Source organism: Equus caballus, chromosome 7, assembly GCF_041296265.1.
Source record: "Equus caballus isolate H_3958 breed thoroughbred chromosome 7, TB-T2T, whole genome shotgun sequence".
Taxonomy (NCBI): domain Eukaryota; kingdom Metazoa; phylum Chordata; class Mammalia; order Perissodactyla; family Equidae; genus Equus; species Equus caballus.
The window spans coordinates 24,332,877-24,621,234 of record NC_091690.1 but is presented as its reverse complement, the minus strand read 5'-3'; the positions used below and the strand labels follow the sequence as shown (position 1 = coordinate 24,621,234).

General features: G+C 46.0%; 3 long non-coding RNA genes across 4 annotated transcripts; 1 reads left to right on the top strand and 2 right to left on the bottom strand.

Annotated features, from left to right (window-relative positions):
- Positions 1 to 76,083: 76,083 nt before the first annotated feature.
- Positions 76,084 to 81,788, bottom strand: LOC138925083 (uncharacterized). Its single transcript, XR_011440775.1, has 3 exons — positions 81,610 to 81,788; positions 80,923 to 81,039; positions 76,084 to 77,223 (listed from the first exon to the last, which is right to left on the bottom strand). It is a non-coding gene; the product is annotated as an uncharacterized lncRNA (long non-coding RNA).
- Positions 81,789 to 145,395: 63,607 nt separating this feature from the next.
- LOC111774217 (uncharacterized) lies at positions 145,396 to 264,948 on the bottom strand. The gene is made up of 13 exons (XR_011440774.1): positions 264,442 to 264,948; positions 229,533 to 229,680; positions 215,787 to 215,895; positions 152,025 to 152,104; positions 151,234 to 151,334; positions 150,982 to 151,066; positions 150,270 to 150,431; positions 149,326 to 149,421; positions 149,075 to 149,225; positions 148,045 to 148,097; positions 147,583 to 147,740; positions 146,556 to 146,720; positions 145,396 to 145,730 (listed from the first exon to the last, which is right to left on the bottom strand). It is a non-coding gene; the product is annotated as an uncharacterized lncRNA (long non-coding RNA).
- On the top strand, positions 264,443 to 281,985 carry LOC106783350 (uncharacterized). Of its 2 annotated transcripts, none has more exons than XR_001381087.3 (4): positions 264,443 to 264,580; positions 277,465 to 277,646; positions 279,491 to 279,634; positions 281,680 to 281,985. It is a non-coding gene; the product is annotated as an uncharacterized lncRNA (long non-coding RNA). The 2 variants fall into 2 exon arrangements; XR_002809065.2 differs by lacking the exon at positions 264,443 to 264,580 and adding an exon at positions 277,111 to 277,303.
- Positions 281,986 to 288,358: the final 6,373 nt, after the last annotated feature.

Genomic DNA, 288,358 nt, shown 5'->3' with positions numbered 1-288,358 from the left:
ATCACAGAGCCGGATGTTTCCCTCGTCTGTCTAAGAAATACTGCAAATGTTATATCAGGTTGTGCCTTTGCATCCTATAACTTATCTCACCTAAAGTGTATCTTCTGGGGACTGCGGTGGGTAGTGGAGAAGGAGGGAGGTAGCTAGAGGAGCCTGCACCCGTCCCCTGGTCCAGTCCCCGGCCTCCGGGCAAGGACATGCCCCTCATTTGTTTTAAGTAGAGTTGCCTGGCCTCTGGGAACTTCTTCCAGGGACTGGCTAGTCCTGCTTGTCCAATCTGAGTGGAATCCCCTTGATCATCCAAAAGTCTTCCTCTCGGCCAAATCGATTCTTCCCACTCTTGTTTTCTAAAGTCCCTCAACTTCTCTTCTTTCATCTACTCAATCTCAACCTCAGGTTCCTCTTAACCAGCCTTCTGTGGTTCTTCTCCCCCAAACTTCTCAGGGTCACATCCTCTAAGAACTTCAGAACTTACAAAGAAGCTACTTTTCACTCTCCGAGGTGGGTGCCAATGATACGCAGGTAAATAGCAAAGACGTCTGTGCTTGCCTTCATGGTCTCCAGGAGTCAGGTTAGGGCCTAAGGAAAAGGCTGTCTCTGCCTCATCAAGATTTGACTCTCCGATGTAAGGTGGAGCTAAGGCAGGAAGGGAAAGTATTCATCGTACAAACATTTGGACGCCGCCCGGCATTGTGGATCTGCACAGCCTTCGCGGCTTCCCCACTTCATCTCTCTGTCATCGAAGTGTCCGGAACACAAGACGGGAGGGCTGAGCAGACAGACAGGGGACCTTTTTCAGAAGATGGGAGGGGAAGCTGTGAACACGGGTGCTTTCTTGTTGTTGCTCCCATTGCATACACTTCTCTAACTAGAGAATCTGTACCCCTAGAGGTATGCCGTGGCAAAGGAGGAGGTATCAAGGCACACAATAAACAAGTTGTATCTTCCTGGGGCATCAATTTTACTTGAAGATCTGGGGTTACACATTTTTATATGAAAACAAACAGATATATATGGAATGCAAAATTCACATGAATTCCTGAGATAAAACACTAGACTTCCAAGAAATGTTGTGCTTGTGGTGGGGCTGCTTCAGGCTGCGCCCCGCCAGCCCCCCAGGGGGACTCTCTCAGGCTCCTCTACGAGGAGGGAACTTTGATGGGTAGAAACATCTGGAAGGCTCTGGTGCATCCCACCTCTAAGAGAGGACCTGCTTCTGACAGAGTAGTGCAAGGTGTCCCTCGGGCACAGAAGCCCACCTAGATCATTGCAGGGAGCCCAGGAACCAGGGAACCAACCAGAAGAGGGTGTTCTTAATAGCAGAGGGATCTGACGGGCTGCCGCAGGACAGCTCGAAGAGCTTGCTCCTGTGAGAGAAGGATTAAAATAGCTGATTTCTCCCAGTCATGGAGATGCATCACCCTGGGAGCCTGTCATTTCCGTGGAAGAAGTGGGATGGATTATGGTTACCAGGAAGGCAGCAACTAACTCACTTTTACTGTAGGAGAACTTAGTCCCCGACTGCTCCCAGGGGACAGACACACTCACACACACACTCGCCTGCCCATCCAGAGGCTCCCCGCACCTCCCTGCTGCCCTGGGAGCCAGCCAGATTGAGGAGAGAGAGCGAATGTGATTAACTGGGCCACCCCACGGGACTGGCTGGATAGCAAGCAAACCTGCGGGTACTACAGAGCCAATTTCGGTAACAGGTTTAAGGGAGGCCTGAGATGGGAGAAATGCCGCTGACTCAGCGCTTCCAGCCTCCTCTGTGTCCAGAGGGAAGCTCAGGAGCAAAGGAGCTGGAGATCGCTGCAGAGGCCAGTGCCTGCAGAAGCTTCACACTCACACCTCCGTGGCAGCCGCAGGGCCTCCTGGTGAGGAAATGCAGGCAGAACTAAGGAACAGGGGACTTTTGCCAGCACAGAGTTAACTCGGTTCCCGTTCTCAGCCAGCATCAGAACGAAACCTGACAGTAAATATTCCCAGGGTGCTTTATGGTTTTTGAAGCATTTTCATGAACATCATCTTACTTCATCTTCATGGTAACTTTGAGAAGGAGAGAAACAGAGGCTTGAAGAGTTTATTGGGATTTTTTTTTTTTTTTGCCCCGAGGCCACAGAGTCGGGGCTGGAAAGCTGGACTTGGCGTTGAGGCCGGCATCCTCCCCCCTCTTTCATGTTGTCATCAGCCGTGATGAGTGTCTTAGCAGCTGGGGCTGCTGATGCTGCAACAGGGGATCCAGGAGAAGATCCAGGAGAGAGGGGGCTCCAAGGCCAGAATAGTAAGGGCTTGGTTCTGGGTTCCCCCACTTACTGCCTCTGTGACCTTGGACAAGTTCTTTAACCTCTCTGAGCTTTCAGAAAATGGAGGTGACATAAGTACATCATATGAGTTAACGAAACAGCTTGTGTTAGGTGCTTAGCACAATATCTGGCACGTACAGAGTTCTCAGTTACAGTGAGATATTACTACTATCACTTTCCTATTTGAGGATAGAGAAATATTTTTCATTAGCTTGGATAGGAAGGAGAAAATCTTTCCAGAACCACCAGAGATTTTTCAGAACATGCTCTTAATCCAAAGACGGCAGCAGGAAAAATCTAGACCCTAGAATGAGTTGTCGATAAAACTTTATTTGAACTACCATCTCTGTGGGGAGGTGTGTGTGTGTGTGTGTGTGTGTATACACACATATATACGCATAAAACAAAAATATACTGAACACATTTTCTCAGCAGTCCGCTCCTGCGGCTTCTCCAGTCACTACGGCTGGATAACAGTGGGAGAAGGGACAGTGGCAGAGACTCTTCTCATGTCTCTTGTGCAAAATAAGCAGGTGGGTCCCAGTGGGCTGTGAGGGGGGCAGGAACAGCCAGAGGACGGGGTCCAGGCCTTAAGCCTGCCCCCGTCTTGTTGTGGCCTCTTCAGGGGCCCACCTGGCAAAGGTCTGCATTGTCCGTCTTCAGGACTGAGGCACGAGCAAGTGAGGTCCTGTTTGTGAATGTGTTTTCCTCATATCTCTCCCACTAGAAGGGTCTGCATCTCCAGATGCCCCTTCAAGACCTCTGAGAATCACAGGGCTAGGGTACTTGCCCGGGAACTAGGACCTGACCCCTTCTTTCACAAACAAGGAAGCAGAGGCCCAGAGAGGGAAAGGAGTCGGCCTTGGAGCCACACAGCAATTTCTCATCGTTACCCAACCACCTGGCATGCACCCAGGCCTCCTGGGGCTCTGTCCACAGCTACTGAAAACTGCTCCAAGCTGCAGGGGCGGGAGCAGGGAAGGTCGAGCCGCATCTGCTGTGCAGTCTATCCCCGGCTCCAGGCTGCACGCCAGCCTGGGGGAAAAGCGTGTCTTCTGAGGCTCCCTGAGTCCTTGAGCAGGACTCAGGCACAATGCAAACAGGAGAACAATAGGGAGTGTGTGAGGGAGCCCAGCCGGAGAGGGTATTGATCATGTTTAAAAAAAGAAACACACTGAGGAGCACAGGAAAACCTTACCAACGCACCAGCTGGCTAAGCTAATGAGCACGGGTGAGGCTGTGTCAGCCGCCAGCTCTGAGCCGGGAGGAGAACAATTTGCTCAACAAACAGAACATCTAAGGAGGAACAAAAAGAAAACAGCCACTGTCCCCTAGCCTCCGGAGAGTCTGTGCAGTCCAGAAAAGGGGACGTGATGGGGGCAGGAGCGGCACCAATGACAGGATCGGAGTGGCAAGTCGCAGGAGAGCAGAGAGATGATTTAAACTCGGACGCACTGTGGGCAGAGGGCTGAGGTGGCATCCAGCGTGGAGAAGGGGATGTCATTGTGCTGCCCTTCCCCTCCACAAAGGGACTCTCATTGCCCCTCAAAGTCCTTTGAGCCCTGTCTCTCTCTTTGGGGGTCCTTAGCATCGTGCACCAGTTTCCTCCCCTGGGCGGTTCACAGTTACAGTGAGAGGAAGCCAGGAAGCAGCCTTTGGTCTGAGCCTGGAGCCTGAACTTGGGCGGAAGGCCTCCCGGCAGTAGGCTTGGCACACTGGGCAGATGGTTTGGTCTGAATTTGATTCTGCCAGAGATGTCCAGGGGGTCCCTCAGTTTGAACGAGTGTGGCCAGTGTTGAGCCACTGTAAACAGGCCCAGCCCCTAGGCCTCTGGTTGTGAGGGACTCACAGGGCCCCATGGACCGGGAGGAAAAGAGTGATACGTACTGTGGGGGAAGGGAAGTGGGGTGAGGGGCAATTGGAGAGCTGGATAATTAATTCAAGTTATTTAGGTTCAAAGCTACCAAATAATGCAAAGAGAGAGGAGGAAGGGAGGAAGGAAGGTGGGCAGAAGAGAGAGCCAGAGGGAGAGAAGAAGGAAAGAAATGCCTCTCTCCATCGTGTACCTCAGCATCCTCATGGTACCTCTGTGAGGTCAGCGTATCCCACGTTTCTGAATATGAGGAATGGGCACACACAGGTCGCACAGGGAGTAAGTAAACATCCAGGCAGATTGGATGCTGCTGAGCACACAAGCCCAAGGATTTTATTGGGCTCTGCACACGGGGTGAGTAAAAAGCGCCCCCTGCATTTGCACCCCTACTAACTGCTGTGCATCCCACCTCTCTCTCCATGCCTTCTCTCCCCTGCTGCTCAGGCTCCACTGCCTTTTCTCCCACAGACTAGGAGCCCTCCAATCAGAAAGAAGCCGAGCTCCTGAGGTTGACTGACCCTCTGTTTCAGAACACCGCCAGGAGGCAGTGCGGCAGAGTGGAAAACACAGTGGGGTTGAATTCAAGAGACTGTTTGAGTCCCAGGCGCCCCACTTCCTAACTGGGCGATAGGGAATGAATCACCTCATCCCTCTGGACCTCAGTTTTAACATCTGTAAAATGGGAGTCGTGACAGTTCCCTCACGAATTTCTTGTGAAGATTATGTGTGACACTATAGGTGCCCCTCAAAGAGTCATTCTTAAACCACAAAGCACAATAGTTCTTAGGAAGAATCATATTAGAAAAGAGAATCCCAGAAAGCTGAATGTGTTTTTCTCTTTTTATTTTTAAAATTACATAATGGATGGATCGTTAGTGGTGTTATTTCCACCATCATGGCACAGGGATCAGGGAGAAATACTGGGAATCTAGGGCCTTCCCCATCCCTCAGATCTCATTGCCTGGTCTTGCCCTCCCTTCTCTCCTCTGGTGCATAAGGTGGGTCCTGAGCATGGGCAGACGTAGGGAGTCGGGCTATGAATTAGAGGGTCCCTTCGTGGAATCTCTTCCGTTAAGTGTGGACTCGATCATGCCCGTGTCTGTGTGTTTGTAAATGTACATGTGAACGTGCCCACATTCATTTCCATCCATTTTTTTCCTTTTATGTCTCAGTCAATAGTTTTTGGCAATGCCTTTGCAACACCATGAACTGCCGACAGGAAATAAGACCCATCCATTTGTGCTGGTACAAGCTAAAGATTTTCTATAAAGTGCCCACATTTCCAGGCTGGGGGAATGGATTTCACTGCAGGAAAAAAAAATATTGTGAGGTAAGAGAGGTGCAGCAAAGGAAAATATTGGCCACTTTAATGATTTACAGAAGCATAAAAAACCTCCTTGCCTGCTGGGATTTCATATTTCCCCTCCTGCCGGTAAGGGGGCAGAGGTAGGGGGTCTGATTTGAGCTGTCGTGTGAGGAAGCCAGAAAAAAGCAAAGCTAAGGCTGGCCCCTGCCTGAATATTCTGTAAGGTCCAGTTGAGGCACTGTCTGACCCAAGGAGAGGGGGCTGGGATGGGGCAAAAGATGGAAAAAGGAATAAAGGTGTGCATACCTCTCAGGTGTGGCTACTTGTTCTATACATAGAGTATGGGATACTAGCCCTAGAAGAAACCCTTAAGAAAGGCAACTGCTTCATTTTACTCATGGAGAAATAGACAGCCAGAGATAGGAAGTGTCTTTTCCAAGATCAGCCACCTAGTTGATAGACAAACCGTATCCCAGAACTTCCACCTGCCAGCCCAAAATGCTTTCAACCATATCCACTATTAATATTGTTATCCTTATTGTTAGTATAATTACCACCACAAAAAGACCATTGAGGGCTTCCCATGTGCCAGAAACTATACTAACAACATCACATTTAATTTTCATACCAACTTTAGAAAAGATGCATTATGATTCCTACTTCAAATGAGGCAACTGGGACCAGAGAGACTAAATAACTTACCAAGATCACACAGCCAAGAAGTCACAGAGCCAGGGTTTGAACCAGCTCCAGAATCCGTGCCCAAATCGCTTTGTGGCAGGTATTTCTACAGAGCAGGAAATGTAGGAACAGAGAGTAATAAATGTTGCTCCTCTGAGAAGCTGCCCAACTTCACCAACAAAGAAACAGTAAAAAATACCTGGCTTGAGCAATTTAGAGGATGGTGGCTTTACAGCACAGCCCAAGATGGTTAAATTCAGACGGTAAACAAATGGGAAGCCGTCCCCTTTCCTGTACGGTTGCAGTAATTTGAATGGCTTGCAGCCGTGAGTGGTGGGAATTGAGCTATTAATAAAGGGAGCCGGCAGAATGATTTACAATCAGACATTAATATGGAGATTTTCATAAACACAATAATTCACACCCAAGCAGAGTCATAAATGTAAAGTTGCATTAACTAGTCTAGTTGGCATGGAATGTCACACACAGGATGAAACTGAACATTCCATTGTACTGTAATAATGGACTAATGCAAAATTTTTCTTGGTGGGGAGGGGCAGGGGGTGAAGGGTGGGGCAGTCGAGGACCAGATCCCTCATCTTTCAAACTTGCTTATTCCTAGTAGGAGCCATGCCAAAGCTCAACCCTTTCCTTATACTTTTATAAAAATAAGCTTTTTATATTGGGATAATTTTAGTTACAGAAAAGTTACAAAGATAGTAAGTATAGAGTATATATGGAAGTGTACATCCTTCCTCCAGTTTCCCCTATTTTAACATCTTATATGACCATGGTGTGTTTGTCAAAGTTAAGAAATTAACATTGATACAATATTATTAACTAAACTCCAGACTTTATTCAGATTTTACCAGTTTTTCCATTAATGATGTCCTTGTTTCTATTCCAGGATCCCCTCCAGGATCCCACATGGCGTTTAGTCACCAAATCTCCTTCGTTGCTGGTCTGTGATAGTTTTTCCGTCTTTCCTGCTTTCTCGTGACTTTGACAGTTTTGAAGGGTACTAGTCAGGTGTTTCATAGAATGTCTCTCAGTTTGAGCTTGTCTGATGTTTTCCTCATGTCTAGGCTGGGGTTATGGGTTTGGGAAAGACCACCACAGAGCTGAATTGCCCTTCTCATCACATCACACAGGGTACATTATATCCATGTGACTTGTCCCTGGTGGTGTTGACCTTGGCCACTTGGATAAGGTGGGTGATATTTGTCAGGTTTCTCCGCTCTGAAGTTACTATTTTTTCCTTTCCTGCATTCTAGTCTTTGGAAGCCAGACACTAAATCTAGCCCACACTGAGGACGGGAGGATTAAGTTCCACCTCCTGGAGGGGGAACTTTCTACATATCTTATTTGCCTTATACTTTTTAAAAATTAATTTTAGATTGAACTCTTTAAATTTTATTATAAAATTCCTGCCTTCTTAAGCACATTATTTTGAAGATAATTGGACTTTTTCTTGATCATTTCCTGTCCTAAATATACTCTAATCCCACCCAAATTTGTGGCCTTTTCTCAGTTCTTACTGTCCTTGACCTCTCTGCAGAATTTGACATTGTTGGCCACTCTTCACCAGGGAAAAAAATCTCTCCCAATTGCCCGGCCATTATTCTCTTCTGCTTTCTCTTCTTCCTGCTTAACTCATCACCATTTCATATCCATCTCCATCTCAGTCTCCATCTCAGTTTCTTTTCTTCCTCCCCACACCTCACCAGATGTACTGTCTGGGCATCCCGTGGTCCTCATCTCTTCTCTGTCTCCAGCGTTTCCCATAGCATTCTGATTCACTAGCTGGCTTCAATCATCATTGTTCACACGACTCCTAAATTGATACCTCCAGCCCTGACAGATCTCTATGGCTACAGTGCCTCAACCTCAACTCTCTCCTGGCCACCTCCACCTTCTGCTAGCTCTCAAGCTCATCATCTGTCTATTAGGTAACTATCTCCACTGTTTTAACATAAGCCAAAATAATGGTGGCCTAAAGAATATAGAAGGCTTATTAGAAGGTTTATTTTTATTTCCCTCTTATGCGAAAATCTGAGCTGGTAGAGGTCTGGGGTGGGGGCAGCTCTGCTAGGGCCCCATGTTGGCTCTGATACCAATGCCTTGGGTGTTGCCCTCACCTGCATGGTGGAAGCTGGCTCCTCACTACTACATTCCTACACAGACCTTCAGGAACACGGAAAGAAGAATGGAAAATAAATAGCTTTTTTGAAGGGAATGACCCAGTAGTGGTACAATCACTCTGCTGGCATCCCATCGGTCAGAACTTAATCACATGGCACCACCCAGTTGCAAGGGAGACTGGGAAATGAAGTCTTTAGCTGCGCAGCCATCTGTACAATGTAAAGGAAAATGAATATCAGGGTAATTGACAATTTCCAAAACTGAAACCACCATTTTGCTCTATTTCCTGACTCCCATAGCTCCTGATCTATTCTCCTCTTGTCTTCGCAATATTTGTTACTATATCATTACTATTTATTAGTCCTCATTCCAGTAACCATGATTGGAAACTTGAGTATCTTTGATATTTCCCCTTATTTCACCTAAACAACTTCCCTCATGTTTAAGATCTTCTCTCCATTCTTACTAACACTCCATAAATTCAGATCTTCACTATCTCTCGTCTGAACTCTTACAACAATTTCATAAATGCTCTCCATGCTTTCAGTCCCTCGTTCCTCCAAACCATCTCCGTCAACACAGCTCAGCTCCTCAGCCCTATTTATAAATCCTCAGTGGCTCCCTACTGCCAACTCAGTAAGTGCAAATGCCCTAGTCCTGCACTCAAAGCCTTCCACAATCTCTCCCAGACCCTCTGACCCACTCTCTGCATTTTGTTCCATACCATATACATTCTCTTTTACATGACAAATCCTGCCTCAACCCCCACTCCCCGTTCCTTTGTCATAATAACAGGATAACAGCTAACTGTATTGATTGCTCGCTTTGAGTCAAGCTCAGTTAAATACATTATCTCATTAAATCCTCACAACAACCCTGTAAGATAAAGGATAATTACAACTATTTTACAAACGAGGAGCAGAGGCTCAAAGGAACAAAGTAACTTGCTCCCAATTCTACGATTAGGACATCACAGAGCTGAGATTTAAGCCCAGGCCTGCAGGACTCCGACGCCTGTGTTCTTGGCCCCTAGACTACACCACCTCCCATCCCATGACTGTTCAGGATGTTCTTTCTACCAGAAATGTCCTTTCCTCCTATCAACTCATGGCAAAATCTTATCCATCTTTCAAGCCCTGCCTTGAATGCCGCTTCTTCCACAAAGTCTTCCCAGAATCGCCCAATTGGAATTTATGCCTCTATCCTCTGACTCCCATAGCCAGGTGTCTGTGCCTCTCTTTCAATACTTAGCACCTCCTGCCTCATATTACTGTACCTTATAGATATGTCTTAATTTTTCCATACGGGACCCTGAACTCAAGGAAGACAATATTACTGGGCAGTATAGGGCAGTATTACTGATTTTTTTTTCCCTGAAGTAGAGTATTTATTACTAATCTCAGCCCCCACATCTAAATGCAGCATCCAAAATATTTCCCAAATATAATTCCTCTTTTCCATCTGTATTATTGCTTTTCTTGTTCAGGCCCTCAACATGTCTCTCCTGGACCATTGCAATTGTCCCCAAACATGTCCTTGACCCATTCTTCACTTCCTCTCCATAAGGCTGCCAGAGCAATCAGTCACCATCAGTGGTGTCCATGTCCAATGCAGTATACTCTAAGTGCCCTAATCCGTAGAGAAAACTCTCAGAGATGGGGCCCATACCTACCTCTATTGCCTAACCTGTACTTGCCCCTTTTTATGCTCCAGAAATATTGTATACACTGTGCAAGTTTTCACACTTCCATACCTTTCTCAGGCTATTCTGCCTTTCTGAAATGTCTTTCCCATCTTGCTTTGTTAACCGTTATATCAAGACTCATCTTGGCAAGATGACCTTCAAGAAGCATTCCCTGAACTCTACTTTAGGCTACCTGCTCTTCTTTTCTCTCATAGAATGTTCATATCTTATCATGCTCAGATGCATATCTCTCAGTTGTACCATTTAATTGAAATTGTCTATTTATGTGTCTGCTCATCCATCTCTTTGTACCCTTTTGGAGGTCAGGAGCATGTCTTGGTCATCTTCATCTTCTTGGTGCCTAAGTCAGTGCATATATAAGGTATTCAAATGTAGAAGTTTGTTGGAAGAATCACAAAGTCTATTATTGTATTATGCCTCAATACAGTGATAGCACGAGGCCTCCTGAAGTTGGAAGGATTATAGCCCATGTTAAAGGATCCCATCTCTCTCTGTTCCTCTGCGGTTTGTCTGCTGTCATTTCACACTGTAGTGAGAAACCCTGCCTATATTGGCTCTTCTCCCAGTAGGACTTTATTGAAAGTCCTTGCAATAGAGGACTCTGGACATAAATCAGAAAACCGAGATGGCTGCAACAGTAGTAGAACAGATTATTTTATTAATTTTGCAGCAACAACACCAATTTTTGCCTGATTAAATTTTTCTGGTCTCACTCTGGGTCTTGGTGTGTTCTGATGTGATGTGGCTCTGGAAATCAGGTAAGAGAGCCAGAACCAACTGGGACACACAAAGGACCATTGCACTCTTTATTTGAGTGGGACTAAAAAACGTCCTAGTTTGACTAGGACTATTCTAGACATACTCCCTTTGCATTCACATATTTTATCTTATTTGATCCCCAGAAGATCCCTTTGCAGCTGGTGTATTATCTGAATTTTACAGATAATGAAACAGACACATAGAGGTTAATGGGCACATCTAAGGTCACACAGCCAGTAAGTAGCTGAGTCATGCCAGGAATCAGGCATCTTCACTCAAAATCCAGTGTTTTTTCCTCCTCCTACACTCTACTCCACATAATTTTCTTGTGGAAAAATTATATTTATCTAAATCAATGCTTTTTCAAACTGAAGTATGCAACTCACTACTTGGGCATAAAATAAATTTAGTGAGTACCAGGTAAGTAGCATTCAGAACAGAATGGAATGGAATAGAACAGATCAGAGAGTGAGTATTGTTCATGAAACTTTTGTCCTCGGTCACAGTATAAAATATTTTTATCACTCTGGGTCATAGTAAAAAATAAAAAGTTTGAAGGTTCTTCTTTTAACCACTTTGTCTAAAACTAAATTGCCAAAGTGAGCTTCTAATTGCCAAATGTGATAGGTGTGTTTCATCTCCGTTTTCTTTGACTCTTGCTGGAATCTGATACCTTCCTCTACTTTGTCACAAAACGCTTATCTCCCTTTGGTTCTTCAACCTCCCTTTCTCCCAGTACTCTCACCTCTCTGACAGTCCTCATTCTAGCACTTAAATGTTGGTATTGCCTAGAGTTCTCCATGACCCTCTTTTCTTCCTGTCCTATCGTCTTAGCATAAGTCCAGTTCGACCATCATGTAGAAACCAAGATGCCTGGATCAATGCCTCTCCCCAACAGTCCTCTCTCAAGCTCCACACTCATATTTTTCACTCTCTACTGAATATCCCCTCCTAGTCTCTCAGAATCAACAAGTCCAAATGAATTCATAATTGTCCCTTCAGACCCACTCGCCTCTCGTCTCAGTGGGGGGCACCACATTCACCCAGTCATCCAAGCTAATAAACTGGGAGTCCTTCTCGATTCCTCTCTTTCTCTCCTGCCTCGACATCTAATCAATTGCCCCGTCTTGTCAATTCTGCCTTCGTTACACCTCTCGAAATTGTCTGCTCTGCCACTTTCTTAGCTCACAGCCTCATTATCTCTCATTGAACTGCTGCCTCCTTTATCGCCCTCCTCCAGTCAATCTTCCACATTGCTGCCACAATTTCAGAAATGCAAATCTGACCACGTTGGTTCTTTATGTAAAGTCATCCCATGGATTCGCTCGAGTGTTGACTAGACAAAGATTCATACTTCTTAGCATTACTTATGGGCGCTCCATTCTTCCCTCTTAGATCCTCCTTAGATCCTCCCGTCTTTCCTCTCATCTGTCCCTTCATGTCCCCCGCTGTGCTGCAGTGTCCACCTGCTGACATTTTATTTCAGTTTTAATTCTATTACTGCTTCCTCTGAAGGGTCCTCTTCTTTAGACGCATTTCCTGTGTAGACGCCTGGGTGTACCCATACCTTTAGGACGTTCCCTAAATACATTTTGCCTCTCAGATCACGATAGATTGTAATTGATTATTTGCATTTCAGGCTCTGACACTCTAGTATGAACGGTTCAAGAGCTAGAATTATGTCTTATCCACTTTCCTATGCCTGAGGCAATGGCATATAGTAGATGTTCAATAATGTTTGTAAAATAAATGAACTCTCAGTTCTGCCGTTTACTAGCTGTTACTTTGAGCAATTCCCTTAACCTCTCAAGCTTCATTTTCTTCCTCTGTAAGTGGATAGAAATTAATGGTTATTGAGTCCTTCTATGCATTAGGCCCTATGCTGTGTGTTTTTACATATGTTATTTAATTCTTACCACATACCTCATCTTATTGTAAGAGAAATGATTCCCCATATTATAAGTAAGGAAAAGGAGACTGGGAGAAATCAAGCAAATTGTCTTTGGTTGGATAGCTGGTGGGGGTCATTGCCAGGATTTGAACTTAAGTCTGTCTGGCTCCAGAGCTCTTCCCACTACACCAAACTGCCAATAGAATGGAGAAGAGACTGTCGACCTCACCGGGATTAAATGTGATAATGTGTGTGAAAGCACTTTGTAAACTGTTAAATGCCATAAAAATGTGAGGTGGTATTATTGTCATTAAGATCTGCCATGGTCTGTGTATCATGGTCAGAATTCTCCGAAACTGAATATTGAAAATCATTCCATTAGAGCTGACTGCAAAGGCCTGTGGGAATCAGACACCCTCTAGGGCTATTTCTGCAGAATACCTGCTCCCTGCTTGTGGATGCAAATAAACGGCAGCAATGCAACAGGAGGCCCAGTGGAGCATAAGGATGCTGTGCCCAGGGAGAAACAACGACAGGTGTGCTTGTCAGTTACAGGTTATGCCACCCTATGAATGCCCTGGTGACACAATTGTGTTTCAGAATCTTCAGGCAGCCTTGTTGTTGCAACATCCCATTTAGAATCTTGGCATCGTGCTTAGGGTCACGAGCTGCACTGCTTTTAGCTGCTGCCACCAGTTTGTGAATCATCCGGTTTACAATCCTAAGGATGCTCTCTGGGTGGCGCGCCTGCAGAATGGCGGTGATATATGGCTGTGCCTGCATCAGGGAAGCATCAGGGAACCACCAAGAGAGGCAAGATTCACAATCAAAATGTACTGCGCTTAGCTGGCCATTTAGTCACCCCAAACCATCAGTAGGGTCCTGAAAGGACAGCTACACAAGGGCATATGGCAGCTGTTGGCTTCTGGCCCATCAGAGTTACTTTCTCCCATTGATGGCAGGGATGGTGGGAAACACAGGCTTGCTATTTTTACTGACCGGGTAAACTGCTTGGGCAGTGGAAGGTTAGCTCCTTAATTTTCCCTTTCATCGTTTGAACGCTACTTAATTCCATCTAACATCATTGCTTGTTAATGTCTCTTGTTTTTTATTGTTGCAGAGAAACATACTCTAACCAATCTGGACAAACCACGGACATGTCTGTAACTTAATGCCTGCCGACCCCAGTTTGTGGCATTTTTCTTCAAGCACATTTTCCCTGGGTCTGTAAACCCTCACTGCATCCCCTGACATCCTTTTCCAAAGTCAGTTCATTTTCTTCTCAAGTTAATAAAAAAAAAAATGGGGGGAAATTTTGTAATGACACTCTGAAAAGGCTGTGGAGAGAGATTTTATTGAACACGGAAACAAATCTTGAAAAAGTTTGCCTTATTTCTTAGGAACTACAGAATGTGATTTCCTGTAACGAGTAACAACTAATTCAACCGTGCGAGCTGAAAGAAATGCCTCTCAATTCTGCCCCTTCAGAGACAGCCGCCTTTGCACGCTCAGCTCTGCCCCAGAAATGGTAGCCCGTGACTAGTTTTGGGGTGCAATAACTGGAAGTGAATCTGATTTTTCTCAATCACTGCCAGCTCTTGCAAAGTCCTAACATCCTAAGAAGGGCCATGTTTACGTTAGATTGGCTTCTGCCCCACAAATAGATAATGAGTCATCCAGGTTCATCCAGCAATGTGTTTAGATATCAACTTGTTTTAAATTTTTCTTGAGGCAAAGACATCATTAACCTCCTTTCCTCTCCTTTCCTGCAAGAAGGAGATGCGGGATTACAGACCCTCTGCAGGTGGTGATGTTACCGCTTGAAGAATGGTCAGAGGAAAGCAGGCCAAGTAGTAGAATATACTTAATTGTTACCATTTTCATCTTAAGAACTCAACATCCTGGCTTGCAGAACTGCTGTATTGACACGGAGGGGCATGCGTATGTGTCACCATTTTAAAGATGGCAGGAGTGAGGCCGGAAACACCAAGTGATTTTCCTTCGGCTGAGCAGTTTGTAAGAGCAGGAATAGAACCCAAGACTCTGACTTCCCTGTTCCAGCTCTGTGTGCTGGCTCACGCTCTTTCCATACAGGCTAGAGCCAGTAAACATTTAGGGGTCTCTGGTCTTCTTGCCCTCATCTCTTGTAGCAATTTCCGTTGTCTTTGGGAGGTAAGGGCATCTGTGAGGAACCACTCAGTGCCTGAGTTTTGCCCCTGAGATGCCATAGCTGCAGAGATAACAACGTGGAGCTGAATCTAATAGCCCAGCGTGGCTCCCAGCAGTGTTCCGAGCTTACCTACAGATCCACTGTGGTGTTACTTAGGGAGATGACAGATTTACTGTAGCTCAACTTACTAAAATAACATTTATGGGATATCTGCACAATTAGAGCACACTTTAGGTCATAAATATGCTCCAGCCAAAGCCGGATCATACCTGTTCCCCTCTTGGACACTGGTGTCCCTTGGATAATGATGAGAGCTCCTGCAGGTAATGAACAGCTGGGACACAGGGACAGTGCCCAAAAAGGGATTAGGAGAAGCTCCCTAGTTCTTAAGAGAAAATTCTACCTCATATCCTATTCTTTTTGAATGTCTCCATCACAAATTCCTACACTGTATCTGGGTTTCCTGGTTTGTTAGCACCTTCATTGGAGACAGCCAGGTGCAGTTGAACTTAGCCAAGTAAACACCTGCTTCTTACCTACATAATCCTGTGTGTGTCTCTCCACCTCCCTGGCCCTCCCCTTTCTCACCTTGAAAATCTGGGCGTTGTGTTAATGATCTCTAAAAGGCTAGAATTAGTTTGTTTATGTGGAGTCACTCACTCAACAATCTTGGATGAAAGCAAAACATTTGGTCAGCATGATTTAGGGGGATTATCTCCGGATTTCATAGCTTTGAACTCCATCTGACCCCTGTCTCTACCTCTCAGCACTGGTCGCCAGATAATATCTAGAGCTGCCAGAAGTCACTCAGTTACCAGACACGGAATTCAACAGGAGTCGTATGGTGCCCCCAAAGTTCTGTCTCTCTTGAAAATGTCTGCCATCATTTTCTATGGCATCCCCATAAAAGGGTCTGGAGGACAGAATTACGAGTGAGGCATATAGTTGATTATTTGACTCTGTTGAGTAGCTTGCTGGATAGTTTTAGAGCTGTGTAGACAGTCTGGGTCAAAACTGTTAAAAGCATTTGCGTAGGCAAGCCCAGCCTCAGTTGGTGTCACAACGACCAGCTGGAAAGTGAAAAATGGACCCGAACAACGGGCTGCTTTTTCTCCCCATGTCAAACAACCAGTTTTACTGATTTTCTTTTCCCACTCTCTTAATTGTTTTCTTGACTGATCTGACTCACTTCACAGATTGTTTCCAATCATGCAGACACAGCCCCGGTGCCAAGTGTGATGGTTCCTGTTCCCTCTCCTCCAGTGAGCAGCCTGGCTGACTCACCACACGCCCCCAGCCACGGGGCGGCACTTCATCACATCCTCCTTCTGGGTGCAGAGCGCTTGCTGCAGACGTGGAAATAACAGACACTGGGAGACAGACACATCACATGCGCACACACATGCACAGGCACACACACACACTCTCACTCTATCAAGGAAGTGTGGTCAGGACACAGGGAAGCTCAAAGAGCCGGGCATCCGGAAATTTTGTAAATAGCCACTAACCCAGGACAAATTGGGCCCATTAATAATGAAAAATGCCAATTTCATTGATTTACCTGTCTTACAGTTCACTTGCTTCTCTTCTCTGGATGACAAGCTCTACCTCATATCATCCAACCCTCTCTTACAGACAGGCCAGAAGCAGGGGCTGGCCCGAATGAGTTCTGTGGAGCTAAAGCCGAACTCTGTGGAGTGGGGTGGGAGTGTAGTCAAGGGTTTAATTGGGCAGAACAACTGGTCAGTTAAGTCACAGAAGCATATCCAAAGGGTCATTGAAGCAAGAAAGGCCTGAAATGGTCATAGGGAGCCCGAGTACTGAAGGACCAAGATGTAAGAGAGGATAAATATAAGGAACCAAGTGTTGAAATGGGCCAGGACATGCAACTGTGGGTGGTGGCTAGTTTTCCGTGAGCTCCTGGGCCTCAGTGGTGCGGATAGCCTAGTTCCAGGACATCAGAGAGAAGGCCTGGTGCAATCACTTCACAAAACCCGTTCTACTAAACTGTTTTGACTATAGCTGAGCATACCCATACTCTATGATTCTAACAATTCCACTCCTAAATGTATAGAAATGCATGCATATACACAACAAAAGGCCTGTGAAAATTATTGGAGTAGCATTATTCATAGTAACCAAAATCCAGAAATAACCCAAATGTCTACCAACAGTGGAATGAATAATTGTGAACTACTCAGCCAGTGGAATAGTATACAGCAATGAAAAAGAACAAGCTGCTGCCTACAAACATATTATTGAGCAAAAAGGGCCAGATACAGCAGAATGCATTGTGTATGGTTCCCTTTCTATAAAATTCCAAAACAGTCAGAATGAATCTGTGGTACTGGAAGTCAAGTGACCACTTTTGGAGAGGATGGTGGGTGTTAATGACTAGAATGGGAACTAAGGCAAGCTTCTGGAGTGCTGTGAATTTTCCTATGTCTTGATCTGAGTGGGAGTACACTAGTATGTTTACTTTCTGTGTATTATACTTCAATAAAGGTCTTCATTTGTAAAAATTTTAGGCGCATTCTAAAAACAGAGCAGGCAAAGTAAACAGTAGGCTATAAACGTCCTCGCCACCAGGTATGTTTCTCACACGAATGAGCGTGAGGTTACTTACGGATTGTGCAGGTTCTGTCTTACCTGGTGTCTGAGGGTGCTCAGTCTGAGTGATCGTCTCAGAAATTGGCTGAGAGACTGCAGATTGTGGGGAGAGCAATCTGCGTACCCGTGCCCTTCACCTAGAGAGGAATGTGTGGAAGGGGTTGGTGGTGGCACAGAGGTAAAGGTGAAGGAGGTGAAGGTGAGCACACACTCTGGGAAGAGTAGAAAGAGTACAAAGGGGTGTGGAAGCAGGGAAGGGGGGCTGCTGGCCTCTCACGTCTGGACTCTGAAACCACCATGTGATGCCACGCCCCTCAGAAGCACCCATGCTAATCACCACCAGCTGACACCTCCAGCCACATCTGCAACACGCCGGCTAATCACTGGCCACATTTGCCTACACCTGTCTTCCCCGCCCGCCAGCCCCCGCCACCTGCCTGCCTGCCACTTCCAGTCCTCACGCTAAATCAATAACAAAGACCTCTGAGGGCTGCCTAGCTTCTCCGCTGGTGCCCCCTCCCTCTAAGCCCACGTCCCCTCCTCCCCTCTCCAAGCAGGATCCATCTGCCCAAGCTCAGATCGGCTCTGGCAGAACTGGCAGGCCGGTGCTCCTTGCAGACAGCATGGCTCAGCCTGGCGTTAGCAGCTGCCGACACTGCAGTTTAAGAATCACCGTGTCTGGGGAAAGTCCATTAAAAGACAGTAACAATGTATATTGTGCAGTGACCCCGGGGGCACCCAATTCCACCTTGTTAATGATCTCTTTGAAATAGCTAAGGCTATGGAGAGAGACATGGTTCAGAGGTCGCCGGCACCGTGTTGTTACAACATGGCTGCATTTGCTATGTTTGGGCGACTTTCAGGAATCGCTTTCATGCTAATGGGGGCAGGTCCTCAGAGACCCGCTCAGCCAATTAAAATGCTCCTCAGGAGCATGCTGAATGTCCAGTCACTGGGCAGATCTGCGAATACGTAGCCTGGCAAGGAGAAAGCTAAAGATCTGGCTATCTATTCCAATCGAGGAATGAATGTTCCAACAGCGAGTCTCATACTTGTTTCCCTGACAGTCCAGGACACTTGGGTGAAAGTGACATATTCAAAACACATCCCCCGCCTTCACAGAGGTTATACCCACGCCCTGCAATCCAGCCGGGATTCTACCCATTGTTTTCCAAGAAAGCAAACTGAAATGCAGGTAAAGTGGGGGAGACGTTATGATAAGAGCCCTCTTAAGTCTTCTCTGTTTCACAGATAAAACCTTCCCAGAGTTGATGCTTTCTTATTGGTAACAAATTACTCGCCATGCACCTCACAAAGATGAGACAAGCCAGTGTGTTTTGACACCTGGGCTGAGAAGTGCTGCTGGGGACTATAGGACTATAGGAACCCACAGCTAACCACACGGTAAGAACACACGTGCGGCAGGATGTAAGGCCTCCTGGGCGGGGAGATTTGCTGAGCATCCAGTAACTCAACAAACACGTAATGAACGCCCACTTGGTGCCACGCTCTCTGCTAGTTGTGGGGCATGATTGGCAACTGCAAGAGTAACTAGAATCTATGAATATCTTTAAAAATGGTTTAGAGATTCACCTAAGCAGAGATTTGGCAGAAAATGGGCAGGGCTAACGACATGCTGAGATACTTCCTTCCCGTTTCCTTCCATTCCACTCCAAGCACTTCAGGACGATTTTGTGACTTTAGTGGCGGGACTATAGAATGTGGGAGTCTAAGAAGGAACCCTATCAAGGGGCTTGTACCCTCACCTGCCTACACCTGGTCATGGGGTCTGCTAACCCAGGGGCTTCATCCTGGAGAGGTCTTGGGAAAATGGCCCTTAAACATGGTGCCTCTGTGGAAGGAGGATTCCAGTGCCCTCACCACCGTGAACTTGGCAATGTAAGGAGGTTGTAGAGAGCCCTAAATTGGGAATTAAGAGACACGGGTTTTAGACCCACTGGAGCATAACAGTTTTAGGGAAGACATTAAGTGTCCAAGGCCTTATATATCCATGCCTCCAGACCAGCCAAGGAAGACAAGCAACATCTGCAAGCCAAGAGTTTGCATTTTTTAGAACATTCCTGTTAAAACACAAACCACTGGGAGCTGGAAAACACGTTTAGTCTTCATGTAGTATTTGGCCGTTGTTTGGTCCTACCCAGGCCTCTTGTGACATGACAAAATTCTGTCCACTGCTTTTAAACCATGAGCGTACCTCCAAGCCCACTGCCCTTCTGTGAACACAAGCTCCATCCCTTCTTACCTCCCACCCCTACTCGCTGAGCAGGTGAAATGGCTGGCCTTGGGCACAGGCTGAGGGGAGGCAAATGAAGCTAGAGAGGGCAAATGGACTAGAGGATGAGGGAGGATTCTGGAATGGAAGATGAATTGAGGAGTTAAAGGGGAGGGAGTGAAGTCCCATTCCAATGGGAGCTCCTGAGAAGTGGTCAGGATGCTTTCCAAATGGTTCTCCTGAAGAACGGAACGGACCCCATTCCCCACTGGTCGAGAATTGCCCAGGACATTCTCTCCCCGCCACACTTAGGCTACTCTTGCGGGCAGGCCAAGAAAGGTCCTAGGTTTTGGAGAAGGACTTGGGGCTCAAATGGATAGAAGCACAGGGAGCCCTTGAGGTGAGAGGCAGGTCATGTGCAAGGGGAGTTTGAAGCCACGTGGAACTCTCCACGACAGCCGTGCTGCGATCAGAGGAGGATCACGGGAGATCACCACCATCAGCATCCTTTCTCCCAAGTCAGCTCAACCAAGCATCAAGGTACAAAACTGCGGAGTAACTTTCCGCTCTTCATTCCCCCTTCTCCTGTGCAGTTATTAGAACCATGCCCTGTGGATCCTGAGCAGAGCTGTTTTTCAATATTGTTCCCTCATTGCTTTCTCACCATGATAGCCCTAGTATAAGCTCTTAATTGCCATCTCTTAGACTGCCTCATATTCTATTAGCTTTTATCTCTGCTGCCCATCTTCCCTCTTGCAAACTACCTTACAATTGATGCTAGATTATTCTTCTTAAAGATTAGTTTCAATGTCATTAACCTGCCAACAAATCTTCAATGGCTCCCAATGAAAAGCCAAAATGTGTCCAACCTCCTAAACATGCATGCAATGCCATTTTTTTTCTCTGATCCTATTTCATCAGGGCCAATATGTTATTCTTATTCCTCTTCTACGTGTATCTTCTCTCCAGAAGGATCTGTGACTACTTCAGCCACATTGCCTGATTTTCTTCCTTTACATCTTTGTCCTCTCCTTTTCCCCTGCCAACAATTTACCAAATTCCCCCACTGCCCCGTGAATTGTAACAGTCCTAATTTCACCCATCCTTCCAGGCCCGCCTGTGCTACTCACCTCCTCCATGAAGCCCAAAGGCACCTCCACTTCCCTTCTCCTGCACTCTCTCAAACACTATCTCTCTTAGCTTATATCTTATTTTCCTTTTTATTTTTTTGCAGTATAATTACTTTTGAGCTTGCCTTCCTTCTCAAGTAGAGTGTGACTAGGTCCTGGAGGGTAGTGGTTATAGCTGCATCATGTCCTGACTTCTGTGGCATCAAGCACAGTGTCACACACAGTAAGCAAAGGGAGAAAATAAGTCAGGAAAAGGGGAAGAGAAGGAAAAGTAAATCTGATCGCACACTGAGAAACAAGCTGCATGGAAGAACACGTTACACGTCAAGTAAGACTCAGCGTATGCCAACCAACTCACCCCTCCAATAGACTCCCACCTCCTTGAAAAGGACTTTATTGCTGCTCGTTATCTCACCTGCCCTTGCCGCTGGGCACTCACCTGGAGTCAGCTGCCTTCTGCCTGACACAGCTGTTCCTGATGTCTGGGTAAAGGCTGTGTAGACTTCAGCTGGGGGGAGCTGGCAAAGGGAGGGCTCTCTTTGCCTAGTTCCAGATGGCAAAGGTGAAAAATACATGAAGGAAACTTGCCAACTGTTTCCACCCTACCCCTAAGCTGTGTCAGCATTTTGTCCACATCAACCAGCCAAAATGAAAAAAATCAGTCAATCAAATGTTGCTTTGACTTCATAAAGTCAAATACTTGGTATTGTTGAAGTTGTAGCTACACCAGACTGTCAGATGGACTGAATTAACCAGTATATTTGTCATTACGTTGAAGGGTTTTAAGCAAATCACCAGTGTCTTCCTGCACCATAGCAAGATCAATTGCTATCCAGAAGTCTTCAGATATCCCAAATGACTGGTTGATTTGGTCAAACAAGAGGCCAGACTCACCCATCAATGACATGGCCAATTCACCTGTTACTTTGGCTTTTCGCCGAGCCAGCTTCCGTCACAGACTAGCCACACTTAATTAAATCAGCAGTCAGAAAGATTCCACTGCTCCTCAGTTCCCTGGCCCCATGAATGGCAGAGGGCCAGAAATAGGGCCTGCGGGATTATTCACGAGCTGCGGCGAATCACAATCAACTAACTTTTCCTCCTAGCCTCACGTTCCCGTTAGGATGGAGACAGGCTCTGATGTTTATTGCTCTCAACATACTTTGCTTAAAAACTAACTAGAGCCAGGGCTGGCCCTGGGGAAAATTGGAAAGGAAGTAGATATTAAATTCAGGGCCTCCTACCTCTCCCTCCGATACCATCCTCCTTCATTTTGGATCACCTATTCCAGCCTTCCACCCCCCAAAGCAGGGTCACTTGCTATACTGTTTATTTCACATGCTTACTCTCACTCCTTTCCCACTCCTCTTCTCCTTCCATCGAAACTTGCCCACCCTGTGTTATCGTGCATCCACCCATCCATTTATACATTCAACAAATAGATATTGAGTACCTATTTATGCTCAGATGGTGCCCCTTGTGTTGAGACAGGGATGTACATGGTAATACAATCCTTTGGGACATAACATCTTAATATAAAGGATGATCTGAAGGGCTGGGATTCTAGGTACCATGACAGGCCCAGGGATGAGGGCTCACTCACTGGGGTTTCAATGACTCCCTGAAATCAAAAAATGAGGTGATCAATACTTTGCTCCTTCTCTCTTGGTTGAAAGCATAGCCTTTCTCTTGTCATTCTGCCAGGACTTTGTGTAAAATGAAAAAGATGAAGTCCCCCATCTTCAAGGACACTATAATCGATGGGATTCCTTGCCTCACTCACTCTTATAAACTGCAATGAAGGACAGGACCATACAGAGAGTGGATTGGTCTCATCTCCCCCTCCCAGGAAAAGCAAAAAGCACAGCTCTGCCCGGGCCAGCAGTCCCAGCCTTAGCATCTGTTCATGGTGTCCTATCTGTCTTGGACCCCAACGAGTCCACCATGTGATTGATGGTGTTCCACTTGATAGGGAACGGGACGAGCAATGATTTGTCATTCACCATAAAGTACTGCTATTTCATCTGCTCCCATTCCCCAGGACGCAGCTCCGGCTGTTTGCTCTATGCATCAATTTACAGTTTATCCTAAGACTAATGATGCTGTGTTTAAGAGGCAAGGTGGGGCTTTGTTTTTGTGTTCTACCAGCAGAGGATTACATTGCTGATTGATCGTACGTGGTTGTCTGAGGCAAAAACATTTTGAATTGATACCTGGATTTGGACTACAATCAACTTCCTCGACAACAGCCTCTCGGTGCTGAATAGATCAAGGAGCTGCAGCTTTCTAATAGGGCCTTGAGGAGATTTGGACAATCCCTGCCTGAAGTGAGCATTTGTTGTGGATGGGAGGCAAGAAGATCATCCGGAGGGGCCAGCTTGCAGCTTTTGGGAGCCCGAGGACGTGCTCTAGACCCTACAATTGCAGACAGCTCAAATGAGGCAGGGACGATGGTATGCTGGTAAATGTTGAACAGTCAGCTCTCCTAAAGAAAAAAACACAAGACCTAATTTGTAGCATTTGCCAATTTCTGTGGTGTAAACACTCCCACCATGGCTGATTTCAAGCTACCAATGTGATGTCACTGAACGCGAATTTGGGAAGAGATGTCCACCACAGCTCATGAGCTGGTACAAACTGGCTCAACACACAACTGGACAGGGACGAACTAGTATTTATTACTTATTATATCCTGTCTTGTTCCGGGAACATTTTTTCCTGATGAGGAAGTTGAGGCTCAGAGAAGGTATGTAACTTGCTGAAGATCACACAGCTATAAAGAAGCTGAGTCTTCTTACCCAAAGGTCGCACCCTTTTTATCATCTCCTATAGTCCAGGGCATAGAGCCAGCTTGTTAACCCCAGTCTGTAATGCCAAGGCTCGTGCTTTTTCAGTCCACCAGGCTGCTGCTTTGAAGAAGAGTAGGGTAGAAGGAAGTCCACCTTTTGTCTAAACTGCCTGATGCATCCTGTTCTTATCACCTAACTTGGATTAGTGGGAAAATTCTGGTCTGCCTCTGAACTCATTTGTCAATTTCTTCAATCCCAGTAACTTTAAGGAAAAGGACATAAACTTTCATGGTGACTCCTTCCTGGAGTCTGGGGAAGGAACGAGATGACCCCTAGGAGATCCCAATCATAACAGTCCAAGAAGCCAATCCAACAACCAATTTGGCTGAAAAACTCAATCACTTCCCCTTGGATTTGTTTTCTCCGCTTCTAATTTTCCACCCACTGTCTTTGCTTATTCATTTCCTTCCTGAAATTCAGAAGCAAATGAGGCAGTTGGGGTTGGGGGGGAGCTGTGAGTGAGGGGCCTGGGGCAGTGACTCGCCCTGGTGCTCTGGCTGGTAGGCTCCAGTGCAGTGCAAAACAGTGGGACATTAATGGCTATTAATATCCACAGAGGAAGTGCTGAAAGGCCAACCACATAATTACCATGTATTCCTCATATCGACTGGTCCTCAGCTCCTTCCTGCAGCGTGTCATACTGTCCTGAAGTGGGGAGTTTGGGAAGAAGGGGAGAATAAAGAGGCGAATCAGCCGCTCCTTCCCCAACCACCTCCCTACCCCATTGGGATGGGAACGTTGGTCAGACTGTAAGCCTATGGCTCCTGGCAGACCCTGGGGCTCTCTGAGTACCAGCTGAGCAGGAAGTCCCTGGACACATTCTGGATGATAGAGAGCAGGGGTCAAGGAGAGCAGCTGCCAACTCAAGGTGGCAATGCCAGGCTGTCCTACCCCTGCATCCTTTCTTCCGTCGCTCTCCACAGCTGCTGAAGGCTGGATGGGGCCAGCAGAGAGGGGAAAGGACCGTAAGCTGCCTGCAATGTTCAGCTCCTAACCAGGGCTGTATTCTGGACTGCTCAGGAGACCAGGTCATTTCCTAAGGATACGGAGAAAGGAGGCAACCCCACCACTCGTTTTGGCACCCCCACCCGAGGTGCCTGGGGCACGCTGCTCCCCAATCCCACCCCAGGAGAATGAGTAGTTTGGCTTCTGGAGACGCCAGATCTGGACAGGGATGGTGGGGAAGAGATTAGTGCAGTGTTTTTTCTCCCCCTCTGGTACCGGCTTGACTGGCAGCCTGGGCAAAGAAGAGCCCATTCTAAATGCTCCCCGGGGTCCAGAATGGAACTCATTACATCAAACCTGCCGGTAGCCAGCAGCTCTGCTTTGTGAGCTGTGAAACAAATGTTTATCCACCACTCAGTGTGGTTCAGAGCTATTTAAGGAGCTCAGGGTGTTGAGCTGCAGGCAAGAGCTGTGTGCAAGGCCAGTGCTGGCACAAAGTGAGGTGGGCAGGTCTGGAGACTGGAACCTCTATCCTCTCCAGCTCCAGGACTCAGCCGAGGGCAGAAGATCCTAACAAAGCTGGTCTCTTCCTCCATGTTACATTTTGCCTTTCATCTTCAGCCCCTTCCTCTCCTTTCTTTCATTTCTCTTTCATTTTCCTTCCTTCTCATTCTCTTTCATTTTCTCTCTCTCTACATTTTTCCTTCTTTTCTTCCTCCCTCTGATTTTCCTTCCTTCCTTCCTTGCCTCCTTCCATCCTTTTCCTTTCCTTCCTTCCTCTCCCTTCCTTTCCTTTCTTTCATTTTCCGCTTCTCTTGCCTTGGATAGACCTGCATATCCCTCATTATACTCTAATATGCATTGTTCTCTCTTGTGGAGAAAGTAATGAAATTCACAAAATGAACAGAATAATAAAATAAAGCTAAAGCCTTTATGCTCATAAAACCGACATCTAGGGAAAACTCAGCATAGTGTGACCCCAATGGGTATTTTCCCGTGAAGGGTCTAAGGTCCGCCACAGGGCACGCCCAGCATGAGTTCCTCGGGGTTTTCTTGAATGACATAGGATGCCAGTAATTCACTGTCTCTACAAGCCAGGGTCTTCCAGCTCCTAGTGTCACACGCAGCATTTTTGTTTTGGAAAGGGCCTGAAGATCATGGACTATGCATGAGAAAGCTGAGACCCACTGCACTGGTTTTCATAGTTTTACTGAGGTGGCTACTTGGCTTGCGTATAAGTGGCTTCTGTTTCAAGACAAGCGAAGAGGTATTGGTGAGGGGACCCAAAGAGGGCTGATGGATGACGAGAAAGGAGGTGGCATTCACTGCCAGGGACTGACATATACACCCTCACTTTTCCTCACAGTAACTATTATGAAGCAAGTGTTATGTTTTGGTCATCAACTACCACATACCAAACCACCCAAAACAGTGACTTAAAATAATAATGATCACTTATTTTGCTCACAAATCAGAGCTGCCTGGGCTTGACTGGGCAGTTCTCGCTGGGGGTCTCTCTTGCAGTTGCAATCAGGAGGTTGCTGTGACTCGGGTCGTCTTAAAGCCTTCTTTATGCCACCTGTCTGGAGCCGGGCTGGAACACACAAACAACTGGGGCTCTTGGGCATCTCGCCCTTTCTCTGTGGTCTCTCCACGTGCCAGCTTCAGGGTGGCCAGGGTTCCCACGTGGCAGCTGAAGGCTCCCAGAGTGAGTGTCCCGGGAGAGAGCAGCAGGAGCTGAAGGGCTTTCCTGAGCCAGCCTCGGGAATCATGCAGCATTGTATTTGCTGCATTCTAACCTTTTAAGGCAGCTGAAAGCCCACCCAGGACTTTCAAGGGGGGGAACCTAGTTTCCTGATCTGGTAAATGGGGATAACAATTTCTGACTCAAAAGATTGTTGTAAGGACTCAGTTAACATATAGTAAGTACTGAGAGCCTGTCATATGGTTGACATTCCGTAAACATTAGCTTATTACTATTATTATTATTCCCATTTTATAGATGAGAAAACTGGGGTGCAGACAGGGCGGTGATCAGCCCCTGTCACATAAGGAGGATTCGAACACAGTCCCAGCAGATTCCAAAGCCAAAGCCTCTTGGAGTTTCTGATAGCAGCACCTCTTCCCCACTCTACAGCACAAATTCTCCCAACCTTAAAATCCCTCTAAGTATGGAATTTATGGGCGCCCAGGCCTTGGCAGAAGGGTCCACCCACAAGCTAAGCTCTAGACTTGTGGCCCCTTTGACCCTGACATGTAAGTCCGGCCACAAAGGCCATGGATCGGGGAGCCAGACCCCTGATTTGGCCTGCCCTGCATGTTTCTGACGCCTGGGGTTGAAAGAGTAGAGAGAGAAGAGAAGTTCCAAAAATAGAGGAAATGGTACCTCGTGGCAGTTAGGGGCAGAGGAAGCAAGGCTGGATCCGACTTCCAAAGGCAGCCGTTTCTGGGCCTCTGAGTGCCGGTCTGCCTCTCTGTAAAGGGAACTGCTCTGCCCACAGCATGTTTGTTGTGAGGATCACATGAGAGCCTGAGGGGGAAAGTCCCTGGTCAACCTCTAGGTCCTGGCCATGTGTCAGTTGTGAACTCATCCCAGCAGAGAATGAGGCAGCCACCTTGAACCACTGCCCCACTTCAGAGCCCACGCAAGCTGGGGGGTGCGCCAAGCAGCTCTGATAGAGAGAGAGGGCTGTCGCTTGGATGATGTGGCGTGGGCTGGGAGCTGGATGTGGTTTCACCCTTCATGCCTTTTGTGCAAGGGTGTACACTGGCACATTCAGCCAACAGTTGTGCATCCGTGCAGTTGGTGCACTGATAAGTGCACTGCACGCACATGCACAAGCAAATACACACATGCAAACACATAAACACACGCACACACATGACCCCTCTTGGATGTCTGTCCCAGTAGAAATGCTTCAGGTAGACATCTGTTGCCCCCAGGCCAACATATGGCCCAGCCCTGCCCCCTGAGAGCTGAGTGTTGCCTGAGGTCCCCGAGGGCCCCGCTGGAAGACCAACCATCTTCCTTTGGCTTCTGGAATACACAGCTTCTTCTCAACGTCAGCTGCCAAGCAGCCTCTAGCAGCCCGAGCCCAGCTCCCATGTAAGTTGCCACGTACTTAAACAGCCTCTTTTGATCCCTTGTAATCTCCTGGATTTTCCTCCTTTCTTCTTCCTTTTTCTGCTTCTTCATCTCTCCTTTTCATCATCTGTCGCTGTCTCTCCGCAGAAACCTCCAGAAGGGCATGTGAGCCCCTCCTTAAGGCCCTTGAGGCAAGTGTTCCGCTCTCTCCCTGAGGAAGGGGCGAGGAAAGAAAGGAGGTGGGGAGTGGGTCTCGGGGGTCTGGTGCGTGAGCAGACACCAGAGCTGAAGTAGCACCTGCTTTCCAATTCCAGATCTGGAGAACAGAAACTAAAAACACCATAAAGCGCAAAGCAGCGCCATTTAAAGGACAGGGACACGGGTGAGATGGCTGGTCCCAGCTCCCCACCCATCCTCTTAGGCGACAAGGACCGGAGAGGGTTGGGCTCCCAGGCCCTCACAGCCTGCAGCTGGTTCTCCACCAGGAGGAAGTCTGTTTCCCCCTCAGTGAGAAACCGCTTCCTCTGGGACCCCCAGAGCCTAGTCTGGCCAGGGTGGGAGGGTGGAGAGCAGGCTGGACAGGAAAACTGAGGCAACCCCAGTCCACAGGTACACCTCACATGCCCGGTGTACAGATCTCACCCAGATGAGCCTGATACTCATCGTCCCATAATCTTTTAGGCTTTTCAAGTCGATTTGATCCCATGAGCAATACCAACACCGTGTTTCTCAGATAAGAGAGTTGAGACACTGTGTGGTTGTGAGACTCAGAGCATCCACTGCAAAATCCCACCAACCTGAGGCGAGGAGAGAATGGCTATTTACCGATAGCCAAAGTACTCTCCACACTAGCTTCTCACAACAATCCCCAGAGCTCTTCTCCTTCTAATCCCTGGGGAGTCTGTGATGGGGGCAGGGCAGGGAGGCACACGTGGGTCTTCCCGCATCCACTCCTCTGTGCTGCCCTCCCAGACTCCCGGCTGCTGGCTCCAGCATAATGAAATTACACCCTCCCCAGAGCCCCCTGCCACCACTGCCCCGCATATGGCATGTATAGTCTACAAGGTCCTTTCACAGTCACTATCCAGTTGGCCCTACCACATCTTTGCAGAATTGGTTCTATTGTTCTTGTTTTATTGTTATAGATATTATTACTTCAGTGCCTCAGGAAAAGAAGAGTCACCAAGTTTAAGGGATCTACTCAGACTCCTAAGACTGGTACATGGCTGAGCTGGCCATTGAACGATGGCTCCAAAGCACAGGAACCCCACCAGGCTGCTACTGGTCTGCTTTGGTCTCTCTTCAGCTACAATCCAGCAGACCTCTCTGTGGATTTCCCAAATTGTAGAAGCTGGATTCTATCTAAAGTCAGGACAAGGCCAGCTCCCCTGAAGCCAGGTCACTCTGCAGGGCAAGGGGCTCGAAGGGCCAGGAGCGACAGCCAAGAGCCATCTCTCCCTACAGCACATTCTTACACATCCATACAGACACACAGACACACTCACAGCCACTTAACACACACACACACATACATTTGCCCTGGTTGAGTGGGAAGGCTCTTGGCTCTCTGTTGTCTCTGTTCTTGAGGATTTGGGTTAATGAAATGTGTGTGTGAGAAAGACCAGAGAGCGTGGGATAAGAGGAACAACCTCCAGGAAAATGATAATACCATGTCAGCTTGACTTCCTAGGAATAGCTGGCGTGGGCTTTGGAGGTAAATGTAAATGATGTATTGCTTGGTTCCAAACCATCACGGCCCCTGCAGGAGTCTCTCCAGGTGTTAGCGCTATGTCTTCTCAGCTCCCTTCCCATGTGTTTAAACCATAGAAACTCTTCCAACCTCAGAACAACAGGCAGTAATAGACCCAGAAGGGATTCCTCTTACAAAACCCCTGATAAACGTTATCTAGTCCATGTTTAAACCCCTCCGGTAGTGGCGCGCTCTCTGCCTCCCTCATCTTTCTCCAACGCCCCTGGCCAACGGTTAGGCATTTGTGATGGACAACTGCCAACTCTCTCTGAACTTCAGTTCTGTGCTATGGGGGCAGCCCAAAGTCCTCTCTGCCCAAAATTCTCTCCCAGCTAGCCCACTTGAGTTACTAGAAATCCCACAGGGGCAGCCCTCCTTTAGGATGTCACAGTTGTTGCCCCCACCTGGCTACTTCAGGGTGCAAGCAGAGGAACTGGGGGTGAAGGAGAAAGAAGAGAGGAGAGGGTGGTGGAGAAGAGAAGAGAGGGGAAGAGCTTTCCTCCTGCCCACTTTCTGCCGTTCGCAGCTGGAACTTGGGGAACTTCGCTGCTGTGGAAGGAGATTCTGCCGCCTCACAAGATAGGAGGCAAAGATGGGGCACCTGAAAGCAGACTCAGCCTGCCCAGCAGTTCCTGCAGGAGGTGGCGTAGTGCAGTGGCTGAGGGGGTTGGGAATCAATGACTCTGGCTTCGAATGCCAGCCCAACCACTTACAAAGCTCTATGTCCTTAGGCTAAGGAAGTTCTCTGAGCTTCAGTGAGGTTCTCTGAAACTTGGAGATAGTAACCACATCCTACGTTCCTTGAGGATTAATTAAGATAATTCATGTAAAATATTTGGCACATGCTTGGAACACAGAAGGTGCTTAATAAATAATAATTATGATTATTAAGCCCAGAAAACTCTGTCATTTGGGAGAGATGAGAGGAAATAATAATAATAATAGCTAACACTTACAAAAAGTATGTGATGTGCCAGATATTCTTCTAAGAATTTTACATATATTAACAAATTTAATTCTAACAACAACTCTGTGAGCCTGCTACTACTATTTGCCCCATTTTACAGATGGAGAAGCTAAGGCGAGAAGTTTAAAACACCTGCTCAACTACATACAATGGAATATTATTCAGCCTTAAAATAGAAGAGAATTCTGGGGCTGGCCTGGTGGTGTAGTGGTTAAGTTCGCATGCTCCTCTTTGGCGGCCCAGAGTTCGTGGGGTCAGATCCTGGGCGGGGATCTCTACACTGCTCAAGCTGTGGTCGTGTCCTACATACAAAATAGAGGAAGACTGGCAGCTGATGTTAGCTCAGGGCAAATCTTTCTCACCAAAAGAAAAAGGAAGGGAATTTTGACTCATGTTGTAATGTAGATGACCCTTGCAGACGTTATGTTGAGTGAAATAAGCCAGACACAAGAAAGACACATATTGTACGATTCGGCTTAATAAGGTTCCTAGAATAGGCAAATCATAGAGACAGAAAGTAGAACAGAGGCTACTGGGAGTTGGGCACAGGAGGAAATAGGGTATGTTGTTTGACGGGTATGGAGTTTTTTTTTCTAAGAATCATTTTTTAATTGGTATGTATTATCTTAGTTTCAGATGTACAGTGTAATGATTCGATAGTTATATATAATGCAAAATGTTCACCACAATAAGTCTAGTTAACTTCTATCACCACACATAGTTACAGAATTTTTTCTTGTGATGAGAACTTTTAAGACCTACTCTCTTAGCAACTTTCAAATATGTAATACAGTATTGTTAATTATAGTCGCCACTCTATAAATTACGTCCCCATGACTTAGTTATTTTATAACTGGAAGTTTGTACCTTTTGACCCCCTTCACCATTTCACCCACCCTCCACCCCCTCCCTACCTCTGGCAACCACCAGTCTGTTCTCTGTATCTATGAGCTTGACATTTTTTTTTTAGAGTCCACATATAAGTGAAATTATATGGTATTCATCTTTCTCTGACTTATTTCACTTAGCATAATATCCTCAGGGTCCATCCATGTTGTCACAAATGGCAAGATTTCATTCTTTTTTTTATGGATGGATAGTATTCTGTTGTAGTACATACCACAACTTTTTTATGCATTGATCTACCAATGGATGCATTGGTTGCTTCCATGTCTTGGCTGTTGTAAATAACGCTGCAATGAACACGGGGAGCAGATATCTTTCCAAGTTAGTGTTTTCATTTTCTTTGGATAAATACCCAGAAGTGGAATTGCTAGATCATATGGTAGTTCTATTTTTATTTTTTGAGGAACCTCAGCACTGTTTTCCATAGCGGCTGCACCAATTTACATTCCACCGACAGTGCGCAAGGGTTCTAATGGGTATAGAGTTTGCTTTGCAAGATGAAAAAGTTCTGGAGATCTGTTGCACAAAGTGTGAATATACTAAACACTACTGAACTGAACACTTAAAAATAGTTAAGATGGTAAAGTTTCTTATGTGGATTTTACCACAATCATCCCATTTTAACAAATATGATTGTATTTAGAGCTACAGCTACAGGCCTTTACACACACACACACACACACACACACACAGCTCAAAGCTGAACACATTCACTCCAGAGTGTTAACAGTGCTTATTTTCGTGTATTATAATACGAGAGATTTTTCTGTTTCATGTCTAAATGTTTTCATGTTTTCTGCAGCAGCACATATTATTTTGTTATAAAACTAGTTATAGAAGATGAGAGATTTTAAAAAGTAAAAGATGTCAATAATACTTTTTAAAAAGGAAAGGCTTTGTGAACAATATCACCAAAAAATCCTGTCCAAGAGAATCCTGCTAATAGTGGCGGGGCAAGGACTCAAACCCAGGCTCCTGAGGAAGGAAGATGGATGGAGGATGGTGTATATGCCATCTCATTAAATATACATCTTATTCTGTGACAACAACCCTGAGATTCTTATTTCCCAGGTGAGGAAACTGAGTCTGGAAGAGATAAATCGCTTGTGACAGTCACACAGGTAGTAAGTGTTAGGAGCTGGGTCTCCAACCTGAACTGCCTGACTCCAGCAGGGTTAGGACAGCTAAAGCCATCCCACAGACTGGGAGAAGGGGAGGATGATTCTAGAGGAAAAGACAATTAGCAAGAAGAGAAAGTCAGACAGAGAGGGCAGCCATCAGTTAGAAATGGGGTTTGGAAGGGAGAGAGACAAACAAGCCCCTTTAGGCATGTGGTGTGAGCTGTATGAGGGGAGTGACCCAGAGGGGAGGCCCAGCCTCAGAAGCCCAAGGTGGCCGGCAGAGCCAGACCCATCGCGAAGGGCTGACTAAAACCAGCGGGTGGGGACATGAGGAAGGCAACTGGAGCTGCAGGAGGAGCTGGTGAGCCAGACAGAGCAAGGCTTTCTTCAGGGTGAGGAGAATAGGACACCCTTGGGATTCTGAGAAGAAGGGTGCATTAGAGGAGTGGGCACCTCTTGCTGCACCACAAAAGCACCAGGCACCTCGGTTCTTGACCACAGAGCATCCGAGAGGTGGTTGCTGAACCCTGTCCATACAGGCGGAGAATGGCTGTGCTGACAGTGTTCTGGTAGAGGTGCTGGCACCCTCTGGGATGAACGGGCACGCACTAGGAGCTGCCGGCATGGAGCCCAGCCAGGGCCAGGCCAGAGACAGGCACCAACGCATGCCCTCCTCCTCAGGGGTCCGGCAGATCTGGCTGCTGTGGAGTCAAGAGAAGTAAAAAGTCTTCAACCAGGGCACTAGCTGGGGCAGGACCCTGGAGGAGCTCAGGGGCACCCTGCTGATGAAGGGGATCGCAGAATGAGGTCCCAGGGAGGGGCTATGCTCGCCTCCTGTGCTGGGGTTCCTCCGGTAGGCTGGGCTATGCTGCAAAGAACATGGCCCATGAGTTTGGAGACCAAGCAGGGAGGGTTGGCTCCACTCCTGACAGCTGTGTGATGCTGGAAAAATCCCTACATGTCTCTGGGTCTTAGTTACCACATCTGTAAAGTAGGGGAATGGTACCTACTTTCTTGGGTCATCAAGAGGATTAAATAAAATTGTGGGTATAAATGATCAAACTCAAGTCTGGTACCTAGTTGGTGCCGAGTTAAATGTGAGTGCCCTTCAAGAGGTGGTCTGCATCTTTTCACCCTCCAGCTATTCTTCCTCTACTTCCTGCTGAAATAGGATGCTGCAAGCAGGCAATTACTGGCTTGCAAAGGCTTGGAAAGATATGCAAGAAAAATACCCTCCTCGTCCTGAACGTAACTAGTGCCGGGTGTAAATGGCTAGGGTGCAGGCTTCAGTCTCTACCTGAGAGAAAGGGAAGGCCTTTGTGGATCAGATGGCTATGGAGGCAGGGGGATGGACATAATGACCTCACAAAGCACATTTCCTCCTCCTTCCCCAACTCCGACCCCCACCACAGAGGCAGCTCTATTCCACACCAGACTGGCCCTTTGAGAATTGGCTTCTCGTGGCTCCATCCTCACCTCTGCTGGAAATGTGGAGTAAATAAATGCAGGATTCCTGAAACTGTCTCTTTGAAGTTTAAAACAATCCAGTGCAGGCCCCCTTCACTTGCCCAGAGACCCAAGGCCTTGGCTCCCCCTGCCCCTCCCACTCTGGCTGCTGTCTTCAGCACACATTAAAATTCCTCTCCAAGGGGTGCTTTAGAGGCAGGAATGGCAGCAGCAGCAATGTAATAACGGACAGCAGGACCCCTGGGCAGGAGATTCTGATAGCCTGTACACTAAGAAAGGCTCACAGAGAGAACAGGAGAAGCAAATGCCCTTCCACCAGCCAGAGCCAGGCTAATTGCCACCGGGGAGAAGGGCAGAGTTCGCTCAGGTAACAGTGCGCCTTGTCTTAATGAAGACTGACTGGCTTGCCCAGAGCTGCCTGCAAAGGTAAGAGGAGCAGGAGGAAGGATGCCAGCTGCTTGGCCCTGCGCTGGACGCCACCAAATTAGAGGAGCTGGCTTTGTCCCCTTCATAACCCACCCTGGGGCTGGATATGTGGGAAGAAGGGGAGATAAATGGTATCCCCAAAATAGGGCTTGCCTAAAAGAATGGTGGCCACTCTTGGTTATTTGCAGGTGATGTATTCACTTTGTGAGGCATCCCTGGCCTCGTTACCGTCCAGAAAAGTTCAATTAGGGGACTGCAAGGACAGTGATGGGACAAGGGAAGAGAGAGAGGAGGAAAGAATGTGAGTGCGTTATGGGAAGGGAGCGGGGAACGAGAGAGCTAGGGGTGCGCAGCTCTGAATGCAATTCAACAACAAATGTTTATTAATTGTCTTTTATTTTCCTGGCACTGTGCTGGGCACTGGGGACACGGGGAAGAATACACACGGTCCCTGACCTAAATCTGGCAGGGGAGGCCGCCATGTAAATAGACAATTACAGCACAATACGAGGTGCTGAAACACAGAATTTTCCTGGGTGTCCTGGGAGCAGAGAAGAGGGAGAAAGGCAGAGAGGAAGGAAGAGCCACAGAGAGCAGGGGACACTTCAAAGGAAGCTTTGTGGGCTGAACTGGAGTTCACTTGACAAGGCACTGTTGGGACAGGAGAGGTTCAACGGGGGACATTCCAAGAAGAGAAGATGATCCAAGGGGTAAATAGTCACAGAGGGTAGTCCCTAGGGTGAGGAGGAGAGCAGAGAGATGAAGTTGCAGAGGTCTGGTGGGGCCATAGCATGAGGACATGGTCCACACCCCAAGGGGCAGGCGACGTCCAGGAGACGCCGACAGTCATTAAGCACAGGTCTGGGATGATCCACTGCTGTTGAATTATGCTGCCTCCCCACTAGGGCCACATACCACCAAGAGCCAGCAGCAACACGCGGGGTTTACAAGTGGCTAGTCACCTTTCAACAGACCTTTGAGCATCTCTCCCTCTTCTTTCCATCTCAGCCTCACATTCTTCTGCTGAGAGGCAGCAAAGAGATCTCCGCTCAACAGAAGGAGGCACAAAGCACAGAAAGTTCAGGGACTTGTGCAAGGTAGCTCAGTGTCCAGTCTGAGTCCAGTGTCCTGTCCAACTCCTGACCCATCACTCTATATCTCAATTTAACTGATGAAAGCCACTAAGCATTGAACCGGTCAAGCTGCAAGGAGGAAATCCCAGAATGACCAACCAACAACCAAAACTATCCATGTCCCAGATATTCTGTCTAAAGCTCCCCACAAAAGTGCTAAGTGGGTATTTGTTTCCCAAGAGCAAACAAGCTCAGAGAGGTTAAGTAACTTGCCCATCATCACATAGCTAGTGAGAGGCTAAGTTGGGATTTGAAGCCAGGTGTGGGTGACCCACATCCTGTGTTCTGTGTACCATCACTTCTCAGAACGGTGAGGCTTCTGATAAGAGTTAAGTGCAAAAATAGAGATGAGAACTTGATGGAGATGGCACCTCAAAATTGATCCAGTGCCAAGAGCTTGAATCTCAGTTAATCCCACCCATGATTTATTAGTTAGAGACAAGGGGTTGGGGAGGACAACACAGTTGTGTTGGTTTCGTGTTGTGATTTTTTGCTTAATCTCTGAGATGTCCCAAAATGTTTACCTTGTAAATTTGTTCAGCAGAGAGGGTAAACACAGGCATTCAGAATGTGAACAGCATCATCCAGCCAGAACGCCTGGCAGGTTTGCAGAGGTAGGTGTAAAACACCACAAACAGCATGTGGGAGCAATGAGCCTCCCGGAGCGGGAAGCACAGCCTCAGCATGTAGCTCGCAGCCCCCACAGAAGGCCACGGCATGCTGAGAGGGAGGAGGGGCATGCAGCCAGGCTGCCGAGCTGTCCCTCGGGGTGCCCCGCTCCAGAGGGCAAGGCCGTGCTGTTCACAGCACACCCATTTCAAGCCTCGCTGCCTTCAGTGAAATGCCATCTCCCCGGGTCAGCCTTTTACACTGCACCAGCCCAGGGTCCCTGCTCTACTGCAGAGCACTATCCAGGGCCCTGCCTCAATCAAATGTGCCTCCCTAGCTTTTTAAGATGCATCGTGGGTGGCTACAGGCAGAAAGTCAAAGACTCTGGGAGGGAGATTTGGGCTCTGTCCGACAATGCAACGGGAACCTCAGGAGCTAGTGAGCACCTCATCATTGGGAGGATCCAAGAAGAGACACTGGATGGGCACCTGCCTTGGACAGTGTGCCTGCCACAGGCACAGATTCTGGAGTCACACTGGTCTGAGTTGGAATTCTGGCTCTACCATTTACTGGCTTAACTTCCTCCAGCCTTAGTTTACCCATCAGAAATGGGGAGTAATAAGGTATCTATTTCACAGGATTGCTGTGAGAAGATAATGTATGAGAAGGACTAAGCACAGTGCCTAGCACGTAGTGAAGTGCTAAATAAGTGATAATAATAACGATAAGGATGAAGGTGCTGGAGATGGCGATGGTAAGGAGGGGGCGGGGAGGATGGTGACTCTGAAGTCAGGCATTGAGTGAGGAGCAGTCTCAGTGGGCTGCGCTGTGGCACACGCCATCTTAACAGCCCTGCCCCTGTCTGAGGCCCTAAATAGAAGACACTTTCAGAAAGCTATCCCCTTATCCCACAGTAAAACCCATCCAATCCGCCCTGCCTCCCATGTAACCCAGATGCTCTCCAACCATGCTGGCTTCTCACACAGACTTGTGGACAGTAGGATGCAATTCGGCCAGTCAGAGCGCTGCTTAATTGTTAGCATTTTGCAAAACGCTGCCTTATTGGCTATGAGGGCAATGATATCAAAAAGACCTCCTGGTAGCTTCACAGTTGGGAAAAAATAGATGGCCCTAAGTCATCCCCTCTGCCCTTGGCTAAGTATCAGACCCCTCTCTTCCCCCGGGAAATTCCTCCTTTCATTTGCTGTAAAGTGACTTCTGCTGAAGTGTGTGTTTTTGAAGTGGAAAATTGAAAGTACTCGATTCATTCCCAAAGAAAACTGTTACTTCACAGCTGAGAAATCACTTGGCTATTGGTCCAAAAGGGTTACTTCACAGGTTGGAGGGGGGCAAATATATCACACCACTCTCTCCTGCTCTGAGTCCAGAATCATTTCAAAGATAGACCAAGAGCCAGAGAAATGGAGACCCAAATATCACTTTTATGACTGATTAACGTTAAATGAGAGGATGAGCCTTGTGTCTGACCAACAAGAGTTGCTACCGTACCTGTGAACTGATCTGATGGCCTCAAACATTAGGCTTCCCTGGTGAAGGCAGAGCCTGTCCCACTAACCTTACTTCACAGTTGACAGCAGAGATTTTGTGTCCTCTGAAGGCAGACATGTCCCAAAAGAGATAGAGGGAAGAGGCAGAGTGGGCCCCACATACACTCATAAGTGACAAGTCGTTGCTCCTCTCTGGGGGATGCAGTGGGCAGTGAGGAGCCAGGAGTGTTGCTCCAGGGAAGTCCTTCCAGGCGGGAAGTGGAGAATGAAGGAACAAGCCTGCCCCAGTTTTTTGTTTTCCTAACCAAGCGGGCTCAACTTTTAAGCCTTTGGTCAACCAAGTACGTGATTGTGCGACTGCGGAGAGCAAATGAGCCAACTATCTGAGCCCTCCTGCCTGCCTACATGAGGCTGCTCCCCCACCACCAACATCTGCTCCTTCATGTACCTTCCCGAGACCGTCATAAGACAGTGTTGCTTTTGCTCCCACGAGGCCCTGAAATGGGTCAGAACTGTACCTTAATTAAGTCAATTCCAAAGCTATGCTGCACCCAAAGCTCAAAGTCCAGAGTTATTCGCTTTCCAGTCCAGCCGCATGGCCCAATAAACTCATCAGCGGTTCTGTAATGAGATTTAATAGCAGCGTGAAGATACTTCAATAATAAAATGCATAAAGAGCTAATAAAAAATGCATAAAGATTCTTCAATAATAAATGCCAAAATAAGATGCCCCAAATTTGGATATAAACCCTTCCCATTATCAAATTGCTAGGGAAAATTTAGAGACTAGAATTCCAAGGAGATTAAAGTCCAGAATCAAAGTATCTAGCCCCTGCGAATTGAAGTCCAAGGAAAGTCCAAACTGCCCGAGAGAAATTCAAGTTCAAGGCAGTGGAGGTCCTCCCCACTTCTTACTGGGCTAGGCTCCCACAGAGGTGCTCTCAGCGTCTGAGTGCAGTGACCCATGCCAGGGCCCACAACCTTAGGGAGTAGAGTATTGGATGCTCGCTTGGTCCATGACAGTCCGTTAAGGAAACCTTCCTGCTCCACTCATCTCTCTTGCCTCTCACTCCTATCCAATCCTAGAGAGTCAGAAACAGAGGACTGACAGTGGTGGAGAAGGGAGCAGGAGAGAAACCACTGCTTTGTCCCTTCCCAGATGACAACAGGCAGGGGACACCTGCTACAGGGCCTGGCCAGGGAGAGGGGAGGTAGCTATGACTCTAAATGAAACTGGAGGCTCTGACCATTACATGAGATTGGGCAGTCTAAATATGAGTTGAGTCTAAAGGTTTTTTAACTTTTTATTACCATTGAACTTTTTTTTTTATTAACATTGAACTTTTTATTACCAAGTAGTCACCAAAGTCATGGATCTGTCCTATATATCCAGAGGTATAAGAATAACCCCCTTGATGAATGTAAATGGACAAGGGAGAACAAAGTTGTTTTGCGATTTTTATGTCACACGTTAAGCTTTTTCAAAGTACAGGTTACAGCCCCGTAGCACTCGATCTGTGCCTGCCTTACGGATTCATCTCTATCTAACTTGCAGCGTAGTTATTTGTAGACACATCTAATCTCTAGCTAGTAGAGTGTAAGCCTCTTGCAGGCAAGTGTCTTCTTTATCTATCTCTTATAACTCCTATCAGAGGGTCTGGACCACAGCAGATGTTCAGTATGTATCTGAGGATGAAAGAAGAAAGAAAGAGAGGGAAAGAAAGGGAGAGTAGAGGAAGCGAGAGGGGTCAGAGCATCCATGAGACTCTTGTGCAGCAGAGATCATTGGGCTTCAATGGGACTAAAATTGAAGGGCAGCCTCCCACCATTCTGTAATGTATTTCTGGACTTTGAATCCTTCGCCACAGATTACCCTTCGGTCCAGCTCTGCACACAGCTGCTCACCTCTGGCCGCTAATCACTCAGGTCAGATGAGTAGAATGCTAATGGGCCGGTGGAGAGGCTGTTGGACGAGGAGTCTGGAGTTCCTGGTACTTGGCCCTGGGATGCCTGCCTGGAACTCTCTGTTGCCTCATCACGTACTACGTGGGGATGGCAGTGTCTTCCCTGCTGAGCTCCCAAGGTTGTTATGAAGAGTATTTGGAAAGGGCAGACTTCAAAAGTGAATGCCAGGTGCTGGTCCCTGCCCAAGGTTCCAGCTGCCCTTTGAAAGGCTGTCACAGCCCAAAGAGGCTGGGCTCTTTCTCTTGGCTCTGGAGACTTCCCTACCAGGCTGGGATCAGACCATGACATAGACAGCCTAGGAGCTCCTGGGCCATGCCCTCCCTTCCCTCATCACTGCAGCCCCCTCGCCCCCACATCCAGGCTACTCTCCAAAAGAGAGAAAGATCACTTAGTAGGAACAAAAGTGAGATCGATGCCTCCCCCTTTATAATTCTGCTCTTGGCCCTCCTTGGCCCTTTGCCTTCACACTCCTTTCTGTCAAATGGGCTCGGAGTGTGCAGTGAGAGCCACGCCATTTTCTTGTTGCTCCAGCTGGCAATTGTTATGAAGTGGCATCAAAGCCTCTCTTGATACTACATCTCTAATCTGTGTGTGTGTGTGTATGTGTGTGTGCACACGCATGCGCATGCATGCACATGAGAGAGAGAGAGGGAGCCTTGCTATCTATATATATTTTTAGTTACGTAAATAATACATGCTCATTGTAACAAGTCAAGTAATACAGAGATGTATTTTCAAGCGAATAATCTCACCCTCTCTCTCAAACCCCAGTGTATTTGACCCTCAGCCCTCACAAATCCTCTGCTTCTTACCTAACCCCTCACCCCTACCATGGACTCACACACACACACACATACACACACATTCACACACCACTTTCCCATCTCCCTCTTTCTGTTACCCCACGAATCTCTCCCAGACACATTTGTACATTTGTCCCATACTCTTCTGCAGGCAAAGCTTCGTGACATCCCAATGGCTGCTCTAGTCTGGAATCCCCTAAACTGTTCAATATGCCTTCACTTTGGAGACTCCAGAAATTGTCATAGTAAAACTCCCTTGACAGTCACATCTCCCCTGTATGACAATGCAGAGTCCCTTCCCCAAAGAGGAGCCCCCTCCTGCAGGCACTTTTAGGAAGGTCGTAGAACTGACTGAGGAAGGTACGACTTCGAGACTAGCATCGATGAAATGCATCTGAAGGTTCCCAGGGCTGAGCAAACCATATGTCTTCATAATTTGATTGTGTCTTGGTCCCAGAGGCACCCCCAGCTCTACTGAACACTGATGGAGTTATTTAGAATCATAAATAATATTATCAGAGAGGGTCCACTGGGTAAACAGAGTCAGTGTGTAATTGTCAGAGTGTGATATTGATTATTCTTCACTGACTAATGAATTATTCTGTTTAAGAGCCCACAGAAATGTTGCACAGCATTTCAAGGCAATGGGGCCTTTGAAGGATTTTCTTGAAGAGTGCCTTCTGCCTAGTGGTGTGGGCTGCCTGCTGTAGCCATGGGGTCAAGTGAGGGTGGTGAATGGAGGCAATTGCCAAATCCAACGCCCGTCCATTTCAGGTTTCTTACCCTCTCTCCACGAAGCCCACAGGCTACAGATCTATTCCAGAAGGTGCCCAAGGTGTAGACTCCTAAGCAGGGGCTTCCTGGCATATGATTTTGCATATTGTCTATAAGCTATTTGTTTCGCGTTCTAAACTTCCTCAGTGACGCCAAGTGGCAGACTGAACCCATGCTTTTAGTGCAAGGCTATCGGAGGGAGCTCCAAAAGGTGGAGGTTGTTGCTAATCTCTGCACCCACTCTCCCTCTTCAGAGGACAGTCACATGTCGCTTAATGACAGGGATATGTTCTGAGAAATGGGTCTTTAGACAATTTTGTTGTGTTGCAAACATCATAGAGTATATTTACCCGGACCTAGATGGTGTAGCCTACTACACATCTAGGTTATATGGTACTAATCTTATGGGACCGCCGTCATATATGTGGTCCATCGTTGACCAAAGCATCATTATGCGGTGCTTGACTGTAGAGAGTCTCCAGCCAAGTGTTGACACCTTGGTCCCTTCCCTACCATGCCCCACAGCCTGATCAGTTTCCCCCCAGTTCTTGGCCTTTTTGCCAGGCCGTATACTCTTTTCTATGTAATGCATTTTCATATATTCTTCTCCCAATTAACAATTGGATGATTTTTCTGAATTCTGTATATTTTGGATGCTAATCCTAACTGAACCTATTTGTTACAAATATATTCTTTCCATCTGTGGTTTGTCTTTTCACTTTCTTTATGCTATTGTTTTGGTGAACATACATTCTTAATTTAATGTGGTTAAATTTATCAGTCTTTTAATTCACCATTAATGCTTTTTGTGTTTTGTTTAAGAAATCTTCCATACCTCATAGTCACAAAGATAGCTTCCTTTATTTACTTCTAAAAGCTTGAAAGCGTGGCCTTTCACCAGTAAGTCTTTAGTGTATGGAGAAATTATTTTTATGATTTATTCATTAGCATCCAATTTCACTTATTTTTCATAAGTACAGGCGATGGTCCCAGCCCCATTGTTGAGTTGTCCCTCCTCTCCCCAGGGGTCTATAAGGCCATTCATCACATATTGAGTTTCTGTATGTGAGCCGATCTGTTGCTTGCTCTCTATTCTGATCCATTGGTCAATTAGTCTATCCCTGTGTCAATATCACACTATCTTAACATCCACGTGACAATCTCCTCCTTCTGATCACTGGCCCCTCCCAAATGACTCTTCGATTTAATCCAATCCTCAAGACTTATCGCCTCCATGAACTCTTCCCTGATCTTCTGTCTACCAGTTCTTCCTCTCTCTTCCCCTCCTTTGATCTCTCACCTCTACCATTTATTTACAATTGATTATGTAGCGTCATGTCCATATATCTTTATGGCTCACACAGTAACTCCTGTGAGTAAGGATTATTTCTTTTGCTTCTTTTCCCCCTGTCTCACCCACCCTCTCAACACGTCACACAGTACAGGACCCCTATTAGATGTCATGAATACCTGTTAAAAAGATTCAAAGGTCAGTCTCAACTTCGATCTTCAAATCTCAATGAACTTGCCCATCCTGGAAAAAGCAATCATTTGGGCCCCTTGGGATACACTATACCTTAACCACGAGTTATTTTTTCTGGCCTATCTAAGGAAGTGCAATGGGGTTAGTGAGGCTGAAGAAACATTGCTGAAGAATGGAAATCACCTACCTGTCTTTCCCAAGGAAATCTAAGATACCCAGGAGCGTGGGGCCAAATGCTGCACAAGTGAACATCCGCAAGGTGGGAGGTGGTACCAGATCCATTCTGAAGCCCAGAGGAGCGACACCAGATCATCAGCCCAGATGACTGAAGTCCTTTGCCAACCAACAGAGAGAATCCTTGGAAACTCTTGCTCTTTCTGCCTGCACACCAGCTTACAAAACCACTTCATTCTTCCTATTCAGACCTGCTTCTTTAGCCCACAAAGGAGATTGCCAGAAAAGGGACTCCTAGGAATAGAACGGACACAATTAAGTCCTCCAAAACCCTTAAGAGAAGGAACCTTCCTGCCAGGGGCTAATGCTGATGGTGCTGCAATACAGCTTCCAACCAGGTGAGGAAGTAGAGGTTTGTACTGCTGTAAGATGTACAGGGAAAGGAAGGGGGAAGCAGGAATGGAGAATGTACTAGGTGGTTGAGAAAGGCCTTACCACACCTCACCGTTCACTCAGCAAATATTTTTAAAGGACCTACTATATTTTGGGGCCTCTGCTAAGTGCTTGAGACTCAGGGATGAACCAGACCCCGTTCCTATTGGCGTTCCTGCACAGTGCCATTGGGCATCTGCTAAGTGCTTGAAACTCAGGGATGAAACAGATCCCGTTCCTATTGGCGTTCCTGCACAGTGCCATTGGGCATCTGCTAAGTGCTTGAAACTCAGGGATGAAACAGATCCCGTTCCTACTGGCGTTCCTGCACAGTGCCACCACCAGAGCTCCAGCCAGGCACGGTGGCTGTGAAATAAATTCCTAGCCCCGACTCTTTTGCCTTTGTTTTCTGAGTTCAGTCTCCGAGTTAATTCAGAGCAAAAGACAGTTACTTAAATCCAGATATTTTATCTTAATGTGGGTAATTCCCATAATATCATACATTAAGATGTCTGATTTCAGCTGCCACCCAACAGGCGGCAGGGATGTCGTTTCAGATCTGTTTTATCGCTGCATGTGCATATGTTTCTATTTCGTTTATGGTGCATGAGAGGCTGTCACCAAATTGGTCTCACATTCAAAGTGTGGGAATAGAAGCAGAGAGAGCCTGACCTTTACATAAGGTAGGAGCTCTGTGCACTGAGTGGTGTGTGCATGTGTGTGTGCATATGTGTGTGTATGCGTGTGCTTGTGCATGTGTGTTTATAGCTGAAAGGAGGGTGGGGGCAGGGAAGAGGATAAATTTCCATCCCCACTGAGGACCCGTGTAGTTCATCTGTATTAACAGCACCTGGAAAGGCAGATCTTAAGGAACGAATGGCCCATTGCATCTCAAAGGCCCCAAAGAGGCCAACCCAGTGGCTTTCTGCCGAGCCCAGTTCATCAACAGTGAGAAGGTAAATTGCAAGAAGGGCACTTGTCTGCTCTCAGCCCTTCTCACCCCACCCCGTCATCTCAGCCAAATTAGCAACGCTTCACGGGCCTGTTTGTTTGGGGCTGATTCTGCTGCCTCCGCTCTGTTGTTCACCAAGATAGGCTGGGAAGCTGCCAAGTGATTAAGCGATCATGGTTAACCTGTTACTCGAACTGCTTTCTTCTGGAATATTAAAAGTTTTACAGCCTCAAGCAGTGCACTTTGGTTCCTAGTAATTAATACCGATTTTGCCATAATATCTTATTTTTATGGACATTATCTTGTTTTTCATGAGCTGCAAAAGTATCACTGCGGCTTATGAAATACGTTATAATATCTCGCTTTGCACAATCTTATTTGTGTCATTATCTGGCCCCTGGAGCAGCTAATTTAACCTACATGATACAGGGCAATATTTATTTTCCTACTGATTATTTGAGGGACTCTTTTCTCACAATGTTGCATAATATGAGCAGGTCTAGCCTTGGTCGCAAATGTGTCCTTCCACAGGGACCACCTCCTTTGATCTGGCCTGACATCTCCTAGCAAACCTGGGTCCTCCACCTGCAGCAGGTGGGGGGGCTAGTTGAGGACCACTCACCATGCCTTTCTGCCCCAGGGAAAACATTCATGTTTTGACAGCATATGAATGTTTACAAGGAATTTTCATAAATGCTGTTTTAATTTATCCTCTTTAAATCCAGTGATGTAGATGGAAGGATATCATTTTATCTCCATTTTACAGATACTTTCTGGTGTCCTCCCCAAGACCACACAGACTACAAAGGCCAGAAGTGGCACTTGAATCCAGGATTTCTGACTCCACTGCAAAGGCCTCTAGGCACATGCCCCTGATACCCTTTGAGGTGGCCCTCCATAGCGGTGGCTTCAAAAGACAAATGGCACAGATGGGCCTGGTTACTCTAGAGTAGCTCAACCCAACATGATTTGGGGCAGAAAAGCTGCACTTGCCACTCCTCTGGATGACTGAGGCAGAGAGCTTATCTTCCAACCCCATCTGTCCCTTCCATTTATGCCTTTGGCCCTGGCTGTGGCCCAAAGTTTCCCGGATGCTGTCCTCTCTTAATACCTTAATCCATTCGTGGAGTTGACAAGCATAAAAGATGAAGTGCCTCTCCTCCAGCTGTCAGCTGATGGGACTGCTGGGACCCAGTGGGCCCAGGCCACACGAGTGATCAGAAGAAATGTTGTCTGGGGCTGGCGTTAAGGAGGGTCGTGGGGCATGGGGCCTGTATTATTGTATACTCCCATCTTCAGGCAAGCGGAACTTCACTCTGTGCCTAGAAAGGACTCCTGGTCCTCCCTCAGAGTCACAGTATCCAACACAGAAGTCTTCGCGGTGTAGAAGAAAAAGTATATTCCCGTTCTTCCGTTGATGAATCACGTTGCCTTGCCAAACGACAATCCCACTTAACGATTTGGTGGCCTCTTCAATGAGATGGGTGGAGCAAACAAAAACAGGTATCCTAAAAGAGCCAATGAGATGATGTAGGACAAAAGCGCTTTAGAAACTCACGTCCATACAAATGGAAGGGATTATTCTGCCTGATGGGAACTTCTATGAGCTTTTGAATTGCATCTGTCATCCTCCCTAAGTTTAGCCTGGCCACAGCTTCTACACACCCTTTCCATGTTTTAGCAGCAGAACCACGGTGACTCAGCAGAATTCAGGTGCTTAAGGGGGTGACCCGCTCTGCAGCATGGCTGCCCATTAGAGTCACAGCCGTCTTGGATGTGGGCTGCCCCTCGGACCACTGTGTGTACAAACAGTGTAAGTATGATTTAAACAGATTGTTCAGTTTTTAATATTATTCACAGACCTGGGAAGTAGCGCAGTAGTTTCATGAAACATTTCCTATATTGTAACCTATTTTGAGAAACTGTATCGATTTTTTTAATTGTGTCTTACAGGTCAAGTTTGTAGATTTTAATAAGCCACAGTTTTTAAAGATGCTGTAATCTTCTAACCAACATTTATCTGTCTTTCATAGCCGCACACACTGTATATTTAGATCCATGAATAAGTTTCCTTAAGTATCATACTTTTGGTCTTTCAAGCTTAGTGATAAGGGGGAAGCACAAGAAAAATCTCAGTGTAATACAATTTTTATTTTGTAAACACTATTGTGTTAAACTTGCTATACGTTGAGGAAAAAAATGCGGAAAGCAGCATCTGACCCAATAACCTGGAGGCTGCTCAGAACCCAGGGCAGCCCAATGATCATCTAGCTTCCAGATAGCAATTCACTTGAAATACGCTTTCTTCATAAACACCTTGCCTTTGAAAGTGTTTAACTTTTAAATCTCAATAATGGCAGGTTGTTTATATCACAGAAACTGTCTGAAATCAGCACTTCAATCATAGAATCATGGAATCTCAGAATTCAGGACCCCTGAGAGGTTATCTTCGTAATTCAATCCTTATCCAATTGTTATACTTGGTCACCCCTCTCTCCATGACACAAATATCATTATAACTTCTCTAATGTGCAAAATGTTTCTTGTCCATCTTTGTGTCTCCCATCACAGTGACTTGCACATGGTCAATGCTAAATAGTTGTTTTTTGAATGAATGAAAAAATAAGTAAATAAATGGAGAAGAAATGAATAAAAGAATGAACTTTCCTTGCCTAGCAAATCGGCATTTCAGTTCAACTAGTGCAGAAGCTGCCTTACTCGTTAACAGTGACTTGAAATCAATTTACTCATTCAACAAACTTTTATTCATTCAACCATTTACTGAACAAATATTTATTGAGCGCCTACTGTATGCCAAACACTGTTGTAGGCACTCAAAATACACCAGCAGATAAAACAGAAAAATATGCTCTCATGAGATAACCTTCTAAAGAAAGGAAAAGAACTAGCCAAACCAACTGATTGAAGTTTAACAGAATAATATGACTGAATATTTCACTACTGTTTTAGCGATTTTAGCAACATTTAGGGACAACATTGTAAAACTACTTTGCTGATGCCTATTATTTCCAGACGCTGTTCTAGGCATTTTGGGGAGTACAAGACTGATAATATACATAAAGAAATCAAAATTTATGCAACGTGAATGAATGGGACAGTTGCCACAAACTTTAGTTCATTTGCTTTAAAACACTATTTACAGATTTTTCCGACCATACCTGTGATCTGGGTTATTAAAGTTTTATATTCCACAAGGACTTTATGAAGATAGTGCGTCTATGTGTGTGCTACCCAGATTTGTATTTATCTGTCATTTATTTTAGAGAATAGCAGTACTGACAATAACTGTTATCTGTGTGTGTAGCCGTGGATGAAAAGACCATCCTGGGACCAACTGTCCTTTCCATGCTGTGCACACAAGAAGATTACTCTTTGGTTTGAGAAAGAACGCACTGTTTGCAAAGTCAATGATTGTTTACTGCTCAACTTGGACGCTCAGCTCTGAGGAGTCTTTGCTCCAGAACAGGCCCTCCTGGGGCTTCCTGCTCCCCACTCCCTTTCTTAGCACAGAGCCTTTCGCAGCCATGTTTCTGGGGGTTCATCTAATGCAACTCTCCTCAGTCATCAGTAGGTTTGATATAGGGTTGGAGTTGGGTCTGGGCTGTCACTTGAGCTGTCCACTGACCCCTTATCTGTGAACCTGGCTGTGGGTGTCCCAAAACCATCCTTTTCCCATATAGAAATTCACTTTGAAGATGAAGATGAAGAACATATTTCTGTTTCTTCCCAAAATAACTGCTTTTTTTTGGTGAGGAAGATTGTCCCTGAGCTGACATCTGTGCTAATTTTCCCCTATTTTATATGTAGGATGCCACCACAGCATGGGGTGATGAGCAGTGTGTAGGTTCATGCCCGGGATCTGTACTCACAAACCCCGTGCTGCTGAAGCAGAGCATGCAAACTTAACCACTGTACTGCCAGGCTGGTCCCACTGTTTATTTAAGATAGAAAAACCACCTACAAATCAAGTCGACTTGTGTTTTATAAGATAAAGACACAAATGTTTTTACGGTTTGACACTTTTGAAATCACATAGGTACAAATTTTCAGAATTAATGCAACTTGAATATAATGCATAATAATTATTGATACAATATAACAATATATGATATATATTTTATATATATATAAATATATATATATATACCTCATCCCTTACATAAAGAAGCATTTACTCCATCTGTTAGTTGTCTGCCAACCTTATCTCTCTCAGTGAAGTATAAGATTGAAGGACATGGGCTAGAACTTAGGTCTCATCCTTTAGTCCCTAACAGGTAGCACAACACTGTACATGCAGTGGGTACGCACTGCATATTTATTGAACAATGAATACACTTAACAAGTATAAATTATTATAAATATTATTAAAAACTGAGGCCCAGAGAGGTGTCTAAATTCTAACCTAAATCCCACGTGCTTATAAACAAAAATCATAATTTGACCAGCAACCAAAGGCATTAATTCAATCCTTTACCTTTTACAACATCTGTGTCATAAAATAGTCAAGGCTGGCTTTTCTGTCCCCTCAGGACAGGTAAAGAAGCTGAGGCTACAAGGACGAAGTCATTTGTTCAGAGTCACACAGCCAGCAGGAAGCAGAGGAGGCAGGACGGTGGCCAGGGGCCTCCTACTGACTGTGCCACGTCTTACAAAACGATTGCCATCACTAAATACTTGCTGAAAAAGTACTCAGTGAGCAACTATTTCCTACTCAGCAACATACAAGGAGCTTTAGGAGCAGTAAAAGTATAAAACATGGTCCCTGTTTTCATGAAGGCTACCAGCTAGCTAGAAAGTTCAGGTAGCCACAAGCAAACGTTTCGATAATCATGGGAAAGGCCAAAATAAGCATGAGAGACCCTAAGCAGTGTGGAGTTCAGAGAAGGGGTAAACCTGTGTAGGTGGCAGTAACCAGGGACGACTCCAGTTGCATCCTCAAAGGGGTCAGGAGCCTTGATTCTAGCGTTGACGGTGGTTTTGTCTTCGGGACCGCTGAGACTTCAATGATGCCTGGGGAAGAAGGGATCTTTGGTGTCACAGCTCTTCATTTCCCTCTCATCCCTGTTTGGCAGAAAGACAGCAGAATAGCCACCTGAGGAGCAGGGGAAAGCCATGCTCTCCTGAGCGACCCCATTTTAGGCACAAATGCCTTCTTCCTGGGGCAGCAGTGGGAGGCCCCCTCTATTAACGGGGCCCCATGCACTCAGGGCATCAATCCCTGGTGGAGCCCAGGGAGAAAACGTTTAAGGGGCAGACTCCCTCATCCCCAGAAAGTTGCCCAGACCGTTTAATTAGTGTCCCCAGCTTGTTACATCTGCCACTGTTTTCCCCCAAGGGAGGCAGCCAGGCCTCACTTGCTCTGACTGTTATCTTTCAAGAGCTCAGAGCAGAGTGCTTTTGCAGTAACCTCATCAAAGGATAAGCTAGGATTCAGATAAGCTTTTCAAGGAGGAAGTCAGGGTTATAATTTTCAGAGACTTCTGAATGTCACCTCCAATTTTCAACTCTTCAGTTCAAATGCCAGTTTGGGGGAGCCGGGCAGCCTCAGATATTGAAATGGCAACCTCTGACCTCAGTCCTTCTACCTTCCTGGTCATCTTAGAGCCCGGCAGATCCAAGAGTTGAAAGTGCTGAAGATGTCTGACTTTATAATAATTCTGCTTCTCAGAAGTGCAAATTACACAGGAATTGGTGCTAAACTCTCCATTAACTACAGAGTCCAAGGAAACTTTAGTTTCCCAAATTACCTGTCAGGTTCTCTGCATCGCCATATAATTCTGTCGTTTAAGGGGGGAAATGGTTGTAATTTGGAATTTTAGTGAAATTTCTAATTGAATCTGCATTTAACTTTGAAGTCTTGGTGTTCCTCCATTTCAGCGATGGGTTGAGTCGCATTAGAATTTTCAGCTGCACCTCCCCCTAAATTCCACAGCTTGTTTCTCCCATCTCAGGCAGGAGCGCCCATTACAGCACCCCCAGCTGCTCCTCTTTCATCATATAGCCTTTATCCTGAAACAAGACCTTCAGAGATCATCTAATCCACCCCCTGCCTCAGTATTGGGAGGGGGCGGGAAGGGAGAATTCAAAACTCAAACAAGGTTTAAAAAATGATTGTTTCCCTTTTAAAAAATCTTATAAATGATAATATATCACAGTTATTCTTTGTAATGACTTCTGGTAGCTCATAATTATCATAATGATTGAGTTATAGAATATTTTGTTTTTGTGGTTTTTAAACTTTCTCCCTAAGGGAGCTTTGGAGCACCTACAGTGATTGGGGGTCTTTGATTTTCTACCCTCATTTCAACGAGAAGAGCTCACTTTAATATAATTAATTAATATCATTAAAAAGTGGAGATTTTCTGGTTGAAATTGTCTATTTGACTCTTGCTTAAGAATTCACTTAAAGGAAGAATTCCCTAGCCAGGGGATGGGGGGAGTTTGAAATTCACTGAGCATTTATTATCTTATGGCTGAGAAAACTGAGATCAGAGAGATGACTTTGAGTCTATGCCAATACCATCTGCTCATTCATTCCACAAATACTTATTGGAAGCTTTCTATGTGCTATGCGTGGTCTGGCTACTGGAGTATAGCAGTGAACTGAAGAGAGCCCTTGGCCTCATAGAGTTTATATTTCAGTGAGAGGAGAGAGACAATGAACCAGAAATCAATGTACACTATGCTAGGTAATGCTAAATGCTATTGAAAAAAATAAAATAAGGAGAAAAAAATGTGTGGGACAGAGGGGACGTGCTGTTTTATATATAGGATGGTCAAAGAATGCCTTACTGATAAGGTCACATAAGAAGACTTGAAGGAAGTGAGGGAGTGAGCTCTGCAGATAACTAGGAAGGGAACATTCTAGCAGGGAAAACACCAGATAGAAAAGGCTTTTGCACGGGATAGACTAGGAGCACCCAGAGCTGTGGCAGAAGCGTAGTGAGCAAGGGGGAGTATTGGGAGAGGAATCTTAGAGATGAGAGGAGGCCTGATCTTTTAGGATGCTGTAGATCATCGTAGGTCATTTGAACTTTATTCTGAGTGAGCTGGGAGCCATTAGAGGGTTTTAAGCGGAGGAGTGACCTGATCTGACTTAGTTTTTCCAAAGGACCACTTTGGCTGTTAGTGGAGACTCCAGTTGGGCCAGGATGGAAATAGGATACAAGTGAAGAGACTATTGTAATAATCCAGGCAAGAGCTGATGGCAGCTTAGACAAAGTGGTGGCAGTTGGGGTGATGAAACATGATCAGGTTCTGGATACCTTCTAAAGGTGGATCCAAAATAGTTTGCTATTGACTTAGATTTGGGGTGGGAGAGCAGAAAAAAGAGTCAAAGATGACACCAAACTTTTGTGGCCTGAGCAACTGAAAGCATGGCATCATCATTTTCTGAGATGGGGCAGATTAGGGGAGAAACTGATTTGAGTGGGAAAATAAGGGTTTTGCTTTGGATATGGGAAGGCCAACCAAAAAACATTTTCCTGATATACTCTCCCACCTTTTAGGAGAAATACAAAAATCAAAATAACGTCAATTTGAAGTTTTACATGTAACTTTGTCTGCAGATGGTAGCTTAACTGTAAGTTGACCAGCCTACCAATTTTCCTTTCATTGAATAATATAGGCAAAGGGATACAAGCTCATTTTAACAGCAGTCTATGCAGAACAGTAGTCTGCTGAAACTTGGCCATCACAGAGTCTGCCTAAATCACGGAGAAAGCTTGCTTATCAAAGTTGCAGATGGCACCCAGCTGGGAGGGATAGCTAATAACTCTGGATGACAAAATCTACATTCAAAAGCCAGACTAGAAGGATGGGATAGAATATACAAGATGGAATTTATCAGAGCTACATTTAAGATCCCCACCCTTAGATACAAAATTATTTGTGCAAGCACAGAATGGGAGAAGCCTTAGTTTTCCAGAAATTCATCTAAAACAAAGCGATAGGGGATTAGTTGACTGTAAGCTCATTATGTAATAATATGGTACATGACTCTCAACAAAACTAATATGACGTTAATAAAAATGTAGTGTCCTGCGTAAGAGAGTTAATAATCCTAACCTATTGTGCACTGAACTGTCCATACACATCGGGATAATTGTCCTCAATTCCAATGCCATATTCGAAATAATAGTGAGCATGAACAAGAAGGTGGTCAAAATATAATGGGCTTGAAACTCTCATGGCTTTTGGAATGCATCTCTAGTGATTGCTTTGAGGAGATAAGCATTGAAAGAAATGACTTTATATCTCTCAAGCTGGGTAATTATCTGCTGGTGGTTATTTCTCACTTTTGATTATTTCAAACTTAGAGTGAGAGCTAATGCTGTCATAAGACCAAAGAATGGAGCTACTCTCCACCCATTCCGAATATCACTCACCTACCTTTCTTAATCAAAAGACACCCTGGATCCCACTGACGTTCACAAAGTTCTTTTGTAAAAGTTTCAAGTGATCTACTCCGAAGCCATAAAGAAGAAAGGGGGAAGAGTAGAGAGGAAAAGAGAAGTAGAGTGTTGATTGTCGAAGCCTACTTGGCCCCTGGCACCACAAGGAGGGGTGGGACCTAAGCATGAGAAGGCATCCCCCATGGATGCTCCAGCTCTCCTGCATTCACCTCTTCACTCATCTTCTTTCTCTCAGTCCCTTCCCTCTAATTCCTGCCTGATCTGGTATTTCTGTCCCACGCGCCTATCCTAGAGGCCAGAATAAGAAAAGGGCCAGTCCCAAGTTCATTCTTGGCTCTCAAATTCTGCTGCCTCTGACATTCTACTCTGCTCAGTTTCTGCTATTTTCACAACATGGGGAGAAAGATAACCTCTATGCTGCAAATTTGACAGAAAAGGATTTGCAAAATGTCCTAAAATGAAATATAAGTTTATCGCAGTGACAGTTTTCTTCCAAAGACCACCCACGTAGCCCTCAAATGAATGTTACTCTTACTGGTGTAAATTTGGCCCTATTTATGGCAGAGATAGCTAGCTTCTGTACTGGAGGTTTGATGCTGGCAAATAGTTACCTAATTAAGGGCTATAATTTCTTAGCCTCTCTTAGAAGCTCGGAAGAGCCATACGACAAGAATTCTTGTCACTGGAATGTGAGCAGAAGTGATGTGCATCACTTTCAAGTCCTGGAACTTAAGAAGTAAGTGTCCCTCCTTCAGTCTCTCTTCTCCCATCCACCAGCTGAACGCAGAGGGTTTCAAGGCCCTAGATATGAAGAGAGAGACAATGCTGAAGGATCTTGAACCCTAATCACCATTTGGAAGGGCTTCCAGTATTAAACTGTTAGGTGAATGAGAAAACAAATTTCTACTGTGCTAAGCCAGATTTGGGGGGCTTAGTGGTTACGTAGCTAGTGTTACCATAACTATTATATTCTTTCTTTGGAAACAATAACTCTGGAACCACATGTAAATTCCTTAATCTCCGGGGGATGGAAAAAAGCAAAGGAGGACTCTGCTCATCCTGACTCATGTATCTCATGGGGGAACAGCTAAAGAAAGCTGAAATTGAGAAGGCTTGTTGTGTACTTGTGTGTGTGTGTATGTGTGTGTGAGTGTGAGTGTGTATGTGGAGATGGTGGTGGTTATTGATCTAGAGGGAAGAACTAATCAATCGTTGAATGTTAATGAAATCCACTCCATTTCAATGAAAGGAAGATTTTTCTAAAACTGCACCATATGTATGCTCCCTGAGGACAAGCACCACGTTTGTCTGGCTCACCGCTACACTCCCAGAAAAATCACGGCAGCTGGAAAAAAAAAAAAATGGTGCTCCATAATATCTGTTAAATATATTTTTAAAAATAATTTTTAAAACCCCTGTATTTGCCAACAATGAAACAGTGCCATTTGAGGATGATTTTTCCACTATTCAAAGATCCATGTGGAGTCTTGATTGGTGGTAGAAAGTCGGGTTAGATAACCTCTCAGCAAGTTCCTTCCAATTTTTAATATCTTACATCTCAGTACCTTTCAAACCACTTTCTCATCCATTTTGTCTTTGGATCCTCATAACAAATCTGTGAAATTATCATCCCATTTTTATAAGTTAAAAAATTTAGAGATTAAGATAAAATGACCCGTCCAAGTCACCCTGCTATTTAGTGATGAAGCTGGAAGGAGAACTTCAGTCATTTGACTCGTGGAACAGAGTTCTCTGATGCTTCCCAATTCTGAAAGCAAAGAAAGAAAGAAAAATAACACTCTTTATTGAGCGCTCATGGTACTAAGTACTTGATATACATTTTCTCAATAATCACAGCCACTCTGTGAAGCACATGCTATGATTAATCCATTTTATAGAGAGCATCAGAGACTTAAAGGGGTAAGTTTACACAGCTTGAAGGTTGCAGACCTTGGGTCAGACCCCATTTGTCTCACCGAGGCCTATACGCTCAAGCTCCGTAACTACTACCTCTGTACCAAGTGCGGAAAAACAACATGGGTCAGGTTAGCTCATGGAAGATTTCACTGGGGAGGTGGGATCCAGCTGGGTGTTGGAGTTCTCGGGTTTCCTGGGATATCCTATCTGGGGACTGGCCACAAAATATTTCTAAGGAGCAAAGGTTTACACATTTTTTTTCCTACTTTTGGCATTCCTGATGATATCCAAGGAAAGTAGAAAGGGGATAAGGTCAGGGGAAAAGGGAAAATGTATCTACTTGTATCTTTCTAGTATTCATAGGTGGTCCCCATGGGCAAAAGAATTCCATAAGGGAAAGGAAATTATGTTTGGGCTTAGAATTTGATGTTTAAAAAAATCTCGGCAGAGACAGCCAAGGTTGCCTTTCATATTTTTAGGGGAGGGTTGTCTGAACTTCGAAGACTTCAGAGTAGACCCTTAAGGTAGCAAAACTTGACTAGCTATGTGGACATCAGGCCTGAGAAAAAGTCCCAAACAATTACAGCTTACACTGTCCCCTTCCCCGTGGCCATGCCCCCACTGTCCCTAACCCCGGTGTTCTCTCTCCCATATAATTCTTACTTTTCCTGCAGCCCTGTCCATTTTTCCCCAAGCGAAGATTTAATCCCTCATCACCTCCTTCCTTGGGGGCTTTAATCTTGGACATTTACCAAAAAAGGAAAACAACTGAACTGAGGAGGGAAGACCTGACTTCAGCAGCAACCCCTGCCCCCGTTCCCTGCTTCCCTAGGCCACCCGCCATGGCTGTAACTTATTTTCCTCTTGGTCACATTCAGGGCTCTTCTCCCAAACACTGCATCCCATCCATTTTGGTTAAACGACACTAACTATATTGTAAGTAATAGCCCGCCCGCAGCAATGTCGCTAACGGGTCTGTCTGTGCCTGGGTTATGAATGGGACTGTCCTCAGCTGCAGTCACACCGCTCTGGGCTGGGAGCTCATCCCATCTTGCAAGGTCAGACCTCATTGGTTTTTGGATGGTGGGGAAATCTCCTAGGAAAACCTGGGATGCGGCTGAATGAGCTGCCCCGTAGATGATTTTCTCTCCTGAAAGGCGGTGCCTTTTCCTTCTCCAGGCCCAGGGTCACCAGTGCCTTAAAAGACCAAGGTTTTAGGTATTTGGATGCAACACTCAGGATAAACTCCAAAGGCTACCTCCTGGCCTTAGACAGTATGTATAAGAGAAACAGATGAAGGATGTCTTTACCCACCTGTGCCTATGAGGACAGCCTTATTCTTCATGTCCATCTAGCCCAGCAAAGCATCGGACACAGAGTTGGCAGTCAGAGAGTATTCAGTGAATACAGCTTTATTTTATTGAGTGCCCGGGACTGAGCTAAGTGCTTTACACATTTTGTTTTATTGACTGTTGCTAGTAAACCTATGCATTAGATGCTGTTATTCGACAGTTGGAGTTGAGGAAGCTAGGCCTTCTGCAGTTTCCCATCCTAAGTCCTGCAACTGCTGATGGGGGGAGCCGGCATGACGGTCTGTCTCACTCCAAAACTCAGTCCTCTTAAGCGCCCTGTCACATTCCTTCTTAAAAGAAAAAGAAATCCTTGTTCTTGCCATCAGTTGCATTTTAAAGTCAGTGGCATTTTCACACCAGATCTTAAAAGTCTGATCCAAGTGGTCCACACATAAATGCGTATGATTGTGTGTGTACGTATGCAAGTATACACACCCAAGTTTGTACTAAGGGAGAGGGAAGTGACTCTGAGACGGTAGTCTGGGGGACAAAACAACCATTGCCCTCCTCAGCTCTGCTCTGGTAAACTCCTTGCCCCTGGCCCCATGGCAAACGGCCCTCGTGACTCACAGAGTCCCCAGTCCCTGGGCGTGTCTCCCGCTTTGCCCCGCTCTCGCCCGTGCTTCTACCCCCTACTTCATTCTAGGTTGTTCACCTTGGTACCCTTTAGCCTGCCTCGTTTCAAACCAAACTTTCTCCTAACAGATTTGGCAACTGAACTGCACTTTCCAGTTTTCAACCCTTGGCATCTTCAAGGACCTCCCATCAAGATTTTCACCTTCTGGGGGCCAGCCTGGTAGCACAGCAGTTAAAAGCATATGCTCTGCTTTGGCAGCCCGGGGTTCGCCAGTTCAGATCCCAGGTGCGGACATGGCACCGCTTGGCACGCCATGCTGTGGCAGGTGTCCCACATATAAAGTAGAGGAAGATGGGCACGGATGTTAGCTCAGGGCCAGTCTTCCTCAGCAAAAAGAGGAGGATTGGCAGCATTTAGCTCAGGGCTAATCTTCCTCAAAAAAAAAAAAAAAAAAAGATTTTCCCCTTCTGGCAGGCTCAGGCGTACTCCTTGTCCCAGCTTCGTACAGGCCCATAGGATCCCCACATTCTTTCATTCATCTGACAAACATATATTGAGCACTGACTGTGTCTATGCTTGGCCATGAGAACACATTGGTGAACATGACCATACAAAACCAACCCCCAAGTCACTCACTCTCTACTGGGGGGACAGATAAGTAAACAGGCAAGAATTACAGGTAGCAAAGAAAAAAAAACAACTTTCATGTTAAAGCTTGAGGCAGAATTCTTGAAAGTAGAGAGGTGTCTTCTGTTTAGCATTACACCTTGACGGACCATATATGGTGAAAAGTCAGGCCCCAGAGCCTGGCCGGCCAGGAGGAGTGAATCAAAGAATTGTTCTGCATTATAAAGAGGAGTTTTAGTCTGCTTAGGTAGCCCAAGTGGGAAGAATAAAGAGGCAGGAATGGATACAAACAGGGAAAGCAAAATGCATTTGGGGAAAAGAAAGAACCCATGACCACAAAGAGGCAAAGGTCAGAGAAGTTGATGGTGGTGGAACGTCCAAAGGACTATTGAAATCCAGTGAGAATGCACCCTAAGATCTTTGCTGTGTGTAGCCCCTGCCTTGCCCTATGTCCTTTCAGTAAATGACGTTATACAAAAATAGCCTTTGTTTGTGGTTTTGTGTAAATTGTTGGAAGGGCAACAAAGAGAAATCTCATCTTCTTCCCATCACTCCTCTGTTGACACCAGAACGACAGCAGAACTTGGCACCAAGAGAGGACAGTAACCCTGGAATTCCAGGCCGTGGTCGGTCACAAAGGGAGCAGAAGCTCAAGGAGGAGCTGAGAGGAAATGAAGGAGTAGCTGCAGACGTGGACGTCAGGGATCCCCTCACACACATACCTTTTCCCAAATAGACTGGACCTGTGCTGGTCCTCAGCCCTGATTGTGCATTAGAATCAACTGAGTGCTTTTAAATTCACAGACGCTCAACCCCACGATTTATTTTGTCTGAGTTAAGATCTGGGCTTCAGTATTTTTTGAATCTGAGAACAATGGTCCTTGAAGGGAGGGGGGCCTTTCAGACCTCAGTATAACATGGCAAGTGTTAGAGAGGCATAAATAAACAGAACGAAAGAACAGAGATGAGGCAATGATAGACGGAAGTGGCAGCTAAGCTGAAGCCTGAGGATTGAGGAGGATTTAACCAGGCAAAGGGAAAGAAGGTGAGAAACGGGCCAATGTACCAGGAAGGGGGAAAAGCAGAAGTCAAAGCCAGAGTTCAGATTGTTACAAGGAGCTCAGCAAAGCTAGAGCTTGGTGTGTACACAGCGGGGTGAGGGGTGGGGGGGTCGGGGGAAGGGCGGGCTGCGGGAGCCAGAGAGATGGAGGAGTGTATCAATGGCAAGAAATACAGCCAGAGAACTGAGAGGAGTCCAGATTATGGGGATTTCTGTGTGCAGTCAAGAACCAGTTTCATCCCAACTCCTTTAAGATCTAGAAGATAATACCTTTTTCCTCCACCCTTTCGATTCCTGCATCAGTTAACTCTTGCTGCATAGTGAACTACCCCAAAACTCAATGGCTTAAAACAATAAACCTTTATCATTGTTCACACATCCATGGTGGTTCTGCTGACGGGCCAGGCTTGGCTGATCTTGACTGGGTTCATTCACGCGATAGTGGCCAGCTGATGGGTAGACTGGGGGATGGCTTGTTGTGGATGCCTCAGTCCTGTGCCTGGTGATTGACTATTGACTACGGCAACAGAGTACCAGGGCCATATACCTCTCATCATCCAGCAGGCTAGCTCAGACTTTTCACACAGCAAAGCCTTCTCCAAGAAGGTGGACGCACACAAAAGCTCTTGGGTTTTAAGCTTGGAACTGGCGCACTGTCACCTCTGCTACATTTCATTGGCAAACAAGTAAAAAAAAATCAGTCCAGATTTAAGCGATAGGAAAACAGACTCCTCGTCTTGATAGAAGGAGCTGTAAAGTCACACTGCAAGAGGCGTGGGTACAGGAGGCAAAACAAGGCAACCACTTTTGCAGTCAACCTACCTCACTCCCATAACCCTCACTGCCTCCCTAGTTTCCACATGGTTTGGAAACGGGAGGGGGTTCAGGAACCTGCTGTCTCTCAGGAGCCGTGGGAGAACACCAATCCAGCCACAACTCACACTAACCAACCAGCCACAGGCAAGAGCCGGGCTCCCAGTCCTAATCACTCTGCCCACTCTCCACATGCCATCGATTTCCTATTTTCCATCCTCTCACTCTCCAATATTGTTTTCCTTAACACCACAAACTGTCGGTTGCTTTGTGCGTCCCTCAGGCCTCCGTGGGCATTTTCTCTTACATCAGTGCACAAAGAAGATGCAGCGCTCCCCCAGGCAGCCAAGGTCAGTGTCAGGCTAGGCCAGTGATCACAGGCCCTGCTGGTGACAGGAGGTGGGGATTTCTCAAGAAAAGCTGGGTCTTGCACGCCAGCCCTTCTGAAAGACAGGATGCTGCCACCTAGACCTCCCCAGGCCTCTTACCTCCTCCACAGGACTGTGTGACAAAGCTTGTCAGCACCCGGCCAACGGGCCTCCCAGGCTCACAGCAGCCACAACACTTGGCCACTCTCCCTTTAGACACCATGTCCAGTCTGGACTCTACATTTAAAGAACAGAAGAGAAAGCAAAGAACAACATGAAAGAGGAACGGTGCCTTGGAGGGAAGGGAAGATAGACCAAAGGGAAGATACTCGTTAAGAAGAAATAGTGAAAGGACTAGGGGGGCAGGGTCAAGGTATTGACTTCATGTTTTAGGACGAGTCCTGGTGGGAAAGTGACTTCCTGTCTATCTTTTCTTAAGAAAGAGTAAGAAATACAAGACAAAATTCAACAAGAGGGAATTAGGTTAGACGGAATGGAGAATTTTCAGTCTGCAAGAGCTGCAGTAAACAGGATACAAGACAGGAGTTAAGCATGCTCCCTTCACTTGGGAAGTTTCCAGTGTAGTTAGAGATCCCATGGTGAGGCACATAAACTAATAAAGAAGATTGGCCAATGCAACTTCGCTGTATGCACACAAGTGATTTGGCACGGCCTCTAATTGCAATGAAATTTTAAAGAAGGAAAAATAGCTAGGTAAATCTTGGTAGAAGTGGTCAGACTGGAGCTAAGAAGGATTTGTATAGACAGAAGCAAGAAAATTACAACTCAGATAGAAGGGGCTGTGTGAACAAAAGAAGTAGGATGCCCAGCTCGTCCCAGTTTGCTGGGGAATCTCCTCAGTCCTGGGCAGACTGGCACTGTCGGTCACCCCAAAGGAAGAGAAACGTTCACGGGAACATTAAGGAGACCATTTGGATGGGATGGTAGGATTTAGGTCAAGGGCTCCCCTGGAAGCAGAGGTAGGGACAGGAGGGTCTCTGGAGGCTCCTCCCAGCTTGCTAATTCTATCACTTCTGTCTTCAGAAGACTTCTAAACTTTCTCAGCTTTGGTCATAAGTGTCTCACTGAGCACACATTGGTCAGAAAAATACATTTTTTGGTTCTGTTAGGTGACTCAGAAGGCAGCATCTTCCCTCGGGGAGCTCATGGGAAGACTGTTACTTGAGAAGACTTACCTTCCAACATCTTGCACATGGTAGGTCCTCAATAAGTGCTTCTTGAAAGAATGTACGGATGGATGGATGGATGGATGGATAGATGGATGGATGGATGGATGGAGGAAGGAAGGAAGGAAGAAAAAAGAGAGGGAGGGAGGGAAGATAGATGAAATTGAATAGTGGCTTTGTGAGTGGAATGATGAATAGATGAATGGATAAATAGAGGAATTATAGTGGCTACAACAATAAATCTGTAAAAGGAGAAGTTATAGAATGTGACTAGAAAAAATAAGTATAAAACAAAATTATATCTTCAATAATTTTTGAGTCTGACATTCCAACATTGCCTTCTTACAGACACATTATATAATCACACCACATCTCCCAGCCAACCACATGCCATGGTGATCAACACTTTTTACTCTCCTTCCAAACTCCTCCAATCTCTCTCCTCTCCCGTGACCAGAATTTTTTAGATGAGACTTGAGCTTTTTTTTTTTTTAAAGATTTTATTTTTTTCCTTTTTCTTCCCCAAAGCCTCCCTGTACATAGTTGTATATTCTTCTTTGTGGGTCCTTCTAGTTGTGGCATGTGGGATGCTGCCTCAGCGTGGTTTGATGAGCAGTGCCATGTCCGCACCCAGGATTCGAACCAACGAAACACTGGGCCGCCTGCAGCGGAGTGCGCGAACTTAACCACTCGGCGACCGGGCCAGCCCCCAGAGACTTGAGCTTTAATTCTATCACTCCCACTAACACGAGGTGACCTGGGGCACATCACTCCAGCCTCCACAGCCTCAACAACTCCATCTGCATAAAAGAGAGGGTTGAGTCAGATGAATCCTGGAATCCCTTTTAGTCCTAGGATCATAAACCATTATCTTCATTATTTAAAAAAAGGGATGAAATACAAGACATTTCGATAGCACAAGAAGGATACTTTGGGCATGTCCAAAATTTCCAGGTTGGGAACCAGTGAAATAATCTGATTCTTTCTACACATATGAGATAGGAGCATAGAAAGAAGTGTCAGAGGAGGCTCCCCTCTTGGTGCTGGCCACAGGACCTCTGCCTGCACCCCTCCCTGAGCGAGGACATGAGGCTGGAAGGAGAGGATGGGTTTTCGTTGTCGCCTTCAATCTGGCTCCATGCGGCTGGTGTGAAGTTGTACATTTTGCAGCTGAAGGCAGTGGGCTCCCCAGGATAATAGCAGCTGTTCAAGTGCATATTAGCACTCGAGATGTTTGATAAGAGGAATTAGAGTACCGCCCGGTTTCTTTATTTTTTATTTTTTGCCTGGCTGAATCAATAATTAAGTGTATTCTAATAGTGCAGTTTTGCTGGAGATTCTCATTTGGCTCAGGCATTAGGGCTAAATGAAATATTTAGTTGACAGGATACAGTTATGAAGCAAAACCACATTTCTGTCTGTATACTTTAATTCTTCTAATGATGAGAAACCACACTCTGTCTTCCAGGCCTGGCTGCTGTGGCTTTCCTGTCATTCCTTCTTCCAGAGAGAAGATGAAAATCCCTCTTTCTCCTGCAGGAAAAAAGAGAATGTCACATCCTAATGTCCACTGTCATATGGGGGCCTGGAGCCATGAGAAAATCCTGCTTCCACCCATTTTGTCCTAATGCAAACAGACTCATTAGAAAGGCATGCTGGGACCTGCACCTTAGGCAGTGGGGAAAGAAAAGAAGCTAGGACCACATCAGACCAGGACTGGGGCACTAATGACGGTATGGAAGTAGCTGGCATCTCGACACAGAGGGCGATGTACAATGCAGAGTGATGTTAGGCTGCAGGTGGAGCATCAGTCAGGGATCCGGGCCACAGGGATGCTCCAAGTTAGAGAATGGGTAGCTCATGACCCGGGGGACGAGTCTGTTCAGGGCATGACCAGTCTGTGCTGGGCGCTCAGACAGCTGAGTCCAGGAGAAGGCACAGGAGATTAGGGCTCAGCCTGGCACACTATGGCTCAGGGCAAGCCTGCAATCTCAGCCTCAGCGCTCCCTTGCTGTATGATACCAGCAAAGCCCCTTGCCTCTCTGGGCCTCCTTTCCTCAACTGTCAATAAAGCACCATGACCTCCAAGGTACCAGCCAGAGCTGACTTCTTATGATTCTGGTTCCAGCAGACAGGGACATCAGAAGGTCACATCAAGCATATTCCTGCCTCAAGACAATCTTGCCTTCATTTGTAGGCACCATCTCTGACCTTTGCCCTTTCACCTCCACTTGCTCCTATTGCACCTCAGGAAGTCATTCTGCAGCCTTCTTTATTCACTTTGTTTCAGATTCATGCAGTATCCACTAGATAATGTTTTCTCACATTTAACCTAAACCCACTTGCATATGCCTAGCTTTTCTTGAAAGTGCATACCTCTGTGCTCTCTGGAGTCCTGAACCTACAGCTCCTTAGCCACCTGCTGCCACCCCATCACTGCCCGGAGGGGTCAAAGGGCTCCAGATAACATCACCTCTGAGCCAGGGCAGTGCCACAAGCCTTCCCCGGGCATTCCTGCATTGCAAGCCAAGGTTGGGGCCAACACGGGTGCTAGCCTGCAGAATAAGAGAGACCGGGGGCTCCCGTGTCAGGCACACAAGGGCTGCAGATCACTAATTATTTGCACAGCTTGCTTCTCTGAGTACCTCCATTTTAGATAAACATTTTGTATACATTTGCTTTAGAAATTAGAAAAGGAGGGAGGAGTAGAAAGGAAAGAAAGGCAGGCGATGTTGATCTTGAATCCGGGCTGGCTGGTTCGCTCTTGCAGTGTTTGAGAAGTCAATCCATTCCTCTCCGGCAAAGTGGGCAATGCAGAAAAGTGATATTTGTCTAATATTTGCTCAGCCTAGTGTGTCTCGCTGTGTATTCCCAGGTGTGCTGGCTTTCAGAGAAAGTTAATCACTATGTCTTAAGACCTCCCCGGCTGTGCCATTTCTGAGCAAAAGGTGCAGAATATGTTTTTTGTTTGGGTTATTTTTTTTTTAAATCTATCTTTTTCTTTCTTTCTTTCTTTTTGGTTGGAGCCAGGCAGACTGCTGTCTGTTATCAAAGGCACAAGGTACTAAGAGGCAGGGGCAGGGTGGGGAACGAGAGGCCAGGTCTGTGGCCATGGCGGGTTCCCCTGAGCATCTCTTTGGACCAGACACAGGAAGCGTATGTGGGGAAGAGGTATCAGTGGGCCAGCCTCTGGAGGAGAGGTTCTGGAGCACTGAACCGTGTCCGTACCGGGCATCATTGGAACAGCACTTTGCAATATTAAGTGCTTGTGATTCTTTTTCACAACCGTGTTGCGTTTTGATTCACAAAGCAACCCTGAAGGTGAATAAGGTGGTTGGAGCTACGCCCGGTTCACAGACAGGCCAGCTGAAACGCAAGAAGGTGGAGGAAATGGCTGGGGGTAGGTAGCATAGTGATATCTCCAGGTCACAAGTTCCCAGCTACTAGTGCGAAGAAGGAGAAATGAATCACTTTAGAGTTGCAAATGTTCATCAGAACATACTCCAGGAAGGGAGCAAAAAGAAAACTCAAACCTCATTGCTCTTCCACACCCGCTCTGCAAAGGAATTGTGCCCCTGGTACTCCACAGGTGTCCCCCACCCCCACAAAGCATCCTTTACGCCAGTGTTGCTAAAGGGAACATAGTCCCCACTCCTGAGGCTTCCTTCCCCGTGGAGAAGCATCGATTAACATAACGCATCTGGCCCTGCTCCTTTCTCACCCACTCTTCCCCAGACAGGATTAGCGGTAAAGGCTCTGCTGTGCGAACCGACTTGGGGGAGGGCCGAAGCGGTCAGCCAGCCAGCTCTGCCTGGGACCCACAGCCACCTCTCTCTATTCTAGCTCAGGGTCTAGAAGCCCATTGTTGGCATATATTTGAGTCATGTCCTCAAACTAACCTGTGTCAATAATCAAGGTGATTGTGTTGACCCATATCCTAGGAAGGAAGGCAGGCGGGCAGGCAGAAGAGTGACAACTTCCGTGGGCTGTAGAACCTCACAATGCCTACTCCTCCAGGCCTCGTTTGATCAACACGAAGGAACTGTCTCCTAATTTTTCTCTTCTCTTCTCTCCCAGGAAACGGGAGACAGGTCTGCTGGGGGCTCTTGTCCCCGTCCACTGTCCATGACCAGCAGCTGGGCTGAGGCCCATTAATCAGAAGCTCTGCCAGTCCCGGTTGTTATTGGTTATGTTTCCTCTGACGCTACATTTTCCCCCGACTTGAAGTACATGTCATCGCCTTAATCCACCCGGATGAATGATCCGATGGACAGCCGCCTCCTCGATCCCACTGCCACTTTATGAAAATGCCCCACTAAGTCTGATAAAGGGACAACTTTGGGTTTCAAATGCTCATAACTTTATCACATGAACTCCCAGGACAGAGAATTACCGGGATTTCAGGCCAGTCGCAGAGGAGGAGAGGAAAGAAGGCTGTTTTGAGGCCCTGTACAGTACCTGGATGTCTCTCTCATATATCATCACGAAAAGCTTTTGAAGATGGAAAGCGCATGCCTTACAGTGATCACAGGCCGCAACGGGGAGAAGCTGATGCCCTCCAACAAAGCCGCAGTCTCCGCCCGCAGCTTCACGTCATCTACCAGGCTCCGCCGGGTCTGCTGTTCTCAGGGCTCAGCTGAGCAGAAACAACAGCTTTGAGGTCATAAGACGTGGGTTCAAGTCTGCCTCTGTCTTTCACTATGATCTTGGGAAGATTACTTCAACTCCCCGGAGCCTCAGTTTCTCTCCGTAAAATAGAGGAAATCACACCTAGCTTATACAGTTATTTCAATGATCCAACAAAACACAGTCACTTACCTCAAACATGTCTGTCTTTTCTCTCCCAGTTCACTTCTCTTTGTCTTTTACTTTCACTCTCTGGGTGATACACTCCCTTTTACTTTATAAATCTTTCACTGATTTTTTTTAAATTTTTGATTAATTTTTACATTTTAATTATTTTTATTTTACTTTAATTTTGTCAATTTAATTTTTTAACTTTTAAGAGCTCTTTCTTGAAATCTCATCATTCCTTTTTTTTAAAAAAAAAAAAGCATAGCATCTTGTTCTTGTTTCTCTGGGAAAAGCTTGGTGCTTTTAAGATTGCTCCCAGCCGTGGAGTACCACGGCTAAGACATGGATTGCTTTTCCTCAGCAGAGCTGTATTTCTGCCTCTTCCACCCCTGTCAGTGCTGTCCCTTGTTGTGGGGGTTCTTTTTATTGAGTTTCTAGATCTCTCTCAGAGGAAATTGTTCCACAGGGAGTTGTAATTTGTTGTGTCCATGGGAGAAGGTGAGTTCAGAGTCCTCCTATGCCGCCATCTTCCCAAAATCCTCTCTTGTTCTTGTTTCTTGAATGCAATCTTCTCTTATCTCTCCACAGATTTTATAGGGATATTTTTTTCTTATATTTCCCTTCTAGTGCCTGCGTTGCTTTCCTTTCCTCTCTATTTTCTTCCCTGAGAGCTTGGGCACTGCTTTTATGCCTTCCCAAATGCCTGGTGATCGTTGGTGGTCCTTTTGGATGAGGCATAAAAGGTGACTGGAAACTCCACACATAAGAGCTTATCAGCTGTTGGGACTCACTAGTCTGTAGGCCAGGCCCCACCATGTCTTTGGGGCTTCTCAAGTGTCCTCAGGTCTTTTCTCTGGGGATAGTCTCCTCCAGAGAATGACCCTTCCACCTCCGGCTGGGAGAGATTAGCCTGGTTGGCAGGGTTGAGGGAGTGGAGAAGAGGACTAGCAGCTGGAGGAGTCCAGAAGGTACTTTCATCGAACATCTTTTTTTCCCACCGCATCCCCTTACCTTCGCCCTCACCTGGCTGGTGTTCCTAAACATAGTCCTTCCCTCACTTCATTTCTCCGTAAAACAAACCTTCCTGCCGGGTTGGAGGAGGAGGAGTCATTTGGCTGCACAAGATGGAGAAGATCTGGGGGTCCAAGTGCTCCAGAAACAGGCTTCCAACCACTCTTCCAGTTTGCAGCCGCACTCCTGCTCCATGCTACTGAGGACCCCGGTTCTCCCAGTTCCTGAAGACTTCCGGGGCCTGCTCCTTACTCCGCGTTGGCAAACTCCTCCACAGGCCCTCAGATTTCCCCTCTTTTCAGTCTGCTGCATCATTAACACTTCAGTCTGCTTTCCAATTTCCAAAGAGTTGTTGACCCTTCTCATTCTTTGCTCCACCCCCCTACTTTTCTACTCCCTTTGTCCCCATGGGCTTTTTTTCTTTGTTGTTTCTTGATGGTCACTGGAGTGCAGTAGGGAAAGGATTCAGAAACAGCAGGCAGAAAAACACTTGTTTAACCTAAAGTTGATACCACTTTCCCAAAGGGCTATCTCTATGCCTGGCTCATAATAGATGCTGAATAAATGTTAGCTTCCTTCCTTCCTCCTTTACTGCCAAACAGATGCTGCTCTGTGCATTTGTGGCTGCCCAAGAAAGGTTTTGAGATTTCTAGGTCTCTCCTTCCCTGAGACCAGAGTACGCTCCACTGTTGCCTGGAATTCCCACCAAAAGACTCACTTCCAACAATGTTCTCAAGAGGTCTATGAAAATTCACATATAATGGGAGTGTGGTAGGTTGAATTATTGACCTGAGTCTCTGTCCCTTTGAACAGGATTCTATGTCCTATTTCATCCTTTGCAGAAACCGCACTGAGGAAGGGAGCGTTAATGTTGGAGCGTTAATGTTGGCACATGACTTGCTCTGGCCAATGCAATGTTAGCAAACAAGATGGGAGCAGAGGCTTTAAAGCACCTGGAGACCTGGCTTGTGTCTGTGGGCTCTGTGGCCCACCATAAGAAGTGCATGCCCTGGGAAGAGCCTGCCCTTCAGCTGGCCCCAGAATGAAGACACGTGAAGCAGCCCCAAAGTCCACCCTGAAGTCCGGAGGCCAGGTAAGCCAGATGAGCCCAGCCGAGACCATCCGCTCACCCCCATCAGCAGAAAAGAGTGTGTTAAAGAACTGGGGATTGGTCAAGGAAAAATAAACTTGAAGGGGCGTTATCCTCAAGAGACCAAAAGCCTCAGTTCTTATTAGGGACGCTGTGCCCAGCAGGAGACCACAGAGGCTGGGATGCTCAGCTCAGCAGGAGTACAACATACCCAAAGGAGAAGAATCCTGCTGAAACCCTCCAGAGGCTTCTGAGCACATCAGGGATGAAGGCCAGATCCCTTTCCCGGCTCACCAGGTCCTCATGATCTGCACCTGCCAACTTCTCTGACCTCTCCCCCTTGGCTCTGCAGCCCCTTTGCCCGTTCACATGCCCCACCCTCTGGCCTTCCTTCTGTGCTCACATGTGTCAGGCTGTCCCCACCAAGGGACCCTGACCTTCTGTTCTTCTGATTGGAACGCTCTTTGGGAGACCAGCTCCCCATCATGCAGTTCTTGTCTCAAAGTCACCTTCTGGAAAAGCCTTCCCCTTCATGCTCTATGCCTTTAGGCTGCTTTGGGTTATGATGATGATGGAGGAGTCATCATCTTTTTGGGTGATGTTACTCATTAGTTTATGATTTATTTTCTGATTTCCTCCACTAGAATTAAAAGTTTATGAGGGCAAGCACTTCTGTCTTGTTGGCTGCTGATGCTGCAGCATCCGAAACACTGTCTGGTACTGAGTGTCCACTCGGTGGGTATGTACTGTCTGAACGAAGGACTCAGAGAATGATTAACAGAAGACAATACTGGAAAGACAAGTTGGGCCTTACTGAGTGAACTTGGGTACCAAAATGAGGACTCTAGACTATATTTGGTGAGCAGCGGGGAGCCATCGAAGGCTTTGTAGATGAGGAGTGAGGTCATCAGGGCACCCCCCCCCAGGAAGAGTAATCTGGCGGGTCTGTGAGTTTGGAGAGGAGCTGGAAAATGGAGTGGAGGTCAGGAGTCCAGTTAAGTCCAACAACGTCCAGATGAGAGATGTTGAGGGCCTTAACTCAGGGAGTAACTATGGGAATGGACAGCATTGCAAGATGGGCAGAAAGAAGTGGCCATCTGTCTTGCAATTTCAGGATAGGCTGGCTACTCCTGGTGATGGCCCAGCCCTCCCCTGCCTGTTTCAGCTCCTACATGTGCGTGTCTGTATTCCCTAAGAACCAGGTCTGGGGCCCTGGATGGCAGCTCTGGTTCGGGCTTTCTTCCCTGGCTGCTGCCTCTGCTCCATTTCTGGTCAAGGAGTAGCCCACAGCTGTCAGTTAAGTGGCTTCTTCTTTCTTCCCTTGATTTTAAGCTTGGGGTTTGCAAGCACTGGCCGCAACCATTGCTTTCAATTCCCCAAGGCAGATTTAGGCCCAATCGCTGAGTTAAGGCAGACAGAGGGGGGCTGCTGTGCAGGTTTTGCCTTCATTAATAAGTTTCCCTGACAGCAGAAGGAAGTCTTTCCAGTCAATTCTTTGTAGTCAATTCCTGATCGTCGTCCTCCCGTTGTTAATATTGTTGTTAAACTCCCGAAGCCGTACTGAGTGAAAGCTAATTATAATAATTAACAGAGAACTCCTGAACTTGTCAAACTGGTAATTATAAACCACGGGGACTTTTATCATTAATAGATGCCAGGGAAAGTGAAGGCACAGGGGTGCTGGCAGGGAGAGGCATGCAGGAGACGTTCCGGTCCAGAGCCAAATTCGAGTGCCACCAGGATGAGAGGACATGGCTTCCCTTGGCTTTGTGCCCAACAAAGGCACCCAGTGGGGCTGTCTCTGCTTTCCTCCAAACCAACCAGGAGTCTCTCCATACACACACCCTCCACCGCCACATCTGAGAGGAGCCACCTTCCACATGCGTGCACACACACATGCACATGCACAAGCACACACACATGCACACACTCTCTTACACATTCACATACTTAAACCAGATCAGTTTCACTGTAAGGGGGCTTTATATTATTTCATTCATTCATGCAACAAAATTTTATTGAGCTTCTACTAAGTACTAGAACTTACTCTAGGCACCAGAGGTAAAATTGTGAATAAGACAAAATGCCTGCCCTCAAAGAGTTTATAATCTAGTTCATGAAGGGGCAAAATGCTCACAAAGAGCCCTTTAAAAAACAATAGGTTTATATTTGTTCCATTGAAGGCATTGCAAAGTGCAGCGTGAGAACAGTCATAAGGTATCCAAACCTGCTGGAATGAGGAACGATCCTGGTGTCAAAACAACAGAGAACCTGAAGTCCCACTTTTAAAGCAGTGGTTCTGAACATCTTAGAGTTCTTAAATGATGAAGTCGTGGAGGTTCACTCCGGAAACAAGCTCAGTCATGCACACGTGCAAAATTGTTCCTGGAATTTCAACGCTTCCTGGAGACCCTGAAGTTCATTCTAGCTCTGTTGCGGATCTACAGACATCTATGCTAAAAATCCCTGCTGGGTAGACTGAGCACTTGGCCCTGCACACAGTAGGTGCTCAGTAAGTGACAGCTTTAATTAATCTTATTAACACCTCATGTTCTTGTTGGAAGGACTGTACTAGATGAGATATGTGGAAGTGCTTGGTTAGCTTCAAAGAACAGGATGTACGTCGGCTATTGTTATTAACAAATGCTGGTTGATCTGGTCGCTGTCTTGTTGCTTCTGTGCATGCAGGACACGCATGCCCACTGCAGTCCCCACCATGGTTTCTCTTCCACATCACCCGTCCAGATGGGGATCCTCAGCAGCTCCCCTGGGAAATGATTCTCTCTCCCTTCTCCAAGGCCGGCCTGGGGTATCACAGACCATCTCATGCCAGAGGTGCCTGAGCCCTTCCCAATGGAAGCCTTGGGAATAGCATGGCTTTTTTGTGTTGTTGTTCTCAGACTGTGGGTAGAATCAATTCTACTCTGCTGCTGGGTGTGGTCTCTCCTCCCTGCCACTGCTGTGTTCATTAATAGAAACAACTGCAGAGGGCTGGCTTGGAGAGGCGCCGGTGGCCTCCAGCCTCCAGCAATCTCCATCAGTTCTCCCCACAGACCACCCCCGTTTAACCTGCAATCTAAATAAAAACAGCTCCCTTGCTGTGCAAACATATTCTCAAGACCTGGTCCCCAGGACCCTCTTCTAACCAAATTGCCTCTCCCAAGCCCCACCTAAATACAAATTTAGGAACCATCATAAAAAACAATTCTGCAAAGTCAGCCTAAATTGCACCACAGGCTCTGGTCTCAGGGAACAGAGGGGAACTTGGGGCCATCTGAGGAATCCTTAGTGATCCAGCAGAGGGGGCAGCTGCTGGCTGGCAGCCTGCTTTGTGCCCAGGTGTGCTTTTTTTGAAATTTGGGGGGTTTTTGCTGGAAGGGTGGGAAGGGCCAAAGCAGTTCAAGTAAGGGCAAGGCTTCAAAGTCCCAGGCCAGTTTTTATTTTTAGCCCAAGCTCAAAATTGTCAGAAAAACTTCAGAGGCCTCCGGGCCCAATAGCAGCTTTTGGTTTTGGCTGGAACAAGAAAAGGACAGACCACAGGCCACAGAGGGACGCTGGGAGGAGACTCTGTGGCCGGCCACCAGGATGTCCCGGAGCCTTCCTGGGAGAAGTGTGGAGGTCTCTGTGGAGCATCCAGGGAACCAGAGAGCAGAAGGAAGTTTAGGAAGCCTCGCCAAGCTGCCCCCACTTCCTGACAAGTTCTGTGGCTCCTCTACTCGAGGGGAGAGGGTCAGGCCAGGCTAGCTTTATCTGGGTTGCTTCTTGCCAGAACCACAAAAGACCAATTTCCTCCGCGAGAGCTTTTGTTTTCAGAAGGGGCTGCAGCTCATCCCGGGAGAAGCCATTGTTTCTGCAGAGGATTTTTAGATCAGCCGCTGGCTTTTGGCGGCCTTCTCCTCTGAGTTCTCCTGTTCTTTTTGTGCTGCCCTGCTTTCCTGGACATAAACAACAAATGGTCCTATTCACCCTGGAGATAAGATTGTGCTTCTCCCAAAGTCACCGCTGTCCTCTCACTGCTTCTGGAACTGTTTGAATAACGAGCCTCCTAGAGAATTTGTGTGGTTTGATCCTTTTCTTCGAGGAGACTGGAGATTCCCTAGGCAGGCCTGGTGGGCAGTGCCTACAAAAGGTTACCTGGGGGGGCTCACGCGGGGCAGCGGCCAAGGAGAGCTTTTTGTTTGCTGTACTGGTCTGGGCTCCATGGAGCTTTTAAAAATATTTATATATACTGGTTTCTCTTCCTTTTATTTCTTAAATTATTATTATTTTCTTGCCAAGGAAAACAATGGCTCTTATGCAAAGAATTCTCCATCCTCGAGAAATGGTGGAAAGCTTCAGCCTATGATTTCTTTCCACCTCCTAGAAGCTGCTATGGCTCCAGCATACTTGCAAAGGGAGCGGAAAGGATGTCTGCCAGAGTTAGCAGCCAGCTCATTTCAAAGCCCCTCTTCCTTTGGGATTCTGTCCTCCTGGCCATCCCCTGCTGGACTTTGAGCTAGAAGACCTGGGTATAAGTTACAGCTGTGCTGCTTGCTAAGCCTGTGACCTTAGGCAAGGCACTTTAATCCTCAAACTTAATTTTCTTCATCAGTTAAGCTGGAGGATAATTCCGCCAACTTTTCCTGTTTGTGATGAGACTCAAGTAACAATAGCGGATGAGAAAATGCTTTGTGAGCCAACGAGTGATATACTCACGTAAAGTGCTCTGACCATTTTATTATTACAATACCCTGTGTAAGGGAAATAATCAGGCTTGTTTCCAGACTTGGATTTAAATCCTGGCTCTGCCATTTATTAGCCACGTAACCTTGAGCAAATTATTAAATTTCTCTGTGCCTTAATTTCCTCATTCATTAAAATGGGGTTAATACCACCTAATTCACAGGACTGCTGGGAAGTTGAAAAGAGACGACATAGGGGCCACAAGCGGTTAAGTTTGCGCCCTCTACTTCCACAGTCTGGGGTTTGCTGGTTCGGATCCTGGGTGCAGACCTACCCACCGCTCATCAAGCCGTGCTGTGGCAGCATCCCACACAGAAGAACCAGAATGACCTACAACTAGGATATACAACTATGTACTGGAGCTTGGGGAGGAAAAAAAAGAGATAGCATAGGTAAAGTGTCTGGTACCTGGCAAGTTCTTAAAAAGTGTTAGTTCCCTTTTCTTTTTACCTTGTATTAATTCCTTTAGGCTGTCCTTCAACATTTATTAAGCACCTATTATATGCCAGACCTTGTGCCAAGTGCTCAGGACGCAAGAGATAAAGATTTGAGAAATGCGTTGTGTGACTAACGTGACAAAGAAACTCTGGCAATTCAGTAGGCTGAGTGGTTTGTACAACCAACCAGGAGAGGGTAGATTAATCCCGTCTAGGAGCTCAGGATGGCACTTGACCCAGGCCTTGAAAATGTGCACAGGATTTCGCCAAGGTGGAGGAGCCAGGTAAGGGCATTTCAAGCAGAGAGATTTTGAACAAATGCTCTGAAGCACGGAAGTGTGTGATCTAGCAGAGGCAGGACTTGAGGCTAGAGGAAGCAGGGGCCAGATTAAGAGCACCTATGCAAATGACATGAGGGAGCTGGCATCAGGAGAGCACTGGGAAGCCCATTAGAGGTGATAAGCAGGGAAGTGACATGGTTAGGTTTGCATTTTAGAATGGCTGCCTATGGGATGAAGAATGGACTGGACTAGGGTGGGAGGCAGGAAGTAGGATAAGTATAGAGGCAAGAAAATCAGTCAGATGGGATGGAAATAATTCAGAGGACAGATAAAGCTCAAATTAGGGAGCTGGCAGTGGGGAAGGAGAGGTTTTGAACTCGGTGAAAATTTAGCTTTGTGAAATAAGGGAGTAGGAGTTGACTAGGGTGTCTGGCTCAGGAGAGAGGGAGGCAGGTGATGTCAATAACCCAGAGAAGGAACAAATTTGGCACAAATGATCCCAATTGTACTTTTTTGAGATCACAGAGAAGCCAGGAAGAGGCTCGACCCTGTGACCAGCTAGTGAGGGCCCTCTGATCAGGGATGAGATTAAGGGGCTAATATCCCTGACTCCCTTTATGATTGAGAGAAAAAGTCCCTTCCTTCATTTCCAATTTGTTTGTGTGTTTTGGAGGACCCTAAATAAAAATCACGGCCATTGCAACTGTTTTGAACAATCTAAACATAACTACTATATGACTTTATAACTACTTTACAACTATAACTACTACATTACATGATATAATGTGGTAGGATTATAAATATTTAGTTATTTAATTATTAATGGATCATGGGTGATTTTTATTTTGTTTGTATAATCTTCTGTGTTTTTCAAATCTTCTATCATGAGCATACATTATTTCTATAATGATAAAAAATAAACATTAGCCCAAAAGAAAAATAAACAAAAGACTTGAATAAACACAGAAGAGGATACCCACGTAGCTAATAAACATACAAAAAGATGCCCAACTTCTTTAGACATCAGGAAATTTCCATTTAAAATCACAGTGTAGGGACTGGCCCCATGGCCGAGTGGTTAAGTTCGCACGCTCCGCTGCAGGCGGCCCAGTGTTTCGTTGGTTCGAATCCTGGGTGAGGACATGGCACTGCTCATCAAACCACGCTGAGGCAGCATCCCACATGCCACAACTAGAAGGACCCACAACAAAGAATATCCAACTATGTACCGGGGGGCTTTGGGGAGAAAAAGGAAAAAGATAAAATCTTAAAAAAAAAAAAAAATCAGTGTAATGCCATGACACATACAGCCAAATGGTAAAATGAAAAAGATGGAAAATATCAAGTGTTGGCAGGGATACAGAACAAATGTAACTTTCATACATTGCTAGTAAGGAGTAAATTCATAGAATCACTTTGTAAAATTTTTTGACAGTATGTTATTTACACTGTTGTGGAGCATATGCAAACCATATGACTTAGCAATTCTACTCCTAAATATATACCCAGGAGAAATGCATGCATATGTTCACCAAAAGATATTTACAGGAGTGTTCACAGGAGAACTATTTGTAGTCATACCAATCTGGAAAGTATCCCAATGCCCATCAATAGTAAAATAGATAAGTAAATTATGGAACATTGACACAATGCAATATTATACAGAATTAGAAGGAGCATTCTACTACCACATGCAACAATAGGAATGATTCTCGGAGGCATAACTTTGAGTGAAAGACAACAGCTACTTATATGAAGGCAAAACCAATCTATGCTGTTTGAAGTCTGGATGGTCTTTATCCCCGTGGCAGGTGTAAGTAGAATGAAGCCTGAGGAGGGCTGCTGGGGTGCTAGTAATGTTCTGTTTTTCAATATATGTGCTGATTATACAGATGTGTTACTGACGATTCATTGAGTTGAATGACATGTATACTTTGTGTATGCATATTATACTTTAATAAGAAGTTAAAATATACAAATTTTAGTCTAAAAATGAACTAAACTAGAGTATCAGAAATAAGAGATTGGTGGTGATGGCTGGAGCACTTAGGGAGATTCCCCCTGCCTTTCTTAGCCTGGGGTTGGGGTCTAAAGGCGATGGTAGGCAGTCAGAGCTGGGTGCTGTGAATAGTAACATCGACTGAAAGTCATCTGCACCAGCATTTCTACATCCATGAAGCCCCAGGACCTGAAAAAATCCACTTCTTCTGATTAAATACAAGAACAAATATTGGATATTAGCGGGGGAAAGGTGATGTTACTACAGATTCTACAGAACCAGAAAGGACAAAAAGCTAGTATAAACAGCTTTATACCATTAGGTTTGAAACTATGGATGTAATGAACATACATTCCTAAGAAAACACAACTTACTAAAACTAATACAAGAAGAAAGAGAAAATATGAATAGTTCTATATTAAATGAAGAAATCAAATCTATTGTTAAAAATGTTCACACACACGCACATGCTTCAGGCCTCGATGATTTCTGTAGTGAAATCTACCAAATTTAAGGAAGACATAGCAATAATTTTACAAAAACTTTTCCAGAGATTTTAAAAAGAGGGAATACTGCCCAACGCATTTAAGGAGTTAGCAAACATTGATAGCAAAAGCTGACAAAGATAGTACAAGAAGGGAAAAGTCTAAATCAATCTCACTCAAACCTAGATAAAAAATCTTTGTGTTTTTTTTTTTTTTTTGAGGATGATTAGCCCTGAGCTAAAATCTGCTGCCAATCCTCCTCTTTTTGCTGAGGAAGACTGGCCCTGAGGTAACATCCATGCCCATCTTCCTCTACTTTATATGTGGGACGCCTACCACAGCATGGCTTGCCAAGCGGTGCCATGTCTGCACCCGGGATCCGAACCGGCAAACCCAGGGCCACTGAAGCAGAACGTGCACACTTAACCACTGAGCCACTGGGCCTGCCCTAGATACAAAAATCTTAAACCTGGGGGTGGGCCCCATGGCCGAGTAGTTAAGGTTCCATGTAGTCTGCTTTGGTGGCCCAGGTTCGTGGGTTCGGATCCCAGGAGTGGACATACTCTACTCATCAGCCATGCTGTGACGCTGTCCTACATACAAAATAGAGAAAGATTGGCACAGATGTTAGCTCAGGGCTAATCTTCCTCCAGAAAAAAAGAGGAAGATTGGGAACAGATGTTAGCTTAGGGCAAATCTTCCTCAGTGAAAAAAGAAAAAAATCCTAAACCTGATATCATCCAACAGAACTCAGGAATATGAAAAGGAGACTATTAAGATGAAAAAAAGTTTATTACCAAAATGCAAGGTTAATTTAATATTTGAAAACAATCTAGTTCACAATATCAACAGAATAAAGAAGAAATTCAATATGATCCTTTCAATAGAAGTAGGAAGAACAATTAATAAAATCTAACACCTATTGATGATAAAAAAATCTCTAAACAAAATAGAAGCAAAAGGGAATTATTTTACAAGAAAGTTAACTATGAAAAACAGCAAACATTGTTCTTAACAGGAGATACTGAAGCTTTCCCTTTGAAGCCTTTGAAAAGGGAAAGAGGACAAGGACACACTTCTGTTCAAAACTGCCCTACAGATTCCAGCCAGTGCAATAAAAGAAGCAACAATTCTAAAGAGATGAAATTTTCAATATTTGCATATAATATTATTATGTACGTAGAAAATACAAAAGAATACACAGATAATCATAATTTTAAAATCATTTAGCAAGGTCGCTGAATACAAGGTCAATATACAAAAAATCAAGCATATGTTTGTATAATATCAACAAAGAATTGGAATGTGAATTGTTCTTTAGATAATTATAACACATTCATAATAGCATCTGCAAATATAAAATACCTAGGAATAAATCTAATGAAAGATATCAAATACCTCTACACATATACCAAAAAAAAAAAAAAAAAACCCCTGTAAAACATTGTTGCAAAAAAAGATCTAAATTCATTGGGATGTATACAATTTTCAAGGATTAAAAACTAAATATTGCAAAGATATTAATTATCCCCAGTTTAGCTATATATTCAATTCAATCCCAATCAAAATGTCAGTGAATTTTCCTTTCTTCTTTTTCTTCCTTTTGAAATTGAAAATCTTATTGAAAACTTATATGGAAATACAAAAAGTCAAGAAGCTAAGACATTCTTTTTTTTTTTGTAAAGATTTTATTTTTTTCCTTTTTCTCCCCAAAGCCCCCCGGTACATAGTTGTATATTCTTCGTTGTGGGTCCTTCTAGTTGTGGCATGTGGGACGCTGCCTCAGCGTGGCTTGACGAGTAGTGCCATGTCCGCGCCCAGGATTCAAACCAACGAAACACTGGGCCGCCTGCAGCGGAGCACGCGAACTTAACCACTCGGCCACGGGGCCAGCCCCAAGAAGCTAAGACATTCTTGACAAAGAACAAAAAGGTAGAAAGACATATCATTAAGCTACAATAATTCAGGCAGTGTGACATTAGCACAAAGAAAGTCATCTAGATCAACAGAAGAGAAGACAGTCCAGAAAATACCACACATATGGGCACTGAGTCTGACCCTGAAGAATAGTGGAGATACGACAAGCTTTTCTATAAATGGTGTTAGAACACTTGGATATTCATCTTGAACCCAATAAAATTTGACTTTTACACCATAGCATATACAAAAATCAATTTCCGGCGATTTGTATATTTTAAAGTGAAAAGCAACACCACACAGCTTCCATATGACAATACAGGACATTAGCTCTATGAACATGGGAGAAAAGGCAGAATTATTTAAAAGGATACAAAAGTACTAACCATGAAGGAAAAAATTGATAAATTGGAGTACATTAAAATTAGGAGCCTCTATTCATCAAAAGATAGTATTAAGAGGGAAAAGGCAGGCATGGAGCCAGAGAAGTTATTTGCAATCCACAAAAATTGACAAAAGACTCAATCCAAAATACATTAAAAACTCTTACAAGTCAATGAGAAAAAAACCAGACAATCCAGTAGAAAAATGAGTGAGAAAGGTACTTGAAAAATGGCCAGTTAACATACGAAAATGTTCAACTTTATTAGTAATCAAGGAAATAAAAACTAAAACCACAATGAAATACTCACCAGAGTAGCTAAAATTACAAACATTGGCAATAACAAGTGTTGGCAAGGATGTGGACCAACTAGAACACTCATACTTTGTTGATGGAAGCGCACTTTGGTACAATTACTTAGAAAACAGCTTGGGATTATCTACTAAAGTTAAACTTACACATACTCTATGACCCAGCAATTTCAATCCCAGATATATATATACCCAGCATAAATATGCACATATACATCAAAATACAAGCACAAGGATGCTTGTAGTGACATTACTCACAATAGTACCAAACCGGAAGCAATCCAAATTCTACCAACAATAGAATAGACGAATGTGATTTATTTGTACAACTGTACACTACACAGCAATGAAAACAAACTACAGCTGCATGCAATAAATGGGTGAGTCTCATGTATATAATACCGATTAAAGGAAGTCAAACACAAAATAATATATATTGCATAATTCCATTTATATAAAGTCCAAAAACAGGCAATACTCATCTATAATCTTAGAAGCCAGGTTAGGAGTGACCTTTGAAGAGGAGAGAGTAGTGACAAGGAGGGTTTAAGAAGGGGGCTTCTGGGGTACTGGAGGCATTTTATATCCCAATCTGGGTAATGGCTTCACAGGGACTCATTTTATGACAGTTTATGGTCTTTTAGCTTCATGTTTTGTACGTATTTCTATATAAGTGTTATACTTTAATAAAAAAAAATTTTTAAAGAAAAATAAGCATAAATATCCACACTAAACTAGAAATAGTTTAAGCCTTGGACCTCCAAGGTCAGTTGGGAAGGAAAGGTCAATGGAATTTTGTGAGGAGAGGATAAATTCACAAAAATATGGAGGTACTTCAAATAACAAATTCCCAGAAAATGAATCTCCTTTTTTACAAAGTCAACACTCAACCTCTTTTTTTTTTTTAAAGTCTTCATAAATCATGCAAAGCAGGCTGCTTGCCTTGGCAGCGCCATACTAAAATTACTCCATGCACAGATCCGTGTGTCCTCCCCTATTTGAAAGCAAACAAGTCTCAACCAAGGCAAAATCGTAAAAGTTTATAGGGTATTTCTTTTGTTGCCAGTTTCTTTCTGTAGCTTTGGTGTATTTTAAAGATCCCTGGGCTTGCAGTCAGAATCTGAGTTCAAGTACAAATTAAAGATCTATAGTTTAGCAGCCACTAGCCCTGGAATGTCTGGGCCTCAGTTTCCTCTTGTGCACAATGAGGAGAATACAAATGCCTGCTTCCCAGAGTTGGAGCAATAGGTGACACAAAGCACACACACACACACACACACTCTCTTCAAACCTTAAAGTGTGTATTCCTGGAAGGGATTGCCCCCTCCTCGGCTCCCATCTCCTCAGCTCCCATCTCCTTGGCAACCCCCATTTCAGGTGTCAATATCATCTTGCTCTTTTAACCCTCCTGCGTCTATCATACCAGGAAAGAATCTGATATCAGTAATTTATATTCCAAGAATTGATTGATTATTCTCCAACTGGAGCTCAGCCAGGCGTTTGCATTTTATGTCTTTTATCCCTAATTGTGGCATGAAAGACATTTTCCCTTGTTAAAAGAATCTGAGACATCAGCAAGAAGGTGGAGAGCTCCGGGGGCAGGCAGAGGGGGAGCCTGAAATCACATTAGCCAGATTCTGCTGGTTCTGAAGGTGAATTTGATTTAGCCCTTTGCAAGAGCCTTTTATTTTGCTGGAGATGGAATGGAGCAACAGTCAGAGAGACTGCGTTGCTCAGCGGCCCCTGCTCTGCTAGACTGGGCTGGGGAGAAGGCAAACAGCCATCTGAGGCTGTTGATGTCCCAAGCCATGTAGAGGGTAAAAGACATTCAATCCCTAGACCAGTGTCTTTAGGACCTGAAGGCTGGTTGATTCTGGGGGAGGTGGGCTGCTGCCTGCCGGCCTGCCACTCCTCCCCACCCCACCCACCCCCACTCCCCGCCCCCACCTCGCCCTCTCTGGTTTAAAAGTCAGCTCCTCTCTCTCTTCCAGGACTTCTAACCTTAGCCTAATCCCTGGCACCTCCTCCCTTTTTCTCCAGACACCATGTTGAATTTCAGCTTAATTTTATTTCACTTTTAAAAATTGCTCATACCTTAATCCCCTTTATCTGGACAGCTCGGCATTTGTTCCTAGACCTCATTTATTATTTCTACATCTGGCCATAACGTTTCAAAAAAAAAGAAATATGTTTTCTGTAATGTTTCCTCTTGGTTAATAAAGACCTTGCGGTCTCGAATACGTTAAAAGGAAAGGGAAGTTGAGAAAAATAGAAGAAACCCAAGAGAAATCAGCAGAATGAATTGATGCAAATTAAGTACCTAAGGGCAGCAGAAAGGAGCATATTGTCTAGAAAAACCCAGCTAGGGTGGAGAAAGAGGAAACCCCAAGATTTCGTCTAGACTAACAAAAAGTTCCTGAAGACATGACTTTGATAAATAGGCTCTGAGCTGATACCAAGAGAAGACAGACTCTCTAAAATGGGATTCTGGGGGTAAGACGGGAGCCCTTTGAGGAGCATTCAGAGGCAGAATTTGGAGAGGCATCAAGTAACCGATTGCGCTGCTAAAGACTGAGAAAAGGAACGTACTAGGTATGTAAGACCGCAAGCGGACTTGTTGAGAACGTGGCTTTAGAAATGAGATGGTGCCGCCGTCACTGTGCACCTGTGTGCTGCTCCCCTGTGAGAAAAGTTCACACTGCAGTGAAGTCCTTTTGCACGGGAAGGAGCCCGGCACTGAGGAGACTGAGGAAGTGAGGAGTCAGCCTCGAGGACTAGAGCAAACGGGAGAAAAAGCCTGATCTTCTCCGAGGTGCAAGAAAACTATGGACTGAAATATACAGGGAGCTTTCTGCTTTGTTGTTGGAGATGTTTGTTGCTTAATGAGGAAGTGTTGTAGCTCTATGCACCCCAGGAAATAACCTGGAAATTCATATTTCCTCTACTCCCCTCCCTCCCCCATTCTCTCTCCTGTCTCTTCATCTTCCCCTCTGAATACATACCTGACCTCCCAGGGCCCACCATGTGGTTCAGCCTTCCTCATCTCCCCTCTCCTTCAGGATGCATGATTTAAAGGGTCCTTTCCCAAAATCATCATGTTGGAAGGGAATGTCTTCATGCTGTATTCACATTAAAATTTGAAGATGGGGAAGAAAAAGAGGGGAAAAAAGGAGCTAAATTAGCAGTGTTCGTTCAGTATGATTTTGCTTTTCTCCAGCCCTGTGTACTCGACAGAGCTCAGAATAAACGAAAGCAAATGTGTCCATCACGCCAACAGATATATTACTACTAATCCCGGACAAGACGGCAAAAACCCATCACGCCTGGCCCCCACGCCGTTTCCGTCTTAATCCGCCTCTAATTGCGCTGGGCACGCTGCCTGCACACCTCTGTCCTCCCAGGCGGTGCCCTGCGCGCGGACGTCTGCCTTCCGCTCCCGCCCTGGAACAGGCCATAGTCAAAGGCTCTTTTTCATGGAGCAGAGTTAGGGCAGCGCCGACAATTTGGGGTTTGCTGTTGTTGGAGAAGAGGGAGATGCAGCCAGTGTGGTAGGAAGAGGACCAGCTGAGAGTCACGAGGTGAGGTCCTGGTGTCCACTGTCACACTTAGCAACTGGGGAGGGTTAAATGAGACAATTTATGTGACAGTACCTAATCTAATTTCTGACACAGTGAGTTCAGAAATACTACCTTCTCGAGGCCCAGCCCGGTGGTGCAGCAGTAAGCGTGCACGTTCCACTTCGGCGGCCAGGGTTTCGCAGGTTGGGATCCCGGGTGTGGACATGGCACCGCTTGTCAAGCCATGCTGTGGCAGGCGTCCCACATATAAAGTAGAGGAAGATGGGCACGCATGTTAGCTCAGGGCCAGTCTTCCTCAGCAAAAAGAGGAGAATTGGCAGCAGATGTTAGCTAAGGGCTGATCTTCCTCAAATAACAAAACAAAACAAAACAAAACAAAAAACAAATGCTACCTTATCTCAACAGTAGCTATCACTTATTGACTGCCTACTCTATGCCAGGCACATTTCCTAATTAAAAAAAAAGTTTTGTGTAGGTAATGTTTGCTAGCTGTTTTTTTAAAAAAGTACGGAAATTTATAGTTAAAAATTACAAGTACCCTGGATTTATTTTTTGAGGTATAATTGACATATAACATTATATTAGTTTCAGGTATGCAACATCATGATTCAATATTTATATATATTGTGAAATGATCACCACAATAAGTCTAGTTAATATCTGACACTACACATAGTTGAGAAATTTTTCTGTTTGGTACCCCCCGCTCCCAATATCACTCCTCAGGGATAATCGTTGCTAAATCTTGTTGTGTGTATACACATATATACACACAGATGTATATACAAGTTTGTATCTATGTTTACATGCATGTGTGTTTTTATATAATTGGTACCATACTATACATACCGTTGTGCAACTTTTGGAAAACGTGATACATGGTCAACGTCTTTCTCTGACAGTGCCTATATCTCTGTTCCATTCTTTTAAGTACTGTATAGTATTCCATTGGTTCAATGTAGCATAATCTATCATTTTTCATTATAGAACTATATGGAGTTTGAATTTCCTAGCCACATACTGGATTATGCAAAAAATAGTGACTCTCCTATTTTCTATAACTCAAATTAATCTGTATTTCAATTCCCCCTTTATGTCTGGCAACAGAAAAGATAATCTTGTCAATTCTAGTAAACTCACTTCAGGGTTTTTCAGTCATTTCAGATTTAAACTCAGTCGATTCCCAATTTCTGCCTTTTGAACGCTCCCCTCCAGAGTGGCATCTCCATTCTGGGGCTGGCACAGCATGATGGAAGTCGGTGCAGAGCCTCTGGTCTGGGGTCAGCCTCGGTGCTGTATCCTCCAGGATGGAGCTCATCTCCTAGGTGTTGATCACTATCACCTTGCCCAGCGATCCCCTCTGAGATGTCCACAGTCGCACAGGCTCCCCGTCTTCAGCTCTCAGACCTCCTGTGCTCGCCCATACTCCTTGGGGCCTCAAGGCACTCGAGGATGTCTCGTGCCCTCTCGCAGGCCTTGTCAGACCTCCTGCTGTGTCACTGCTGCCTAACCCGCATGCTGGCTCAGGGAACTTTCCTCTGCCACCTTAAGGGCTGCCCCTGGACAGCACAGTACACCCATGTTCCCTCTTCTCACAGGCTCTCTGACCCTCCGTGAGGTTTCTGTCATTCCACCCTCCTCTCAAGGCTTGGTCTCGGCTGGGATGGAGCCTGTATGTGAAGCCCCTGCTCCGAAATTCACACCACCATTTCTCCCCTGCTCTCCTCTCTGCCATTCTCTGGGGCTGTCACAGGCCTCTAGGAACTTTCAGTGAATGCTGCCTTAACAGTTCCTTCTCGGTTACCATTGTGCTCTTAAATAATATACTTGCATTTTCGCATTTTGATTTACATTTAAACCTTGTCTATTGACCACTCTCCAATATGAAAGATGAGAAATTTATCACTCGACCCTGTGTCTCTTCCCCTACCTCACCTCCAACTTTTAATGGTTATATATTTTTGTTCTTTCGATTGGCTGCCTCTCTGACTAAATAATGTATGTAAATGCTCATTCTTGATTTAAGTAGACATCCTTTATTGACTCCCTATTATGAAAGATGAGGATAATAACTCACTTTGTCTTTTACTTTTTTCTTCTCTCTCCACTTCCTGAGTTTTGTTAATTATGTTATTATTTTTATGTTATCAAGGTAGCAATTACATTCTGTCTTCTAATTATACTTCACTCTTTTTTGCTATTCTTTTTTGAAATAAATTGGTTCAAAATTGAAAACAGTAAGTCACATTTATAATAGTATGATTATGGAAATGTTATTTTGGGAGAACCAAGTGGGGTGATTGGGTCCACGGGCAGGACATGTAATCAAGTGTCAAGGTCTAATGGCTCCTGTTTCACTTTCTTCCCAGCGTCTTCACTTCTGAGTCATAATTCCAACACTTCTGAGAATAATCCCATTATTTCTTATATCACATGATGTTCTCTATCGTGGTTATTTTTTTATTTTGTTGATGGATCTTGTTGAGGTATTTTTTTCATTAGGTACATATGACCTTTCCCATCCGAAAAGGCTGTATTTTGCCCTAACTCTTGAATGGGTTTAGCTGGTTATAGAATTCTAGGTTCAAAATTCTTCCCCTCAGATCAGATATTCAGAAATATTTAGATATTTCCTCCTCTGCTCCAGTGTCTTCTGACATCCAGTGTCGCTGATGAGGTCTGATATTAGTTTTTCTAATTCCTTTTCAGATAATTTTGCCTTTTCTCCATGTGGTTTTAGGATTTTTTTTCTTACCCACTGTATGCTAAAATTTCATCAAGTGTCAGAGTGTGGGTGGTCTTCTCCTCTATCTTTTTTTAAATTGAAGTATGACTTTACCTATGGTAAAATGCCCAAATCTTTTTAAAATTTTTTTTAGTATTATACGTGTTGTAATTGTGCTAATTAAATTAATCAATTAGTATACAAAGCTTGAAAAAAATAGTCCTTCTATTCTTTTTTTTAACTCTCAGATGTACATCATAATATATTTCAAATTCTGTGTAGATTACATCATGTTCACCACCCAGAGACTAATTACAATCCATCACCACACATGTGCCTAATCACCCCTTTTGCCCTCCCCGTCCTTCCTTCCCCTCTGGTAACCACCAATCCAATCTCTGTTGCTATGTGTTTGTTTGTCCTTGTTTTTGTCTTCCACTTATGAGTGAGATCATGTGGTATTTGACTTTCTCCCTCTGACGTATTTCACTTGGCATAATTCCCTCAAGGTCCATCCATGTTGTCACAAATAGCTGGATTTCATCCTTTCTTAGGGCTGAGTAGTATTCCATTGTGTATATATATGACATCTTTAGCCATTCGTCCCTTGATGGGCACCTAGGTTGCTTCCAAGTATTGGCTATTGTGAATAATGCTGCGATGAAGAACGGAGTGCAGGTATCTTTATGTGTTTGTGTTTTCAAGTTCTTTAGATAAATACCCAGCAGTGTGATAGCTGAATCATATGGTAGATCTATTCTTAATTTTCTGAGGATACTCCATACTGCTTTCCATAGTGGCTGCACCAGTTTACATTCCCACCAGCAGTGTATGAGGGTTCCCTTCTCCCCACATCCTCTTGAACACTTGTTATTTCCTGTCTTGTTAATTATATCCATTCTGACTGGAGTGAGGTGATACCTCATTGTAGTTTTGATTTGCATTTCCCTTATAGCTAATGTTGTTGAGCATCTTTTCATACGCCTGCTGGCCATCCATATATCTTCTTTGGAGAAATCTCTGTTCAGATCTTTTGCCCATTTTTTAATTGGGTTGTTGGGTTTTTTGTTGTTGAGACATATGAATTCTTTGTATATTTTCTATATTAACCCCTTATCCAATATATGGTTTGCAGATATCTTCTCCCAATTGTTAGGTTGTCTTTTCATTTTGTTGATGGTTTCCTTTGCTGTGCAGAAGCTTTTTAGTTTGATGTAGTCACATTTGTGTATTTTTTGTTGTTGTTTCCCTTGTATGGTCAGACACGGTACTTGAAAATATGCTGCTAAGACTGATGTCAAAGAGCATGCTGCCTATGTTTTCGTCTAGAAGTTTCATGGTTTCAGGTCTTACATTCAAGTCTTTAATCCATTTTGAGTTGATTTTTTGTGCACGGTGTAAGATGATGGGCTACTTTCATTCTTTTGCAGGTGAAAATGCCCAGATCTTCAGTATGCCTTGTGAATTCAACCCATTTAACTACAACGCAACTCAGAATATAGAATATTTCTAGCATTTTAGAAGGCTTCTTCAACTTTCTGTCCACGATTCTACCATTAGGCATAACCATTCTTTCGACTCTACCAAAATATATAATTTTTACCTGGTTTTTAACATCACATAACTGGAATCAAAAGTGTACAATCCTTTGTGCCTTTTTTAACTGAAAAGTATGTCTCTAAGATTGATTCATGTTGTGTGTGTCAGTAGTTTGCTCTTTTTCATTGCCATGTAATATTCCATCATATGAATATACCACAGTTTATTTACCCATTCACCTATTGATGGATATTTGGGTTGTTTCCAGTTTGGGAATGAGAATAAAACTTTTGTGAACATTCTTGAAAATGTGAGTTGGTGGACATAAGCACTCTTTTTTGTTGGGTATAGACCCAGGAATGGAATGGCAGATCATAGGGTAAACATACGTTTAGTAGATACTGCCAAGTTTTCTTTGGTGTTTATACACCCATCAATAATATAAGAGAATTTCCCATCCTTGCTAATATTTGGTAACATTATACTCTTTTTAATTTTAACCATTCTGTTGGGTATATAGTGGTATCACATTGTGGTTTAATTTGCATTTTTTGATACCTAATAATGTTGGAAACCTTTATCATCTGCTTATTGGCCATTTGTGTATCTTGTTTTGTGAAGCACTTGAGCTTTGTGTCTTCTGCCCATTTTTTAAAAATTGAGTTGTCTATTTCTTATTGATTTGTAGGAGTTCTTTATGTATTCAGAATATGAGTCTTTTGCTAGATGTTGTGTTTCAAACATCTCCTTCCAGCCAGTGGCTTGTCTTTGCACTTTCTTCATGTTGTTTTTTAATGAAGAAAAATTCTTAATTTTAATGAAGTCCAGTATATCAGTGTTTTCCCTTTTATTTTTAACACTCTTTATTCAAGAAATTTGTTCAAGAAATCAGAGTCCTGTTCAAGAATTCATGACCCAGAGTCGTGAATGTATTCTATTATTTTTTGCCCAGAATTTTGCTTGTTTTATTTTCCATATATTAGGTCTATAATCTATCTCAAATTAATTTTCTTGTACATTCTGAGGTAGAGACCAAGATTTCTTTCTTTCCATGTAGACACTTCATTGATCCAGCACCATTTATCAAAAAGACTATCCTCCTCTTCCTCTGAACTGCAGCAGAGACTTGCTAAAAATCAGATGACCAGGGCCGCCCAGTGGTGCAGCGGTTAAGTGTGCACATTCGACTTTGGTGGCCCGGGGTTTGCTGGTTCGGATCCCAGGTGCAGACATGGCACCACTTGGCAAGCCATGCTGTGGTAGGCGTCCCACATATAAAGTAGAGGAAGATGGGCACAGATGTTAGCTCAGGACCAGTCTTCCTCAGCAAAAAGAGGAGGATTGGCAGCAGATTTTAGCTCAGGGCTAATCTTCCTCAAAAAAACCCAAATCAGATGACCATGTATGTCTTATATATAGCACTGTTTCTGGACTTGTATTCTATACCATTGCTCTATTTCTTTATTCATATTTAAATATCACACTGATTACTGTAGATTCATAATAAATGTTAATGTCTAGTAGTATAAGTCCTTTAACTTTGCTTTTTTCAATATTGCATTGGAAATGCTAAGTCACCTGCATGTCCTACAAATTTTAGAACCGGCTTGTAGATTTCTACCAAAAATAAAAGAGAAAATCCTGGGGTTATAGTGCATCTATAGATAAATTTGGACAGACTTGATATCTTAATAATATTGAGGCTTGTAGTCCATGAATGTGGTATATTCTTTCATTTATTTAAGTCCACTTAAATTTCTCTTGGTAATGCTTTGTAATCTTCACTTTAGAAGTCATACACTTTTTACTGGATTAATTTCTAGATACCTGCTGTTTTGTGGTAGTACTATAAATGGTTTTGATTTTTTATTTTCCAGGTACATTTTTGCTATTGTATAGAAATTCAGTTGAGTTTTATATATGCCCCTTGTATCCAACAACCTTGCCTAGTTTACTTATTATATATAATAGTGTTTTTATTAATTCTTTGGGATTTTCTACTCACACAGTCATTTCATCAGTGAACAATGACAGTTTTATTTCTTCTTTTCCAATATTGATTGCTGTCATGACTTATTTAAATAGATAGGACCACCACCGCAATGTTAAATAAAAGTGGAAATTTGAATATCTTTGTTTTGTCCCCTTACTCAGGGAAAAGCATTCAATATTTTATCATTTAAGTATGATAATTGTAGACTTTTTGTCAATACTCTATCAATTTAAGGAAGTTCCTTTCTATTCCTAAATTGCTGAGAGTTTTTTAAAATCATAAGTGAATCTTGAATTCTATCAAATATTTTTCTACAACTATTTAGATGATCATATGAATCTTCTCCCTTTTTTTGACATAGGTAATTTGTATTGATTAATTTCAAATGTTAACCAGCTTTCATTCTTAGAATAAATTTCACTTAGTATGTATCATATTTTTACATATTAATGGATTTTATTTACTATTTCTTTTGGGATGTTTGCTTCCCTGTTCTTAGGAAATATTAGTATATAATTTTCTTGCAACGTCTTTGTCAAGTTTTGTATAAAGGTTACTCAAAAGTGAGTTGAGAAGTGCTCTCTGTTTCTGTATTGTCTGGAAAAGTGTGTTTAGGATTGGTGTCTTTCTTTCTTAACTGTTGATAGAATTCATTAGTGAAGTTATCTGAGCCTGAAAGTTTCTTTATGCAACTGTTTACAATTGCTGATTCAATTAATTCGATAAGCGTAGCACTATTTATATTCACTATTTCTTCTTATGCAAGTTTTGATAAATTGTGTTTCTCAAGGACTTTATCCATTTCATCTAAATTATGAATATTATTGTCATAAAAATACTTCTAACATTTAATGTCTCTTTAATGTTTCTAGGAATGTAATGATATTTCTTTTCATTTCCAATAATAGTGATTTGTGTTTTCTCTCTTATTTGTCTTGTTAATATTTACTATGGGTTCATCCACTTTATTAATTTTTCAGAAACCAACCCTTTAACTTTGTTGATTTTCTCTTTTTTTGCCTGTATTCTTTCATGGACGCTTTTTCTCAAATGAATTATTTTCTTTTTTTGTTTTCCTTGGGTTTGCTTTTATATTCTTTTTCTGCATATTGAATTTAAAACTTACATAACAGATTTTTAAACATCTTACTTCTCTAACAAATGCATTTAAAGCTATGAGTGTTCCTTGAAGCACTGCTTTAGCTGCATTCCACAAATTTGATTTGTCATATTTATTATCATTCAGCTCAAATTATTTTCTAATTTCCATTGTGATCCTTCTTTGAGTCAAGAGAATTTTTTCAAGGGTATATTGCTTACTTATAAAAATTCTCAAGCATTTGGAGATTTTATAATTATCTTTTTGTTGTTGATTTCCAATGGAAAACCTAGTGGTCAGAGGATATACACTGTATTAACTCAATCCTTTGAAATTTGTTGAGATTTTCATTTGGCCCAGGATATAGCCTATTTTATTCAATGCCCCATGTCAATTTGAAGGAAAATATATATTCTCCAGTTACTGGATATAGTGTTCTATATTGTCTATTAGGTTATATTGGCTAGTTGTTTTTATCAAATCTATATCCTTACTGATTTTCTGTTTCCTTTTTCAATGAGTTACTGAGAAATGTATGTCAAATTCTTCAACTGTGGTTGTATAATTAACCACTTTCCTTTTTAGTTCTGTCTACTTTGGCTTTATATATTTTGAAACTACATTATTGATTGCACACAAATTAATCAATATTTTACTGTTCTATTGAGTTGACCTTTTTATCATTACAAATGTTATTATAATAATATTATATATAATATAATAATTATATATAATATTATATATTTTATACTACATCTTGCCTTAAAGTCTACTTTACTTGATATTAATGTAGTTATACCAGCTTTTGAGTTAATGATTACATAGAATATCCTTTTCTGTCTCTTTAATTTTAATTTTCAGTGCCTTTTAATGAAGACTATCATTCATAAATAGCATATAGTTATGTTTATTTGTTTATCCATTCTGACAAGCTTTGTCTTTTAATTAAACTATTCAATGATTTGCATTTGTAATATAGCTCTTCCATTGTTTGTATTTAATATAATTACTGCTCTAGTCAGCTTTAAATCTTCCATGTTGTTTTTGTGTTCTGTTTGTTCCATATTTTCCTTGTTTTTTATTCTTCCTTTCTTGTTCCCTTTTAAATTGATCAAATTTATTCATATTTCAATTTTTCTCCTCTTTTGGCATTTTTAGTTATACCTTATTTTATTGTTCTTTCCTATGAGGATATTTAAAAATTATTTTATATTATTTTAAATACTGAAGATTTCAATATTTATCCTTATTTTGTTACAGTGTATTTAAATTAATATTTATACCACTTTTAAAACCATGCAATAAGCTTATAACAGTTTAACTCCATGGGTTCCCTTTCATTCTTTTTGTGCTACTGTTTTTCAATAGTTTACTTTTATATATGTTTTAAATCTGACGACATTTTTTATTACTATTTTTAAAAGTCAATATTAGTTTAGATTTACCTACTTATTTATTGTTTCTGTGCTCTTCAGTTCCTCCTGATGTGTTAGGCTTTCATCTATATCATTTTCCTTCAGCTTTTCATTTTTTCTCAGTATTTATTATAGTATAAGTCTACCAAAAATGAATTCTTTCAGTATTTTATATCAAAACATCTTTATTTTGCCCATAATTTTACGGGATATTTTCAATGGAGTATATGATTCTAAGTTGGCAGTGACATTTATTTGTTTTAGCACTTCAAGTATGTCATCCTAATGTCTTCTGGCTTTTATACTAGATATTAAAAATTCAGCAGTATTATTGTTATTCTGTTTTTGCTTTTGCTTTTTTTTTTTCATTTTTCTATGAACGTTTTAAGATGTTCTCTTTGTCTTTGTCAGTATTTTGACTGTTATGTGCCTAGATGTGAAGTTTTAAAAAATTTTTAATCTGCCTGAGCTTTTCAAATCTGTAGGTTGATGTCTTTCATCAGATTTGGAAAATTCTCATTATTCTTTGAATATTTCATCTGCCTCATTATGTTTGCTCACTTCTGGCACACTAAGTACATATATGTTACACCTTTAGACCATGTCCAACATGTCTCTTATGCTCTATTCACACTAGCCTTCTGCCAGGAAGAGATTTCCGGACTTTTGCACTAGGAAAAGAAACTCAAACAGATGAAGGTAGTTTTGCTGAATTGGGAGACATAAATAGGATTTCTGGGAGGCCAAGGTGGCTGGAATTTGCAGGGCATAAAACTAGAGAGGTGAGAGCTATGCAAAAGGAGAGCCTCAGAAGTCTGGAAAGCTGTATTCTTGATTTCTTAGCAGAATACTGATTGCACATGTATAAAGTGAAACTCCTTGAGACTGGAAAAATGATAACTTCTAGGTTGCTATAGTTAAAATCTTCCAGAATTTACATAGGGCTGGAAGGCATTCAATGATAATGGAGAGACCTTGTTGATCACCCAGAATATGAAGTAGAGACCCCAAAAGATTCATGTCTCACTTGTTATATTAAAGGTTACCATAGGCATGTACGTGTAAAACTCCTTAAAAAGCTTCAAAAGGATCACGATGACCAACAAGAAACTTAGGTGCTCCCCCCAAAAATAGACAGTCTTTAAGGATGATGACAAAATTCAGACATTCAACAGCGTGACAATCACAATGCCTAATATCCAGTCATAATTTAATAGACATAACAAGGAGCAGGAAAATTCAACCCATAATCAGGAGAAAAGTCAGTTAACAAAGCAGACTCAGAAATAAGAAAAATGATGGGACTAGCGGATAATTTAAACACTTTTGTAAAAAAGCTCAACAATTTATAGGAAACCATAATCATAAAAAGGAAGTTAATGAAAACTGTAAAATAGAACCAAATGGAAAATCAAATATTCAATGGGAAAAAATATATATGTTTTGGTATCCAACAAAGTAATCCCTTGGAGAAATAATAATTATTTCAACAAGTGGTGTTGGAGCAACTGGACATCTGTTGGATAAAAATGAACCACAGTTCTTACCTCACGACATGAACAAATAGTTACTCAAAATAGATGATGAACCTAAATGTAAAAGCTAAAACTATAAGACCGTTAAAGAAAACAGAAAAAAATTCTTTGTGACCCAAGTTTAAGTGTAAGTTTCCTACATGAAACATGCAGATGATAAAAGGAAAAACTTATAAATATCACTCCATCAAAATTTAAGACTTTTGCTGTTCAAAAGACTCCACTAAGAAAATTGAAAGATAAGCTACAGACTGGGAGAAGATATTGGCAATACAGACATCTGACAAGGGATTTGTATCCAGAATATATAAGGAAGTCTTACAACTCAATAATAAAAACACAAACAACTCAATTTTAAAACATGGGCAAAATATTTGAGCAGGCCTTTACAAAGAAAGATAGGCAATGGCCAATACCACTTAAAAGATACTCAATATCATTAGTAATCAGAGAAATGAAAATTAAAAATCAAATGGGGTACTCTTCTATGTTCATTAGAGTGGCTAAAATTTAAAAGTCTGACAATGCCAGGAGTTGACAAGGATGTGAAACAAGTGGAATTCTCACACATTGCTAGTGGGAGTATAAAATGATATGATCATTTTTTTTTTTAAAGTCTGGCAGTTTCTTGGTTAATCAAACCTACACCTACCCTATGACCAGGAAACTGCACTGCTAAGTATTTACATAAAAGAAATGAAAGCATATATCCACAGAAAGTTTGTACATGAATGTTTATAGCCGCTTTATTCATAATAGCAAAAAATGAAAGTAACCTAAATGCTTATCAATGGGTAAATTATTGTAGTATATTTATACACTAGAACACTACTCAGCAATAAAAAGGAACAAGCTTCTGATACACACGACAATATAGATGATCTCAAAAACATTATGCTGAGCAAAAAAAGCCAAATACAAAAGGATGTAAGAGAATGGGCAAAACTTATCTACTGATGAAAAGCAGATCAGTGATTTTCTGGGGCCAGAGGAGACATGTCCATTGTATTATTAACTGGTTCATTGATTTTCTAAGTTGACAATAATAATATAGATTTCCTAGTTCCCTCTTTTTGTTTGTTGATTGCATATTTTTATGGTTCCAGTGACCTCTTAAATATATTTAAGATTCTATTGTACTCCCTTTATCATCTCTGTTTCATCTATGATCAGCTCTCCTTGTTCGCTTTGTACCTTCATTTTCTATCATAAGTTTTACTCATGTGTCTAGTGACTGTTTACCAATATTTATGAATGAAGAACTCACACTGTCCATTAATTTAGTAAGCTAGTGGAGGTTTCATGAACCCCATCCTCACAGCTGCAGTTGGGCACTAGTAAGATGGACTGTAGATGTTGACAGGCAGAGTTCTTTTAGGGTTTGTAGGTAAAGAGCCAGCAAGGAGGCAAGCTAAGGGTAGTGAAACTTTCCAAGATAAGGAGGGCACTGCTCTGGAGATGGAGTACTTTGGGAGGTGTTTCTCTCTTAAATGGAGCTGCCTTTTCTTTCTCCCCACTCATGATCTACTCTCGTTTATATTCAATCTCAAATATTCTCACCAGGAGGTTTCTAGACCCCAAAGGTGTTTTAGTTATCTATCAGGCAGTGTTTTGTGGGAAAGTCAAATCCCAGTCTGTGAGAGTGCCAGTGAATTTATGAGGTATGTGGGTGAGCCACAGAATGAAGAGCCCAGGCACTGGAAAACACAGTCAATAAATCCTCACCCTACAAAACAGCTAATGAGTTCAGGACTTTGCCCATTTCTCACAGAGAAAGGCAACATTAGGAGGAGACGAGGATGGGAAGGGTGGGAAGGCAAAGCCCAAAGTTTGAGTCCATACCTGTTCATATCAGCTCCTCAAAGGCACAGCATCTGTGCTCCCTTGATTTTATTCCCAAGAACAACTGGATCAGAGCTGTCAGAAGCCATAGGTGTTGGGCAAGAGTTGTCCAAGGCAATGGTGGAAAGAAACAAGAGCAAAACCTTCTCAGCGTTTTTCCTACTTTACCTGCCTACATTCTCACCTGAGTCTGTGTCTTGATATTTCCTTTTATTGTGCTTCTAGGTTGATTGGGATGAAGGGAAGAAAATGCAAGCAGTCTAAACAGTTGGCCTATTTTGACATCTTCAACAGCCCAGAGCTTCTTAAGAGCCAGTTGCTGACTCTAGTGCATCATATTTTATCTGAGAGCCGGATGGTCTGAGTTTGGTGGTTTGGGGTTGGGCTGGGAATTCTGGGGCTGTGGGTAACCAATACCACAAAGGGATGTGAGAAATAGCTCCAAGCTTAGAATAGTCCAGGGTGTGTCTTGGGTTTGCAAAGTCATTGGAAAAAATAGCCAAAGTGGATAATAATAGTGCCATTCTCATTGGGTTGTTTTAATGCTTAAGGAGGTAATATATGAAAACCGCTCGGAACAGTGCCTGGCACATAGTAAGAACATTATAATTAACACATCTGCACTAAAATATGGGAAAGCTGGGATTGGATATCCAGCCTAAATAAGGCAGAAAGCAATGGAAGTTCCATTACTATTCCAGGATAGAATTCTAGTTTATGGTATACAATAGCAAAATAGTTAAAGTGTTACTTTTAGTCATCTGGAAGAAAGTGCTGATGGAGGGCAAAGCTGGGGAAAGCGTTGTTGCTACTAATTCAAGGACTACAGGGTAAGGGACTTACTTATCTTGCATTTGATGATCTTTTAAAAGAAAATGATGCATGTAAATTTCTAAATTCTCAGGCTTTCTATGAACAGTGTGAAAGAATCTCTTTTTCAGTTGCATCTTTAGGACTGAGATAAGTGAAAACCAGATTTATCAGAGATTTTTTTTCCCTTCAGAGTGCCAAATTATGACATCTGTTGAATTAACCAGCTTGTAACGTCTCTTCAGTTGGTCTCCTGTTCAGGAAAGAAGACGACATTGAAACACTGGATTAGATATATGTGGCAGGATTTGGAGATGTCTTGGTATCCAGGACCCCTACCTGTCACCGAACTTTCCATGCCCTTGGAAATAACCTTCCTGTGCCCATGTCTGAGAGATACCCTACAACAACAGGCCAATTTCCCTTTTTATCCACCCTCTCGGCCTCTACCCCTTCTTGTCTCCAAAGGTGTAATTAAATTAGATCACAGCATTCTCTAAGGATAAAACAATGAATCAAATCAAGGAAGAGAAGACTTTATCCCAAAAGAATTGCAGGACTTTGTTAATCCATATCTGCAGAAGTCTTTGGAATGTGTGTGGGAATGAATTTAGAGGGTCCTCATCAAATTGGAAGAAACATAACTTTAGATTGGACTGAATTTATCAATATGGATGAACCTACCAGACATCCCTGTTTTTGTGTGTGCTGGTACAGACTATAATAGTTCGTGTAACTAGTTAATATACACCTATGTTTGGTACTGATCCTCACTAAACAAAATTGAAATACCAAATACATTTTGACCTAATGTAGATAAAGAAATTTGAATTTGAGGGGTGATGGGAAGTCTGAAGTGGATTAATCACAGTGCACCCACCCACTCCCTAAGTCCCTGAGGAAAATCCAGAACAATCTCCCCTCACTGAAGCCTTGAGATAGATGTTGGTAAAGGAAGTGGGAGCATCTTTAAGAAACACTTTGGTAGCTGTTCTGTGTAGTGCCAATGTGGTAAGGAAGGTACTTCAGTTAAAATGGGCTCCCTCGTTTCAGTGTGATGGAAAGATTCCAGGGGGAAAAGAACAAGCAGAGAAACTTAACTGGCAGAAGCAGAGGAGCTTGATTACCATAACAGAAGAAAGTATCATCTTGGCAAATAGAATGGTCTAACCCACAAGATCATTGATGGTGTTTGATTGCTCATGGGATCCTTTGATTGTAAGAATTGTTTCCCCAATGAATTAGGATACGCTGTGCTAATAAAATGACCCCCAGTGTCAGTGGCTTAGCACTTAAAAGTTTATTTCTCATTTATACAAAGTCTGCTACAAGTCTGAGTGGGTCTTTAAGGCTATTGATCATGCAGTGACTTAGAGACTGAACCTGCTTCATTCTTGAAATCTGATTTCACAGTTTCCATGGTAAAGGAAGAGACTACATGGGAAACTCATACCTGCTCTTCTAGCCTTCACCCCAGAAGTTACACATGTTCCTTATGCTCAGAGCCCATTGAGCAGACCTAGTCACATGGCACCACTTAACCACAAGGGGGCAGGGAAAGGGATGGACTAGGTAGAATATTTGTGAACATTATCTTCTCTGCCATACTTGCTAAAATCCCACTTGATGAATATGACTAAATAAACAGAAGCCTGACTTCGACTGCCTCCATATTATGGTTGTCATGACCCTTCACCCAATTCCTAGACTCAAGCTCAAAGACTGGGTGCACCTGAGGAAAGAGATTGCCAAGATACCCAAGTGGATACTTAGAATATTCCTTCTATCCTTCTCCAAAGGTACCTGCGGATATTTAGCCCCTGTGAAAGGTAAATATCTAAATCTCTTATGTGTATTGGACATCAGGTCTAAACTGATACTACTGCCTGGTACTCAGGACACCACAGTGATCTAACAGTCAGAATGGAGGCTTATGCAAGACAGGTGACAGATGGAGTTTTGACCTAAGTCACCTCATAGTGGTAGACTAATGGGAATCAAAACCCATGAAAATTAATGGAATAAATATACTCAGCAGTAATCCTCTCTCAGGCCCCTTTGCCAAAAGAGGGAGGGATATCATGGCAGGAAGGGGCAAGAGGAAGCCTCTACACTGGTCTACTTCTTACCAAAATAACACATCAAAATAAGGGTCATACACCATGATCAAGTGGGATTTATTCCAGGGATGCAAGGATGGTTCAACATCTGCAAATCAATCAGTGTGACACACTGCATTAACAAAATGAAGAATAAAAATCAATGATCATCTCAATAGATTCACAGAAAGCATTTGACAAGATTCAGTACCCATTTATGATAAAAACTCTGAATAAAATGGGTGCAGAAGGAAAGTACCTCAACATAATAAAGACCATTTATGACAAACTCACAGCTAACATCATAGGTGAAAAACTGAAAGCTATCCCTCTAAGAACAAGAACAAGACAAGGATGCCCACTCTCACCACTCTTATTCAACATAGTATTGGAAGTCTGAACCAAAGAAATTAAGCAAGAAAAATAAATAAAACATATCCAAATTGGAAAGGAAAAGTAAAACTGTCACTATTTGGGGAAGTCATGACATTATATATAGAAAACCCTAAAAAAATTCACCAAAAAAACTATTAGACATAATTAATGAATACAGTAAAGTTGCAGGGCACAAAATCAACATACAAAAATCAGTTGCATTTCTGTACACTAACAACAAACTAATAGAAAGAGAAATCAAAAATACAATCCCATGTAAAATCACAACAAAAAGAATAAAATACCTAAGGGTAAATTTAACCAAGGAGATGAAAGACCTGTACACTGAAAACTGTAAGACATTGTTGAAAGAAATTGAAGAAGACACAAAGACGTGGAAAGATATTTCATGTTCATGGATTAGGAGAATTAACATAATTTAAATGTCCATATTACCTAAAGCAATCTACAGATTCTATGCAATCGCAATCAGAATCCCAATGACATTTTTCATGGAAATAGACAAAGAATCCTAAAATTTATACAGAACAATGAAAGACCCTGAATTGCCAAAGCAATCCTGAAAAAAAAGAACAAAGCTGGAGGTATCATACTTTCTGATTGCAAAATATGCTACAAATCTATGGTAATCAAAACAGCATGGCACTGACAGAAAAACAGACACACAGATCAGTGGAACAGAATTGAGAGCCCAGAAATAAACCCACACATTTATGGACAGGTAATACTTGACAAAGGAGCCGGGAACATACAATGGAGGAAGGAAAGTCTCTTCAATAAATAGTGCTGGGAAAACTGGACAGCCACATGCAAAAGAATGAAAGTAGGCCATTATCTTACACCATACACAAAAATTAACTCCAAATGGATTAAAGATTTGAATACAAGACCTGAAATAATAAAACTCCTAGAAGAAAACATACACAGTATGCTCTTTGACATCTGTCTTAGTGGTATCTTTTTTAATATGTCTCCTCAGGCAAGAGAAATGAAAGAAAAAATAAGTAAATGGGACTACATCAAACTAAAAATCTTCTGCATGGGAAAGGAAACCATCAACAAAATGGGAAGATAACCTACCCATTGGGAGAAAATATTTGCAAATCATATATCTGATAAGAGGTTAATATCCAAAATATATAAATATCTCTTACAACTCAACAAGAAAAAAGCAAACACCACCATTAAAAAATGGACAGAGAATCTGAACAGACATTTTTCCAAAGAAGATATACAGATGACCAAGAGACACATGAAAAGATGTTCAGCATCACTAATTATTAGGGAAATGCAAATCAAAACCACAATGAGCAATCACCTCATGCCCATCAGAATGGCTGCTATTAAAAAGACAAAAAATAATAAGTTTTGGAGAGGATGTGGAGAAAAGGGAACGCTTGTACACTGCTGGTGGGAATGTAAATTGGTGCAGCCATTGTGGAAAACAGTATGGAGATTTCTCAAAAAATTTAAAATAGAACTACCGCATGATCCAGCTGCTCCACTTCTGGGTATTTTTCCAAAGAGCATGAAAACACTAATTTAAAAAAATATATGCACCCCTATGTTCATTGCAGCATTATTCACAATAGCCAAGAGTTGGAAACAGTGTAAGTGCCCAGTAAGGGACGAATAGCTAAAGAAGATGTGGTATGTATACACAATGGAATACTACTCAGCCATAGAAATGATGAAATCATGCCATTTGTGACAATGTGGATAAACCTTGAGGGTATTATGCTAAGCAAAATAAGTCAGATGGAGAAAGACAAAAACCATATGATTTCACTCATATACGGAAGATAAACAAACACATAGATACAGAGAACAGATTGGTGGTTACTAGTGGAGAAGGAGGGTGAGGGGTGGGTAAAAGGGGTAAAGGCCCACATTCGTAAGGTGATAGATGGCAACTAGACTTTTGACAGAGAATAAAATGTAGTTTATACAGAAGGAAAAATATAATGATGTACACCTGAAATTTATATAATATTACAAATGAATGTTACCTCAATAAAAAAAATATACATCAAAATAGAAACCATATCCTTGCAAGAATCATGGAAATCAGTGTCACCATCAAATACTTGGAAAAACACAGAAGTGGTGATTCCAGTTCGCAAGTCCATTTGGTCCTTTGGTTTATCCTGCCAAGGATAGATGATCCTTGGAAAATGGCTGTGGATTATTGTGAGCTTAATAATGTATGACTCTAACTGCAGGTGCTTTTCCTTTCATGGTCTCCTTATTAGAACAAATCAGGACAGCCCTTGATATTGAGTGTAGAGTTATTAATCTGACAAATGCTTTTTTTCTCCGCAATTTCCAACAAATGAAGGACACTGGAAGCAATTTTCTTTCACTTGATGGGACAAGTATACACCTTTATGACTTTCTCAGAAATGTTTTAACTGTCCTTGACCAGTACATCTCTTTTTCCCCTTTGCCTGGAAAGAGTGATGAACTGAATTAAGGATCTAGGTGGTTGCTAAGAATTTAGTCGAATGGCTAGGGAGTTGGAAGGAGCAAAATTTGAGAATTGGTATGATAATATTGTGTCCCATGTGACGAATCATCAAAGTTTCCTGCTGCAGAGAATCCAATAAATATTAGTCATCTTTTTTCTCCAGCCATTGCAGTGCTTACTTATGGTAGACAAAATAATAGCCCTCCAGAAAAGTCCATGCCTTAATCGCTGGAGCCTGTGAATATGTTGTGTTACTTAGCAAAAGGAACATTGCAGATGTGATGAAATTTTTGGATGTTAAGACAGGAAGATTATCCTGAATTATCCTGATGGACCCAATCTAGTCACAAGTCCTTAAAAGTGGAGAACATTTCCTGAGTGATGCAAGAGAAGAGGCAGGAGCGATTCAAAGTGTGAAATGAACTCAACCCATGATTGCTGGCTTTGAAGATTGATAAGTGGGGGCATGAGCTAAAGAATGCCTCTAAATGCTGAGAACAGCTCCCAGCTGACAGCCTGCAAGGAAGTGGGGACCTCAGTCCTAAAAGCTCAAGGAATTGAATTCTGTCAACGTTTTGAACACGCAAGGAAACAGATTCTCCCCAGAGCCTCTAGAAAGAAATGCAGCCCCGTCAACTCTTGATTTTAGCCACGTGAGACCCCATCAGACTTCTGCCCTACAGAACTGTGAGGTTATAAATTTGTGTTGATTTAAGACACCAGATTTCTAGTAATTTTCTATGTCAGCAACAGAAAACTAAAACATTGCTCGATATTCTCATGAACAAAGCAAGTCGGTGTTGGGATTCCATTCTTCAGAGTACAGTCCATGTTCTGACTAAGTGAACAATATGGTAGAACTATTTCACACATGGAACACCAGGTCCATGTAACCATGTAAGCGAGAGCTGACAGGAATAAAGACTAAGAATAAGAACTCTTCCTCATCAATTTGTAGAAGCAGCAACTGACGACCCTAACCCCTGATAGGGTATTCTATTTCAGGGTGACCAGCTAACCTCGTGTTGGCAGGTTGATTACACTGAACCCTTCTGTTATGAAGGGGGAGTGATTTACACCCCCACCCACAAAAGAGAAAGTCATTCTGGATTAGGATTTTCTTTTCTTCTCAACATCATTTTGTCACATGTCATCTGTGGTCTAAATAATGCCTTATGCTTCATTATGACAGTCCACAAAATGTTATATCTTAGCAAAAAATTTGCTTAACTGAAAAGAATTAAGACAATGGGCCAGTGTCTATGGGATTCATTGATCTTGTCAGGTGCCCATTACTCAGAAATAGATGGCTTGAAAGAACAAGGATACGGACTTTCGTAAAAATCAGTGCAATTGTGGGATGACCTTGAGAGATTGGAGCACATTGTGTAGAGTAGATCGTATGCTTTGAATAAGCAACAACTGTGTGATGCTATTTCTCCCACTAATGTAATTCCTGGGTCCAGAAATGAAGATATGAAAGCGTATGTGCATGGAGTGGTGAGTGCTTGTACCGGGTTCACAGTTACATCTAGGGATCCTCCTGATTGATTTTTGTTTGTTTCTTGTCCTTGTAACTGTGCTCTGCTTGTCTAGTACTCAGTGATAATAGTTAATATTTAACAAACACTTATGTGCCAGGCAGTGTTCTATATGATTTACCTGGAATAACTCATTTAGTCATCACAACAACTCTGTGAGTGAAGTACCATTGTCCATGTTTTGTACAGTAGGAAATGGAGTGCAGAGAAGTGGTAAATGGTGGAGCTGGAATTTGAACACAGGCAGGTTAAGTTCAGTGCCCATCCCGAATCACTATGCTACATTACTTCTCCATGTTACCTCGTGGAAACATAAAAGTTATTCCACTGAATTGGAAGTTATAATTGCCTTCTGGATATTTTGGGTTTCTCATGTTCCCGGGAGAACATGCAAAAAATGATTTCGTAGTGTTAGATGGGATGGTTAATCCTCAGTATCAAGATGAAACAAGGTTGCTGCTACAAAAGAGGAGCAAGGAAGAGAAACAAGTAAATTCAGAGGCTCTCCTGGGACACTTCCTAATGGCATCATTTGTAGGGGTAAAAGTTGATGGAAGTCTCTACAGGCAGGATCATCAACAACTCAGTTCCCTCAGAAATGATGTCATGGGCTTCTATGCCACCTCATCCAAGAAAGAATCCCCACGAGTGAGGTGCTACCTCAAGTCAAAAGAAACATGAAATGGGTGATAGAGAAAAGAAGTCATAAACATACAATTCAGTGTCATAACCAGCTATAGAAAAAATAGAGATAGCCTTCATCTGTATTTTTTTCCTTGTAGTGTAGTCAATTCCTCTGCCTTTTTCTTTCTTTATCTTTTGTCATGATTTGGTATAAGGTACACTGGTGGTGTTGAACTTCACAATATGGACTGTAACACTAAAACAACGTCACCAGAAATCCTGTACATGATTCTGGCCACGAACTGCAAGACCTCAGGCTGCCTCTCTTTGGCAAAGAGTTTTTTCGGTTGTATGAAAGATAGTTTCGTTTTATTAAGAGATTTCCTTTCCTTTCTTTTTTCTTGCCTGCCTTCATTTTTTTTCATTTTGGGGGGAAGTTTTAAGATTTAAGGAAGGGTAGGTGGATTTGGGCCAACAAAAAGGATAGACTGCAATAGAAATTTAACTTGTCTCCCCTCTTTCCAACATCTAACTCCTTTCCTATTGTGAAGGAACAACCTATTATATAGTATTACTTTCTGTACTCCCAGCGCTGAAATACTAGTTTCATTTTCTATTTCCTAGCAAGCAAATCACGGGAATAATCCTAGAATTGGCCAAGAAGCTGCATCTAACCTCCCCCGCCCTGGACCGTAACTCTTGAGTGAGTGATGAGAAGATGAGAGATGCTCGGAACTCATTTACATCGTTGATGACAAGATGCGGCCTCTGCCTCTGAGGACACTGAAGGACCTAACTTTTTTTAAAAGAGCCATAAGTGGTATATATTCGTCTCAGGAAAAGGGCAGTTGATGGAGAGGGGCTGATTTGGGCCCAACTTAGGAACCTCTGGGTGAAGTGAGACGCAAGCCAAAGGCCACCTTAGTGAGGGTGTGGACTGGTTGTTGGAGGGATCCCTGCAAACCCATCACTCCATGACCTCGAGACTTCCCTGAGAGCCTTTTTTCTAGCAAGACCGGAGGTGAACTCAGAGTCATAGGTGATTTTCTATTTATTTTTTAAAGAAGATGGTGACAGACATGGATTAGTTTTTAATTTTTCTCTTAATTCCTCCATTAAAAAGCAGGATAAAAAAGGATAATAAAAACAGGATAACTAGGATAACAAAACCATGCAAAACATCTGCAATAAAGGTAGAAATCGTGGAATCCTGATGAGCACCTAAATATGTATGCACAAGCCACCAACAGGTGTAAGCCCCATGTGATATCACCTCTGTGCTGGAGGAAAGAAGGGAAGGCAACCAGGTTCTGATGGCCCCAAGAATATGAAACCCCAAATGCCAATAGGTATTCCCTGGAATTATGGAGGCCCAATCTGAAAACAGCAGCCAACTATGGGAAGGGATTCTGCAGCGTCCAATTTGTGGGCAACTGCAAGGGGGCAATGCAATAGTACAATATTGACTGCATCGTGGGCGAGTGCAATAGTGATGGATGGTACCGAACCAGGCTGGACCCTAGAAACTCATGGAACTAACCAACTAACGCTTGCTTCCAAGGCAAAGCCTGACACCGAGGAGAAACATCTGGGAGTGCAATCCAAATTGGGCAGGTCGGGGACAATAGGAGCATAAGAAGAGGAAGCTTCAGATAAAAGTGAGGGAGGGGGTCAGAAATGTGCAATATCAGAAAGTCACGTTTCTCGTCACTTTGCAAAACAGCAGAGGAGGGAATTCTCCAGCCCTGAAGCTAGAAAAGCTATCGTAGCCACGCCTCCAGAATAAGCTCTCGCTCACATTGGCACTGTCCATGTCCCCTCTGCACAGCAGAGAGCCTTATGTGCCACGCTGAGGAGTTAGGCTCCGTGCTGTAGGCTATTAAGAGGCAATGATTGGTTTTAAACTGGGAGATGGCAGGACTGGATTTGCAATTTTTAAACATAGCAAGTTGTGCTGGATATGACAGATATGGCAGATGGGTGCCCACAACCATTTCACCCTCTTTCCACTGGCTTTTGAGATTGAAGTTCAGGTAATCACATCTACTCCTGCAAGATCTAGAAGGCGGAGGCGGGGCCTGCTTTCAGGCATCTGCCATCTCCTGCTGGCAAGCATGACCATGATGCATGGCGTTTGTACAACATGTTCCAGTATTCAGTCAGTAGCTTTTTGGATGTTTAGATGTTGAACGTAGGGCATCCCCCCTCCTTTTCTTCTGGTGTGCTCCGGCAGGATTGATGTGGCTCTTGAGACAACAGTTATAGGTGGTAGCACCCTGGTTCCTGGACTTTACCTAAAATGGTATGTCCCTAAAACCAAATGTTCTAAGGGTTTTTTCCCTGATTTCCTCACGTTTCTTTTTTTTTTTTTTTAAGATTTTATTTTTTTTCCTTTTTCTCCCCAAAGCCCCCTGGTACATAGCTGTATATTCTTTGTTGTGGGTCCTTCTAGCTGTGGCATGTGGGACGCTGCCTCAGCGTGGTTTGATGAGCAGTGCCATGTCCGCACCCAGGATTCGAACCAACGAAACACTGGGCCGCCTGCAGGGGAGTGCGTGAACTTAACCACTCGGCCACGGGACCAGCCCCTTCCTCACGTTTCTGATTGGGCATAGGGAGCAGCTTCCCAGCTTGATGAGTTCTGCAGTATTTTATGAGTTTTTCTAGAAGCCCAGCCTAGAGCATGCTCCTCCAGACTTTACAACACTATCTAATTCTCTATATTTCATCTGTTTTTTGCTTTAAGAAAGATGTCATGGTTTCTGTCTTCTGCATTTAACCCAAAGTTTCTAGGAAATCAAGAATTGGGGTGTCAGGGGAGAGGAGTCAGCGTGACAAGACCCCATGGTCTATAAAGGCCTGGTACCCCATCTTAAAAGATGCCTAGAAATTGAATAGACAAGAGGAAGAGGGTGGGTATTTCAGACTGAGATGGAAGCTTGAAGCAAATGCTCAAAGACAAAATGATCGTTGCTTCCATGTGGGACTACAAGGAAGCCAGACTAACTGGAATGAAGGGGATGCATGGAGGACCTATGGGATATAATATGCACAAGAGGGGTGGAGAGAGATCTCAAGAACCTAAAAGCCAAACAGAATTTTATACTGGATCGAATGGCAACTAGAAGAGCAATGTGATCATGAGAAAAATACAAAGTAGAGAAAGATGAGCACGTTCCACGTGGAGAGCCAAGAGAGGTATCTAGTTTTGGAAATTTTGAATTTATCTTTAATCAGCTTTATTAGCTGCCTCTTTTTGCTTCTGTGGAAAAGTTAGACAGTATCAGGCTCTGGAGCCACCACCCTGTCACCCACTCCAGTGGCAGACAATTCATACCAATTGTGACTTTCTTTCTTGCTCTACCCAGAGTCAGTCTTAGAATTCTTCTCTTGGAGCTCCAAGCAGTCATTAACAATCAATAGGACTTGGCACGAGAAATAAAATCTACTAGTTGTATGCAGTGTAACGAATGCTGTTCTAGCAAATCCTAACAGTTATAATAAAATATTAACGTACTTGTTTATTTATTCACATCCTTTATTGTAAACACAATTAACAATCTCATTCTTCTCAGACACAACAATAATGATTTCAGCAGTTGAACTCTTAAAAGAGCAACATATAGTTGTCTGTGACTAACTGCAGGTTTCAGAAGGCGTCAGCAGATTGTGTCAATAGACCGTCCCCATGAAAGACTCTGAAGTGCCTCTGATTCTTGTAAACATTTCCATGCACTGTATTAAGTTCAAAATAAGTGACATGTGTTTAGCATTACATGTGGTGGAAACTCTAAGATTAATTTCAAAAAGATCAAGTAAATAATCACTCAGAGATGCATGTGATTCTTATAAACATTCATTTCATTCTCGTCACCTGTCACTGTCAACATTTGTAACTGAGCCAACTAGACACTTGCAAGTTCATTGATGACAATGATCCCATGAAAACAGGCCCAACCATACTCGGGAAAGCACACCTCACCACAGCAAAATGACAGCCTTGTCATCCTAGCCTGGGCCTTAGTTCTTGGGATAATAGATGACAAAATACTTTTTAATAGGCTTTGGAGTCAGAGTAACCTGATTCCCAGGTGTGAGGGGATTCATGAGTCCTGGGGGGATAACAGAGTCCAGAAATGGAAATGTGAAACTTCTTTGGGAATGTATCAGTATAAGTGTATATGCTGCAGATACGGAAGTATGCAGAGTAGTTCCACTTCGTGAGAGTGTGGTGATAATTTCATATAAAATATCCTAGAGGGAGTTGAATATAGGGGATAGAGCTCTGCAAAGTAGGACTACGTGAATCTAAGCATCTTCTCTGTGGAAGTTACATGGGAAACTGTGTAACCAAGCTCTAAAGAAAATAATTCACATGGAGGGAGGAGCCTTTGGGCATCTCCATCTCCACCACTATGATTCTAGACTAAGCTGCTGTCATCTCTCACATGGAGCAGTGCAGTAGCCTTCTAACGGGTCCTTGTGTCTGCCTTTGCCCTTCCTACAAATTATTTTCAACACAAAAGCCAGAAAGTAAATCAGATTGCATCATTCCTCTGCTCAACGCTCTCAGATGGTTCCATGTTTACAGAAGTGATTCTCAAACCTCAGTGGGCATCACAACACCTAGAGGGTTGGTTAAAACACGGATTGCTGGCCCCACTACTAGAGTTTCGAATGCAGCAGGTGTGGGGCAGTGGCTGGGAATGTGCATTTCTAACACATTCCCCGGGGATGCTGATGCTGCTGGCTGGGGACTACATTTTGAGACCACTGACGTCACATAAGAGCCAGGTCCTTACACTGAGCCACAGGTTCTGCCCTGGGGATCTGGCCTCGTTACCACTCTGACCTCATCTCCTATTACTTTTTCCTTCACTCTGCTCCAGACGCCTTGGCCGCCTTCCTGTCCTTGAGCAGGCCAAGCACACATCCTGCTGGGAGTCTTTCTCTGGTTCATCCCTCTCCCCCGCAGACAGCCTCACAGTACGCTCTTCACCTCCTTCAATGTTTGCTCAAAAGACTCCTCCATGAGGATCTTCCAAACCATCCTATGTAAAACTGGACACTTTCTCTCTCCCCAGCACCCTTATTCCCCTTCTGTGATTTGTTGTTTTTCCAGAACACTTATGACCAACTGACACACTACTATAGTTTACTTGTTTACTTATACATTTTTTCTCTTCTCACCGCCAACTAGCACCCAACTGTCAGGACAGAGAGATTATCTGTTTGAAAAATCTGTTTTGTTCACTACTGTATCCCACACCTAAGAGCTCCTGGCACATAATGGGTGCTCAGTTTTTGTTTAACGAATGAATAAAAAAGTCTGAGCAGTAAAAAGAAAATTTAGATAAGTTTAAGTATCATAGAAGCCAAGCTAGAAAGTAATTTCAAGATGAGATTTCAAGATAAATAATAATATTAAGTACTACAAGGAGTTTGAGTAAGATTGAAAACTGAGGAAATGTCCTTTATGTCTAGTACTTTTTCTATATCATTTAAGAATTTTTTTTCCTGCCTAGAGGTCATGAGGATATTCTATTTTATCATATAAAAACAATACATTTAAAAGAATCTTTCTATTTTGAAATAACTGTAGAATCACAAGAAGGTGCTAAAAAAATGTATGGAGAGGTTCCTTGCATCCTTCCCCCGGTATTCCATCCTCGGTATTAGCATCTTGCAGAACTGGAGTAAAATATCACTAAAATCTTCACTATCAGGAAATTGACATTGCTGCAATGCATAGGGCATAATTCAGATTTCACCAGCTATACATGCACACGTATACATGCACTTATACATCTGTGGCCGTGTGTTTGTGTCACCCTACGCAATTTTATCACGTGCGTGGCTTCATGGAACCACCACCACAATCAGTATGCTTAACTGTACCGTCATCACAAGACTCCCTCATGCTACCCCTTTATAGCTACCTCCTCTCCCTCCGTCCTCATCTCTGGGCAACGACTGATCTGCTCTCCATCTCTCTAATTATGCTATTGCATGAGTGCTGTATAAAGGGAATCATGCAGCGTGTATCCTTCTGACAATGGCTTTTTTTTTAACTCAGCATAATCTCCTTGAGGTTCATCCAAGTTATTGCAATAGCAAGTTCATTCCCTTTCACTGCTGAGTAGCCACCCATGATATAAATGTACCACAGCCTATTTAATCTGCCACCTAGGGAAGTATATTGGGTAGTTTCTAGTTTGGGGCTGTTACAAATAAAGCTGCTATGGATATTCTTGTACAAGCTTCTCTATAAAAATGAATTTTCAGTTCTCTGGAATAAATGCCTAAGTGTATAATTGTTGGGTCCTATGATAAGTCCATTTTCAGTTTTAAAGGAAATGCCAAATTATTTTCTGGAGCAGTTGTACCATTTTACATTCCCCCTAGTAATATATGCGTGAACGAGTTTCTCCACATCGTTGCCAGTATTTAGTGTTATCATTATTTTTTACTTTATCCATTCAGGTAGGTGTATGGTGCTGTCTCATTGTAGTTTTAGTTTGCATTTCTCTAATGGCTAATGATATGGGACGTTGTGTGCTGATTTGTCATCTGTAATGCTCTTCGATAAAATATCCGTGCTTGTCTTTTGCCCATTATCTAATTGTATTATTGTCTTGTAATGTTGAATTTTTATAGTTCTTTATGTACTCTAGATACAAATTCTTTGTCAGACATGTGGTTTGCGAATATTCTCTTCCAGTCTGATTTGTCTTTTTGTCCACTTTAATAGGGTCTTTTGCCGAGCAAAGTTTTTAATTTTGATGAGGTACAATTTGTTGGTTTTTTTTTTTTTTTTTTTTTTTTATGAATAGTGCTTTTCATCTCAAGTCTAAGAACTCTTTGCCTAGCCTTGGAACCCAAAGGTTTCCTCTTTTGCTTTTTTCCCTAGAATTTGGTCCATGATCCATTTTTAGTTAATATTTGTACATAAGATGTGTATTTAGCTAGAGGTCCATTTTATGCCTGTTGGATAGCTCCTACACCATTTATTGAAAAGGCTATCCTTTCTCCATTAGTTTCTTTTGCTCTTTTGTCAGAAATGTGTTGGGCATATTCGTATGGATCTATTTCTGGGTTCTCTATTCTGTGGCATCAATCTGTGTGTTTCTCTCTTCGCTAGTACCACATTTCTTGAATACCCTAGCCCTATTGTAAGACTTAACATTAGGAAGAGTGATTTCTGCTGCTTTATTCTTCTTTTTCAAAATTGTTTTGGCTAGTTTAGAGCCTTTCTTCTTCCATAAATATTTTAAAATTAGCTTGTCTTGTCTACAAAAAAGATCCTTGCTGTCTGCTTCACCAGATTCAGGGTTGCCACTTCTTTTCTCTCAAAACTGAAAAATGTTGGGCCATTTCCATTGGGCTTCATGGTTTCAGATGAGAAATCCTCTGTCATTCAAATTGGTGGGGTATTTTTTCTAGGTGATGTATAATTTCTCTCTGACTGTTTTTAAGGTTTTTTTCTTTGCCATTAGTTTTCAGAAGTTTCTGATATTTCTTGGTATGGATTTCTTTTAGTGTGTCCTATTTGAGGTTCACTCAGCTTTGTGGATCTGGCTGTTTTTTGTTTTTCACGAATTTGGAAAATTTTCAGCTATTATTTCTCCTGGGACTCCAATGATATGAATGTTAGATATTTGTTACATAAATCCCTGAGACTGTTGTTTTTCTTTTTTTCAGTCTATTTTCTGTTTATTGTTCTGATGAAATAAATTCTATTAATTTGTCTTCAAGTTCATGGATTCTGTACTCTATCATCTCCACTCTGCTGTTGATTCCATCCAGTATGTTTTTTATTTAAGTTATTAAATCTTTGAGTTCTATAATTTCTGTTTGGTTCTTTTTTATAACTTCTATTCCTTTGCTGAGATTTTCTATCATTTTTATTGTTTCAAGAGAATTTGTCATTGATCATTGGAGCATTTTTTTTCTCTCCAAAGCCCCAGTACATAGTTGTATAACCTAGTTGTAAGTCATTCTAGTTCTTCTATTTGGGACGCTGCCACAGCATGGCTTGATGAGCAGTGTCTAGGTCCGTGCCCAGGATCCGAACCAGCGAACCTCGGGCCACCAAAGCGAAGCACGCAAAGTTAACCACTCAGTCATGGGGCCAGCCCCTTCTTGGAGCATTTTTATCAGAATGGCTTTAAAATTCTTGTCAGATAATTCCAACATCTCAGGATTAGCATCTGTTAATTGTCTTTTCTCTTTCAAGTTCGGTTCTCCTGGTTCTTAGTATGAAGGTTGATTTTTTATTGTATCCTGGACATTTTGGTTATTATATTAAGGGGCTCTTGATCCTATCTAAATCTATTTTAGCAGGAAGTTACTCTTTTTAAGTTTAGCGTATAGGTTCTGCCCTACTTTTGTATATTTATTTCTAAGGAAAATTTAGTTTTCTGAATCCTTGCAACGCTATTTTGGCCTGCATTGCCCTTCTAGTGCTGTTGGGATGCTTACTCAGTGCCTGCTGGCACTGTCTGCAGTGGCAGAAGGTACTTCCTGGGGCCACTGGCTGTTCCTGGGAGACCTTTGGTGAAGGAGAAGAAAAACCCTTGGCCTGGTCTCCCGGTGCCTCTAGGTGGAAGGCAGGGAGACACGGGGCTTCACTGTTGTGGCCACTGCTGAGGGATGGGATGACCCACCTGTGCCCCGGTTGTGCAATGGCGGCTTGAACAGCCCAGGGCTTCCCTGCTGCTGGGGAATTAGACAACCTACTGAGCCTGGCTTATGAAGCAGGACCTGGGTGGCCTGGGGATTTCCTGCTGCTGCAGCAAGCAGAACAGACACCCACTGGGGTCCTGGTTGTGGAGCAACATTGAGGTGGCTGTGTCTTCCCTGCTGCCACTGCTGGGTTCCCAGGTATAGAGCAGGGATGGAGGCCCCCCACCAGATCTCTGTGGGGCTTCCCTTTTCTTGGCCCTTTGGCCACAGAGAGAGGGCTTTTCTTTCTTTTCCTTTTGTTTGTTTTTTTTTTTGTCTTCGTCTATGCCTGTCTGTGGTTTGGGGTTGGAGGCCTCTCCAGTGCCCAGTTCGAAGGTGTATGGGAGACGAAAAAAAAAAATCCGGGAAACTCACCACATTGTCATTCCTCAAGTTGGGGTCTCTAGCCAATCTGCCTTTTTCCTTCCAGCTTTCAGAGTCCTTTTCTCATTGTCTGTTTAATAATTTCTGGGTATTTAGTTATATTTAGAGAGGAGGAGCAGGGAAAAGCCAATCTATAGTATCTTGTTCTGGAACTGAAATTCCAGAAAGCAATAAAATTTTGACTTCATATTCAGGTCTTTAATCCATCTGAAATTGATTTTAGTGTATGATGTGAGACAGATATCTAATTTCTTTTTTCCCCATATGGATATCCAATTTTCTTGGCACCATTTTTGAAAAGTCTATCTTTTATCTAATTCTCTGCAGGGCTCACCTCTGTGCTATAGCAAGAGTCTATTGCTTGGCTTGCTATTCTATATCATTGCTCTATTTTACTAACGCTGCACCAACACAACAGCCACCTAATTATCATTTCTTTTATAGTAAGTCTTGATATATGATGGTGCAAATATTCTAGCAAATGTTTTTGTATTTATTTTGCATCCAGCAAACTTGTTAAAATTCTCTTATTAAATTTAAAACCTTATCTATGGAATATTTTTAAATTTTTTATGTGCACATGTATCATTTTTAAGTGATAACTTTTTGTCCTTTTCAATCATTTTTGTGAGGTGGGGTGGGGGAAGAGGGAAGCATCTTTCTGTGCTGGCTGTACTGCAATGTTGAACTGTAGACGTGGGGGCAGTAGAATTCCTTGTCTTATTCTTGCTCTCAAAAAGAAAGCTTTCAGAGCTTCACCATTAAGTGTGACGTTTGCTGTAGGTTTTGCTGTGTATGTTTTATCAAAACAAAGAGGTTTCCCTCTATTTCTACTTTGCTAAGTGGATTTTTATAATCCTGAGTGGATAGTAAATTTGATTAAAAAATAAAAGGATGGAAAAAGACTTACTATAATAACACTAGTTAAAAGGAAGCTGGAGCGCTTATATTAGTATCAGCCAAATTAGATTTCATAGCAAAGAACATTACCATGGATAAAGAGCCTTATGTCTTAATGATTAAGGAGTCAGTTTGTCAATAGACTATGACAATACTAAACGTTTATGCACCTAATAATAGAGTTTCAGAATACGTGAAACAAAGATAGATAGAACTAAGACAATAGATAAATCTACAAGAATACTTGGAAATTTCTCTTGGAGATTTTATCCTCTCTTAATACTTGATGAAACAAGTAACAAAAAATCAGCAATGAGACAGAAAGGTTGAACAGCACTATCAAACAACTTGGCCTAACTGACATCTATAGAATATTCCATCCAAAAACAGTAGAATACACATTCTTTCTAAATGCACATGGAACATTTATGAAGGTAGACTATAGTCAGGCCCATAAAATAAATTTAAATAAACTTAAAAGGGGTTTGGCCTGGTGACACAGCAGTTAAGTTCACGTGTTCCACTTTGACGGCCCAGGATTCGCTGGTTCGGATCCCGGGTGCAGATCTGTGTACTACTTGTCAAGCCATGCTGTGGCAGGTGTCCCATATATAAAGTAGAGGAAGCTGGGCAAGGATGTTAGCTCAGGGCCAGTCTTCCTCAGCAAAAAAGAGGAGGATTGGCAGCAGATGTTAGCTCAAGGCTAATCTTCCTCAAAAAAAAAAAAAAGATTAAAAGGATTCAAGTCATATGAAGTATGTTCTCAGACCAAAATGGAAGTAAATAGAAATCAAAAACAAAAAATCTGGAAAATTCTGAAAATTAGGAAACTAAATAACACACTTCTAAATAATCTAAGAATCAAAGAAGAAGCCAAAAGAGAAAGTCAAAAACATTTTGGACTGAATGAAAATGAAAACACAATGTATCAAAACTTGTGGGATACCATTAAAGCACTACTTAGAGACAGACTTATACCACTAAATACCAATTTTAGAAAAGAAGAAAGATCTCAAATTCATGACCTCAGCATCCACCTTAAGAAATTAAAAAAAAAAATCAAATGAAACCCAAAGTAAGCAGAAGAAAGGAAATAGTAAAGATCAGAAGATCACGTGGAAATTAATGAAATAGACATTAAAAGGATCAATAAAACCAGCAGCTTCTTCTTTAATAAATATATGTATATATTTTTATATGTAATAATAAATTGATACATATTTTTAATAGTGATAAAATTTTTAAACCTCTAACCAGGCTAAACAAGGGGGAAAAAAGCAAGAAGACACAAGTCACAATATCAGATATGAAAAGATGGCATCACTACAGAGTCTACAGTTATTAAAAGGATAATAGGAGACTATTATGAACAATTTATGCTAGTAAATTTAATAACTTAAATGAAATGCAAAATTTCTTGAAAATCACAAATTCTCAAAGCTTATTCAAGAAGAAATAGCCTGAATAGCCCTGCATCTGTTAAAGATATTAAATTTGCAGATAAAAACCTTCCAACAAAGAAAACTCCAGGCCCAGACGGCTTTACCTGTGAATTCTGCCAAACACTGAAGGAAGATGTAAGACTGATTCTATTCCAACTCTTCCAGAAAATTGAAAAGGAGGGAATCCTTCTCAACTCACCCTGTAAAGTCAGCGATACTGTGATAACAAATCCAGACAAAAACATTAAGGAAAAGAAAACTATAGAACAATATCCCTGAGAAACACAGATGTCATAATTATAAACTACATTTTAGAAAATCAAATCAACAATAATATAGCCTGACCAAGCAGGGTTTATCCTATGAATGCAAAGTTGCTTTAACATTTTTAAATGAATCTATATAATTCACCATATTAACAAACTAAAAGAGAAATAACATAGGATTATCTCAACAAATGCAGAAAACAGCGTTTGATGAAATCCAATATCTGTTTCTGATTTAAAAAAGAAAAACCCTCAGCAAACTGATAAATAGAAGGTAACTTCCTCAATCAGATAAAAGACATCTACAGAAACCTCCAGTCAACGTCATAATGATGAAAGACCGAATTCTTTCCCCTCTAAGATTAGGACCAAGACAAGGATATTCACTCTCACTGCTTCCGTTCAATATATTAGTTTCTAGCCAGTGCAATAAGGCAAGGAAAAGAAATCAAAGTCATCCAGATTGGTAAGGAAGAAATAGAACTGTCTTCACATACACATATGATCTGATTTTCTTTGTAGAAAATGGTATACAATCCACAAAAATAAAAACATTACTGAGACTAATAAGCGAGTTTAGCAAGGTTGCAGGTTACAAGACCAATATACAAATTTCAATTGTATTTCTCTATACTAGCAATAAAAAATCAGAAATTGAAATATTTTTAAAAAGATAAAAGCATCAAAATATGGAATATTTAGGTATAAGATTGACAAAATATATGGAAAACCTGTCACTTAAAACTACAAAATATAGCCAAAAGAAATTAAAGAAGCCCAAAATAAATGGAGAGATAAACCTTGTTTATAGATTGAAAGGCTAAGTATTGTTAAAGTGTCAATTATCCTCAGGCAGATTCAACACAATCTCTACCTAAAATGCCAGAAGGCTTTTTTTGTAGATACGGACAAGCTGATTCTAGAAGTCATAAAGGAATGTAAAGGGTGTAGAATAACCATGAATTTTAAAAAGAAGAGCAAAGTTGGAGAGCTAACTACCTGTTTTAAGACTCAATATAACCTCAAAAAAAGTCTCAATATAAAGCTACAGTAATCAAGATAGTGTGATATTGGCATCAGGATAGACAAATAGATCAGTGGAACAGGATGGAGAATCTAAAAATTACACACACACTAGTGATTTTTGACAAAGGGCAAAGACAATTCAGTGGGGAAGGATAGTCTTTTCAACAGTTGGATATCCATTTGCAAAAAAGTAAATTCCAACCCATATGCAAAAAAAAAAACTCAAAATAGATTATAAATCGAAATGTAAAACTGGAAACTATGAAAATTGTAGAAGAAAACATAGTAGAAAATCTACTTCTTTGGATATTATACACTGTTTCTATTCTTTTGGGACTGGATAATGTTTAGTGCTAATCATCTTTAATTTCCACCTTCTTTTGTGCCTATCCCTATATCCCAGGAGTTGGAAACCTGTAAACTACATTTCTCAGACTCCTTAATACTAGCTTTTGAATCAAAATTTATATTCTGCCAATGAACATACTCATGTATAATTTGGAGAGCAGGAAGGAGGAAATGCTCTCTTTTTCTTTGACAATAGTGATGGCTGATGTGTGGATCGTGGAAAACATGAAGTTTTACAGCAGTTGGACACTGCATTCCATTTCCATTCTGACTTTTGCTCCTCCTATGTTTCGATGATTTAGTAAACTTCTAATTCCCCATATTAAATTTTTTCTCCTTGAAATACTTTTTTTCTGCTTCCCCATGCTGAATTATGACCAATATATTTGTAAAAATGCAAGATATGTGCTTAAATTATCAAACCCAAATGTTAGTATCTTAATCTTCATATCAGACAATACAAGGTTCTTAGAACACCTTAACTGCACTAATTCTATATTTTTAAACTTAAATCACAAGACTTTATTGTTGTTGTTTTGTATATTTAATGTTCACGTGGATTTACCCACTTATTTACAAGCTTCCTTTCTCTTGATTCTTTTCAGCATTTTGTACCTTCTATCTGGAATCATTTTCTTTCTGCTTAAAATACATGATTTAGAATTTTTTTTACTGAGGGTCTATTGATGACAACCCTGTTTTGTCTAGCTAAAAATGTCATATTTTGTCCTCAGCATTGAAAGATATTTTCACTGAGTATAGAATTATTCATTAGCTACTAATTTTTGTCAACCTATTGAAGACATCCTTCCTTTGCCATCTAGCTTCCTTTATTATATTTGAGAAGTCAGAAATTAGCCTAACTCTCATTCATTTGAAAACAGTCTGTCTTTCTTGTATGACTACTATTAAGATTTCCTCCTTGTCTGTGGTGTTCTATGATGTGTCTAAGTGTTTTCTATGCCTGAATTGAGATTTATAAAGCTTCTTGAATTTGTGGATTTATGACATTCATTGGTCCTGAAAATTCTTATCCACTCTCTCTTCAGATATTGCTTCTGTCCTGTTTTCTCTCTCCTCTCCTGGGATTCCCATTAAATGTGTATTAGGCATTCTCATTCTATTCTGTATATCACTTGAGTACTCTTATGCATTTTCTATGTTTCTGTCTCTGCATGTCATACATAGGCTGCTTTCTTCTGAGATATCTTCCAGTTTACCAATTGTTTCTTCAGTTGCGTTTAATCTCCAGTTAAACTCATCCTTTGGGTTTTTATTTTTGGTAGTTATATTTCTCATTTTCAGTTCTATTTTTTAAAAAAATCTACTGTGTCAATCTTTATAGTTTCCTGCTCTCACAAATATATACACACTTCTTTCTTATTTCTTTAAACAGATTGTCACACTGCCCATTTCCCTTCCAAGAATAAGAGACTTATTTATTCAGCTGATGGAAATGCTATTTTCTGACAGTCTCTTTGGAACTTGTTTAATTGAAAAGAGATTCCTTATCTTAGTTGAAAAAATATTTCTTCTACGGCTGATCCATATCTAAGGACTGGTTTTCATGGGGATTTAAAAACATGACTCCTTTCCTCAATTCAGGACATCTCTGAAGAGCCATCTTAGCTTCAGAGTTCCTCCTGGTGTTGTCTGAGGCCTTGATGAGACTACACCTGACTTCTCCCTCTGCCCAATCCTACTTTCTTTCCTTCAGCCAACAGGTTGATACTCAATAAACTTTCTAAACTCTGATGTCCGTCTCAGAGTCTGATTCCTTGAGAAACCAAGATGGAATCCAGAGTAACCATAGTTGTTTTATATGTGTCTGATCATTTTAATACTAAAGTCCTTATAGATATGTTTCTATTATTTTTTGTTTCTGCTTTTTTGTACTCATTCTTTTTTGTGACTTGGTTATCTTTGATTTTATGATACCTATTATATTTTTAAAAATTATTTGTAATATTTGATGCCAAGGATGGAAGTGCTTTCCTTTGGAGATAATTCATATTGCTTCTTCCAAGTGCCATGAATCCATCAGTATAGAACCACCCTACACCAAACGTGTGCCCTAAGGCTCCCTGGACCACCTAGGAGATGTGAAGCAGGACTGCAAATATGCAGGAAGGCTGGATTCCTTCTGGTTCACATTTTTGCCAACTTCTTGTGGAAGATGTCGCCTATTAGACTTCAAACCTTATGCAGATCTTGGATTTTGATTTCTGTCACCTTTTGTCCATAAGGACTTCAAAAGTTCAAAATTCCCCAAATTAGCCAATGCTCTTAAGGCAAAAAAGTCTCTTCTGTGTTGCCTTTAACCTGTCACTTTTTACCTTAATTAGTTTTTCCTGGTAATTCCATACTATCTTTTTATCTATTTGGTACTTTTAAGAAGACTTGTAGTTTTTTCTCAATGGGGGTAATTACATCCAGATAACCTGGCCCACTATTATGGAAAGCTAGAAGGACTTGTCCCACACAATTCCTGCAGATGTTTTTGAAGCATGAAATATCCAAGAGTAGCAGGAAAAGAATTCGGAGAGCCAGAAGCTAGCAGTGGCTACTGGTTTGCCTTTTTCAAAAAGACTTACAGTCTTGCTTCTGGGCTCAGGGGAAAAGAAGGCCAAGATGGATGAGTGATGTCTGCCATGGTCACAGGACGTGGTGAGCCACAGGAGGGGCAATCCTTGGACCAGATAATTCTGAACATCTCTTCCAGTTCTTTGGGCCTCTGTGAATTTATAAATATAAAGAGCCATTTATCACCTAAACTTTAGCTAACCCCTCTCATTTTTTTAAACTCCTCGGCCTGTGTTGAAGGTTCTCCCTGCTCTTGTCCCAACGTGTATTTCCAGCCCCTCCCACTGCTACTCCATATGCACCACAGACACAGCCAATCAGACTCTTTGTCTTTGCTTAAACATCCTCCAAGCTTTCCATCTCCAGCAACTTGACTCAGAGTCTCACTGCTTGGAACACTTGCTCCCCATTTATACACATTCTAGACATTCTTCTAATCTAGCTCAAATGCCACATCCTCCCTAAAGCTCTCTTTGGTCTCCCTAGTGGATTGCTCCTTCCTTTGATCTCTCAGAGCATCTGAGATCTTTGCCTCTCCCTCTCTTTTTTCCATGTTATTTAGGTCTTTGTTTCATCTCTTGTCCTATATTGTTAGGTGCGCGAGGCTTGGGCTGGGACTGCTTTATCTTTATACCTAACATTGCTTGATACTCAATGTGTCCCCTTCCAGGGGAGGACTCTCTGATGAAGGGGCAAAGTCTTATTCCTCAGTGTTATTCATCCTTCAGACTTTGGCAGTGGGGGCTGCTAACATTCCAAGGGGCAACTGTAGGTCCTCTGAGCTGTACCCACCTCTCCCCAGGGTCCTGGGACAACTGTTTGTAGGGCTTCGTCCTGAAGCACAGAAGATAAGACGAGGCACTACGTAGCTGTTTTTGGAGAACAGTACATGAAGGCAGGAGCAGGGCATGCCTGGGTTGCTGTCGCCCACCAGCAGCAGAGCTGGCCAGGCCAAGCACAGCAGAGCATTTAAAATACATTAAAGCCCTGCTCCCTTTGAAGTTGGAAACTATCTCTATTTAATCAGAGAGAAACAACTTTTCAAAAGATTTTTTCCCCTCTTTTTTACCTTCAGCTTGCTGGCTTCTCCTGTGGTTAGTAGCATGAATAAAACATGCATATCCCAATTAAATCTTGATTTAATTTCACTTCTTTGCAAAGCTGATGAACTCCAGTGCTTTCATAAAGACACTGAGCATTAGCATTCTTTTGTTATGCACAATCCATTCCGAGGAACAAGGGGCTAAAAATAATCAGCCGCCTCTCCCCGGCCTTGCCAAGCTCTCAGTGAGTTAGGGAGAAAGGAAAACACACACATGTGCACGCACACACACGTCTCCAGCCAGGCTAATCCTCCCCGTGGAGACCCCCTGGTAATTGTAGACAGTGAGAGCACATTTGACCATGAGGAACATCCTAGGCTTGGAAGGCAAACACAGTCTGCCAAAAAGACAGCTTGCTGAGTGACTCTTGGGCACTTCACCTGGAATAGCCAGGAGCCCAAGGTGACTTGAGAATCCCTCCCTTTCCTGCTTCAGAAGAGGCACCAGTAGCAGAAAGTTCTAGACTGAGCTGCAGCATCCCAGAAGGCTGACTGAGCTTCTTGGTTACCACTTGCTTCCGAGTTTGGAAAATACAAAGTGCCCTCTCAAGTTTGTTCTCATCATTTCAAAAACTAAATATCTACTGAACACTAGAAGGAAATATATGAACATGTTTCAATCCGTGGTTATTCCTGAATGATGAGATTATGGATTATGTTTATATTATTTCTGATGCTTTGTAGTTACTGAACTCTCCTTAATAAGCATATAAAATATATTTTATAATCATAGAAAGTTATTTTAAAGAGCACATTTATTGAGCCCTCCCCTATTCCATTTAGTAGGGACCATTATCTAAGAAATGGTCCCTAACTTCAAGGAGTTTTTAATCTACATTGCGTGACCAATAGTAGACAAAATAACTAGTAATAAGGGCTAAAGATAGAGGTCTCAGTTCTAAGCTGTCCCAAGAAACAGATCTTTCCAAAGCTAGCAGTAGATAAACACCTTAGAGAGGCAGTGATACAAAAAATTTTGGGTCTCAAGGTTTGAGGGACCTTAGGAGTCACGTAGACCAAGCCTACATTTGATGCTTAAATTCCATCTTCATCGACCCTGGTGAATGACCTCTTGGTGAACATAGTCAGTATCTGACCAGAAACCTGACACTGTCCAAGTCAGCCTGTTCCACATTTGGATTCTTCTTACTGCCTGTACATTCTTCCCGACACCAAGCTGAACTGTTCCCCTGGTGGCTCTGATTTGCCTCCTGGGGTCACATACATTAGATCTGCCACCTCTTCCACAGGACGATGCATCCCATATTTCACATCAGCTTTGACGCCTTTCTTCTTTCTTGTCTTCCTTTACTTGACTAAGCAACTATTGTTTCTTCAGCCACACCTCAAACAGCATGATTTCCAAGAGCTTTGAAAAATGGGCAAAACTTACACAAAACTAGAGAAACGGGAATGGGCATTCTCAGTAAGGAAAATGGTACAAGCAAGACATATATTTTGAGAGACACCGTGTGTGGGCTGGCCTGTGAGAAAACCAGTCTAGTGGGGCTGCGTTTAACTACGGAGTTGGTGGGAGGTGCAGGTGGAGAGGTAGGAGGGAGGCCGCCTGGGGAAGGCCCGGACTGCAGGCTGATCTGACTGTAGCTCCACATCCCCTACACTGAACAGTCTCTTTCATTCCAAGAGGAGCCTGCTGTGGGACTCAGGAGATCTCCTTTTAGCCAGGTGCTGCTGCTTCATGAGAGCCCGGATCATTGTGGACCCAGAAGGGGGTGGCCAAAGAGGAGAGGGCAATGAGAAGACGCTTGGTATTGAGTTACTGCAGACGGTCTTCCCCTCAGCTGCCACCTTTCCATGTGATCTGACCAGCAAACAATAGGCAATACACAGCCAGCCAATGGAGGAAGGCTCCCTGAGGTCTCCATGTTCTCGGGGATATGTCTGTCAGGTTAGCTGAACTGGAGCTGGGGTAGTAGGGGCAAGGTTTAAAGAGCTTGTCCCTGAGATACAGGTCGATTTCATGGTTTGTACAAAGAGAATGCTGGGAAAATGGAGGGGCCAGAAGGAGCGTGATGGGTCAGAGCCGGCAAGGGACAAAGAGCCCGGGGCATAGAAAGGGTCAGAGGACAGACCCGGGGGTGGTTACCACCTGTGAATTCTCCCTCTTCCTCAGATTCCTTCAACCTCATGGAGTTGTAGTGACTATCAACAGATGTAATGGATGCAGTGGCAACCATGCCAAGGCTGTACCCACTCAGGACCTCATGATGATGATGAAAATGGCAAGCACGGCCTTTATGTGCAGCAAGAGCACAAGGGCAGCAACCTGACTGGGGCCACCCACCTTCTCTCCCCGCACCCAGTTCCATCCTATACAAGAGCCCTGTGTGCATGTGTGTGAGTACCCCAGACCGCGTATCTAAGCTCCCTTCACCTGCCCTGTGTTCAAACTGCCAGCCTTTGGCTAGCTATCGGGCCTAAGGGTGAACACCAATAGACCCTGGAAAAAGGACTGCGCAGGCCCTGGAAGTGGGCTCAGAGCTGTTTAAGGAGGAACTCTAGGTACCCTGAGGACCCAGAATTTGGTCTTGAAGGAGGGTATGAGATCTAGGTGGTCATGTCATGTGGGTGCCAAAGATGTTGGGACAGCAAGACAGGAGAAAGGCCAGTGCTGGGACCCTCTAAGCATGGAGCCCAGACCCAGGGCCCTGGTCACACTGGGGTAAAGAAAGTACTGCTGACATATCTGGTGACCTTAACACAATGAGGGAGAAGGAGCAAAGACTTTGGACCCACACAGGCCTGGGCTCAGATCGTAGCTTTGACACTTATTTCTTGGTCATTTAAACTCTTTGAGCCACAGATTCCTCTTGGACAAATCTGAGACTGTACACCTGGTTGGCGGGGTGGTTAATGAGATAGTTTTTGAAAATTTCTGCCATATGTCACGCTTCCAATCATCGATGGTTATTGTTGCCTTTAAATGGAGTCACTTGTCAAGGGAGCACAACTCAAAGCAGTGACAAGACAGAACAGAACTCTTCAGAGAGGGAGTGGCCCAGGAGAGTGGGGAGAGGCAGGGGAAGTTTCCCTTGGGGGTTGAAGACCCCCTTGAATGGCTTTGGTAGGTGCAAATCTGTCCAACCCTGACGCTGGATCACAGCTCATAGGCCTTTGAAATTGTGTTGTGTTATTTCATTTGAGCAGGCTCCTGCCCACTGCCCACTCAGAAAAAATGTCTGCTGCTTTTTCAAACCTCCCAGACTGTCTCTCACCCTCCATTTTGCACAAGTCTAGACCACACTGGAACTTTCTCTCACACAGGCTGCTCAACCCGAGCCTCAAAACAGCTCACACTAATAAACAAGTCCCCAAGACCCAGGAGCCATGCACTGTGGGAAATTTACACACTCATAAAGAGACAGGCCTGCTAATATGTTTACAGGTCGGGGGTCTTTCTCCTGAATGCAGACGAGATATTGCTGCAGCCAAAGGGGAAATTGCTCGGGCCTATCTTCCAAGCACGGACCAGGGAGGAATCCCCAAGACTTCGCTGGCACAGCTCATAAATCTCCCGCATTTCTGTTTGTCCCAACTTCCATCATTTCAAGCAACATGGGGGATTGTCACGTTTTAAGAAAATAAATAAAATGAAATTATAGATTTGCCTTTGTGATCCTGATGTGCAGATTACATGTTATTACGTTATGGATCTCACACCCCTCAATGCACTTGCACTACAGTATGATTATTGGATTTTGATGTATTGCCAACATCAAACCCAAGTAAATATTTTTCTCCACTAAGTGATGCTGGGAAGGAAGGCACTTCTTAAACATAAAGCCCATTTAGGTGGTTTCGTAAGAAATGAAAAGAAACCAAAGTGAAGAAGAATAAACATATGGGCTCTGGTCTTCCGTGGCGAGTCTTGCACATCTAGTTCCCTAAACCCTGGAAAAATAGAGACAGAGACAGAAACGAGGCCTGGAGCCTGCTCTGATTCTCAGTGTAATTCACGCACTCATGACGTGTATTCAACACCTCCCATGTGCCAGGCACTGTTCGGGGCATCAGGGGTAGGACGATGAAGAACACACACAAAAGTCCCTGCCCTCATCAAGCCTGTATTCTAGTAGAAAGAAAGAGAAAATAAACTAGTAAAATACATCGTGTGTCTGTGGATAAGTGCCTCAGAGAAAAATAAATTAAGTAAGCAGAGTGGCGAGTATGTTTGGTACCAATTTTAAATGGGTGGTCAGAAATGAACTTATGGAAAGAGTGACATCTTACAACAGCCCAGTAGGAAGTAAGGCAGCAAACCCTGGAGCTATCTGGGGGAAGTGCATTGAAGCAGATGGAACAGCAAGTGCAGAGACCCTGAGGCAGTGGTGAACTTGCAATATTCAGAGAAAAACTAGAAGCCTGGAGCAGAGTGAGGGTGAGCAAGGACAGCAGAGTAGGAGTAGGTAGTGGGGGGTGGGGTGGCCAAATCGGTGGGGCCTTATAGGCCACTGTAATGACTTCAGACTATTCTAGGTCTATTGTACAATAATGGACAAAACAAATATTGTCCCTGCTTTTTCAGAGATTATATTATGATTGAGAATACATGCCAGCCACCTCTGTGTAGAGTGAGAAGTGCTACAGTGAGGGTTGTTTGAGAAGAGTGATGCATAAATCAGCTAGAGGCATCTTCCAGCCCACTGCCATCACCTTCACCCTGGAAGGCTCTCTGCTGAGGGCCTCTGGTTGTCTGAGGGCAGCGCTCAGGAAGGGGTCTGTGGGAGACCTCCTGGAAGACAAACGGTCCTTTTGGAGATGGACAAGGCCAAAAGAGAAGAGAGAGGGGGTTCTGTTCCAATGCTGAAGACTTCCCAGTAGACGACAGGCATGCTGATTGTGTCTCATCCCCAGTTTCTACTAGAAATGCCAACTGGAAAGGCAAGAAAATGGAATAGGGGGTGAGATCAAGGTGGAAGAAAGCAAACATTATAATGTCATGTTGTAGAGGTGAAAGGGCAGCCTTTATTGGAAAAACTTACAAGTCAAAGCCAGCAAAAGGAGGCCTGTGGGTCCTGTGGGTCAAGGACCCAAGGATCAGACTGTGGAGTTATGCTCCAGGGGAAGGATCCTACTTATCATGTGAGCAGTACAGCTCAGGAGCAGGATAAACAGTCAAGATGCAGGTGCCAGGAAGCCTGTGTGTAAATGCCAGCTGTGTAGGGAGTTATCTAAGACTGCCAGGTGTTAGCACCTGGAGACCTTGTGAAGAGGTGGATTCAGGCTGCTGGGAGAAGGGAGGCTGCAGCCCCATGGGAAGTTGAGTTAAAGCCCAACCCCTCTTGTTAGAGAAAAGGAGCTTGGAGTCCGTCCATCGCCAGGCAATCTGAACTTCAGGAGATGTCCCTGGACAATCTTCTTATCCCTCCTACTGGGGGGAAGACAGACCTGGAGCAAAAATTACTGGGTCACCCGTAGTAGACAGAATACTGGTGATCCCACAGGGTCTTCAAAAGGTATAGACAACCTCATGATGGAAGACACTTTAGGAAGCTCTTCTGTAGTGGAGGTAAAGTAGCCTGAGTGTCACCTGATTTAGCCCCAGAATTGGTTCTTGGACTTTGAGAAAATCATTTCACTTTCTGGCCAGCAATCTCTTTGCCTTTAAAATAAGGCTTTGGGGCCGGCCCAGTGGCATAGTGGTTAAGTTTGTGCACTCTGCTTCAGCAGTCTGGGGCTCTTGGGTTCGGATCCCAGGCGTGGACCTACACACTACTTATTAAGCTGTGCTGTGGTGGCAGCCCACATACAAAATAGAGGAAGATTGGCACAAATATTAGCTCAGGGACAATCTTCGTCATAAAATAAATGAATGGATAAAATAAGATAATGCTTTTAAACCTCTGCTCTGAGAAATCCAAGGGATCCATTAGAAGTGCCCCCAGGGCCACCATGGTGTAAGTGGAGCCTTCAGGGTCCCCTCCGAAGGGGTCTTGGAAACAACACTCTCTCCTTTCCAGAGAAGTACTACTTTCTATTTTGGGTTTTTGTGAAAGTTTTTATTTGAAGAGAGAGTTACACTGGATTTAAAAAAATAGTTTGAAAACTACTGAGCTAAATATTTATGCTCCAATCTTTTCCCACCTAAGAAGTGCCACTGCATCAGTGCAGTGCTGTGCCTGAGCTACCCCGTCTCTTTGCTGTGTGTCCTAAGGAAAGAAATTTCTTAATGTCCCTTTGCCGCTAATTGTATTGTTTCTCTGTCTGGTCTAAAGTTTAACCTAAGTCTCTCATGTTATACGGATGCTAAAAGATTCTAGAAAGCAGGGGGCTGGTCCTGTGGCCGAGTGGTTAAGTTCGCGCGCTCCACTGCAGGCAGCCCAGTGTTTCGTTGGTACGAATCCTGGGCGCGGACATGGCACTGCTCGTCAAACCACGCTGAGGCAGCGTCCCACATACCACAGCTAGAAGCACCCACAACGAAGAACATACAACTATGTACCGGGGGGCTTTGGGGAGAAACAGGAAAAAAAAAATAAAAAAAGTTTCTAGAAAGCAGCCATTCCCTTTGTCTGGAACACCTTCCTGCTCCCGCCTCCCTCCCCTCATACCTGGCTAACTTTTCCTCCTTCTGCCACTCTCAGCATAACTGGTGCTTTCTCTAGGAAGCCTTCCCAGTGCTCCTTCAGTTCCCTCCATGTACCCCTATCCAGGGACTCATCCACTGTTCTAGAATCACCGTTATCCTTAGTTCTCCTGTCCTTGACTATGACTTTCTTCAGACCCAAAAAGTAAGTTTGTCTTATCACCATCTTCCCAGAGCCTCCCCTGGTAATCGGCATGGTTGTTCTCATAATAATGTTGTTGCTGCAATGGCTGCCACTTATTAAATGCTGACCGTGGGCCAGGAACCATGCTAGGCACATGACACACAATGTTTCGTCTCATTCTCACACCAACCTTTGAGGGTCGGTATGATTTTATAGATAAAGAAACTCGATTCAAGAGGCTTTAATGGACCTACCTGAAGCGACAGATGAGTAAACAACACTATCATCTAAATTTTGACCTTTAAGGGGCCTTTATTATCTCTGCATCCTTCCATTCTTCAAAGTGGAAGAATTAGGCCAAAGATGGTCCATGCTTAGTGAGAGTTTAGGGTATAGCTGACCCCTTTACTCTGATGTATGAATGTGGATGGGACTTGAGTTTGTCGGCTGGCTGTTCTCTGGAGAATAAAGGAATAGAATAGAAAAATCCTTGAGGAGTTCATAATGCACTTATGGAACACATGAAATAGTCTTGAGAACATTTCCAGAACAATATATCAACAATCACTCGTTAGCTCACAATAGTGTGTCAGGTATAAGCACCTGATATAGTACATACACCCCAGTTGGGGTAACCCAACCAAATATTTAAAAATACTTTTGAACAAAAGAGTCACTGAGGAATTATTCAATTAAATAAGCACTCCCTGTGGCCCCAGTATATGCAGGGCACTGTGCTCTGTATTACAGGGTACAGTTAGACAGGGCTACAGAAACCTCTCTGTCTGTGCTTAGTCGCCATGAAGACGTCCAGCCTCTGCAGCAACATGCTACATTGAATGATGCCTTTTTTTTTTTTTAAGATTGGCACCTGAGCTACAACTGTTACCAATCTCCTTTTTTTTCCCCTCCCCAAATCCCCCCAGTACATAGTGACACATTTTAGTTGTGAGTCCTACTAGTTGTGCTCTGTGGGATGCCACCTCAGCATGGCCTGATGAGCGGTGCCATGTCCACACCCAGGATCCGAACCTGCGAAACCCCAGGCCGCTGAAGTGAAGAGTGCAAACTTAACCACTCGGCCACGGGGCCGGCCCCAGAAATGATGCCTTTTTTGCCTCTCTTCCCCACAGAATGCTTCATCCTTCAGAGCAAGAGCCATGTCTGATGCACCTCAGTATCCCCACGGCCCACAGCATCCCCTGCATAACGCATGTGGTTGAGTTGAATAAGTCAGATCTCAGCCCCCAAGTAGCTAGGGAAGAGAGACAAAATATAGATCAAGTTTATAATTCAGGGCGGAAAGTGATGGGTCTTCCAGAGAGCTAGAGAGTTCTCTGGAAGTCCAAGTGAAGGGCATTTGGTTCAGGCAAGGACAATGCCAACAGCGAGAGAGAAGAGCAAAAGACTGTCACTGCCTAAACAGAGAGAATGGCAATAGCAGGGGTGAGGTTGGGAGCAGGAGGGCAAGGACTCCATGGGGTAGGAAGTGGTAGACACAGAGAACAGAGAAAGAGGTTGAGGACAGACTGGAAGGCCGTGAATGCAGGACAAGGGGCTGGGCTTCATCTGTGGCAGAGGGTCCCACTGAACAGTTTTGAGGAGGGGGCACAGCATGGAGAGTCTAGTGCTTTAGCAAGGTCTCTCTGGCAGACAGTGGCAGGGTGGGCACAACCCAAGGACACTGAGTGGAGACGCTGGTTGGTAAGCTACTACAACCAGAACACAAGAGAGGTAATCATGGAGGGAGACTGCCCACACTGCCCACAACTGGGAGACGAGTGTTAGGCACGGAACAAAGGCAAGGAAAGGTAGGTCCAAACAGACTAAGGTGGAAAGATGACAAGTTTGGTTTTAGGCACATTGACTTTGAGCTGCTAGTAAACCATCTTGACTTTGTCACTTACTAGCTGTGTCACTTTATTCCTCTATGCCTCAGTCTCTTTATCTGTTAAATGGGGATAAAATAGGACTTATATCATACGGTTGTGGTGAGAAAATTGTACACACGTACAAACACACACACACACACACACACACACACCCCTGGCACACAATAAGCAGCCGACCAGCCAGTATTGTTAGCATTATTATTACCGAGGTGGAAATGTCCAGCAGGAAGCTAGAACTGCAGATCTGTTGCTTGGGACCAAAGCAATTCTTTGCAAAAGGATTTATTATAAGATGGCTTTAAATAGAAACTCTGTGCTTTTAAAAGAGGATTTCTTTTTTTTTTTTTTCATTTTACTTGCAACCTTTCAGAAACCTATTTAGCGTGTTAAGTGAGGCACCCCTGTAGTTAAAAGGAAACCACTTCAATTCCTCAATGAAGACATTCTTTGAGACAAATTCCGTCTTGAAAAAGTCAGCCTGGGCCCAGAGGGCTCTGGAGGAAGGCGTGCCCTTCCCAGGGCTGGCGGCCCAGGGAGGCTTGGCTCGGGCAGCAGGCAAGCCGGGGAGATGTAGGTAATAGCCCCTTTTGGCAGTTAGGAGTTTGGAAAGCCTAGTACCTGCTAGTGAGGGAGAAACTACCTATACCTGTGGGCACCCGGATGGGAGCCCATCCCAGGAGAAATGACAGTATCCCAGGCCCCACCTCACTCCCCATAGACTCAGAAGTCTCCGTCTACATAGGAGCATGAAGGGACCCTAAAAACACCAGCTTCTCCTTTCTTATTTCATCATCTGCTAAAGGGTCTGCTTCATTGTTGCTGTTTGTCGTTTGCGAACACAAATCCTAAAGTGGTCAGCAATACTCAGTTTTAGTTAGAGGACACTTCTCAGAGGAGGTGGCTTTCCAAAGGAAGAGAGGCAGGAAAGGAGGGGACTGGTGGAGACTGCTGAAGTAGCAGGGCTGTTTCTGGCCTTTTCTGGGGTCTGGGGAAGGAGTGGGAAGAAGGAGCTGGCCCTGAGCACAGACTACAGCAGGTGGCCTGGGACCTGAAGGGTGCGAGGCTCCTGTGCCCCACTGAGGTGGGCTGCAGGCACCCCAAGGGTTAATGTGGGATGAGAGCCTAGCCTGAGCGGAGTGTGGAGGTCTGTGGGTCCCCCCAGGGAGCTATACAGGAAATTGCCTAATAAACCAGCTCCAGAATCCACCTCCCGTTGCATATTTTATTGACTTGAAACTTTTTTTAATCAGTGGACTCCTGGAGCCAGGTAGCCTATAAAATAAATAAATAAAAGGAGTTCAAGGCAAAATGAGGAACAAATTACTCCTGTGCTCCTGCACCCTCTCCCCCACCCCTGCCATTAGCTCCAGCAGCTCCCAACACTCCCCTGTCATGACCCCACCCTTTTCCTCCCAGCTTTCCCGCCACCGCAAGTATGCGAGGTCTGATTGATTAGGAAGGTCTGTAAATGCGAGATTTATAGGGAGTGGGTGACAATTTATACCTGAAAAGTTTCTATCTGAGATGCGAATGATTTATAAATTTGTTTCTTAAAAAATAAACATGGAGCCCCTTGTAAATAACAGATTTATATACTGACTTTCTGACGCGGCATCCTACCTATGAATGAGCGAACGGCATTAAGCTGCCGTTTAGGAAACAAGAGCCTAAACCCACTGAGTCGAGGTACCTGATTTATCAAACGCAGGCTTCTCCATTAATCAGAGTCCAGCTCCAGGATTCAGTGGCAGTGACTCTCCAAGCTGCTCTGGGGTTTCCTCTTTGGGTGGTATCTCTTGCCTTCATCTTTATTTATTTCCAAAGAAAAAAAAAAAGCGTTGCAACTGATTGAACTGACTGATTGATATGTCAGTGCTGAGATTTATGAGGCTGGGCCCAGCTTCCAGGGCTGTCTCTTTATCCCGTCTCCGTTCTGATGTAGGCTTGGCTCCTCACCAAAGATTTGCATATGCCATGTTCCATCCTGCTCACCCTCTAAGCTGCTATATTCCCGGTCAATTCTCTCCGCCCCTGAATCTTTCTCCAGAGGAGAGTCCCAGACTAACCCTCCTAAGATTCTACCCCAAATAAATTCTATAAATGATGGCTATGAGAGGCTTAGAGCCCTAGAAAATCAGATCTGTAAAGAGGGAACTCGTCATGTCACCAATGAGGACTGCAGCTCCGAGAGGTGGAGAGGTGCCTCAAAGTCACACAGGAGCCAGGGGCAAAAGTGGGAACAGCAAACCTGCATTTATTGATTCCACATCCAGTCCTCCTTCTACCACACCATACTTCAGCAGGAAGCATTTATTTCAGGGTGTATGAAGGAAGCTGAGCTCCGTGGAAATTTCTCCGGATGAGTGCAAGACAGAGAGGCAGGAGAAGGACCCTGAGCTTTGGGGACTTGCCATTGACCACAGTGGTGTCTTCCTTCTGCCTCCACCCTGGCTCCTGGTGATGCTGGTTGGGGATGGTCAGGACTACCACCGCAGGCGGCTCCCTCCTTTGTCCACATGCTATAAGGGGGCACCCCCTTCTGTCCACATGTCTGGATTCACCCCGTCTCTCTGTAGTCCCAGGTCCTGAGCGAGTACTATTCCTTCAACAATATCATTGAGCCCTTTTGTCTTTTCTTGTCTGCCCCTCTCTAGTCTCCTGCAGGACTTGAATATACACCTCACCAGGCCACTTAATCACAGACTGTCACCCATCGTTATCTGTCCTGCTATTAAGCACTGAAATCATACGCCGCCCTGGCCTTGCGGTATCTTCTGTGTTATTAGTGTGGCTCACAGAGTGGTCACCAAATAACCCCGTGCCAACCTACCCTCTCATCTGCTCTTGGGTGGGGCAATGTGGCTAGTTCTGACCCATGGCCTGGCCCAGGCAGTTAGGAGCTGGCTCACCTCCTCCACCTCGATCGGCCCCCGCTGTGTTGGCCTTGGAGACCATGGGCTCCAGAAGCCACAGCTACCGAATGGAGCAGGGTCCCCTGAGCTGCATCCAACTTTGCATAAACAGTCAACGACATGTATTGCGTCAAGGCACTGAGATTTGGGGATGTATTTGTTACCGCAGCACGTACCTTCCCCTACCCCAACAAAATTAGTTACTGCTGCTAATCCCAGGCCTGCCACTAATTGGTGAAGAGTCATTTCCCCACTTGTGGGCCTCAGTTTATTCACTATTAAAAAGAGGCCATTAAACTAGATGATGAAAATAATACCTGCTATATATTTTACACTTGCTGTATCCCAGGCAAGGTGCTAACTGCTTTATAAACAGGAATACACTGACTCTGATAACTACTCCATGGGACAGATTTCATTATACCCTCAGAGTGAGGATTCTGAGTTGGGGTGGGGCAGGGTAGGGATGTTAAGCAACTCTTCCAAGGCTGCGTAGCTACCAAGTGGTGGTCCGGAGTTTGAATGCAGGAAATCTGACCCTGATGCCCAATGTTCTTACCACTATGTTTTATGACCACTCAAAATCCCTCAAGCACAAGACTTCAAGAATATTCCTATTGATCTCTAACTCTCTGCTTGTATGCACATCTTCCAAATCAAATTGTAAGCTTTTTGAGAATAGAAGTAATAGGCTATTGCCGTTCATAAACATCCCCTTGTCCCAGGCTCCAGAGCCTAGAACAGGGTGAACATCGAGTACACGTTTCATAAATCCTCCTTGAATTGAATTGTACATCTCTGAAGTCAACTCAGATAAACTCAGATAAACATATCTCTTGTTTGGCAAACCTGACTCCAACAGTGGGATTGCATTAGGACTCAGACGATGAAAACCTGGAGTCATTCAGCCTGATGATTTGGTACGCGTTCTTCATTCCTTTGGCATACAGTCAACATGCAGCTGCTGTCTAACAAGTCCTGTGCGATGGGGGAATGCAAGTCACAGCCTCTGCTCTCTGGGAAATTACAGTCCTGCCAGTGAGTGAGCTTCACCTGAAGGCACTAACGTGAAGTGTACAGAGAATAATTGTTACCCAAGTTCTGTGAAGGAGTATTTGCTGTACACGACCAGCTGTGTGCTGGTTAATGTTGAGCAAGTGGTTGTCTGGGAAGGAAAAAAAGCCCTGATTTGCAGTGTTTGCCAATTTCCATGGTGTAAATACTCATATCATGGCTGATTGCAAGCTACCGATGTGATGTCAGTGAACTGAAAGTCGGAAGACATGCGCACACTTGACTCTCGAGAAGCCCATACAAGCAAGCTCCAGCACCCCACCACATACATGTGGTGGGTTCTTCCCCCATCTCCACTGAGATACAAATCAAAGAACCGTTGGAGCAAGAGGAATATAGACGAGCTCTAAGAAGAACTGTCTCAGGGTTGAGGAATATTGGATACTCAGGGTATACGTGAAATGTCCTTCTGTGAGCAAAGGTTTTTGAAGGCAGAGAGAGAGAACAGATTCTCATCTGTCTAGGCTGGTTTATGTCCAGGCTCACCTGCAGGCAAATGGATGGACCAGGTGACCTCTAAATGTCATACTCAGCCTAAGGATTCTGTGATGCAGGCAGAATTTGCTCCTAGCTTTCTTCTGCCACTAGGGACGCATCAGGATTTCTGAGGACCAGAGTCGATAGTACCAGTACACCCAGTAGAATCCCATCCGCAAACATTCTCTGCAAAGTTGCTGACCTAATATTGAACAGGTTAATTGTGGCCAGTGGAATGCTTAGCTGCCAGGGAGATTTCCAAGACTCTGGAGTCCACAGCTCTGGAAAATGTAGACATGCAAATGACAGCACCTTGCTCCTAAGGATGGCAAATGGGCCTGCCTGTGCTGGGCACCTCTCCAAGGGTGCTCAGATACTGAGAAAATCCCCACTCACCCCAGCCCAGCCCTGATTCACCCTGCCCTACACGGCTGGCCCAGGGCAGCCAATCACACTAGCCCAGCGGCTCCCCTGTCTGGCACACTCTCCCCGTCTGCATATTCATCGTTTTCAGGACTCACAATTGTGGTCCAGAGCCTCTTCTGGGAGTTAGAGGATAATGTCACAGCCTCCTAGAAGCTCACAGAGAGGGCAAGGAGTGGCCTGCCAAGGAGGAGGGAGGGTGTGGATGGGAGCTGTTCGTTTCCCATACACAGGAAGCTTTGAGAGAAAGCAGACCAACTTTCTCTGAGACTACCTCCCACTCTGAGGAACCACCTCCCCCACCAGGAGGGCCAAGCTGCCAAGGAAAGGCTCTGGTAAGGCCTGCATCCAACACATTGAACACGTTTCCAGAAACAATCAAGAAGGCCCAGGGTCTACTCCTATTTCTAAGGGGCACAACTCCTACATCCACAGCTAATCATTCTGAGGTAACTGAGAAGCAAAGAGATGGGCTAATTTCCCTCAGGCCAGACCTCAAGCTCAGGGTAAAGAACAACGCCCTGCAAAATGGCTTGGCAAGCCTCGTCATTGCATGGGGCAGATGGAGAATTAGATGTTCAAGTCCACAAGCAAGTTGCTTGTGAAGGCAGATTTAGGAATCAGACAGCTGATCCTTGGTTCACTGCTTACACGGGCCCCAGTAAGTAAAACAAATGATGATCCATTGGAAGCACAGTTTTTCACGGAAAAGCCTGTGGATTAATTCAGTGGCAAAAGGAAAGCTGGGCTCAGCAGTTGTCTGGCTTTCGCTTTGATTCTCTCCCTACCCAATCAAAGATGAGCACACCACAGAGGCAACTTGGCTTTCCTAAGTGCCACTCATCTCCTCCCCTCACCCTCTGTCTTACCTTAACTCTCCGTTTCTCCTGGATACTTTAGTTCTGCCATTTATCCGTCCATCTGCCATTTGTCCACATCCATCACTCATCCATAAATCCACCCATTTATTTAATTATGGTTTATTGAAAGCCTACTGCATGTCAGGCACTCTGCTGGGAACTCAGGATGCTTTAGATCTAGTCACGGTTCAAAGCACACACTTTGGAGTCCAAACAGCTGGGGTTCAAATACAGGCTCTGTCGCTTTCTCGCTATGTGACCTTGAACCCACTACTTACCTCCCAAAGCCGTGGTTTCCCTATCTGTAAAATGGGAATAATAATACTCTCTCTTTGGGTTTATGCTGAATGCTAAATAAACTACATACGCATATAAAATAGTGCTTGAAGATGACCAGGTACTCAGTAGCCTATTCTCAGATGCTGTGGAAGAGAACAAGATAAATATGATGTAAACCCTGACCTCAGGGAGCCTCTAGTCAGACTCCAGAGTCTGACAGTCTGGTGGATTGGAGAAACCAGATTGTCTCCTCATCTCCTATCCCGCTCCTCTTCCTCTTTCTCTGTTCCTCCCTCCCCTTCTCCCTTGGCTGTGGTGGCTGCGTAAGTGTCAAATCAGCCAGGCCAAGTGAACTACATTTCCCAGAACTCCCTCCCTGTATGTTTCTGGTTAGGAAGCACCACAAGAGATATTTTCCTGCGAAAACTGGAGGGTGGAAGAGAAGCAGCAGCCACTGTGTTTTTTACCTTCAGAAGGTTGGTGCGGGAGCTGTTTTAGCTCACACACGTTGTCGCTTATCTGCTTTCGCCTCTGTGTGATGCTGCACCAGTTGTCACGTGACTGCTCCACCCTCCCTTGGATCCTCCTTCAGCTTCTCCAACTCCTGGGCCGGTGCACCTTTACTCCATGATGAAAGGTGCTACCTTCTCTGCAGGGTACTTATTTTGTCACAATTGGAGGCAGTAAGAACTAGCAGAGAATCCAGTCACTCTCCTGGGTTCCACCTCTTCTTGGGGGTTCAGTTTGTCCTTGCTCTCCCTGCTTTACATCTTTCTTCCTTTCATGACTGCCTCCCTGTGGACTTTAGGTTCCAGAATCAGATGAAAGATAGCAGCCTTACAAAGACTGTATAAGCACTTCCCACAATTGCGTACGGTCCAATTCCTGTAGCAAATCACTTAGGTAAATAGGTAGGTAGATAGATAAGTGTGTAGACATAAATATATCTGCATATATATGTGTATATATGTACATAGGCATGTGTGTACCTATATGTATACATATAGGTACACACACACAAACTCCTAATGGTCTGCTTCTTTGATTGAACCCTGACTGGCTAACCATTCTTCGCGAATCTTCTTTCACATGCCATGACAACTAATACATGGCTCTCCTCCCCTGGGGGTAGGGAATATCTTTAGACTGACTCCCAGGACCCCACAAAAGACTTCTCAGAGAGAAATGCTGCTTAATCCGTCTCCCTCTCCAATGCTACCCTGCCTACCCCATCCCCAGCATCCTGGTGCTCCCCTTCTGGAACTTGTCTAACCTCCCTGCAGACTCTGGCTCCCTTATTTCATATCTTCTCCTGTCCTGCAAAGGAATGACAATGGCAAAATCAGATCTTGAAAGTCACTAGATATCCCCAATGCTGGTCAAGAGATTACCATTTATTCCAGGAGCTGCAAAGAGGCATAAAGACAAGGGACCTACTAAATAATGGCGTCTCCGGAGTGGTCCTTGGCTGTCTTCTCATTTTGCTTTACCCTCTCTCCCTTATTGGTCTCATCTACACTTCGGTCTCAAAAATATCTATCTCTAGATTCAGGCTCTTGCTGGAGTTCCAGGCCTTTCATCACTGGAATATCTCCTGGAACTTTTCACTCATCCTCCACACCCATCCTCCATCCCAAGTCAGTATATCTCTGTGGCAGCCTTCTTACTGCTCTGTTAAGGCTCAACCCATGGTACCGATCACTGAGGCTAATAACACTTGGCGCCATCTTTAACACTCCATCTTCATTAGTGGCCCCCAATACACACATATCCTATCAAGTCTGATGCCTGTGGTTCTGTGTGTTCATCTTCCTTCCTAATATCTCTCAGAGGCACTTTTTCCTCTGCAGTTCCACTTCTTGAACCCTAGTTTAGATCTTCCTTCTCTCTCTCTCTCTCTTGTGTTTTATTTCCATAGCTCCCCAACTAGTCTTCTCAATTCCTGTTATATGCCCACTCTTGTCCTTTTCATACTCTGCTGCCAAATTAGTCCTTCTGAAATGTAACTCTTACTTCTTCCTCTGCTTAAAAGTTTTAAATTATCTCTCCATTTCCTACTGAATTTGTTTAAAACTCCTTACCTTAGCATTCAAGGCCTTATACGATTTAACCCCTACCCACCCATCCAGACTATCTTCTATTGCTACCCGACATGCACCCAATACTCCCACCCAACTGAACCGTCTGCCATCCCTTGAAATGTCCCATGTTTCACCATGTCCCAGCTTTTGTACATGCTCTTCCTCCCACTACTTTAAGTTTCCAGTCTCTGCCTATGAAATCTGACCCATTTTTTAAAGTCCATCTCAATTGCCACCTCTTCAAAGAAATCTTTTCTGAACCCTCCCAATTTGGTCCCCATTATTTTTTGCCCTTCTGCGATGGCACTCACCTCGACCTCTCTGATTATTACCTGTGTCCTTGTCTCATCACTGTGTCCATGTTTATAAACCCTTTGACAGCCAGAACCATGGTTTTCTTCATTTTGTATCCCCACAATGCCCAGCACAGTCATTTGCACATAAATACTTGTTAGTCCAACCAAGCTGCTGCCCCCACCAACCCTATTCCCACTCAATCTCACTTCATGTGTCAAGGTTGTTGATTTTATTACCAGGAAATCATCTGCATATTCCTACCTGCTTTGCTCACCATGCTTTATATCTCAGATTTAGAGGTAAGTTAGACTTTAGACTGGCTTTTAAATATCCCCAGCTGATTTCGACTACTGCAGCTGATGCCTGTAACATTTATTTATAACTTTGCAAAATTGGCCAGTGGTTAAGATATATAAACCCGAAGGGGGCTCATGCATTTCCAATACATTAAGGTATATTTAAAACATGCTGTGTCTTATCAGGGGCTTTAAAATACACATTACCACAGGAGCTGAAAGGACGGGAGTAGGGTAATTGGCTAATGAGAATTCTGAACAGTGACTGGAAATATGGCAGAACTGCCCTTTGAGAACTGTGCTCGCACCTATTAATGAACTTTATCCACGGCTTTAAAACACAGCCCTGTGTTTCAAACACAAGCCCAGGAGACTCTGCAGCACGGATGCTGTTGCGTTAATTCACACCTAGTTATGGTGACTGGCACCAGCCTTCAACACCGGTCAGAAGAAAGCTGCTGCAGGGTCCTAGAATAATTACTGAGACTGGATTTCTTTCATACCAGGTGCCGGGTGTTAATCTGGAAGGACATGTTTTTCCAACTCAAAGCATGTGCATGCACCAAGGAGAGGAGAACGATGTGTGTGTCTGCATGTTCACGACCATGTGTGAGCAAGTGACTGCATACGTGTACATATCATGCTGTTTAGGAAGGACCATGACACAGTAGAAAGAGGAATGATATAGGAAATCCAGTGAACTTCAGGCCTGGGACAGGAGCCTAGATCCCAGATAGGGTGTCCCATGGTTCACAGCTCTGCAGTGAATATTCAGATTAAGAATAATCTGAGTCTAAGCCAGTGAAGACTGCAGAGTTGGTGAACAGTTGACCTTGTGTCCCAAAGAACAGCCATTCTCTTCATAACAGGAGGAGAAAAGGCAGCTCCCCACTGAGCCTCTACACAGTGTTTATCCAGAGTAGGAATATCAAGCTGGGTTATCAAGCTGCAGTTGCCTTATTTGGGGTTGTTTATTCAGCTTGCAATGACTTCTTTAAATGCCCTCCTGCCTTCTATATGGGTGGGCTCCCAACAGCCGTGTTTGTACATCTGCCCAGCACTTTGGTCACAGATCATTGAATTGGGGAGCATACTTGGGCCACCTTGCTCAACTGGTTCCCCTTGTTCTGCTGATGAGGCCCACATGTGTATCTCCAGCCCATCTCTCTCCCTGTGAGTTCAGATTTGTAGATCTAGTGGTCTGCTGGACAAAGAGATCTACCTGGATGTCCCACAGATAGCTCATGCAATAGGTCCAAACATAACTTATCGTTCCCCTTTACTTTCCAAATCGAGACCTAATTCTGCTGACTTTACCTCCAAAATATTTTTAACCCATCCTCTCCTTCTCCAACCCTAGTTTAGCTGTTGGCCTGGACTCCTGCAACAGCCTCCCAGCTGTTCTCCCCGCCTCATGTCCCTCGAGTCTGTCTTCTACAAGGATTTAAGCACAGTCTAATCTAAAATACAAGGTGGCTCTCCCTAAGGGTTGTAGCCTGAAAATTAAAACTCATTCTCCACAATGTCTCCTTGGCATTTATAAACTCCCCTTTCGGGCTTCACCTACTTCTCTATCTTCATCTCCCTGCTTTGTGCTTTGCTCTCCAATATCACAGACTGCTCGCATTTTCAGCCAGTGTACCTTCACCGTGAAGCTCTAGCCCTTTGAGACTCTATTTTCATGTCAGCCCCTCTTCCCTTCTCCATTTGGCTAATTCCATCTCAGTCTTTGAGACTCCAGTCAGTTAGCATCTCCTAGGAACCTCACATGACTCCCAGCACCCCCTTTTCTGTACTCCTATGAGAGCTTGACCACATCACTGCACTGAGCACATTGTAATATAATGATTTTTTTTAAGCTTGTCCAACCCAATACCCTATTAGTAACTTGGAAATAGAGACTGTATATCTTTCTTTCCTCTTCATATCTTCAACCCTTGACAAATATTTTTGAGTGAGTGTATGAATAAGTGAATGACTGATGTGTGTGCGTTAGAGATTGTGCCACAGGTATAAGATGGGAGAAGGAGCACATGTCACTGAATAGAAATTATTGAGGCCGTTGGGCTCCCTGAATCTTGAATTTGCACCCTGGAGAGAACAAGGAGGAGACAGTGTTCTTGAAACTCACTTTCTGTGATGATCCTAGAACCTGAGCTTATGACCATCTAAAAATTAATCAGTCCATCTTAAAGCCAGTAAGGAACACTCGCTCTGTGCTGGGTGCTGGTGAGGCTGAGCGGAGAGTTCCCTGTCTATGTTATGTTGCAGGGAGCCACGCAGAGCGTGAAAATAGGAGAGGTCCAGGAGTGAGATGACGCAGGTTCTATCACTAATTCTGACAACTTAACTGACCTCTCTGAGTCTCAGTTTTTTCATTTCAAAGTGGAGTAATAATCCCTGCCACTCAGCATTGTTTTGAGGATTGAATTGATGGGTGTGAAGCATTTAGAACAGTACTCAGTAAATAGTCAACAAATGGCAGATGTTATCATGAATAGCAGCGTGACATCAATTTTAAAAATCACCAGCTCTTCCACCAGTTAGCTGTCTGCCCTTAGATCAGGGTTTCTCAACCTCCCTGCTATCAACATTCTAGGCCACATAATTCTTTGTCTTGGGTCGGGGGGGCTGTCTTGTGCATTGTAGGATGTTTAGCAGCATCTCTTGCCTCTACCCACTAGATGCCAGTAGCACTGCGTCCCCCCTGCCACCCAGTGATGACAACAAAAATGTCTCCAGATATTTCTAAATATCCCGAGGGCACAACCATCTCTAGTTGAGAAACACTGCCTTAAAGAGGGAGGTGACCTCTGTTGCTTCGACTTTTTCATCCATAAAATGGGGAGAATTTTCTTGACTGACACTTGAAAGTGTTATTTGAATCAGGTGTGATAATGGCTATGATATCGTTTTGAAAACTTCAAAGTGCTTTTCAAATGTAAAGTAACTGCTTTGACGGACTTCACCAACTTGAGCACTTAATAGAAAAACCAGTACATCCCCTCAAGTTCCTACCCCTCCCTCAGATGCCCAAGAACCTCTGAGACACTCGGCCCGTGGGGCCAGTCCTGCTCCCGAATGCCGGGTGGAGAACTGGAATGTGAGATCTCTCCACCAGCCTCATTATGGTGGTGGCTGCCACAGGGGGTCACCGTTGAAGACTAGTCTTGCACAGTCCCACAGACCTGAGATCACAGTGGTACCAGCTCTGGGCCACAAGGTAGTATTCTAAAATGCTCCCTAAAACTCAAGTGGCTGTTGACCCTGGTAGATCAGAGCCCCAGGCATTTCTTGATGCTCCTGCAGGCAAGTTTCCATGTCCAATAACGCTTTTGCTACTAGGTTTGCACTGGCAATAAAAGTACTAATTATTTGAGCCTCAACGTAAGAAAGATCACATTATAGAGACCACAAGCAACCAAAACTTCACAAGATGTACTCAGGATCTGCTAAGTTCAATGCCAGAGTCCTATTGCCGCAAACATTAGTGAGACCTTTATCTGACCAAAAGCTCCAGAACCTGGTCTGTGGTGGGGAGAGAATGTATCAAATGTTTGGCACAAATGATGAAACAAAATTTGCTTTTTATCTCCCCTTTTCTTGAAGCTTATCAAGAAGGGGATATTGGAGGACAGAGACATTTAGACAAGTGTCTCTGAGTGATGAGTGTCACATCATAGGCCATCTTCAGAAGAGCTCCTGCCCTACCAGTGGTCTCTCTTAGTTTATTCTCAGATGCCCGTCATAATTCCCAGTACCCATCACCAGGCAAATCTAACTACTCGTCTGCTCTAGGATCCCAAAAGTTTGAGGTCAAGCCCAGATCGCTGGCTCCGGCTGCCCTTCCTCCCTGGTGTGTTTCCTTCTTATGCTTTCAGTGTCCCTTCCCTCAGGCAGACTTTGCCCAGGACCATTCCGTACAATTCAAGACCATCCCAACTTCAAATCTTAGACAGCATGGGGTCTCTATCCCAGCCTTCTCAGAAGACCCTGGGATTTTATAAAAATTGGTCCGGCCCCTCTATGGAGATCTGCGTATGGAGTCTGAGGGACAGTCAGCTTTGATCATCCGCAGAAAAATGTGTTATACACTCCCTGAACGATTTTTTCTTTTATACTTGCAAAATGAAGAGGAATCACGCAAATAATTCCACCCACAATAAAAATCTGCTCCCTGTGACTTTATCAATTAGTAGCCTTGGAAGTGATTCACATAATGAGTAGATTCCTCCCTCCTGTAAGATAGTGTTCCAATTAGCTAATGACCTCTCTCTTCATATCCAGAGACCGCATCATCGGAAGTGAAGGAGGGCTTTCGGCCAGGCGGACCACCTCTCTGGGCCTCAGTTTCCCTGTCTGTAAAGTAAGGAGAACAATCCCAAGGCTGCTGTCGGCGTGGGGAACAGAAGGAAGATGGCCCAATTAAACAGAGCCAGGAAAAAGTCTGCCATAAAGCAAGGCCAGCTGGGCTATAAAAACATTTTGGGGGAGTCTCTGGGCACAGATGCAAAGACAGAAAAATGCAAGACTGGGAATTGGTAACAGCAACTCTAGGTAACTCAGCTTTTTAATTAGATAAACCTTCAGCCAGCCACAGAAGCACTTCCGCCCCACAAGCCAGAGGCCTGAAAGGCAGCGATGCAGCCTCCCAGGTTTGCGCTTGGTAGTAACAGGGGTACAGTAAGGCCTTCCTGCTCCGTGCAGCATCATCCATTAGAAAACAAAAAAGGTACAGTAAGTGCCACTGAGCTCCTCCATTAATTGCTAAGTAAGGGGAAAAAAAAGAGAAGAATAAAGTGCTTTTACCTGCTCGGCTGGATAATTAAAAGCTGCCTGAAGCACTGCTAACCTTTTTCATTATGGCAGTGTTCATTATAAAGCCAGAAAGAATTAACTACACTGCATTATCAGATATCGAAAAATATTAATAGCAAAAGTGAGAAAGGGAAAGGAGGAATTTTGGGCGAGTTAATTAAACCACACGTCCTCAATGACTTATTAAGTGACTGGTCGAGCTTCCTGGAGCTCGATGAGTCCCAGAGAGCACGCGATGTGCTCCTGCTCCTCAGGAAATGAATTTCCAGCCCATGGAACTGTATTTTTTTTCTTCCTCTATTGCAAATTTTCTTTCTTTCTTTCCAAATATTGGCAAGTGGGTAAAGTCCTGGATTGGGACCATCTTGGAGCCAGTATAAACGGGAGCTCATTGAGTGCTCTTAAAGGTCACTACCGAGGGACTGCTTTGGACGCTGGGCCACTGTATTATTCGGCAAAACCTTCTGAGATCCTCTGTAACTGAACAGCTGAGAACATCTTCTAATGAGGTGCCTTTGCTGCTTCTGTAACCAAAGCCCATGAATGAGTTCAAGACAGGCCCGCTTTGCCTATCAGATCCCTTCTACAGGATATGCTGCTCCAGCCTGGCACAGGGCATTTAGTTAGGATGTGCCCCTCGGGCCTCAAGAGTTATTTGGAGTCACTGTGCTATCGACTCTCCATCTATAAAAGCTGGAGCAGCCAATAGTTCCAAGACAAGACCATGGTTAGGGCCCTGTTGCAGCAGCAAGAGGCCTGCAGAGCAAGGCGTGTTGTATTTGCAAATCTTTGGTGAATTGATACGACATTCTCTGCAATATTTTTAAGTGCTTAGTACAAAGAGGCATACTTACAGCGCTGCCCTACATAGAGCTCTTTGCAGGAGTGCAACTGACACAACAGGATGGGGGTAAAGATAGTAACATGGGGAGAAGAAACATCTTCGATGGGGAAGGGAACAAGGGAGGGAATAAAAGCATTTTCATTTAGCAAAAAGCAAAATTGATGACGAAGAAAATGTAGTATTGATTTCTTCTTTCTTCCTGCTGGCACTGGCACTTTAAATGAAGTCATAGAGCAACTGAGACTGCAGCGTGGATTGGTTGTGTTTCAGCCTAATCTCATTTTAAGAGTCTAGTTTGCATGATTGGTGGTGACACGCAGAGGTTTCTCTTTAGGCAGAGAGAGGTTATCATTTTTCCAACTTGCCATCATGATAATCAGGCATTGTTCTGGAGAGCTCCCATCCTGCACCTGTCAGTGAGCTTCTTCCCTGTGCCATACCTTGGCCCCACTGACAGCTCTGCTCAGAAACTTAGTGAGCAGTGCCACTCGCCCATGGAGAAGCTTTCCAGGAAATAGGTGTGAGTAATAGTTTATCAGGAAATAGGTATGAGTAATAGTTTGTCAGGCTGCAGCCTACATGGAGTTAGTGGGGACAGGAAAGCTTTGGCTAATATGTGAAAGAATGCCAAAATGGTTACAGAGGCAGGAATGGGAGGTTGGGCAGAACAAATAAAGTCATTGAAAGGGGCCCAATGGTCATATCTCTTCTTGACCATATTAAGAATTGTGTTTGCACAGATAGCTTCTTGCATTTTGCCAGCCCACTATGTCTATGCTACAGTCAATGGGAGCTCAGCAGTCCTGGCAACAGCTCCTTCTCCCTGTTAAGAGAGTTATGCATGAAAAGCATTTAGAACAGTGCCTAGTACTTAGTAAGTACTCAGTAAATGTTATTGATTCTTGAGCATCCTGCATCTTTATCTGGAACTTTTCATGAGCTTTCAATATCTTGAAATGCCCTAAAAGGAGAAATCTAGAGATAACATAGAAGAAGATATGAACATTGAATTTTGAACAATTCTTTAGAGTTGGATTGCCATATTGAATGACGCAGACATTCTTCTCTTATTTGGCAAAATTCTTAACTTTCTGGTTTTTAATCTATCCTTCTAGAGTTGTGAGAGGTGGGGGGTAAGACTCAGCCTTTTAAGTGCTTTCAAGATTTGAGACCAGGGTTAAAGAGGGCCACCAACCACCTCCAGGATTCAAGCCTCTCATCAGGGGCTCTGATCACCCTCCCTCTCTCCTAGGAATGAAAACAAAGGATGGGCTCCTTTGCTCAAAGGTCGAGAACAATACCTCAGCTTAGGACCATTTAAGAAAACTCTTCAGAACTCAGTGACTGAGAGCTTGAAGAGAAGTAGAAAAGAGGTTGCCCAGGGGCCCTCCACGTACTAGGCAAGGCTTCCAAATACATCATACATGTTTCCACCTCCTTAACTTGGCTCAATTTTTTTCTTTCAGGTACCGTCTTCCAAGTCCCAGCACAAGGTGCACCACCCCAAAAAGTCTCCTTTGAGGAGGCCCAGTTCTGGTTGACTTTTCTTCTCTTAACTTCCATAGTGTTGTCTGAACTTCCCTTATTTACCACCCTGGATTGTCTGGTCTATCAGTTTCTTCATCCCAGAGAGTTTGATGGCATCATGATATAAATCTCTTTTCTGTTCTGTCAGGCTCTGGAATGGTCATGATAAAGTGACCCTCTGGTTGGGTCCACTGCCTTTCATTCATGTCTATATTCCAGCAAGTATTTTATAGTGTTTTAGTGTGGTGTTCACGCTGTTGTCCATTCCATTTGTGAACACTCGGAGAGAGAGCATCATTTATTTATCTTTATATATTTATCATGCTGGGAAGAAGCACACTAGATAACGTTTGTTGGGTCAAGTTGAATTGAATTGAATTGCACTTATTTTATATCTACAACATGAACCAACTTGGTAGGCAAAGTATGGGCACACACCAAATATTTGCTGCTGGCTCTGAATTAACCCTCTCAGCCTTCTTAGTCCCCTCAGCCCCTTCACACTGTGCTGATGTTTCATGACTGTACAGTGAAGAAATAAATGGTTTTCTGAGTTCTAGTAAGCTTTCTTACTCTAAAGCTTCCTGGCCACCTGCCAAACAGGCAATCCTAACTGGCCAATACTCTCCATTTCCCCTTTTATCTCTGTGACTTAATTTACCTCTCACCACCTCACTACCATAAAACGGCTAACAACTCTTCACTCAAGATAGGAAGAAGAAAGAAGGGACACCATAAGCTTTATCTGTCCATTTTATCTTGGAAAGTAAAAAAAAAAAAAATTGCCCAGAAGCCCCTGTCCAGAATTGGTCACATGGCTACTCATATTGTTTGGGGACCTGAGAAAGTAAGTATATAGCTTTCTTTTTTAATTGTCAGTAGTAGGAGGAGGTCAAGAGAGAAGGGAGTTGGAAATGGCTAATTTAACTAATCAACAGGGTCTTCCATAGGGTGGCACAAGCACATAATGTTAGAGCAGGAAGGGACCTTGGAGATTATCTGATTCAACCTCATAAAAAGAGATGCGAGGCCCAGAAAGGTTCTTGCTTGTCCAAAGTCACAAATTAAGTGGGCAGTATCTACTGTGCTTAGAAGGGGGCATAAATGGATTATTTCCATGTTTCACATGAGGCACTATGAGGCATTTGAGGAAAACTCCCTTACATGGAATGCCTGGAAACCTAGGGTTTTAAAACATATCTGTAGTTTCTTTCTAAATAGTTATGTGGTTTTCTAGAACATAGAGGTAACTCCAACTTGACCAAACTCACAGGAACACACACAATTTGTAGAGTGCTTTGTATTGCACACGTTTCCACATACATTAGCGCATTTGATCCTTCGATCAATCCTGTGAGGTAATGGTCTGTAATTCCCCGTTTGATGCAGAAGGAAACAAAGCGAGTTTCCGTAATCTCACTGACTCCAAATACAACACATTCACACAACTCAATGACAGCTCAGGTCAAAATTCTACACCCCACATCTTCAACAAAGGAAGCTGTCACCTTATCCCTTCACCATCCTGGGGCTCAGGCAGAGGGTGAGTCTTCAGAACCTTGGAGAACGCTCCAAGGACCATAAAACTCCGTAAGGAGGACCACGTCAGAGAGGGTGCTTCTCCTGCCCCTCAGAGCTCAGGAAGCCTTGGTGGCAAAGAAGCAAAGACTGTCCCCAGCCAGGGCCTGGAGCACAGGTAATTAATAGGTGATCATGGCGCTGGACAAATGCAGACTGACAGCGGGCTTACCTTTGCTATCACCTGCCCCTTGGCAGACATTAGTTCTACAGCCAAACCTGGGGCTTGTTGACATGTTGTTCCTTTTCATTAATAAATAACTGCCCGAAACAATTACACTTCAGGAAACTAACCTTATTTTTCTCTTTCTCTCTGAAAGGTACCAAAAATTAAAAGCAAAGATGCTTAAATCAACTGGAGTGCTTCTGGGCAGATGTTCCTAGGTGCAATCTGTCTAATGGGAAAGAGCTTTCGGGGGAAGGGCAGTCACACTGCAGCTCCACCGGAAGGCCCAGCAGAAGGTACAGAGAGAATGCACGCTGTCTCCAGGAGAGCCTGGCCCTCTGCCTATCTCAGGAGACCACCACCCCACAGACTTCATTTACCTCTGTATCCTAAAGCTCCTCCTGGAGCTGCAGGCACATGTCAGTCTTTTTCTTAAAAACCAATATAGTGTGGGGCTGGCCCCGTGGCTGAGTGGTTAAGTTCGCGCGCTCCACTGCGGACAGCCCAGTGTTTTGTCAGTTCGAATCCTGGGCACGGACATGGCACCAATCATCGAGCCACGCTGAGGCGGCGTCCCACATACCACAACTAGAAGGACCCACAACTAAGAATACACAGCTATGTACCTGGGGGCTTTGGGGAGAAAAAGGAAATAAATAAAATCTTTAAAAAAAAAAAAACCAATATAGTGTCGTGAAAGATCATGGTACTTTAAAAATCAAGTGATCTCAAGTTTGAGTCTGAACTCTGCCGTTTATGAAATGTTTGTTTTGCACAACTTATTTAACCATTCTGTTTTATTGATCTACTGTTGCATGGCAAAATGTTTGAAAACTTAGCGGCTTAAAACAACACACATTTATTATCTTACAGTTTCTGTGGGTCAGAAATCCAGATGCAGCTTAGCTGGGTCCCTGCTCAGGGTCTCCCAGGCTGCAGTCAAGGGGTCAGCTGGAGCTGCAGACCTCTCAAGCCTAGACCAAGGTGGGCACACTTCCAAGCTCAGTCACGTGATTGTTGACAGCATGCAGTTCCTCCTGGGCTGTTGGCTGGAGGCCTCCCTCAGTTCCTTGCCATGTGAACCTCTCCATAAGGCAGCTCACAACACAGTAGCAGGCTTTCATCGGAACGAGCCAACAAGAGAAAAAGATGGAAGTTATGGTTTTTTATAACCTAATTTCAGAGTGACTCCTATCACTTTTGCCATATTTTGTTTGTTAGAAACAAGTCACTAGGTCCAGCCCACACTCCAGGGGAGGGAATTACACAAGGACAAGAATTCCAGGAAGCAGGGGTCCTGAGGAGCCATTTTGCAGCTACCTACTGCATCTTCTCAACCTCGGTTTCCTCATCTATAAGTGAGCATTCTAATAACTACCTCAAGGGTTGGAGAAAGAATCAAATGAGACAGTGTATAGGTTAGTGCCTGGAAGAATGCATGGCACACTGAGGATGAGAACCCCTCCCCTCCTCTGCTGGCATGTCACACAGATAAGTTCAGAGGTTTACATGCAAAGAAGGCTACAAAGCTTCTAAGAATGAAGCAAGAGGGATACAGCAAGCAAGTCAGAGGGTCCCAGGAAACAAGAATGATAGCAATGGGAGCATTTGAGTTCTCTGGACAGGGTCAGAGGCAAGTCATCAGGTCATCCCTGAGGCAAAAGTTTACAGGGAGTCCTGCTCAGGGGCTGAGACCCCAAAGCCTGGGTGCTCATGAGGATATAAACAAGGGCCAGGCTAAGAGCAAGCAGCCTCATGGCCCAGGACCGCTGACTCCCCATCCCGGTCCAACCCATCGCCTTCCCCAGTGGCTTCTGACAGTCCCATGAACAGGCCTAGAGGGGCTCCATAAATCCTGAGGTCTCTTCTTCCCCCAAGGTCAGTGGACTGTGGAGCCAGCTCTGAGCATTGATCACTTTCACTTTCCTTCTCTGATTCTCACCAGTTCATTAAAGCTTGACCTTCCGGGCTTCTTCGGCTACTGTGGATGTCCAGCCAGAGAGACCATTATATTTTAAAGGCTGTTAAACTGTCCAATGATATTTTAGCTTTCTTTTTATATTTGATAGCAAATCATTAATCACACGTGTAAACTTCCAAGTAAAAACTAGGGAGAAATAGGTGGAGAATTATGTGAAATTACAGTGGAATGAAGCAGTTAAATTTCTCTCCATCAGCTGAGGCGAGGCAAGGTGAGGTGAGATGATGGTCAATTATCTTTTCCCACTCACTGATAAATCGCCAACACCATTGAGACTGTCAGTGCCTGACTCATGACAAGCAGAGAGGGGCTTCAACATGACCAGAGAACTGGGAACGCAGACTAGTTTCGCAGATGGTGCTGGGGCTTCTCTAAGCCAAATCTTGACTTGCTGGCCAGGAACATTAGCACGGGCCCTGACCGCGTCCTGGGACGCCCCCTTTCTTTTCTGACCACTGCCCCTACTCTATCCTTCCTCCCGCTTGTTAGGCTCAGAAAGCAGCAGCAGCCGTCCCCAGCGCCTGCATGCTGCTCTCCATCAGGACATCCAAAATGGACCTCATTAGTCTCCTCTCACATTCCTCGTCTCAGTTAATGGTGCCATCATTCACCTAGGTTATTTAACTAGAAACTTCACTGTTGACCCAAACACCCCTTTTCCTCACCTCCCCCGACCAGTTCACTCATCCCTGCGTCTGGTCTGTTGTAAACACAATTATCGGTCCTACCCACCACCCCCCTCCCCATAACCTCTGCTGTTGCTTCAGCCCAGGCCCTTATCACTTTTTCCCTAATCTACCAGAAAAGCCTCATACCTAGTCTCCATGGCTTTGATGTTTCCTCCCAAACACACACTCACCCTTACACTTGCACACACTTCTCCACACTCCTGCCAGTTTTTTTTTAAGGCACGTTCATGATTGTACCTCTTTCCCGTTTGAACTTCAGAAGCTTCCTCTTGGTTTAGGAAAAAGCTAAGACATCTCACCTGGTCCATCATCTCCCGCAGCTGTCCTGACACCCATGGGCCATCACCAGACAGAGGAGCTCCAGTTTTCCTCACATGCTCCTCTGGTGTGCATGCCTTGGTTCGTGTGCGTTCCTCTGCCGGAGTTCCCTTTCCCTCGTAGTCTAACTGGCAAACTTCTACGCAGCCCTCAAGATTCAAATCAAAAGTCACCTCCTCCGAAAAGTTCTCCCAGACTCTCCTCCAACAGTTAGCCGATCTCTCACTGTAGAACCATGCTATCCCTCCACTGTTTGCTGATTTTTATTTTTACATATTTCCCACCGCCCCACTAGACTATAGGGTCCTTGAATAAAGACCACGGCTTGTGCTCTAGCAGCCAGCCCCATCCTAGGCTCAGAGGCACACTGAGTGTTTGTTGATCAGTGAATTGCCGTGGACTGCAGAGTAAGGCAAACCCAGGTTAAAACATTGCCCTCCCACCTGCTAACTCTGTGACCGCAACAAGATTTCTGTGTCTTGGAGCTCCATTCCTTCTGTAAAATGAAAATAATTACTTCAACCCTATAAGAATAGTATGAAGACAATAAATGAGATTTAGAAAATGCTCAACTGTTGGGAGAGTAAGGAAAGGGGAGGTGTTTGAGATGAAGCTGAAGCGTCTAGAAATAACTCAGGTGAAAGAAGTTACCATAAAGTGAGAGGGAATGTCAGGTGAGGAATAACGTAGTAAGGAACTCGACATAGAGTAGGCATTCAACTCCGACCTTCCTTATGGAAGTCTAACAACTGGAGAATAGAAGGAAATAGTAAGGACGTCCCTTAAATGCCCCCATTTTATTTTTTTCATTTACTGTTTTTTTTAATGACCTGGATAGATGCCAAGGCATGCGGTTGGGGTGAAAACTCTCTATTTGATATCAAAGTCCCCTATAGACTCTAAAACAAACACACTGAAGAATCCAGTCATTCCCCTAAGTGGCTCCAAACTTGCTTGTCTGGCACCACATCATGTGTACAGGCAAATACAGCTGGACACGCAGGTAGGGAGTGCATGCCTTTGCAAGCCTGCCTGTGCCAACATGGCACCAGGGGACCCTGTCTGTGACAGGAGAACTGGGAAGCAGGCTCCTGAGTGACAGTAGCTCATGTTGGACCCCGAGTTTCTGGCCCCCATGCAGTTGACCCTGCCCCCAGGTGGGGAGTTGCTGCCTGGGAAACAATGGAGGGAGAGAAAGAAGGGCCAGCTAGGAAAGCAGGGCCCGCAAGTAGAAGGGTTGGATCAGACTGCAATGGCCCCAGGAGCCAGGCAAGAGTGTTCAGAGAGTTCTAGATAAAGGAGAAAGGAGAAAAAGGGCCACAGCCCAGCTAATACGGCCTGGGCACAGGAAGGAAATAGGAAAACCAGACAACCCTAAGAGCAGAGAGAACCCATATCTAACACAGAGTATTTGGCAAAGAAATAATCCAGATACAGAATTGGGTGGGTTGGAATGGGGTGGAGGATGCTTACCTAGGGTTGACATTGGCACAAAGATGCCAAGTCTTCCACAGCAGCTTTTCTTTGCCAATCAGAAAAGCCCTGCCTGAACAGGGATGATTCAGAGACATTGGACTGAACAGGAGAAATGGCAGCACCTCCACGCATGAGGGCAGGTCCCATCCTATCAAACATTACAATGAGTGGTGCATGTCAGTCCGCATGCAGATCTACTACCCATGAGCATCAGCAGAACACCTGGCATAAGAGGCCTTGATTCTTACCCCTTCACAGCTTGGAATGAAGCAGCTAGGTTTTCTTGTATCTAGTCCCAGTCACATCCTGTCTTCTGACTCCTAGGTAAGCAGAGGACCTTAGGGCTACAAGATAGCATATAATGCATCTCTTTTTATAGATAGAACAAAATTTCTAGAAAGGTTAAATGACTCCTCAAGCAATATGACCACTCTCTGGAAGAAAAAGACTGAAATTCATTCTTTTAACATCCAATCGCAGGTTCTCTCCACTCTACCAAATAGCCAACCACGTGTCAAAGGGGATCGACTGCAGAGTGGAATTAATTTTGGGGGGAAACTACTCTTTTATTTGGAAAAACATCATCAAAAGAAGCATTTTACCAACGCAAATTGAAAGCAAGGACACACTCAAACTCTTGAGGAAGATCTGGGAGCTATGAGGTAATGCAAATCTTGATGCTTCAAATTGAGCTGTATAGTATTATGCATTTAGAGTAATTTATCCTGACCATTTCTCTACATATTTGATTGGAAAATTTCTCTTTTTCTAAATCTAAATTTTAGGAGAACTATGCCTGAAAATTACTCTTTGTTTTTGAGAGATGTATCCATGTCCTTGTTTGTTATGCAGTGATTTACTCCCCAAAGATCAAGTTTGGAGACTGAAAGAAGGGAAATGTAGGCTTTTACTTTGAGGTGAAGGACAGAATTGGGCTATATCGGGCACAGCACAACCTAGACTAGACAGTTTATGTCAGCATATGACATTATCTAATACTGAATAAGATAGACTTTGGTTAATGCCTTGCGGAACCATTATACTGGTGTTTGAGATTGTGCAGACAGATACAACCTTGAGAGGGAGTTGAAGTTTCCCCTGAAAGTAATAGATATTTTCACCATCAGTCATCCTAGGGTAAGGTTAATCTTGGGACAAAAAAAAAAAATGAGGAAGATGAGAAAATACCTACCTTACGATTTGGGGAATCAGAGTCAGTTGGTCTGGAATCAGGAGAGATGGGGGAGACATGGCACCTGCCACATGGAAGTGGAACAGCAGCTGGGCAGAGATCTAGCCCAGTAAAGGACTCTCGAGTGGAGTTCATGCCTGCAGATTCCAAGGATAGCCAACGCTAGAAGCAATGAACTTCTGTTATATTCAAGGCTTTAGTAAAGGTTTGTTAAAAGTCATAGCCTGACCTCAGTTGGGCTGATGGGAATTGGGAAAGGCTAAACCTCAGGTTTAAGAAGGAGGAGCCAAGGGAAGAATGGGTGTCCCTCCCCCTGAAGCCAGCTTTGGGGTTATCAGTGGCAGCAGCCTCCAGCTAGAAAGTTAGGATCAGTCAATGCTTTCTGTGAGATCATCAGCAACAGATGCAGTAATAGGGGAGGAAGATTAACGGACCAAAGAGACCAGGGAAGAGCCTGAAGTTCTCATTCCAGAAGAGAAATAGTGGGGACAAGCATTTTGATGGGGGTTAATTTGGGGCAATTAGACAAGTGGGAAAATATACCAGGTTTTAAAATTCTCTTGATTGCAAGCAAGAGCAATTAGCTCTGGCTAGCTTAAGAAAATTTTCTTTAACAACCAGGATGAAGGATTTATTGGAAAGATAGTTGGACATCTCATTGAACAGAAGGAAGAGTTGGAAAATCAAAACCCAGGAAGGAATAGATTCTCACCCATGGGAGTTGATGGAACCTCTGTATAAGGTGCAGACAACAATGTGGCTTGTCTCTGATATCCAATCAAACTCTGTTTCTTCTTCTTTGAGAAGTCCAATTCAGAAAAGAAATAATCAGAATGGCTTGAGGGACAATAGAGATCTACCCCTGTGTGTAATGAGAGGAAGGACATTTTCTCCCTCTTCCTACACTGCTCAGGTCCATAAAATAACTACTTCCTTCTACAGACAATAACTACAGAAATATTACCTCTATTTCCTCCACGATGTACTCCTGTCCCCCTCACTTCTCTCCAAGAGGACGGTATTGGCTGTCTATTGTTGCATAACAATTATCAGAGACTTAGTGACCTAAAACAACATGCATTTGTTATTTTACAAATTTCCGTTGGTCAGAGTCCAGACACACCTTAACAGGGTTCTCTCCTCATGGTCTCAGAAGGCTGTGGTCAAGGTGTTGGTTGGGCTGTGCTCTCATCTGGAGGCTCGACTGGGGAAGGCTCTGCTTCCAAGCTCATTCACATTGTTAGCAAAATCCATGTATGACTGAGGACGCCGATGTTTTGGTGATGTCAGCTAGAGGCTGCCCACTTTCAAAGAGACCACTCCAATTCCTTGCCTTGTGAGCCTCCTTTAACAGGGCAGCTTACTCCATTAGGCTAGCAAGGAGACTCTCTCTCCCAGGAAATAACCCAGTCTCTCTTTTAAGAGCTTTTACCCGAAGAAGTCAGGCCCACCCAGAATAATCTTTTTGATTAACCTCAAATCCACTGACTTGTAACTTTAATTGCATTGCAAAATCCCTTCACCTTTGTGATATTCTTTTGACTAGAAGCTGGTCACAGGTCCTGCTCACACTTTAGGGGAGAGGATTATACAGGGCGTGAATCTGAGGAGCTGGAAATCATGAGGACCACCCTCATGGACATGTGCCACCAAGACTTATAACCAATCAGATATATGGCCAGTAAGGCTTTGAGCTCCTCCTTGGCCTGTGCACTCTCTCTCTCTAATGACTTCTCATTCCTCATCTGCCCTTACCCAGGCCACAGCATCCTTGTCTCCTCCATGGAGTCAGCTCCCCAGGGAGGCCAGCAGTCACTCAACTTCTCTGCCTGCGACTGAATAGGAAATTTCAATTCATGAAGGAAGGGAAAAAAGCCCATGTGCCAAACCTCATTAAGCCTCAGCTCTAAATCTTATCTTCCCACTCAACTTTACCACCCACAAAACTGATATATTGGCCCTTGTCGGATTCCTATGTCTATTTTCCAATTGTTTCAGAACTCAAATGGGCGAGCTTTGACTTTTTAGAGCCTCCAGTCCCACTTGGTGTTCTGAGGACTGGGGCCAAAGGCGTGAGAACCATCCTCTGCTTGGCCGCCACCCAGGAGGTACCCCCTCTGGGCCCCGATTTGGATGTAGAAGGAACTGAAAACTGCTTTTGGTAGTTGCAGGCTACTGAGACCCAAGACACTTTAACACAAGTGAGAAAAAAGTACATAGCACATCACTGTCGCTTGCCTTGTGGCTATGTGGCCACAGGCATGCTTTGCCACCCACCAGCCTATCTGCTCTTCCATGCCCATGTCTTTGTCATGACGTGAACCCCCTCCAGCCTTTCTGGGGCCACAAATCTCAACATATCACCTTGTCCCACAAGTGATAAACAGACAGTCAAAACTAGAACCCCCTTGTGTTCCACCATTCTCCCAGACCACATCCTGACAAGGAGGAGGCGAATTTACAAGAACCCCCTTACTTACAAGTGTCCAAAAGAGAAACTGAGGAACAGAAAGGGTAAGTAACTGTCTCAAAAAGCACACAGGAGTCAGCAGCCACACGGAGAGTTTAACTCTTTTCTTTGCAGCCCCTGACACCACCCTGCTCCCTTCATAGAGAGCTGAAGTGAATTAACCCTTCACGTGCCCAGGGTCTCCTGGGAAATGGACTGCTGATATAAATAAGCTGGGAACCCAGGGCCCCACGGGGGTCAGTTCATGGGGCACCTCAGTTAAGATGGTTAATAACCACAGCAACATGATTTATTACTTAGCACTTGAAGGGAGCCGGCTGTGGCTGTGGGCGCCTCCTGCCCAGCCCAGCTCCCTTCATTTGCATAGGTAATGGTCATGTTATTAACAGCTCATTAGTGTCAGGCCCAGATGACCAGAAAGGCAGACTCGGTGGACTGAAGGGAAAGAGCATCTTGTGTTTCAGGGGAAACCCCAGCAGGACTCTTATTCCAGGACCAGGAAGGGGCCCATGTGACCCAGTCACAGATGAGAGGGTCCGAAAGCAGGCATCTCTTAATGACAAAGTATAACTCTAAAATAACACCAATACTTACAATAGGAGTCTCACATGTGATATACCCTTGATATGACGTGATGAAAATGACACTTTACCTCTGTAGTCTTCCTCCCCAAAACCCAGAACTCCGGTCTAATTATGAGAAAAGCACCACACAATCACATTTGAGGGCCATCCTACAAAATACCTGAGCAGTCCTCCACAGAGCTGTCAGGGTCATCAAAAACGAGGAAAGTTTGAGAAATGGCCGCAGCCAAGAGGAGCCTAAAGAGACACGAGAACTACCTGTAATGTGATGTCCCGGATGGGATCCTGGAATAGAAGGACGTTAGGTAAAAACTAAAGAAACTGAAGTAAACTATGGACTTAATAACAATAATTTATCATTATTGGTCCATTAGTTGTAACAAATGTACCATAGTAAGGTAAGATGTTAATAATAGAAGTAACTAGGTGCAGGTTATATGAGAACTCTCTGAACTTTCTTTTTCTGTAAATCTAAAACTGTTCTAAAATAAAGTTTATTTTTAAAAAAGTGTCTTACACTGTATGTAGCACATTCCAATTTATGCCACGTTATTAGTCAAACTCTTAGTGTTGGTCCTCAATGCCTCGGTAATTATAGGAGAAACAGGCATCTTTACCTTGCTTAACTAATAACTGAGATTTAAAGAAATTAAGTGACTTCCCCAAGGTCACAGAGCTACTAAGTGTAAGAGATTAGTTTCAAACTCAGGTCTTCTGACTCAGACATTAGTGTCTTTCATCAAAGCGAACATTATCATCTCAGAGAAGATAAGGATGAAGAAAGAAGATGGTACAAGTCTCTGGCTAATGGCCAGAGTGGTTGGCAGTGGGGAGTGCTGACAGGGACAGATAAGAGGTCAAGGTCAAGGTCAGCCGGTAGCTCATGGTCATTTTTGTGGACCCTCTTGTTCCCTCAAGCCTTCGAATGAGAAAAATATAAATGTTCCCGCCTCTTTCTCATCCGTTCCCAAATCTCCCCCACATCCTAGATGTGGAAACACAATCCAGAATTCTTGTGATGCATTTTTGCCCCCCCCAAAAGCAAAATGACATGAAGATCTTTCTTTCTTTCTTCACTTGACCTCAAAACCTCACCCCACAGAATGTCAGCACCAGCCCTAGCCTGGAAAAAAGTGGTCCAGGCCTGCACAAAATGAGTTAATGTGTAATGAGGACATTTAAATGTAGCTCCATTTCTGGAGCTTTCTTCTTATACTTTCTTTAAGCCGCTGCTACTTTCAAATCCATCTAGAAGCAAACAGGAGCGAGGAGGAAGAACTTTCTGTAACTCAGCTGGGTACATTGGGGAGGTGGGGAGAGACATGGTGATCAGGCCCTCCTCCTGCCTATAGAAGGAAATGAAGGAAAAGGAAGAAAAGAGACAAATTTTGCATGGGATAAATGTCCTGAAGTGCTCCTGACTTTAACCCAAACTGATGTTGGCCTTGGGACAGGTCATTTTAATCCCTCTGGGACCCAGCTTCCTCTTATGGAAAATGAGAGGTTTGGACTAGGCACTCTCCAAGCTCCCTCTGAACTTGGACATTCTGTGATCGAATTACAATCAATGAAAATAGGGTCTGAGATTCCCATCAACTGGAAGAGAAACAAATGGAAGTGCAGTCATAGGGCAATTTAGAAATTGAATCAGAAACTGACATTGCACCTGTTTTGATGACTGGAGAAGCCCCCGGTCACTTCTCCCCAAGAAGAGAGTGTTCAAATGATCATTTAATTCACCAAGGATCATTCAGCAGATGCCCACTGGTTTTATCATGCTACACTACAAAATGGGTTAAAGACCAGAGGAATATCAGGGACGTCAAAAACGTATAATCAATTTTTTAAGAGTTTACAAGCCACTACTAGTTCGCCCCACACAGTCTAATCCAACACATGCCAAGTTATTTGCTACATTCTTTACCTAAACACTCTGTAATGAAGATATACACATGGGCACACACATGAGTGTATGCACATGGATGTTTGTGTGCACATTCCACCTGCCTTAACTCACCCAGTATCTCCATTTGCCTTATCAGGAAAGATCTCCTGGAGGAAACAGGCTCTATGGGATAAGAGTATATCCTCCAGGATGCAGTAAGACCCAGTGGGCTACAAAGCTATGGGAAATTTGAATCTCTGATGGAGTTTCATCAGATCTCGGCCTCAGGGAGTCCAGGGTCAGCCAGGGTGACCTCGCCAACCTCCCTCTGCTTTGCTCTGTGCCCTCCCCCGCTCCATGCCCTCCTTTCTTCTTTCCACCTCTCTCCCCAGCCCTGCTCCCTGCATGAGTCCCCCTCCCCCCTCACCATACACTGCCTTGTCCCCAATTCTCCTAAGGGCAGCAAATTACTTCTATCATTTTTAAAAACGTGATCAACTGCATTTGCTCCAGCAGGTGCTTTTGTGAGGACGGGTTAAAAAAAAAAAAAAAGCAGGTTGAAAAATGTGGATAAAACATAAATTAAAAAAGAAGAATGGGTCTGGTTACAATCAATAACCCCAAGATTATTGACTCCTCTTCCCATTACACTGTGATGCCTCTGTAATCTTGCTGGCAGATTCTATAAAGGACGCATCTGTGCAAGATGAGATGTCCATTGTCAAAAGTTATAATTCTCTCCAACACAACTCCCATAACAGCAGCCAGGCAGTTTCTGCAGAGCGATCTGATGTCTGGGAACCACATGACATCACTCTCTAAAACCCATTTTGTATCTCTGCCCCCGGGCCATCTCTGTCCTTAGCAACTTGGCAGGAGGAACGGAAGTGGAACCGGAAGCTGAACTTCTCCCAGCCTGATGTCCTGAGTTCAGGCACTCCAAGCTTTCCTTTGCCCTTCCGAACTCCTTCTTGGAGAGGTGCACAGGTACTCTTAGTAGAACTGAGGTCCTACTAGAAATAAATGGAGTATTCACTTGGAGGAAAAGCTGAAGCTAATCTTTATTTTCTTGTACAAATTCTCCAGCTGGGATTGCTGCTCCTAAGATTGTTTTGGCTGAGAGGCAGAGTTCGGAGCTGGCTTCCAGAGGTTTCCCCAGAAAAGGCCGGTGTGGGTCATAGGCTTACATCTGCTCAGAAAAGCAACCTGCCTGGATAAGGCCCCAGGAAGCCTGGCCTCTTGGCAGGAGGGGCCCAGACCTGCCAGGATGGAGGAAAATCTCCACATGGGAGCCACTGACCCAGGCAGCCAGCAGCAACCTCTGGGAGTCCTTCTGAGCTCACTGTTTAGTCCCCAGAAGACAGTGTGGCCAAAGGTGAAGGGCACTGGCCTGAGAGCTGTGACCTTGACAGAAACCGGCCCTCTCTGAGCCTCGCCTTCCTCATTGGCAGAGTGAGAGGGTTAGAGGGGACAACCTCACGGGGCCCTTCCAAATTTGCAATGACTGATTGGCTTTCTGTCAGCTCTGGGGTGGGGTGGGGGCTGTAACTTCCGTCCCTTCTCAGCCTTTCCAGCCGTGCTGGCTAATGCCCTCATCCCCAATCCCAGGAGGAGGCCCTGCCTCCTCAGAGAGTGTTGGGAGTCTTTCTTCCAAGGTAGAAAAACCAGAAAATCTGGGTGGGCCCTGCCCTTAGGGATACTCTGTCCAAACCAAAAGTGCAGCTCTGCTAGTTTTGATGATGAAGATTTATAGCCAGGAGTGAGCTTCCCTGGCAATATCGTCTGCCGTCTTTATGAGCAGCAATTACATAGTATTTGGTACCTGGGAAGGCAACCGGCAAGAGCTGAAATGGTGAAATGCTCTCTCACTCCAAGGAGCACAATGCCTATGGTAATAAATATTGACGTTCATTAAGACAAAGCCAGAATTCAATCTGTTCTGGGGAATTCTCTGCTTCCGGCCTCAAGCATGGTCCTTATTTACAAGATGTCCCTAAGGGAATGAGACAGGCCGCCTCACCTTGCTCCCCAAGATACATTTTATTCAACCGACTCATCCTGGGCAAATGTGTATCTGACAAGCCAATTTGAAAATGAATTTGGTACATTTTTTGAGCTGATTATTTATTCTGAAAATGAATGCCTGTTCTGGTCAGGCTGACAGCTCTCAGGATGAGAGAACTCGGTGCTCCCAGCTCCCCCCTCACACCGCCTCTCCCAACAAAGGAGAAACGCAATTGAGAGGGCCAGCTTCCCCAGCACTGGGGCTGAGTGGGCCCTCCACCCTCACTTACCAGTGCCCAGCGCAGCATATTTTCATCCTGCTGACAAGAAGCCAGTGTACAGTGCTCGTGCCTGGGAGAAATGGAGTGCTGTGAAAGCTAAGGGGGGCTCCTTCGGCTCTATCTCTTGGATGGTTTGACTGGACAAGCATTTGACTCCCACCACCCAGAGTCATCATGAGGTCCTAGGACAAGGGGAGCAAGCCTGAGGGCAAGGTGTAGGGTAGGGAGGGGACTTTCTACCACCCTTTGACTTCCGGTCTCCCTGAACTTTGCTTCCACTATTTCTCCTTGATCTCCATCAAGATGGCAAGATGGCGGCTTGCCTAGTCATGTGGTGGTTAAGTTCACATGCTCCTCTTTGGCCACCTGGGGTTCACAGGTTTGGATCTCAGGCACGGACCTAGCACCACTCCTCAAGCCACGCTGTGGCAGCATCCCACATAAAATAGAGGAAGATTGGCACAGATGTTAGTTCAGTGACAATCTTCCTCAAGCAAAAAGAGGAAGAATGGCAACAGATGTTAGCTCAGGGCCAATCTTCCTCAAAAAAAAAAAAAAAGGTGTCAAGATGATACCTTGGTAAATTTCATGGAAAGGTAACATGTTGGAGGAACGTGTTCAGAGGGTGCACCCTCTTCCCCTCCTCCTCCAGCTGTGCTTCCTCCACAGCTCAGCTGCCCGAGTGCCCAGGGACCCTGGCTGTCCAGTATAATCCTGGAAGGCTTCTTGCAGGAAGAGGATTGTGGGAAGAATATGGGAAGCATGTTTTGGAGATCCTGAGTTGCCTGTGGCCAAAACTGCATTGAGATGAACTGGGTCACAGACAGCCTCGGATGCGAAGCGAAGAAGCCAGGACTCTAAATCTATCACAGTGATTAGATTGCCTTTTTTCAGCGGTTTTTGGGTTATTTTGAAATCATGAGACTCTTTGTTCTAATGTATTCTTCTCTAGAACCTCAGTGTAAAAGCAGATAGAAGTTAAGCTGTTCCAATTAAACACAGATGAAAGCGTCGGAGCCCTGCCCTCTTACCTGACACTGAATTCAGTCCCTCCACAGAATCGGGTCCCGCAATATCAGAGTCACCCCAGCTGCTTGTTGAACATGCAGACCTCCGGAACCCCTGAGTCATCCGCTCTGAAGGTGGTATCCTGGAATATCCATTTTTTCCAACCACTCTTGGGGCTCTGTAAAGCACACTCAACCGTGAGACCCGTGCTGGAGGGCTTCACAGGGCAGAGTGAAGACGGACGCCTACAGGTAAGTCCTCCACTTGGCCTGACTGTGTTCCCGCCTGTCTTACCCATTTTCCTGACATGCAACCTTGTCGTTCGGTTGTGTGAATGCTCCCCAAGAGCATCACGTGATTGTTCTTGGTACTGAATTCAGATAGGAGGGAACCAGGGGGAACAGGAGTTATAAAAACTCACCAACCCCCAAAGCCCGCACCTCACTAGGGCCTTGGTGGAACTAGAAACCCCAGCTTTGAAAGCTAATGTTTTTAAGCACCTTAAAAACCACACACTCACTCTCAGCTACTAGTGTGAAAGGGGTCGTCCATTTCCCAGCTCAGCTGCACAAGGAATATAGTTAAGGAGGTTGAAATCAGAAAACTGTCAGTCAAAGATCTTCAGAGACCCACTCTCTGACAAGCAGGTTGGGGGTCCAAAACCCAGAGTCCCTGCGGTGCAGCACAGACTGGGAGCCGTTGTCTATAGCACCAACCTCCAAGTCAACAGGCCACCAAGAAAGGTGCAGCATCTGCCAGTTCAGTCATGTCATGATTCTGCCTGCCAGAATGGGACAGTGAGGGGAAGCAGCCCAGAGCAATTAAGTGTCTAGCCTAAGGTCACAGAGCAAGTCAGCGCGGGCCCTCAGAAAGCGCCAAGTCCTCCTGCGGATTCAGGCAGCAAGTGGGCAATCTGCCCTGGGGCTCCTGCCTCAGAGCACCTTCATCTTGCCTGGCTCAGCAGTGGGGGCTGACTCTGCTTCTGCTCCCACGCACCTCAGCCAAGCCATCACCATCCTGATCTAAGCCTCCCCTGCCACCCCAGCCCGGGGCTTCTGGAAATCAGGAGACACCTGCCCAGGTAGGTGACGGCTGTCACAAAGAGAGCCTCGAGAGGAGGGGTTGGGGAGAACCCTGGTGTTCAGCTTCCTCTTTAGCTCTCAGCTCACTAATTGGGGCCAGAGATGAGAATGTGAGAGGCAGGGGCACAGTCTCTCTAGAATGACAGGGAAGCTGTAAGGCAGGTAGATGGAGTGTAATTGGACATCTGTTGTTTTGAGCTGACCCCTGCCACTGTCACCTACCACTGTTCTTCCTTCCTTTGGGAAACTGCTTCTCTGCCATGTCAATCCTGTCATTTTAATGTGATGCCAATCTCCTCTAGGAGCAGGGATGGTGTGCCATCCAGGTCCAGTCAATCATTGTTCCTCATGCCATTGGTCAGAGTGATAGTTCAAGGATGGGCATGGACCATGTCTGGCCAGTCAGAGTTCTTCCCTGGGATTTTTTCCAGTCTGAGTGTGGCAGGGAGGCCAGAGAAATCAATCTTTACTGATACCTAGAGAAGACCTCTCTTCAGAAAAAATAAGGAAGCCAAGCCGAGACATGCAGAGTGTGGACACAGGAACAATCTTGATGACATCATCTGAGTCCCTTAATCCAGTAGTAGCTGAATTTCCCAGATACATATGCCAGTAAATTCCCTTTGTTAAAAAAAGATAATTTGAACTGAGCTTCTGTTACTTGCAACCAAAGAGTCCCAATAAGTATTGAGAGAGAACTATAGAGCTGACTGTTAAGCTTGAAACGAGCTGTTGAACTCAGGGCATGTGTGTAAGGGAATCAGGCCAGATGGACAGCAGACAGCAGGCCCAGAAGAAAGTGACTCTGAGCTGCATCCGCTTCCATTACTTGAGTGATGGCATTTCACGGTCATTGAGGTTTTACCAGAGGTCACTTTCCTTTTAAGGGTCCTCTTGTACCGTATGGAATAGGAGGAGAGAGCAGGTAGGTCTAGCCAGGAGCCGGCAATGGAAGGAGCAGGCAGAGTTAGGGCAAAAAAAGAAGAGAGAAATTCTAAAACTATGCATATAACTTGAGTACCCCTGGTCTAATTGGGGGCCTGATAAATGGAACTAAACAACATCCCCACTGCTCATTTAAACTACTCTCTCCAAGGTCAATAGTGACAACCTAATCACTAAATCCCAAAGCGTGTTCTCAGCAATGATGTTCCCACCTGTCTGCAGCCTAGAGCACTGTTTTCAGAGCTTCCTTCTTTGGATGCTCCTCTCCCTTGAATTCCATCCTAACTCAGCCCCCGCACGTCTACGGCCATTCTTGAGTCTCTTGGATGGCTTGTTTTTGTTTCCCCAACACGGCGGTATGGGCATTGCTCAAGACTCTACCTTCCGGGTGAAATTCCTACAGAGGCCGCTCCATCCTCTGCCAGAATCGCTAGCCCTGATCCCCCTCGCAAGCTCCAATTCACATTCCTGGTTCAAAGACTCATCATCTTTTACCACAGCCAGCGCCTCCTCTGACTTTCTTGGTCCAGGGAGTGGACCCACAATTCTCCCAGCAGCTGAGCTTCCAAACTTCAGAGCAAGCAATGACTCTTTTCTTTCCTCCATCCTGCACAGCGGGTCATCATGGTCTGTAGCTTCTTCGTTATTAATGTCACAGCGTTCTTTCCTTGCTCTTTATTTTTTATTGTTAGTCCCTTAAGGCCTGTATCATCTTGCACTTAGACTTTTGCAGCAGCCTCTTCTTTGCTCGATTCAAACATTTTATTCAACAAGCATTTATAGGATGCCTTTAATGTACCAAACCCTGTGCAGTCCCCAACGCTCTAATCCATTCTATACACTACCACCAAATTAGTCTTCCTCAAGTACGACTTTGATCACATCATTCTGGGGCTCTAAAGCCTTCAATGGCTCCCCATTGCCTACTGAGTAAAGCTCACACTCATCAGGCTGGCATTCAAAGCCCTCCATAATTTGTCCCCAACCTACCTTTCCAGCCTTATCCTCTACTATTTTCTCTACATAGACCTTATACTCCAGGCAATCTGATCTATTTGCTTTTCCTTAAATAAGCACTGCACTTTTTCACTTCTGAGTTTTTTACCTAGCTAATTTCCTCCGCAGGAAAGTGCTCCCTGCTTATCCTCTGTCTGCTCTTACTCATGTCTCAGAGCCCAGCTCAAACACTACCGCCATCTCGTTCTCTTAACACACCTGCCAGAAGTGACTGCTCCCTCACTTTAGGCTCCTGTTTTAGCAGCTGTGGGAGACCTAGCACATGAGGCCCTGCACTGTGGATCAATGACCCATGCTTTTGTTCCCCATCATCATAGTTCTTACCTGAAGCATCTGTATGAGAATCACAAAGATGCTTACTAAAAATGCAGGCTCTGGAGCCCTGCCCGGGGAATCCATATTTTCAGCACGTGTCCCAGTGATTCTCTTGTGTATTCAGATCTTAGAGCAGCTTCCCTATGAGACTGTAAGTTCCCTGAGGGCCGGGACCCCATCTTATCTGGCTTCATAACCATCAGCACACCTAGAAACTCAAGTTGAAAGGAAGCTCTAAGACCACTGAGTTCAAACAGCAATCCAGGCTTGAATACGCTCTCAACATGCCTCCTAAGTTAACATTTGCTAAACTTTTCTAATGAGAATGTCTTTGCACAAGGAAACTTCATCAGTGTTTAGTCTAAAATTGCTATGGAAAATCTGCTTTCTTGGGAGAACCTAGTCCAAGACTCAGGGCGGGAATTTTTCTATAGTCTTGGTACCTTAAACATTTGTAGTTTTTATGAGAAATTTAGATTCATTTTTGTCTCCTGGATACTGAATTTTGTAACTGATCTCATTCTCCTGTCACGTTGACCATGGGATAGCCTATGGTGAGATCTATGGCCACCAAGAGCAGGCACATAGGACTTCACGATGTCCATGGTGAACCTCCCTATGGCTCGACTGCCTTCTCCCAGCCTTGTTTTCCTTTCTCCCCTTCTTTTTTTAACTTATTCTTAGTTTACTTTATCTTATAATATTGTTTGCATCTTCGCAATTTGCAATCTTTCATTTATAAATAAAATAAATTCATGAACGTCTGCATGTGCAAATGCTTTCTGATCATCCTTTTTTCTAGTCTAAGGAGAGAAATCAGTCTGGAAGGTGTGTCCTTGGATCGGCACTTCTGATGGAAAGCAGGGCCAGAAAGAACACATGGAGTAAATGACGCTCCGAGGTCAGAGTTGTAAAAAATTAGGACTTGTAGAGAAAACATGGTTTCAGAAAGGATAATGAAGTTTTAGAACAGGAAGAGATGAGAGTGGTTTTAAAGTGTGGTCATAAAAGGCAGAAAGGAAGAAAAAGCTTTTAGAGCAGGAAGAAGTAGTTAAAACAGGGCAGTTTCAGGGAACTAACTGTCAAGTCTTTATACCCAGAAAAGAGAAGGTCAAATGCATTGCAGTTCTGAGTCCCTGGTGCAGAAGGACCCTCGGTGCATTCAGATGGCTGCATGGAGGAATGAACTTAGGGTCCAGAGGGAAAGGATCTTACCTTCCCAATGATCAAGAAAACTAAAGAAAAGCCTCTGAGCCAGAATCAGAGTTCGAAACCAGAGTATACAAGAACAGGAGCCAGAAACAACTACAGAAATCAGCCCTATATTGAAGGCATGCCAAATGAATTGAATATTTTGGGTCTGTGTACCTGTAACTTACCCAAGGGGCATAACTTTGGTATATTGGGGCCCTTGTCAGTGTAGTAGTAAATTGTGTGAAGCAGAGATGGAGATACAAGGAGCAAAGCAGTTGTAGGAGAAACTCCTGACTTCACAGGGGCAAATAGTGGCAGACTATCGTCCAAGCAGCCTGGAAAATGGCTAAGCTGTATTGCAACTGATGCTCGTAACTGCTAAACACCTTAGGGTGCCACAACTCAGAATCACAGTGCTTCAAGGGGGCACCCCAGTGGATGGGAACCAGCCTTCACCATAGTATCTGATGCCAGCTCAGGATCCAGGGTACCCAAATATCATCAAACATAAGAAAATAGAAAAGTATTTATTGAATGGTTGTTCATTTTTTCATTCAACACTTACTGAATATTTAATGATTACTGAGCACTGTGCTAGGGAATGGAGATATAAATGATACTAACACATACTTCTTGCCCTTAATAAGCTCGAAGCTCAGGGAGAAAACCAATTTGTAAATAAAGTATGACAGTGTGTGATATGATTAATGCCATAGTTGTGGCATGTGCAAAATGCTACAGTATAGAGAAGATCACAGAGGATGGAATAACTAACTCTGCCCTGGGGAGGGAGAGAAAGGGGGCATATTTGACCAGGGGCTAGAAGGATGAGTAGGAGTTCTATAGACAGCACAGGGGGAACAGCCTTGGCCTACGTGCAAGGACCTTAAACAGCAGGGCATGCTTCTGGAACCCTGCAAAGTTTAGAGTGATTAGAACAGAGTGTGGGCTGTGAGTGGCAAGAGATGCAGCTGAGGGTTTGGAGCTGGACTGCCGAGGTTCCTAATATGACATCCTAAAGAGTTCAGACCATGTCTTTCAGGCAGAACAGTAACCTCAGACATGTTAGAGAAAAGTAACCCTTAAGTAACCAACACCAATGGCTAGGAAACGTCCAGGATCCTGAGATCTTGTGGGGGTCCACCCTCAAACTACCATCAGCGGCAGGTTTCTGATGCATTAGGTCCCAGGGGAGATGGAAAGGCTTCGGGGGCACAGGCTAGCTGAAAGGTCAAACCATGGGCACAGGAAAAGCTCTAGGGTGGGCTTCAGAAGCCCCATTTTACCTGGCTGGGGCTCAGGAATGGGCTGAAATGCTCCATGTTTCTGAAGGCCCAGTGTGGGCCTGCAATCCTAGGGCCCAGTTACTTTGCACACCAGCAAGAGTGAATCGGTGTGCCAGGAAAAAATGAAAGGCTGTACTTCTTCTTTGGAATCAAGTTGTTATTGTTCAAATGCATTATTAATGATCAGGGCTGCAATCATTTATAACACGGTCATCACAAAAGCAGCTGTTACCATTTACACATAGCTCTCTGTGAGTATGTTATTAAGGCAATATTTTACCACGCATGCGACTTGCTCAGGGGCTGCATGCCTAATGCTTAGCTTGAACAGATCCCCCACTCCCCTCTTAGAAGTAATCACTCCTTCCCTTTCTTTACCGAGATGCCGAATGCTAGGGAAGGGAAGCGGTGAAAGGAGATGAAAACAGGGAGCCGTGAAAAATGGAAGCAGAGATACAGGCGATATTTGCCCCCATCCTTTTTTCTCCCTTGCCTTTTTTTTTTCTTTCGAATGAAAAATAAAAATGCAGAAAAACCTCAGCAGCCTCGTAACTTTCCAATTTTTATTTAAAAATAAACCTACTGTCGTGGCTGTCACCGTTCTTGTACGTGGAGCACGAGTTCCAAGCCCACTGCCCAATATTTATCTACGAGAAAGTAAATGCTCTAAAGCTAACAAATAAATCAGGGTAGAGCCTACAAAAGGAGCAGAGAACTTGCCAACAAGGAGAATCTGGCAGCCAGCATAGTACTTTAAGGACCCCACCAGCCAGCAGACCCAACGTGACAAAAGACCCAGAGTGACGGGTACAGAAGAGCAGGGCGAGTGTGTGTGGCCTATGGTTCCTGTCCCTTCCTTCCCCAGGCCAGGCCAACCTCCTGAGCCTTTCTTTCACCCACAGACTGTTCCTGGAAATCTACAGCCAGGGTGTTAGGAACACTTGCAGAGAACAGCTGTGGACAGACTGCAAGACTCAAGAAGGGCCTCAAGGCAGCAGGGAAAATTCTAGAGGGACCCATGGACTTAGGGAGTAGAAATGCTGGACTCACATGGAGCTTTCCCCTGACAACTGAGAGGGGAAAGCTTCCCCATTTCTAGGGAGGAAAATATGGGCATCGCAGGAGGATCCGAGGCATGACCCTCAAGGCTGATGATTGAGTATGCAATGAAAGAGCAGTTCATTCGATGACCAGTGGCAGAGGGCCATGTAGAGCTGTTCTAAACACTTGCAGAGGGCTGGTCCAGTGGCACAGTGGTTAAATGCGCACATTCCACTTTGGCGGCCTGGGTTTCCCCAGTTCGGATCCCAGGTGCCCCCAAGGCACCGCTTAGCAAGCCATGCTGTGGTAGACGTCCCACATATAAAGTGGAGGAAAATGGGTACAGATGTTAGCTCAGGGCCACCCTTCCTCAGCAAAAAGAGGAGGATTGGCAGCGGATGTTAGCTCAGGGCTAATCTTCCTCAAAAAAAAAAAAAAAAAGGCACTGGCAGAAAGCCGACTGCATGGCATAGACCTCCTCTGATTTGAGAGGTCGTGGAAAGATGATGCAATAAGCTAAGCAAGTTGAGAGCTGGAGGGTGAGAGGAGGTTAACCTGGCAAAGGGAAAAGGAAGAACAATACTTCAGAAGCAGCAGCATGTGCAAAACTCCTGAGGCAGGAGGGAGCACAGATGAAGGAACTGAGAGGAGGACATAGGCTAGATCTCGGAAGGTGACGGGAGAATAGCGCAAGACGAGACCAAGGAAATAGCCCGGCCAGATTGGCAAGGATTTCCGTCTACACTTTAGAAGCAATGGGAAACCAATGATGGGTTTCAACCTGGAAGGACAGCTCGGTCAAATCTGAAATTTGGAAAAGAGCTCTCACACCGCAGGGTGGAGAACAGACGAGAGGGGCCAGCAATGTGAGGTGACTTCGGAAGCTGTAACCAGCAGAAGAGGATGGCACTTTGGCCTTGGGTGGTGGCAGACAGTGAAGGGAAAGGAAGAGTCAAGAAATAACTAGGAAGGCCAGCCTGGTGGCGCAGCGGTTAAGTGCGCACGTTCTGCTTCAGCGGCCCGGGGTTCCCCAATTCAGATCCTGGGTGCAGACATGGCACCGCTGGGCAAGCCATGCTGTGGTAGGCATCCCACATATAAAGTAGAGGAAGATGGGCATGGATGTTAGCTCAGGGCCAGTCTTCCTCAGCAAAAAAAGGGGGATTGGCAGCAGATGTTAGCTCAGGGCTAATCTTCCTCAAAAATAAAAAGGAAAGAACTAGGAAATCAAATCAGCAGGGACTTAGTGATCAGTTGGTTAAGGGTCGCAGAGAGAGAGGGAGCCCCCTCAGTTTCCAGCTTGTGCAAATGAAGCACAGCCTTTCTGCACATGGAGAATGAGAACAGTGGAAGAGGCCAAGATGGAGAGTGAAAACAATGAATTCAATTTTGAAAATGGTGAGTTGGAGGCAGCTTTGAGCCAGTAAAGTGGAGATTCCAAGCACATCATTGGAAACACAGCCCTGGAGAGTACAGCAGAGGTCTGGATTGGAGGCATTGGCAAACACCTCCATTGGCAAACGGATGATAATTGCGGCCAGTCCCATGGGAATGGTCATCTTTGGAGAGCATATAGTATAAGAAGAAAGAAGGGCCAAGTCTTGAGGAACTCCAGTGTATATATGTCAGATGGCAGAGGAGATTGAGCCTGCAACGGAGATTGGAAGAAGCCCCGAGACAGGAGAAAAGGATCTGGGTGAGCATTGTATCACAGAGAACAGGGTGGGGGGTTTGGGGGGATGAGGGGAGGGGAGTGAGCATAGTATCACAGGGAATGGGAGGGTGGGGGTGGGAAGTGTTTCAACCGGAAACAGCGGTAAAGAGGGTGGAATATCACTGAGAAGTCAAAGGAAACAAGGAGTAAAAAATGTCCATTAGACAGACAGACCAACATCAAGGTCACCGGTGACCTAGCCATGGCCGCAAGTGCCATGTGTATTAGGAGCTAAGGCAGGGAGGGCACCCAGCATGGTGACTGGCCCATAGCCAGCCCTCAATAAATCTTGGCTCTTGTTAAATTGTCCCTTTAAAGTCTATAAATCTAATATTCTCCTATCCTATTGAAGAAAAAAAGAAAAAGGAGACATAGGCTAACGTTTTTAACAGGAGAGCTTAAAGATCAAACCCAAAGAATTTCCCGACAGGAAGGCCTGTAAACCGCCCAGGAAGGCCATTAAAGAAGATGATAGAGCTCTGGCTCAAATTAGGATCAGGACGGATTCCTAGGCAGCTGGGACAGGTGAGCTGCAGCCCTTCCTCGAAGCAGGGGACCAACCCCAATCATCAGGGCGGGCCGTTTCTGCTCCAGGTTGCCCCTGCCCTTCCTCCCCTGCCCCCATGGAGACGAGAGCCGCCCTGTGAAGGAAAACCCCTCATTTCAATAGGCTGGGTGACCAGGTGACCGTGAGCAGAGCCATCAAGCAGAAAGCACCCAGCGGACAAGCACCGAAAAATATGCTCGGAGGGTCAGCCGAGTGACCAGGATTACAATGTAATGCCCGGCCTCGGGTCAGTAATGGGGAGGCATTAGTCATCTCTTTAGACCTCGGCTCCATTATTTTTGCCGGAAATGTGAGAACAGCTCTCACTAATAACGTGTGGAATCACTTCCAACTATTTGCCTTTCAAGTCAGCCTCCTCAGGTCGGGTGACATATCTCGTTTAACAGGGGGTGCCATTAGAGGGAAGATTTAACGTGCGGCTAAAAGCATTTGTAGCGAGCGCTGTGGGTGGGTTCCTTTTTAAGCTTCCGTGGCTGGGAACTTGCGTCTCTTCCCTTCGTGCTGTTGGGTTTCGTTACTGAAGCCTTTTTCTTTGCCGAAGGAGGTTGGTCATTAACTCTCCCCTGCCCGGAGCACCCCCCGGCATTGACAGGACAGGCTGAGAGTTGAATTCGAATCTCTCCGCCTCGAACCAGAGCCTGCAGGAGACTCAGAAGGCTGGCTCGATGACTCCAGGCATCTCGCCATCCTCGTGCACCTACCCCTCACTCTGCTTGGGTGACCGGGTGTCTCCTTACATGGAGTCTTGCAGAAACAACTAGAGCTTCGCAAACAGAACCACAGATCTACAGCCCACGAAATTTGTCTATCTGCCCACAACATGAGTCTTGCCTCTTCCCAGGCCTTGAGGGGCCCAGAAGCCATGCCAAGAACAGCAGGAACAAAGGGAGTGGGGATCTAGAAGAGGAACATGTCATTTAATTGAAATCTCATTTTTTGACTGAGATTCGGTTTTTTCCTGAAGGCGAAGACCTTTTAAGGCCCAGCCTGAGCTTCCTAAATCTTTGTCCTTGAGTAAACTTCCCAACTCCCAGATTCCTAACCTTTCTGAGCCTCAGACTCTTCATCAGGAAGACAGAGACAGTTAGCAGCTGCCTAGCAAATAAGAGGCTACAGTTAAACGCATGGAGCACAATGCTTTGCATACAGAAGGGGCTCGATAAACACTATCAGTTACATCTCTTCTGGCTACATGTTACGAGTGATCAAATCCCCAACAACGTGCCTAAATAAAGATGGCATTTATTGGATTGTGTAACTGACAGATCCAGAGCTCAGCCTGGCTTTAGGTACCTAGAAGGTGACTCAGGAAACTGTCCCCAGGACAGAGTTTCTCTCTCACTGTCCCTTGGCTAGGCTTCCTCTATCCTGGCTCCATGTCATGCAAGACCGGGTGGCAGCAAGATGGCAGCTGCTGCTTCAGGATGGCATCCTGACAATCCCAAGTCCAAGAGCGAAAGAGCTACTCTTCCCCTCAACAATTCACCGAAGTCCTGAGCTGGACACTCGGGGTGACTGGGGTCCCCCCTGGACCATCCCTGATCAATGGTTTGACCCTGCATCTCAAACTCTGCCCTGAGGAGGAGAAGGAGGGGGGAAGCCTTACCTAACTCAAGGAGCTGAGAGTTGCATGAAAGACGTTTCCCTAAAAGAAATTTGTAGTACCATCACTAAAAAAAGTGGGCAGGGAGGATGTTAGATATCCAAACATGGAACTATCCATTGCAGATAATCATTTCCCATCCTACTCCATGTGCAAGTTAAGGGTTGATAGTAATGTATAATCAAGGAAAGCTCCATGAGCTTTCCCCCAAAACTTTTCAGCAAAGTACCCTCTTCTCCATATAGTAGTAATATATTGATTGTACCCATAATAGCACTGTTCTCAATCTGCCTTCTATTAGAGTTGCTTACTCTAAGGCTCTGTCATCTCCATTGCACCTGAGCTCCTGGAGGTCAAGGACTGAGTCTTATTCTCCTGCATATTCTACACAGTGCCAAGCACATAAAGGGAAATCTATTTACCTAGGAGGTGCTTCCAGACCCATGCTGGCTACCCGTGTCCAGGTTTTGTCTGCTTTGGGATAGACTGGTAGAGACTAGTGGGCCCAATGAACACAAAGGCAAGAAGTTCCCTGAAGCTCCCTCTTCTGCTAGAACCTGCCTCTGTTACAGCTTCTTTCATACTGTACCTCAGATGGCTTTCCGGGTTCCCCATCACCAAGAAAATCTCTGGAAGAAGGTAGGACTTAATCTTTTCCTTCTTTGTTATCCTTGAAGCCTAGAACAGCATCTGGCTCAAAGAAAGCATCCCCTAAATGGCGTAGCTCCCCTCGATCTCACTCACAACCATGCCCAGATTCTCAAAGAAGAGCCTCATCCATCAGGGCTACCGAAAGGGCAGGTATCCACCAGGTGAAGGATTAGAGAGCTAGAAGGGTTAGACACAAACCACGTAAACAGAGAAAGAACACTACAGTTCACTGTCCTTGTTCTCTATCAAGTTGGAGAAGGTCCAGGGAGCCTGACAAGCTAAAGGAGGTACACTGAGCTAGTGGGAAAGGGGGTGGGAGGACGTGGACTTGATTCAGGGTGTGGTTGGTACCCATGGGGAAGGGGGAGGCCAATGAATTAGTGGGGAGCTGGCAGCAGAGACCTTCTAAGGCAGATAGACAGTATAGCTGTGGTTCTGGATGGTCAGCCCCGTCAGAGCACGACCACAGTGGCACCAGGAAACCAAGAGGAACAGGCTCAGCTCCCTGGGATGGGGTGGGAGAGAGCCAGAGAGGAGGCCAATACCAGCACCTGGTGCTGGTGAGCCTGGAGCTCTGGGGCAGGAGTGCTCATTAGGAGACTAAGGCAGAAGCCCAGTGTTATGAATGGGACCCCTTTGGCAATGATTAAGGGAAAGGTGTCTGTCCCCAACGTACTGGATCCTTAATCTATGGGCAGACATCTGAGCACAGCATTGCCCCTACTGGGATGATGGAGATGCTGGTGCCCTCCTAGCCCAGTTAAGGCAGTTTCCATCCCTAACTAGGCAGGGCTGAGCCTGGAGGCAAAGGCCTGGGTAACTGGGCCCTGCAGGGCTGGGGAAAGCAGGACTGACAAGCAGGGCCACGTCAGAAAGACTTCCTGGCAGACTCCCAGACTCAGTGTTTGTCTAGGGCCGGGGCTGAGCCACTGCCAGGGCCAGCTGACCTCACGGATCCCCCTAGTTAACAAGCAGCAAGAACAGGAGACTCTGGGGCTGCCTCAGCTTTGGAGAAAGCTCTGCAAACAGAACTCAGTTTTTAGGGGTTAATCCGAGGCCCCAGGAGGAGGCGGCAGCCCTCCTCTGACGGGCAGAGCCAGCGAGTGGGCTGAGACGAAAGGAAAGGCACGGGGCTGCCGGCCTGAGATTAGCTTGGCCGCAGCTCCAAAGAGCAGCCCTTCAATCGTGGAATTGTCTGAACCCTCAAAAGCGCCGGCTGCCTCCCACCAGCCCAGCTAATGGGGCTGAGCTGCCGGGGCCACAACCTCTGTCTCCCGGGCTGATGGTTGGCTGCTCTGAATCTCACTTCCCCAGCAGCCAGGGGACCAAGGACTCTGCCTAGTCGATGAGCGTGCGCCCTTGCACGGTTTCCAGCACCTACTATGTGCGCAGCATCACACCTCACTCCCCTGCCTCCTGCTAATCTCACAGCCCCAGAAGAGCATGCCAGTCAGCCCTTTGGCCAGTCTGTGATTCGGGCTACAGTTTCTATGCATAGCGGGGGTCTTTGGGAGGAGAATGCCCAGCAGGTGACTGGTGAGCGAACAGAAGGGAGGGAACCACGGCCTGCCCTTTCTCCAAAGCCCTGAGTCCATGCATCTGTCTGTACTCTGGAACAGGAGGATAGAATCTGAGCCTGCCCAAATAGGAAATCACACACACTCAGAGCCAAAACCCCGGGGGGGGGGACACGGTGGACAGGAAACTCGATTGAAATGCACCATTTGCTAAAAAGCAGGGCTGGGCCCTGGTTTCTCTGGGTTCTGAATTTCTAGAAAGCTAAGGGTCTCCGTTGCCAGGCGGCATCTTGCATCCCTTCCCAACTCGGCCACTCCAGCCTTTCCCCGTTGGGATCCCTATGAGGACCCCCCTGCAAATCGCTGCCAGGCCTGCAGGAGCCCTGGGAGGGTGGTGTGGCCACGGGTCTGGCAGGCTGAGCGGGAGGCGGCGAGCGTGTGGGCGTGGAGGTGCCAGGAGGGAGCTGTCTCGGTTCGCTGCAGCTGTCTCTGTGGACCTCACCAAGGGAGGCGGGGAAGCTGGAAAAAGAAAGGGGAGCAGGAGCGCGAGCGAGAACAGAGAGCGAGAGGCTGTTCTGTTCTTCCCGAATCAGCATGCGGCTCCGCTGGTGCTTCTAATCACCGGGCCGCAGCTCCAGCCGGCTCATGCCCTGCAACCACTCTCCGGGACCTGTCAGGAAGCTGACACTGATTACCCTCGGACGGGGCGGCGGGCCGCGGGCGGGCGCGCAGGCCACCCGGCGCCAGCTCTCGGGGCCCAGCTCCTGCTGCCGCAGCCGGCCATCGGCTGCTTCCCGCCGTAATGAGCACTCGGCGGAGCGGCCGCCATCTACGCTGGCGCCTCCGGTGGAGGAGGGAGGGGCAGGGAGAGCCCCCTTCTCACCCTCTGCCCTGCCCCCCCGCACCCCCCCTCCCGCGCTGCTCTCCTGCTGGTCCGCAGCCCAGCAAGGCCATGCTCCCTTCATCCGGCCTTCTGCACCCTCCTTCAGCCCCGGGACGGGGAGCCCCGTGCGACCTTAGGCCTTTCCTCCGAGTCTTCACCACCCCACTCACCAACACCCACACCCCTACACAAGCCCGCTCACGAGGAGGAGCGTGGAGGGACCAGAAGGGAGGCAGAAGCTTGAAGGGTGGGCGGGAGGCGAGCTAGAGAAGGGGTACAGGGAGAGGGGACACTCTGAGGGTGGGCAGGAGCTAAACCGCAGCCCTCCACACCACCTCAGATTGTCAGGAGCCCCAGAATGGAATGCCAAGCTCCCCTCCTTCACTGGCCCATCCCAGGCTCCCAGCTTGCTCAGCTGGACCTCTAAGCCGCTGGTAAGGATACCCCCTGCCCCCAGCTCCTCCCCTTGGCTGTGGGCAGCTGTCTCTTCTGCCTTCATCAATGAGAACCACCCCTCAAATTTGAAGAGCTTGAGTCCTCAGTGCTAGGAGCTCCCAGGAGGTAGAGATCAGCCCTGTTGGGCCAGGGGTGCTCAGCTACCCCCTTTGACAAGGATGGACAGATGTTTTCTCAAGCTTGCGTAGTGCACAGCTTCTAAATAATGCAGTATTCCCACCTTCCCTCCCTATTGCCAGGCCTCAGCCCCTCTGAACAAATACAGACATCACTGCAATGACCATTAGTCAAGTCTGCCCTGCCCTTGAGGAAGACCTGGGCACCCCGTCTTTAACTCCACTGCCTTGTGCTTGAGGTCGGTGTATCCCACCCACTGATCCCTCCAGTGCACACTGACTCGACTCTCCACTGAACCTCTGCATTTAAAGTCTGCTGCACACAATCCCAGGCTTGCTAAGAGTCTGGCTTTGTTCTCCAATAGTTTCAAGTACCTATGTTTGACTCCCCCCAGGAAGGTAAGGTCATCACAGGCAGTAACTATTGCTTTGCTTGTTTTGATTCCCACAGAGCTGAGCTTAGATTGATGTCACATAAGCACTCAATAAATGCCCACGGACTTGGCTAATGGATGGACAGACTTGCAGGGGGCACTGCTCCATCAGGAGAGAAAGGTGGCCTTACTCCCCTCTTCCCTACCAAGAGGAACCCAAGCTCCTGTGTCCTGGAAGCGTCTCAAAAATCAGTAGAGTCCAGCTCTGCCCCTCATCCCTGCTTGCCTCCAGCCCCCTTGGACTTCTGGATCCCTGTGGGTTTGGAGAGGTTGATGCTTGTGGTTCTTACCAACATCAATTTGCAGTCGCCAGGATGCAACTTCACCCTATGCTGTGTTCATAAATTAATCTCCTGGGATTAGACTCTGTGTTTTAGTAACACTCCCGAGGCATTGTATTTACACATTAATAATAAAAGAAAAAAGTGAGACAAGTTCTGACAACTTTCAATAACATTCAGAAATAAAGTGTGAGGTGCGGAAGTGTCCAAAGTTAATTAAGACCATTTGGTGCTGACGGGGGTGGGGGGTGGTGCCTGCCGTTCTCCGACAGGTGCTATTTCTGAAACCCAATTTCCCTGTCTGTCATGTACCTGATGCCTGCAGAAAAGGAGATGCTGAAATAAACCGAACTAGCAGCACGAGCTCGAACTTTCTCTTGTTTTGTTTTACAGTGCTGTGGACACTTTGCCAGAATTTGTGGAGGCCCTTTGGCCCTTCCCCGTGGTTAGCAGACGGTGTGTCCAGACTGTTTACATCCGCTCCATGCAGGTGGGGTCCTGGAGGAAGTTAAGGGGTGCCCTACTCCTTGGAGAAGGGCCAGCAGCTCACCTTTCCACTAATAGCTGTAAGGACCTTCCAGACATTTACTGACTAGAACTTCATGCCAGAACAGGAGGGAAACCAGCTCCAGAACCAAAAAAGAGGGACTCTGGACAGACTCCTAAGACATGGTATGGAGTGAAGCTGGGCTTCTCTGCACAATAATTAGTATGATTTCTTGCACAATACCTGTAGTTTAAGCCTGCATATGCTTTTGCATTTTTGTATTTTCTTCATTTTCATGTTAGCATCTCTCAATTTTAGAATAGTTCCTTTAAAAATGCAAAGACTTTCTCTAAGGAATTAGAAGAGGAAGAAGGAATTCCCTTTGTTTCTTTCTTGAGCCTGAATGGACCACTGGGTGTTGGGCATGACAGGGAGAAAAGGGAGAAACCCAGAGGAATGTTTTGGGAACTACAGGTGGGGCCCCTCCAGATTGTATCTTCTTAGAGCTCTTTCTTCACATTCCCCACAGTGTTTTGTGTTTTGTTCATTTAACGGACAAATGTATTCCTTCCCACCCCATGGGATTTCCCTTGATCTTTATATTGGGAGTAGAAATGAAGTCAGCAGCACCAGATTCTTCAGCTGCATCCCAAACTGTATCTAATCCCAGCTTATCACTCTCAGTCTTTGATAGAGTCTGTTCATCTAAAAGAGAGAAGACACAAGGGCAAATGGAAATGGGAGTTTGGAAGGAGAATGACCATCCATGTTCCCATGACAGCCTGAGACTTCCAACCCAGCTGAGAATTTCAGTGGCTGACAGTAGGTCTTCTTTTCCACTCTGGCCCTCTTGCCCTTGCCTCCAACAGAGGTCTTCTCAGTAGCCAGGCAGATTTCACCTCTCTTTTGAAACATGATATTTCATGGGCAAATATATTTCATAAGGAGAATGATCTAGCCAGGTGCTTTCACAGCACCTCTCATCCCAACCCTCTAACCAGGAAGCAAATGCAAAATAAAAAGAAATGCCACATGGGCAAAAACCCTCACAGTACAATTGACTTGGTGCCTCAACATGGTCTCAGAAATTGATCCCTCTCCCAAATCTTGTTTGTCATAATTGCATGCCTGTTTGTTCTAGATCAAAGAAAAGCCGTTTGACCTTCAGGTGAAGGTCAGACTGGGAGATGCTTCTGCTCCATGGCTAAATTGCTAGAGAAAGGATAAGTGTTCAGGAAATGCAGGGATGGGATGCAAGGAAAGATCCATCAGCTGAGCTATACCAGGGGCCTGTCTGCCCAGGGGGCTGGCCTGGGAGAAAACCAACCAGAAAGAACTGTGCTTCTCTCTGGAATCAAGGTGGGCAAAATGATCACCTAGCACGCCTGGCATGAACCCAGTTGGAACGGAGAAGGCAGATCTGGGTGTTAAGCCAGACAAAGTCTAAGTTGCAACTAAGCTATGTACCTGTAAACTGCCTGGTAATTTAAACTGCACTAAGTAGTCCATTCCGTCACTCTAAACAGCTCACAATAAGTGTCAATATTCTGTGATCCATTATGGAGAGAGGTTTCTCAAAAGAACAGAGGCAGTGCTACAGGTCCAAGGTTGTTATTTAAAGAGCTGAGTGCAACACACATCTTTTACCTCTTGAGCAATGAATGCAGAAGCCATGGCCACATCTATTTCTTGGATACCAGGGAGGCTGATGGTAGGGATTCAGAAGTGGAAGCTGCCAGGTACCCAAGACCTGCTATGAGACGTGGCCTGGGAAGCCCCGATGTCATGGCCACTCACCCACTTCCCTGCTACCCTCTTCCGGCCTGGCTAGCCCCTCAGAGGCTCACTTCTTAGACATCAGAATAATCATTCCTGTGGTACCCTCCATCTTCAGTTACCCCTCATGAGGCCTGCAAGTTTTCCTAAGAGGAAAAGAAAACAGGGCTGATCTCACTCAATTCTAGAATCCAGAATTTAGAGGATTTTTAAACCATTTCTATAAAACAGCCCTTGAGAACTTGTGGATTTTCTCATCATGTCTGGTATGATGCAAACATTAAGCATGAAGGTCTGGAGTAGACTGTCTGGATTTGACTCTTAGCTGGAACACTTACTAGTTGTGTGACCTTGAGCAAGTTGCTTAACCTCTCAGCTCTGTGTCAGTTTCCTTATCTGTAAAGTGTGGTTAATAATAAGTGACCTCCCAGAGGCATTGTAAGGTTATTGTGGTAATTAAATTAGTTGATTCATATGAAATATGTAGACAAGTGCCTGACATTTATTATTAACAGTAATAAGTTAGTTTAAGTCCTGCCAGCTGATAAGGAGCTAGACTGAATGACTGCTTAAGACTTTACTCCTTGGCCTTCTCTTTTCTGGACTAGTTGACCCCAACTTTTTCTTTACCCCTGCCCCATTTATCCCAGCCTGGTGAGGAAGAGAAAGCACACACAGAAAGCACACAGACATGTGCACACCTACATTCACACCTTTGCTCCTCGACACAGCCTGGCTAGAGCTAGTAGGGCATTTAGCAACGGACTCAAAAGAGAGAGAACACAGTGTTTATCATAATTTATAGGTTCATATTCACAAAGCTCCTGATCTTATGACTGTGAGCCCCTGCCGTCTCCAGCCCTGCCTCTCGATAGGTGCGAAAAACCTTCAACCTGCACATCATACCAGCCCTGTGCCCGATCTGTCCTGACCAAGCACAGTTGTTTATTAGGGAACCAACCCCACCTGCAGTTGAGGGGCTGTAACTGGCCTCACTTCATTAAGCTGGGTACCGGGTGGGCCCAGAGCTAAAGCACACGAGGCTTTTAGAAGCCCACTGAGATTAACCTTTTCCACCACTGCTCGCCTTGTCTTCCTAGTGAGCTGGATTCTGTCCAGTTCTGAATTTGCACTCTAATCCTCTTCTGGAACTGCCCTAAATCTCTGTCTATTTTAGAACCTTCTAACTTATCTATCCTATACCAGTCCTGTTTCCAAATAAACGGAACTTTATCTTAATGCTCAACCCACTCCTGGTCCTTGGCCTGGATTGCAGCTGAAGTGTCCAAGTGCTGCCACAACCTGCACCAGGAGAAGCAATGTGTTGCCACCAACCTTACTATGACCATCACCTTCTCTGGAGTCCCCCCATTTGGAGCTGACTCTACCAGCTTCCCCTTTTTTCTGGGACAGTGATTTCGACCATGAGGCATCTTCACTTGAGACCCAGCCTTCCCACTGGGGCGGACTCCACTAGTACCCGCCCAATCAGTAGTTAGCTTCTTTCTCTTTCCTTACTGACCTATGGATTAAGCTCCTCCATGCCCTGTGACCAATGCCTGGGGGTTACGACAACTACAAACTAAGTATTATACATGCAATTTGTCTGAGCTCACAGCCCACTGATGTCTCCACTAGGATGCTTGCAAGACACATCAAACTCAGTAGTCCAAGACCGAACTCATGATCTTCTGCCCAAAACCATACCCCCCTTCCGCTCGGATGCCCCTCTAATCAGTTTTCCACACTGCAGCCAGAGTGATCTTTTCAAAATGCAAATCTGTTCATCACACATATACACACTTAAAACCCTTCATTAGCTTCTCATTGCTCTTAGGATAAAGGTCCACATCTTTAAGGCAGGCTTCAAGTCCTGTGCGTCTGGCCCTGGCTGCCTTTCCAGCCTTATCTGGTCACACTGTCCCCCCTCCCCCACCCCGCACCCACCTTGCTATGCTCCCACCACCAGGGTCACAGCACTCAGGGCACTGGGGAGGGATTAGATGAAGGGCCTTTCTGGGCAGCCCGTAAAAGAAGATGCCCATTCCTCTGGGCTGATGCAGCTTCTCATCAGGGCTTGAGCTTGGCAAGTGGAGCAGGGCTGGATTTCAGCTCGTGACTCACACTTCCTCGGCCCAGCTGTGTACTTTCATCCATAGTACAGCCTGCACTGTGGCTGTGCCAGTCATCCTTGCCTTCTTTTAGTTCCCAAAAATACGCCATGCTGCCTCCTACCTCTAGACCTTGCTCACAGCTCTTTCCCTCTCTCTTTACCCAGTGATTGACCTATCCCTTAGATCCCAGCTCAACCAGCACATTCTCAGGGAAGCCCTCTTGATATCTCCACCTCTCCAACCCATTAGGACAACTCCCTTTGGGATACTGATCTCATCTCGTAAGCACACCCTCATTTGTATAGATAATGTCTCTCTCTCATTGCATACAAGCTCCATTAGAGTAGGGCTCATGTCTTCTTCCTCTCTCCTTTCCATCTCCAGAACTTAACACAGTGTCAGGCACATAATAGCTGATCATTAAATATTTATTGAGGACCTACTGAGTGCAGGCTGCTCCATGGTAGATGGTAGTGTCTGGCCTTTATAACTGGAAGAACTTAAGCTTCCCAGAGGCATGATTAAGCACGTCAAAGAGAAAAATATTCTGTTCCACTTAATTATGCATTTTTATTTAAAAATAGAAGTCTTTATTAAAACAACAAAGCATAAATATTAAAGAATGTATTTAAATAACTTGTGCAATTTAGTGCAAGCTCTAAAGGTGCATAAACACCGAAATGCAATTCAATGCCTTTTTAAATCGTTTTCCATCATTATCTCTACTTTATCTAATCTTGTCTCTTAACCTAGGTTGGAGAAGAAGTAATTCATTCTGACTTTTCTAATTTTGTCTCAAAACCTGCTACGGCTTGTCCACAACTCCAGCATGTTTCCGGCCTCCCAGGCTTGAGATCAGATTGCAGCAAAAGCCTTTACCAGTAGTTTGCATCTCAGCTCCACTCTGGGAGAGCTGCTACAGTTTTAAAGGGAAAGGGCATTCTCCTAAGAGTGAACATTTTGGATATACCTCGCCCCCGCTCTTTGCCTGCTTACGCTTATCATGGTTCAGCAGAAAATGTCAATGACTCAGTCATGGAAGACCATGGCTTCCACACCAAGACCTAGGGAAGGGCACTCAGCACTCAGGGATGTGTTTCCCATATCTGGCTTATGAACCTCCCTTTTCTTCCAGAAGAGAAACCCCTCATCTGCAACTCTGCTTCTCTGTTGCCAGGATTTCTGATCAACAGCTTGATCTAGATACCAGTTAGACACCTTCCTAACAATTACAGCTCCCCAGAACTTAACGTTGCAAACAGAATTGCACTGAGCCCAGGGGGGTAGTAAACGAGCTATAGTGGTGCCCTACGCAAGGGGTGGCCACCTGCCCATTGGGGATAAATGGCACATGCCACCCAGGTGGATCTGCTTCTGAGCTTACACCTCCCTACAATCTTTTCCCATAGCTGTATGTTTACAAGCGAACAGAGAGGGAAGCCTACATGGCAGTGAGAGCTGGAAAATAAGGAGTCCACCCATTGACAGAGTTGCAAAGAGGCCATTAATGCTAAGCTGCAGCAGTGGAACACAGAAAACAGCATTAAAGGATTTACTTTTCATGACCATAATTCACAGTTAATGTACATTTGATGTTTAATGTATGAACCAGAGGTGACTTCAAACTTGCAGGCCTTTTCTAAATAGTGTTTTAATCTAAGTTTAAAAAAAAATAGAGGTTCATACACTCAGTCTGTCAGACAAGAGGGAGGGGAAAAAGGCAAAGCTAGGTGTGAGAATCCAATGTGGGAGCAGGCTTTTGTTCAGTCTTTTATAGAGGTTTTACCTCTAATCTCTCCCTTTTTGATGCAATTTAAGATTAAGGAAATGAAAGGCAAGGCTGACTGTGAATGGTTTTACAAACAAGACAGCCAAGGGGCCCTCAGAAGACAGTTTTGTAAGAGCCTTTGGGCTTCAATCCCAGAAAGGATAGAGGTGGGAGGACGGGCAGTGCTGTGTGTGCACAGGACGGTGGCACCAGGATGTGGCACCAGGACGGCCGGTCTGTCTGCCAGAGAAACTGACCTTCTGGGTCCAAATAGGAGGTGATGGTGGTCACAGCACAGCTTGCCGTGAGCCAGAGTCAGGCTACAGAGGCCAAAAAGCATGGTCTTTAGAGCAAGAGGTGGAAAGGCCCAGAGTGATTAAACAGTCTGGGTCTCAGGTCTATTGTGTGACCTCAGGCAAGTGGTTTTACCTCTCTGGACCTTGGTCTGCTCACCTCAACAACAAGCTCCTCAGGCTAAATCAGTGATTTCAAATGATTCTGCTGATGCCTCTTCAGGCACAGGAGCAGGCTCAGAGCGATGGAGGGTCCAAGCGGAGGGATCCTGGCCCTCAGCACCTCTTCAACAAGAGCAGCTCCACTTTTCTCTCTTTTATAAACAATGGCACTGTGTACTATTTCTCTTAAAGGAAGGTTGCCCACTTAAAGATAAAAACATTGAAAGGTACAAGATCAGCTGATCCCGAAGATTCTTTCCAGCCCAAGTCTAGAGGTAGATATGCAGAAAAGTCACCCAAATGGATGTCCTTAAGAAAATAACCCTCTGAAATGGGCAACAGAAGTAGAGCAGCCACTGACAGGACCCACAGATTACAAAAACCACATTTCTGGAGATCAATGTGGGGTGGGGTCCGGGGTGTCTCCCCTGAAGTTCAATGGATCCATTTCAAGGGGAGGAAGATTTTCTCCATCAATGAATGCTAATCTGCTTCAGAGATGGCGCAAAGTAAGCAAATCGTTGGGGTTTTCCAGGTGAGTATAGTGGAGGGAGATAGGGGAAAGGGAGTGAAGGGTGTCTGCAAGGGAATTGCTTTGGAGAGCTGAGATATGGAAAGGAAGAAAGGAAGCGAGGGAATCTAGTGGACTGGGATGGGGAAGAAAGTCATTTCTCTTCAGTAAACTCTAGGTGATGTCTAAAGTTCTCTTCAGCTAAAACCATTTTATGTTTGTATGATCCTGTCCTCTCTTAACATAACCGGACAACGTAGAGCTCACTGCAGTCGGAGAAAGACAGTCACAACCAGGCAGCAAGTGATAGGAGCTTCCAAGAAGGCCGGTGGGTAGAATCCATCAACAGAAACCTCACAGCAAGCATCAGTAGAGACCCCTTGATTCCTTCTTTGTTCATTCATCCAACACATGTTTGTGGAGAGCCTACTGTCTACTAGGCACTGCAGAGCAAGGATCATGAAAAAGACGAGTATAGACCCTGCCCCTAAAGCCTAGTGAGAGTCAGCTGAACAAATGGTTACACACGGTGTGCATGTTGTAAGGGTAGAGGTTCAGACCATTCTGAGGGTGTGAACAAGGGGTGCTCACTCAGTTGGGGAGCACAGGGCCTTCTCTCCTGGGAACGCGTCTTGCTCTGAGGTCAGCGTGAGAAGGTTCAGAGTGACTCCCAAATCAGTGGTGCCCTGTGTGCTCTAACCCAGAGCTGCTCTCCCCCTCAACTCCTCCTGCCCAATTCCAGGTCTGGTTTCCCTGCTCATCCAGGAGGAAGGAAGGGCTCCAAACACTGATGGGGGCACTGCCAGCTCCCTCTGTGAGACACTCCTACCAGCCTTGTGGAATGTCATGTTTTCCTGTGACCTCTTCCACTTGTTCTTCAGAAGAGATCAGAAAGCTTTCTACCAACTACACTCTCCACCTTTTTCTTTAATTCCCTTTCTTAGGTTGCATGAATAAAGCAATATTTTCTGGAAAATATTAAAATAAAGAAAGAAGGTGATAGAGCTCTTCTACTCAGTGGTGGTCAAACCAGGCTTGAGTATTGTGTGCAATTCTCCTATTCAGAGATACACAAAACAGGGCTTGATCAAAGGAGGGTGACTAGGGTGGCAGGGGAACTTGGAACCGTGGCTCGGGAAGAACACATAAGAAAATAAGATGTTTAGCCAGAAAGCACAGGGTGGACGTGGCTGTCCCAAAGCCTGGAGGAACACCCTAAGGAAGGGGACAAACACAAATTGATGCCCCAAATGAGAACAAAGGCCAATGGGCAAAAGTTACAGAATAGATATTTTTATCTCAATTTTTAAAAAAAAGGAATTTCATAAAAATGGCTGGAAATGGAGTGGATGCCTTAGGAGATTGAGGAGGGACAGGTTCCCCATGGGAGAAGTGTAGGTATGGGCTGGGTGGCCATTGAGTAGGGATATTTTGAAGGAATACAGAAATGAGGCAAAGAGTTAGGCCCAAGTTCTTTAAGATACTGCCCACACTCGACAGTGTGTGACTTTCTGAGCAGGTCAAATTAATCTGCCTTCCTTCCTCAGCCTTCAGTCCTTGTCATTCCTCTCTCCCAGACAGTCTCTACCTCTGGAGGCCCCTCAAGATCCCATAGGAGAGGGACTCCTCCTCCCTGGAGGGACTCAGAGCCTCGCTGAGCTCTGAGCATCTCTGTTCCATCCTCCACAGCATGTGCTCAGTCCTCCCCACGAGACAGCCTCCACATCTCTCCCAGGCACCCGGGGCCACCTGCCCCATTGCACCGTGTGATATTGTGATTTATAATAAGAATTATATATTTGCTCTTCATCCCAGGGTCACATAAGGATGGGGGCTGATCACCAGGGGAGCCAACCACGTGACTAGAGGGTTGAGACTTTCAGTCCCACTCCTCATCTCTCCTAGCCCCCCCAACCTCCAGGGAGGGGAGAGGGGCTGGAGATTGAGTTCAGTTGCCAATGGCCAATGTTTTAATCAATCATGCCTATGTATCGCAGCCTCCATAACAACCCAAAAGGACAAGGTTCAGAGAACTTCCGGGTTGGTGAACACGTGGAGATTTGGGGAGAGTGGCAGGCTGGGAGAGAGTCTGGAAGCTCAGAGCCCTTTCCCTATACTTTGCCCTATGCATCTCTTCCATCTGGCTGTCCCTGAGTTATATCCTTTGATAATAAATTGGTAATCTAGCAAGTAAAATGCTTCACTGAGTTCTGTGAGCCGCTCTAGCAAATCAAACCCAAGAAGGGGGTCTTTGGAATCTCCCTTCTGTAGCTGGTCTGTCAGAAGCACAGGTGACTTTTGATGGGCGTCTGAAGTGGGAGGAGGAGGCAGCCTTGTGAGCCTGAGGCCTTAACCTTACCTTAATCTCCAGGTAGATGGTGTCAGAATTGAGTTAATTGCTTGGTGGTGTAGGGAAACACGCCCCCCCCCGCCCCCCCCCACACACACACATGCCTGCACACACTGGAATTGGGTGTTAGAATAGAACTTTTACACTTTAAGTGCAAAAAACAGAAAAAGCCTTCTCTCCTCCTACCTTGTCTCAGGAGTTTGCATGGGAATCTCCTGTTTCCTCTCAAACTTCAGCTCTTAAAGGTTTTGCCTCCAGAAACCACTGATCTTCCTCATGAGCCCACAAGTCCGCCAGGCCCAGGAGTCAACCACTCACCCCAGACTAAGAACTTGCGTTTCTAGCCTGTCTAAAAAGCTTCCTGCTTCGATCACCGCCATCCCAGCTCCTGCACGTGCTACAGGATGTGGTACCTTTAAACAACAAACTTTTCTGAAAAGGCAGAGAGCAAAATGAATTCCATCCGGGAGAACTAATCCTGAAAAATCAAAATCTTCCACATGGGGGTGATGATAAACAGATGGCTCTCATCGCGACAAATGAAAGGTCACCCACAGACAGTGCGGAGTAATTATTAAATAACTTCCCCCATTTGTTCAGGATCAGTAGCGGCCTCATTACCTGGATCCGAAGACAATATCTCTAAGTCCTGGGCATGGATCCAAAAAGGTCATTAATAACAGGAGAGTCCCCAAATTTGCAGGAAAAGAAAGACCAACTCTAATTAAGGAAGCAAAGTATTCCTGAGAACTCTTTACATCAACAGTTTGCATGATAATAACAACAATTTGCATTTCTCAGGCGCCGACTTCTGCAGCCGCTTGACAAACAGGAGTCAGGCTAACCAAGCCTGGCCCTCCCTGAGCAAAGGAGATGGGACTTTGTCTGTTACCGGCTGGGCATCAAGCAGACTGGAGGGTGATTTTCTCATTGTCGCTTCTCATGGCTTAAGATCAGAGAGCAAGGACTAGCCCAAAGACTCAGATTCCTGGCTCTTTGCCCAGGCCACTGGACCTAAAGAGGAGTCAGGTGTGCGTGGGTCACCTCATGGTAAAGAACTATACTCTGTCCCCACCTGGGTTCTCCAGACGCCTGCACTGAGAACAAGCCCACCCAGGGGCCTGTAGTCAGGAAGGGAGACCCTCTTCTTTGCCTTAAGTTAACCAGGCACCTTTGAACTGCTTCCTCAAGCTGGGAGGAGTCAGGGTGCCTCCCAGCCCTTAAAGAAAGATTAGATTTTGCTAGCCATCAGAGGAGAGCGGGAACGGGAACCACAGCCATCTCCCCTTCTGCCTCATTGCTCTGTGTTTCTTTTCCACCAGCCCTGAAGCAGGAGAGCGTAGCAGTAGAGAGTTCAGGCTCCAGACAGAGCCAGTGTAAAACCCGGTCAGCCACTTCCCAGCTGGGAGGACTTAGGAAGAGCTCTAAGCCTCAGCGCCTCATCTACAAAATGGGTACAAGAATTTAGGGTCCAAATCAGGACTCTTTTGAGAGGGAAAGTTACCCTTAACAATTACTCTGAGACAACAGGCATGAATTAGAACGATCTTGGACAAACCTTGACGCATGGTGACCCTATAGAGAAGGGCTATTGTGAAGATCAAACAATAGAATATATGCAAAATGCTTGATACATAGCAACTCTTGAAAATCATCATTGTCATCGTTACCCTACCTTCCCCAACTCCGCGACTGCTGAAAGGTAAGGAGTAGTCAGGATGGATGGAGAGAGTCTTCCATTTCTTTGACCCCACTCCACCTCCTGTAGGCCTGTCAGCATCTTCACTCCAAACCCATATGTCCCGGCAGGATGGGAGCATTTGGGGTAGCTATCTATCAGTGTGCACGCCGCCTCTCATAAAAGCAGAACTGTTTGGGGTCATGGAACATCCTTGGGACATGGGCTGATGTCCCCTACGGTAAGTCTGAAGGATCATCACACAACCCATCTCAGGGTTATTACAGTGAACGGATCTGATTAATCTAATTAAGCGTTGAGCATCCCATTTCCACCTCTCTCAGCCCCATGCTCAGGAGGCACCAGGCTAGGTCCAGGGTGGCCCCCAAATGTGCCTGGTAATTAAAACAATTTCTGCCCTGGCTGATTGCTTCCCCCATTACTCTCTCCCATTACTGGAGACGCAAACAATAAATAATTTAATAACCCAGGTTGAGTAGAATCTGGTTCCAAAACAAAGTGTTTTAATTCTCCAGTGTGCCTGCTTTCAGCATTACTGTAATTCCATTTCCCTTCACTTGACTGGGCCTTTTGCTGCTTTTTAGGCTTCTCGTATTTCTCCCCAAGTTTTCCCCACGGGGCCCTGACAGCTGCATTACAGCAGGGCCGGGCAGCCAGCATGACATCACTCACTACTCAAGTCCACATGTACTCATTACGCTAGCAATCTGCCCTCTGTCATCATGGCCATGGGAATCTGTCCGCGTGGCTGCCGACAGGGCACCTGGGCCCTCCCCTTCCCCTCCGTCCTTCTCTTTCTTGTGCCCTGCCTGTGATCTCCTTCTGGTCTCTGGCAGCCCTTGCTATGAGGAAAGGACTGGGAGCGGGGAAAGAGCGCTGGAGGGGGTGGAAGGGGAACAGCCTCTATCCCCTGGCCCTGTGGAGTTGGGTCTGATTCCTTATCATATTCTCATCCTGGCTCTGAAGGAAAGATCTCCCTAACCCTCAGCTTTTGCTGAAGACGAGGAGACCCTCAACCAACCCTCAAAGAGAGGTTAGATGGGGCCAGCCCGGCGGCACAGCAGTTAAGTTTGGACATTCCACTTTGCCACTTCGGATCCGGAGTGCAGACCTACACACTGCTGGGCAAGCCATGCTGTGGCTGGCGTCCGGCATATAAAGTGGAGGAAGATGGGCACGGATGTTAGCTCAGGGCCAGTCTTCCTCAGCAAAAAGAGGAGGATTGGTGGTGGATGTTAGCTCAGGGCTAGTCTTCCTCAACAAAACAAAACAAAAAAGAGAGGTTAGGTTTTGCTACCTTTCAAAGGAGAGCCAGAATCACAACAAGCTCTCATTCTGGCCAAGAAAAATCTCCCTGCCCGGCCCTCCCACCCCCTTCCCCCACCACAATCCTCCCCTCCTTCCGAGCAGCAGCAGCCAGAATATGCTGATGTGGGAGTCTGGTGCCCTTGCCTAAAGCCAATGGGGCCGGGGAGCAGCCACTGCAGGGGAGGGGCGGGGGTAAAGGAAATGCACCAATGGAGCTTTCGTTTAAATAAAGAGCAGGGAAGCATTGTGCTCCATTGATTACAATTTTTTTTTTTCTGAATGTTGTGACATTTGCGGGAAGGCTAATTTATTCAAGCATGGAAATCTTTAAAAACTTAATTAAGTTATTTCTGTGATTTTCCATGCCTTATTGTTTCGAGTTCACATTTACTTTCATCCTTGTTAATAAAAAATAAAAAAGTAGGGAGGGGGGTGGGGAGGGAAGAAAAAGAGAAAAATGATCTCGTACAACCTCCCAGGACTGCTTCTAGATGCTCCATTCTCCTGCAGGAGGCCCCAAGCACCAGGGCAGACAGGATGGACAGGAGGGAGATACGTGCCCTCCCACATCAGGATCCAAGTCAGGGCCCCATCTCCACGAAGAATGCTCTGGGATTAATGAAAAGCCCGTGCCTCATCCTCGAGGCACTTGGGCACCTGTAGCAAGTTTAGGTAAATGTAAACTCAGCATGATTTCCATTCAAAATGCTGATTGCACAACATTTGATGACTGTCCTCCAAGCAAACTCGATACTGCCCTTTATTGGGTATCATGGCACTGCAGGAAGGGGTAGTTAAGGAGGCAAGGTTAGAATTTAGATAGCCAGGCCCAGTTCTCTACGTGGCCAGTTCTCGGAGCCAGATGTCTTCCCAGGCAGCTGTGCTGCTTAGAAATGAGAGCTTGGGCCTCACCAAAGGCTGGGTTTTCTCCAGCATGGGCCCCAAATCTCTAGAAGTTGTGTTCACTCCTTTCTCCTGAAGAGAGTACCAAGGATGCCCCGGAGAAACACAGAGGTGAAAATTTGCATTAGAAAAGTAAAAGCCCATGCTGGCAGGAAAAATATGTAGAAGCTATTCTGTAGCAAAGATTAATTTATATAAATACACAAATAATAGAACTCTGTGGTTAAACTGGTTCCCGGCCATGGATAAGTGCCTCGGTGGGTAAACTGGAGGGTGAGTGGGAAGGAGGGAGGGTCTGGATTTCGTGTCAGGACAAGGACCACTGGGGTAAAGGGAGGCACCATCTCTCAGCTGCTAGTAAGGCTGAGCAGGTGGGATGTCAAGGGCTGATTGAATGATAAAGGAGAGATGATTTGATAAGTGAACTTCTTTACAGAGAAGGAAAAAGATAGTCGAAAGAGAGAGGCAAAGAAGACGGGCTCCAGAGCCTGATCAAAGGCTTTCAACGCAGAAGAGGCCACAGAGGGCAATGGGGATGGAGACGGAGAAGGCGACCTTTCCCCACAAGGAACAAAGAGGGAGGCCGGGGCCCAGCAGGTGTCCAGGTGTGCTCACTGCCCTCCTCCCTGAGTTTTACCAGCTTGGAACCCTTCCTGCAAGTGATCCCAGCTCAGAGCAGATGGGAACCAGAACCTTCTACTGAGGGTCTCCTGGAGTTTCCTTTCCTGGTGCTTTAGACTTAATCCCAGAACTGCCTCACAGAGGAAATACAGCCCCTACAGATGGCTCTGGAGTATCTCCCTTTGATTAAAAAGAAAACATTCCCATTGTGTACAAGATGCTATGCATCCTGCCCCACCCGCTAAATGAACTCTCTACTTTGTCCAAGACATCAGACTGGCTTCCCCTGCTGGGGCCACAACCCGGGTCATCTGTATTCTGAAGACATTTGCACGTATTATTTTTAAGTCATTAGTCTCTGCCTGATATTGTGAGTCAAGAACTTTAATAGGAGAAATTTATGGCTTGTCTCCTCCAATCAACACAATAATTCATGGTTGTGTTGAGTGCTCTACACTAATGGATATTGCTTTCAACTGGGTGTTAGGGTTTTTTTTTCCTCCTCAAATTCATTAGCTAGTTCCTCCTGATCTATTAGCAGGAGCGGCAGCCGTTTCCCTCCACCCATGCTGTCTGCTAACACCATGGGCCTCCCAGTGTGGTCCTTACGAGGCCTCCAGGTGGTCTGCCAGCTAATCCAAATGGAGGGTCTTACAGAAGCACCTTTTCTTAAAGTACAACCTCCAGAGCGGATTTGAATCTATATTTAAAAGGCCCAAAATGAACCTTTTCAAAGCTGTAAGCACAGTAATGGTTATTTACACAGGCAAAAGTGTCCCTGGACCATTAGAAGTTTTCTGCAGTCAGAAGTGAGTAGAAGCGAGATGCCCGAGGAGGCCCGGATCCCTCCCAGCTGCTGCTGAGGTCTGAGATGCTTGGGGAGCCCTGTCTGTGCAGGTTGTCGAGGCATCAGCCTTAAGTAAGGCAACCAAATGTCAGAGTTCAGAGAGAAATGTCTTCAGCTGTCAGTCCATCCATCTCTTTCCAATATCAGAAGTGGACAAAGAAGTAAAATAAAAATACAATAAATCAGTGAAGATGGAGGAGACATTCATCAACTGGTTATGGAGAAATAGAGACCTGGAAGGCTGAGGTCACCTGACCCACCTACCTCCCCGGGGCGGGCTGCTTCTCCTGCTCTTGTCAGCACCAGCAAAAAAGCCTGGGCCTATGCTGAATGGCATATCACTCTGTACACAGTAACCACGGTCACCCAGACCCTGATTTTTAAGAGTTTACCATCTAGAAGAGGGAATCTTAGAGCCTCTCTGGATGAACAAAAAGGAAAAGGGGACCATCCAAACAAAAGGATCTCTGGCATCTCTGAGCATGCCATTGGTTGCATTGGCCACAAGGAAATGGGAGTGGAGACCGCTCCTTAAGCCCACTGGAACCCTCGTTCTCTGCAGTTCCCCTTCTGCTAGTGCCTCCTGCGTGTACCCATGCACTTCTACAACTTGACGGAAACGAGGTGCAATGTCTGGGGAGGGAGGTTAGAGCTCTGACACCATCAAGACCATTCATTGGCCTTTTAACAGGCTGTTTTGTGCCAGGGTTGGCCTGTGAGCCTTCTGCTAGCCTGCTCTTCCTCCGTGTCCCGTCTTGTTCCAGGAATGATTTAGGGTAGCTATCTCACTCTCCTCTGATGGACCTCCACCATCCGTATGCAGTGTCTGCTTTTTCCACTAGAACAAAACTATTGTTCTTTGCTTTTTTTTCCCTCCAACACTTGAACTTGACTCTAGACTTCTGCACCCTCTTGATCTCACCGCCTCATTCTCCCCATCCCTCTACGCCTCTGGTTCTCAAACTTTAGCAGGCACCAAAATCACCTGAAGGGCTGTTAAACCGCAGTGTTGGGCGGGGCTGCAGAGTTTCTGATTCAGGGGGTCCACTGTAGGGCCTGCAATTTGCATTTCTAACAAGCTCCCAGATGATGCTGATGCTGCTGGTCCAGGAACAACACCTTGGGAGCCACCATTCTGTGTCTACACGTCTTCCTTATTCCTCTCCAGGCAGCCTTGGGCATGAAGGAAGCAAGCTGCTTTCTATATTGGATGCATCTCACCCTTGGATCGGCCCAAGGGGACCATGCTCCCCTCAACCCCCATCACAGAAACCAATCGGCTTGCCTCTCCTTCCCTCTGAATTCTCTGCAGCCTGGCCCCTGCTGCTGCACAGTCTCCCGGCCACTCTGAAGCTTCTCTCTCCACCCATGCATGTGGCTTTTTGCCGTTTGCTTTTCTCTCACTCCCTGTGTTTCTTCACATCCGTCTCTGTCTGCCAGATTCTCACATCCAGGCTTCCTCTGGCATCTATCCATCGTGCTCATCCATCTAACTGTGCAGATATTTACATTTCTAAAGCCCAGTGTGTTTTTACAATTCCTCCTACTTCAACCAAACAAGGCTTTTCCTCTCAAATCTACTCACAGTTAGACTATGGGGTCGAGGGAGGGTGGACATTATACCCATTGGAGTAACCCCTCCTGAAGCTGATTATTCACCAAGAACAAAGAGGGATTCCGGCAGGGACAGACTGCAGACAAACCAGTACCCTGCCTTGGACCACCTGTCCCACGCGGGGACAGTCGAGAAAACAAACAAGCTGTTTGGTTGGGTCCTATTGAGCCTTTTCAATCATACCGAGCTGACTTGAAAACCCCTCCCAGAGGCCTTGTCATGAGTATTTATTTGCAATCCTCAAGGACCAAGAGGAAATAATCATATATTCCTTCCTGGAGCATAAGCCCTTCATCCCTGGGAAGCAGAATAACAGAGAGTAGTGGTCAAGAGCATGCACTCTGGTCTGGGACTGCCCAGTTTGAATCCCAGCTCTGGCTCCGACTAAACATGATCGTGAACAAGCACCACACCTCTCTAAACCTCAATGTCCCCATTTGCAAAATGGGCATGATACGGGACAATACATCTACCACTTAACACCTGTGGCTCACGCATAGGACTCATAGTTAATGCTACTATCATTACTATCCTCCAGGCACACCACGTCTTAGAGCCTCAGAATCCGGCTACAGAGATTGAGCAAAAGCATGGATGGATGGGTCATCTTGCACCAGAGACTGATTCCGCACCAGACTAGTGAACCCTGGGGTTTCTCAGACAATAGCCATTCCCCATTTTCTCTAAGTAGTCAATCCCCCAGCACTTAACTTAAAAGCTTTGTGCTTTGGTTTTTGTCTTGTTTTGTTTTTAAATAGAAAAAAATAATCCTGTTCTTGTCTGCCCAGTGTTTTTCCAGCAAAAGAGCAAGTCAGCACTAAGAATTCTCCTTGGTCAGCAAAATGTCTGTTGCAGTGGGAGAATTTGGGGGTGTTTGAGGAGGGCTTAATGAGAAGGGCAGTTAGGGGTCGGCTGGACACTAGCCAATTTCCCAGGTCGTACAGAGATTCCTCAGAAATAATTCCTTCTCTCTCCTTCTACCTCTACTCCACTCCCAGCCACCCAAGGAATCCATCTATAAGACAGGCCAGAGGACTCAAGAGAAGTCAGGTCCAGAAAAGCATTTCTCCCAGCCATAGCCTGGAGTCTGATGACCAGAATGTTGCAACCCATCCATGGACACTGGGCCCATTTCTTTGAGAGCCTATCTTCCAGGAACTCTGGCTTTCCACTGCAGGTAAAATGTAGGTTATCTCCCAGCCATGCACCCATCACCAAAGTGCTCTCTGGGAGTGTCCTGCCTACCAGCCACAGAAAGGACATGCCAAAACCTGTTGGCCATTTATCACCCTAAGGATGCCCACTTTTATCTCTCCCACGTCACCACTAGCAGTGTGTGGTGGACAGCCTAAGAAGCCTGCCATCTCATGTCAGCCAGGGTAGCCAGCCTTCAGAATGGCTGAAAGGCCTAGCCTTCCAGGCTCCTGGATAGCCAGGGCTCCCCATCCCCATCTTCACCTTCAGGGATCTGGAAATCAGGCCCTATCCAGGCACAGCATGGAAAGAACACAGGCAGTAGACCAGATGGGCCTAATTTAAGATCCAGGCTCTGCCACTCTGACCAATTAGACAAGCTACTTAATCTCATGGTGCGTCAATTTTCTCATCTGGGATACGGGGATCAAGATTCCTACTTCACAGAACTGTTCTGAAGATTAAATGCGTTCCATAAAAGGATGAGTGGATAGTAGGCACCTAATATTCTATAAGGCCTACCCAATAAACTGTGGCTCTTGTGATTGTTTAAAATAAGTTGCAATGCTGATAAGTTTATCTGTCACGGGAGTCAGGAAGAAGGTCAAATTCAGCACCCCAAGGACCTTCAGCTAAAACTGACCTCAGTGTGTTAGAAAGCAAGCCCAAGTTTTCTCGGCTGCACTCTCTCCCCCAGCTAATCTCCAAGTGCATTTGTATTCCTTTGCTGCCGGCCGGCCTGTGCATATGGAATACATTTTCTTTGGGTGTCTCACCATTAACGTTTTCATTTCTGCTTAGCGTCAGGGGCTTTGCACATCGCTGGCCTTCCAGAGCACTAAGCCCGCCTTTGTGTAGGCTCGCTTTGTTCTCTCATTTCCTGATCAGCCAGGAAGCATTCCTGGGCAAGGGCTCTGGGAGGAGGGGTTTTGTATGACAGCTCAACACATTTTGGGTTTTGGAGAAGGACAAGTCAAGCTCCACTTCATACTCAGGTTCCCTCATTCCCTCCCTAGCACCTATCACTGCCTGTGGATCAAATTCAGGCTTCTTTTCTTCCCGGGTTTTGTGACTCTCCCCATGTGTGGATTTCCGGAGCTTGCCAATGAACACAAAGAAGTTAGCTGCCATTTTTGAAGCTCATGCTATCAGTAAGCTGAGCAGGACTCTGGAAAGAGGACCTTCCACTTAAAAGGATATAGTAACTCACAGTGTTGGCCAATGGGCAGTGAAACAGGCATGGTCATAGCCGCTGATGAATGGAAGCGCAAATTGGCATAAGAGTTCAGGTGGAAGGTGAGGAGGGCAATTAGCCAACACATAACAAGAGCCTTTGAAACACTGGCTCCACTTCTGGGAAAGTGTCCTAAGGAAATCATCAGAAATGTAGTCAGATATCATTGTGTTACAAAGTGTTCATTGCAGTAGTGATTACAATGGTACAAATCTGCAAACAATCTAAATAACCAACAATAAAGGGTGGATTAAATACATATAATCCACTAGAATTAAATACTATGAAACTATTTTTAAGAACGGAATAATATTTAATAGGATGGGAATAGGCTCATGATATAACCTTAAGTGAAAAAGGATTATAAAAATGCAAACATAATATAATTCCAATTTTATTTCAAAATTTGTATACAGAGAAAAAATAGATTGGAGGGAAATTCCCTGATATATTATCTTAGGTGGTATGATTATGAATGATACCCTAGTTTCTTCTATAGGTTTCCTATATTTCATATAGAAATATAGGAAAGAATGATGGCCATGTAAACAAAAGCAATGCTTTCCTCTCCAGGTCCATGACCACAGCAGAAAAGCAGGCTTGCTCCACGGAACTATCTCCAACTCTGACCCCTTAGGGCGTGGCAGGGGAGATGCTGTCTGGTCCGCATGGGCCTGGTTCCACTTCCTGACAACCATGGGAACAAACGTGTCCAAGCCTGGTTGTCTGAGTGGACAGAGCTGGCCTGGTCATGATATCCTGCAGCCCTGCACATCCTGGGAGCCTTTCCTAAGCCTCCTGTTATCAGGCTTTCCTTCTGTCTATTAGGTCACTGCAGATTGATTCATCTCACTTTGCTGTGGTTTACAATTTGCAGTTCTTGACCCTTACATTCTCCCCTGGTGCTGGAGCCATGTTTGTGCAATACCAACAAACCAATGGCAGCGAGCAGCCGACCAGCTGCAAGCCTTGTCACCTCTCAGCCTCCTCAGCAGGCTCCTTGCCCTCTCCCTTCCTTTCTGTCCCCATCCAGCATCCACATACACAGGCTACTTCTTTAAGGAGCCCTATAGAGTCCTACCCAAGATACATGGGAAAAGGAAGGACAGGCTGAGACCTGAGCAATGGGAATTGAGTTCTGTGCAGCAAAAGTCCTTATCTCTGGTCAGGCTGTGAAACAAGAGGCTCCATTTGCGGAGTCTACAAGGTCTGAGATCTTATGCCTCATCTTTCAACCTGGAGCAGGGAGCTCAAAATTTCTGGCCCCAGTTACCACGCTGGGTGAATTCAAGAAGCTGAAATACTCTGGGCTTCTGATTTAAGGTAGGGTGTTTGCAGAATAATCCTTTTCACAAATAATATCAGCAGAAGAAACCCCCGGGAGGTGGTTAGAGGGAGTTTATCCCTGTGTGCCTTGTTGCCAATCATGAAAAACCCCCAAATTTTGTCCAGTCAACTTTCAAGGTCTTTGGCCACCTGGTCCCCCACAGCCTTATCTACCCAATTTCTCACTTCTATTCAAGATGGACTCCCATCCATAAAATCCACTCTCCCCACTCCCTTCCTCTGACATCTTTTCCAGTTGGTCCTTCCCTCCTCCTTCCAACGTAATTATAAGAGCCACGAGACACAGAGGAAGGGAACCTGATCTCTAATCCTGGGTCTCCTGGCCACTAGCTTAGAACCTCAGGCCAGTCATTAGCCTCCCTGAGCCTGTTTCCTGTCTGAAAATATATGGGTTGAACTAAAAAATGGAAACATCTTTCCAGCTCTCACGTTCTACAGTGCTTCTCATGCCCGACTCAGAGGCCTCCTCTGAGCAAGCCCACCGCCAACTCTGATGATCGCAGCTGCCCTCTGCAGTCGTGTTCTCAGGGTAGAGGAATTCACTCAGGCTTGTTCTGCATTTCCTTTGTCGGTTTGCTCAAGCTTTGTGTGTGATTGTTTGTCTTCTCCTGTCCAGGTGCAAAGTACCTTTAGAGCAATGACTGTGTTTCTTCACCACCTCCTTATGCTGTGCACAGAACGCAGGAAACAGTCCAGAGAGGCTGTTAGTTCTCTGACTGATGCCCACCCCTCAGGCAGACTTGAAAAGCGACTCATTTAAATTTGGTTTCCCTGCCAGAATTGTCAGGCCTCAGTGGTCTTGGGAAATCACCAAGGAGGAAAATCACCATTTATCCTAAAAAGTCTGCAACCTGCACAGACTGCCACCCTCTCCAAGCCTCTGCCCGGTCCTCACGTGGCAGCATGCACTGCCCTGTCCTAACCCTTCCCAGGGTCGTGGTCACTCCCAGAGAAGAAGAGCCTATGCTCCCTGCCATGATGGACCATGCAGGGATGGCCAAACTCATTAAAACCCAGAGCCTGAATTCCCCAACACAGATGAGCCAGAGAGATGCTGACCCGGACATCAGATGCCGATGTGAGATGCGTGAGACTCTTGAGAGCTGCAAGTATCTCTGCTGTGTGACCCTGAAAAACTCACTTAACATCTCTGAGTCCCATACTCCATTTCTCTAGAACAGCCATCATAACTTACCTCACAGGGTTAGTATGAAACCTAAATATAATGAACTATGTGCCCATGCTTTTAAAAATGTGAATATTTTACAATCTTTACGTATTGCTTTACTGGTGTCCAGAAGTATCTGGCCCAATATCACCCTTCTTTCCCTCCCATACAACACCCCCATTCCCCAAGGCCACTGCCAGAAGAGCTACATCGATGAGAGAGAAGCGTTTGTCCTTGTACACAGAGTTGGAACTTGCAATGTATATTTTCATTGAAATGCTGGCATATGTGGCATTTGGGTGCTGGGGACAGAAATGGTCATATTTAGTACATTATGTGTGAGTTAAATAGATTTTCAAGGAGTTCCCGAAAAACCTCCCTCTACATTTAGCACTTTTTCCATGGGAGAAAAGCATTCCCGATTCATAGTAACTAACTTACAAGCAAATCTTTGGACGCCTGCCCATCGGTAAGCAGGGTTCTACCTGTGCTAAATCGCCTTCAGATGCAGCCGTTCTGAGCCAGCCTGGTGGGCTAATGACACCTGTGCGGATCCCAGCATGTCTGGGCTATTACAAACACAGGTGTGGTCCCTGCCCTCTCTGCCGAGGAAGGAAGGGGTGAGAGGGAGCACAGAACCCCCTCGGCTCTCTTCTCCTGCAGGAGGTGGGCCTTCTGCACCGGATCTTCAGGGGCCGAGAGCTCTTTTCTGGTAAAGGAATGTCTGCAAAAGACAAATACATTTCAACAGTCCCGGCGGAAGGGTAATCTCAGAATAGACACCTATTTCTCAGCCAGGAACAGAAAAACAGATCCTCACACTCAAGGCAGGCTTGAGGAGGCAAGAGGAGGGGGTTCAGGAACCCCACAGCCGGGAGGGGATTACCCAGTGGCTCTGGGTAAAGCCAAGAGTCTTTAGAGGGGGATTTGCACTCCTTCAGAAAGCTAGCAGGTTCTCAATTCCACTCCTCTCCAAGGAAAGATGCCCAGCAGGCCATCCAACCCACTTTTCTTCTCTCCCGAGGGGCTCAGACCAAAGATGCAACCTGCCTGGCTGTAAATTGTAGGCTGAATCGTGTGTCGCCAACATTCCTATGTTGCAGTCCTGACCCCCTACGAGCTCAGAATGTGACTATATTTGGAGATTTGGGTCTTTAAATAGGTAATTAAGGTAAGATGAGGTCCTATGGGTGGGTGCTAATCCAACTGATGTCCTTATAAGAAGAGGAGCTGAGGGCACAAACACGCACAGAGGGAAGAGCATGCGAAGACACAGGAAGAAGACAGCCACCTACAAGCAAAGGAGTGGGGCCTCAGAAGAAACAATCCTGCCGACACCTTCATCTTGGACATCTAGCCTTTAGAACTGTGTAAAAATAAATTTCTATTGTTTAACAAGCCACCCCGTCTGTGGTGCTTCTTATGGCAGCTCCAGCGAATACACTGCAGAACAACCCCAGAGGCAAATCAGAAAGAAAAGGAGAGGCAGACTCCAGGAGTCTGGCCTCCCAGTCAAGATACCAGCCAGACTTGGGTGGAGGTGGTTCCAACACTTCTAGCTCTGAAATATCCACTGGGCTGCAGAGTTTGTCTCTACCTCACCCCCACGCCCAGGCCCGGGGCCCCTGCCTCCTTTTTCCGTCAAACCCCACTGGCCTGCCCTGTCCCCTGTCTCGCTGAGCTCACTCAGTGCAGCACCTGCCTGCATCTCTGCTCTCAGAGCCATCCTCTCCCCACAGAAGGAGTTCTTTGTGAGCCAGAGGAACAAGGAAGAGAAGATTATAATAAAGATGGAGCCAAGCAAACTCTTGTCAAGGCCTCACTGTCTGATTTCCCAGACATTCACTGTCGTGTCCAGGCTCTGTAGGATAGCTTGGGTTTTGGAATTTATTCCATAAGATGCCTCACTCCACCCTTAGCCTGCCAGGCAAGCAGGTTCTGGTCCTTAAGGGCCATGGAGAGTCCCACTGAAAAATGCAGAAATGTGTTTGTTCCTTTCTTTGCTTATTTGACTTATTAAGACTTTATGTTTTTAGAGCAGTTTTAGGTTCACAGCAAAATTGAGGGGAAGATACAGAAATTTCCCATATCTGTCCTCACCCCACACATGCATGGCCTCCCCCATTACCAACACCCCCTCCAGGATGGGACATTTGTTACAACTGACGCCTCTGGTTCTCAACCCAATTTCCTTCTGGTGGCTGAAACACCAGCAGCCTTCTCCCTCCCTTTGCTTGTCCACTGACCTCCACTCTGTCCCCAGTTTACTGTGTTTTCAGTCAAATACATTTCTCCAGCAGTCACAGCACCTTTTCTAAAACAATCATAAGCTCAGAAAACCTAGTAATAGAACCATTTATAGAAGGCCGACTATGTGCCAAGCACCATGCTGGCCATTTTACTCACATGACTTCTAATCCTCACACCCACCCTCGTAGGTGGGAAAGACCACTCCCTTCTGAAAGATGAGACACTGAGGCACAGACAGGCAGTGGAACTGCCCACAGGTTGAGGCAGAGCCAGGCCAGGAAGCTGGCTTCGTCTGACTCGCTCACCTTGCACTTTCCACTCGGCCACTCCGATGAGAAAACATAACTGTGAAAGCTCACTTACAATGTGAAATACGATACCATGAAAAGTGTTAGTTTTTCCCATCCTTATTGTTAATAACTGGGAGACACTAAAAAAAAAGGGAGAGAGAAATCTTCAACAAGCATAGAAATCCCATGACTTCTGAAACCGAGATCTGATCTCCAACTTACAAACCTTCTAGGTCTTCGTTTTGCCTGAAGAGATGTCTACACTGCTTTGGAGACTAGAGCCGCTCCCATCACGCGGTGTGATGGCACTCTGCGCCTGTCTGTCCTAGCACCCAGCACATCTCAAAGTTATATATTTGGGCGATTGTTTGATTAATGTCAGTCTCTCCCACTAGACCGAAGCTCCACGGGGGACATGACCACATAATTTAGAGTGTAAACGGGAACACTCTTGAAAGTAACAGAAAGCACTGGTAATAATTATTCCAGGACCAGAAGGAGACTGGGACGTGTAGCCGTCCTATGTAGGAAACAGACTGGTTTGCTTGCTGTATCGTCCCAGGGCCAGATTCCATACTTGGCACGTACGGATGCTCAATAATAAATGTGTTGATTGATTTAAATAAGATGTCTTCCAAAGATTTCTCACACTTTTGTCCCATCATATCTTTCAGACTTTACCTATTGCAATTCCCACATACCCCAATCCTAGACACACGGGGGCTCCGTTTAGTCCATCTTGAACACACCATATACTCTCACGCCTCCAAACTTTCATAAAACTGCCACCTCTACTCACAATGCCTCCCTTATCCGAATCCTCCCATCCTTCAAAGTCTTCTCAGCTCAAATATCACCTCTTCTCTGAAGTCTTCCTCCCATTTCGCAGAACTGGAATATCCTTCTCTCACGCTAGACATCCCACTGCGGCATAGTTATTTCTGTGTCCTGTTCCTCACTAGACTCCGAGTTCCTCCAGGTTGGAGCACGGGTTTCCTTCATCTCCCCATGGCCAATCCGGGTGGCAAACACAGAAAAGCCACAGAATAAATGCTTGTTGAAAGAATTAGAAAAGGCTGAAGTCCTCTTGGGTGTCAGCCGTCAAGAAAGATTAAAAAGGAGTGACCTTGCGTTCTAAAATAATCCTGTTTATGGTGCTGAGACGAGACAGCTGCTCACCTTGTACATCACACGGTGCTGGGCACACAGCAAGAACATCATCAGTCAATAGCATTATGATCATGAGCATTAGCACTGTCAGTCATTTGTGTCGATGTGTCCCTTCCTCCTTGTCCTTCTTGTCTCCTATAGCTCTAACGCCAAGTCTCTACCGTTTCCTCGGTCTCAGTTCCCCACCAGCATTTTTTTCTATTGGAACCAACCGTCCCCCCAGCCTTCTGTCAGCCTGGATCTATCTGAGGCGTCCTTCCTTGACAGGCAAGACTTCCTGGCACTTCATCACGCTACATTCCTCAAAGCGCCTCTGATGGTTTGGCTGCTGTTGGACTTCTTAGATCCTCCATCTTCCCCTCAGCCAGGCTGTTTGTATTCTTTAAAGACCTTTCACGTAACGCCCGCGCTAATATTTACATCCCTGCTTAACGAGGCTGGCCTCTGCTGCCCTGGGCATTTCTTAGACTCAAGCAGGACGGAGCTGCAATCTTTTCAAGCTCCTCAGTAGCTATTTCCCACTCGTAGCACCAAGCATGCTCAGGGCTGGAAGTTGCTTAGTGTGCAGGCTGCCTGGGGGTTGGGATATGTCCAGTGAAAGATGTGCTGGATCTAGCCTTTCGTATATAACTATGGGCTTTGGAAACAGACAGTCGTGGGCCTCGAGCAATGCTCAGCCACTCATCAGCTATGTGACCAGCCAATGATTTAACCCCTCCAGAGCCTATAAAAGGGAAGTCATAATATTTCACTTGGTTGGTATGAGGATTAAATGTGATGATGAAAAGAGGCAGGCATATAGTAATTGCTCAGTAAATGGTATCTGTTAGTATTAAAAAATCAAGAAAAATGTATCACATACCTCCTATATGTGAGGTGTGTATAGTGCTAAGCTCTGGGATTGGAGCGAGGGAGATAAAAAGATGAAGAAGACGTAATCACTACCCTCCTCGAGTTCAGAATCAGAACTCAAAGTAAGCCATGATAACAGCGCTCAGACGTACAGACAATGGCAATGGGAGCAAAGAGGAGAAGGCAGCACCGGATGGAGGACAGTTGAGGCCTGGGCCTGGAAGATCGAGACAAGCCTTGGTTTGCAGCTATGATGAGAGGAAATTTTGCAGAAGCAGTTATTTAGACAAAATCTCAGAAAGAGGCTGGAGAATATCAATACCAATAACTAATATCGTAACGGATTGCTTCCTACAAGGCAGGCGCTGTGCCAAATGTTTTACGTCATCTCATTTAATCCTCTCCACAACCATGCGAGGTGAGGTAGGTGCTACCATTATTCCCATCCTACAAACAATGCTGAGGCTCCAAAAGATAAAGTGGCTTGCTCAGGATTGCAGGGCTGGTAAGTGGCAGAGCAGGACTTGAATTCAGGTCTGTTTGACCCCAAAGCCAGAGCTCTAACCCCATTCTGTGTGTGCCGAGTGGGCACGTGTGGGATTGGTGGGGAAGACCAGTGTGGCTGAAATGTAGGTATGGCAGGTATGTACAGGTGTGTGTGCAGACACACGCATGCACGTGACGGGAGTATATATATATATAGGGAAAATCTGAGAGAGAAGGACTGTCGAAGAGAGGTAGGAACACAACCAAAGAAGATTCTAGAGTCCAGGCTGAGGGGCTTAAGCTCTTTTTTCTTTTTTTTGAGGAAGATTAGCTCTGAGCTAACATCTGTCGCCAATCCCCCTCTTTTCACTGAGGAAGACTGGCCCTGAGCTAACATCCATGCCCATCTTCCTCTACTTTATATGTGGGATGCCTACCACAGCATGGCTTGCCCAGCGGTGCCATGTCTGCACCCGGGATCTGAACCGGCAAACCCCGGGCCGCCAAAGTGGAACGTGCAAACTTAACCACTGCGCCACCAGGCCGGCCCCCAGGCTGAGGGGCTTAAGCTCTTTTTGAGGCCCACTTCAGTTCTTGCTGTATATTCAACCCCAAAAGACCCCAAGGTTTATTAATAATAGTAATGAGCATGCTAATCATGATAGTGGGAACAGCCCTGGGAGGGAGGGTGGCACACCAGGGCCTACCCCGCACTCTCCACAGGATGAAAAGGCCTCCTACTCCCATTTTTCAGGCTTTGGGCCAGGCCCAGACCTCCAAATTGACTTTGACTTCACAGGAGAGCTCAGCAAATCCTGCAGAAGCAAAATACCTGGAGGAATCTCTCTCCTCCTCTGGAGTTTTGGCAAACTTATTATCCCAATCAACATCTGAGTAATTACAATCCCCTGTGATCAAAGTGGGGGGGGGGGTGTTTTTCCCTTTCTTTGGCCTCTTTACAGGCCTCTCTTATCTGGAAAAAGATTTCTTAATCTACTTTCCCTAAATGCCCCGAAGGTCTGCGTGCCACAGAGGCCCCAGAATTCCCTGATTGCTTTTTTTCTCCTCAACTGCTACCTGACCCAGCTCACAGGCAGCGCTGGTAGGAATCGGCCTGTCAGCTCATGGCCCCCGCCCCCCCCCCAGAGCCTCCTAGGGAAGGAGGTGGGGGTGGGAGCTGGACCTGTAAGGAACCCAGAAGAACGGAGGGGAGTCCCGCTTCCCTCTCCACCTACGAGGAAGTGGGGAAGGGTTGGAGGGCAGCGCGGGAGGACAGCACTAGAAAAAGAAGGCGAGCCAGCCTGGCCTGGTCTCTCCCTTGTCTACACTCTGCAGCCCTCCGTGTCCTGCCAGGCTTTCAACCATTCTTGGGGCCCAAAGACTGGCAAGGGTGGGGGAAGGGACGTCTGGGAATCAGAAGGAAGTAGGTTAGAAGTCTTCCTTTCAGTCCTTGACAGGGAATCCCGAAGCTGAAAGGAATTTTGGCTCCGTCATTTCAGCCACTATTCTACTGCCATGAACTGCTCACCCACGCTCCAGCCAGACGAAAAACCATCTCTCCGGCTTGTCATGCCCCACCCCAGGTGTGAAGACTGGCGTCCCATCTCAGCCTCCCTGCGTCTCTTAGTAGCAAATGTTTCTTTATGTGGGTCAGCGCGGGTCTCCACAGAGGGTTGGATGTAATGCACCAACCTTAAAAGAGAGGCTGCCACGTGGCTAACAGACCGCTTACTGCGGGGGAGGAAGTGGGCAGTAGAGCGAGCCCTCAGGGCTAGCCCGGGCTGATGTATGATTTAGAGACCGGGTCCGCTCTGACGCTCAATGATTTAAGAGGTTTCTGCACTCCAGTAACCTAATTACCCCAAAGATTTCCGTTAAGTCTTCTCGGCTTTGCTTCTGAAGGGGCCCTTCCAAGAACGCCACTGGGTTAGAGTCATTACTCTGCCGACCGCTTGCAGGGCCGTTTATTGTAGTTTTATGAGGGGGATGCTGTGCTGCCTAATGCATTTCCCAGGAAAAACTCTGTAGAGGGGGCTCCCAGGGCCACAGCTGCAAACGGAGGGGGAGGGAAATAAACGTCGACCCGAGGACACACGCGTATCTCCACATGAGGAGGGAGGCGGGTGCCAGTGAGCACGAATAGCTGAAGCCAGGTCATGCACACTTACAAGGCAGACAGAGAAGCCAGCTGAATCCTCACCGCCTAAGACATCTTGATAAGTATCCCAGAGGCCATCCTGTCCAGCCCCCTGCCTCCAGGCAGATCTGTTCCAATTTAGCCCAGACAGCATGGGTTTCTGCGTCTCTGAGGCAGGCAATTTCACCATTCCAGGGGTAGACTTTTCTAGGGTTTTAACAGCCCTCCTCCCATAGAGCATTTTCCTTCTGGAATTCGCAGGGCTAGTGCCAGAAGGGAAATTGGAAATCATATAGACAGACCCTTTCATTTTAGGAATGGCAGAATCCAAGGGTCTCCATTCTCAGAGAAATCACTCTACCCTATAGTAGAGACACTCATGGCCTAGGAGGGGATCGAATACCCTACAAATTCCTTCAGCTCAGCTCAGAGCCAAGGGGGTGGCCCTCTGATCAAGCCCAGGTCCTGGGTAGGTGCATCAATTTTCATAAGAGAATGACAACCCTACCCTAAGGTTGACAGAGTCCAACTGTTTGTGTGTGTGTGAGGTATATGGGTCCATATTTAATTGGCAGCCCAATAGCTGCACTTTAGGTATTTGGCAGGGAATAGAGTCTCAAACTCATTGCCACACAGTGTCCATCAAAAACCCAGCTGAGAGAAAGAAAATGTATGAAAGACTGCCTGAAGGGTATGCAGTCCATCCATTCCTCTAGAAATGTTAACTGCCCCAGGATTAAGCCAGGTCAGCAGAGAGCTGTCCACTGGACCATGTTCTTCTGGTCCCCTGTTTCTCTGACTTGGAGTCTGGTCTGTGATGAAGGAAGATGCTATAGGCAGCAGCCTAAAAAAGTGAGGAGCTGCGTCTCCTGTAAGAGGGTTGTTGAGGACATAGTTCATCAGGTTACACAGAGCTGTCTTCAGGAAGGTGCCCGGGACAGCCAGGAAAGTTGGGTTTCTCCTAAACAATCTTCTTTCCTTTTTACCTCCCATCCTCCTTTCCATCTTCCCTCCCTCCCTTTCTTTCTTCCTTCTTCCACGGTTCCCTTCTTTCTTTCTTTTTTCTTTTTTTTTTCTTCCACCCTACAGACACTGTCAATTGTGAGACCAATCAGGTTACCTTGCCCAGTTTAGCTACCAGGAACCCTAGATTCTAAACGAGGGCCTACCAGTAGTAGGTGTTCAGGGCTTCAAGCTCTGCATGCCTACATTAGCCTCATTCCTGATACCCAATGACGTTCCTCCCTTTGTTTTTCTACGTTCCTTTTCCATTTGCTTCTAATATCTTAGCTGACCCTATTTTACATGTCTGTATAAGCCACCATAACCCCACTTTGGCACAAGGTGGGTACAAGTTAGTACATTAATGAATTAATTAATACAGCTCAAACTGTGCTGCACACACAGATTATATTTACAAAGGAGTGCATTTACCAAGCTGGTGCTGGAAGGCCTCCCAGACCATATGGGCCTTGAGCTAAGAGTCTTGAAAGACGTATAAGACACAGGGAAGCAGAAAGAAGTGGAGAAGTGGTCCTAGTCTAAACTCTGTCCTTTTCTCTGTTATCTAAGACTTCTCATTCCTCCCATTCTTCTTCTTAATCTTCTCGTTCTTCTCTCAGCACCAGCGGAGCCATTCTCCAGTAACTTACCCAACCTAATATCTCTTCATGAATCTGAAGGCACAGAACAAAAAAAATAAGAATCATAGAGAGTGAGCACCTGAAGGTATCTGAGAAGTCATCTCATCTGACCCTTTATTTCACCCTGGAAGAAATGAAGGCTTAGAGAGGATGAGTTTGGTTCCTGGATCAGTTGGCCACTTACAGCAAGTTCCAGATCGAGAACCCAGTGCAGGAACTCCTGCCAGTCTGTACGCTGTGTTGTATCCCATGAAGCTAAACAATTGCAGTTCCCGTTAGGAAGACTGAGCTTCATCCTTACATTAGCATCTATTGATCATCTATAAAATGGAGAAGCAGTGGATGGCTCTTCCACTTACACAATTTAATGCTTTCGGGGGACGTTAGTGGATATATGACTGTGGGCACGTTCCTAAACCTCACAGCACCTTCACTTCCTCGTCTGTAAAATGAAGATAGAAAGAGTATTTCCCCCAGGTTTTTGTGAGGATTGAATCAGAAAATGCATGTGAAGAAACTGACAAATCATAAGCACTCACGAAACTTAGTTGTGGTGATGGTGGCAATGGTTGTCACTTCCCCTCTTTTACAAATAAGAAGCAGCAGCCCAGAGGAATGCAGTAACTTGGCCAAGGAAACACAGCAGAACTCCTGAGCTCTCTGTTCCAAAGCGGGGACCTTCATGGCTTGGAATCACCGGGGTGGGAAAGGCATGGGCGCTTGGATTTCCTATCATTCACCCCACCCCCATCTCCACCCTGTCTCTGGTCTGATCCCACAGCCTGCCTCTGCCTACCAGCTAACTCTCTCTTCATAGGCACCATATGCCTAAATACCAAAACCAATACCAAAAAGCCTAAATCTAGGTTAACTCTTGAAATAACAACCAAGGGAGACTGCACCATCTCTTTCATGCTCTTCTATCTGGGACAACTTATACGAGATCATGATCAGAGGCTGGAGAATGGGGACCAAGTAATTTTCCAGGAATCTTTTCAGGGCTGAGAACTCCAATGATTCTATTTTCTTCTGGCCCAAGCTTAGGCATCTAAATCTTATTTTGGTGCCTTGGGTAAAACATGAACACCTGGAGCCCTTGCTGAGCTCACACTTCAAAGCCTTGGAGCTTTGCATTGCACACCAGTCTGAACCACTCCTTCTTCATCTCCCCGCTCCCCGTTCCCCTGCTCTAGAATTGGGACACAGGAAGGAAAAGGAGCAACCTGGTGAGATGGGTGGACAGAGGGAGAGAATAGTGGCACCACAGGCATTTCTCAGGTACTTAAGGACTGCTGTCTGTCTTTACAGTCAGAAAAGGGAACAAGGAAAACTGGCTACTTCTAACAGACTCTTGTGTTTGCTCCCATTGGCACACATTTTCTCAGAGACCTGAAATATATTCAACTCCCCTGCCCTACTGGTCCACCTCTCAGAAACTCAACGTTGATCAGCAGCTCTCTCAGATGGTCATAACCAAGGGCCCGGGGCCCAAGGAGAGCTGAGTTGTCCTGCCCCAGGCCAGTACACACCATGACCAGCCAACTGTCAAGGCTACAATCTATGAGTTTATATGACAAGGCTAAACCCAGCACATCTTTCACTGAACACATCCCAACCCCCAGGCAGCCTGTGACCTAAGAAACTTCCAGCCCTGAGCATGCTTGGTGCTGTGAGTGGGAAATAGCTACTGAGGAGCTTGGAAAGATTGTGGCCCCATCCCGCCTGAGTCTAAGAAATGCCCAGGGCAGAAGGCACCAGCCTGCTTAAGCAGGGATGTCAATATGAACACAAGCATTATGTGAAAGGTCTTTAAAAAATACTAACAACCTAAAAAAAAATAAAAATAAAATAAAAATAAAAAAATAAAAAATACTAACAACCTGGTTGATGGGAAGATGGAGGATCCAAGAAGTCCAACAGCAGCCATCCCATCAGAAGACTTGACCTTACCTCACACCATATACAAAATGTAACCCAGGAAGGAGCACAGACCTAAATGTAAAAGCTAAAGCTACCAGATCTTTAGAAGGAATATAAACGAAAACTTTTGTGACTTTAGCTAACACCAAAACCGTGACCCGTAAAAGAAAAAATTGACAAATTGAATTTTATCAACACTAAAAACTTCTCTTCAACAGATACTCTTGAAAGACTTAAAAGACAAGTCACAGACCAGGAGAAAATATTTCCAAAACACGTATCTGACAAAAGACCTGAATCTAGAATACAAAAAGAACTTTCAAAACTCAACATAAGAAAACAAACCACCCATTTTTTTAAAAAAATGAGCAACAGACATTTCACCAAAAAAGATACACAGATGGCAAACAACCACATGAAAAGATGCTCAATATTTTTAGTCATTGGAGAAATACAAATTAAAACTACAATGGTGATTCCAAACTACATCACTGAATACCTAATAGAATGGCTATCGTTAAAAATAAACAAATAACTGACAATACCAAACGATGGGAAAGATATGGGACAAGTGGAACTCTCTATCATGGTGGGTGAATGTGAAACAATACAGCCATTTTGCAAAACAGTTTGGCCATTTCTTACAAAGTTAAATATATACTTGTCATAAGACCTAGCAATTCCCGTCGAAGTATTTACCACGGGAAATGAACTTATGTGCACAGAAAACCTGTATGTGAATCTTTATAGAAACTTTATTCATACTCACCAAAAACTAGAAACAACCCCAATGTCCTTCATCTAGTGAGTGGATGTACAAACTGCCATTTGTATACAATGGGCTCGCAATCAGCAATAAAAAAGAATGAACTAATGACATACACAACAACGTGGAAAACTCTCAAATTTCTTATGCTAAGTGAAGAAGCCAGACTCAAAAGGCTACATAATATATAATATTATAAGACAGTCTGGGAAAGCAATCTATAGGGACGAAAAACAGACCAGTGGTTGCCAGGGGCTGTGGTTGAATGAAAAGGGACACAAGCGAATTTTTTTTTGGCGGGGGGGATTGATGGAATTGTTCTAGACGTTTATTGTGTAGTGGTTACAGGACTTCATGCATTTGTCAAAACTCAGAAAACAGTATACTACAAAGCATTAATTACATTGTATGTAAATTATACCTCAATCAAAAAAAAAATTGAAGGGGCAGCCCGTTGGCGCAGTGGTTAAGTGCACACGTTCTGCTTCAGCGGCCCGGGATTCGCCAGTTGGGATCCCGGGTTCAGACATGGCATCGCTTGTGATGCAATGCTGTGGCAGGCATCCCACATCTTCCATAGAGGAAGATGGGCATGGATGTTAGCTCAGGGCCAGGCTTCCTCAGCGAAAACACAGGAGGACTGGCAGTAGTTAGCTCAAGGCTAATCTTCCTCAACAACAAAAAAAAGAAAGAAATTGAAGGAGCTCTTTGTTCTTGACAAACATAACCCTTTAGATATGTACAAAGAATTATTATCCCCATTTTACAGATGAGGAGACGGAGGAATAAAGAGACCGATTAGCACCACAGAGGTGGTGAGGGGTAGAGCTGTGATTGGAGTCTGGGCTCCAGAGCTCCAGAGTCCATGCTCGCAGCCACCAGGCCATGCTGTCTCTCATATTTAGGACTTTTCTTTATTCTTGAGTGTATTTTGGCTCAACCATTAGAATTCAACCAACTTGAAGGTACAGTCTAAATCATAAGCATCTTACTTGTGTTTTAAAGACATGAGAATTACTTGAATATATTGTATTCTTAGGAATATTCAAATAAAAGAGCACAGAGAGTAAAGAGTGAAACTGCCCTTCCGTCACTCCTGCCCCCACCCCCACCCCCACCCCCATACCAGGGGTCCACACGTTGATAGTTGTTGCATAGCCTTCCACCAGGAAGTCTATTCTTACACGTGCACATCATGTGTATTTCGAACACACTCCAATCATAGAAGCATACTGGACTTGGAACCAAAAGCCATAATAGGTTCATAACCTGCTTTGTCATAGACTAGCTGTATGACCCAATGGAAGCTAGGTCACCTCTATGTACCAGTTTTTTCATTCCTAAAATACAAATAATAATACCTACTTTTAATAAGGCTATATCCCTTATCACATAGTTACAGTTCAGTAAATGCTATTTAATCCACACGTGTAAGTAATTGAATTGCAATAGATGGCAGCCAAGACTGGGAACACTGGGTCTCCATTCAGTCCACCCCACTGAGTGGGGGTGACTCAAACTCAGGTATGTCTGAATTCAGGACCTATTTTTTTAACAATCCACTACACAATCCTAACAAGCAACCTGGGTCCTATGTCACTCAAGGCATGACTGTAGGGAATTGAAGGGATGGGAAATATTTAGCCTAGAGAAGCAAAGACTCTGCAGGGATGTGAGCATTGGTTTAAAATATTTGAAGAGCTGTCATATAGGAAGAGAAGGCAGATTTGTTTTCAGTTGCTCCAGGGCAGAGCTAGAATGAATCTGGATGCAGATTTTGTATTATGGAATAAAACTGTCCAACAACTGCTATTAGCCAGCAAAGGAGGAGCTGCCCATGAGGCAGTGGGCTTCCCACCACTTTCAGGTAATCAAGCTGACACTGTGTAATCATTTGTTGGGAAAGCCGAAGAAAAGCCCCAGCAAGCAGATTTGGGGATCTCATGCTTCTCAGTACAGAGGTGCATATCCTCAGATCATATGTAGGTATATATGAATGCTGCGTGCCTCATCCATCTTTTCATCCTCTCCATTACCCGAGAGGCCAATAATGGGGGTAAGGAGAATTACACCCACACAGGAACCAAGGCAATACATAGATGGATGGTTTCATCAGCTGGTCCTGCATTTAAGAAGGGAAGCAAAGGAGAGAATGTCCTGCCCTCCCAAAAATGCAGACCTATTTGGATCCTATCTGAGATCCCTTGGCAGCTGACACACATGCCCATCTGCCATGCTGGCACAGTGCCCCCAGCAAAGGGAGTTCTGCTTCCTTCTCGTGGGCATAGGTGCCAGGTGGTTGTATATGCCTGCAGAGGGGGGCCTTCATCCCAAACAGCACAGGGCACTTGCAGTTTCTGTGCTCAACCTCTGCCCAGCTTACCCCCCACCAGCCCCACCAGGGGCATGGAGGTGCCCTGGAGTTCCAGAGAGTGGGAACAGAGAAGCTAGGCACTGGAGGGGTTGGGGCTGCCAAATGAACAGGCCTTGCCTCATTGAGCCGGTTGTGAAGCCAAGACCACCCAAGGAACAGCCAAATGGACGCTTGGAAGGAAAGGCCAAGGCTCAAACGATACCAACTCAAAGGGCATCACAAGGGGTTTGGGCCCTTGAGAGAGATGGGATGTTATATGTCTTGGTTCTGTCATTCTCCTCCAAGCATGAGGAGGAAGAACTCTGAAGAAATGATATTCCTGTTTTTCTACATCTGGCCTGGGTGGAGAAGTTCATCCTTCTCTGTTGTCCAAATGAGAATAGCTGAGCCTGTGGTCATCTCTGCCTAGCTGCATGGGAGTGTGTCCACTCACACTGGCTTGTGTGCGTGTCTGCGTGTGCATGCCCACGTCCGTCTGAGGGTTGCAGTCTTTGCAGATTGCTGATGCTGCAAAAGCACAGAAAGGCTGGGCAGCTAATCCAATCATTCATGCTTGCCTTGTTCCCACTCTTGGATCTGATAGATAAAAACACCCAGGCAAATGACCAGTTTCATGGACTGTTTCCTCTTTTGTCAATACAAGGAATTGTGAGCTGTCATCTTGTCCCTCCTCTCCGGAGAGAGAACTCAAATATTTATGACCAGGCTTTATAACACTAATTGTATTTCTAATTGTTTTCCCTCTCAGCAGCATTGCTTCCCTCACCCCGGTGATGATGGGCAGTTCCGGGGTTTATGAAGAGTGGTTTGTCACAAATGAAATTCAGAAGAGGTTTTGAACGAGGCAGCCACATTTCCTGCTTAGAGGTCCTCCTCTCTTCTGAAGCACGGGCTCTGGCTGAATGCCAAAGCCTAGTACCCGCCAGGCCCCGCAGAAAGGATGGCATTGGCTCTCCCCTGCCCCTCCCCAGAGACCAGGGAGTCGGGGAAGCCATCAAGGACAGTTCCTTGCACTGAGTGTCCTTCAACTGCCTCAATTTCTCCACCTAGAAAATCTGTTTCTTCTCCCCACCTCCCAAATTGCTTCTCATGTTTCCACTCAGCAAAAAACCCATTGGTATTTTTTTTTTAAGGTCTGAAAACTGATCTTTAGATTTTCAAATCAATGAAAGTGCAGGAATGAGACTGGTGCTCTGGGAGGCAAGTTTGACTAGGAATCGGGAGAGCAGAGATCTAGTCATTCAATTATTCATTTGTTTATTTATACATCAAACATTTATGGGGGCCTACTGTGTGAGAAGCATGGTCCTACTTCCTGGGAATAGAGAGACCAGTGCCTCCTCTTGAGCCCCCGAAACCTGTCACCTTGCAAGCCACAGCTGGTTCTTTTATAAAACAGAGGTGGACCACCAGTCCCAGGAAACATTGCATTCCAAGATTCACCTCACACTATTTCAAAGGACAGCTTGAGGAACAACACTGCTTTAGCGAAAAAAGGTCCAGACAAGAGTCGGAAAGACTGCTCTCCTTCCTCCCAGTTCATGACCTTGGACAAATCGCCTGGGCTCTCTAAATTCCACTTTCTTCATTTATAGGACAGAAATAGCAGTAATCTTGTATCCTACACTCATTTTGAGAATTAGATGAGATAGTGTAGGTGAATGCTGTCTGTAAACCACACGTGAAGCCATCTATCTAAGTGAGAAACCACTATTAATAATAATCAGAGAGCCCTCCTAACTCTTCCAGTCTCCCTGAGCAGGGTGAAAAATGGACCTTAGGAAATGATGTTGGGGAAGGAGGTCCCTATTGGCCGCCGTCTTTACAAAGGAAGAAGAGAAGTCTCTCAGATAAATCTTGGAGGATCTCCCTTGAGACTTGGGTCGAACTAACCAGGACTCCACAAGTAAGGGACTCAAGCTCAGGAAAAGCGAAAATAATAAAAGTCGAACAGAGTTTAACTCGATGGTGAACTCGCCCTAGGGAGTAGTCTTTGGCTACTGGTGAGCTGTGTAACCCCAGCCTCAGGAAGGTAATAAAGTTCCCAGAGCCCTGGATCTGTTGCCTGATAAGAGTTTCAGGGAGCTGGTAGGTGAGCTCCGCGGACAATCTCGGCAGATGGACCCAGAGGAACAGTTGCAGGAATGATGACTGCTGAGTGACTGTCCCCCAGACCAGAAGAGGATATTCTTGAGCCAGGGGTGGGGCAGCAGAGAAACATGATGGAGAGAGTGAGGCTGCAGGCCCAGCCTCTCCGTGTCCCCTCCCCACAACTCTGTGATCTAGAGGCCCTGGGCTAATTTGTGACCGTGATGGTATGGAAGAAAGGAATTCTCTACGATGGTGAAGACGGAAAAGAAAGAAAATTAAAGCATCACAGCATGATTTACATAGTAAAGACATCGAATTATCAGCTACTCCAAACCCCTCCCTTGACAAGCACGATGATCCGAACAAGCAGGGGTGGTGACCTTTGGGACTTGGACAATCTATATGACCTTGAACCAGCCTCTTACTTCTCTGAACCTCAGGATTTTGCTTCTTAATTGGTAAATTGGTAGTAACAATAGTAACACCTTATGGGGTTAGATGGATCATATGAGATAACACTATGTAAGGTCCTTGAAGCAACAGAACGGCCCAGGGGAAAGCATATAGGACTTGAGGCCAGAGGACCTGGATTTAAGACCTTATTGTTCTATCTGCCTGTGCCCTTAGTGAAGTCATTTAATTTCTCTGACCTGCATTTTCTTTATCTATGAAATGGAAATAATGAAAATGATGCCCACCTCAAAGGGAGATGAATATCAAGTAAGATAACAAAGCCCTTGATGACCTGTGAAGTGCATTTTAACATTAGTGATTGGCCTTGTGATGACGAGACTGAGGGCCAGGGAGGCCAACTGACTTGCCCAAGATCCACAGCTAATGTGGAACCTGATTCTGAATTTTGCCAGGCCCTGGATTCCAGGAGGTCCTCAGTCCACTCCTGCCCTCCAGGGAAGAGCCTGGCTCCCCCTGACCCCCCCAGCTCCCTGCACCTGCCTGCTGGCAGCCACCCTAACCAAATGCAGTGGAGGGTTGGGGGGGGTTACATCGATTTGAATGCTGCTGTTTATATTTGCCTTCCCTCAGGAGTTACCTAGAGTCCTTCTAGCATTGATTAGCTCTATCTTGTTTCCTAATGGAGTAAACACAGGGCCCCTTGGATGTTGACTAGAATTTAACAAACATACCCCTACAACACCAAAATCGGCCACAGGACGCAGCATTTACATGCACGGGCCACTTCTGCCTGAACTCCCAGCTGGGACTGCCCCATGACTTCCCCTTGGGCAGCTGCTGCAGCGGCTCTGAGCAGAACTCATGAATCAGTGGGACTGTTTACAGTTTTTCCGTTTTCATTTTGAGGCAGGAGTGAGTAATTTGAGCCTTGTTGAGGCAGGGGACAAATATCTGTTGATAACAGCAAAGCACGCCCGAGAGGGGCTGAGCTCCTGCCAGTTCGGGCCTGCTAGGGCTGCTCCTGGCGGCCTCTCCTCACCCCCGTCCCATGGGACCACTCTGAGCAGAGAGCTTGCAGCCTTGCCTCAGGCAGACACCTGGAGCTGGGCCTGAGCCCTTCACCCTACCCTACGCCTAAACTCAAGTCTACCCTCTGGGGCTCCACCTGGACCCTGTCTCTACCTGCCCTCCTTCCCCGCTGCCTCCCCACCCAAGCCTGCAGTAGTCCTGGGCCTCCTCCCAACCTCCCCCAGCACAGTCCTGGCCTGCCTGTCAGTTGCCTGCTCCAGGCAGCGCCTCCTGCTCTCAGCTCTGCTCTCCACAAAAGACTGGAGTGAGGTTGAGGAGGGCTGAAGGCAAGGATCAGTCAGGGGAGCTGGGTGGTCTCCCCTCCGGGCTCCGCGGCTTTCATCCCTGCCGCAGGGACGTTCCAGGTTAGGCTCAAGCCCCTGCTCTGACCTCACCGCTTTCTGAAACCAATCTTCTTTTCATTACGCCTTTGAGTTACTGGTGTGTGTGTGTGTGTGTGTGTGTTTATGTGCATATGTGTGTGTTCCCTTTCGGAATGGCAATAAAATAAATCAGAAAAAAAAAAAAAGCCCCAGGAGCACTGGATTGGGAAGAACCTCTGGCTTGACCCATTAATGGTCTGGGAGAAAGAATTCCTGCTCTTTTGGGGGCAACAGCAACTTGCACCCATCCTCTCCAAGCACACACTCCCTTCCAGGGCCTCCTCATCGTATTTGGAACAGAGATGCAGCACCAAGCTCTCAGCACTCCCGAGGGTGTGCAGGTACCCATGGCCGCCTTCTGAAAAAAGACACAGCCTGGAGGGTGAGAGGAGGAGGGGATACAGACTTCTTTGCCTGTGCCTGCCCCAGCAGGGGTCCCCCTGTCCCTGTCTGGACTTGTGGCTCCAGGTTCCCAAGCGCTAATCCACCCCCATGGCTTCCTAAGGAGCAGCACAATAGCTTTATTGAGCTGAGCTATAAATTTCAGCGAGGCCGACCCTGGGAGGAGGCAATTACCTTCTGAGGAGGCTCCCTCTGGACTGACTGCTTCCAACACAAGAGGGTCTTTCATAACCACTCCTTGCCGGCCCGGGTTAGGGACGGCCCGTGCAGTGGCAGGCGCTGAGGGCGCCCCTTGCCCTCCTTATCTCCCCCTGCCCCAGCCCCACCCCTGGTGCGGCAGCATTCAGAGGGCAGCGGTCACAGGAACAAACACTCAAGCTTTGAAGGAGCTATTCGGATGGCTGCTTGTTTCCTTCCAAGTTTTGGCCTCGGCCCAAAATCTGGTTGAGGGAAGGATGGAGAAGAATAAATAACTATATCTTGCAGGCCTTTTTTAAGTTATGACACACGAGGAGAAGTGGAGAGGGGAGGGGAGGAGAGAAAGAGGGGAGGGAGAAAGGCCTTCTCCTTCTTTTCTGGGGGGGGAAATTGCTACATTTTCTAATAACAAGTAACTAGAAAACAGCTGAACCTGAAAACTTCAAACTTCAATCAAAGTCACTCAGAGAGGAGTCGGTGGTTGGAAGAGGCTAGGAAACAAGAGAAAAAAGAACAATTGGTCTGGAATTAATCAAGATATTAATATTAGAAAAGGAGCAGAGCAGACAGGCTGTACCCAGCTTGCTGGGGTGTGAAGAGCCCGGAGCTTTGGGCCAGGGTCTTTTCCTGGGCACCCAGCCCCTTGCCTTCCCCTTACAAAAGGCTCCTGCATGAGGGACATGACCTTGAATGGGGGAGAGGTCAGAGGAGTGTTGAAAAGACTCCCCTCCAAGCAGCCCAGCCACCCTCGCCTCCCTCCCATCCACGCCTCTTCTCCGCAGTGACAGGCCACTGCGTGGGTGGGGACATCTGTCCCCAGGGGCAGGTACCCACGGGGCAGTGTTGATGGACAGCTCTAACCTACAAAGGGACTTGTTTGGTGGGAAACAGACGCTTGGGCTCGCCAGGGCTGTCAAGCCATTCCCCAGCTCTCAACTCATTTAAACGAAAAACCCGAGTATATTTATTCCCTAGTAGACCTGATACACTCCAGCGCTCCTGCCAACTTGCTTTGCAACTTTGTACACAGCAGATCAATGTGTGCAATTTAGGAACAGAGAAATGAAGACTTCTGTGAGGACCAGGGGGTAGGGTGGGGGCTCAGACCCTGCTCACCGCCCCCCATCCCCTCCTTCTAAGACTCTCACTCCGCCCCTCTCCACACACACACCCTGTAGCACTGATCTCTAAGCCTTTAAAAGGCAAAGAAGGTCATTCAGCCACAGATATGAAAGGACAACTCTTCCACGTTAATCTTGGCAAGGCAAGTAACTGGCGCCTCTTTTCTCATGTGCCTCCCATATAGAACGTGACCATGACCATAAGTTCATATAAAACCCCATCTGCACGTCCCGTCCTGAAGGGCACCACCAGACCTGGTGTCCCCACTCCCCCGCCCACCCCAAGGAGCTCCCAAATCCTCAGCAGACTTAAGGAAACTTGGGGACAGGTGACAAAATGTTGAACAAATACAGATGCTATTTACCTTCCAGCCATTTTCCTGCCTATTCTTAGAGGACTAAAAAAAAAAAAAAAAAAAAATTAACTCAGTTCTGTTGTGAAAGGAAGTTGCGAAATCTGCTGTAAGGCAGTGATTCTCACAGGTTTTGGAACTTCCTTCTCCACATTCCCACCCTCTCCTATCAAGGAGGCCACTCAGGGGGAGAAAATGGACTCAACTCTGCCAGCTGGTGTTAAAACAACAAACCTAAAATTCATTTACATAGGGCTGGCCCGCCCGTAAACACCCTCAACACCCAAGCGAGGCCTTGTGGCTACTTTCACACACACCCTCAGGCTGAACACTGCTCCTTTTTCCCACCAAAATTGCCCTTGATGTTCACTTTCATCTGAATTTACTAGAATAGTGACACCAGGGAGAGGGGCACAGTGACTTCTGCTTTGAGCTCCACACCCCTGCTAGGAAGGCGTGAACGCCTCGTAGGATTTAGATGAAGCAGAAATATCGTGCATCTGCTGGGTTCTGCTACGTGCTTTTGTGTACACTACCACAGCCCTCTGCCAGCATCACCTGCTCCACCCCCACCCAAATTCCCCAAACCACAGACGAGAATGTCAGAAACTGGCTAGAATCAGTGACACACCCTAGGTCATACAACACGTGAATGACAGTGCTAGGACTCAAAACCAGATTTTCTGACTCTAACACTAGTGCTCGCTCTTTGAAAGCACCATGATGTGGAAAAGAAAAGGCGAGCTCTGGACCAAGACAAACCTGGATTCAAATCCCAGGTTAAATCTGGTTCCAGCACTTGCTAATGGCATGGCCCTTTATGAGTCTCAGTTTGCTCATCTGTAAAATGGACGACCTAGCACGTACCTCACAAAATGGTTGGGATTACACGAGCTGATGCTGGTAAACTCTGGCATGACGGTGGCCCAAAGGAGGTACAAACAGACACTACTTCCCTTTCTCTTCTCCTTTCTCCCTTTAAGAGAAAAAAAAATGAAGATGTTTTATTGCAGTTTAACATAAATGTACAACTCAATGAATTTTCACCAAATGTACACATCCACGTGCCTAGAAATTGGACCAAGAAACAGAATGTTTTCACTTCCCCCAACCCAGAGGTCCCCATTCCGCCCCTTCCCATTTTGCTCCATTGGTTGTAGTTCCTTCTCTCATTGCTGTACGGGATCCCAGAGTGTGCATATGCTCTATTTATCCATTCTACTGTTGATAAATATTTGGGTTGTTTCCAGTATTTAGCTTTTACTAAAATGTTGCTCTGAACATTCTTGTGTGTGTCTTTTGACAAATATAGACATGTTTTTCTGTTAGCTATAAGATATGTGTATGTTCCACATGAGTAGACACTGCCAAACTGTTTTCCAAGATGGTTGTTCCAATTCACACTCCTACCAGTAGTGTTTGAGAGTTCTGATTGTTCCACATCCACACCTATACTTTGTATTGTCTTTTTTATTTTAACCATTCTGCTGAAAATGCAGTGATATTTCACTGTGATTTTAATTTACATACCCCTGATTCCAAAGAGTTGAGTACCTTTTCATCTGTTTTTTGGTCACTTGGAGATCTTCTTTTGAGAAAGGCCAGTTCAAGCCTTGCCCATTTTTCTATTGAATTGTCTGCCTTTTTCTCATTGATTTGTTGGGTTCTTTGCATATTCTGGATATGAGTTATTTGATAGATATATGTTTTGCAAATATCTTCTCCAACACTGTGGCTTGCCTTTTTGCTTTCTTAGTTGTGTTTTTTGATTAATAGAAATTATTAATTTTAACAGAGTTTAGTCAATTTTCCCATATCGTTAGGCTTTTCGTGTCCTGTTGAAGAAATCTTTATCCAGCCTGGGTCCTGAAGATATCCTCCAGTGTTTCTTTCTAAAATCTTTACCACTTTGCCTTTCTCATTTAGAACTACAATTTATCTGTTTGGTATGAGGTAGGGATTAAAAATTTTTTTTTCCAATAAGAATATCCAGTTGACGTAACACCACTTATTGAAAAAAGCCATCCTTCCCACCACGACATTGCAGTCACCTTTATCATAAATGAGGTGACTGAACGTGTGTGGGGGCCTGCTTTTAGACTGTACTATTTCAATTGGTTTATTCATTCATCATTTCATCTGTAGAATACTATCTTTATTATTATAGTTTTATGTAAGTCTTCAAGATACTTTTTAAAAAGCCAACACCGATATTTTCCCAATGCAGGAATTAAGGAAATGTGTGCACGTGTGCCCCCTTGCTTGTCCCAGGTAGATTGTGCTGAGGCCAAACCATCTGTCCAGTTAGTTGGATGGGAAGAGGGGAAGAAGTAGGGAGAGAATAAAAAAAATATGTTGTGGGAGTTTCATTTTTAGACAAAGTGAGATTGGGGTAAGTTGCCATGTGTCCTTCCTGGTGGGAAGAACCCAAAAACATAAGAAAGTTTACAAAGCAATGGGAAGAGCTTGAGCTAGGAGTCAGAATTCCTGAATTCTAGGCTCAATCATCTTACCCACCAGCTATGTGTCCTTGAACAGCCTGGTTCCTCTGTCTGGGCCTCTTTTCCTACTGTAAAGAGGGGATGGACCCAGATGTCCTCCAGCGTCCCTTCTATATCTAAGAGTCTATAACTATTACTCTAAGCCAAGGAAAGGAGCAGCTGGTTTAGGAACTGCCCCTCCAGTCTATAAAGGTATTTTTCTATTAGAGCAATAGAATACTTTCCTATTATTATTCATCCCCAACACAATATCTAACAGAAGGTGTGGATGCTGCTGGGCTGGAGTCTCCTTTGTATTCAGGACGGGGTTGTTAACGTCTTGCCCTGACCGGAGATTTGGTCTAGCAGGAGACAAGTATGGTTGTGGTGCCAGACGGACATGAGTTCAAATCTTCATTCTGCAACTTATTTGCTACGTGACTTTGGAATAATTACTCCACCTCTCTCAACTTCAGTGGCTTCATAGGTAAAATGGAGGCTAAGAATATTTACCTTCCTCTTGTACTTTTGCCAGCCAAATACATCTCCATAAGGACAAGCTACTGTTTCTAAACTACATAGTGTTGCTGTAGTATCAAAACTCGTCATTATGTATCTCATCACCTCTCACCTGTTCAGTGACTTTACTGTTTCTCAACCCCACCTGCCATGAGCCAGCCAATAAAGGTATCAGTAAATTAATAATTCACCTGGAGCCAACCCAAGGTAACACACACCTGCTCAGAGATTACCTGGTAAGTGTTCCCAGACACTTCCATCCTGGGGAATGTGGTTTTGAGTGTTTGTAAGGTCAGAGGAGAAAGAGTATGTCAACACTAGGAGTTAACGGGGGATCACATGGGACTGTGTTCACAAAGCATTTAGCACAGTGCCTGGTGTGTGGCAAACATAATGATATCTGATGGTGTTTCTATTCTTATCACACCTGTTCTTTAACAGAACAGGTGTTCTTAGGTGAAGAACACCTATGGTTCTTCACCTTAGGTGGAACATACCTAGGGTGACATACCTCCTTCCGTGGCTAGAATAACCACAGGATTCCACCCCCAAGCCAACTTACTGTTTGGCTTAAACAAACTACTGTAGGTTATTTCTTTGGCAGGAGGTGGAGAAGAAGAGCAGGTGGATTGGTAGGGAAGGTGTCTTCTTGGCCTCCATGGGAGCCTTGGCTCTTGGGAACCTTTCCTCCCTCATAGAAAACAGGGTTCTCTTCTAGCTGAGATCTTCGCTAGACTGCCAAAGGGCCCTGTGGCTACAGAGCAGACCTCTGGCCACCAGCCCCTTACCTTCCACTGGTCAAAAAAGGGCCACATCGTCTGCAAAGGTGATTTGCCCTGCAAAGGTGACTGCCTGCCACTCCATGATGTCTCTGTGATAGCATTGTCCCCAAACCAAGGCCTGCTGCAGTGTGGGCCCTCTCAGATGTTTCAGAAAGGTCTTTCCCTCTTCAGATTCTCTCCTCCTGTGTGGCTGGAGGGGAGCAGGCTGGGCACACAGGCCCCCAGCAGGATGCAACAGCAAATCTGTGCATTGCATGCAGTTCCCAGCACATTTGTTTGATCCGTGTCCAGGTTCTCTTAGACATTTTGCTTCTAAGCCGACAGCTGAACATAAAAGCAGTCCCAAGTGGCTGTTTTCAGGTCTTCAACACTGGTTAGCCGCAGTTGGGAAATCTTCTCCTTCCCAGTGCCCCTAAGTGAATTATCACATGTTATCAAGTCAGAGCTTCGGGGTGGCCAAGCCGTAGTCTGCTGCTCCTCCTCTGATGATCCATCACCCGCCGAGTGGGTTATTAAGACATTCTCTGCCCAGGAGTGTGCATCAATCCGCAGCTCGGCTGGCCTTCCAAGGGGGCACGGCAGACAGGCACCTGGCACTTCCGTCCCCCAGAAGATTAAGCCGCTCACTCTGCACCACTCCCTGGGTCCACTGAGGGGTCCTGTGTCTGATCACCAATCCCACCTCCAGCCCATACTTATTCCCGCCCCATCATTGCCCCAGCACCCATCCAAGCCATCCAAGGGACAACTTCCTCGGACGCCAGTCATCCGAGAACACATGAGGCCTTGTCAATCCCACAAAGCCCGCGCTCAGGGACAGACCCTCCGGCCCCTCCTTGCCCCTCTACAACCAGGTCATCCTGCCGCCCTCCGCCTCTGGCTGTGTGAAGGATTAGATTGCACATGAATAAGCAATATTCACTTGGCTCTGAAAGCCTGGAGTAAATCCCTCGAGCTGCTGTATGGGAGCAGCGCAATATTTCCCATCGCCTCCTCCCGCCCCTGTCTGCCCCCCAGCTCCTATTTCATTTGAAGGCCTTTTTTTTGTTTCCTGGGATGTACTTTCAGGTGGGTGACTACGTTAGAACAACACCATCAAAACACAGCATTTAGAGCAGAAAAACAGATCTCTAGGAGCAGTCACTCGATTAACAATGAGGAAAGATACTTGAGGAGTGCATCCTCCTCCCCATCTTGCCTCTCCCTCCGCTGGGAGGAGGAAGAAGGTGGGTCCCTTTGCCTCCCACACAAGCTCCCTGCCTACCAGGTCACGAACCCCACCTACGGAAGGGAAAACCTCCCAGAGGCTTCCTGGGAGCCACCCACTCTGTGAAGAGCCTGTCCTTCAGAGAGATCCGGAGAGGCCACGAATCCCTGAAGTAGGATGTCTTAGCTCAGGCTGCTATAACAAAATATCACAGACTGGGGGGCTTAATTTCTCACAGTTCTGGAGACTGACAAGTCCAGGGTCAAGGTGTGGGCAGACTCAGTTGCAGATAAGGGCCCGCTTCCTGGTTCCTGGCTTGCAGATGACTGGCTTCTCTTCTCGCCTTGTGCTCACAAAGCCTTTCTTAGGTGCATACGCAAAGAGGGAGTGAGACCCCTCTGTCTTGCCCTTCCTATAAGGGCACTAATCCCGTCACAGGGGGGCTCACCCTTATGGCCTCGTCTAGACCTAATCACCTCCCAGAGGCCCCACCTCCTAATACCATCACATTGGGAATTGGGCTTCAATACATGAATTAGTCGGGGCACAAACATCAGCCCATAACACAGGGGAAGGTGACTGCCACTTGTTACCTAACTCACAGTGTGTATTCAGCACCCACTAGAGGAGTCAAGTCCTGCCCCACTGCTGACCTGCTGTTTCCTTGGGTGACTGACTTTATCTCTCCGTGCTTCGTTTCCCTCAGCTGTTAAATGGGAAATACTGCTCTTAAGTGAGATTCTACTCACAAATGTTTAGGACTGTGCCTGACATGTACTAAGTGCTTAAGAAACATGAACAAGTCTCACTCTCATTTCATCCTCCCCCTCCACTCCCCACACCAGGCCAAATTCCAACAGTTCTGCCAGGTATAGCAAAAGGGAGTGTTTAAGAGAGGAAATGTATTTTGCTGTCCTTGATGAAGAAGTACCCACCACCCCTCTCAGGGGTCCTTCCTCAGGCCTGGAAAATTCCTGGTAAACTCGTTTGTCTCTGGCACCTGATGATGAGGATTTTTAGGCTGCTTAATTTTAAAACGGCTTATGATGAGGATTTTTAGGCTGGTTAGTTTTAAAACTACAGATGAGATTCAGGCTCCAAGGAGTGGAATTTGTTTGCCCCTTTGTTGGGAAACATTTACATTTCTAAGGAAAACCTCTATCTGTGAAGATGCCTCCCTTCTGTGCCAGGAAGAAGGGGGATGGCCTTATCTCTAGAGGCTCCTGATCAATGCCAGAGGCAAGAACTTGAGTTGTTTACTGTCTGGCAACCTCATGTAACTGACCCCCCCCCCACCCCCACCCCACAAATCCTCCTTTGTCTTTAGCTGAGGATAATATTCAAGCGGTGACTTCTGCCATTTACTCAATCCGGTTTGATTCTTATCTAAAAGTTGTGGGACTGCCAAATGGCCAGACCCTACGGGCACTGATACCCCTTTAACTTTTTTACATATTCTTTGTCTTGTAAAGAGATAACTCACATACCTATGCCTTAAATTTAGCTCTAACCCTCAACTTGGGGCAGCAGAAACTCTGACTGCCCATGGGTCCTGTCCCCATGCTATTCTACTCTCTAAATGAAAGAGCACTACTGCCAGATCTTAAGAGTCTAAGAAATCTTTCTTTCGACTCCTCGGCTCACCGACCCCGCATCACTGATAGGTGCTCAATGAATCTATTTCAAGAGAAGAAAGAGACAGGAAAAGGAGGCAAGGGAGAGAGGGGAGAAAAGGGTAAGAGGGAGAGGATCGAGGAGGGGATTGAAGGAAGGGGAGTGAAGGAAGAGTGAAGGAAGCATCACCACACACTCGGTCCGCACACACTGAGCTCCTTGCGCAGCCTCGCCCACACTGGCCCCAGCTGCTTTCTCGCCTGACTTCCCTATTTCTACCAGTGGTGTGAGCATTTTCTATTGTCTGAGGCTCAAAACCTCCAGGTCATCTTCAACTCTTCCCGTCTCTTGTTCCTCTTATGCGTCCAACCACTGACTCATAATAACTCTTCATAATGATTCTCAGACATGTTTTTTCCTCTTCTGGCTACTCTCACTGTTAGTTCATGGCTCATCATCTCCCCTCCCCATAATGTGTTCCTCCCTCTAATCTGTGTCCCCACAACCCATTCTGCTCAGTGTAGCCAGATTAATCTTCTTAAGGCACCATTCCCATTATATTATTCTCTGTTTCAAAAATTGACTAAGGTGCCCCTTTCTCATGGGCCCCCACACCATCCCAGCCTCATTCTCCACTCCTGTCCTGTACAGATACCCTCCTCCAGCCTATTTTGTCATCTCTGTTCAGGATGCATTAAGTGTATTTCCATCATGAAGAATTTCAGGTAGATGCTAGACCCACTAGCCACATGTGGCTACTGAGCACTTGAAACGTGGCTAATGCTACTGAGGAACCGAATTTTTATTTTATTTAATTTAAGTTAAAAAGCGGAAGTAACATAAAATATTTTTGCATTAAACACACGTTTATTGTTTTGATAGAACCACATGTCACTTTAACCATGGCATCCCATAAGATATTATTGTTATACTGGAGTACACATGTCCAGAACACGTATAATTTCCAGTGTTAAAAACACTGATCACGTTGGTGCGAATGGATTGATTCAGTTGGAATGACTTCTTTTTTCTCTGCGTCAATGTACCACTGTAATGTGATTATTTAAATTTTTTCTACAGACAGCGTGAATTACTGTGATACCTGTTTCTTTCCATTTTTTTAGTGCCTACTAAAACATCTAAAGTACATCTGTGGCTCGCATTATATTTTCATTGGATTGCTCCGTATTAGCTCTGGGTGATGACACGCTGGAACTTAACAGTAAGGGAGGCTTGGAACAGGTCCCCCTGGAGATGGCATGGCAACCTCCAGATTGAGCTGGTCCTGCCAGTGGTGTCTCGAAAGCAGCCGCTCTAGGCACACTGTGGATCTTCGGTAAACGTTGCAGAAGGTGCAAGAGCATGGCAAGTAGGAGGACAAGCTTGGGAATCAGACTAACACTGAATTTGAATCCCAGCTCTGTTAACTGAGAGATGACTCTGGGCCTCAGTTTTCCCATCTGCTAAACCAGAATGTTAACGTTACCGAACTCGGAGGGTTGCTGTGAAGATTACATGAGATCATACTCTTAGCGTGGTACTTGCAGATAATGGGTGCTCACTAATGGTTAGCTATTAGGCAATTGGATTTAATGGAATAGAGGCAAGAGATGTATAAAATTACTGCTGGTGGCCCGTCAATTCCTCTTTTCTCTGATTCCCGGTCACATGATTGCTAGAAAGGATGACCTTCTGACTCAGAGCTGAGGTTCATGCAGCAATAAAGTCAGCTCATAGGGAAGTATTTTTTACCCATAGACTCAGCACAAAATGCATTCTCGAATGTCCATCAACTAACCACAATGACCTGTCCCTGCAGATCCCATGATCAGCTCTGAGCTCCACCTTCCCTGAGATGGGGTGTGCCGATGGGGTGGGGAGCGAGGGTTCCGAGTTTGCTAAAAAATAATATTCAGGATGCCTAGCCCTTCTCCAAAAACACACTCCGAGCTCTCCCAAGGTCGACTGAACCCCTAGTTAGGTGTCACCAGGGCTCTGGTATATGACTCTCCAAAGAGTTCCAAGGAAAGCTTCTCCTACTCATTCCCACCTTGCTCCCTGCCAAACTAAGAGAGTGTGCTGATCCCTGGCACTACCCAGGCAGACAGCCTATGACTTGGAGACCTCTCCTGGGGTCCTGCCAGGCGGAAGGAGAGGAAGTAGTTTTATAGCTTGAGTCACTGGAGCTCAAGTTCTCTCCCAGTGCTTCCAAGTGGAGAAGGGAAATGACAGTGATTTCAGACAGGGCTGGAAGAAGCGATAAAGCAGGCACCAACTCCAAGTTCTCTGCAATGTTCCGGGACCCAGAGCCAAGAGGAGAGCCAGGGAGTCTTGGATTTAGGACCTGAAGGAGCAGAGAATATTTCAAAGGACAAAAAGCAAAGCACCACGTTTGGGCAAATGAACGCGCACAGGAGCCCATCCTCTTGTGAATGTAATCAACAGGCCCACGAGGTCTGCTAGGGTCCCTCCCTACCGGGTCCAAGGTGACTCTCTGAGAGAGTTGAGGGTTCTGAAGAAGACTGCTGAATACCAGTAAATTCCTCCATTTCCCAAGTCCAGTGTCACAAGGAGGTCTAAAGGTCTCTTAGAGGAGAGGAATATAAGGACCCTTAAGGTTGTAAGTGACTGACACTTTTTTTGATAAAAGAAAGAAAAGAAGCAATTTATTAAAAGGATCTTGAGTATTTCCTATATTCTGAGCTAAAATTGAATGAACAAACAAAAATGCAGAGATGCTACAACAGACCAGCTTCCTCCATGTGGCAGAATTACTCCAAGTAATTGGAGTAGCCCAGTCCAACGTGCATCCTTCCTTTCCTCCTTAGTGACAGAACTACCATTTTATTCAGGGCAACAACGGTTCTCAGCTAAAAGACTACATTTTCCAGCATTCTTTGCAGCCAGGCTTGGCCATGTAACTAAGTTCCCGCCAAAGAGATGTAAGCAGAAGAGTTAGGACTTCTAAAAAGGGAGAGACAAGCTCTTTTTCCTCCCTTTTGTCCTTGCAACTGCTTAGAAAGCAAATAAGATCATTGAAGTCCTGCACCCTTACTGGAACATGAGATAACCTGGAGGCTGGAAACTACACTGAGGACAGAGAAGCAGAAAGACAGGAGCCTGACCTTGGAGCTTTCTGGCTGGTCCTGCACTGCCTACCTCTGGATTTCTTTTACATAAGAGCAAGACGTGTATCTATTTTATTTAACCACTGTTTTGTGTGTGGTTTTGTTTTGTTGTGGCATGGGCGGAGTCAGGGTTTCAGTTAAATGCAGCAAAATCCAATCTTTATTCATATGCTACAATGAGAGTGTTTCCTATTTACAGCATCTTGAAGCAGAAAGGATCTGACTGGCTTCCTCAGTTCTTATTTTTAAAATCCTAGGAAAGTTCTCAGGTTGGCCCAGCCTGGGTCAGGTATTATCCCTGGACCAAGCAGCTGTGGTCATAGGAGTGCGTCCTGAGAAAGGCCAGGAGCTGAGAGGCGACAGGATGGCTCCCATGCTGACCACTGCCAGCAGAGGGAGGGGTCGCAGGCCTTAGATGTAAAGAGAGAGATGAGGAGACAATGCCCACAAGCCCACTATAAGAAGGGGTGGGTTTAAATTACCTTAATTTCCCCATTTCCGGCACATATCATTGTCACCTGTAATGATATCCTTTTATGTTTGTATAAGGCTAGACACTTGTGTGGCAAATTACAACATACAATCCATTTTCACAGTGATTACTTCATTGGATCTTCACATGAATCCTGTAAGGTAGTTATGTGAAATCCCCATTTTACAGAAGCAAAAGGAAGACTGAGAGAGGTTAAGTAACTTGTCCAAAGTCTCAAAGTTGGGGAGTACTGGAGCCGGGTCTCCAGGCGAGGGGCAATTCCTAGCCCACCAACGAACAGATTCATTAAGCAATAACTGAGCTTCCCTTACAGAGAGAGGAGGAGATTAGAGCTGACTTCCCTCCTCTCCCATCCCTACCTCCACGCCCTAAAAAAGACACAGCTCTGTAGTCACAACACTTAGAGTCTAACTGGTGGGGCAGGAGGAACAACAGTGCAGCTATTTAAAACTACAAAGCAGAAGCGTAACTGTAAATTAAATAACGTCTCCAGGAGGGAGGGATGGTAAAGACCGCCTGTGTGTGAAGCGAGGAGTGGTCAGAGCCAGGCGGCAGGCCCTCCAGGAAGGCGGGCCACGGTGCCTGGTGCTGGTGTTAGCCCAGGAAATCTCCGACCCTGGCGGCGAAGCTGTGAGAGCAACAATATCTCAACTGGGACTTTTGTAAAAAGAGCTTTTGATTAGCCTGAAACGTTAGTGTGACTTATTTTCTCAACTCTGATAAATATTTAATTATCAAAAATAATGGTATCGTTTTTTTTTTAACCTTTATGAATCTAGATCACAGTGAGAATTTTATTAAGGCTCTCTTGGCAGTGAACGGCATCCTAGTGTGGCATCTTTTAACTGACATTCCTATAATTAGAAGCCATTGTCTTTTCATACCACAAATTTGAACTGGCTAATTACTCAATGAATATTTAGCTTCTTACGTAGGCAAATATTATGTGAAGAGAGGAACTTTACTGAATAAGAATGCAACCCAGAAAACTTCCTGGGAGCCAGCTGTGGCCTGTTCTATTTGAGGTCTTCTCCACTATCTCTCTTCACCCTATCTCCCAACCTCTTCCATCTCAGACTCACACACACACACACACACACTACACATTCTGGCACTTCTGGGAAAGCCAATGGGATCCTTAGTTGTTGTTGTTTGAATTTTCACATTTTTCCTTTTTTTTTTTTGTGGAAGATTAGCCCTGAACTAATATCCACTTCCAATCCTCCTCTTTTTTGCTGAGGAAGACTGGCCCTGAGCTAACATCCCTGCCCATCTTCCTCTACTTTATATGTGGGACGCCTGCCACAGCATGGCTTGCCAAGCCGTGCGTAGGTCTACACCTGGGATCCGAACTGGCGAACGCCAGGCCGCCAAAGCGGAACGTGCAAACTTAACCACTGTGCCACCGGACTGGCCCCTCACATTTTTATTTCTTAATAAAACATTTGCTAAAATATTTCAACCATTCAAAAATCGTAAAGAATAATATGACAAATACCCTATGCCTACATCGCAGCATGATAAGTAAAACACCCCCAATACAGTTGGATGCTCACGCACTGCATCCCCTCCCCACAGGCCTCTCTTCTACCCCCTATTCCCACTCTCTTAAATTTGACCATCTTGAATTGGGCGTTTATACTCCGATGTATTATTCATAAATAGTACACAGCATTATTTTACACAGCTTACTGCTTTTATAAGTGGTATCGCAGTGTATATATTCTTCTGAATCCTGCTTTTTTAGCTCCGTGGTGTTTTGTAAAATCATCCATGTCGATCCATGTAGCTCTACTTCATTCATTTTTATTACTGGAAAGAATTCCGTGGCGTGAATATGATACAACTTATTCATTTTCCTGTTGATGGAAATTTAGGTTGTTTTTGGGTTTTGAGGGTTTTTGTGGGGTTTTTTGTTATTACAAATCATGCTGCTATGATTCCCCTGCTATATATCTCTTTATGCACTTATATGAGTTTCTCTAGAGCATATACCTAGACTTGCCAAATTGTAGAGAAATGTGTCTTCAACTTCACTAAATATAGCCAAACTCCACTGCTCAGCGAACAGCCGATAAACCACTCAAGAAAAACTGATAGTTTTTAACTCATCTTATGGGTTTGGGCCTGAAGAACCATGTCAGCATTCCTTTCCGATACCCTCTCGTGGCTCCAGTAAGTTTCCAGAGGCCCCTTCTGTGTTCCTTTCCCAAAGGATGCTGGTCTCGGTGAGGTACCAGTCAAAGGCACAAAGCCATGGCCCCAGTGAGTGGACTGGGAAGACTGGCCTGCCTCATTTTCAAGCTGGTCTCCTCTGAGTCTCAGAGACTCACAGCGGGCAGGTAGCATGATGGGCAACTCTGCCTGCCACCCACTGCCACGAAATATCGAGGACCTGTGACTTGTGCCTCTGCTTCCCAGGGACTGAGCAGGGACCACGAGGCCTCAGGAAACTCAAAAACAGCTGCAGGGGATGAATATATTGGTTCTACGGCCCCACAGAGAGAGCTGAGAAGTCTTAAGGACTTGCCCTGTCCAGGGCTACTAGCATTGTCTTAGGAAAATCCCAAAGGGTGGAAAGCTTTCCAGATGGAAGAACAAATGAATCTCTTCGGAAGGATGAGCAAGCACTGTGGAGACGGGAATAGGGGAAAGATTTAGGGAGCAGGGCGCAGTGCGCTTCCTCAGGAATCACCTTTTATAAGGAGCTGCTGAGTCAGTCCTTCATCAGACTCTAAGGTGTGGGGAACTGGGGCTCCCGTGCTTGAGAGCTCACCTCTGGTCTTATCAAGGGCAGACTGGGCCAGGCGTCCGGGAGGCAATCTGGCAGCACCACCACTAGCCCCGATCCAAGAGCTCCCTTAATCCCAGGCCTAGTCAGCCCCTTCCAGGAGGACTGGCTCCTTCTCGCTCAAGCACGCTGCCAGGTCCGAGTCTACCAGAGAACTTGGTTGGGCCCCCAGGACTTTGGGGAGCTGAGTGCCAACCTCGAAGAAAGCTGCCTTCTCTGCAGATCCCCAGGCCAAGAAGGAAACACCAAGGCCACCTGCAGCCTGACCCGGGGGAGCCTGACCACAGAAGGTCTCCAGGTAGCTTTGTAGCCTTGAGATCCTCCCTCCACCTCTGCCACCACCTCACCACACAGCACTTTACGGGACCCAGTCCCTCATCTGGCAGCTGGAGTGGTCTCTTTATGAGCCTGGTGGCCTCACATGCAGCTGCCTCTCTGTAAACCTGGAGAGGCTGAGGCACAGCTCTCAGTAACTGAGTACTTACTTCTGCCCTGAGCTTCTTCCTCATCCTCCCCTCCCACTCCCCTGGAACTATCGCTTCCATGGGTCCCAGTGAAGCTCAAAACAGAAGCCAGCTCCCAAGCCACCTGGCCAACAGCAGAGCTGGAATTTGCCATCAGAACCTCATCTACAGAGAGCAAGGTGCCAAGATGCTGGGAGCTCAACTCCGGTGGGGGACAAGGGGAGCTCATCTCCGCCCCCTGGCTGGGTAGCCCCCCACACCCTCTCAGCCCCTCCACAATGCCTGAACTAATTTCATCCAATTCTACTTTAAAAAAGGAAACCCGGGCAATAATTACTTCAGTCAGACATTATTTACTTAAGTAATTCTTTACTCAAACGTCTTTAGGCTTTATTTTACTAATACTACATAATTACGTAATTGTGTAATTAGGAAGAAATTAAATGACAAATGTTTGCTGAGAACAAATGGAAAAAAATAGATCCTTTATTTCCCTGAGTGCTCCTGGCTCAGTATGTTACATCTTCTTCCCCCTCATCCCAGTTCCCCGCCTCGTCTCCCCCGCCCCCAGCCTCCCTCGAGTGGGGATCTAGAGGGTGGAGCACCTGCACGAGTAGCAGCAGGTGTGGGCACCCTGAGGCAGAAAGCAGATGCCTGTGAGAACTAACCTGTGTCTCCATTCACAGCCTGACCTCCCTCCCAGGCTTGGGCAGCAGTTAAGCCTCCTCTGCTTTCCCCTGACGGTCTCTAGGCCCAGGAGACCCATGCAGCCCGATGCACAGCAGCCTGAGAGAAGCAAGGACAGCTGGCCCTAAGGCCAATTCAGCTTTTCCTGCAGACACGCTCCCAGGGCGGGCAGCTTCCAAGGCTGAAGGAAAGAAACGATGGGCCCACTAGGTTGAGAAGGAGGTGGGAACACATCTGCTTCACTCCCTTCACAGGGACCTACAGTGTCTGCCTCGAAAATCTACCCAACAAAGAGGCATGGCGTGCACCCCAGGACTGAGCTGCCCACGGGGGACCCATTCACCTGGGCCACCACACCTCCTTCCCTCCTTCCTTTCTCCAACGTCAGCAGCTGTGGAAGCCAGTGGAGCTTCCTGTGGGTAAAAAATTCAATCAATCAACCACCCACCTGACACCCGTGGAGCATGTCTTTTGTCCAAGTTCTGAGGGGACGCAAAAGAGCAGGCAGGCCACAGCTATACTCACTAATACGTCAGCTGCTTGGAAGTTGGCGTGCAGAGCAGCGCTATTCACAGTAGAGAGTTTCCTAGGCCAGCCTGCCAAAAGAAAGAATCACTTATAAATGTCCCCAGCATCCAGGACCAAGTAGCAGGAGTCTGAGCCGTGGACTGAGGTTTGGAGGTTCAGGTTCTGTCTCTAACACTTAGAAGCTCTGCCTCTGCACAAGTTACTAATCTTGCCCTCCCTCCATTTGCTCATCAGTAAAATGGGAACGATGCACACCCTACTAGATTGTTGTGAGGATTAAATGACTAGATAGCAGTAAGGCACTCAGAACAGCACCAAGTGCTCAATAAGCAGTAACCACATTTGTCAAAATGGAACTGCAAAAACCAGCCCAGACAGAGTAGAAGGGTGCTGCAGGAAAACACCCAGTTTGGGTGGCTAGCGCTGGAGGCCTCTCCCCACCTCCAACAGCTCTGAGCCGTCTGTGACTCATGAGCTGACGGCAGGGCCAGCAGGGCAAGAGGTGAAAAGATGAGAAAAGCAGCAAACGGACTCAGGTCCCAGGGGAAGGAGCACGGAGCCCCGAGAGAGGGACTTCCTGCTGACCGAGCTCCCCAGAGAAACTTCTGCCTGGGGCCTCTCACCTTGGGGGCCAATTTTAGAAAAGAACACAGTACCACATTCTGACACCCTTGAAGACAGTACTTTCAGAGGTTGTCTAACTTTTTTTCTTCCTCAAAACAAGAGTGATCAAAGTATGAAAGTGACTTCCCCCAAGGTCTCTATTCAGTTTCATAAGAAACAGACAAAACCACGTATAAGCACATAAGCACTAATGGTGGGTCTTTGGGTGTCTGCTGAGGTGAAGTCCGTTACAACGAGGGGAAGAAACCAGGAAGAAACCACCTCAGGCTAGTGATGGGACTGGAGGTGGAGGTGTGCAGGAATAATAGACACCAGCTGGGCACCTTCAGCCTGTGGGACAGCAGGAGAAGGAGGAGCCCAGGACCCTGCCCTCCCCACTGCCCAGCCCTCCCTGGAGTAGACAGAGCAAGCACTTCCGAGTGTGAATCCCAGCTCAGCCAGCTGCTATCTGAGAGACCTTGGGCAAGGGGTGTGATCTCTCTGAACCTCGGTTTCCTCATCGATAAATCAGTTCTTATAAAATGATTGAATGAACTTTCATGAGATTGTTAGAAGGATTACATGAAATAAGGCATTATAAAGCACTCAGCTCAGGGCCTTGGCATGTATAAGAACCTCACAAATGGTCATTCATTCATTCATTCATTATTATCATTATTATTTAATGGCACCACCACTAGTCCTGCTGCAACAGATCAGGTCCTAGAGGGGATGTCTTGTTTGGGAGCCCAGGGAGGCACTGCAGGCAGCAATGAGGTATGCAGAGGAGAGGGGAGGGGTGGCCCGGGAGGAGGGGAGTGAGGAAAAGCCTAAGCAGTTGTAGAAGATGGGCATTTCAGAGTCCCATGTGTGATCCATGGCCAACCAGCCAGGGCTGCCGTCCCCCCACACTGCCCAGATATAAGACACGGTTAGACTGGGAGAGCTCTGCATAAGACAAACTTCCACCCGACAAGGAGGAAATTCTAACCTCCTCTCTCTCTCAAGCATCCTCCATAAAGCTTCTTATTTCCAGGAGCCCCTTTGAGGTCTGTCAGTTATAATCCCCTGGGGTAAGATTCACTCATTCTCTGTCAGAGGCGAGCCTCAGAGAACTGCCTTTTTTAAGATTTGCCTGTACCCACATTGGGCAGCTCTCACTGCCCACACCTCCCCTCCCTATTCAGCCTTTCGAGCTCCCTTCCCTGGGGCTTGGCCTGGGCATGTGCTGTGTGATGTTAACCAGGGCTCTTGCTCTGGTCATGATCTAACCCTGCTTTAAGGCTGGGTTTGGTGTCCGATCCATGCTCTCCCAGCCTGGCCCTTATTCTGCCTTTGCTGCTGCCCCTCGTGGTGGCCAGCTGACTGGCAGAGGCCTCCCTGACCCCCTGGCTGAAGTAGATCCTCTTACCTCACTCTGTCTGCTTCTCCTTTCCAGGCAGTGCAGGGTCAAGCAGCAAATAAGCCAGGGAAGCCAGAGTGAGAACAGCCACGCCACTTCTCTCTAGGTCCAATTTCAAGTTTAATTCAATGCAATAGATACTTACAGAATGTCTAATATGGGCGGGCTCAGAACCAAGTGTGTGTGAGTATGTGTACGAATGTGAGTGTGATAGTGTGTGTGTGTGTGTGTGTGTGTGTGTGTGTGTGTTGGAGGGTCCTCTGATGGGACAGATGGAGAGTCATCCTTGTTGGCTCATCTCATCTTTCAAAAAATGAAATTCAGGACTACTTTGAATGTTTTATAGAGCACATTGCAGTGGGTCAATACTGACCAACGGATGAACCAAGTTTTTGAATCCCAGGGTTTTCTCTCAAGTTGGGTCCCCAGGGTCTGGAGGAAACCCTAGCCCACCAGCCTTCAGCTGCTCCAAGTCTCCTCACTAAGCCTTGGCTTTGCCTCCTGTGGCTCCTTGGCTGAGAGCTGGTAGCAATCAGGGTAAGTCTGCAATTAACAAGGTCCCCCCCCTTGGCTAACCTTAATGAGGACAGAGAGAGCCAGCGCACAGCCTGCCCTCGCCTCCTCCTCCGCGCTGTTTGTTAGCCTCGCCGATTATTATTAGAGGCTCCGCAGCGTTAATCACCTCCCTGGTGGACACCCCACCTTCCCCTGGCTCCTGCTCCTACAGCGTCTGCATCTGACCTGACTTCCCGGGGCTCCCGGGCTGCCTGCTGGCGGCTCCTGAGGAGGAGCAGAGGTGAGCCCACCTGGAGAGGACTGGGAGATCATCTCTCCCAGGAGGGTGACCTCTGCCCTGAGCCCCCAAGGACAGGGACTGGTGAGATAGAGGGGCGGGAGGAGAGAGGAGGAAAGGAGAGGGAGGAGGAATTTTGGAGAAGTGCCGAAGCTGAGGCTGCCCTGGTGCTTATTGGTGTCTGGTTAAGCCCTTGTTAGTACATCCAGGAGGATGCCAACAGGGAAAGGAAGGAAGACCAGGTGATGGCGGAGCTCCCCTCCCACAAATCAATGCCCAGTAATACAGGAGGGTCATTAGCATTTCTCTGCTTCCTCAGAAGACTGCAGAAGAGAAAACAAACTTCAGTTCCAGCGGAAGAAATTTAAGTAGCCCGGAGGAAGAACTTCCCCACCGTGAGCAGGCTTGGCTTCCTTGGAGAATTGCCTTGCATCCTTCCGCAGCCGAGCCAGTCCTCACCAGTTTTCACCTTGCTCTCCCTGCTCAAACCCTCTCAGTGGCATCCACTGGTGGGGAGGAAGTCCAAACATGGGGCCTGATGTTAAAGCCATGCCCTCTCCACTTCCGCGCACTCTCTTGGCCCCACTGCTCCAGCCGTAAGTGCTCCTTCCTCACTCTGGCCTGGCATTCACCAGGCACCACAGCCTTGTTCCAGGGGTAGGGCCCAAGCCTTATCCATCTCTGAGTCTCCTCCCTCCCAAGCGCAGTATCTCAGAGAGAGGTGCTCAATAGAAACCATGTGTTTGCCACAAGGGACAGTGTAAGTCCTGGTGTCCTTGTCATTTGTGGGATGTTATAATCAGAGTTTTAGAATAACAAGGAAGAGCAAGAAAGGGAATATAATCATTTACAGGGCCTTATTACCTCATTTCTTCCTTGTGACCACCCTATTCAATCGGCATTATTATTCCCATTTTATGTATTTGCAAACTGAACCTTAGAGAGTTAAGTGCCCAGGACCACATAGCCATTAAGAGGCAGAGCTCTGCCACGTGAATTGAGGTCTAACCCCAAAGCCTAAATTCCCTTCACTATGGGATAGCCCCCTTGGTCAAAACTCCCTTAGATGTGAGGTCAATTCGACCCAGCCTTCTAACAAAGAACTTGCACAGGATTTGCAAAAAGGTGGAACAGGTGAGATTTCACATTTCATATCACATCCATATCCCCATCAACCCTTTGGAAGAATCCCATTTCATCTAGTGATTTCCGGGAGTGAACGGTATTCATTAATTCAACAAATTTTCAGTAAGTAAACTGAGTGCACGCTGTATGCCAGGTTCTGCTTTAGGTGTCAGGAGTACAGCAGTGAATGAGACAGATAAAAATGCCTTACCCTCTCAACAACAAAGAAACAAATAACCCGATTAAAGAACGGGCAAAGAACCTAAATAGATATTTCTTCAGAGAGGGTATACAAATGGCCAATAAGCACATGAAAAGATGCTCAACATCACTAATCGTTGGGGAAATGCAAATCAAAACCACAATGAGATATCACTTTACACCCATTAGGATGGCTGTTATTAAAAACAAACAAACTAAAGCAGAAAAGAATGTTCACAAGGATGTGGAGAAATTGGAAGCCTCGTATACTGCTGCTGGGAATGCAAAATGGTGCAGCCCCTATAGAAAATGGTATGGCACTTCCTCAAAAATTAAAAATAGAACTACCATATGATCCAGCAATTCCACTTCTGGGTATATACCCAACAGAATAGAAAGCAGGATCTCAAAGAGATATTTGTACACGCATGCTCATACAGCATTGTTCACCACAGCCAAGAGGTGGAAGCCTGCTGGTCCATCCATCCACAGACGAATAGATAAACAAAATGTGGTCTACACCTACAATAGAATATTATTCAGTCTTAAAAAGGAGGGACATTCTGACACATGCTGCAACAAGGATGAAAGTCGAGGACATTATGCTAAGTGAAATGAGCCAATCACAAAAAGTCAAACACTGTGCAATTCACTTATATGAGGCTCCTAGAGTAGTCAAATTCATAGATTCAGAAAGTAGAATGGTGGTTGCCAGGGGCCGGGGAGGGGAAATGGGGGGCTGCTGCTTAATGGATACAGAGTGTCAGTTTTGCAAAATGAAAAAGTTCTGGAGATTGGTTGCACAACAACATGGTTATATTTAACGCCACTGACCTGTACACTTAGAAATAGTTAAGACGGTAAATTTTGTTATATTTTTTATCACGATTAAAAATTAAAATTAAAAAAAAAAAGAAATGCCCTGCTCTTGTGGAGCTGACATTCCTGCACTCTGAGATGCCTCTAGTTTATGCCCCGTGGCTTTCTCCTCCTGGGCCCCCTCCCCTTCTATGGGGAGGGGCCAGGCAAGAGGTCAAATAGCCATGAAGATTGCTTCCCCCGCCCCCTCACCCTTTCCTGCACACTCCGACCTGCCAGCCCTTCATTTCTTTGCACATCTATCTGCCCAAGCTGGGAGGGACAGGCCAGCTACTCTCCTGACCTGGCTGTCGCTTGCCTCGCTCTCACTGGCACCCCCTGGAGGGGAGTCATGATGGCCGTCATAGCACAGCCCTGCTGGAGGCTCCTTGAGGGTGCCATCGGAGGTTTCACCCCATAGAAATCAGAGGCCCTCTCCTCTTCCATTCCCTAGACTCTCCTGGACAAGAAGTTTGTTGACCTGTCACAGATCACCTGACGGGTGTGCATGTGGATGTGCGTACATATGTGTGTGCACGCCTAGGGGTGAGGGGCTAGGAAAGTGGAAGTGGAAGGTGTGCTTCCAGAAGGACCACTAAATTTAGCCCGCTGCCTGCAGGCCACCAGACAGCCCGGCCTTTCCCCAGAGAGCCCACCTGGCGCTAATTGTTTGTTGTTCTGCTGCAAACGCAGCTTCTCCCCTAAAGTCCTCTCTGTCCAGATGTTGTCATCGGCCAACCCCATCAGGCGGGGCTGGCCTGGGGTCTGGCTCTCGCCTGTCAGTCCTGACATCTTCAGTGGATAATGGAACGCAAGGATGTGAGAGGCAGAGCAGGTGCATGCTAATGAGGAGATCAATTTTAATTATGATTTTAATTAAACACCCGATCCAGTAGGAAATATGACAAGAACGAGGCTGGGGCTATGCAACCTGAAAGGAGGGAGGGGCGCGGAGGAGGGAAGGCACCTCCAGGCCTCCTCAGGATTTAAAAGAAGTAAAGGGCAGCACTGTTGGGAAATAGAGAAAAACCTGAGCAACCTGAAATTTGCACATAGTAAGCCTTTTCCTCTAAAGAGCTCTCAGACAGCTAGACTCCTGAAAGGAGGATCTTAGCAACGAGGGGACCTTGGAGATCCACGGGCCCTGCCCCTCCATTCACATGGGGAAATGGAGGCCCAGAGGGGGGACGCGACTTTCTCTCATCTGTTCTCCATAACGTACTGTCCATGCCTCCGATAAAGTACTTATCACACTATATAATCATTAACTCTTCACAGCCTCCCTATCTATTTATATTAAATTATAAGAAAGTCAGAGAGCTGTTCGTGCAATGCAAGCCCTAAGGGCAAGGCCACTTCTGCAGAGTTGTCTTTGCACAGCCAGCGAGCAGACGCTAAGATGACTGTGGATGCTAACGGTGGTGATGCCTCCTCTACCGCAAAGGAATTACAGGTAATAAAGGCTCCTCCCCAAACTCCACACTCCACTCCTGCTCTGAACAATACCTGATACGTAGTAGGCATTCAGGAAATGTGCATATGACAAAAAATTACATAAAGTCCATAAAATTTAATGAGAAGTCAAGAGCAACACCCGATTAGTCCATTGTTTTTAGGCCAGGCTATCAAATTTCTCAACACTGCCCTGATGGAAGAGAGCAATGTGCATGTGCTGTGTGTGTGCGCATTGCTATGTGTTGTGTTCTGTGTATGTGGTGGCAGATGAAGGCAGCTGGCGGGAGGAGGAAACTCAAGGAGGCAAAGGAGCTAATTCTGCAGGACTCTTAATAATAGGCAATTACAGAATAATGCAATGGCACAACTGCAAGAGACTTTGTAGATGAGCACCGTCCGATAGAACTTTTTGCAATGATGGAGATGTTCTCTGTCTACATTGGGTGATACAGTAGCTTGTAGGCACATGCAGCTGTTGAGCATTTGAAATGTGGCTAATGCAACTGAGGAGCTGAATTTTCAATTTAACTATTTCAATTAATTTAAATTCAAATAGTCACGTGTCACTAGTGGCTACCATATCACTTAATCTAATCTTCTCTTTGTTCAGCAGAGGAAATTGAGGCCCAGAGAAGTAACCCTTGGACATCCCCCAAGCTCATATATTGGCCTTCACAGGCAGCACATTAAGACTCAATCCTATTATAGCTTTCTGGTGCATAAACAGAGTGCTTATAAGGGGGTTCCACTTCCAGGAATGTTAATGGAGTCCCCCTATAAGGCCTAAGGACAAAGGCCAAAAAGATTTCCCCAGTTCCCCAGATAAGCTTAGACTAGGAAGAGCTGGAGGCCAGGGCGAGACCTTGGGTAATAACCCAAGAACGCTTCTGCCCGTTCCACCACCTCCACTGATGCCCCAGCAGCAGGGTCCATCTGGTTCTTCCCACCTGGGTAATACGAGGTCTTTCTCGTCTCTTCACCTGCAGCTAAAGTCCCATCACTGGCATGAGCAGAGAAGCTGAGATTGGAGATGGTGGCAGAAGTTAATTGGGATTAGATGTGCATGCTCCATGGCTAACTAAAGCACAGATGTTCTAAAGCCGCTTCTTAAGCCAGATCACTCTCCCTCCTTCCTCTCTGCCTCCTCCCCACCCTACCCCCAGGTGCTCCGGAGGTATCAGTTGGGTTGTTTCTTCTTCAGGAATGTTATGACTCAATATCAGTTAAAACTTTTCCATAATGAATGAGGTCATTTGTGGGAGGAGAAAACAGGGACTCCTCGCCTCCCTCTGACACACCCATCTCTCCTCCTTTCCTTTACCCTCAGGTCTCCTCTGCTGTCTGCTCTATTCTTCAGGCTGCTAAGGCGAAGGCGGGGTACGGACAAATCACCCCTTATAGTCAGAATACAAAGAATGCCCATTATCGAAACACCTTTCAGGCTCGCAGATTGGCAGGGATGGAGAATCAGGGAAAAGCATGGCTACGAACACCCAGAAACGCTCCCCCCCACCACAGCCTACCTGGAAGCCCCTCACTGTTAGGACAATTGAATTCCAAGCTTCAGATGAATTCTGGTTCTCAGATTCTGGGTGCTAGTTCACCAGGAGCACCTTCTTAGAAAAGACAAGTTCACAACTCTCTGCTCCTTTCAAGCAAGCAAGGGATCAAGAAGGACAGAAACTTAAGCAATTTCTGTCTGTGATTCAAAAAGCACTTTTCCTCCTCATCCCACATCTGAACAGGTTCCATATCAGCTGCACCCTGGGGTGCGACCACACTGTCCCCAGACCTGACTCTGATTCATGCATTCAATACCGTCTAAGGAGGACAGAGGCCGCCTCGCTGTGGACACTGCAGTCTTCCTGGGAAGGTAAGACCCTGCCTGTCGGAGACATGTTAGCTGAAACAGACAAAAATCTAAAAGACAGCCTGCTGACCCACCAGGGCACAGGGGAAGGGAGGAGCATGCCAGGCGAGAAGGCCGCCACGTGGTAAGGCAGGCTATGAAGCCATCAGCCAGGAAATGGGTCAGGGACAGACAGGGCGGGTAACCCTGTCAAGCAGGCCCTTCTCACCCTAAGTGGGGTCTCAGTCTGAGAAAGAAATCACAGAGTGGTTTTGCAACTCCCAATCAGCAATTCTTTCTGCTCGTTTCTTAAGGAACTCCTTCCAGAAAGCAGCCCAGCACTACTTTGTTATTGGAGCCCATCCCTTGTGCCTTCTCCAATTCTTTTCAACAAAGTCATCCAGCACCTACTCTGTGCTTTCCTCTTCTTTCTCCTCACCACTGAGGACCTCTTCCCTTGCTAGAACAATGCCTAGTCCTCTTTTAACAGGATTCCACCTCTAGAGAACAATGGCTCTGGATAGTGAAGGCTGGGGAGGGAGGCAAGGGCAGAAGCAGAAATGGGAGCAAGGGGGAGGAGTGATGGACACCATGTCTCTTAATTGGTATTCAGATTCTTGCCTGACTCAGCATTAGCCTGTCTCCTAGAGTGCTGCTTGCATTGGATGACCTTGAAGGTCCCTGAAGGTGAGGGCTTGGCTACGAAAGGGTTGGACAGCTCCAACTTTATCAACTGGAGATGACTCCAGGCCCCAGACCAGCTCCAGGTGGCATGCTCGCTACATACCTCCAGGGCACTGCATTCAAAGGCAAACAAACCCAAAACACTGTGTTATTTTAAACTGCACGCCCACACAGTGCTGCTAGGAGGATCTAGGATGGGAAACCAGCAGGGAGGCCAAGATTTCAACCTGACAGCCAAGGGGACCCACATCTTGCCCCTGACTCTGCACAAACACATTTCTTCTCCTACCTAGGTCTGCCCACCCACTACCGTTCTTTGCTGGCAATTAGCAGGCCCTGACCAACATACAAAGAACTGAATTAGCACTGATAACATCTCCTGTCATCCCAGGCCCTTCGCCCCAAGGTCATCATGCATCCTGTAGGCATGAATCCTCTTCTGGTCTACTCCTCTGAGATGGGGGAGGCGTGGATGGAGTTGCTCCTTGCTCAAAGTGAAGACATTCCAACCTAGGCTCAGAGCTTAAGAAACCCGCTGCCGGTTAGCGAACAAATCCAGGTGGAGCCTTGGCACCCTCATCTTTCAGATCTTCTCACACCCACCAACATATCAAATCCATCAATCAGTGTTTAGTGAGCACCTATTACGAATGAGGCAGCACAGAACACTCACAGATGTGTAAGATAAGACCATTGTCCTCACTTAAGAAATTTACAATTTTTTGAGGAGGTATATCCAGGGTGTGCTGGTGGCTACTCAGGTGTGAACTACTCAACTCCAGGAGTCCAGACATGCGGAGCAGAGCACAGCGGCCCCGGGAGTGATGCCCATGACTATGCTACTAACAACAGGAGGAGGTAGACGCCAAGCACAGTAGGAATGGGAGGAGGATTACTGTGGGATGAAGGGATGGAGCGGCTTCACCCAAGTCTTAGGGCTTGAATTTAGCTTAGAAGGATGATTTGGGTTTAGTTGAGAGGAGATGGGTGCAGAAGACATTCCAGGGGGGTGAAATCCCAGGAGGCAGGAGGTCTAGTCAGAAGGAGCTCAAGAGGATGAACAGAGCTCTGTTCAAACTATTGAACAGAATGGTTTAGCTGGAAAGGAGAGCTTATGTGGAGCAGAGATGGGAAACCTGTTTGAAGAGGTAAACTCAGGACCAAATACCACTGAAGAGCCCCAGGCAGTATTCCTTCTTATTGGAGAACCACGTCCTAGATCTTCCTCGTGTTGGCAAAAGGATCTCAGATTTGAATTACTGGAGGAGGTTCAGATCCAGACTGTGGCAAGCACCTCCAAGTGCATGCTCACCCTCCATGGGCAGCAGGGCTCCCGTTCAGCCTCCCTCCTGAGGACCACCCTCCCACTTCTCCAGCAGAGCCTCACGCAAACGTCTCCATTCACTTCACTCCCATGCTTTACAGAAGCCTCAGCTGCCTGCTTCCAAACCCACATCTTCCCTGCACCTGCACCCAGCCTCCCTGCCTCCCTCCCATCCCAGTGGAGGTAGAAGCCAGTCCCTCTACCTGTCCTCCAGATCTCACTGGCTCAAAACACTTCAGAAACTTATCGCACTGATCATGCCATCTCTCTCTCAAATTTTCAACTTCCCCTCCCTGCTTGACTTTCCCGTCATTATTCACATACACTCTAGAATCCCCTCTCTTAAAATCAAAACCTTCGTGGACCTCACACCCACCTTTAGCTACCCACCTTATCTCTGTATTTATTCCCTTCCCAACCAAGCTGCCCCAAAAGGCTTGTATACAGATACTTTCTCCATTTTCTTCCTTCAACTCACTCGACTGTGTCTTCTACAGCCCCACACATACACGCCCACCCACACACACACCCCACATACCACTGATACTGCTTTTCCTAAGACCACGAGTGACCTCCAGATTACTAAATCTCATGTACACTCTCTGATGTCTCCATCCTCTTGACTCTGTAATAGCATCTGACCAGCTATCCCCTCCCTCCTTTCGGAAGCACTCTCCCTTCAGTTCCTGTCACATCACATTCTCCTGAAGCCTCCTCTTTCTTAAGCAAACATTACTGACTCCTACTATTTGTGCAATTCTAAGCACTTTATATTTTTAACTATTTTAATCCTCAAAACAATCCCATGATATAGATGCTATTATTTCCCCCATTTCCTAGGTGAGAACACTAAGACACCTAGAGAAACTTTCCCCAGCTTACTTAGCTAAATATTGCAAAAGACAAGATTTAAACAGACAGTTTGGGTCCTGATCTATGCTGTTAATCACTATGTTATGCCATCTCTTTACCTGACTATATTAATAAAGATAGGATAGAACAGGCTGCAATAATAAACAACCTCAAGATCTCAGTAGCTTAATAGAACAAGAGTTTATTTCCATCTCATGCTATAAACCCAAGACTTCTCCCCAGAGAATCTGCTCCACTCAGTCACTCAGGGACCCAAGGAATAAAGTCCCCACCATCTTGTAGCTGCAGGATGGAAAGAGAGAGACTGGAAAATCATATAAGGGCTTTTCCCTGTCATTTTCACTTATATTTCCTTGACTAGACCTAGTCATATGACCGTACCTTATTGCAAGGGGAGGGGAAATATTGTGGGCAAATGGCCTATTTGCTGAGATAACTGTATATGCAATAGTTAACTTTAAATGTTGGAATTTCTCCAGCCCTAGTCTTAGGCTCTCATCATTTTTCACTCTCTACTCATCTTCGCCCATGACTTTAGTATCTATATACTGAGACTTCCCAAATTTATATCTCAGCCTCCTTTCTGAGCTCCCATCTTGTCTACCTAACTGCTTACTTGATGTCTTTAAAAGGGTATCTCAAAAGCGTATTAAATTTAACACATTCAAAATAAAACCCTTGGAGTTCTCCCCCATCACAATTTCTTTCCTCCCAACCTGTGTCATTTCAATAAATGATACTTCCATCCATTTAGTCACTTCTGCCAGAAATCTGGGGATTATTCCCACTCCCTCCCTTTACTTCCCATATCCAACCTATCACCAAGTCTGGATAAGTCTATCTTCAAAATAATGTTAAATCTACCCAGTTATCACCAGAGCTGTCACTCTTGTCTAAGCCACCATCATCTCTTACTTAGACTACCGCCATAGCCTCCTCCCTGTTTTCCCTATTTTCTGTCTTAACTCCTTCTAGAACCTTCTCCACACTACAGCCACCATGATCTTTACAAAGTGCCATTCAGACGTGCTACTCCTTTTCCCCCTGAATGATTGTCCATATTGCTCGGGGTGGTGTCCAAGGTCCTTGAAGAGTCCTACAATTCCCCCCAGAATCTAGCCCCTGTGTAACTCTCCAGCAGCATCCTGTGCCACTCTTGCCCTCATGCACCACTTTCCAGCTTCATAGGTTTTCTTTGAGTTCCCTGAATGTGCCATGCTCTTACCAGATGCAGCCTTCAAACATCCTGCTCTCACTCCCTGGAACGTTCTTTTCACACTCTACCTCACAAAGTCCTTCTTATGCATGGGTCTCAGCCTAAATGACACCTCCCAAGAGACCATCCACGTAAATGTAAATGAGGCCCTCCCAGTGTATTATCTCATCACACCCTACTCTTTTGCTTTATAACACTTACTACAATTTGTAATTACATTTCTATTTTGACTTCTTTGTTTAATATCTGGCTCCCAGAGAACCATAAGCTCCACAACAGCCATGGTAGAGAACATGGTTTTTCACCTCTGCATCTCCTGCACACAGTATCTGGCATATAATAAATCACCAGTCACTAATTGTTAAATGAATAATCCAATGACAAGATAACCTCTCGCTCCAGAATACACCTGCAATGGTCAGCAGATTCAGCCTATGAAAGAACTGGCTTACCACCTCCCCATCCCCCTACTCTCTGTTGATGTGTTTATGACGAACCAACAATGACCATTTGTTTCCCAGTTCTCCAAAGAACACGCAGATCTTCATCGCCTAGAATGAGCCGTGAGCCCGGCTCCTGAGGAGACTGGGGTTGCATCTCCCAAAGCTGAACTGTTCTGGGACATAGACTCAGCAGGGTTGTAGTCTCTTTATTTATTTATTTATTTATTTATTTTTGCTTTTTCCCCTCAAATCCCCCCAGTGTATAGCTGTAGATTTTAGTTGTGGGTCCTTCTAGTTGTGGCATATCTGATGCTGCCTCAGCATGGCCTGATGAGTGGTGCCATGTCCATGCCCAGGATCTGAACCGGTGAAACCCTGGCCACTGAAGTGGAGCTCACAAACTTAACCACTCGGCCACGGGGCCGGCCCCTCTTTATTCATCTGTTAAAATTGATGAATTACTAACTGAACTCATTAGTCCAGTATGCAAAGTCTTTAAAGATGTTTTTTTATTTTTTATTTATTTATTTATATTTTTAATTTTTTTTTAAATTTGTTTCCTTTTTCTCCCCAAAGCCCCCTGGTACATAGTTGTATATTCTCCGTTGTGGGTCCTTCTAGTTGTGGCATGTGGGACACTGCCTCAGCGTGGTTTGATGAGCAGTGCCATGTCCGTGCCCAGGATTCGAACCAACGAAACACTGGGCCGCCTGCAGCGGAGCGCACGAACTTAACCCCTCGGCCACGGGGCCAGCCCCAGTATGCAAAGTCTTTCACAAGCTGAGCCATTCTGCTTTTCAACTCTATTGCTACTACAACCAGTTGCCACAAACATAGTGGCTAAAAACAACAAATTTATTATCTTATAGTTCTGGAGTTCAGAAGTCCAACATAGGTCTCAATGGGCTAAAATCAAGACGCTGGCAGGGCTACATTCCTTTCTGGAGGCTTTAGGGGAGAACGTATTTCCTTGCCTTGTCCAGCTTCTAGAGGCTACTCACATTCTTTAGCTCGTGGCCCTACTCCTCCATCTTGAAAGCCAGCAACATCAGGTTGAGTCCCTCTCATACTGCCTTCTCTCTGCTTTTCTCTCTTCTGCCTCCCTTTTCCATTGTAAGGACCCTAGTGACTTCACGGCACCCATCTAGACAAACCAGGGCAATCTCTGATCTCAAGGTCAACTGATTAGCAACCTTAATTCCATCCGTAACCCCTGTGCCACACAAGCTAGGATTTAACAGGTTGCAGGGACTAGGACATGGATATCCTTGGAGGACCATTATTCCGCCTACCACAAACCTCACTTCCTTCCACCTCTCACCCTGAATTCTATCCTTCCACCTCTCACCCCAAATTCTATGTTTTAACCACAAATAACTTGAGACTTAAAGCCATTGTTCTGAAGAGCCAGGGCAGTAAGAATGAGGATCTACAGGAAACAGCACAAGTTACCTCTGAAAGTTCCCCCCACATGTTCTGCCTCTTTTACCTCTTCATACCATAGATCACCACCTCGCACTCTTTTTTTTTTTGAGGAAGATTAGCCCTGAGCTAACTACTGCCAATCCTCCTCTTTTTTGCTGAGGAAGACTGGCCCTGAGCTAACATCCATGCCCATCTTCCTCTACTTTATACGTGGGACGCCTGCCACAGCATGGCGTTTGCCAAGCGGTGCCATGTCTGCACCCAGGATCCAAACCAGCGAACCCTGGGCCACGGAGAAGCAGAACGTGTGAACTTAACCGCTGCGCCACCGGGCCAGCCCCCATCTCGCACTCTTAATTTTCTCACTTGAAAATGAAGATAAGGATGCCCGCTTCTCTCGGCCGTTGAGAGGATTAAATGGGTTAACCTTTGTACAGTGTTTAGGAAGTCAGGATAGTGGATGAGAAAGAGCTTATGCTCTGGCTTCAAAAATCTGGGTTCAAATCTTGATTCCCAACACGTAAGACTTGTGTGGCCCCAGCAGAGTATTTAATCTCTGTAAATTCCTTAAAATCTCCATTTCCTCAACTATAAAGTGGGGGTATCAATAATACCTATCTTATAGGCTTGCTGCGAGGATCAAATGAGATAAGTTATGCAAAGTGTTTTGGCATATAGTAATTGCCCCATAAGATTAGGTATTATAATTATTACACCAGAATCCCTAATAAATTGTAGCTATTCTTTGTTGTTATGGCACTTTATTTCATTCCTTTAGCTGACAAACTCTCAAATCTCAGCTTTCATATTACATCTTCAGGAAAGCCTTCCGCTTTCTCCCAGCTAGAGTAGTCACTTATTTCCCCCATGCATTCCTGGACCACCCCGCCCATATTTGTATTACGATGGATTGAATTAAGTGCCTTTGTCCACCCCACTGTCATCACCAACACACACACAGAGGATCATGAGCTACTGGAGGCAGGTTCTATATCCCATACATCTATGTACACCCAGTGCCTCCTTCAGGGTCTAGGCAGTGTTATGTTTAAGAAATGTCTGTCGATTGAACAAACATAGAATTCTAAGTTCTTACTTAGAAATTGCCATAACATAGAATATTTGTTCATTTGTTTGTCTAAGCATCTGTGATGTCACTCTACTCTCAGTATTCAGGTTGGTGAGGTACACACTTTGTTCCCTGGGTGCAGCAGTCCTTGGGGTTCAAGCAGAACTGGACCCCCAGGACAGCTGCAGCCAGAAAGCAGGATGGCCCCATGGCCAGCACCACTCTAAGAGGAGTCCCATGTCGTGTCCCTCAGAACACAGCTCCCCCACTTGCAGCCTAGGGGCCTTCATTCCCCGCTTCAGCAGCTAGGCCCTGCAGAAAAAGTCTGCCCCAAGCAGAACAGGGCTGAAAATCATATTTTCACGGGATGTCAAACCTCCTCTCCTACCTTAAATGAAAGGTATTATTTCTGAGAGGAGAATGTCACACTCTACCACCAAAATTCTGCTTCCTCGGCAAAAACCCCAGCAGTTTCTCTGCACGGCTGGCAGCTCTCCACCCAAGGCCAATGCTCGGAAATTCACCAGGCACCACGCAAATCGTGGCAGCACGAGCTCCTCTGTGATCAAAACAAGGGGAAGCAAGCTCAAGGAGCATTCGCTTTGCAGAAATGGAGTAGAGACAGGGGATACGGTCCACACACACCACCCCAGGACCCACAGCAGGTCCTGACTCTCCTGGGGAAATTCACCCATCACTTCGCCAAATAAATTATCCCCAGTTCAGCAACCTCTGGGCCTTTCCTGTAATAGATGATTTTCTTTCAGCTTCATCTTTGGTATATATAAAAATATACCCTTCTTAGCTGCCAACAAGCTATCAGTCCCTCGTCTCTAAGCAATTCATGCTAGAGACTGAGACCTCTTTCTGATTCACCCACATGAAGCTGCCCTGGGATAAAAAGCTCGGTACAGAGCTGGGAGGGTGGAAAGGTGTCAGGCAGTGACTGAATTCGAGTAAATGGGAAACTGTCTTTACTTTTTAATGAGTGAGAAGGCGCTAGGGAGAACGGGTCAGAAGCCGCGTTCTGTCCCTTGAGCCTCCTGTTGTGTCAACTTCTGCGTGTGTGGCCTGGGGGCTGATCATGCTCTTCGTCCCTGGGAGTCCCAGAAGCACTAGCTGCCTACCTAGCCGCCAGCTCTAAGTGTGGACACGTGGCCACTGTGGCCCCATTTTCCCAGATCTGGAGGATTGGGGCTGACTTTTCCTCTCCAGCCACTCCCAGAGGCTCCTGCTTCCTGACAGAGATGTGAGTCAGCTCTGGGCAAGACCCAGATGACTAGCTCAGGAGTTCTGCGTCTTCTGGGTGCCCTGTGGCTGGACTCAGGTGCAGACCTGCTCCATCCTAGCATCCTCCGTGTCAAGGATCCAGCTATTCTGAGTCCAAGAGGCCAAGTGTTTTGCCCAGATGGATTCAGGTACACAGATGGTGACTTATGTGTGGCCTGTAAGCTCTCTCGGTAAGGCACCCCATCCCCCACGCTGGGACCTGAGCCGAAGGGGTGTGCCATACCTTCGTGGAATGCTTTCCCAGGGCGCCCATCTCCTCTGGAAAACTCCCAGTGACTACAAGTGCCCTGCTTAGCAAGGCCTCTCCACTCAGAAATCTCCAGCCTGCTCTGCCAGCACCTCACTCCACGGCAGGACCGGGACTGTATGCAAACATTTGCTTTGATTTGTAAAATGATCCATATAATTAGGGAAAAGAGTTAAATAAAGGGACTGATTTCAGAGAGCAGGCTCTTAATGACACTAATACCTGACAAAAGGGGTCATTATGATGGGCTAATGGGCCTTGCCTGGCGTTCAGCTCTCTCAGGACACAATCCAACACACTCAATTATCTGCTAATCAGGGCCATTTTGTCAGAGGTTATTGCCCTGAAGTATCAATTATAGGAACATTATTAATACTTTATGGGGAAACCACTTGCATGAAAGTGTTAAACTCACGGGGCGAGCCCTTTTCCCTCCTCCCTCCGCTTGAACCCATAAGTACCGTCTCTTCTTGCCCCCATTTAACTCCCCAACTGGGGCTTTCCGTGACCCATTGGGTCTACTGGGAAGGAGCCAGGGCCATGATGATGTTCCCAATCCTGTCACCTGTGACCGAACTGGCACTCCCAACTCTTAACGCCACCAGCTGGCAACAGTGGCTTAGCCTGAAGCCAAGGTGTTACTGATTCAAGATGCAGAAGGGAAGCCGGGGGCCATGGGGCCGCGGGGACAAGTCTGTGTGTGAGTGTGTGTGTGTGTGTGTGTGTTTCTCTCTGTCTCGCTCTCCCTCCCTTCCTCCTCCTCCTCCGTTTTCCTTTCTCTCTTTGTGTGTGTGTGTTTCTCTCTCTCTGTCTCCCTCTCTTTCTCTCTCTCTTCCCCTCCCTCCCTCCCTTCCCTCCTCCACCTCTTCCTCATCCTTCTTCCCCTTTCTCTGTCTCCCTCTCTCTGTCTCTGTATGTGTGTGTGTCTCTCTCTCTTTGTCTCCCTCTCCATCTCTCTGTCTCTCTCTCTTCCTCTCTCTCCCTCCCTCCCTCCTTTCCTCTTCCTCGTTCCTTTCTTCCTCCTCCTCCTTATTCTTCTTTCTCTCTTTCTCTCCAATGTGGTCCTTTCAAGGAAATGGAAAAGAGATGGACAGGAGACCTCGCTTCAGGATACAGCCTCTTCAGGACGCAGTCTATGCTGCTCCCTAGAACCCACTTCTCTTCCATGCTGGACACATGGATTTTCCACCTCTAAGGAGGCACCATCCAACACAGAAACCGGAGGAATAACTCTAAAAGATGATGTGATTTCTTTCCCATCATACAAACTATAAAGAACTTTAGAGTCAGGACAAAATATAAAAAGGACTTTAGTGTCAGATCGGTGAGAATTCAAACTTCTGCCCCAGCACTCACTGGCAGTGGGATCTCAGGCAAATCACTTAACCTCTCTGAGCGGTGGTTTTCCAATCTCTGGGGAGGCAGTGTGTCATAGTGGGGAAAAATGGCTTTAGGACTGGCTTAGAATGCCACTGTGCCACTTCCTAGTGGTGCAAACTTCAGCAAGTTATTTCACCTCTCTGAACCTCAGCTGTTCCCATGTAGGACAGAGAGAGTTATATCCATATGCCAGAGCCATGGGAGTGGTTAAATGGGAATATGGACATAAGCACTGGTACAGTGCCTGACACATTGCATTCCCAGGGAGCATGATATTAACTTTGCAGCTGGCTCTGAGGTTGAAATATTTGTTCCTAAATAAATAATGAACAAATACACAACAGAAGTAGTTTCTCTCTGTTCCGCCACCCCTGAATAATTAGACAGCTACCAGGGCTGGAAAAGTTAATGGATTTTTCCAGCTAGAAAAGAGTAATAGTGGCCCCTTGAAAAGCCATCCAGTGTTCCGGCATCATGGGGAGGTGCTCAGCCTGCTTGGGAGAGGCTGCCTTTTGGGAATGGATGGAACTCTCCACTTCCGTGGCCCCGCAGGCCTGGACCTGCCCCTCACAATCAGGGCTAAACTCGTTTGGTGCCTCAACAGGAGAAACGAGATGCAGCACCACGTGCGCCTCTCCTAGAACTTGGTCATAGGCAGAGTCTAGTCTCGTGAGAAAAAGGTAGGCAGAAGGGATGGGGGATTTTGCTCTGGCACCACAGGGATGGTTGCTGTCATCCCTGTCGACCCTACTCTGGTTTAGAAAAGAGAAATTCAAAACATAGTTGTGTCCGTGCGTTTGCTAATAGTCATTGAGGACCTCCTATGAGTTCAGCAGGGGGATCGCAGTCTGAAAGGGGGAGGCCACACAAGAACAGATCAATTCTGCTTGAGTTTGACCCGTGCTCTAATCTAAGTATCTAAGTCCAGAGCTTCCTGCAATTCCTGGTCAGGTTGAAGGAGTGTAAGTTGTTCTGGGGATGTGAAGCCCAAGAACAGGAGTGCAGAAAAAAACTCAAGTGTTAGAAGAACTGTCAGAAATTGGTGATGATCCCCAGTTCAACTGAGTACCCACGTGACAGAGATGAATGTTGTTCCTAACTCTGAGGTTTTAGGGCAAGAGTGTTAACCCGACAGCAGTTTAAAAAAGCAGGAACAAGCTGTGCACCCTCCTTCTTGGAGACCAGAGAGGCAGTCAGGCATTTAGGGAGAAAGCGGTCTGGTGCGGTGTGATGACCAACACTACATTCCGTATCCCCTGGATGTGGCCGGAAAAGAGGAACAGACACTTATAAGTGAAAGGCCTCACATCCTGCTTGGGGCAGCCTCACCCAAGAGTCAACGGTGAGAAGTGTTGGTTGAAGGCCCGAAGGTGCTGGGAACCCAGCCTCCCGATCCTTGATTACGGCTTATAAATGTGCTGTTCGGTGGTCCTGGGTAATTAGCGTTTGCGTTAAGCAGTTACGGGGTTAAGTGCTACCAGGGGTTTGATCTGGGCTGACAGCGTCTGAGCTGCAGAGTGGGGTGGTTGCCTAGCAACAACACCTGTAGCACATTAAGCAGCCAGTCAGCTTTGTCAACTTCTAGCAGGGGCTTTATAGAGCGGAAGATGGGGGTGGAGGAAGGATTAGGGGGCAGAGAAGTGGAAAGCTGGACAGTGGGTCTCAAGATGAAGAGAACGGGAAAAATCAAGTGTTTTGTGAGGCCCTCGGAACAGCTTTACGTCTAGTTTCCTCGAGCAGGAGGCAGGGAGGCAGCTCCAGGTTTAAGCCCAGGGTAGGTGTCCTCGGTACAGCTCTTGTTGCTTCCTGAGACCCTCACACCGGCAGCCGAGTGAGGCAGGAACCCCTTCCTCAACCCAAGCCCTCTCTCAAATAAGGCATCTCAAGATTTGGCGATTTGGGGGTTGGGGGCGGAGGAGGAAAGGAGGTGCCTCTGTGGTTTTGTTTTCAGATTCAGGAGGATCGGCGGCTCTTTCTGCTGACTCCTTTTTGAGGACAGGATGGCACGGAACAAAAGCAAAGACCTGAGACAGTAAAATCTTTCTCACTACCTTCCTTCACACCTTCCTATACATCCCTCACGTCAACTCACACACGCCCGAGATATGACTGGAAAAAAGAAGAGATTTGGGGAAGGGCAGGGAGAATGTATGCTGAAACCAGGAATATCGTTGCTGCTGTCTTTACAGAATTCATGGTCCAGCTGCCCCTTGACTTTTCTCAGAATTCCAAAACTGCCTCTGAGTGGGGGCTGGAGGGACGGAGAGTGGCGTACCGGTGGGAGGGCGCTACCCAAAACGTAACAGAAGACTTGGGGTCAACTCCACTTCTGTCACACGTAAGACACATAGCCTTTGGCTGACCCCTGTGCTGAGACTCAAGTGTCTCATCTGTAAAGCGGGGGGTAATTACATCTGCCCTACTTACCCCATGGGGATCAAAGGAGGCTGTTACGTAGAAGCATGTTACAAATGCTATAAATGCCCCTACATGTATAAGGTATTCGTAATACAAAAAAGATGCCAATCTATCTGTTCTTTTGGACTGGCCTGAGGTATGTGCTGTTTGGCCCAAAGCAAAAGAGAAAGGAGCAGCCACGAAGCTAGGTTGCTGGGTAAGTCGGTGGTAGAATGGCTCTGAGAGGCGGCCTAGTCAACTCTGCTGGTCTGGGTTCACTGGTTCAAATCCAGCCCTAGGCCAACAATGACTGTAATCATTGGGTTTGGAATTCAGAGAGTGTGACTTTCAGAAGACCTTTTGCTTGTCTATTACCCACTAAGTTTTCATCATACACCTCTGCAGGAGGTTACAACAGCAACTGAGCGAGGCTGGAGAACCCGGCTCACAGTCCCAAACCTATCTGCCCAGCCTCCCCTCCACAGATCAAGGCCTCTGCTTCTAGATTATCTTAAAAGGCAGTCCAGTGACTGAGGGGCGCGTGTTATCTGCCCTCTGGCTTAGGAAATGAGCATCAGCCAGCCGAGCCATGGCTGAAGTGACTTGAGGGTCTCCCGGCCCCACCAGGATCCTCCCTTCGTGTCTGAGAAAGCAGGCGAGACTCCCTTTCCGCATCACACTTAAGACACTTCCTCCCCCACGCTGTAAGTCACACCACATCTGCTCGGAAAAAAGGAGAATGTGTGCAGAAACCAGCAGATTTCAAGGCCTACCTAGGATAAAGGAGCTACTCACAGCCCAGGATGCACCAAGACCTGTGTGTGTTTTGTGGGCTTCCTGCCTGAGTGGCCACAGGGTCGGTGGAGGCCCCGCCACATCCAGGGTGCCAGATACTGTGACTGTGTATGTGAGCTGCTCACCCTACGGCTTCTCCGATCCCCGTGTAGCGTCGTTATTTTCATGCTCTGGGTTATATTTAACTCAAGTCATAATATTTAGGGGGTTGGAAGCCTGCTGTTTCACCAAGAAAAGCATTTGAATATTCTCAGTTCCAGAGAATTCCAAGGGCTCTGGGAAGAGAGTGAGGCGGTTGCCCCAGATTTGTCTGACACATCGCGGTCACGTGGACTCCATTAGCTGATGACTGAGGCGTTGAGCAGGCAGCCTAAAGGAATGTTGTAGAAACGATGAAGGGGAGCCAGTGAGTGATGTCGGCAGGAGGCTGATGCCTCTGGGGGTCCCGGGGCACTCGCCCCACACATCCCCACAGGGACGGAAACTCTAATTGGGAATATCGCCTGCCTTGTCACCACGCCACCTCTTACACCTGGTGTCAGTCTGACGAGGGTACACAACTAAAGTCCCACGTGACAAGAGGAGAGGCACACCCAGCTCATCCCAGACTGAGGCTCTCACTCCTGATGCTTCTGATAAGAAAAGAAAGCAGCCAAAGGGAGCCCCATCCTAATACTGGGAGTCAGGGTTTCCCCCAAAGAAGCCTCGGCCAGACCAGCGCGGGGCAAAGCACAGGCTGTCCACAAAATATGGAGTCGTGGATAATATTATTTTATTCCTTACAGTATGAAGATATTCTTGAGGACGTGGACTCAGCTGTTTCCAGATTTTATGGACAATCTGTATATACTCTGAAATTCTGAGTCTCCAAGTCCATCTTCTGAAAATTCGTTCTACGTTGTATCATACAACACATCTCTCTGGGAGACTCAGACTGATTCCTTCAGCACCACTTCCCTGAGCCACGGAGGGAAGTTTGGGCAGTAACCAAAATCCACTGGAGTGGAGTCTATGAGTAGATGGAGAGTGAGGACAGGCCGGCTGGCCACGTGTTTTCTGGTATGGTATCTAGACACAAGCAGGCCTCAAAGCTTCAGGAGAGGAGGAGTGTCGTGTCCCAGGGACCAAACACTTTCCGGTCTGAGCCAACTCCAATCCCCTCACCAGCGAGAGCAGCTGGCATGAGACCTGCAGGGTGTTTGGTGAGAAAAGTCCTGCTAACGCCTCAGAGGGTCTTGCCAGGTGGAAGGGTCTAGGAGTCGGTCACTCAGGGAGCAGGAATTAAGGGGACCTTTGCAATCACGGGCTATCTGGGTCCCCAGCTGTTGAGGCCACCGTCTCATCTCCAGCCTGAATGAAAGCACTAAAACCAGCATTTGCCTCACATTCATGGGAACTGACATATGGTATAATTTTTTTTTTTAAATCTTCCAAGTTCCCTAGGCAGCTTTGACGTGAATATTAATACTAACATAATTTCATGATGATTAGAGAACACAATTAGGGGCTATTAATAATGACACAAATAATGACATTTAAGGCCTCATTTTAATTTGAGTAATATTCTGTCTGGTGGTATTTAAACAGCTCTGTCTAGCACAATTAGTACAGTGCTGGGGTGCAGTCACTGCTCACAGCATCCATCAGTCCCACCTCACCAACCCACCTCCATGGCAAGGGAGACGGACAGGGAACACTGCCCCAAACCCAAGGTGCACTCAGACAGAGCCTTCAGCTCCAGTCACGGCCTGGCTGTCAGGGATCGGTGCCTCGGACAGAGGCCTTGTGAAGTGATTGCAAGAAAAGAGTCCAAATTAGGAAGGATCACTGGTGGCTGGATTGGAGCCCATGCAGCAGTCAGTGGCTTCCATCCCTAGGTACCACTCCTCTCCCAAAAGTTGGAGGGATAGTTTAGGTTCCCATGTTTCCAGCTTCTCTCAGTTAAATCCTACTTGACATGCAGAATATGACTTCCCATTTAGTCCCAGAAGCCTCTCCAACCATTCTTCTTCGGTCCCATTATTCCACTTCTGTCACAGGACATAGTCCATTCTATTGTAATTAGCTGTTACTTATCCACCTCCCCATCAGACTGCTCTCTTATTGGGGGATTGGGCTGTGTCTTATTTGCCTTTAAACTCTCACCTCCCAGGCACATAGTAGGCTCTCAATGAGTGTTTGTTGAATGACTTAATGACCAAATGACTGAGCGTTCTGCCTTCCATCCACTGGGCACATGTTTGAAGCTGAAATCCAATTACAGCATTATACTTGCAGAGCTCAAACCTGCATCTTTTGGATGTTTCTTACCAACAGCAAACTTATGAGAGATGACTGGGCTGGCTGAGGGGGTGCACAGAGAGGAAACATCTGTGAAATTCAAAACTTCAGTGGTTAAACAGGTAGAAGCCAGCAGAAGCCAGTGGCCCTAAGGACTTAAAATAACCCAAAGTCCTTGACGTGTGCTTTGACCAGTGAGGGGAAACACACCCTAGTTTCATGATATATTTTGGAGTTGGAGACTAAATTCTGTATGAGGAGACTTGGTAGATAAGGCTGTAGCTAGAAGATAAGAAGAATTGGTAGAAGATTGCTAGAAGAATTGGTAGATAAGATAGAAGCTAGGTTTTCTCCCAATTCAGGTTTCCTAGGCAGAAAGGAAGAACCAAAAGAACAAACTTCCTGATAAGTGAGGATCTTAAATGAATATATGGGGGGGGGGGGGGGCGGGAGGATGGGGAGAGAAGGAAAGAATAGTCGTTGAGCACTTATCCTGTGCAGGCACTTCCGGTACCTTACTCCCGCTATCTTCCTGGATCCTCACCGTATTCCTATGAGATACACATTGTTGTTATTTTCATTTCACAGATGGTGAAACTGAAGTTTAAAGAAGCTAAGCTAACATGCCGGGTCGCACAGCAATATGTGGCTGATCCAGGTTTCAGACCCATGTCTGTCTTACTCCAGAACCCAGATCACAACCACCCACTGTGACCGGGAGGATGAGGAGCATGTGGGATGCTTACGGCTCACAAGAGGCAGAAGGCCACCTCCCAAGTGGACATGACAGACAAGGCAGCCTCCTGATGTCCCTCCCATCTGAGGATTCCCTCAAGGTCTGTATGGGGAGAAACGGAAATGCACGGGCCAAGAGCTAAAGCAGGCAGCCCTGGAGCAGACAAGGGCAGGAGGCTGGCCCGCTGGAAGGGGTGACACCGAACATGTCTGAGGACAAGGTTGGCAGGCAGCTGACTCCAGCGAAGGCCCACGGTGCTTTGGCCGAGGTCAGCGAGGCTGCAGAGGCTGGGCCAGGGTCTACAAACAGCTGGGGAAGTTAAGTGGAACCTTTCTGGGTAAGTGACTCTGTCTGCCCAAGCCCAGGCAGGCCCCAGCCTGACACGCAGCAACCTGTCTGTAGTCTGTTCTACAGAGGCCGAGGGCTGGGTTGACAGCAGGCTGGTAATTTTGTTATAAGACTCCCCCCACCACCTCCAGTTGCAAGCCTCCTTTCTCTGAATCCCTGATATGTAACTCAGGGAACCATCTGAATCTATGGCAAGGGTGGCAGCAGCAGCAAGGCGGCCAAAAGCTGGGATAGGATCCAATGGAGGATGGAGGCTGGGGTGCTCCAGGCTGAGTCCCTCTATTCACCAGAGGCCATCCACCTTCCCTCAGCATCCCTTCCAGGCAGTGAGCTGGTACCCACCACCCCTCACAAAGCCACATGCACACTTATCAGACAGGCCTGGGGAGTTCAGAAGAGCACTGGGTCCCACATTAAGGGATTCTTGTGTCAGCAGGAAGCCCTTATAAGCCCCAGGGCTAGTCACTCATCCATTTTCTCCTCCCAAGGCACAACGCTGTTTTCCACTGCCACCTACCACCCTCCACCAAATTCCCAAATCCTCCCGTCTCTCCTAGTCCACACAGCCTGGGGCTTCTGCCCACCCATCCCTCACACCCAACTGCCCCGAGGCCAGAGCAGGAAACATGGCTTGCTTCTGCAGGGCCCCGGGATCCTCATGGCCTGACCATTTGCGGAAGCAGCTGTAGAGGGCATGCGGGGGGCACAGGAAGGGCTCAGAGGAGAGAGAAGGACAGGGGTCAAGAGCAGCATGGAGATGGGGATCTCAGGACCCAGAAGGGGCAAGGAGCAGAGCAGCCACGTAGAATCAAGCCAGGGGCCAGGGCAGACTGCCCTTCCTGGGTTTCCTCTTTCGGCTCCGTGGTTGCCTCTCACTCTAGTTTAACACAGGTTCACACCAAACTTCCCATCTTCCCCTGCTCACCTGCAACTCCTCCCAATGCCCGAGTTCTGTGACTGACACGGCTCTTCTCCCAGTGGAGAGGTGTCTCGAGTGACTCCTGAATGCACCCACCACTAATTAGAAGCAGAGTAACACTGGGGCCACCTCCCGGTGCCTCTCTCCCCTCTACACTCCATCGGGACCACTCGAGGTGAAGGCCTTAGACACTCTCGCCCAGACTACAAGAGCCTCCTAATTAACACCTGGGCCTTCTCTCTCTCCCCGCTCAAGCCTGCTCGATCCACCATTATCAGAATGAAATTCCCAAAGGGAGAAAATTGTATCCAACACTTATGAAGAGCTTCCTAGGTTCAGGCGTTATTCTAAGCACTCCATATATTACTTATTTGATCCTTACAACAACTCCATGAGGCAAGTACTCTTCATCATTCCCACTTTTCAGAAGAGGGACCTGAGATACAGAGAGATTAAATAATCTGCCCAAAATTACCTCCATAGCTAGGAAAGGATAGAGCCAGGACTCAACACCTCCACCCTCACGCCTAAGTCAAGAGTAGCAATGATCACATTATATGCCCTCTCTCCCCAACAACTTCTAGGGGCTTCTCCCTATCTATCCCACCACAAATCCCACCTCCTTACCTTCCATGCCATCCCAAATCTGTGCTGACCCACCTTCCTACTCTATCATCCTCTAACCCCGCCTTCCAGCCCCAGTCACTCCCTTTTCTTCCCCCAAGCACTCTCCAGCCCGGGTCTGTTTGTTTTCCGTGTACCTTCTGTCGCCCCATTTCCCCCTGCCCCAATCCCTCCCTTCTCATCCCCACCCCCGCCTGAAGCCAGTCTTCGCCCTTCTTGAACCCCTCTTAGGAAAGCAGATTGTAACGGGGCGGGAGAACTGGCTTGGGACATACGGGGTTAAAGTGCTCCCGTTGACGCCGTCACCTTGACAAAGCAAACCCACCTGTGCGCATCCACATCGTTTCCTTGTCCGTACAAAGCGGGTGCTGATAATGGTCTCATTTTCAAGAGATTAAAAGAAGTAATTTAGGAAAAGCACCCGGCTCCTGAAGGACTCTCGGTCGAGGTTCACGTTCTTCCCCTCCGCTTCCCACCCTCCAGCACTGACCACGTCTCCCTGACATTTCAGCCATTCATTCGGATCCTCCGCAAAGTGTAAGTTACTTAGGGGCGGGGTTGACCTGACGGTCTCTGAATTCCCCTACACACCTTCCAAGTGCCAAGCATTCTTGGGGCTCAATAAATGTTTTTTGTATCAATTTCTTTCAATGCTTGACCAGTGTGAGAAGCGATGCACCTGCCAAAGAAAGTAGGGCCAGATGATTTTTGAGTTACCTTCAACCTTGAGATCCTAAAACTGAAGCAACCTCCATAGAGAGAACTTGTGCAAAACACAGAATTCGTTCCGCATCTTACACTCATGGTTACCAACGATATTAGCTTGAGGTCACAATGACTCTTCCGATCGCCTTCTAGCTCCCTCACATTTTTCCCCTCCACATTATTTTTGCCAGGGGTCTGGCATTTCCAGTCAACACCAGGAGGCTGAAGTTCTCTGGCAGCCCCCAAAGCACGGCTGCCACTGGTGGAAAAGTCAAACTGGCAAATAGAAATGTCACTCAATCATTTCTCCCCGCTTTCCTCTCATTGGCCTTCCCCACCGCATATAATGAGAAATTCTTTTTGCCCAAATATTGTTTGAATTTCAAATACACAATTTCCCCAGGGGTGACCAGATGAAAAGAGAAACCTGGTTTGCAACACAAGACCTCTACGCAGAAGTTGCAATGGAGCGAACACCGAAACTAAATTTTTATTGAGCTCCTTGAAATGACAGAAGCACATCAAGGCAACCAGGCTCCCTTCCCACTGTGGCGTGCTTAAATTCTTTTAAGTGAACACCGAGGAAGCCCCCCTCCAGGGGTGAGGAAAGAAGGAAAGGATTTTAAACGCAGTGGGCAAAATGAGAAGTCTGCCCGTGGTGTCAACCCGCTCCCTGCATCTACAGCAGCGTGTGCCTTCCTACGCGCCTCTCTGTATAGGCAGACTGTCCACAGCCGGCGTTCTTAATCTGGGGGGAGTCTAAGAGGTCCTAGGGCAATGATTCTCAATCCTGGCTGCATTAGAATCTCCTAGAGTGTTTTAGACAAAAAACACTCATGCCCAGACCCTACCCTGGACCAATTAAATCAGTGTCTGTATGTAAGGCCCAGACCTCAGAATTTTATAAAAGCTCTCAGACGATTCAGGTGTGCAGCCAGGGGGCCGGACCCGTGGCTGAGTGGTTAAGTTTGCACGCTCTGCTTCGGTGGCCCAGGGTTTCGCCAGTTCGGATCCTGGGTGCAGACATGGCACTGCTCGTCAGGCCACACTGAGGCGGTATCCTACATGCCACAACTAGAAGCACCCACAACTAAAAATATACAACTATGTACCAGGGGCCTTTGAGGAGGAAAAGAAAAAAAAGAAACAAACATATAGCCAGGGAAGGATGTATACAGAAAAGAAGGGTGTAAGCACCCTGCAACGGCAGGTCAATTTTTGCATGCATGAGAATGTGTGTGTTTTGCTGGGGTGAGGGGTCATAACTTTCAGACAATTCTTTAAAATATATGCAACCCCAAATCAAAACTACACTAAGATATCACCTTACACCTGTTAGAATGCCAAAAATACCCAAAACCAACAGTGACAAATGTTGGAGAGGTTGTGGAGAAAAAGGAACCCTCATACACTGTTGGTGGGAGTGCAAACTAGTGCAGCCACTATGGAAAACAGTACGGAGATTTCTCAAAAAGTTAAAAATAGAAATACCTTATGACCCAGCCATCCCACTACTGGGTATCTATCCTAAGAACCTGAAATCAGCAATTCCAAAAGTCCCATGCACCCCTATGTTCATCGCAGCACTATTTACAATAGCCAAGATGTGGAACCAACCTAAGTGCCCATCAACTGATGATTGGATAAAGAAGATATGGTATATATACACAATGGAATACTACTCAGCCATAAAAAAAGGACAAAATCGTCCCATTCACAACAACATGGACGGACCTTGAGGGTATTATGTTAAGTGAAATAAGCCAGACAGAGAAAGACGAACTCTGTATGATTCCACTCATAGGTGGAAGTTAAGATATAGACAAGGAGATCTGATCGGTGGTTACCAGGGGAAAGGGGGGTGGGGGGGGAGGGCACAAAGGGTGAAGTGGTGTACCCACAACATGACTAACAATAATGTACAACTGAAATTTCACAAGGTTGTAAACTATCATAATCTTAATAGGATTGGCAACAGTTGTTAGCTCAGGTGCCAATCTTAAAAAAATATATATGTATATACATATCTGCAACCCCATAGAGACCTATTCGATCTTCAGCTTGTCTCAGGTTCCTTCCAGCTGGAAAATAATACGTACCTAAGATGCTGTTGTCCCTAACAGGGGAACCTAAGGTGAGCGTCTGGTTCCTTGAGGAATAACCTTGTCGATGGAGCTCTCACATGGTAAGAAGCTGTCAAGGAGGGGCCCAGGGACATCGATGTGGGGGGAAGCCTCACTGAGAAACAGGGGGAGGCATTCTTGCAGGAAAACACTGGGCACTCGGCACAATTTGTTATGTAGGGAGCCCTGCCTGAGGCTCAGCTGACAGCTGTGCCCAGCTTGGCTTCTGAATCCAGACATTAGAAGCTGAGTCCATGGAGAGGGGCGAATGCCCAGGATCTCTTATTTTTGGGAGTTCCACGTTCCTGGCTGATGAGCACACTCCATAAAACTGTCCTGAGAGCCAGCTTCTAAGTGTGCACTGGGGGGCTGGAGGGCGACAGATCGGGGTAGGGTCAATAAAGAGAAGGGCCCAAGTCTCTGAACGGTGTCCACAAGACTAAAGAGGCCCTTGGAGCCTTCAGCATCACTAGAACGTGATTTCAATAAACCCAGGGTGTGGGCTTCAGGCTTGTGTGCAACGATCTAAGCCAGGTTGAAAGGGAGACTGGGACAAGGACGGAAAGTGCTGAGTCCTCCAGACCCCAGCAGCCCTCCTCCAGGCACTGGAGGCCACTCTGTTCTGAACTTCACTGGCCACTCTCCTCCTGCCCCCCAGGGCCCGGTCGGATCTCAGAGTTTGGGCTCTGTCAGGGTACAGCCAGGCCTCCCTGGAACCCTACTGGTGCCAAAAGGCAAGAGGATCAGCCTTGGGGCTTCCCAGCCCCAAGTCAGCTGCCTAAGTGCTCAGCCCTGCTCATGAAAGGGCCCCCTCTTCCTCTCTTTTCAGCCCTGCGCTCTAATTTACCCTCCCCTTTGATAACCAACTCCAAACACGTTCAGCCGAGGCCAGGCCATCAGCGCACAAAGGCCTGTGCTCTCCCGGCTGAATGCAGCACTTCACTCTTGGGGGGATTTCTATAGAAGGCAAAATCCACCAAACAAGCTATTACACTTAAATCAGACAATGCCCGAGGTGACGGCGAGGCGACCAGCATTAATGACTCACCAGCAGCGGGCTTCTCTATTAGGAAGCTGTACCGCAGCATGGGAGAGCAACCCGCTGCCCTGCCCAGCCTCTCGGCCATATCCCTCTCCTCCTGCTCCCGGACTAGAAAGTTGACCCTCTGTGTCTGCTGGTTCTCTGAATCCTAAGGGTTGATTCCCCCAGGCCCGCACAGACTGACTCTGGACTCCCTCTTCGCCTAGGAAAAAGAACCGAGAAATTAAGTCTGGTCGGCCCCTGTCTCTCTCCTTTATTCTGAAGATGAGGAAACCATGGTAATCGCTGAAAGTCACACAGTCAGCTGGTGGCAGAGCCAGAATTAGAATCCTTGTCTCTCGCCTCATTCAGTTCATACAAGAACCAATAGAAACGAGATGATGCACAGAAAGCGCTCAGCATAGTTTCTGGCACATGAAAGCACTCGATAAATATCAGCCGTTGTGATTCGTTATAACAGAAGCAGCATCATTTTTATAGAAGTCATTCAACTACTCACGGGGTGCCTGTCATGAGCCGGGCAGTCTTCAGGGTGCTGGGGGTGAAACAGTGATCACGACACAACCCTGCCCTCCTGAAGCTCATGTTCTAATGGAAGGTTCAAACTGGTCAACAGGCGAGTGCACGACCTAGTAGCGACAGCCCAGGGGAAGTACTGGGTGCCTCAGCAGTCCACAGAAGGGCACCTAATCCAGACTGTGGGGCTCGGTGAAGAGAAACCAGTGTCTCAGCTGAGACCAAAGGATGAGTTGAAGCTGCCCAGGTGAAAGAAGTGAGAATGAGGGGGACAGGGTGGGGCAGACACAGACTTCTAGGAGGAGGGAGTAATTGTGCAAAGGCAAACAAGAAATGCCAAGGAGAAGGAGGACAAGATGCATTCAAGGAAATCAACAAAATGTCAGTATAACAGGATAACTGGGCATGAGGGGGTGGAGAAGGGAGGAAGGCAAATGGTTGTGGCCTGATGCTAGAGAAGTAGGCACAGGCCACATCCTGAATCACATGGTGAGCCACAGAAAGGACCCCAGACCTCATCTGGAGGCGTAAGGGAATGAGGTGATTGATGGGCACGCTAGGGATCACAGGATGCACGTGGGAAATGGACAGGAGGGGAGCAAGGCGGGCAGCAGGAGACCAGTTAGCAGGTCAAGCCCCAGTTCAGCACTGATTCCATGTCGCCCTTTCAACACTTTATATGGCTCTAATCTTGAGTCACCAAATAAGCCCCACCATTAAGAGGGCTCACAGAGGGGAAATAAGCTGGGGCCACAGGAACAGAGAAAGGGAACGATGGCTTTCCCTGGCCACTTGGATCATGACCCAACAAGCCTGGAGCACCACATAGTGAAAGCAAGCTCTTCTCCACCAACCAGAATTGTGACCTTGGGCAACCTCCATTTCCCCATCTGTACAATAAGGACATTTTACATAATTGGTAAATTGGCCTTGCCAATCTCCCATTCTGTGGTTCTATTACTTGAAATACACATCATATATTTTTATTCTAAGATGCCTTGCTTTGCATTTTAATGTTTATAAAAACAAGACAAAACGGTTTGCATCTTATAATAGCGGAAACACAGCTCACCAAAATCAAGTGTCCTGCACAGGATCACAGACATTTCCTCTTCTGGGTTCTCATCATTCTGTCCAAGAAAGGCCCAGCTTTGACAGTGGCCAGGAAAAGCTGGTGGGAGCTGTGTTCCTGAGCTGATCCAGCTTTCCCTGCAGCCTGTGTAGACTCATGGTCTTGAGAAAACCCTCTTTCCTGGGCCCCTTGCCCTCAGGAGTGAGCTTCTGCAGACAGCCACAACATCTCTCCTTGTCCAATAGTTCTGATAGCTACTAAGCCAGAAGCCAAAGCTCCAAGGATTTTCGGCAGGTGAACAAAAAAACAAATTCAGGCTGGGGTGGGAGAAGAAAAAACCACCTCAGAGCTGTTTTTGGTTGGAAAGTGCTCTCCATCCTGTAGCTTTAGGACACAAGCAGCATAGCATCCAGAGGCACACAGCTGCATGGAACAATTCAAAAATTGCCTTGTTGGACTACAACGTGCCAATTTTTCAAATCTAGAGCCATTTTCACTATTACAGTCTGTGCAGCCTAAGCCGGGAGAATTTTCTTCTGGGAGGGAAAATTGATTCCGAGGTTACCATTAACCCCCATTAGCACAGCATGCCCCATTCCAAAACTGTTCTTGGGAACCGAGGGGGCCGGAGGAAGCTATAGAGGCCCATGGTGAGGTTGGTGCCCAACATCACAGGTGCTAACAGCCAAAGTCCATCAGCCCCATGTCTCAAAGGGCAAGAGAGGGAGCGGGAGGGAGCAGGCAGGGAGAGAGGGAGTATAAAAGGATCTGGCCATGTGTTTTTCCAGGAATTCCCAGGCTTTGGAAGTTTGCCTGCACGCCTCACTTCATCTGGGTGGACTCGGAACTGGCATGAGCCGGACAGTAGAAACCAAGATTAACACCTGCATAGGTTCTCTTTATTTTTGACCTGCATCCCTCACCTGCGACTGCCCTCTGACAGGAGCCAGAGCCTGGTAGAGGGGTGTTCTCCAGAAGCTGGCTTGGAGGTACCCATCCCATCTCCATTCCTTGTCCTCCTGCTGCTCAGGGCCCAGTGTTTGCAGCCACTCTGCTCTAAGACAGCTGGCTTTGCCCACCCGAGGTGGAAAATCACTCTAAGCCATTCTAAGCACAGTCAAGAGCCGGCAGCCTCGACCATGGGGTGTGCTGCGAGCTCCATGTTTCCAAACATAGAGCAAAGACCTACCAGCCCTGTGGAGAAGGCAGTGGGGACAATGGCTGCTGCAAAACAAGGAGAGAAAGACAAGTGTGTGAACAAAAGGGGACAGCAGGGGACCAGGAGAGCAGTACATCCCCTGAGCTTCAAGCATCATTTTTTCACATGCTACCATAGCAGTAGGCACTGGTCTTGGATCTGGCAAGCCCAGTCTGAATTCTGGCTCTGCCACTTGTCCTTGCATAAGTTACACTTTCTGAGTCTCTATTTCTTCTCCTATAGCCTGGAAGGAAAAATAATCACCTGGCAAAGTTGTCAACATTAAATGAGATAATATAGGAAAGGAACGATTATATAACAGTTGCTCAACAAATATACGTGTGTGTATACATATACACATATACGTCTGTTTGTATATACAACAAATATATATATGCATGTATATATACAAATGACTAAGGAAGCCCCCGTCTGTTCCAAAAATGTCTCTGTTGTTCATAGAATGACATAGCTTCATTCTTGTGTTTGCCTCAGAGCCTGAGTATTGCGGCTACATGGCTTACCAGCTCTGAACTTCGAAAGTTCCTTTCTCCCCTCACCCCTGCCCCTCCTCCAGTACCACCATTAAGCCATCCCTCCTCCATGACTCTCCAGGGATGCCATCAGCTCACGTCACTGTTCTTCTCTTCTCCCTGGAGAGCTAAGTCTACCGCAAGAGCATTGCAAAGGAAGGCCTCTGGGGCTGGGGTTACTGGAGAGAGGAAAGGGCTCCAGGAGAGCACATCTTCCTTTATTCCACAAACATTTAGACTGTCTGCCACACGTTGGGCCCTGTGCTAGGCCCTGGGGGTACAAGATGAGCAAGATCCTGTCCAGTCCCAGCCCTCCAGGAGCGCAAGGGAAGCGGAGGCACCAGAGCCACGCACCGCCCATTACAAGGATACCGTGGTGAGCAGAGGGCAGGCTCCCCAGGAGCAGGCGGGACAGAGGCGGGTCATGCAGGCAAGACCAAGGAGGGCGCCCCTAGGGGTGGGCTCGGGCACAGTGGTTGCTTCTCTCCCCTGCAGACACTGGGAAGTTGACCTCTCTTAGTCATCGGGCGATTTGTGAGGGAGGGGAGGGGAGCGCGCCAGGCTAAGTGCTGACGGGATGTCCCTGTCAACACAATGTTCCGCCTGGCCGGGCCTTCATATATAAAGATATTTAATGAATTAGTTAATTAATGAGAGGCGTTTGATTGATAGATCATATGGCGCTCGCAGCAGGGTGAGTCTGACCCTCGATATCGCCGCCTGGGCTGCAATCCGTCCCCCTCATTGGTCGGGAGAGCGCGGTCGCTCTGGCAATTTGCATGCATTTAATGTAGCTCTTTAATAGGATGTAATGTTAGCGAAAGCCAAAAGCGCAGCAGCTGTAACTTAAAAGACAGCCCCATTACTGCAAGCCTTATAATTAGGGTAAGAGGGAGCCTCGGTCTGCCATATGTTAAACTCTTTTGAGGTTAATAGCTCTGTAAGATTTTTGCAATTTAAAAAAATTACACTTGAAGGATGATGACAAGGCTCATCAATGAGGCGCCTCTCCACCGGAGGGAAGGCACAGGAGTATCCCATGGCCCCTAAGGCCCTCTTCCCCAGGGACACGGGGAGGTGGCCTCTCTCCTGCCACAAGTCGCTCCTGTCCCCACTAGCGTCCCCCACCCCAGCCCCATCAGCGCAAAGCTGCTGCGTCAGCTCCGCGGCCTCCGAGCTCTCCCCACCTGGCTCTGCGCAGCGCCCCGCAGCCCCCGCTTCCGCGGGTCCCGGCCTGGGGCCGAGAGGGCGGGCGCCAGGTGCGCGTGCACCCGGGGCCGCGGAGCAGCGCCGCGCGTGCTTACCTTGCAAGGTCCCAGGCAACTCCAGAGCAATTACGGGTCCCCGCAGGTTACCTGGCGCTGATTGTACAACCCGGCCCGAATCGGGGGACACGCAGCAGGCACTGCCCCGGGGGGAGGAGAGGAAATCGCCGCGAATTTGGTAATTACGTGGCACAAAGCCTTGGGGGTGTTTCCCCCTCGTCTGTGCCCCAGCCCACGAGGCGGGGGATGGGGGGCGAGTGTGGGGCCGAGCCCTGTCCTGGGCCCGGGGGGACCGAGCCCGGCCGGTGGACCCGGAGTGCTGGCCCCTGCACCCCAGCTGCGACGTGGAACAGGAAGGCCTCCCTCCCGCTTACCAAGCCCCGCGTGAGCCCAGCTGCACCCTCCCAGCCTCTGGTGTCTTTCCCCAGTGTCCCTCCCCAGCGGCCCTGGGCACCAGGTTGGGGGCAGTCAGGGGGAGTCGCTGTAGAGACCAGAGACGGTCTCTGGAGACCAGAGTAGCCCCCACTGGTTCGGTCCCCTCCCTCCGCCTGTGCTCGGCGGGGCGCGAGGAGAGCGCGGCGGGCCGTTTGGCAGATTCTCTCCCCCAGGAGTTCTGCCTCCCGCATCTTTCCCCTCCCCCTCGCTTCCTCGCGCAGCGCGTGGGTGTCGGACCAAATTCCTGATGTCAGACACTCCAGACAAAACAACAAGGGAAAAAAAGTCCCTCTTATTTTTTTTTAAAGGGGGCTCTTGTTAAAAGGAAATTACAGGAGGGATAAAATTACTGCTAATTGCACAATTATCTGATTATCTCTGCTACCAAAAATACATGAGATCTTTTTCCCCTCCCAGCCACTGAAAGAATTCTCAGGGACATCTCTTGGGGAAGGACACAGATCTTTCTTCCGCTAAAACCCAGAAAGACCGAAGAATACGAGGAAAGGGGTGTGTGGATGAGGGTAGCAAAGAAAATATGCAGGGAGGCAAATGAGCGTCCCCCAGAGAGGAGAAGAGAAAGTTTAAGACAGGATAAGAAAAAATGGAGTGGAGGAGAGGGGTGGCAGAAGATGGCAAGAATGCATCTTCCTGTGAATTACATGCCAGAGCTCACAGGGCTGAAGAGGGGTGAGACCCATGGCGGTTAAGCCACCTGTCCAAGGTCTTAGGATCTGGAAGGTGTAGGGATGAGCGTGAGCTGGTGTTGGGAGGGCAGTAGGGGGCAGTTCCAACCCTCTAAGCCCTCATTGTCTTTTGGGGGCAGAGACTATGGTGGGCTTCTGTGACCCAGGTAGAAAAGACTGTTTGTATGATAAATCACTTTTCGAAATGCTGCTTACTGGTAAAAGTGCACTGCTGAAAGGGAACCCAGCTTTTGTCAGTGCTTTATGGTTTATAAAGCATTTTCCCATCGGCTTTCTCACGTGATTCTCTCACGTACCCTGTTCCCGATCAGAATCCCCATTTTTGAATGAGCTAACCAAGACCCAGAGGATGGAGGGAACTCCCCAGAGCTCTCACAAGTTGTCTCTGGAACACCCCCGGCTCCAGGCCCAGCATCTTTGCACCTGTCTCCCAGCCTTTCTTGGGGAGAGGAGCTGGGGCTCACAGGATTTCTCTGCATGGACTGAGGACATGTAAGTAAGATGCAGAAGCTAGGTGTCATGATCTTCTCTGCGCTCATTATTTTTTTAAGTCAATAGCTCAGGCACTCTCTCCTCTTGGATGTGACCCAGTCCTCTAGAGCTGTTTTCCCACGGGAAGGGACTTCACTTGGCGCGCCATCCTGAAATGTCACTTTCGGGTCACCAGCGATGCCTCAGCTCCTTGATGGGAAGAGGCACTGGCAGGTCCTGGATATAGAGTCCACTTCCTATCCTCCCGCTTCCCCCTAGTCAGCCAATTAGGATAAGGGGTGAGACTCCACCCCCCCCCCCCCCACCTTCTTCCCCATCCTCTCTGCTGCCGCAGGCTGGGGAGCATGGAGATTCAGAGGCTCCATCCCCAAGAACCTTGGCTGTGCCATACAGAGCTAAGGACCACTGCAACTTCCTCGAGACTCCTTAGCAGTCAAGGCCATTCCTCCATGATCACCACATCCCCACCACTCGCTCCCCCATAGAGCACGGATGGCTGCTTCAGAATTACCATCCACAGATCAATCGCAGGGCAATTACTGGGCCTTGCGTGCAGCTGGCCGGGCCTGACTCTGGAGCAGCGTGGGGATGCATGCAGGAACATAGATTCCCTTCATTAGGGCAGCCAGCCTCCAAGGGAGACCAGAGCAGGGCTGGAGACTCCCAGGACTGGGGGCTGGGAGGCCTTCAAGGAGGCATGGCTTTGACCTGAGGATGAGTGAAGAAGAGAAAGGGTGAACTGGCCTAAGAGGGCCTCTCAGAGGAAGAGGCTGACCCTGGGCCAGTCCACCCATGGAACCAGATCCCAGCATCCTCTTCCCCTACTCTCAGCCCACTTGAGAGAAGTTAATGAAAAGTAAACAAACTGACCTTTCCCATCCACCACCCCTTGACTGAAGGTCCCGGTGGCGGAAGGGAATGATCAGCCAAGCAGGCTCTCTGAGGCCAGAGCAGGCGAAGGGCTCAAGCTTGGGACCTTCTCCTGCTACAGGCCTGCCTGACAGAGGCCCCAGACTGTAGGCACCCCGTTTCCCTAAGACCAAGCCCTCCATTTATTCATCAGACATGGTCCCTGTGATGTGGATGCTGAGGATTATCCATGAATCAGACTTACCCTTCTAGGAATCTATAGTCTGGTGGGAAAGACAGACAAATGGCCACTAGACTTGGAGAATATTAGATGTCTCCAAATTCAGCACCCCCAAACTATAAAGAGGAAACGGAGGTCAAGAATGAAATACCTTGAGCAAGCTTTCACAGCGTGCTGCGGCAGGCTCACGGCTAGAACCAGGTGTCCTGACTCCCAATCCTGTGCTCTTCCCACCTCAAGGCAGAGTTAAGTAGATGCCAGCCCTGAAATTTGGCCCCAGCCAGAGCAGCTGGCCTTCCTTGCTCTCACCCAGCCCTGGCCACCTTCTCCCCTGCTTCTCCCCTCCAGGTTAAGATGCCTGATCAGCAGCTGCTCCTCAGCTCTCCTCCATGACCGAAGGTTTGGTGTTTCATTTCTACCCAGCAGACGAATTGATGACATTTAAATTATTCCATACCATGCATTCTCAGGCAGGAGATGGGACATAGGGAGACTGGGACAGGAAGAAAGGGCCACAGGTCAGGAAGAGGGATGGTGGACCACAGCTGGAGTCCTCTTCTGGTCACCAGAGGAAAATGCGTTTTGTATTCTACTCTCTTTTTCAACAAGTATGGGGTTGGGGGCTCCTTGCTATTCTTCTGCCTTGCCAATCTCCCACCTCAGGGCCTTTGCACTGGCTATTCCCTCTACCTAGACTTTTCCAGATATCAGCATGATTCCCTTCTTCAGCTTCTTTAAGTCTTTGCCCCAAGGGAGCGTATCATTGGAGACCTACCCTGACCCCCCCCCCGCCCCCACTTAAAACTGTAAGACCCTCCTCCCAGCATTCACCATCCCCCTCCCCCAGCTTTCCAGTTCCCCATACCACAGGATGACTTCTAGCTGATTGATTTCTTCATCATGTTTTCTGTGTGTGCGTTTCACCTCTGCCACCCCTGGAAAGCGAGTGTCACGAGGGCAAGGGTTTCGTGCGTGTTGTTCACAATAACTAGAACATTACTTAGCAGGTAGTCGATGCTCAGTACATCATGGGTAAAGGAATGAATTAATGAATCAAGAGTCTTCAAATGGGAGAGCTGGGAGAGACCTTGAAGGCACACTGATCTCAACCCCTCAATCTGGGGGTGAGGAAAACGGCAGCTGGAGAGGGCAAGAGAAGTTTCCATGCAGGCGGTGACGTGGGAGCTAGACTTTCTTTCCCTTCTTCCCTTTTTCCTCTTCTTCAACTATTTCATTTTGTGCATTTCTTCATTCATTCATTCAGAAAATATTTAATGGACACTTACTACTTACTAAACACTGTGCAAATAATAATAATGATATTTAACATGTATTGATCACTTTGTTCCATTTCTCTCATTTGAACAACTGTAAGCTTAGTACTCTCATTATTCTCATTTTACAACTGATAAAATTAAGGTTCAGGGGGCTGGCCCAATGGCACAGTGGTTAAGTTTGCACGTTCCACTTTGGCGGCCCAGGGTTCGCCAGTTCGGATTCCGGGTGCAGGCATGGCACCATTTGGCAACCCACGCCGTAGCAGGCGTCCCACATATAAAGTGGAGGAACATGGGCACGGATGTTAGCTCAGGGCTAGTCTTCCTCAGCAAAAAGAGGAGGATTGGCAGTAGTTAGCTCAGGGCTAATCTTCCTCAAAAAAAAAAAGAAAGGAAAAAAGAAATTAAGGCTGAGAAAGGTTAGGTGACCTGCCTAGTCACATAACTAGAAAATGGAGGAGGGGAGACATGTACCAAGGTCTGCTTGATTCCGAACTTTTGCATTGAACCACTGCATCTCCCCCCGCCCCCCTTTCCTTTTTCTTTTCCCTTCTTGTCTCTTGGGCCAGACTAAATGGCCCAACCAAGGTGGGAGGTGAAGCTCACCCAGAGCTGGAGCCCTTTTGAGGCAGCACAGTCCTGCTGCTCCAAATACCCTACGAAGCCGCCTCTCCCCATCCCATCTGCTCTCCTCCTCCTGGCCCCCCACATGCAGACGCTGGTATGATTCACAGCACCGAGATTGGTCCCTGGAAGGAAAGAGAGCTCATAAAACCTTACAGCAGTTTTATAAGGTATTCTTAGCTTTTACAGGCATACTGGGCGGCCGAAGCTGGTGAACAGCAAAGTGTCCTGGGTGGATGGGCGGACCCCATAGACCCAGAATTGGCAAGATCAGCTTCAAGTGTTTTGTGAAGACAGCACCATCTTTTAGCTGCCTGAATAGGGAGGGGCAATACCAGGAGCAAGCGTTTCTTCAGATCACTCTAGTTTAAAGAGCACTTTGACAGTTAATGGCCACCAGGTAAAGTAGGCCTTATTTCAGAGTCACAGATGAGGAACACTGCACAGAGAGGTTGTGTAGACCACTGGTGGCTGAGCTACGACTCACCGTCCAGCTTTCCTTCCTGAATTCAGATCTGATGCTCTGTGCCTGGGATCACCCGGCGTGGTGCTAACTCTCAATAACTTCTGAGCTTGGGACTTTGGTGGAGACATCCGGTGGGCCAATGCTGTTATTAGTACTTAATACAGGATTGTCATGAGGATTAAAGGAGCTACCATATATAAAGAGTGGCTAGCGCTGCCTGGCACAGAGTGTGTGACAGTGTGGTATAGAAGTAAGAACATGGACGCCAGAGGCAAACTCTGGAGTTTGGACCCCAACACCACTAGTTCCTGGCAGTGTGACCCTGAGCAGGTTATTTAAGCTCTCTGTGACTTGGTTTCCTCATCTGTGAACTGAGAATGGTAATAAGAGAGCTTATCTCATACAGTCAGAGGAATTCAGTGAGGTAACAGATACGATGCGTGTAGAGAAGTCCCTGGCGCTCCGCAAGGGGCAAGTGAGGGTTTAGTATTTTATGATGAAGTCCCATTTCAGTCTTTGCTCTTCTTATTATTGTGGCCAGAATCCAGAAAACTCAGGCTTGAGTTCTGCTTCCCGCAATAAATGGCTGCCTGACAGGAGGCAAATGGCTTAACTTCCCTGAATCTGTCTCCTTGTCTGAAAACCCAGGACCATAATGCCCATCCCACTTACCTCGATGGGTTAATGTGAGAGCGAAAGCCCTTTGTAAACTGTAAAGAATAATAAAATTGTAATAGACAAATGAAAAAGTAAAGTCATAATACAGTGTTAAGATATTTTTTGAATTTGTGGCAAAGAGGAAAATATAGAGATAAGCATGCACGCTTGTACAGACGCAGGAAATTTCTCAGAGGATAACTAGTGGGACCTAGGAGATGAAAGAGTGGGCTCGGGGACTTTTACTTTTTACTTTGAACCCTTCTGTACTATTTGAATAATTTTTTTAAAAATAAGCATGTTTTCCTTGCATAACTTAAAACCAAAGCAATGTTTTTCTGAACATTACGAATTATTAGTAGATGGCCTGCGAGTTCAGGTTCAGACACTTGATTCTTGTCCTGGCTCTGAGGTAGACTTGAACAGGTACCCAGCCACTTCACTGGTGGCCTCAGTTTTTCTGCCCGTAAAGTGGGATGGCTGCTCTGTTTTCACCTCCCGGCTTTACGAAGCTATGGGGAAGATTAAGAAGGGGTCCTTATTAAAAATAAAGATGAAGACAAACACAAGACTGTTTTTGAAACTAACTTATTACCTCAAACCTAAAATCGGTAAGCTTCTTGGCCTGTCTCAGGCATAAGGCATGGCTCCCACCCACAGCCTGAGGGAGAGGAAAAGTGTTTTTGTTTGTGCCCTGAGGCTCCCTATTGATGTTCACAGTGCGTTGACCCTACTCCTAGCCTGAGCAGGCCAAGGTCCCTACCCTCGCATCCAGACTAGCAGAAGAACAGACCCCATAAACAGAGACCCAGGAGTTCAAGGATCCGGAGTCAAGGACTCCCGCAAGGAGCAAGCCTTCAGAAGAAGATTACAGTACTTCCCGCCTAAACAAGACATCCTTGCAGCTCCAAAGGGGAGGAGAGAGGAAGCCAGACTGGGCAAGTGACTTGTTACCCATTCCTTGCCCCCGCTGCTTGGCCCATTTCTTCCCTCTCCTCTCTCGGTGCCTCCCTAGAAGCTGCCACATCCCCGAAGCCTCGCTTCTCTCCCTTCTCTTCGGTAGTGGCTGCTTGGTATTCACGCCATGTCATCCTTGCCTGTCTCCATTTGGAAAAGTCTCTTTTTGACCTCTCTGTATCTCTTGGTTGCCTTTGTGGGGGGAGAGAGTGAAGGGGAAGGGAGAGAGAGTGCGTCTCAGCATTTACCCAATTAGTGGTAATTAGAAGGCAAGGCCCGGGTGCTCTCCTCGCAGCTGCTCGGAAGGACAGAGCCTGCTCCAGAGGAGCTGCTCCATGGGCATTGGACACACTCTGTCTGAGAGCTCTGACCAGCCAGCTCCTGCCCCTCAGATCCCGGCTTCCCTCTGCATGCAGTGTACACACTCATCTTTCTCCCCACAGCTGCTTCGCCCAGGCGTTACTCCTGGGGTTTGCCCTTGATTCTCAGCCCCCAAGACAGCAGCCCTGGGCTATATCAACCTGCCTCAGTCTGGTGCCTGTGCTGGGCTAGCGGCCTGCTTCCCACGGTAACCCCAGCCCCGCCTCCAGGAGGGCGCAGCTCTAAGTAGTAGGCACCCACCACTTTGGTTCCTAGTTCCCCTTGAAGCGCCGTGGTCTGGCACAGAGACCCCTGCAAGGCAGTGCAGCACGGGTCCTAACTCCAGGCTCTTTGGTTTGGTCACAATTCCTCCTCTGCTCACTTGAGCCCAGAGAGCAGGTCCGGAACTTTAGTAGAACGTCCAGTCCACTGATGGCGTCTCCAAAGGTCAGCACATCTATCTGTCCTCAGCCAGATCCCAGTAGGTGGAGTGGAAGGAATTGAGAAGCCATTTTTATCAGGAGCATGGCCTGCCCTGACCCCAACATCAGGCACCAGCTGTTTGGTCCTGTCCATCCTGTCAATGCTTATTAATGATTCTGATTAACCTCTATGGAGATCCATTATCGCCATGCCAGGGAATATACTGTTAATTCCCATCTGTGCCGGATTACTTACAGTTAGTGGCTGGTACTTTTCCATGGTCTCACAACACATCTTAATCAGATGGTGAGTGGGTTTAATTAGCCGAAGTATAGGTTTTATTTTTTTTATTCATATAACTACTTAATCTAATGGAAGCCTATTATCTGTGGCTTTTTTCCCATGCATAATTATTGCCGTTTTTAATTGATGGTGCATCAGGGGTTGCGGCTACAATATGGCAGCTGGAACACAAAGTCGCCTTTCGCCGAATGAAGGTTGAGAAAATGAGTTGTCAGTGAGGCATCAGATTTCTTGTTTTCACTGAGATGTGAGCTCCCATGTGGCAGCTGCTGGCTCCTGCCAAAAGAAAGGAAACGTGGTTCTCAGCTGGGCAACCCCTGGGCTTCGCTGCGAAATGCCCTTCAGGAGCCCCGCGGCTGGAGCCCAATCAGGAGCAGCTGGGGAAGGTAGCGATTTGTCAACCAACCGGATCACAAGCAACCCCAGGGCAGGGACCAGCTCTTTTTGTTGTTCTGCTCCCTCCATCCCACAAGCCCTGGGATGGGCTCACGCTCCCTGTGTGCTCGCCGTACGCACGCAGTGAATTAAACTCAGGGCTGAGGTGGTGCAGGAGACCTGGACTCCCGCACAGAAAGTCCTTTGTCTGAATACGAAGATGGACCTGAGGCTCCCTCTGCAGAAAGAGGGACCCACTTTCAAATTTGGGCAAGAGCTCTCATCCAACCTACAGAAGATCCTAGCTGTTCCCATTTAGAATAAGACCCTGATCTTCAATGGGATGAATTGTCAAAGTTCCAGGGACCACTTAGGACAGAGCCAGATCTCCAAGAACATGAAAGTGTCCCATTTACACAGATTGTACAAGAGATAAAGGTGGGAAAATGTCTGGTCAAAAGTAGGAATCCATCGATTTTCTAATAACTCTAGAACATTTGGGCTTCCTAGAAATAAGCTAACTCGAGGGATTAGTGGGGGAACCTGGCAGCCAGTTAGCAAAGCTCCCAGCTGACCCAGAATGGAAGGATTCCAGGGTCTGTGATCAATTTTCAGAGTACCTTGGGCTGAGCAGGACAGGGAGCCCCAGTCACCCGCAGAGAAGCTGAGATATTCACAAGACAGAGAGTGTTGTCCCTCTTGCTCTCTCTCAGATGCCCACCCCCTCTCTACCTCTTGCCTCCAGCTCTCTCCAGACCCGTTAGCTCCAGTCAGAGGAAATCTGCATAGTTGGGTTCAAGGACTTGTTTCCCCTCCTGCTTGTCTTTTCCTGTTAAATAATGTGACACAGAAAGGAGGCCATGGAAAGAAAAGGTTCTGGGGCTTTCTGGTTGAGCTGTCTTTTCCAGGAGAGTCTGAGTTACTGGGGCAGGAGACGTGGACTTTCTCTCTCAGCCCACGGCCATGCTGCGCTATTGTTGTTGATGGCATTGGGTTTATTCCTTCCTTCCCATTTTGCAAAAATATTTGTACAGAGACTTCTGTGCCTGACCCGCAGTCACCAGCAGACAGGAGCCACGGATTCCTCTTGCAGCGTTTTACAGGGTGACGGATCAGATAATGTACACTTAGCGAGTGCACAAATAATGTGAATCAGGGTTGGCATAGTGCAGTGAGGTGTAAAAAAAGCAATTTGAATTGTTCTAGGGAAACGCCAGAGCCGCTCTGACATGCTTGCTTGCCAGAATGCTGCCCTGTGCCCCTCCGGAGGGCTGAGCTCCTGGCTCTGGCCGGAATGGCAACGAGGCTGCCCAGCACTCCTGGCCTGGAGGGGAGCTTCCCCAGAGATGAGAGAAGCTCTGCCTCCACACAGAGAAGGGAGAGGGCATGAGTGACAGGATGAAACAGAGCTCCAGTTCATCCTGGAGGGGATGGTTTGACCCACTGGTCTGTTGAGACTGTCATCGGAAGGAGAGAGGGAAAGAAAGTGAGAAGGACTCTGCTCTGCGTCTGCGGGCCTGACCACACAAGGGCAGGCAATCTGACACTCTACTTGGGTGGGTCTATCCTTAGTCTTCTTGGACTTGGACATGTCATCCAGCCCATCCCCCTGCCTCCAGACAGAACCGTGCCTCCTCTCCCACACAGCAAATGGGTTTCGAATTTGTTTCAAAGGCTCTCCAAGGGAAGGAGATCTCACATCCTCTCTTAATCACCTGTTCTAGTGTCTCACGACACCCACCCTCCGTAAGTTCTTCACATTCAGCCTAAATCCAGCCCTTCAGGCCGCCTTCAGCTCACACATTCTCGTGAGGGTCTGGCCATGCTTGGGAAGTTGATGGTACGTGAGCCTGTGTGCGCTTGAGCAAAGACCTAGACATAGTGCCAAGTTCTCGCTCTCCTGGTGAGAGGTGGGAACGTGAGCAGGTAGCCGGCTCAGCCCTCAGGCCAGCCCTCCCTCCCACTGTCCTTTCCAACCCTGGCTGCCCTGAGCCGGTGTTCTCAGGCTCCCGTTGCTCTCTGGCGCTGCAAAGCCAGACTACCCAATGACACTCTGCAAGTGGACGTGGCTGATCCTCTTTTCGTGCTGTCCCCGTCAGCGTCTGCCCTCACAGGCCCTCCTCCCACCACGCTGCTTCCATGAGGTTTTCTGTCCAGCACGGGTGACAGGCTGTTTATCACGGTGACACCTGCTGGGCAGTCTTACCTTGCAAAGCCGCAGAGTCTCTGCAGTCCTCCCAACCCTCACCTCTCCCAGCCCTAACCGTCATCTCCCAGCTCTTGGGGAAACCAAGACTGTGCACACAGAAGATGGTCAATAAAAGGGTTTGGATTTATTTTTCAATAACAATAGGCAGACAACGCCAACCTCCTCCATTAAGTCTCTTCGTCAAGCCAAGCTCCAAGCCTGAAACTCAGCATCTGGGTGCTTTACGAGACCTGGTCATAGGGGAAAGTGGTAGGAAATCTCTTGATTGTTTCAGATGAAAGCCGATTACAGGGAGTAAGAGAGTTTTCTAGTGGCTCCGGAAGCTGAGAGGTTCCCGGATAATAGATGGTCAGGCTGCTACCTGCCCACCTGCATTACCGACCTCAGAGTGGCCAGGCAGGGAGCCCGGCGTAGATTAAGAACCCAAACAAAAGGGAAGATAGGACAGGCCTGGGGACAGGCAGCCTGCTGAGGGACTGGCGGAGACCTCCAGATTTTTTTCCCAGGAAATCTGGGGACACATTTCCATGTTGTCTTTGCATAAATTTGTGTGCTGATTTGCATATATTTGCATTTTTGCCTTCAAAACACCCAAACTCCCAGAATATAAAATAAAATGCACTTGATTAATTAATTGGTAGGATGGACAGCAAATATAGCCATACTAAAAATACAGGATCGGTGAGGGACCCTGATCAAGGGACAGATTTTCTAGGTTGTCCCCCTAGGCCAGGATGGATCTGGGGCTATGGTGCAACCTGTTCTGAAGTTGTCTGTCTCCCTGGCTAACAGTAGGCCCTTGGGAGCAGGAGCGTACAGAACTCTTTGATCTCTGTATCCTTGGGCTTCAGCACAGGGTTTGTCACATGTGAGACTATTAATAAGTGTTTGTAGAGCATGTGACCCAAAGGCTAAGTGAATGAATGACTCCCCTGTAAACTTATGACCGGATGATGGGATTAGAAAGAACTGACACTCCATCCTCCTGGGAACCGACAAGGCAGGCTCAGAGGAGTCCTTGGAGGGAAGTGGAAGAAGTCTTCACAGACCTGCTGATCTGGGACATGGTTCCCGGCAAACCCTTAGGGAGGACTTCCAGGAGTGAGTCTGGAGTGAGTCCGGAGCTGGTGGGCAGTCCCAGCCCAGTGGCAGGGGCTCTTGAGACTGAGCAAGTATAGACAGAGATTGGAGCGTGTGAGGGCAGGACGAAGAGAACAAAGTAAAGGCCATAGAGTCAGCCTAAACGAGGCTTTCTGGTCTTCCGAATCTGGAAAGCACCCAAGGAAGTGTCCCGGCCCATCCTCCCTTGGTGCCTAGCACAGGGCCTTGCACAGAAGAGATTCTCAGCAAATTCTGGTTAAAGTACCTTCCACAGAATACCCAATAAGTATTGATTAATCCACCCATTGATTCTCTGGTCACCTTTCTGCAGCCCTTAATTCTCTCCTTGACCCAACTTCTCACTCAATAGTCACCACTTCTCCATGCTTCGAGACACATGGTTTTTGCAGACCCTAAGAGAGCCACTATTTGGTACCAGGGTATCCCATACGTATGATATGGCCCTTAATTCTTTGAAACAGGAAGTTGTACCTGATGTCTCACCTAATCCTACTTACTATGACAAAAGTCTGCTCTTTCTTACCCCCAAATTGGAAAACATCAAGAATAATTGCTTTTTGTCCTATGCACACCTCCCCTATGTTGACCCACAGTGAGAAATGGTCAAGATAATGGACTTTGCAGCTGAGTGTCCAGATTAGAATCCTGGCTCTACTCTGCTTAGCTCTGAGACCTTGGACAAGTTGTTTGACTTCTTCCTATCATCTTTAAAATGGGGAAAATATTGAGAGCTACTCCATAGGATTGTCCTGAGGATTATGAGGTAATATGCATAGAGTGCTTAGAATATTATGTGGCACATAGGACATGCTATTTGAGTATTACCTATTCTTATTCTTCTTATTTTTTGCTGAGGAAGATTAGCCCTGAGCTAACATCTGTGCCAATCTTCCTCCATTTTATATGTGAGTCACTGCCACAGCATGGCTGACGAGTGGTGTACATCCACACCCAGGATCCAAACCCGCGAACCCCGGGCTGCTGAAGTAGAGTGCACCTAACTTAACTGCTACACCATGGGGCCGGCCTCTATTCTTATTTTATAAGATAGCTCCTCACCCTTGCTTCAGAGGAAAAGAGAAAACAAAAATGGCTGAGTGAAAGTGATGAGGAGATGCAAGGAGAGTTTCACAAAAGTGGCTGTTCAGGATGCAGAATGAGATTTAACAGTTTCCTCCTCACTGTGTGTCTCTCAAATATAAACCCTGCAGCTAATGCCTCAGAGAAGCCAGGATGCTGTTTGGATAAAGAGACAAGGGATTCTTGGAAGCTGACCCAGGCATCTCTGGCAGTCTGAGACACGTGGCCTTGTCGGGGACACCAGAGAAGCCAGGGATTTGGGGATGCGCCCCAGGCTTTGGGGATCAGGCTGATGTGAGGCCTGGGAGAAAGGCTGCAGAGGAAGTAAGTCCGCCCAGGTATTAGCAACCAGGGCATTCTTGGGCTTTGGGTGCTGGGGAAGATGGAGGAGAGCAGCCCTCGGTTAGAGGACACTGGAAGATACCAGAAAGGAACAGTTGGTGCTGACACTGTTTCTTCTCCCTTTGCCCTGGCTCTAAATGCAGCTTGGACACATGACCAAAAAGAGGAGAATTTGAAGAGACAACAAGCTTATCCATCAGTTCCAAGGAAAACACCAAGTAGGGACCCCAGAGCCACAAAGTTTTCCTGAATTGATGTGGAAGGCATCAGGAGAGAGCTGGGAACAGAAGTGGTCTATCTCGTCGAGTTCCTGCTGTTGGGCCAGGTGGGTTTTTTGCCTACTTTATTTAATTTGTTCCTTGCAACAACTCTGAGATGAAGGTGATATTGTTCCCATTTTATAGATGAGAGTAAGAGAGATTATAGATTTGCTGAAGCTCAGAAGATAGGTAAATGGAGAAGGCTAGATTGGAGTGCAAGTCTACCCAACTCGAAAATCTGCTCCTTTTACAACTTTGGAAGAAGAAAATCACAAACTGGGGAGAAAAAAAAACATGGAGGCAGAGGTGTTGAGAAATGAAGGAGCTCGGTGGGGGTTGGGGAGGAGTATAAGCAAGAGCTGGGAAGTTGTATGCATATGACATTAAGTAAATAGTATGCAGATGAGATGCAAAAACCACATGCAAATGAGTAAGTGGAGTTTTTTTTAGCCAACCACTCAACTCCATTTGGCACAATTGCAGCACAAGGCATACCTGCCCAAAGCAAGCAGCATCCATGCTTCAAGCAGAAATAACGTCTGATTGGGTTAGAGATGCCCCTTGCTCACTCTTGCTGGGATCCCTTCCTTCATCCTGCTGCTCTTGTCCTTTGTCCCTCACCCCCCTCATCCTGAGCCTGAGGCCAAACACACACGCATCCCTCCCTCCAGACACTCCAGAAGACAGCTGGCCTTGTCAGCCTCCTAATGGAGTGATCCTTCACCTCTTGATCTGTCTCCACTTCTGTTTACCTTCACTGGGAGGCGTTCTGGCCACCTGGGATCAACAATTCCCATTTTCCTGACCCCACTTGTCAAATGAATCTCCAGCCCAGTGCCTTCCTTTACCAAATGGCAGCAGAAATGAAACGTACCCTTTTAAGTAACTGCCTCTGACCTCAACCACGCTCAGCAGCTTCTTAAGTTAAGCATGACAGCTGCTTCCCAGCCTTGTCTCTGGCGCATCTGGAAGAAATCTTACAGGATAATCTTGTCACGCACCTGCTTTAGTAGACAGTAGTTGGTGGCCACTCCCATTCTCGGAGATGCCTGAAAAAGAATCTAGGGCTGGCCCTGGCTATCCATTCCAATTTTAATCTCTTCTTTTCTGTTTGGAAGTTCTTGCCAAAGTCTACCTGATATCCTCACTTTTGTAGTGTCAGTCTATTCTCTCTATTTTGTCTTTAGTGGGGATGGAGAATCTCTGCCCTCTTTCCTTTTGACGTAAGAAAGGAATGGGGAATTGAAAAGAATAAGCTTAGCAATAGATAGTTGAGACACTTATTGACAAAATGCTGGGCTTTTATTTTCTCCTGCCTCCTCAGAAACCATAGCTCATGTCCAGGGCTCTGTGCCAATGACCCATGAGACCTCCTGCCTCTCGGCAAGGGCAAATCATGGAATCTGAGGAAGGCAGTGATCTCTTTGCACTATGCTTTTTATGTTTCCAAAGGGGGCTCGGGATAATCATTTCATTTTTAAAGTCAATATCACTAGAGCCATTTGCAAGACAGACTGTCCATGAGGGGAGATCATTGAAAGACAACATCCTATTGGTCAAAGTATTCTGAGGAGTTTACATAGTCCAGCTTAGAGGCCAATTTCTTTGAGAAGCTTTCCTGCCCTCTCCAGGTTCAGATTTGGATTCAAGCAACAAGTGTTAACTGTATATTATATACCAACCACTGTGCTAGATGCCTTCATATATATTATCTCTGTAAATCCCATTATCATAAATGCCTTCAAGACAGATATTCTTATCCCCATTTAAGAGATGAAGAAACCAAAGGTCATGGCTAATTTAATAACTCCTCAGTCTTCTTTGGGACCTTAATAGTCAGGAAGTCCTATCAGATGTCTTCCTAAATGCTTTCTTAATGTTGCTATCCTCTCATCATCTTCTATTCCAGTTATGGAAATCAAATGGTTGGTAAGCTTGAACTACCTTCTGTGACTCAAGGTTGACGACGGCTGCAAATCCCATTCCTCAACACCGCCCCCCCACCCCCACCATGATTCAACCCACGCCTCTGGATGGCAGCTCCCCAGCAAAGGTGAGTGGTGGTGGAAAGACCCTCTGGCAGGGTCACGGGCAAAGTGACAATCCCTTCCAGCCCCCTGACTTTGCTCTAGAATGACTCACAATTCCAACTTCAGACACTTTCTCTTTCTTTTGATGTCGCTGTTCCTGGCATCTTCAGCAAGGAGGCTGGGGAAGCAGGCTAGAGTGTTAAGGGGACACACGTAGGCTGGTGACTGCATTAAATGCTGCAACTTGGCATCTAAGTGGGCTGCTGTTTTGATAAATAGCATTTTCATCACCCAAATCTTTTAGTCATTGGGCTTCTGCTGATCTAGTGCTGGGCTGAACTGTATATGAAGTGAGCAATATGGACATGGTTCTGCCCTCTGGGAGCTGAGATCTGACTCCCCTCAAGGTGGATAATCACCGTCAGCAGAGCCAAACCCTCCTAAAAGCCATGAGACCAGAAAGCTTCAAAGAAATCAGAGGTAAATTTGGGCAAGGCAAAAATTGCAAGGTCTCCTCAGGGCCATGAGGAAAATTCCCAATTTCCCCTAAAAAATTGCCCTACACTGATTCTTCTCTATACATGGGGGTCTCAGGAGCTGGAACAGTATGGGACACAGAGTAAGCAGCAAATATATGTTAGATGGATGGAGAGATGAATGGATGTTAGATGAATGGATAGATAAAAATTGGATGAAGAGATAGCGTGGGGAAAGTCTTCTCCGATCCCGTAAAATTCACCATCCACACGGGTCAAATGGCCTTGTCTTACTGTCTCGCCTCAGTCTGTAGTCTGCTACACCAGCCCCTAGGGAGTTTGAATGTTCCTTCCTCACATCTCTGTGCAAAGACACTTTAGACACCTCCGTCTGCCTGGGGAAGCTTCTCTCTAAGCCCTGGGACAGCTGGGACGATGCCTGGCCCCGAGTTCTTTATAAGGAAGCCTTAGACAATGGAGGTCCAGCTCCTGGGAAGCCAAGAATCTTTGTTAAAAAGACAGCTAGTTAGAGAGTGGACAGGATTTTTAAATGCATGAATGTGCTGAATAATTAAGCAAAAACTTTTGTTTTCATGGAAAAATTTCCTCCAAATGCTATATCAAGCAGGGCACTGAATTTGCCACAGGCAGTTGTTGGCAAGATAGTGAGACTGTGTTTCTTCCAGTCCGGGGAAAGGAAATTCAGATCAAACCTCCAGGCTGTGGCCCTCAGTTCAAACAGAGCCCGTTCTTTCTGATGCAGAACAGTCACTCTGGGCAAATCAGGCAAGGTCTTTCCAAGGTCATTAAGCCTTTTCCCTGCCTCTCTGATGAAATCACTCATGCTCTTCCCTCTGTCTAGATTTTCACTGGATCATAAAATTTTGGAGCAACCAATCCTCCATTTTACAAAGGAAAACATTGAGAACCAGAAAGGTCAAAAAATTTGCCAAAAGTCCAACAGCAAGTGGATGGCCAAGCTGATTATCTGAAATACCCAATTCTTACCCTTTACTATCTTCTCTGCCAACCCAAATGCAATTCATCCTTTAACACCCGGCCCCAGTCTCCTAGCCCCTTCCTCAAATACTTTTTTGAACCCACCACCCTACCAGGATCTTTCTCCCCTTCTCCGAATTCTTAAAACAGTTACTTCTTAGAATGTTTGCCCTCTGCATCATTTATGATATCATTGGCTCCTGCCAGGTTGTATTGTTAGGTAACTATCACCTGTCAATATCTTTTTGATAAAACAGATTCCAAGATCATGAAGGGCAGGAACTCTCTCCTACACCTCTTTTGTATCTCCCTTAAGATATAGCATATGATACTTGATAAACATTTGTCACAAATGTAGATCAATGGATAGACAGAGGGATGGACTGAATGATGAATGATAGTGTTTAATAGGTACTTAATGAATAAGAATAAATAAAATGATAAATTAATAAGTTATTCCAAGCAATTTAGTATCAGTTGTTTGCTTAAAGATACAGCAGCAGCTTACAGATACATATATGTATATATACACGCACATACAGTACTTAAGCATAATGGTCCTCACGCCATCTCACTTTGTATTCATTTTACAGATGATGAAACTGGGCACAGAGAAAAAAGAAGAAACCAGCCACTCTCTCATGGCCAGGAAAAGATATGTGCATGTCCACCTTCATGAATTTTTGTTCCTTCAGACAAGCGACGAATTAGAATAACCTAGGACGCCTTCCAGTGGATGCTCTCAGGCCCCAGGGAGCACAGAAAACAATTCTGCCCTTCTAAAAAAGAAAAAGAAAAGAAAAAAGAAAAAAATACATAGTAATGTTTCTTCTTCTTACGCAAAATTACAGGTGTGACTGATGGGTTATTAATTACAAAACGGCCTTATTAAGCTCTAATGAAGGCATTGGGTTTTTTTTCTTTTATTCTCTAAGTACTCGTAGAAAATTTTAGCATTACAAATTACTCGAGTCAAAATTATTTACCAGTATGGTAATTCTTTCCAAGACAACTCTAGACTTGAAGTCATTTTCCTTACCAGTACCACCCGGTAGAGTAATTGGCTGCAATTAGAGATGACTTTGTCATTCCTCTCCGAATCTGGGTTCAGCATCCGTGAAACATGCAGATCCTTTTCTCTTTCCCAATAGGGATTTGGAGCTTCTGCAAATCTTGTCCTCCACTTAGAAAGGGAAAAGGAAGGAGTTCCCCTGTGTAACACATCACCGCATCGCAGAGATGGGGTGGGGGTGGGGGCAGGGTGGAGGGGGGGCTGCCGTCATCTAGCCCGGAGCTCCTCAGAGGGAAGCACAAAGGTAATTTTAGGTGATACGTAGATGAACCTTAAAGAAAATTAGTAGTTAAGTTTATTTTAATATACGTTAGAATATATGACTTGCACACCAAACCCATGTATTATGGATCGTATGTTTACAGTGAGGACAAATTTTAAAAGTAAGCCAATTGAAAGAAAAATGAAGCTCTGTCAAAACTCAAGAAAACAGTACCTGAATAAACTGAAGTTTAGAAAATATGATAGCCACACACCCTCATTTTACGGGACCAGAAACTGAAGCTCAGAGAGGCAGCCCCGTATCTCCTCTCCTCTATACCAGGCAGCATCTCCCTTCACCCTGGAGCAGATATCAAGAACCATGTGAGATTGGCAAAGCTCCTTTTGTGTCTAGGAAGCCACGTTTCAGGATTGATCTTCTCTTCCCCGAGCCTCCTTCCCTTCTTCCCCCACTCCAAGGTCCTGATCCCCCAGTGAGAAAACTTATGCTCAGATCACTTCAAAATCTGCCATCTTCCCCATCCCTAGCTACTCAGACACCCATCAAACCGTACTTGTCCTGGAGCCCCATCCTTCGTGGCCCCATTTCAAACCAGTTATCCCAATGGTTCAATATGCTTCTCTTGGCTAGTTACACATGTATGTTTTTAGAGGTACCTCCTAGGAGCAAGAGAAGGGTTCTAATGGTAACATCACAGGACAAGACACAGGAAGACCTCTTCTCGCCTTTCAAACATCAACTGGAAGATGTTATCTCAACTGGCTAGGTTTTAGTTTCATTCTATGAAACAGCTGTTTAATTAACACTGCTTTGCAAATAGTGTCCAACTATGGGACCCTCCTTACGACATTATCCTTCCTACCCTCCAGCCTGAACTACGCAAAAACTGTACTGATGATATTTTATGAGGTTTCTATGCATGTCACTGAGCCCAGGTACATGGGCAACCAAGTCACTGGTTCCCAGGCCAGGACCTTCCAGGGAGCCAGAAGAAAGACAGCACTGGTTGATCAGCCCTATCCAGTGACCAAAACTGGACACCGCTCTTAGGAGTTCGGCCTCAGGGACACTTGTTCCTTTCAGAGTTTGGTTGTCTAGGAGTGTTAGCCTCATGACCTCTCTTTCTTTATCCAGAAGTCTCTGGCCATTGCTGACCTCCCCTTCTTTAGCTCAAGTCTGGGTCTTATGGAGGAAGCTGCCCAGTTCCCCGGCCTCCCTCGGTCAAGCTCATGTGGCTTCCCCGTGTTCCTCCAGAACATGATGTAGAGGTCTCTGGGGGCTGTGGCTCGATCAGTGTATCTTAGCTGCTGAGCCAAGTGAAGGCAAAGTCAGACTCACCCCTTCCTGGGCCTCAGTTTCCTTGACTACAAAATGAAGAGGTGTGATTTAGAGCCAGTCCAAGGTGCCCGTCCAGCAGTCTTTGACCTCTCCCCGGCACCATACTTTCAAACCTTTTTCTCTTGCATTTTTCTCTCTGTATCTCATAACCTGCATTCCACACAGATGATAAAAGAGCTCAGGGTTCGTCGTTAGATACCTTCACAAAAGAGCTCTTCAGGGTTCCTTCTTGGCCTTGACAAAGACTTTGAAGCTGAAGAGTCATACACACTTCTTTCTCCGGAAGGCCCGGGTGATGGAGAGTGAGGGGTCTGAAGGAAGTCCAGGCTCTGGAGTCAGGCAGCCCAGGTTCTGAGCCTGGCTGCACCATCGCTGGCCCAGTGCCATGAGCCAGTCACTCAGGCTCTCTGAGCTTCAGAGTCCTCATGGGGAAAATCGGGAACCACGGCCCCCAGGTTACAGGGTGGTCGTGAGCCATAAATGAGGTCACTCACGTGGCTGGCACATAGAAGACACTCAGCAAGTGCCACCTGTTGAGTTTGAACAACCATTTGCTGAGACCCGAGCTGATCCCCTTAACATCAGCCTGCTTCCATTAATGACTTTCTCCTAAACCCCGGATTTAAATTGTGTGTTGAGTTTTATCTCAAAATAAAAGACAGGAGAGTGAAAGACTGGATCGGGAACAGAAAGCCAAAATAACAGTCAATGTTGCCCCGACCCAAATAGCAAAAAAAAACCGAGAGGGTTCTGGAAGTCTGAGTCCCTAGTTTCAGTGTTGCTACTTAAACCCAGAATCCTTATGCCCACCACTATCCCCTCATCCCTTTTCATCCCTTCTCCTTTCAATCAAACACTTCAAAGAGACGCCCCGAGAAGAGAACTGTGAATTCTCCGCTCACTGGTTTTCATGAGAGGAAACCAAAGAATGTTTCTTTTTGAGACTGCGTCTGCTCATCCAAACCAATTTTACTAGCTGAGGGGACTTGAGCTCAAAGGCAGGCTCAGGAGCTGATGAAATTCAGATGTGAGGCTGCAGAGACACCACAGCACCAACAGGAAAATGAGAGGAGCCCAGCATGGCTGAGCAAGAGCCGGGCCGCAGGAGAGGGGACAGGCAGAGGGAGAGAGAGGCCCCCAGGGAGAGCGGCAGACGGGAAGAGAGGAAGGGAGCCCAGTGAGGCTGAATGAGAAGAGAGCGGAGGAGACAAAGCCCAAGAAAGCATTTTATTTTTCTTCTTTAAAGAACAAAAAACAAATACTCAAACTGTTTCAACTGATGGGAAGTGTTCGTCTGCCGAAGGCATATTAGAACCAGAGATAAGGAAACCACGGAGATAGGAAATAATTATTTTGTATCTGTCTTTATAAATGAAAATGAAGGGCATTAACTTAAATAGGATTTAGATTTTTCAGGGACAGAAGGGAATGAATTAGGAAATATTTTGATAACATAGGAAATGCTTATTAAAAGGTCAGGGGGCTCTTGAAACTGACAAGCCCTCGTGGGCCAGATGAAAACCTGCTAAGCCGAGAACGAGAGCAGGAGGGCCAGAGCTGTGGGGTCTGGGGGCACCACTTGTGCGAGATAATTCAGATCAGGATAGAGGATGGATGGAAAAGGTGACTGACCCCTCGGCCCGACTTGGGAGTCAGTGACCTAAGTCAACAGGTGTGAGTCAGGCAACTGCGCTGAGAGAGCAGAGCGGATAAGCACAGAGGCATCAAGCCAGACTTAGTCCCCGCAGGCTCCCTCCTCCTGACTCCTGCCCTCCCACAGTTCGTGGGAGGGGGTGGAGCATGGAGAAACCATGTGGGAAGGGAGCCAAGTCCGTGAGGATGCCACACTCACCATCACTGAGCATTTCCAGGCTCCCAGAGTCGCAAACCCACAGAGCGCAAAGGCCTCTGAGAAGACCCCTCACCCACTTCTTTGTCTCGGGCAGGTACCCAGCCCAGGCCAGACAGAACTATCTCCAGCATTTCTTGACTTTTTCCAGGGAGGCAGCTGGAGAGCAGCAGGGAGAAGCCCAGACTCTGGCATCAGTTTGCCTGGGTCGAAATTCTGATTCTATCCCTTTCCAGCTGCTGACCTTGGATAGTTATGTAACTTATCTGAACCTCAGCTGTCTCAGCTGTAAAATGGCAATCTAATGATCATCCTTCTCTTGTGGCACAGTTGGAGGGATTAAATGAGATAATATAAGAAAGTTCTTTGAACAGCAAATGCAGTAAATGATAAAATGTGGTTATTATAACACAATTATTAGTGGCATCCTGGCTTACCTTCAAAACCACGTAAGTTCTTCTCTACACCAAAGCTGAGTCTCTCCTGCTGCCATTTGAGCCTCTCCTGATTGGAAAGAATGGTTGCTCGTGTCCACTCACATCCTCCTGCCTTGGACCTTGAACTCTGTCACAGAAATGGCTCCTCCTCACCACCCTCCTTTAGAACCATTCAACATCTCCTTCAGGGCCCACCCAGTGGTGCAGCGGTTAAGTTCACACGTTCTGCTTCTCGGCGGCCTGGGGTTCACCAGTTCAGATCCTGGGTGCAGACATGGCACTGCTTGGCAAAAGCCACGCTGCAGTGGGCATCCCACGTATAAAGTAGAAGAAGATGGGCATGGCTGTTAGCTCAGGGCCAGTCTTCCTCAGCAAAAAGAGGAGGATTGACAGTAGTTAGCTCAGGGCTAATCTTCCTCAAAAAAAAAAAAAAAACAAACTCCTTCAACAGCCCCCAGCAAGGCTGCAGGTAGAAAACTTTCGACTGCTGAAACCAGCATATGACTGACCATGTTAAAGGCTCTCACAGGAGACAGCATCTGTGGCTCAAGTTCAGGACGGAGGGAAGCCACATATCACCTAATCTCCCAGCAGCCTGTGGCAACATGAAGTTTGGAAGACACTTCAGTGTGTCCACCTCCACCTCCGCACAGGTACCGTAAGGACCCAGGAGGCTTTCCAGGGGCAGAACTCTGCAAGGGACCGCTCTGCAGGTGGCTAAGCTTAGCATTTCCCTGAGGAAATCTGGGGGCTGGCTCTTTGGACTCGCTGAAAGCTCTCTGCTGACAGAATCAGATAATCAGCTAATACCCGACCCTGCCGCATCCTGAGCCTTGGGACGGATACATAACAATGTCATCAGGGCTGCCTTCTAAGAGCCTTAGCCAGCTTACTGCCTCTTTGAGTGAGTCTGCCCCGGTAATTATTCCAGGCTCGGGCTGTGAGGAGGGCTAAGTGTTGTGTCACTGTAATCCTCTGGAAAGATCTCTCATTGGCCCCATCAAAGGGTTGCACACACAGCCTATTCTCTTCTCTTCTCTACATTTAACTCTCTCAAAGTTCTGTGTTGGCTCTCGGAGACAGAAGCTTACTCCTGCCAAGGGATAGTTCCCATAGATGAGTTCCAGATGAAATGGGTCAAAGACTAGCCCTGGGGTCCACGGTGGGGGGTACAGGGGGGTACACATCCAAAGTGCCTCTGTTTCAGGAATCCCAAGCTGGAGTCAACCCTTCTCAGCCAGCCTTGCAAATGACCCGTGGCTACTCAATCAGGTCAGTGGAAATTACAAATGGAATTGCAGAGGCCCAGGACTTCCGCCTCCAGTCCAGAGGCATTCTGGGGAGGGAAAAATATTTGATATGGTGGTAAATTGTTGTTTGTGCTTGTGTGCAAAGCTAGAAGAGTAAACTGCTCCTCAGTCTGGAAAGGGTACTGCAGAGTGGTAGAGAAGAGCAAGATACTGTTGATGATAATAACAGCAATAATCACAATACCTTATTGGTACAATAATACTTATTGTAGTGGTAAGAGTGGGGGTTCTGGAGACAGACCTGGATTGGAATCTCAGCTTCACCACGTGTGAGCTGTGGGCTTCCCTTAAACTCGGAGCCTCCTCAATGTCCTCATCTGTAAACAAGGGGATAATAATGGGATCAACCTCACAGGGATTTTTGTGAGGATTAAATGAGCAAGTGCACATAATGTAACGGCCGGCACATCATGAACGTCCAATACATTTCAGCCTGCCTTAACTGCTTGTATATTAATGCAGCGTTTTACAGTTTACAAAGCAATTTTACATGCATTTACTAATGCAGTTCTCACCAAATCCCCCTAAGAAAGCCATTATGAGCTCCAAGTTTTAGGTATGGAGCATTGAAGCTCAGAGAAATCTCATGACTTGCCCAAGGTCAATAACTCACATTTTAAAACAATCAAATAGAGGCCAGTGGCTTGCGTAGGATTTTGAATATTTGGTTCAAGTATCAAGCACTCAACACCAAACGAAAATCATGACCCACTGCTTGAAGTGTCTTGCAAAGGAGTAGGGTTGAAGTTTCCTGCTCACCTGGCCTCTAGCTGTACCTGAGCCAGACCAGATCATGGCCCTGTCTGGGCCTTGGTAGGCTTGGGGATTGATCAATGTCATAATGCAAAGTATTTCAAAGCCACTAGGATTCAGGGCTCCGTCGTAGCTCAGTGGAGGGTGTAGAGAAGGGGGTGACAACGTGGCACATGAATAATGCATACAGGGTGCTAAGCTTCAGTTTCAGCCAGATCCAAATGCTCATGTCGTCTTTGATTTTCCCGTCTGGCTGTGCCATTCCCTACAGCCACTGATCCCGGGGACTT